Source organism: Lepidochelys kempii, chromosome 16, assembly GCF_965140265.1.
Source record: "Lepidochelys kempii isolate rLepKem1 chromosome 16, rLepKem1.hap2, whole genome shotgun sequence".
NCBI lineage: Eukaryota > Metazoa > Chordata > Testudines > Cheloniidae > Lepidochelys > Lepidochelys kempii.
Genome location: NC_133271.1, coordinates 23,875,163 through 24,104,355, shown reverse-complemented (window position 1 = coordinate 24,104,355; position 229,193 = coordinate 23,875,163). Strand labels below are relative to the sequence as shown.

General features: G+C 45.4%; 1 protein-coding gene across 13 annotated transcripts; it reads left to right on the top strand.

Moving 5' to 3' along the window:
- Positions 1 to 45,075: 45,075 nt before the first annotated feature.
- On the top strand, positions 45,076 to 223,255 carry KCNT1 (potassium sodium-activated channel subfamily T member 1). 13 transcript variants are annotated; one of them, XM_073314259.1, is made up of 33 exons: positions 45,076 to 45,201; positions 53,902 to 54,072; positions 144,723 to 144,802; positions 150,976 to 151,075; positions 158,121 to 158,180; positions 159,259 to 159,307; positions 159,446 to 159,466; positions 160,430 to 160,489; positions 164,117 to 164,191; positions 165,261 to 165,344; positions 166,584 to 166,678; positions 169,840 to 170,020; positions 171,178 to 171,342; positions 172,356 to 172,492; positions 176,171 to 176,234; positions 180,169 to 180,277; positions 182,934 to 183,042; positions 183,747 to 183,896; positions 184,221 to 184,459; positions 192,800 to 193,016; positions 196,350 to 196,455; positions 199,077 to 199,249; positions 199,517 to 199,588; positions 200,344 to 200,478; positions 201,090 to 201,201; positions 205,794 to 205,895; positions 206,930 to 207,013; positions 207,520 to 207,648; positions 208,889 to 208,909; positions 209,841 to 210,138; positions 213,546 to 213,608; positions 220,658 to 220,742; positions 221,326 to 223,255. In XM_073314259.1, exons 1-33 carry the CDS (start codon positions 45,089 to 45,091, stop codon positions 221,450 to 221,452), a joined length of 3,786 nt encoding a protein of 1,261 aa, XP_073170360.1. In that variant the 5' UTR covers positions 45,076 to 45,088; the 3' UTR covers positions 221,453 to 223,255. The 13 variants fall into 13 exon arrangements, with proteins under 13 accessions (XP_073170360.1, XP_073170359.1, XP_073170361.1 ...); XM_073314258.1 differs by having other exon boundaries at positions 209,835 to 210,138; XM_073314270.1 differs by lacking the exon at positions 45,076 to 45,201 and adding an exon at positions 53,184 to 53,386 and having other exon boundaries at positions 209,835 to 210,138.
- Positions 223,256 to 229,193: the final 5,938 nt, after the last annotated feature.

Genomic DNA, 229,193 nt, shown 5'->3' with positions numbered 1-229,193 from the left:
GTAAGTGGAATGGAGTAGAAAGCGACATGTCTGAAGCTGTTCGCTATGTTTAAAACAGTGGTGATAAGTAAACTAGGCCGTGAAAAATGATTTCACTTGTTGTCAGCAAAGGTGTAAGGTCCTTACTTAAAACTGTAACGCTCCCTCTCTAAACAATTCTGAACACAATTCTCCAGCTGGGTTGGGAGACAGTGGAAGGAGATGGCTTAATTAATTGAATTTGTACAAAATTTGTCTTTCTCTTGCTATCTTTAGAATTATTTTTAATGGAAATTGAAGACTTTTTTTTAAAAAAAAAGTCTTCATCATTAATAAAAAAATGCTGACATATGAAAGACAAGTGAGTTTGAGATTTGTAATATGCAAAGGAGATATTTCTTCTGTTTAATGAGTGGCTAGAGCTGAGCTGACAACATGCTTTTATAACCACATCCCTCGCATTTAACTACACTTTGCATACAGGGTTCTTGGGAATAGAGAATCTCCCCTATATCTTTGGTGGCTGCAGTTACTGCTTGAGTTTAATGACAGCTTTGACAACCAGTTACTGCTTGGTAAAGACTACTTTAAGCCCTCTGCTCATTCCATAAGTGCTACATTCAGCTTCTGAAACCTTGCTAAATATAAGTAGAATTGAGAGAGTGCTAGCATGTTAGAAATGTGTTAAGTTGTCTTTCCAAGGCTGCAAAACCCTAAGGTGAGTTTATTCCTGATGAGCTGTCTCCTTTCCGAGATATCAGTTTGCCAAAAAACCAGCCCACCTAGTGATATACAGTGAGAGCTTTCCACTTCTTATGTTAATTTCCACAACATACCAAACATCCCACTTTGCACCCTAATTTCCTCCTCCATTGCCTTAAATTAGATCCATACCATATGCTATTAAATCTATATTCTATGTACGTATCTTTTAAATACAGGATCATTTCTTAAATTAAGAATTTTTAAATTAATAAAACTGAGCTTTGTTGATGATAATAATACTACCTAGCTCTTATAAAGGGCTTTTCATCAACAGATCTCAAAGCAGTTTACAAAGGAAATCAGTATCATATCCCTCATTTTACAGATGGGGAAACTGAGGCACAGAAAGGTTAAGTAATATACCCGGGCCTGACCACTAGGAAACACTACCTGCATTATAGGTGTACTGTTAGGGAGAGTGATATACCCAGCACGTTAAAACAAACATTATATTCCCTGTGGAAAGCATTGCTGTATGCATAGCAGAGAGATGGACACCTACTGACTGGCTGCTCCATGTATACTTGTGACCACCTCCTAATCAGCACAGTACCCAAGCCCTTCACAAGCTGTACCAAATTCCTCATTCTCACCAATTCAGTTTTTCAGATGTAAAACTGAGGCACGGAGAGATGAAGGGACTTGCCCAAGGTGTCACAGGGAGTCTGTGGCAGAGCTGGGAATTGAACTCGCATCTTCTGACTCCCAGTCTAGGGCCTTAATCCCAAGGCGATCCTTCCTCTTGAATTCCCATTCTGTGCAGGCACCTACACAATGCTCAGAATAGTCAGTGCAAGGGACTCACTCCCACCTGAAAATGGAGTGCAAACGCGGCCACTAATTAGTGTCTAATGTATCGTTTCTAACCCCACATTTCCTTGCATGGCATGTGAGACGTTTGCCACCTTGTCACCTTTAAAAAACAAAAACAAAACTTTCTTCTCCCTGCACAAGGTATGACCCCATGACACAGGAATGGAGATGTGGCGTGGCCCGCCTGAGCGAAGGCAAACGAGACATGGGCGTAGCAGAGCTGGGCGGCTATCTGTACTGTGTAGGAGGCCGTGATGGGATGGTACACCTCAGCACTGTGGAAAAGTATCGGAACCCGTGTGCGGAGGGACATAACTTTCATGGACTGTGCTCTGTAGGGCTGCCAATGTCTGAGTTCATAGTGAACAACTGGGATTGTTACAGCCACTGAAGTTGCCGTCTTGGCTAGAGAGCTTTTGTTTAATATGGAGAGAGGTGTCAATGTTGACTCGATGTCCTCCACAGCCATGAGGCACCCAATCTCCGCCAATCAGGGGAGCTGGGACATGGAGGATTCTGGTTTGTAATTCACAAGATGGCCAGCAGTCTGCTCTCCTGTCTGGGTGCTGGTCGGAACCTGTTCTGTAGGCAGAGGGCTTAGGTCTCCTGGGCTCTTCAATCTGACACCTTTCGCCAGCACTAAATTCTCCTGTTTTGATTTCTGAAAGGGCACAGATCCCCCAGCCAAAGGACAGAGGAGGGCAAACAGGGCTTGTCTGATAGGGATTGTGAGTGGAAACGTGTGTATCCTGTTCTCAGGGGGCCTTGTATAGAGACAGGCTGAATTCCAGACACCCTGCTCGTAACTTAGCCCAGAAAGAAGCTCTCATGTGCCGTACCTGGGACAGTCTGGGGCATTCTCCCGCACTCCTGACTGCCTCCCCCTTGTTTTAGGTATGATCCTCGTGGGAACAGGTGGTGCAAGATGGCACCCACGGGCTTAGGGATGGCAGTGCTAGATGGCTACGTCTATGCTATCGGGGGCTCGGATGGCCAGTCTCCGCTGTATTCAGGTAACAGAGCTAAGTTGGCAGAGCAATGAGCCCCGTCTCAGAGGAGTGTATGATTCCCATTGATGCCCACACCAATATATTCGGCCTTGGGGCTCTATGGCAATTTAGTCTCTCTCCACTGCTCTGCCTCCCTGCCCTTCCCCCCAAAAGCAGAGGGAGCCCTCCGCCACCTGGAGAGAATGAGGAAGCTGGCCCAAGCAAGCAGAGCCCCCGGCGCCACCCCCACTTTCCCTCCAGTGACACCTCCAGCATGGAGTCAGAGATGGTTCCATGTTGCCCATGCTCAGACCTGGCCACCCTTTGCTGCTCCCCAATTATGAATCCTTTCCACTGTTCAATCCGTTTAACGGAGGCCCAGGCGGGCAGCCTCCTAGCTGTCTGATCCCTGGGGGTGTGTGGATTTTTTTTAACTTCTTGTGCGTCAGTAACAAAGCTTAGCAGCTGGGTGCTTTTAATCTTCAAAGCATTTTGCAGCCATTATTGACTCAGTCCTCTGAGTGTCCCTGTGAGGTAAGCAAATTTTATTTTCCCTATTAGATAGTGGGGAAACTGGGACACAGAGTGATTGAGAGATTGGCCCAAGCTCCCAGAAGTAAATCTAAGATTTACCAAAGGACACAAGGGCCAGAGTTGGGATTAGAACCCAGGATCTTGTGGCTCTTTCCTGGGCATCTTTCTTCTGGTTTCTCTCCCAGTGGAACGTTACAATCCAGAGGAGGATGTGTGGTCTTCTTGCCCTCCCTTGGGCACCTACAGAGAGAATTTTGGCTGTGCTATGCTTCAAGGGAAAATCTACACTGTCAGTGGCCACGATGACTTCACGGAGCTCTGCAGTGCTGAGCGGTTTGATCCAGTCACCAATGAATGGTCACCGATGATGCCCATGAAATCAAAGAGGAATAAGGTATTGCATGCGAACAGTCTTTTACACTCCTCAAGCTTCCATCCAAGGATCCTGTAGTGCTTTGCAATGGGGGTCTAGTTCATTATTACTCCCACATCACAGGTGGGGTGTGGATATCACTGTGCTGGGACAGTATAGGAACCTAAGCGCAACAGATGGAGAAACCAAGGCACAGAGCAGGGAACTGACTTGCTCAAGACCACGCAGAAAGTCAGAACCAGAACGCTGTTTCCAACCCATTAGATTGGTTCAGTTTTGTGCCGGTGGTCTTGGGTTAACGTTACAATGTTACCCAACTCCGATGCCCTTCCTTCTCCATCCACCCTGCCAGACATACCCTCCTCCTCAGGAAAAGGCTGGAGAAACAGACAGGGTGTGCAGCATGACCTGAAGGTCTCCAGATCTGGGCTGGAGGAATGAATTCCAGAGTCGGTTGCCCCTCACCAAGAGCACCTTCTTCTCTCCCATTGAATCTGGAGACATGACAGCTCAGGTAACCCGGACCCAAATAATTCAGGGTGCAGATAAACCTCCAAGTCCTCAAATTTCATTCGGAGATCAATCATCAGCCAGTTTGGGACACATAGGGCAGATAGAGTGTGTTCCCAATGGGAACCACAACTGAACAGTTGGATATGGAGTACAGTGCCCAGGAAGAAGCAGCAAACAATATTGTGAATTTAATAATTTATAAATTTCTTTTGTATTAGTTACCTCATCCAAATGAGGTTACCTTTTGGTTTCTTCCTGCTGGGGAAAGGATATTTGTTCCGGTGTATTTTCTCTTCTGCCTTTCCCTTGCTGAAGGCAAACATATGCAATGATGAAGTAAAACTCTGATTAATGTATTTTAGCGAAGGTGAGCGGCCTTGTCGTTCTGAAAATTAGACACTGCATCACCCTCATGAGCACGTTCTGAGCCTTGTCTGCTCGTTGCATGTTAATTGTGTTTGAAAGTGCCACCTGCAGAGAAGCATAATCTCTGCACGACTACAGAGCTACACAACAGCTGGAATTTGATTATTTAAAAAAAAAAAACCTCTGAAAAGTGAGGGATGGGATGGGAAGAGGAATCTCTGCATCCAGAGTCATCACTGTGTGCTCAGAAGATGGGCTGGGCAGACATTCAGTGGTATTGTCTGGTGGCTTCTCATCAGCTTCTGCAGAATTTAAGCTTCCCTTTTCAAAACCAAGAGGGTCTGCCCACCTGTCTGTGAAGAAGCAGGGCTGCTTTGCTGAGGCTGCAAATAGATATGATCGCGCTAAGAGATGGAAGAACTGCCCTATTCCGCTCAATGGAGCTGAATGCCAGTAGTTCTGATAACTATTTCACTGCTGATCATCTTAATAGAGATGTCAGATTACACAGGCACTGCGGGCGGATCTCTAGTAGATTCTGCCTCTTTTCCTCCATCCCAGTCCCTGCCCTTGTTACTTCTGATCCTTTTTCCATGAGCTGAGTGGTTTGGGATATTAAACTCCATTCGCTCCTAGTCAATGCCAAGCCTGTTTTGTTTTCCTTTTCAAATTGCCAGGCCTGCTTTTGGATGATTTCTTTTCTTTCTGGGCAGAGAGGCTCGAATATACCAACAGAGCCGGAGAGCACTGCTGTGCGGATTCTGGGCATAGCACTGACCAGCGTAATGCACAAGATCAACAGCTGTAAGAGTCTCTACAGATGGAAACAGCCCAGTTTTCAGGGTCTCATCCCCTCCCTTTCCATTTATTTTTGCCCACAGTGTGAAAATATTCTAGAGCTCTTCAGCACCATGAGACCAGATTAGTTTTAAGCCCCTTCTGGCTTGTTCCTTTCACCCTCAGTTCTGAAATCTGGGGATTTGTGTTTAGGTGAAAGCTGCCGCAGCCAATGGATACCTACTGGCCATCGGGGGCGGGGGGGTTGATGGTGTCACTCATGTGACCACCGTGGAAGCATTTGACCTGGATGCCAACAAGTGGAGGTAAATCGATGCCGCATTGATTATTTAAATCGGCCTTTGCTGCTCAATTAACTGCCCTCGCACTCACTCAATTGTATTTACAGCCTGGGTTTGTTAATATGAATCATTCCGGAAACCCTGTGGGTTAATGACCCTCCAATCCACAGATTAGAAAATTAACTACAGCCTGTAGATGGCCTAACACTAGCTCCAAACAAAGAAACTCACTCTCTGGAGCTGACTGGATCCACACTGGATTTTAAAATAATCCCATGTTGCACATGGGTCATTCATGTTAGTGATCAGGAAAGACCCGTAATACAAGAGTCCGGGAGTCTTTTCTGTCCAGAACAAGTGCAGCGTGGGTGGTGGCCGCGCAGCGTTCCCCTAGCACATCATCCTGCCTCAGCCTGGTTCCAGGTGGACCCTTGCAGGTGTTGGAGGAAACTTCACGCTCTGGGTGCCATCGCTCTTTGGGCCTTTCTGGGGATCCACTCACTGGAACAGCCTGGCACAGTGCACCAGCTTTTGGATGCTACTTGTAAGGGGCAAATATGAACTCTCATAAACATGATCTGCATGGGAACATGGCCTGGCCACCAGTGGCCGTTTAAAACAGGGTGAGATTGAAGCACCATCCTGACTCACTCCATTACAATGATGCGATCTATTTTAGAACAGACGTACAATCACCTTGACACCACGTTGACTGTGATAAGAGTTTTCAACACAGTGATAACACGCAGCTGAAAAGTATGTTTCAGGTGAGGGACTTTATAGCCAATTTGGGAGTATCACACAGGAGCCACTTATTCCAGTAGTTGCCCAGAACAAATAATGGCAGGGAGAGAATGCAAAGTTATCTCTGAAGGCCCAGGTCCTCAGTTGCTGTGAACAGTCATGGCTCCATTGACCTGAGCTGAGGGTTGTCAGTTCTCGCAGGTTGCGGATCTGGCCCATAGTTTTTTGAATAGAGACTCTGTAATATCCTACAGCCTCTTCTTGTTGCAGACCCTTTGGAAATACCAAGACCAGTCATCCTGATGGAGGTGTGGCTGTGCTGAAAATGACCATCTAGGAGCTGAGAACTTTCCAAGCATCCTGTACTGCACTGAACACTAATGATGAAGTATGGTTTTGTGGGATGGTAGTGTAAGCCGGAGAGGAGGAAAGAGAGCAGCAGCAGAATGGATAAGCTGGGATGGTGCCTTCAAAGAGTTACTTAAACCTTTTGTGCTTAGGGGAATTCCATAAGGCATGGGGACTGTAGAGCACAGGGTCTTCTTGAGCCTCCATTTAAAGAGTTCATGCTTTGATCATCATGCCAGGATGTGGTGGTAGCAGTTTCTTTTGCAATGTATCTCCTCATGTATGGAGTGTAGCTGTTTGGCTGGAAGAAGAGCCATGTGGTTAAAGCTCTGGACTTGGTCCTCAAGTTCTGGGCTTGGTTCCCAGATCTGTCACAAATTTGTGTGATCTCGGTCAAGTTACTTAATTTCTCTTCAGCATCTGGTATGTTGAACCTCTGATCTTGGCATGGGCCTCTTGGTGCTGCTGTGATACAGCTAATAAATAATATTGACTGGAGCTCTTCAAGAGCCCCCCCCCTTCTGTTTAATTTTTAGCAAGGAAAAATGCCCCCTCATGTTTTTTATACAAACAACTATTTAACATGCTTGGCTTTATTATGGTACAATGCTATTCTGATTCAGTGGAGAGCCAGATTTTTTTAAAAGCAGGGAGATGTTTCAGGAACAAAAAACCTAATGTATCACTACCAATGTTTGCTAATATCTATCCGTCTCTCTATACGGGTCCCTGCCGGGTGGGGGCTGCTGGCTAACGTGTAGCAGGGGGAAGCTAACCTTCAGTATTGGCATAGCATGGAACTGGTGCTGGGACAGCAGCAGAGGTTATTCTCCCTGCAGAAAATCTCTACCTGCTTCACAGTCACTTTCGCAAACGTGATTAACCTGACTGAATGCCCCGGGCTGTTGTCCAGGCATGGAGTATGACTTTGAGGAAACAAATCTTCCTCTCTCAGGAGAAATATGAGCGTCCTGTCCCGCATTCTCCTTCATCAACAGCCTGCAGGTAAATGGTGCTTTGGAACTTCATGTTGTAAGACACATGCCTAGGGAGGCAGAAAAGGACTCCTTGGATCGCTGCTGCACTCATTAGTTAGCTGAAATTGGAAGCCCTGCTGTGCCCAGCTAAGGAACCGTTCGAGGCCTTTCCTTCTAGCAAAGCCTCAGCATTAAGCTCGGAGTTAGTGACAAGCTTTGTACTGCTATTAGCGCCAAGAGCTCATCTGGCTTCCCGCCCCCCGCCAATCCCTTTGCATGATGATGGCGTGTCCCTCTTTTGTCAAACACGATGGTCAAATCGCTTTCCTCCTTCAGAGGGCTCTTTCCTTGTGAGAGGGGAAAAGACAATATGGTATCTGGGTAAGCTTCACCGTAAACCCCCACAGGAATTAATTACACTGTAATTAGTGAGGTTAACGAAACCATCCCTATATGAATCGTTATTCAGTTCCAAAGAACTGAGCCATGCTCGAAATCTGAATTTTTCCAACAGCATTAATTAGTTCCCCAGAAAATTACTTTCACTCGTTCCCTGCTGCCTCTGACTCATCCTCACCGTTGCCTCCCACAGTTTTATCTGTTTCTCTTCCCGTACATAGAAAAGAAAAAAACCTGTCCCCGCCACACTGCATGAGGCATAACCAAGTTGGACAGCTAGGGTGAGGGAATGACCTACTTGTTTGAACTAGAGGGAGGCAGTTTCTTTATTATCACAACCACGCTCTTCGCCTTCAGAATGTTTTACAAAACTAACTAATCTTTGACCCTTCTCAGAAAGCTGCATGCAAGCACCACAGAATGTGATTCATAAACATTCCGTGGACAAGCAATGTTAACGGTAACCCTTTGACCTGGGCTTCCATTGTGCCGTATCCCGATTATATTTCAAATTTAAACACAGCTAGGAAATCCATCTCCACGTCTTCCTGAGAAGCCAGGTGTGCAGGGCTGCATTTGGCTTCCCAGTTTCCCCTTCAATCATCATATCGGTCCTTAAAGAAAGGGTCAGGATCTGTCCTGAACACTGGATGAATCCTGCTGGCTGCTATGTGGATCTGAGCTGGGCTGCGTTGTAAATGAGTGAGGTTTGTTTCTGGAAAGCTGCTCACCTCCTGAAGCCAATGTGAACCCCAGCTCTGGAAGCAGACGTGGAACCTCCAGTGAGGTGGCAGCAAAATTGTGATCATGCACCACTATGAGCTATGAGTATACGTCTTCCCCCTTATCCATCGTTTCGCGTATCCATTGCTCATCAGTAGGGGAACATGTTCTGATTCACACTGGTCCTGATCCACACATCCCTTGCTTTGCCTTTTGCATGGCTTTTCTTTGGGTGCTTCCCCCGGCCTGCAGAAGGCGCTGGGAGGGAGGGAGAGGAGCGGAGATGGGGTGTGCTCAGAGGAGGGGGCAGAACTGGGCGGGAAAAGGCAGGCTGGGAATGGAGGAGGGGGCAGGCCATTATTTCTTATGGGGAAAAATTCCCCGGTATCCATCGCCCTTTTCAGGAACGCAACCCTCACGAATACTGGGCACCCCCTGGGGTAACTAAACCACAGACACATTTTAGAGAGCTCAGCCAGAGGGCAGACCCAGAGAATTAACCCCTATGTTGGGCTAAGTCTAGTGCAGGGATGGAGGGGAGAAGACAATGCAACTCCCCCGGCGGGGGGCGGAGGGGAAGCAGCTTCAGTGACTGCTCTGTCTTTGTGCCTCAGCTGCACTAGCCCCTCGGGGCGCTCTGGCAGCTAGGACGTAGGAATGCCCCAGCCGTTCCCCTCGGACACGTTGCCTGTGTTGGGGGGTGGCATACAACTAGCTACGCTGGCTCTGCTCCCGGTGGGGAGGCCCTTGGGCACCCCACAGTGCACTCCATCTCCGCTGTGTCAGTGGGATGCCGGAGCAGCCGGTTTGCATGGAGTGAACCTGGTGTAGTAGTCAAAATCTGGCTCTTGAGAGTTCAGATAACATTAGCCTCGCCATCTCTGTGCTCTGCACTAGCCTGGCGGACAGCTGTGCCTTTTTCACCCCACCTTGGCTCAGTGTCGGTGCAAGGGATGTTGCACCACCATGGCTCAGTGTGTGGCTCAGGGTTGGTGCAAGGAAAAGGAACGGTGTCTAGTATTTCAGACTTGGACTGCGATCTGAAACACAATCACATTTTATGCTGCTGTGATCAGTTGTAAGTAAAGTCAGAGGGCCAGATCCACAACCCCTTTCCAGAAGGGGTGGAGCAGGGCTGAGCTGGTAGATACTACTGCCCTGGGTCTTGTCATGACTATTAATCCTGTCATGGGCACTAAATTCACGTTGAGGGGGGCGGGGAGAGGAAGAGGACAGAGGCCACTCTCTTAGGAGAGTTCTAGGGCAAGGGTGATGCCAGGATTAGTTCTTCAAACAAAAAGGTGGGTGTGATTCTGGAAGGGGTTGGGCTCCTTCAGCGGCTGCTGAGGGTGTTAGCACCTTGCAGCCGGAGCTCAGCATCTCTCAGGACGGGGCCCAGTGTTTGCTGAGCTAGGCTCAGGAAACAGTGCCTAGCCCAGGGGAGAGGGCTAATAGCACGTGGTCCTGATGCTTTACTTGGCTATTTATGTGTACTTCTGACAGGTAGCTCTAGGAGCATCAGTTCACAAGGCGCAGATTTCCTCAAGCCTGCTGCTGGGTTGGAGGGAAGCATATCCTCCTCTATAGTAGATTCAGAGGCATGCTGAGAAGGGGTTAGTTACCTCTGGGGTGTTGCCTTCAGGAGGGGCGACTGCTCCTGCAGTGGAGAAGGCAGAGCAAGTTCTTCCAGCCGGCTGCGAAATGGCTCATGATGCTCCCAGGCCCTGGGGACTCTTAATACCAGAGGGGGTTTCATCTGAAGTGCAATTGTGAGGCTTCATTACAGAGCAAGGAACGATGCAAGCAAGAACCCTGGTTTCATTGCAGCAGCCCTAGCTGCTCCTCCACTAACCCCTTTAGTGTGGGCTTTAACGCATAATGGAGCCCACAGCCTCAGAATACTAGCAGGCAAGGCTCATGCCATTGCTGTGGTGGACAGCAGGCAAATCCCATAAATGGCTCTGAGCGATTCACCCAATTTACAGTGATCCGTTTTAGAAATTATTGTCCTACAGTGACTAAAGAATGCTGGCTGCATGCAATACAGCTCCCGTCGCTGGTGGCTGGCTGCACCTGCACACACATGATAGTGGGTTTCCAAAACCTAGGCCTCTTCTTGGGCAGCTAAGCCACAGAACAGTCAATGAAATGATTAGCCGCTGAGCAACCCTGGCATCTTCAGCCCACAAGAGGACAATAGTGCTCTCACACATCAGCTCTATGGGACACATTGTGCTTCTGGGTCCCACTGTACCAAGCTGAAAGGGAATGGCCGCTAGGTTCCCAAGAGCAGATATCTTCTCTGTGCAGCTACTTGACTTGTTTGGTGTGATTTTTGAGGTAGAAAACCAATCTATTCAGGCTCGAGAGAATTTCTACTAATTTTCATCCAAAAGAGCCATGAGTCTCAATGTTTGTAGCTCTTAAGAACGAAGCTGGTTTTGTTTTATGTGGACTGAAAATATTTGTGGCTGTATATTGTGCTCTGGTTGCACTCTGAAGATTTTTATGAACTACACTGCAACACAAGGGTCTGTATTAATATCTTGCATGTCAGAGTGCTTTACTTAATGATGTTCACAGACTCTTTCTAAAGGTGGTGTAAGTATTCTACACCTGAAAGTGAATCAAAGTGAAGCTGAAATATTTTAAATTAGCAATGTTATTTCCTTCACTCACTCCAAATGGAACTGCCGATTCACTCAACTCTTTCCAGAGATGTGGCTTCAAATCCCAGTGCAGCTCACGAGTCAGTATGAGTGAGCAAAGTGGTTCTGTGCTAGTCCACGTTGCAAAACCATTATTTAATTTGGCAGAATTGTCTGTCTTTAGGCAGTAGAAGCCTCAGACTAAAAATTGTAGACACCTGTCAGAGCAGTGTAGGTAACATTCGACCTATCTCTGGCTCTAGCTGCTCTCACTTTTATGAGTACGAACTTTATACAGTAATTATGTTTTATGTATATTTATATAAAAAGATTCTAACCACACTTTAATTATGAGAGTAACAAGCTCAAAAGACCATAACTTTTTTGATAGTGGTATTACAAGCAAACAAGTGGATTTATTGCAAGACTGTCAATGTGGGTAAAGTTAAATTACCATCCTTTTGGTTAAACAAACCCAGTAAGAAATTAAAAGTGCTGTTAATGTCACTCCCCCTCCAGGACAACCTGTCACTTCCTGTTAAACGAGTACCAGTTCCACCCAAGGACATCTTGTAGGATGAACAAAATGTAGAGAGCAGGGAAGATGCTTGGATTCTGCTTTGCCATTGGCTTGTCCAGTTTTGTTGGACAAGCCTCTATGCCTCAGTTCCCTAATCTGTATCAATATAGAGGTGTCTGAGATCCACTGAAAGGTACTTTACACATGCAGGGTATTGCTAAAACTAGCACTAAGCTATAATGTCTGGGAAGGAAGCAGAACATGAGTTTAATTAGGTCTAGTCCTACCTAGCAAGAGATCAGAAAAACCAAGCTAATACATTAGGAAAAAGCCATCTTGATCCTACCTTGAATATTTAACTGCTCTAGGTCTGGGAACAGCTGCTGTAGAGAACCTGCATCCAAAGCTTGCTCTTTTGCAACAGCCATATATCTAACTGGGTCATTCTTTTTTAGCAGGAACACGATCCTTACCTGAAGCTAAAAATAAAACTATAGAGCCAGTTAGTTATTACATTAATAATGAGGAGCTGAAGGAGAAGGAAATGAGGTTAGCACAGCAAATACATTTGAAATCATTTTAGGAAACACTGGTTCTGTAAAGCTGCATCTACAGCAGACAGGTAACAGCACGGCTTGGACACCTGTCTCAAATTCATTTAGCTGAAAGTTCCTAAGAAGAGAAACAACGTTTCAGTTGATATTTATACACCAGTTGAACTTTCTGGGCTTAGGATCCACACCAACCAAAAGTAAATAGTGTCCAGGTAGCCAAAGCTTGCAAGCAGAAGTGGTTTGTTCCAGTTTCCTGAACTGATCAACCAACTGTGCAACATTTACCTACAAAGGGCCAGATGCAGTTTGACTGAAGTCAAAAGAAGAATTAGAAAACCAGTGCGTAATTTAATGGGAAATGGGTGTAAAGCTTTCAAGACTAAAGGAAACACATCGCACCACTGTGTACTTATTGGGGTCTGCGTGAATAAGCCCTGGGCTACAACACTGTTGTACCTGGGCCATGTTAGAACAGTGTTTGGTCTTAATTGTGTGGATGGGACTGAACTATGTCATTGCCATATTAACTGAACGGTTCTCCTGTTGTCCTGGCTACATTTACACAAAGGTTCTGTACACCTGTCAACTCCCTGGGGGTTCAGCTCTGTCAGTGGTAACTGTAGTGTGGCCGGACTGCACATTTTTACCAGGTATTTTAACCAGGCTCATGACAGGGCTAGGTGTGTCAGTGGTAAAAATACCCAAACCCACCTGTCCCGTGTCTACACTTCCGCTTCCACCGGTGGGGCTGCAAAGCTGCTGTACTGGCTGCTGTGTCTTGGGTGAGACCACACACTTGGTAAGAGCCGAGATGGAGCTCGAGAACATGAGGGTCGGCAAGAGTCCGCTTTAAACAAAACAAGCGTTTCTCAGTGACTGTTCATGCCAGGCATCAGTCAGAGCCCTGTAATGTCGCCATTAGACCACCAGGCTGGCAAAGACTTTATTTATTAAAGGGAACTGCATGTCGCCTCTGCTGAGAGCTTGCTAAATTTTTAACTCTACATCCCTCATTTGGCCCACACATTCCCGAGGTGATTTCTAAGGGGACTGCAACGTTTTTGGAGGCCTCTGATACCAAGTCCTGGGCCTGCATGGATAGTCTGCTATTCACAGAAGCTGCTGGGGTATGACTCCTCCACTTCTTGTGCCTGCACAAAGATAAAAGTTGGCAACAGGTATTATTTTAGACCAATTTTACTGTGGCTTCCATGTGAGAATATTCAGTACGTTTTAAGGCACAGGGGGCTTGGGAATTCCCAAACTCAGCAATTACAATATCTCATTGAACTCTTCAATTTATTTTGCAAAATTAAATAGCTCCACAAGTGTGTCCAAAATAGTTATAACATTAGCTTGCTAAACTAAATGTGATTTACTGTGCCCCATGGATTTTTACTGTATGATAAGAAATTCTTACTAGTCATTGTATAGAAAAGTTATACTCACCTTTATGTATTTGTTTTGGGTTCTCTTCCATCTCCTCCTGGAACAGGTTTGCCAATATTGTCAGTCATCAGCGTTCTTTGCAATTTATGACACATCTCCTCAGAGGGAGCTAAAATCTGTCATTTAAAAATACACAGATCATAGAAGTGAGACCAAGGTGCTAAGTGAGCCTGTCTACCTTAGAGAAGAGCAGTCCTTGGCACCCACATTAGCATTGTGTCCTTGAAGCACTGCAGAAAGGTTAATTGTACAAAGGTGTCTAAACATTTCCCTTGCTCTAACTAGAAGGTTGTTATTGCCTACTAGACAGTTTGTTGTCCATTGGTTTGCTGCTGCTGGGCAACTCCCTGTCCTGCCCCATAGCCTAGAAGGGGCTTCACATGCGTGCAGGCAGCCAGTTGTGTTATAGACTTGGGGTTCAGAGGCCTTTGCTGAGCATAGAGAGCTCTGAGTCCAAAGAGTGGAGACGGCATAATAACTGATTGCTTTTGTGAAGCCAAACCCAAGACCAAGACAGAGACCTCATCTACTTTGGAAAAGTGGAACCTGGAATTGCCAAACAGTGCTGCTCCCCTAGGAAATGACCAGCAGTGGAATGGCAATGGTGAAGCTGCAGGGGAATGAACGTATGTGCATGAGTGAGGTGATATTGTTGCCTCTTAGGATTTTATTTGCTAGCACATGCCTGTGGGGTCCAGCAGAACTAGGAAAGCTCTTGTTTTCTCACTCACAGTTGAACGTTGCTCTGCTGGGAAGAGCTTGTGAACCGCTGCAGGTATTTCATGGTCATCGCCAAGGCGAAGCCAGGTCACCCTTTCGTCCATCAACCAGGGGAAGAAGTTTGCGGAGGTGCTAGCAGCTGACGGCGTTCATTTCCTAATGCAGACCACGTGCAGGATGTACCTACAACAATCTCCTTGCCACTAACCTTTTTCCACTTAGCAGGGGATTCAGGCCAGGAAAGCGTTACTTGGACATGTACAGCCTGCTTCTCAATTGTCAAGAGAGAACATGTTTATCCGTAATATACAACATCTCATAACTTTAGCCCACTGCTGCTAATTGCCATTTATGTCCAGCTGGGCTGACTGTTTTTATAGCCTAGTGTAACAGCCAGCCCTTCCTGAGGGTGTTTTTCAAAGTCAGCAAAATAGCAGGATAACCATGGTCAGCAAGACAATGGCTCCCTGCCCTCTGGGCCTCCAGTAGGGCCAATGTGCTGTTAAGCACTTTGGTTTTTAATTAAAGTCTTTCATAGATTTGTCAGAAGTTTATTATTTTCAAAGAGAAATACTCAGCTGGAGATTCTCTTTCTGGGTGTTGCTGCTGTAGGGGCAGAGGCTCTTTACCTTAATACAGCACTGGCCAGGCAGAGACTGGCTTTCGAATAAACCCCTCAGGGATACAGATTCCCTCTCTCTTGGGCCCCCATAGTGTGCAGGGATGAGTGGCGGGGTGTTGGAGAGTTTTGTCTCCTGTGTCTGTCCTTGACCTCATTCTGCTTCTTGAGCTGGAGTTGGTTAGTATCCAGGGATGCCTCCTTCTGAAGCTGGGTCAGCAGAAGATCCCCTTTTTGGGACAGCCTCTCTTTCAGACCAAGAGCTGGGCAATCAACAGAAGGGGGCTGAGAAAACAAGAAACCACTTTATGGGTCACCAGCAGCCAAGCAGCATGTGTGGACATAAACGAGAGACACGCAAGGAAGAAGCTGAGGTGTGTTTTTTCACCTCTCAACTCAGTGCTGGGTGGAGGGTGGGGATGGTTGCCTTAGTTTTTTATTGCTGGTTCTCCATTCCAGCTCCTGGCTACCAGTCTCCAGAGACACATAGTTTGAAACACCAGTGCAACCCAATATGGTGCCTGGCACCGTACCTTTGACTGTAGCCAGGATGGTAGGCAAACTGGAGAACACTTCTCAGTCACGTTCTGACATTACTCCCCCAATCCCACATACAAAATACTGCAATAACCAGGACACTATCAGTTACATTAGGGTTTAGGCTATTACTTTTGGGGGAGCAGGTACTGATGCCTATAGTTGCAGTGTCCTAACACCTTCCATTACCCCACACTTTTTAGTTGCCTATAATTTTGCTAAACTATAACTGCTTGGGCTGGAGGTTTCCATAGGAGGGGTCTGCCTGAAGGTGATGATATTAGTTTCAGCAGAAAAATAAAAATAAAAGTAGTTCAGCCATTTCCAAAAACAAGGTTAGGGGAAAACACAAGGTTTTGCCCATGCTAAAAAATGTCTTACAACTATTTTCTTGAGAAGCTATAGCTCCAGGTATCGGAGCAGGGACCTGAAATCTGGCAGAGTGGGGGGTCGGGCGTCACCCTGGTGTCAGGGATGTGCCTTTTGCCAACCCTATGAAAATCCATCCCAAGTTAGTCAAGTTAAAAACTTTGGAAAAATCTCCGTTCAGACATGCTCACTAGAGCAAGATTCTGTCTGCACTGAGCATGCTCCAGCCAAGCCGGCTTTTTTCCGTGTATTTGGGCCTCCTGGCTACCACCAGGATGCTGAGCATAGCAATGGAGAGGAGAGAGACTGGCTCTCTCCTGCGCTCTCAATGGTTCCAAGGACAAGAAGCCAGACTGGAATGCTGAGGGGTGAGGTGGGGCAAGGGCAGTCTGGAGAGGATGGGCAGAGACAAGCTGCAATGGGTCTGGGGGAAGGGGCTCAGACAAACTTGGGGGGGCAGATTGAGGGAGGACAGAGTCAGGCTGGGGAGGAAGGATGGGGCAGAGAGAGGCTGCAAGGGTATGTTGTAGGAGCAAGGACAGAAGGAGAAGACAGGGTGGTGGGGTCTAAAGGTCCAAACTCTGCTGATGACCCACTTGGGGGTCGGTATGGTTCCAAGTGAGGCCTTTTGTTTTTTGAGATTTTTTTTTTTTAAATCTGAAAAATGAAATTAAAAAGCTACTGTTAAAGAACATAAAGGTTGCAAAGTCCAAGCACTCAAAAACTAGGAAATGTCAGAATTAAGGTTACCTGTGTCACCATAATTCAGTACTTATGCATTATGAGAGAGTCTTATGTGATCACATACTATTCTCCCCCCTCCCACAAGACCGCTGCCTCGTTCAGTGCACAGAATGGCTGGTGCTCAGGAAATGAATCCGAGTTATTTAGTGAAGGAGGCTATTGTATATAGGACTCCTGCCTCATTGGTTACAGAAGTTTGTGCAGTGAACAAGGCAGGGAATTGTTGCAAGAGAAAGATGGTCTAGTTATTTAGGCAGTTGGAGAACTGAATTCTATTCCCACCTCAGCCAGATACTACCTGTGTGATGTTGGGCAAGGCATTTAAACCAAAGCTTTTCTCAGTTGACACTGCTTGTGTTCCTCGTTTTCAGAGACCCACTTTGGGATACCTGGGGTCAGATTTCTGAGCAGTCACAGCGGCATGTGACGTGACTGGAAACTGTGCTTTGAACCTACAGAGTGCGATGGAATGTGAAGCATGCTGAAAAATCTGGCCCCAAGTGTCTCAAATGGGGCACCAAAATTAGTGGAGACTTCTGACAGTTTTGGCGGGCATCGCTCTGTGCCTAACTCCTCATCTGTAAAATCACGATAATATCACCTCCCTGGCTCACAGAGGGGGTGCGAAGATAAGTTCATTTATGTGGGTGAGGAAAAGGGAAGGAAGGGTGGGGTGAGGGGGACAGGGCGGGGAAGAGAGGGTAGGAGGGGCCGGTGTAGAGTTGAGCTGAACCGTCGGGGGTTGGGGGGAGGGGGAGCAAATAGCATAGGACAGAGAAAGTCACAGAATGTTCTGCAGTTTTGACTGGAGTGTCCAAAGGTCCCAACTTTGGCTGCTTCTGTTCCTACCAGCTGGAGCCATTTAATTCCAAATCCGATTTTGCTCTTCTCATACGTACCCTGGGATAGTCTGTCTACCACTGTGCGGTGCTGTCTGATGGATTTCCATGGTTTTTTATGATCTGCTGGTTTGCCTGGACTTAGAATTGTTGTCCTTTCCCTCTGCGTATTTGCTAAAATGCTTTTGATTTTTACCAAAAACTTGGGTCAGTAGTGAGTTGTGACAAAGTATGAATTACTACCCCGAAGCTGAGGAAGCAAAATGTAACTGTGAGGCTGCAAAGCAGCCTTTGTTTAAACGCCATCTTTCAAGGCGTGAGGGAGCAGATCTTTTCTGATGGAAAAGAGATGCACAGATGTGGAAATGGCAACAAATTGAAAGAAGGAGGCTCAGCATGGAGTGGGTAAAGTAAATACGACAAGTGACCTGTTTTTTATTTTATTAATGAGATGCTTATTGCTCAGAAACAAGAAGCTGTACCATCATTACTGTTTCAAAGAGCTTTTACAATGATGCAGCTGAATGCATCCAATATTATGCCTCAGCTTGAACAGTTTCTGTAAAGACTTTGAACTGTGTTTTCACCACATACATTTTGCCTGCTCTCATCTGAGTTTTCTAATTTTAATGAAATGACTTTGAGAGTCATACTTGGACTCTATAAGTATAGGGGTCATTATGGCCAGAGATAAATACATTCCAAAGCCCAGAGGATCTTAAAATTATTTAAACAGGGTAATGATAGTAATGTGCACATTCAGTAGTCCTTTCATCTTGGGCTTTCAGAGTGCTTTACAAACATTAAGTAAGCCTACCTACTTGTGAAGTAGGTAAGTATTGTAATATGTAATGGGTAGTGTGAAGATGAAGTGCTTTCCAGTCCATTAGTAATTTAGGAGGGTGTTAAACAACATCTACTAGGGATAAACATGTTTAAATTGGCAGGCCCAAATAACTGGTATCCAAGAGTCCTCAAAGAGTTGGCTCAGAAGATCTCTAGTCCACTGATGTTAATTTTGACCAAATCTTGGAATAGCAGGGAAATTCCAGAAGGCTGGAAGAGTGATAATGTTGTGCCAATATTCAGAAAGAGCAGTGGGATGGCCTGGGTAACCGTCTGCCAACTGTCTGGGGCAAAATAAATGGAAATACTTATACAGGAATCAGTTGACAAAGAATCATAGGATAGGTATGCAATTAATGCCAGTCTACAAGATTTTATGGCAAAGAGGTCTTGTCAAAGAAATCTGTTTTTGTTCTTTGAGATTACAAGTTTGGCTAATAAAGGTAACTGTAAATGTAGTATACATAGACTTTTGTAATGGGTTTGACTTAGTACCACACAACATTCTGATTAGAAAAAGAGTACTACACAATATCAATAGAGCACATTGTTAACTGGATTAAGAACTGGCTAACTGATGGAACTCTAAACATATAGTGCGGTTACACAGGGCCGGATGCTATTCAACCTTTTCACAATGATCTGGATGTAATTATAAAGTCACTGCTGATAAATAATCTTTGTTGATGATGCAAAGCTTGGAGGAATGGTAAATGATTCTGAGGACAGGACAATCAGACAGAGAGGTCAGGATTGCTTGGTAAACTGGGCCCATTCAAACAAAATGTGTTTTAATGTAGCCAAATGCAAAGTTATACATCTAGAAACATGAAATACAGACCAAGCCTGTAGAATGGAGGACTGTATCCTGGAAAGCAGAGACTCTGAAAAGGATTTAGGGGGCCATAGTATGTCACACAACTCAACCTGAGCTCCCAAAGTGATGCTGTGGCAAAGAGGGCTAATACGATCATTGGACGTCTAAATGGGGGACTAGTCAGAATGAGCTGGGAGGTGATTTTATTTTGGTGTACAATATTGGTGAGACCGATACTGGAATACTGTGTCCAGTGCTGTGTCCACACTTTAAAAAGGATGTTAAAAATTGGACGGGTGCAGAAAAGAGCCACAGAAATTATTCGAAGTCTGGAGAAAATGCCACGGAGTGAGAGATTATAGAGCTCAATCAGTTTATCAAAAAGAAGATGGAGAAGTGACTTGATGTCAGTGTATAAATTCCTTCATAGGGAGCAAATGCCAAGCGTTCTGTAATCGAGTGGAGAAAGGCATGACAAGAACCAATGGCTGGAAGCCAAAGCCAGACAAATTCAAATTAGAAATGAGGCGCAAACTGTAAGGGTAATTAACCACTGGAACAACTAACAAATGAATTGGTGGGTTCTCCACTCCTTGATGTCTTAAATTTAAGTTTGGATGCCTTTCTGGAAGTTATTCGTTAGCCAAACATGAGTTATTTAATGGCCTGTGGTCTACAAGAGGTCAGACAAGGTGATATAAATGGCCCTTCTGATCTTAATTCATAGAGTTCATCTCCATTTGAAATGGAGGCAAACTGAGGCACAGAGAGTTCGTGTCTTGCCCAAAATTGCTCAGTGAGTCAGTGGTAAAGCTGAGATGTGAACCTAGAAGTCCTGATTTCCAGCCCCTTTTCCTAAATAACTACACTTCCCAACTAAATGAAGCCACAAATGATTGATTTCAGTCTATAATTTTATTTTAAATTAAAATCAAACTCTTGCGTATAAACAACTACAGAAATAACAAGTAACTATAGGACTATTAACGGAGGGTACAATGGTAATTGGCCAAACAATTAGAAGTCAGGATATAAAAATTTACCAATAAATCACTCCTCTTCACACTTTGAAAGAGCAGTGTCATGGAATCACTCAAGAATGCATGCCGTGGTTTTCAGTTACTGTCAATTTTAGACCTATTCTGTCCAAGTTAGTTGCCGTAACAAAACCATGTTATTTTATAAGAGCCAAAATTGGTGTAGAAAAGTTTTGACTGTGGAGAAAAAAACTGATTCTAAGGGAATGGGGGATGGGTGGGAAGGATATCAAGCAAACCACAAGGTATGTCTGAGCAAGACAGAAGCTGAACTGTCCAAAGGAGGAGTGGGTAGATGGGCAGCTGCTAATATGAAGTCCCATGGCTCTCATTGTAAAGCAAGTGGCTTCTCCTGTAGAGATTCGATTCCTGGAGTAAATTGATTAGCTAGCTGACTTACTGTCACTTAGCAGGCTTCTTTGAAGGCTAGAGACTGGTTCTGGGAAGTCCCCTGGCTTTTAATTTTCAGAATCATGGTCAAGCATGGTTACGGGCAAGTCCTGTCATGGGCGGGGGACTGACTTGCATACACCATGTTTGGTGTTATGGGCACGACCCTCCTTCTGGCAAGTGGACTTTGTGGGTCAGTTCTGCCCTTCGATGATGTGCACATGGGGCTCCTGTTGACTTTGGTCGCAGCACTGCTACAGACTCCGAACAGGTGGCCCTTGCATCTGTATGGAGCCTCACTGAAGTCCGTGAGTTTGGGTGCAGGGATCTGCCCAGGCAGAGCAGCTTGCAGGACCAGGGCTGTCACTTTTAATATTTACTGTGCATAGTGCTTACAGAACAAATGAAAAGGTAGGTGATTGTCCAAAGGAGCTCATAATCCTCTTTCTTAGGTGCTTGGGTGGTGCATCTTGCCAGCATGCTCAGGGTCACACTGATCACCAGATTTGGAGTTGGGAAGGGATTTTCCTACAGGTCAGATTGGCAGGGACCGTGGGGGTTTTTCGTCTTCTGTGCAGCATGCGGCATGGATCGCCTGCATGGCTCATTTGGGCATATTTCACCTAATCAGTTCTCTGCCCCTGTAGTGGCCTCAGGCTTTGGTGCTCCTTGGTGTCTCCTTGTCTCGGCCTGGGATGCGTAACAGTTTGGTCTCCTAGGGACTGAACTGCTTTGGTCTATCTCGTTATTTGGCTCAGTATTAGGGGGATCTGGGTGGTGTTGGAGGCCTGTGTTAAACAGGAGGTCAGACTAGATGATCTGGTGGTCCCTCTGGCTTTAAATTCGATGAAACCTAAGAGCCCAATCCTGCAAATACTTCATTAGGAGATTGATCTCAGCAGTAAACACTGCTCCAGTTAACAAATGTTTCTAGGCTCAAAGCCTAATTTCACTGGAATTTCACAAGGAGGCCACTGTAACCATCTGAGAACAGAATTTGACCCTGTTCTTCCAGCCTATAACAAAAGTATTTATTGTATATGTGGGAGTCTCATCCCTACTGTATGTCACGTGTTTCCAACTGAAATAGGATATTGACAATCTAAACTTCACCTACATTTTGGCAAAGCTTCCAAAGCACCATTAAAATGCACAAAATGATTGATTGACTGCTTCTATTTTAACATAAATGTCCTACTGGCTGAAATTAATCATGCAGATTGCCATTAACATGTTAATACACAATCAGGACACAATCCTCTACAGATGGTTCTAAATGTTATAATTTAAAATAATAATCATTTCCATGACAAGGAGACTTTTCTTTGTAGGTTGCATATTTTTGCAGAGTCCGTTCTTTGAAATTAATCATTTCCTATTGTCTGCTTGGTAAATTGGTTTTGTTTGTTATGTTGGTCGTGCCCCAAGGTGCCAGTCAGAAGCAGAGCCCATTACCCTGTACAAAGTCTTACGGAGACATGCCCTGATCTCAGAGCCCTACAAGTCCTGACACCTTAATCCTGCCCCAGGGAACCATCGCCCTGTCAGCTCTGCTGGCCCTGACCCTAACCCTAACCCAGGCAGCCGTATGACCTCCACCCTTACCCTGCACCAGAGAGGGTTCCCTGCCCTGATCCTAACCTTGTCCCCGGGGCTATGTCCTCTCTTTTCATGGTGGTGTCATTATCTTCTTTTCCTGTGGGATTTTGTCATTCATCTTTTCCCTCCCCTGTTCCTTGTCTTGTTTAGGGCGGTGGATTTGGATTGCTCAGATGAGTCCCCTGGAAGGTTTATTTGTAGGAATAATTCAGCCCCCAGCCTGCAGGGCTTGTCGTCTCTCCCTCTAATACAGGCCTAACTGGGCAAGTCACAGCTTCCCTTCCCATTCGTTTGGAACAGGCATTCTCCACCCATTGTTACCCTATATCTGTGTATGAGCACACTAACCATCTCCCTGTTCGTAAGCCCCCCCCCCGGCAATGTTCTGACACCGAACCCCTGCAGGTGGCATGGCAGAGCTGCTTGGGGCATATAGGGAATGTAGGGAGGGATGTGGAGTATCAGGATTCACTGCACATCCAGGGGTGGGAAGAGGCCAGTCTGACTTGAGGTGGTGAGGGGAGTCGAGGTGGTGAGGGGAACCAAGGCTCCTCTGAAGCAGCCCTCACAAAGTGCTGGGCTCATGCTGCAAAACGGGGATCTGGGATTTTGGATGGGTTTTGGCTTGGGACCCTTTCCCGAGAATGTTCCCTCCCTGGATCCCTTTGGGTGGGGAAGGAGGGGTCTGAGGTGCATTTCCACACAACACATGCTCGACTCCTTCACTGCACTGACAGAAATAAAGCTGTTCCTGGACGGGAGCCTTCTCCTCTAGCATCTTGATAGTGCAGAGATGGTGCCCATTTTCACGGCACTTCCCCAGCATAAGACTTTAAATACCACCCCACGCCCACTGCCTCCCTTCCTCAAACCACCTTGCGAGCCAAGCTGAATCTATCCCCCCCGCCCAGTTGCACGGCAGAAACGCACGGCTCTCCACAGGGGCTGGGCTGTGTACAATGGTGCATGGGCCAGTGAGTTCTCTGGTGGCTGCTGAGTCCGATGTGTGAGTGACATTCACGGCGCGCACACCGATCCTAAACCCGGTGCACACGGCGAAACACCGCGCGCACAGAAACTTGCACAGAAGAATTTTTTTGCACATGCGGCCTGTCAAAAATTAGAGGGAACGTAGCCAGCCACAGGTCGGGGGCACACCCATGCACTAACAATATTCTGCGACTCGGATTCAGAGCATCGCTAGTGTGGACTGGATGCACTAAAATCCTATTAGCGCTTCTCGTTGTGTAATCATCTCGTATAGGTCAGTGGGTGATTTCCCTTCGGATTCCTTATCTAAATTATGTCTTCTGAGGTCTGGGTGGCAGCCAATTCTTGCTGCAAGGCTAAAGATGTTAATGGAATGGGCTGTGCCTAGCATCAGCGCATGCTGAAAGCTGGGAGCGAGATGGCGTCTGGGTGTGAGCCCGCAACGTGAAACAAGAAGATGCCAGAAAACGAAAAGCAGGAAGGAAGTTTGCTCTTTCACTGCAAAACAACACAGCCTACCCTGCTGGAGCATCTTTCACACAAGCCCTAATGCACTTTACAGCCTTAAAGAAGAGCAGAGTGGGAGAGAATACCCAGATGACCGCGAGAGAGGCTCAGAATGAGGAAGAATAATGCTTAGCTTTTTTATAGTTCTTGTCCACACATCTCAAAGCACTTTATCAGGGAGGTCAGCATCATTATCCCCATTTTACAGATGGGGAAACTGAGGCTCGGAGCAGGGAAATTACTTGTGCAGGGTATCTCAGCAACCCAGTGGCAGAACTGGGAAGAGAACCCAGGTCTCCTAAGCCAGCATCCTGTCCACGGGACCAAGAATCCTGTCTCTGTAACATGGGATTTTTCGCAGTCAAAAATGATTCTGGGGTAATTCGTAACAGGGAGAACCAGACCACACCACCTGGATCATCCAGTCTGTCTACCGCAGCACAAGCCTCTAACCGCCTACACAAATGGCCTGATCCAACTCCCCCTGAAGCCAGTGGGAGCCTTTCCATTGACTTCAACAGGAATTGGATCAGGTTCTAAATGCTTTACTTAAACTGTATCTGAATCCAGTTAGAGCTGCTGGCTCCAGGATCTGTGTAAGGTTTCTCTATAGTACCTAAGCACCTGCCATGGGAGATCATTCCACTGTGTAACTGACATGATGACTTGAGAGTCAACATCTGAGTGCAAGAGTTCTCTGGGTTTTTCTTCTTTTTTTCCCTAGTTTCCAGCCATTAGTTCTTGTTCACCTAACCACCCCCACTGTAGCCATTTTAAATAATTCCGCCTCCACTTCTGTGTTATCACCTTGCATGTTAATAAGCCGTTACGTTACCCACCTCCTCTCCTTACAGATCAGCACATTAGCAGTTGGCACTTGATAATGTGAGGCAATTGGTGAGTGAAGAATATTGTTGCTATTAGCAAAGCACCGGGAAAGACGTGTAAAAGCATGACGGGGCAGGAAGTGTCACATGGCTGAACTGGCCATGGAGCATTAATCACGTCTCTCTCTCTCTCTCTCATTATTCCTAGAGTCAGAGAGCCCATACAGACAGGAAGGAGGAAGAAGAGAAGTTGTGATGCCTTTTCCTTTCTGGCCCAAATTAGAGAGAGACAATGTACAGTCCCAGCAAGACTCATACACCCAAGAGCATTTGCGTGGGCGTTTTCCCCTGGGGCCAGTGGCTGATGCATGTTGGGAGTACGGGACGGCTGCCTCCTGAGAAAACGCAGGAGTGAGGATGACGACGTGTCACTCTTGATGGGAAGTGGATGCTCTGAAGCTGGACAAGATGGCCGTGAGTACATGGTCCCAGACTACCCTCATGAAGGCAACGCAGGTAGGTTTGTGGGGGGCTGCAGTTGCTTCCCAGACATTCTTTCCCAGAACATTAGTTGGATGTCTCCTGAAGCCAGACATCTTTGGTACCTGGCACAAATCTACAAGCAATGACAGGCCCTATGTGCTTTGGGACTTTCCTGTGGCCTTCACCTTGGGACATTGCCGCAGGTGCAATGGGTTGCAATGCTTTAGCTGGCAGTCCATCAGGTGACATGGGTGAGGCAGGGTTTGCAGGGCATTTGCAGCAGCAGACCCCCAACTCTTGAACTTGCTCCCTCCTGGCCTGACAGTATGGACAGAGCATGCTCAGAGGCCTAATTCTGCCTCAGCCTTTTCCTCTTTGGGTGTAACTGTACTGGGAAGTGGGGGGCGGGGAGGGGGCTGTTGTTTAAGCTGCTTTGGTACTTTAGTGGTTGTCGAGCCATTCTACGTTTGTGTGGGCTTTTTTCCTTATTATAAATAAGCTATGGTTTGGAGTGGACATTGCTCGCCCTCTAATTGTGCACCCAATGATCCTACAGTTGTGAACTCCCCCACACTCCTGGGAGAGTAACTGAAGTAGCGTTAGCCCCTTTCTTACTGGGAGGGAAATTGGCACGGGAAAGTGAAGGGACTTGTTTGTGTTGAGACAGAATGGACCCTGGCCATCCTGTTTCCCTGTCCCCTGCTCCGACCACTAGACAACACCCCCCTCCTTTTAGAGCTGTCTCTGTCTCTCACCTCTTCAAATGCCCTGACACCCTCTCCCTTCTCTGACAGCTTGTCTCTCTCACTCCCCTGGCTTTGGGACTCCCTGCCCCTTGACAGCAATGATTCCCTGCAGCCATCTTCCTCCGTGCACAGCCACATTATTCCCTGTTGTCTCCAGGTGCCATTCCAGACAGCTCCCTGCACTTCACTCTGACACCTGGTAAGCAAGCACTGGAGCAAGTGCCTTTCGCGGCTGGCAGCACTGGGAAGGTTCTTTTGCTGGCAGCTGCTCAGGTCCAGCTGTGAGACTTCCCATGCTCTTAAGGTAAGGGATGAGTCTGACTGTAGGCTCTTTGGGGAAAGAACCCTCTTGTTGATTTCTGCTTGTACATCGCCTATCTGATCTGTGATTGGAGCCCTTAGGTGCTACCTTAATACAAATAATATTTGTCCCCCAGCAGCATCTACAGTAGTAGGGTCCCTTTTCCCCAGGACTTAGAATCTGAGTGATATTACCACGTAACCAGCTGCAATTCCTGTGTTCATATCCATGTTCTTCATACCATTGGAAAAACAGCTGCCCTCAACTGCACATATACAGTACCACTGGCTGCAGCTACCCGCCGATTTCAGTCGGGTCTCACAGGCATAATGAGGGCAGGATTTGGCTGACTACATCTAAATGCCCTTGGATTTGAAGCCAATTAGACAGAGCAACTTCTCAAAGGTGGCTTTGCTCAATGAGTGTCAGTATGTCAGACTGGGCATTGGATTCATGTTAGTCTGAACTTCGACTGGAGGGAAGGTGCCCTTACATTGGAACCTTTAACCCTTTCCTGATCAAAAGTAGCTTGGTTTCCAGGGTTTCTTTTTCGTGTGTTCACACAAAGCACATAATTCAAAAAGGAATCCTCTGTCTACATCCCACAGCAAGGCAGAGACACTTTTCAGGAGTCTAGCAGCTTTTTGCCCTGGGGGGGAGGGGAAACGGGGACAGAGTGTTAACCAAAATGCTAGGCTAGGCTCTAAATAAAAATATACCTTTCTCAGGACAGTGTGGAGTGGCATGGAGACACCATTAATTCGGTGGATGATCTTGCATAGCTCCCCAGGGAGAACCATAAGCAGTCCCGGTGATAGCAGTTCCGCACTCTCCAGAAAGGAGGGAAAAAGAGAGCTGATTTCTGCAGTCCTCTTCCTTTCCTGTCCCCTCAGCAACCTCTATCCCGGAGGCAGGGGCCAGGGCTACAACAGGTTACTCTCCACCCCCTCAGAGAAGGCAGCTAATAAAAACCACCATGGTCGGGGGGATGATTGATCAGAAACCTATGTTAATATATTTAAAAGGAAATATCCTGAGCTGGGAAAGGCCACGGCACTTTGCATGGCAGAGATGGCAAAGGGATGCTGGCTTTGTTGCCTATGTGATTCTCACAGTGGCCCGCAGATGGTGCCATCGTGCAGGAGAGAAATGCATCTGAAAAAGCTGTGAGAACAGGAGGGGAGAAAAATCAATTTTGTTAAAAAAACACACACAAATATTTCAGGGAAAAAGGAGCAAACTGGTATCTCCTGCCTCCTTTCCAGCTTTGTCTGGTGAGAGCAACTGCTTGCAATGGACTTTCTCTCGTTGCCGAGCCTACAGCTCTCCCAAACACCCCAGGGGAAAGGGGAGACAAGCTTGGGAGCAAATATTTGGATCATCTATTGCATTTAAGGCAGTGAAATCAACCTGATCCCTGCGTTGTTTTTTTGTCCATTTTTTAATTTAAATGAGGCTCAACTTTATGCTACTTGTTGCTTCGCGAGGAGAAACCCAGGCTGGGAAGACACCAGGACCGTAAGAGCTGCAGCCCCAGGCACTGCCTGAACCATGAAATCTACCAGGCGAGGGGGTAAGGTGTGTGAGTGACCAGTGGCAATGGCTCGCCTGGAGCCGGACTCTCCTTGTAAACAGTAGCCCTGGGCAGCCTCCAGCCACACAGCACTCCCATGCTTGGCTCCGTGTCGCCTGACCGGGCACCCTCGCCGCTCTGCAGATGCCTTTCTCAGGGGAAGAGAGGAGCCTTCAGGGGGTCTACAAGTCAACGGCTCAGCAGCAAGATGGGCAAGCCCTGGCAGCCGGGGGGGTGTCTGTGTGTGCCGAGTGCTACACTAACCAGACCTTCGTCTTCGATGATGGCAGCTCTCACAGGTAGCCTCTTTAATGCATCCTGCCCCTTGGCAGGGCGTCAGACTAGATGTCCCTTGCAGTCCCTACGGTTCTGTGTGCCGCTCCCCTCCCACCCCGTTTCCCTTCTGCTTTGGACACTCGGGAGATGGGTGAGCAGTGAACCCGGGAAGTCACATCAGGACTCAGAGAGACCCCTGCTAGCCCTAGAGCCATGCCTGGTTCTCTAGCTCAACCTCTTTGATACCAGGGACCGGCTTGCTGCCTTGCTAAACTGTGGCAGGGAGATCTGAGGGACCGGTGCCGGTTCACGGACTGGTCATGGAGAAACACTGCCCCGAGCTCTCCAGCAGCACAGGTGACCTCCTTGGAGTGAGCCCCTCTTCTTTGTAAGGACTGCTGCAAACCCCTGCTGGGGGTGTATTTAGTTTGTTTGGTTTGTTGTCTTTTAATTTGAGCATTTGCTGAGCCAGACTCATGTGGTTTGCAAGAGGAGGCAGAAAAACTAACACCCCCTACCAAAAACAATAAGCACTTTCTCTGCAACAACCTGCCCTCAGACATGCATGTCCTGAGGGACATGCAGGACGCACTTAGGGTTGCAATGCAAGGGATCTCTAACTGCTTCTTGGTTCCCAGCCATTGCCCTGGGCTGCAAAAGTGTCCTCAATTGTAGAAAATGCCCTCATCCCTTTCCACCTTTCTGCCTTTAGTGTTAATGTTGTGAAGGCATTGGTTGCTGCCCCATAGCTAAGGCTGAGTTGTTTTCTATTTAAAGCAGAGATTTGCAGTCTTATGTTTATATGTTAGACATAGGAATATTTTTGATTTTTAAATATATAAACAGATGCCATGTTCCACAGCAGAGGTGGCTGCCTTTCAATGGCTGGAGAAGTGATCCCTCATACAGAACAGTCAGGAAAGCACTTCAGGGTGAAAGGAGCTAGAGGAATGGAAAGTTGCTGTTTGCAGTGGGCATTCATGTACTTAACACTAAGAATCAGGGTGAAAGATGGAGACATCATGCTTATTTTGTTCCTCTGAGCCTCAGAATTGCATCTGGTGAGGATTAATAGTTGGGATTTGTATTCTGGTAGCACTTAGAATGGACTGAGCACTGTCCACACACATGAAAACAAAAGCTTGAAATCCAAGGGAGTTTAGATATAGTGCACCAAATCCTGCCCTCCATTATGCCTGTGAAATCCTATTGAAACCAGCAGGTAAATCGAGTCAGAGGCATTGTATGGGTTAAATTGAGGGCAGGAGTTGTTCCAGTGGTATGAAGAACACAGGTGATATTCACATAGGAATTGCATCTGGTTACATGGAAATATCACCCAGGTTCTAAGTCCTTGTGAAAAAAGACCCTACTAGCTGTAGAGACAGTGGGACAAATATTATTTGTATGAGGGTAGCGCCTAAGGGCTCCAATCACAGATCAGCTGACAAATTCTATCCTTCATTACCCCTGTGTAACCTTCTTGCCTGCAGTTACACCACTGACCTCCAGGGGGTCGTGTAGGTGTAAGGGAGGGCAGAATCGGGTCCAGTGCTATCAGTTAGCAACAGAGTTTCAGTCTTAGCTGTCAGCTCCTTGGCTGTTGTTGGCTTAGGGCAGAATGAGGACATTTCTTGCCTCTGAATGGGATTAAAAAAAAAAAAAAGAGGGGAAGGAGGGGGCTGGAATGCTCTGTAACAAACAAATTGCAGACTGTTTCTATAAACTCCCATGTAGGGATAGGGGGTTATTTTTAAGGCCGGAGCAGAGCTCACTGCAGTTAGTGAGGGGATGGTGTATACCTTGACTTTTAAAAACCCATGGATTTTAACCATCCTGCTAATGCCTATGTAGACAATTTGCATAACGAAGGTTATGAAGAACTTTCAGCTCCTTCTCATAAAATGCACAGTGTGATTTATTCTACTGGGGACTCTTAGCTTAGATTATAAGAATCCATACTCCTCTACTTCAGTGCTCAGACAAGCTATTCCGGCAGACTGTTACATACAGATGAAGTAGGAAAGAGTGTCTAGGGATCCTTCATATTAAATCTGTTCTTGGAGTCATTATAGAGAAAGTTGCTATTACTGTGTGTCACAGTCAATACTGAATGGGGAATTAAAAGCTTTGGTCCATATTGTGAGCTAATGGCCTGCTGTACTTTATTTAAGGGCGCTGTTTGAGCTACAATATACGAGGAACACAGAACATCCCCAAAAGCCAAAGTAACTTTCTTTTTGGGGGCCTCCCCACAATTTAAGAGAACAGCAGCTGTTAAAATCCACAGGGGAGGGGAAGGGGGAGGGGGAAGGGGAATGCAGCCTTTTTGCCAATGAGTTCCTGTGCCAGGTTTTTGCTTGGAACAATTTTTATGCCAAGGTATACGTTGTAACACAGAGGGGCTATGATATAAATGCTGAAAATCGCTCACCTATGAAACAGTTAGAGGAGGCCACTCTGTGTGTGTGCAGTAGTAAATATGTTCACTGAAACTGAAGCTTGTTCTTGATGCATTCTACTTTTTCCTGGTAGATCCATTCTGATAACATCAATACAAATATTTACTGGCATTGCTATTCAAATTGCCTTATACTCATCCGATGACAGGGGTAATTAGGCACATTAAGCTTGCATATAAATTCATTCTAATTGGACAAGGAAATCTGGATGTGTTGTGCCTACTGGTTTATCATTAGTGAGGATGGATTTCTTCAGAGCCACATCTGCTCATAACAAGTCAAGGAGATTTTCTTTCACTCCTAAAAGGTTAAATGGGGGAAGAAGAAAAAATATTAAATAAGAAGTCATTAATTTTCAAACCACCAACTGAGCGAGTAATTTGTAAATGGGTCTGAACTCTGGATCATGTGAACGACTCATTAATTCGCTCTCCCCATTTTTGTCTCTCACATAACAGTAATATCTGATGAGGGTAGGATACCCATCATGTATTAGAAAAGGAGAAATACTTCCCCTCCTTCTCCACACCATGTGTGTCTCGGCAAATCCATGGTAGCTCGGCTTCCTCTTGCAGCTTCATCGTTTAAAATGTTAACAAAGCCAGTAAAATGTGTGGGTTTTTTTTTTCATTCTCTGGAAGAAAAAATGTCTTTCTCTGCTTCTAACCCTCTGAAGGCCCAGTTCAATTGGTTTTCTCTTTTGCAAGTGACTCTTGTTTTTCCCTGTGGCTCTCTGACCTGTCAGGATGGCTGATTGGCTATCTTGCCTTTAGCAAAAACAGATTCCTAAATTTGCAGCTGGGTTCTGTGTGAGAGAGAGATTGGGATGCCCCTCTAGTGGCTGCAATTTATGGAAGACTTAAATCCTAACATTACTTGCCACTGATAAGACTTGTACCTCAAGAGATGGAATCATTTGCTGCTGTTTGTATTGCAGTAGCACATAAGAATGACCATAGTGAGCCAGACAAATGGTCCGTCTAGCCCAGTATCCTGTCTTCAAACAGTGGCCAGTGTCAAATGCTTCAGAGGGAATGATGAGAACAGGGAAATGTATTTAGTGATCCATCCCCTGTCACCCAGCTTCTGGCAGTCAGAGCTTTAGGAACATCTAGAGCATGGGGATGCATCCCTGACCACCTGGGCTAATAGCCACTGATGGATCTATCCTCCATGAGCTTATCTAATTTTTTTTAACCTAGTTATACTTTTGGCCTTCACAACATCCATGAGTTCCACAGGTTGACTGTGTGTTATGTGAAGAAGTATTTCCTTATGTTTGTTTTAAACATGCTCAAAATTTCATTGAGAGATTCCTGGTTCTTGTGTTATGGGAACAGGTAAATAACACTTTCTGATGCACTTTCTCTACCCTATTTGAGACTGTATAGACCTCTATCATATTCCCCCTTAGTCGTCTCTTTTCTAAACTGAACAGTCCCAGTTCTTTAATCTCTACTAATATGGAAACTGTTCCATATGCCTAATCATTTCTGTTGCCCTTCTCTGTACCTTTTCCAATTTTAATATATCTTTTGAGATGGGGTGATCAGAAGTCCATGCAGTATTCAAGGTGTAGCTGTACCAAAGATTTATATAGTGGCATTATGATATCTTCTGATTTATCCCTTTCCTAATGGTTTCTAACATTCTGTTCGCTTTTTTGACTGCCACTGCACACTGAGCAGAGGTTTTCTGAGAATTATCCACAATGACTCCAAGATCTTTCTTGAGTAGTAACAGCTAATTTAGAACCCATCATTTTGTATGTATAGTTGGGATGATTTTTTCCAATGTGCCTTACTTTGCACTTATCAGTGTTGAATTTCATCTGGCATTCTGTTGTCCAGTCACTCAGTTCTGTGAGATCCCTTTCCGCAGTCAGCTTTGGACTTAACTATCCTGAGTAATTTAGTATCGACTGCAAACGTTGCCACTTCACTGTTTATCCCCTTTCCCAGATCATTTATGACTATGTTGAACAGCACAGTTTCCAGTACAGTTCCTTGGGAGACCCTGCTATTTACCACTTTCCATTGTGAAAATTAACCATTTATTTCTACCCTTCGTTTCCTACCTTTTAACCAGTTACTTATCCATGAGAGGACCTTCCCTCTCGTCCCTTGATGGCTTTCTCTGCTTAAAAGCCTTTGAGGTGGGACCTTGTCAAAGGCTTTCTGAAATACAAAGAGCAGTATATCAACTGGCCTGTGAGGCATGATTTCCCTATACAAAAGTCATGTCGACTCTTCCCCAATATATTGTGTTAATCTATGTGTCTGACAATACTGTTCTTTCCTGTAGTTCCCACAAATTTGCCTGATACTAAAGTCAGGCTTACCGGCCTGTAATTGCCAGGGTTGTCTCTGGAGCCTTTTTTAAAAAATGGGCATTACATTAGCTATCCTCCAGTCACCTGGTCCAGAGGCTGATTTAAGTGATAAGTTACATACCACAGTTAGTAGTTCTGCAATTTCACATTTGAGTTCCTTCAGAACTCTTGAGTGAACACCATCTGCTCCTGGTGACTTCTTATTGTTTAATTTATCGATTTGTTCCAAAACCTCCTCTAATGACACCTCAATCTGGGACAGTTCCTGAGATTTGTCTCCTAAAACGAATGGCTCAGATGGGAGAATCTCCCTCACATCCTTGGCAGTGAAGACCAATGCAATTAATTCATTTAGCTTCTCTACAATGGCCTTGTCTTCCTTGAGTGCTCCTTTAGCACCTCCGTTGTCCAGTGCCCCACTGACTGTTTGGCCAACTTCCTGCTTCTGATGGACTTACAAAAAGTAACTGCATTTTTATTTGGCCTTTTGATAGTTGCTCTTTAAATTTCTTTTTGGCCTGCCTCAGTATACTTCTGCTTAACTTGCCAGAGTGTATGCTCCTTTCTATTTCCTCACTAGGGTTTGATTTCCAATTTCTAAAGGATGCCTTTTTGCCTGTAACTCTTTTACTCTGCTGTTTAGCCATGGTGGCGTGTTTTTTTGGGTTTGAGTCCTGTAGGTTTTTTTCCCATTTGGGGTATATATTGAGTTTGAGCTCCATTATGGTATATTTAAATAGCTTCCATGCGGCTTCCAGCATGTAGGAGCTCCTGTCATGGGCAAGGACTGTCTGGTCTTAGGTGCTGCACAAAGGACGGTCCTACCTCAAAGAGCTTACCTTGCATTCTTTTACTTTAGGAGCCAAGGGTCTTTGGTTTCATTCTCCCTGTCTCACGCTGTGGTGTATTTGTCTGCCGTGGTGGCCGTAGATTCGTTACCACTTCTGTGTGCAGGGGAATGAAAGACGGAAGGTGTTTTAGGAGCAGAGGGCAGCCTCCTGGCCTAACATGCCTGTCTTCCCCCTCCTGAGTTTTAGGTTTCTCTTAAATTCCCTGGCATAAATGCTCCTGGGTATCTGTGTACAGAGATCAAACACTGGCAGGGCACCTCTTCCCCCCCCACCGCCCCAGCCCTCTTATTTATGTTAGAACAGCAAGGGAATGATCCTTTGCATTCACCATCTCCTTTATTTACATGACAGAGTTAGACCAGGAATACTTTGTCTTCTTGAGCCTTTATCTAAACCATGTAATCCTGTGTCAACACACTCCTGTCAAAATGGACTTTGGCTATGCCATCCCCATTAAGGTCAATAGCAGGCACCTGCCCAAATTCTTCCCCATTGTCTTGAAATGTAGGGGAAAATAAGAGCAAGTGAGGAAATTGGTCATTCCCCTCTCTCACAATGTCTGTCCCAAATGCTATCCTGCATGCCGCTCTGGGTGCGTGTGTGTCTTTATCAATTTTTTTTGTTCCTCTTTGTGCAACAGTAATGGGATTAGAACCCCATTCCACTGCAATACTTCCCAAGGTATTTGCCCTGCAAGATTCCTCCAAAGAGAAAGCAAGGAGTTAATTGTAAGTATGCTTTAATTTGCAAAATATGTCCAGCCCAGCAACATCCTGCTCAGCAATTCTTGGCACCCAGAGGGCATAAGTAACTTAAATTTTGCCTTCCTGTCTCACGGGAAATGTTGTGAATATTTGTACAGCAAGGCAGTCAGCCAGCCAGGGCAGTGCACTGTCTCCTCTGGGTTAGAAACTCTTTTCTCCTTCTTGACCATGTAAGGGAACTCGGATAAGTAGTGACGAGGACTTAGCAGCCATAAGAAAAGGCTCACACAAAAATAACCTGCACAAGTATAGAACCAGAGAGAGACGGTGACTCAAGCATCTGGAGAGTTGGCTTTTCTCTATACTACCTCCAGTGCATATGGTTTATTTCAAAAGAAAGAGGAGGAGCAAGACGACACTTGTGACAGGTGGTGAAGCCAAGGCTGTTTCTGCTGGAGAAGCTGTTTAGGAAAGTTGTATCTTTGCATAAGACGTATGTGGCTTTTTTCATGTCTTCTCACATATTTTTAGCCTCTCTTACCGAAGATATGTCAGTCCGTCCTGAAGATTTTGCTGATACGTCTCTGGGAATACTGGATGCTTCTGTTTATATTTGGAGTACATTAGGTAGAACTATGTGTAGTCAGGAAGGATACAATTGGGCTGGTTTAGATACTAAACATTAGTTTGGGGAGCAGGGTGTTTTGGGGAGGCGTGCAGCTGTACTGACTGAGTCAACTGTTCCAAAGTAACAGCTTGAGAATTAGGTCCCAGACTGGCAATCAGAGAGGTCTTTAAGAATGACTGAAACTGCACCTCTGAGAATGGTGCTATTGACTACAATGGTCCTGGCTTCCCAGGATTAGATTAAAACATGTGGTAGGTTTTTCCCCTCTTTTGGTTTGGTTTGGTTTTGTGAAGTGAGTTTAGCTGATCAAACAACCCTTCGTATCAGCAGAGGAGATGCAGCAGTGTCCTTCCACTGTGCTTTACCCTCATTCAGAGGTCTGCTTCTAGGAGCCAGAAGGCAGTTTGGTTGTATGTTCTTCCATTCTTTGGTCTCTGTTGATGGTTGTGCCTATTAATGCTGGCTGTGGTTGGCCTTCTCCACTTGGCCACCATGAACCGGACAGGAACCCACTAAATTTATTTCACGTAGATCATCAAGCAGCCAGTAGATGATTATGCCTTTTGTTCATTCGTGACCGTGGCAGGGTTCAAAGTAGTGTCCTTCAGGTAAAATGCTCCATGTCTCATTAGGAATTTCCTAGGTCATCCAGGCAAGGCTAATTATGGACCCCGAGGAAGCTGTTTGCCTGCTCTCCTAGCTGTAGTTGAGATTCTGCCATCACTTGAGTCTTTAAGTCAAGAATGAGTATCCTTCTGAAAGATCTGCTGTAGCTCAACCAGAAATTATGGACTTGATGAAGAAATTACTGGGTGAGGGTCTTGGAATAGACGCTCTGGTACCCAGTTCATTAGACCACGCAGCTTCCAGTACTTTGTATTTTAGTTGAATATTTATCTAACTTGGAGTCAGTGCTGTGCCAAGGGCCTGAGTGTTAGGTGGGACAAAGCAGCTGTTTTATAGGGTCTTGCATGCATGCTAGTGAAGGATAGTTTTAAAAGTGTGCCTTGTCCCTCTGCTGTGATGTCTGAGCTGTTCAGTGAGGTAAAGAAATTCCCTAGGAAGCCATCCTGCTCCTACTGAGGTGTGTCACATTCTGGGACACAGTGCAGCTGGTCTTGCATAGATTATGTAATAAACACCGCAGAATGGTATCTATAGTTGGGATGAAGGCACACTCAGTGGTCTTTAAGTTTTCCATTTTCTGAGTAGGGCAAAGTCCATCTGGTAGAACTTGCACCGAATTAAACTCTGTTACTTGTTAGTAACTAACTATTCCGGACATAATTACCTGCTTTCACCTTTATTTAAAAAAATAAAGGAAGATTTGTCAGCTTCTCTTCCTTTGGCTGGCAGCTGGGATCTCAGTTCTTGGAATGGAATCTTGGCCTTTTCTTGCTTCAGAAATAATTGCAACATAGGGGATTAGCTGTTGAGAACACCATAAAAGTACAAGGCCAGTCATTGCTGAAGTGTGCTTGTAAAGCAGAGATAAAGAGGAATTGTGAGTTGGTTTTCTCAGTCATGCTTGCGATCACCTGAGCCATTTGATATTCACATTGCAGTGAGCTCACCAGTAGGTGGAACTGCTGAGGCTGAAAACGGAATACATCCTAACACACATGTATATCTCTGGGAAAGGACTTCTGGGGTTTCCCTTGTATTGAGTTACTTTCACCATATCGGTTCCATAGCGTTAAATGTGCTGAGTTCCAGATGTTGGGTATTGTTGGGCTCCAGAATGGTCCTGCAGCAGCTTCAGCAGAAGAACAGCAAAGTAGGAGGCTGCCCCTGCTCAGTGTGGTTATGGCCCACAATAACGTTTTACGCTCTCCCAGTTCTCCATGACAGTGACGTCTTCCACCCTGGCCTTCAAGGGCTGCCTGAGATTCTCTTTGAAGCCCATCGGTGCTGCCTTTAAATCAGCCCAAGAGGATGCTGGAATGACTGACTCATTCATTCTTCTCTGGCAACTTCCTGGGCTTATATGTAGGTTAGAAAGCCGGCCTCCCACCTCTTCCCAGCTTTGTTCCTTGCTGTAAAGCTGAACACACGTGTCTGGTCAGGGAAAGCACTTCCCCCTCCCATTTCCCTCTATTATTTGCTGACTTTCAGTGCCCTTTGCTTACTGGAACAGGTCGCACACGCTGGACCTGCAACTCTGAGGCATTGGCATGGTGCTCCTTGCCCCCACCTAGATGTGGTTACAGAGAGAGAAGGGTTTTCCCAGCACAACAGTCACAGGAATTGGCACTTCATAGCTTCTCTGGGTGTGTTGAGTAATACTCTGCATTGGCAGATATTCCTGGAGCAACTTACCCCACTCGAAAAAGCAAGGCACAGGCAAGATGCTTTCTGTGCTGTGGGAAGTCAGACGTGCTCTTAGTTCCCATGGAATAAATGACCCAAGGGACCAGGAAACTCCATTTTGAGATGTGTTTGTAAACACTGCTGAAAGAGCTCAGTGGTTTGAGCATTGGCCTGCTAAACCCAGGGTTGTGAGTTCAATCCTTGAGGGGGCCATTTAGGCATCTGGGGCAAAAATTGGGGATTGGTCCTGCTTTGAGCAGGGGGTTGGATTAGATGATCTCCTGAGGTCCCTTCCAACCCTGATAGTCTATGATTCTATGGGACCAGTCAGAAAAATGGATGTAAATAGGAAGGTCGAGGAGAGCCAGGCCTGGTGGGAAATTGCTGTATCGCTAATAGGATTTATATCCCCTTTATCCTCTTGTGCAGGTAGTGGCAGCATAAAGGTTGATCTTTGTGCCAAGGCTCTATCAGAAGCTTCTGACATGCGAATTGCTGTCTTTTTACTTTAATCATCTGTTTAGAGCTTAAATTCATTAGCAGTTGATTGGCATGGAACTTAATCCTGTTATTAGAGCAGTGCATGCTAGCACCCCTCTAACAAAAGGCCTGGCAGCATTTCAGTTCTGGACCTGGGTGATTTTCAGAGGGTCTGGCAGCTATCAAAATCTTCTCTAGGGTTAAACTGGATCTGGAGAAGAGTTTGTTGGTGAGGAACGTGGCAAATTGCGGCTTGTCTTTCAGTTTCAGCAATGTGAATCCTTTTCAGAATTTGCCTTCACAAGGTTCCTTGGGAATCTGCTCTTTATTTTGAAAATGAGCTTGTACAAACCTATTGGCTTCATTACGATCCGGACCCCATGCTGAGAACGAAGGCCCCTTGCCCTGTGCAAGACGGCTACGTGCACGGCACAGGTCTCTAGCTGCTCAAAAAAGGCCTAGAGCCACAGTGCTGTGCACAGGGCAGCCTGCATTTCAGCGGCTAGGCTCATAAAAAGCAGATTTATTTTAACACTTAAGTGGTACTCGTGGCTTCTGGGGTGGGCATTTCCTGCAGCCGTGCACCTTAGAGGGAACACCGGTTGTTGGCCTATTGCTCAACCCCCAGCATGGAGGATTAGTGGACTGCTTTTCCTCTGGTTCCCCCTTTGACCGGTCTGGATTGAGTGGCCCTACCCAGAGTTAAAACTACTAGCTGTCAGGGTCATGGGAACACACAAGCCTTTTTGCTTGCTTCAAGGTGCAGCCTTCAGGATAGGCAGGGATGGTGGAGCCTTATTCATACCCTTATTCATACCCATCACACCCTAAGCAGTGTGTGATGTTGTGGGAAGGATTCAGATTTAGAGGTGGTCTACACTGGTACTGCCCCTGTTGGGAAATTTCAGAGTGAAAAAGACACCTAGGATAGACAAAGCTATGCCGCTGAGTCTGTGTTGGTGCTAATATATGGTGCATTTCATTAGTCACCTTCTTATACATGAGTTGCCTAAATACATGAGCTGTGGACTGTGTGTATTTTTATTTCACTATCGTTAACCAACAAAAGGACGTTTTACGGTTGGGATGTTCAAAGGATTAGTGATTATGGGTGCTTCCATTTTTAGCTGCCCACCTTGGGACATCTCAAAGGGACCTCAGGGCAGGAGCTCGCACCATCTGAAAATCAGACCCCTTTTTAAGGTGTCTTGCACCGGGGTCCCTCACAGTCGAAGCACCTGGAATCCCAAGTCACTGCTGAAAATTGTGGCCTGAAGTTCTATCTGCTCCTTGTCATTACAGGGCGAGATATTACCTGTAATCCGCCCCGCTACAAACCCCAGCAAACCAGTCTGCCAGCCAGATTGTCACAAACCCCCCGAACCCCTCTCCGAAACGCTCTCCCTCTTCCTGCTGCAAGGCCTAGAGAAATAAATGGTCTTTGCAGCCTGTCCAGAAGGCTCTTTTTGGGAATGAATCCCAAAGTCAAAGTCTTCTCCTGAGAAACATGTTGCCACCGATGCTTCCCTTTTAAACCAGGGGTTGGTGGCTGGATCTCTTATGCTGTTTGCTGGTGTGGGTCCAGTGGGGGGGGGGGGGGGGAATGAGTGCTCTTTATTATATGGCAGAAAAGTTGATTTTATGGATCTGTGTGGGCAGATTCCACCCCGAGCGTTATACCAGAATGATCCTTGTATGCAGATCTGTGGCACAATGAGCTTCCCAAGTCACGTACACAGAACCCGATCTTGACCTTTCAAGGACAGAGCGAATTCTGCCAGGAACGTTTTAGTGCCAGGGCAGGTCAGTCAAGTTTTAATTGGCTCTAATTAGCATCCCTGCAAGCTATCTCCACTCCAGTTGAGTTCCACTCAGCTGCAAAAGCGAGAAGATTGGAGAAGTCCCTTCCAATCTGACCCAGGAGGGTGAAGGACAAACATATTAAGGAATGTGGCCATAGGAAAATAAGGGTGCAGAAATTGATCAGTTAAACTGAATTGCACTGTATTTGCATATTTACACAATAGACTATAATGATTGCGAATGAACCATTATGCTCTATTGTCTGCCTGTCATTCTGATCAACTGTATTAGGCACTTGCTTCGCTCTGTCATTAACTTTCCTGGGAGGTTGGGGGATGGAGGTTTGGCTGATTATTTAACAGTACACTGAGGAAGCGGTGTAGTCCAATGGATAACGCACTGGGCTGGGAGTCAGGAGACCTGAGGTTGTTCCCATCTGCTGCGCCGGTATGTGTCCTTGGGCATCGGTTTCACTGTTAGGTTGCAGGCTCTCTGGGGGAGGGCCGTATTTTGGGCAGCACCCAACATGATGGGAGCTCAATCCTGATTGGGACCTTTGGGCGCCACCCCAATAGGGTCACGTAAAATCTATGTAAAATATGCAGAGTGGAAAAGTTCAGGTTCAGTCATTTGGCTCCATCTCGCTAATGGAAGAAATTAACCACGACTCCTTCCTCCCTTCCCCAGATATATTCAGATAACATTCCGGGCCTGAGCCACAAAAGCAAAGAGGCTGAGAATTCAAACTACAACTCCAGAAAATCATAGAATCATAGAATATCAGGGTTGGAAGGGACCTCAGGAGATCATCTAGTCCAAACCCCTGCTCAAAAGCAGGACCAATCCCCAATTAAATCATCCCAGCCAGGGCTTTGTCAAGCCTGACCTTAAAAACTTCTAAGGAAGGAGATTCCACCACCTCCCTAGGCAACGCATTCCAGTGTTTCACCACCCTCCTAGTGAAAAAGTTTTTCCTAATATCCAACCTAAACCTCCCCAATGCAACTTGAGACCATTACTCCTTGTCCTGTCCTCTTCCACCACTGAGAATAGTCTAGAACCATCCTCTCTGGAACCACCTCTCAGGTCAGCAAGGCTGGACCTGCATGAAAACCTCCTAAGCTTATCTTTACCAGCTTAGGTCAAAAAGTTCCCCAAGGTACAAAATATTCCACCCTTTGTCCTTGGATTGGCCGCTACCACCACCAAACAAATACTGGTTACTAGGGAAGAGCTGTTTGGAAACATCTTTCCCCCCAAATACTTCCCAAAACCTTGCACCCCACTTCCTGGACAAGGTTTGGTAAAAAGCCTCACCAATTTGCCTAGGTGACTACAGACCCAGACCCTTGGATCTTAAGAACAATGAACAATCCTCCCAACACTTGCACCCCCCCTTTCCTGGGAAATGTTGGATAAAAAGCCTCACCAATTTGCATAGGTGACCACAGACCCAAACCTTTGGATCTGAGAACAATGAAAAAGCATTCAGTTTTCTTACAAGAAGACTTTTAATAGAAATAGGAGTAAACAGAAGTAAAGAAATCCCCTCTGTAAAATCAGGATGGTAGATACCTTACAGGGTAATTAGATTCAAAACATAGAGAACCCCTCTAGGCAAAAACTTAAGTTACAAAAAAGATACACAGACAGAAATAGTTATTCTATTCAGCACAATTCTTTTCTCAGCCATTTAAAGAAATCATAATCTAACACGTACCTAGCTAGATTACTTACTAAAAGTTCTAAGACTCCATTCCTGGTCTATCCCCGGCAAAGGCAGCATAAAGACAGACCCTTTGTTTCTCTCCCTCCTCCCAGCTTTTGAAAGTATCTTGTCTCCTCATTGGTCATTTTGGTCAGGTGCCAGCGAGGTTACCTTTAGCTTCTTAACCCTTTACAGGTAAGAGGAGTTTTCCTCTGGCCAGGAGGGATTTTAAAGGGGTTTACCCTTCCCTTTATATTTATGACAGGCTCCATCTCGCTAATGGAAGAAATTAACCACAACTCCTTCCTCCCTTCCCCAGCTATATTCAAATAACATTCCGGGCCTGAGCCACAAAAGCAAAGAGGCTGAGAATTCAAACTACGACTCCAGAAAATCAGCAAGGCTGGAAATTGAATCCAGGAATCCCAATTTCTAGTTCCCTGTGTTAACCATTAGATCTTTCTGTGATGTTGCACTCCATATGTTTTATGGAAATATGCTTATGAGTGTGAAATATGATGTAACTGGAATATGCTTTATGCAAAAGGTCTCTTGTAAGGTATCATAACAAAGGTTATAACCTACTGAATATATTCCTCCTATTTGTATGCATGTATCAGTCTTGTATCTGAAGCTAGAAATATGAAGTATAACTCTGAGGTCCTATTGTAATTATGCAAAGTGTGGGCCATTAATGATGGTTTAGAATCTTGATGGCTCCCATTGACCCAGACAATTGGTTGTAAATGGTTTATTTATCTGCAAACCTTCCTGTGTACATGTGGGCCAACCCAGGAAGAATGGAGACTAGGGGGTCTTACAGTGACATGTGACCATCATGTCACATGATGCTGGAATCCATTTTAATCCTTGTACTTTTCCATTGATGAGGCAGGGGTGGGGACAAGTACAGACAAAAGATTCCTGCCTTGTGCCAACCCTAGCTATAAAAGGGGGTGGAGCAGGACAAAGGTGGTGGCCAGTCAAGAGAAAATCCTGGCTTACCACCTGAGAAGTCTGTTGGATCTAACAAAGACTGTACCAGGGGAAAGGATTGGGCCCAGACTAGGAAGGAGTTGAGTCTGTGAAAGAAGCTTATTGGAACCTCTTCAAGGGTGAGATATTACCTGTAATCCGTTTCTTAATGTATTAGGCTTAGACTTGCTTGTTTTGTTTTATTTTGCTTTGTGATTTACTTTGTTCTGGCTGTTATTACTTGAAACCACTTAAATCCTACTTTTTATACTTAATAACATCACTTTTGTTTATTAATAAACCCAGAGTAAGTGATTAATACTTGGGGGAGCTGTGCACATCTTTCTATCAGTGATACAGAGGGGGAACAGTTTATGAATTTACCCTGTATAAGCTTTATATGGAGTAAAACAGATTTATTTGGGGTTTGGATCCCATTGGGAGTTGGGTGTCTAGGTGCTCGAGAGAGGTAACCTGCTGAGCTGTTTTTAGTTAAAGTCTGCAGCTTTAGGGGCACGGCCCAGACCCTAGGTCTATGTTGCAGCATGTCTGTCTCAACATGGCAGGGTTCTGGAGTCCCAACCTGGAAGGTAAAATGGGCTCAGAGGTAATTTCAGCACATCAGGTGATAGTCCCAAGCGGGTCTCTGTGACGGAACCCGGCACACTTTCTTTTAGTGGTTTCCTACCAAGAAAGGCTTCCGAGCATAGACTAAAACACAGAGTTGTTTACTTTTCAGGAGGCTTTACATAATTGTTTAAGAGCTGTTTATTCTTAAAGAGAAGAGTCCAGTCTGCTGCCACTATGCATGGACTGTCCCTTAGCCGAGCTGGGAATTGTGGGGCACATAGAAAACAGATCTGTCACCTTTTTAATATTGTGCTTTCTTATGGAAAACTGGGCAAAGGGTATTTTTTTTCCTTCTCTTTGAAACAGGGCAAGAGGGACTGTAATGTGCAATAGGCAGAGGCGGAAACTGGGATTCAGGACTCCTGGTTTCTATTCCAGGCTACGTAGAGGACTTGCTTTGTGACCTGGCGGGGAATGGGCACCAGGAAAGACGCTTAATATCACTGTGGTTTAATGTCTCTCTAGGAAAAATGGGGATAATAATACTGACGTGCTCCTTTCACCTGCTGGGAGATTTGATTAATAGCTTTATGAAGGACTTTGAGATGAGGCACTCTTACTGCTGTGGTGATGGCCCTGTAAATCCCTAGATGAAAGATGCCATGGAAGTGCATTTTGTCATTAGAAGTGATTTAGCAGTGAGTTGGGGAGGAAGGATGCCTTTGGGGTTAAAGCACTAGGCTGGGATCTTGGAGATCTGGGCTTCAATTCCTTGCTTCACCAAAGATTTCTTTGGACAAGTCTCTGGTTGGTACCTCGCATCCCTATCTGTAAATGGCACGGTGAGCCATTCCTCCCACAAAGGGGTGTTGGGAGGCCAAATCCCTAAGTGCTTTGGAGATGCTTGGATACAATGGTGACGGGGCTGTTTAAGTATCTAGGAGGATCCTAACTGCTGCAACAGTGCAGTAAATTACCTTATCACTTGGTCAGTAGGTAGCCATGACAAATGAGTGCATTACTTACCATGAAGTGAGTAATGTGCTCAGCTCAGTAGCTTTTTATATTCTCTCCTAATTATGGCTCTTTAAATATTTGAAGACCTCCTCTAATAGGGTGCTGGTAGCGGTATTAGCATCAAGGCACTGGTGGACTTCTCTGCAGGAACATCATCATCAGGCACACCCCACTTTCAATCAGTGCCTTTACACACCCCCCCTTTTAACAAAAAACAGGTTTTACTCATTGGGCAGAAGGCAGAAAAGCCACAATTGTTTTAATTACCTGATAGACAAGAAAATGTTTCCTGAGAGGGTGCTAGATTTCGTTTCCATTCTAGTATGTAATATATCAGCGTGGTTTTAAAATTCCTGTGCTGTTCAGCTCTAGGTAGTTTCTTAATACCGTAAACTGACTCAAGGGAGAGTACAGCACAGGAGAGGAGACTTTCCTTCCCTTTTATTTTGTCTTATTTTGGTAGCCACAGGTATTGGCCTCTGATACATCTCCGTGGTTTGCATATAAGTTCTGACCAGCAGGGACAGTGTCGCTGGCCACACTGCCTTCATCAGAACAGCCCTTCTGAGCACACACAGGCGAACAGGCATCTGTGTGGGAGGCTGACTGACCACTGCGTGACTCTTGGATCTGGGCCATGTGGACTCGAAGCTTTGTACCATGCAAATGAACTCCATATGGCTGCTGGGAGCCTGGAGCATTCCACGCAGCATTCCGTGCTCCGGCTCCAGCAGCATGCGAGAGCCAGTGATGGGCTTGACTTCTGTGTGCGCTACATACAAGAGAGCTGTCTGAGCCCAGACTGCCTTTCTGCTGACGCACCTGATGCTCAGACGGCCTCTGTGTTTTCATGTTGTCCGCGCTGTGTTTTGTCGAGCGCTTGCTGGGTGATGGGAGAAGAGGCGAACGCTGGATCTTCAAAGAGAAACTGGTAGGGAAGAAGCAATTTTTGTCTCTCCCCCAAACAAACAGCTGCACCTGTCGGCACACAGGGTTGTGTAATACAGCCCTGCCTGGCACTGGAAGCTGTGAGGAGAATCAGGCAGTGAGGATAAGAGCGTGGAATTAATTCCTGTACTTCAGTGCTCGGGTGTGTTGTGGGACCGCTATAGAAGTCCAATGCACCTAGCTGCTGGGGGACGGCTACAGTGGAAACTCCGGGCTCCAGCCTGCTGTGGGGCAGCTACGGGAGAAGCTCAGTGCGAGTAGAGACTGGAGTTTTCATTCTGAACAATAAAAAGGGAGGTGGAAGAATATGTCCTGCCAAGACAGTGACAGAGGAAACCTCTTTGTGCCCAAAATGATTGTAAGGAATTATTCACTGAGCAGTGATCCCTGTGGAAATCTCACTCCCATAAAGCTGCCAAGGTCAGTGTCTGTCTAGGTGACATGCTGAGGCTAAGCTATAGCTGCCCAAGGGGCTAGTCTAGCTTTCACACTTGACTTTTCCATTCATGAAGTGTGTGTGTGTGTGTGTGTGTGTGTGTGTGTGTGTTGCTTTTCTCAAGCTTCTCTGCCCCTACCCCCCACCCCTTTCTTGTTTGGGCTAGTGTACCCCCACTGCTTTCTGGCATGCCTGCTCATTGCTCCATTCACTGCCAAGGAGCCTGCATTGATGGTTTTAGCCAATGTGTGTCACTTACACAGGAGGAGGGTGCTGTCTCCCCTCCGCACTTGGCCACTGAGAGACCCCCACAGGGATGTCACTGAAAAGGAAGGGGAAAAGCAACTGTAACCAGGTAACCGTAAGAGCTGTGGGAGGAGAAGCCAGGAATGATGGTGATTTGTACGTATTCTTTAAAACGCACAGAAAATTAAAGGCGGGGAGGCAGAATTTCCTGAATAGCTTATTGTTCATCAGAGAGGCCAGGGCCGATGATGACTTTTTGAGAGAGCCCAGCACCTGGAGGATCTGTTCTTACCAAGAAGTGAGAGCGAGGAGTAAGTGGGAAGTGAGAGATGCCTCTGCTGTGACGATGGAGAAGAGAGATCAAAAAGGAAGCCACTCCAGTAAGTCCAAGACTCACCTGGCTTAGTGTACCAAGGTGCTGAACATCCGCAGCTCAGGTGACTTCAAGAGGAGTTGGCATTGTTCAGCATCTTTGAAAATCAGAATACGCATATGGGGAGAGGACAGGGCTGGTGCGTTGGTGTGAATCTCTTTATAGGTACTCGCAGGATGTTGGGCCCATTGTTGCAATACCAGAGTGCCCCACAAACACCTCTCTTGGGATAGGGCAGTATCATCCTCATTTTACATATGGGGCGAAATTGAGATCCAGGGTGAAGAAGAGATTCCCCCAAGCTGACACGGATGGACTGGCAGAGCTTGGGACTGAATGTGAGTCCCTTGAACCGCAGGTCTGTGCACTGACCACAAGACCCACCCTTCCTGAATGGAAGTGGTTGGAAACAAAGACCGGAAGTGTGAATCTCCATCCTTAGAGGTTTTTAAGGCCTGGCTTGACAAAGCCTTGGCTGGGATGATTTAGTTGCTGTTGGCCCTGCTTTGAGCAGGGGGTTAGACTAGATGACCTCCTGAGGTCCCTTCCTACCCTGATCTTCTATGATTCTGTGAAAGGTGACGGTGAAGCCCTGCTGCTGTGTGGGATCAGAATGGCCTGAGTGATCTCTGGTCCCACTGACATGGCTGCTTTCTGACTGAGGGAAAAAGCTGGAGGGCCCGTTTGTCTAGTGAACACACTGGCTGAAATTGGGACCGAGAGCAAACCAGTCACCAGGAGGTGTCAGAGTGTGGGGAGGGCTGCCATAGCAAGCGGGCTGTCTGAGAAGCCATCTTGAAAGGCCATGGCTGTGAGGGGCAATGGGAGGCCAGCCAAAGGGAAGCAGAGCCTTGGAAGGACGCCCTATCTCAGGGTTCAGCCTAGTATTTCCTTCTAAAAAGACTAAGGTGGAAGACGGCCTTCTGCCCTGCAAATTAACCCTTCCACAGCCACTTGATTAAAAGAGGGGTGGGTGGGTGTCTTGGGCTTCTAACAGCTGCCGTGTCCTAAAGCCAGGTCTGTCCATTTTGGGAGAGCCCCCCGAGATCATATCTCTGCTTACCCTGCTGACATGAAAGAGATGCTCTCTGCACAGGGAACGGAGAGGGTCAAGGGTGGGCCGACAGCCGAGTGAGCTGTTCTGTGCTGTCAGTGGGCTGGGGCCTGCAGAGGCTGCTTGCAGCCGGCGAAAGGCAGTCCAAAGAGAATATTCTCCTGCTGTTTGAGGGGAATCTGGACACGTTGCCCTGTAGAGTCAGCAGCTGCTGGGACACAGGTCCTGGAATGACACAAGAAGGGCAGTTTGTGAATGGGGGTGTGAACCCCTTACATCCCACCCCACTAGGCAGACCTCTGATGAATGTACCTATTACGCCTAGCAGGCAGCTCCTAGCATAGCTTCTCTGCCAGCCAAACCAGCGAATTCAACGGTAACAGTGCTTTGTGCTGCAGACACAGAGACGTGTCTGTCATCAGCAGGGATGGAGGCCAAGCAGTCTGGCTCCAAACTCGGACATCCCTACTGCTCCACCATCAGTCACGAGTGATTAGCCTTGTCTCTCTGTAGGCTACAGCCAGTCATTAGAGGGTGACAACAGACACCCCGCAATGTGCCATGGCTTTACAGCATGCACAGTGGAATGAAGCCGAAGACAGTGGTTCTGCTTTGGCCAAGTAGAGCTGGGTTGGGTTAATGAGATCAGGTGTTGGGAGCTCACTTTCGATCAGATGCACACAGACTTCTTGGACTGAAGCTGGTGGAGGGGAGAGGGAGCAAGGCCCCTTTCCCTTGGCTAGAGGATGGTACGTGCTGTCCCAGTGAGATAAGGCTGGTTAAGCCTCTGTGCTGAGCATTGGTTTCCCACACAACACTGGTTTTGTTCCTCTGAGTTCCCAAACTAAACAGGGTCATAACAGAGGGTTGTTTAGGCAGCTGCATCAGACTCAAGTCCAGATTGTTATTAGAAGGAGGTAACAGCCTCTGTTCTGTTTATCCTCTGGCTCTTGTGGAGGGGGGCAGTCCAGTGAGGTGCTCGGAGCTTTCTGCTCCCACTTTAAATCTTGTCAGGTGGACCCAGAAGTGCATATTTAACAGCAGTGAGGAGAGGGCACTTGACACTTTGCAGGATCCCCAGGCCCTACATTGCTGTTAAGGATTTAGAAGCATGTCCTAACAATGGGCATGATACTGAGAGGTGCTAAGCAACCAGCAATGTTCATGGACATCCGTGGAGATGGAGATGGTCAGCCCCTTTTAGGAGGTGGGTCTGTTTATTGTGTAGATAAAATAGGAATTGCCAGACTGGATCAGACCAGTAGCCCATATAGTGTGGTGTTCTCTCTCTGATGATGGCTGGTACCTGATGCTTCAAGGTAAGTGCAAGAAGCCGTGTAATGGACAATTATGGCATCTGTCAAGAGAGGAAGTTCCTTCCTGAGCTTAGGCAGCTTGTGATTGGTTTATGCTCTGGAGCATGAGTGCACATCACTCTGCATGTGGTTCACAGCATGCAAAGGATTGACTGAGACGGTGTCAAGGATTCCTTGTTCTTGTTTCACTACCCTTGCCTTCATCCCTTGTTACCAGTCAGTGCAACATCTGGATCAAAAAACTTCCTGTGCCCCAAAAGAATCGATGGCTTTTAAAATGTATTTCAAACAACTGTCTGAGCCCTGAGACGTTTTCCTACAAACAAAATTGGACTATTGGGTCCTGACAAGCTCAGTGCTACTTTGACAGCACTTTAAGGGCTCCCGTTGGCACACAGATGCATCGGATGAACACTCTGTGGGCCAGAATATCCTTGGCTCAGCTCCAGAGAAGTCATTGGAGTCCTGCAGGGGATGCGTGTGGTCCTTTTGTATGTATTTTCAGTCTCTGATGATGGTGCTGTCAGCAGCATAGCTGCTATGTGTGCCCTGTGTTCAAATACAGCAGGAGAAGAGCAGGATTTCTGCCAGCCCATATGTGAAAAATTTTATTGACGAAAACCAAGGCTGATGCAGCAGTCAGCTTCCTCTTAAATCAGACTCTAAAAGATCATGTTTACATATACAAGAGAATGACTGACTGTGTCTAGCTCCAGATCTACAATAAAACAGATTAATTTCTCTCTGATCACATTAGCTTCAGTCCAGCCATCTCCCTGCTCCCAAGACCTCAAGCTGAACTCTATCCCCAGTCTTTGTGTGAGGTTATCACTGCTGGGGAGTAAACCGACTGTGTGAGTTGGAGCAAAATTATACCTCATTAATCCATGTTGTTATAACTCCTTACACTGCATGCAAATTTTAACTTGCACATGGTTCTGGAAGCAAGGATTGAAATTAAACCACAATAAATCATGTTAAAGTTGTTTTCCACTGCTGTTTGACTACTAGGCAATAAATGTTCTTGGCTATGGCACTTTGATCCACTAGAGCTTGGAACACGATTTGACTATTTTGTGACATCCCAACATCATGGAATTCCCAACTTGCTGGAGAGACTGGCATTATAAATTTCTTATTCTTATGAATGTTATGCAGTGGACCTTGACAGGGTTATCCCGGGGTCTAGAAAGCTCTTGTATTGTGTTAGTAGCACTCTCTCCAACAGTGAGATGCACACAGCTTGCCAGGGAGTGATTTGGATGCGCAGGGGCTTGTTGTGGGGTTCTGGGTGCAATGGTAATGGGACTCTGCAGGGGGTCCAGGTGAAAGTGGTTGGGGCTCAGTGTGGGGGGTGTTTGGGTTGGGGGGGGATAGAGCTTGACAGGGGGTCCAGATGCTGGGGGAGTGGGGCTCAGTAGGATGGGGATCCAGGTGCAGCTGGTTGGGGCTTGGTGGGATAGGGATCCGGGTGCGGGTGGCTTGTCAGGGTGGTCCAGGTGCAGAGGGAGTGGGGCTTCTCAAGGGGGGGCGGTTCTGAGTGCTGGGGTGAGGTTTGACAGCAGGGTCTGGGTATGAGGGGGTCTGGCTGCATGGAGGTTGGGCAGATGGGGGAGCAGCTCCCTGTTCAGGGATCCCTCCCACTGCAACTGAGGAGTGATGGGTGCAGGAAGTGGGAGGTGGGGAGGGAGTTTGCAGAGCTTCCTGCAGCTGGGGGAGAAATCTGGGGGTGGGTCTGACCTTGCCCCAGATGCCGTGTAGTGGAAGAGGAAGTCCCGTCCTCCCCAGCCCAGCCAGGACGAGCAGCTGAGCCTGGCGCAGGGTCGGAGCCACCAGCCGGGTCTTCCCCAGTCCCTCCCACTGCCTCTCAGTGATTTACATCTCTGCTGGCTGACCTGGTACCCAAAACATACTGCTGGGGAGGGTCACAATGACCGCTCTTGTGGCTTCCCTTTGCTTCCCTGTCAGAAAGCCGGTTTTCTGCAGGGAAGCAAAGAAATATGCGGGGGACATAAATTCTATGCATGCACAGTGGTGCAGAATTCCTCCAGGAGGATTCTCTGCACCTTGAAGTCTTTAAACCATGATTTGAGGACTTCAATAGCTCAGACATAGGTGAGAGGTTTATTGCAGGAGTGGGTGGGTGAGATTCTATGGCCTGCATTGTGCAGGAGGTTAGACTAGATGATCATAACGGTCCCTTCTGACCTTAATGTCTATGATTCTATGAGTAAATTCTGCACCAGCTCAGAACTGCAACCACTTGCACACATAAGTAACTTTACACATGTGAGTAATTCCCTGAGTTCATATATTTCAGTTGAACTCAATGGGAGTACATATGTGCATAAAGTATTTGCAGGATTGGGGCTTTTATTTGCCCACTGGAAACTAATTAGTGGAATGCTCCCTTTCTGCATGGCACTGTGTATATCTGTGTGTGGTCTTGGAGCCTTAACAGTTTATATGCCCTCTAGGGAAGGGAATGGGATCTTCTTTTAAACAGGAACTTGTTGTTCAATAGATTTCACCCTTTGAAAGAGGAAATGCCCTGCAAGTGGAATTGTAATCGTCCACGACTGAAGAGAGAGCTTTGACTCCTCTAGTTTTATGTGTACACTATCCTATGCAGAGATGAAAAAAATCAATAACCCTAGTATTTCCCTTAGCATCCATTCTAGGGGCGAAATCCTGGCCCCACTGAAGTCAATGGGAGTTTTGCTATTGGTCTCACTGTTATACCAATAAATTAAAAACCAGCAGGATCTTATTAAAGGGAAAAAGGCAAAATTTATTGTAAATACAGAAAGAATCATAGTAAGCAGTTAGTTACAGCTATAACATTCCATTCAATCTCATATTTATTCACACATTCCTACACACACACACACACAGGTTCTGCAAGGTTGTTATCATAGTTACCAGCCTTAGAGTTGCTCATGCCAAGCCACTGGCCAGGTGGCCTGGACATGAGGAGGGAGCAGGGCCTTGTCAGATGCTCATCTGATGCTCCTGGAAGTTGGTTTGCAGAATCAGACCCCAAGTTCTCACTTTTTAGAGTCTCTTTTTATAGGAATTTCTTCCTATGCCAGTCTATGGGAATTGCTTCATCCTGCTGTTGCTGAATCAATCAGCAGATAGCACATTCCTGACGGCTCCGTGCTGCTTGTTCTTTGGTTCTCCCATTCTTGAGGCTGTTGGGTGGATTCCAGTCTGCCCTCCGGGGGTGGGGGGGGTCCTCTGGTTATTTCCACTTGACGCCTTCTTCAGTCAATGGACACTGGATTCTTAGGCTGGCACCTCCCTGATCATTCAGTTATTATCCACACCAAGCATCCATCCACATACATCCTCTATCTCTATTTTAATCACAATGGTTAGTACAACAAAAGGGCGGGGAGGCTCTGGGTGCTGTTTCTGTTGTTCGAGTATTGCTTTGAGTCTCTCTCTCTGTGAATTGCTTTGAGAACAGACTTGGTCTTAGAATGTACTAACACAGTTAGCAGCTTGCAAGTTTCACACATAGAGGGAGAGAAACAGTACCAAAAACCAAGAGACCTCTTAATTAGTAATACCCTGGAATTTAAACTATGGGGAATCAAACTCATTTGTGATTTTAATACAGAACTTCTTTAATATGATCCAACATCACTGGGGCCAGGATTTCACCCTATAATTATTAAATATAGATAGGATGTGGCCAAATAAAAGCAACTTGCAGAACACCAGAGCTAAATTCTTCTTGCAGGAAAGCCTCAGCTTGGGGCTTTGCCATTAAATTATAATTAGATCTCTCCTTACATTGTAAGATCAAAGAAGTTGGAACAACTTCTGCTCTGACACCAGTGTAAACCCAGAGGGACTCCTTGATTTCAGTGGAATTTGGCTCAACTTCTCACTTCAACCTATTTCAATATACAAGGCCAAATTCTGAATTGATTTATACCCCTATATTTCCTTACTGAGGCCCAAGGGATTGCATGGAGTGCCAATCAGTGCAGACTTTGGCTTTCATTGTGTGTGCGGCAGGTAAAAAGAGTCAGACAGCCCCTGATTATAGAATTAAGGGATAGGACTGACTGTGGTAAATGCAGTGAGGAAGATGCTGATCCAAAGTGCTGAGGAATGAGTTCAGTTAGCTTCTTGGGCTGCATTCAGCAGCAATGTTGTATGCCACTTGCTCCTCTACACCCTTAAGAACTGCGGTGCGTTGCAGTTCTATAACTTAGTCAACTGGCAAGTTATCTTAGAGGATTATGAGTTACTACTGGTGTAAAACAAGTGTGAGATGGTGTGAAGGACCTTGGAATGCTTTTCTGCCGCCTGGCCGCCATCCCAGCTGTCTTCTTGTAAATACCAATTTGGAATCATGCTCTGAGGTTCTGTCACTGTATTCCTATCGGCCATGCATGTTGTGGTCTAAGGGCCTGATTCAAAGTCAGTGGGAGTTTCTCTATTAACTTCTGGGTGTGTTGAATCAGGCCCTTTAAACCTAAGTCACAATACAGGAGTCATTCAGCCTTTGTCATTTTTGAGCCCTAAAATAGCATGTTGGATGAGAGGGACAGGAACTTCCTGCCAAGCCATTGCCACTTCTCCCTCCATAGAGTTCTAAGGCTCTCCTGTTCCTCCAGCCTTCCCGCGAAGCCTGAGTTACTCCAATGCTGGCATAGAGTGACTTCCTCGGAGAGCTGATTTAAAGGGACACTGTCACACAGCTTATATAGACATGACATCATAGACATGATTTTTTAAAATCTGGGAACAATTTTGGCTTGGTTTAACCATTCGTGTAGTGTCCTCCACTCAAACTCTTTAACAGGCAATTAGTAGCTCACAGCGGAATGGAGAGCGATTGAATTCCCCTCCTTTTATCCCTAAAGTTTGTTTAAAAATAGCCGGGTTTCTTTTTTTTTTTTTTTTTTCTCCTCAGCCTTTTGGAGCTGGAGGGACGAGCGCTCGTGTAGGCTGCAGGGATCCTGCAGACACACTGTCGCTAGCTGGAGCACTTTCCTTCAGAGTATCGCCAGAACCCCAGCTTTTGATCCGGCCTCCAGACAATCGCAGGGCAGCCCCCCGCCCCCGGCCCCTTCTCCAAGGCAGCGGGCTGCCAGGAGCTGGGGGAATACACCCTGCTAGCCGGGGCATGTGGCTGATGGCCGGAGGACTGGCCCAGGCCTGTTAGTTGGATGCTGGTTTGCTCGAGGGGTTGAAGGGCCAGCGTCGCCAGCGGGGAAAGTGCACCTCGGTTTCCCACGCGGCAGCTCTGGCTCCCCCAGCCGCCCCTTCCCTAGGAGCGCGCTGCCCTGGCTTTGCCGGCGGGCTTTGCTGGGCTTTTCCCGTCCCCTGAAGCCCTGCCCTGCTCGCCGTGCCGGGGGAGGAGGTGGGGGGCCGGGCATAGCCACACAGACCCGAGCGGAAGCCGCCGCTTCCCTCTCCCTCCCCGCGGTGCCGTGCCGAGCGGGGGGCTGGGGGAAGCCTGCGCCCCCAGATCTCCCCCCTCCCCACGTCCAGTCCTACATCGCGGCTGTCCCGGCTCCTCCCGGGGCTGCTGAGCGAGGCGGGCTCCCGCGGGCCGGGCAGGCGAGTGTCCCGGCGGGGCTGGGAGGGGGCTAGTTGCCCGGTGATCCCCGGGCCGGGGGCTGCTGGGGCAGAGGCTCCCGCCCGGCTCCATCCGTCCCCTTCTCTCCGGCAGGCTCTCGTCGCCGGGCGGCTGCGGGGGCTGCGGCGGCAGCAGAAGCGGGGTCATCCTGGACATCGCCTCCCTGAAGATGAACGAGCTGGAGTCCGAGGTGCTGCCCCTGCCGCCCCGCTACCGGTTCCGGGACCTGCTGCTGGGGGACCAGGCCTTCCAGAACGACGACAGGTAGGGGAGGCCCCCAGGGCACGGGGGGGGGACAGGGGGCGTCAGCCCCCAGGGCACGGGGGGGGCAGGGGGCGTCAGCCCCCAGGGCAGGGGAACAGGGGGTGTCAGCCCCCAGGGCACGGGGGGGGCAGGGGGCGTCAGCCCCCAGGGCACGGGGGGGGCAGGGGAACAGGGGGCGTCAGCCCCCAGGGCACGGGGGGGCAGGGGGCGTCAGCCCCCAGGGCAGGGGAACAGGGGGTGTCAGCCCCCAGGGCACGGGGGGGGGGACAGGGGGCGTCAGCCGCCAGGGCAGGGGAACAGGGGGTGTCAGCCCCCAGGGCACGGGGGGGGGGACAGGGGGCGTCAGCCCCCAGGGCACGGGGGGGGCAGGGGGTGTCAGCCCCCAGGGCAGGGGAACAGGGGGCGTCAGCCCCCAGGGCACGGGGGGGACAGGCGGTGTCAGCCCCCAGGGCAGGGGAACAGGGGATGTCAGCCCCCAGGGCACGGGGGGGGGAAAGGGGGTGTCAGCCCCCAGGGCACGGGGGGGACAGGGGGCGTCAGCCCCCAGGGCACGGGGGGGACAGGCGGTGTCAGCCCCCAGGGCACGGGGGAGAACAGGGGGTGTCAGGGACGAGGAGGCAGGGGGCTGGCACAGAGAGTATAGGATGGGCAGGGCATATTAGCCCCCAGGGGATGGGGTTCCAAGAGGGAGTAGGACTGGGGTGTTGCTGGCCCATAGGGTAGAGAGGGGCGGGGGGCAGAGGGAGCATTGCCAAAGCTCATTGGGCTTGGGGGGTGCTGGAGGAGAGGATGCTGGCCCAAAGGGCATGTGTGTGGGGGGGGTGTGAGGGGGTGGGGGGTGCTGGCTGCTCTCAGGCGGCTCGCCTAGGTGCTGCCCCGCTGGCTGCGCCCAGGGAACTCTCCAGGGTGCTGAAGGCACGTTCCCATCACAGGGACTCTTAAGGGGCAGCGGCCGGCTGCAGGCGAAGGGGGATTAACTGGGCAGTGGGGGTAGGGGTGTGGGGGGTGTGGGGTGTTCTTTTCTTTGACCCACTGGGAGTGGGATTCCGTGCGGGATCTAATGGAGACGCGCGAAGGTTCCGGGAGCTCCCTCAGGTGCTAAAAAACTAGTGGGATAGCTTGTGGTTTGAGCATTGGCCTGCTAAACCCAGGGTTGTGAGTTCAATCCTTGAGGGAGCTATTTGGGATCTGGGGCAAAAATTGGGGATTGGTCCTGCTTTGAGCAGGGGGTTGGACTAGATGACCTCCTGAGGTCCCTTCCAACCCTGATATTCTGTGATTCACTGTGGGTGGAGATCCCACGGTGTATGGATTTGGAGGCCATGTGGTTATTAAGAAATTGTGGTTTGGGTTGAAGAGTTTGCATTTATTTAAGAGTACAGTGCTGGCTGCACTTAACTCCCAGGCTCTGTCTGCAGCGATGATGCTAATTTGAACTGAGCGATTGCAAAGGACTGCTGGAGATGTTGCAAAATTGTTTGCTTCTTGGACTGGCTTGGGATATGGCCTTTTGGATTTTATTTGAAAGCTTCCTTTTCCTCCCCACTCGCAGTGATTGATTAACAGGTCTGCAAAGGTAAATCAAAAGAAGAAAAGACTTAAGGGATCTCCTTTAGGATATCAGTGAAAACAAATGAATAAGGAATTGCCTTCCAGTGAAACATATTTATGGAAAAAGAACCAAGAAGCTATAATGCCAAGAGATAAACTACAATATTCTAGGTTGTTTCCCACAAATTAGTTGAATGCCTAAATAGCTAGCCCTGTCATGGTGAAGCAAATCTTACCTTGCTGGGTTATTAACTCTTGGATAGTTATGAATAACTGGGGTGTACCTTTTTAAAGACAACCATGCAGTCATGTCACAATGCCGCTTGGAATACCTGGAGTACTTAACAAGTGAAACTATCCGGCAATAAAATTAACTTATTAATGTCTGAAGTTGGGAATTAAAATCTCTTTCTAACAGTGTTTAAGCTTTCTTTCAAACCTGTAGATTAAATTTATAAAGCTATATTTTGGAGGTCAAAAAGGGAAAGGGTGTGTGCTGGTGTGTAATAGATATAATTCATAAATTATATTTTAAAGAACCAGTTAAAACAATATCCATCACATAATAGCTGCATAAGAAGAACTGGTAATTCTCAAGAATGAATGCTTGATTCACAATGTTTTGAAAAGCCCTTAGAAGTCACTACTTAAAACTGATGTAGATGTATCATGTCCATTAAGATGGCTTTATTCAGGGAAAATGGGAATTTGATTGGAAATAGACTGTCACACAATAAAATATCTGAATTTAAAAAATACGACAGTGATTTTTATAAGGATGAACATTACAGTTCTACTGTTGTCCATCTTTAAATCATTGTAATGGATGTGAAATATCTTAATTTTTGACAGGTTTCAGAGTAACAGCCGTGTTAGTCTGTATTCGCAAAAAGAAAAGGAGTACTTGTGGCACCTTAGAGACTAACCAATTTATTTGAGCATGAGCTTTTGTGAGCTACAGCTCTCATGAAAGCTCATGCTCAAATAAATTGGTTAGTCTCTAAGGTGCCACAAGGACTCCTTTTCTTTTTGCTTAATTTTTGAGTCACTGCAGATTTTGTGTTTATTCTTTATTCTCATTTGGCACTGGTCATTAGTCTCTGCTTTAGTCTGGATACAGGTGTCTCGGATTTAGAAGTTAGCTTGAGTTTTAGTATGAAGCTGCTCGCTTGAGAGTGATGTGTCTGTATTAACTTGGCAAACCCATTAGCTTTGTTTCTTTGTTTAATTCACTTGCTTTTGGTGCTGTTCTATCCAGTTGTTTGGCTTTCCACCTCAACCTGCCAGTACTGAAAACTCTACACTGTATTTGGAAATATTTAACTTCTTTGATAGTGTCCAGTCCTGTCATCCTTGCTCATGTCAATAATCCATGCTCACGTAACAAGGGTCAAGTCAATGCTCTTATTGATTTCTGCGGCAGCAGTTAGATCCCTGCAGAACACTTTTGAAAATTCTACTCTCCTGGACCAAGTACAGTTCAAGGGACTGATGACCATAGTATCTTGGAGATGAATCGAGCTCTCTAGAGTAATTTTGACTAGTAAATTAGCCTGTTCCAAACCAGGTTAATGTTTAGCTGAGTTAGACTAGCAGAGCAAAGTGGGGAAACATTTTTGGCATTCCTATACTTACTCATAAATATCAAAAAGAAAGGGAGTACTTGTGGCACCTTAGAGACTAACCATTTTATCTGAGCATAAGTGAGCTGTAATTTATCACTTCAAAGTGAGCTGTAGCTCACGAAAGCTTATGCTCAGATAAATTGGTTAGTCTCTAAGGTGCCACAAGTACTCCTTTTCTTTTTGCGAATACAGACTAACACGGCTGTTACTCTGAAACCTGTCATAAATATCAAGCAGTTCAGAAATATGCCTTGAAACGCTTTGGTATAATTTTGACAGGAATGTGGTGTTTTATATCAGATGAAAAGTCCCTGTGAGAACAGCCCAGGCCATTGTGGACAATTTAAATAATGATGTATGCAGGCCACAATCTGGGTCTTAGAGTTGGAGTGTGAATAGCAAACTCTCAATGGAACAAACTATCTGATTTATTTAAAAGAGCAAAGTAAAAGAATTAGTGTTGTATCTGCCTTTTTGGAAGCTCCCCCAGAGTGTTAATGTTTTCAAAAAATGATGCACACCTATCGAGCAGCATCAACTTGAAAGGGCTACGAATACCCTGCCTCAGAAAGGAAGCCAGCGATTAGCTTTCTGTCTTATTAGAAAGCATTTCTGTTGGCTGGAGAATTATTGAACCATCTTCACCACAGAGGATGTTGGGGAGACACCTACACTGGATTTAGGTAAGAAAGATGAGATTGAGGCACCAGAAGAGAAGGTGTCAGAGCAAATAACTAAGTAGCTAAATTAAAGAGCAGTAGGAGCAGAGATTGCGTCCAAAAATTCTGCAGGAATTTTGGAATGAAATGACTGAGCTGATAACAAATATATGCAAACTCTCATTGAAATCAACTACTGAATTGAAGGGTAGCAAATGTTGTACCTATTTTTAAAAAGAGATGTGGGGTTGAAGATGCAAACACTACACAATAAGCCTTCAAACAGGTAAACTGGTTGAAACTGTAATTGCAAAATAGAATTCTAGTAAGCCTTGATAGAGGATGGGGATAAATCAAGCAGGAAATAAATAAGAAGAAACATTATGAAAGTAGAGAAAATAATGAATCGTACAGAATTGAGTGCTCCTATATATTATTTCTCCTCCTGCACAAGGCAAGGGGATACTTAATGAAAAGCAACAAATTTAAAATGGAAAAAAGGAAATGCTTTTTCACACGACTCATAATTAATCTGTGGAACTCATTGCCACAGAGTATCATTGTGGCCTATAGATTAGTGGGATTCAAAAGCAGGACTAGACATATATATATATAATTAGGACATCCATAATTCCTAACATAGGATTAAATTTCATTTAGAAGGGACACAATCTCCATGCTTCTGGGTACAAGCCAACCGCTAACAGGCATAGGTAAGAATTTTCCTCTTTGGGTAGGTTGCTCTAAGAAGGCCCGTCCACTGACCTTAATAGATTTTGGGTCAGGCCCTAATTGCCCACTTGCACTTTATTCTGAGGGATTTGATGTTTGCTACTGTCAGAGACAGGTTACTGGAGTAAACAGACCCTTGGTCTGATCTGGCATGGCAAGTCCGCTGTTTTATGGTTCACTGATACTCTGTTGCCATGCAGGCAGTCAAAGCAATCAGAATATAATAAAGCTGTGCAATAAAACAAATGTTATTGAGCTCATTTATATCTGAGCCAATGCCAAAAGGACAAAACCTGATGGGAGTTGAAGTGAAATCGGGAGGGGGATGCTCATTGCTTATGTTTTGCTGCCTTTTAACTAACTTGGCAACATGATAAAGTTCTGACGCCGCTTTACTTGGAATCCTCTGTTAGATGATATTGCAAGCATGTGCCTGTAGGAGCATGGTCAGCTGGGGTGCTGGAGGAGAGGAGCAGGGACTGAGTGTAACAATCCATTGTTGATGTAAGACAGGAATTTATAATGAAAGTTTCTGGTTCTAAAGTGAAATTGATTTTTACTGATTAAAGTCAGCTGAGAAAGCACATCTGTGGAACTGATAAATATGGATATATGCCACAAGAGCTTCCCTCTGTATCGTTGTACTCTTGACTATATCAGTGTTTGGCCTCCAACACCCCACTCTTTGTCAGTTTTACCCTGGGCAGAGCGGTCAGCTGGGGGAGTGGGAAAAAGAAAAAAAAAATCAGAACTGTGTCTGGAAAGCAGGTCCATAAGGATCACGTTCTTTGCCCAAGTTAAACAGCCAGCAGATATTTTCAGAAAATCAATGCAGAGAGCCACAAGGCCCATTTTATAGTAGCAAGAAGTAAGGGTGTCACTTTGATTAAGTGTATTTTTCTGAATCTAATTATCAGCCAAGAATCCTTTTGGTATTTGCAAGGATTTTTCTAACAGCTCATGTGTGGAAGGTATGCAGTGCCATCTATGTAAAGATTTCAGCATCTTCTGCTTTGCATCTGAGATTCTCCTGCTGCATAACCAAGAAATAGCAGTGCTCAGAGAGATTTAACCACAGGTAAACTCTTCTAATTTGTTCTTCCAGGTTAATGGGTCTGCAATGCATTTTCTTCCTCCTTTCTTGGGATTATCCACATTCCAGCTTTTAAATTTGTCACTAAGTGCTATGTCTAAATCATGGGCCAGATTATGTTTATAAATAAATTCCTTTATCTGGCTACAGGGACACCGTATCACTATAAGATCTACCTCTTGCACTCTGCAGTTTTGCAAGTTATCCCTAACAAGGAAATTATTTTCTTCTTGAATGCATCATTCAGTGTAATGCTGTATAGTACTGCACAATTCCTTATCCTTCACCAATTGCTCTGAATCCTCACTCACTTTCTCTGTAGCTAAAGCTATCCTGTATATATATGATTGTCACTAGGCACACTGGCAAATTTCTGTGACTTATTTAGAGAATATGAATGCTTCTTTGAAAATACTGAAATGTATCCTGAAGTTAATGACATTTATTTCTGTGATGACACGGTACTGAACGGTGCTTACAAAGCTACACTTTAACAATACTTCAGACTATGCACCCTCTTCCTCATTGGTTAATGTCCTTTTTTATTAAAAGAGGCAGGATGCTCTTAGGGTGAAGGCCCTGGACTGTGACTCAGGAGATCTAGGTACAATTTCCAGCTCTGCCTCCTCCTGCGTGACCTTTGGGGCAATTCACTTCACCTCTGTCTGCCTCAGTCCCCACCTGAAAAGTGAGGCTCACCCTCCCTCTCTCCTGCCTCTTCTCTAGATGATGAATTCTTCAGGGGAGAGCTGGTCTCTTATAACATGTTGGTACAGTGCCTAACACAGTGGGCCCTCAGTCTCATTTGAGACCCCTAAATCCTGTTCCTATACCAATACAAAATAATACAAATGACAGAATTAACAGTAAGATCATATTTTCTTGAACTTCAGATATAGTTCAAATCACATTGTGCTGTCTACCTCTTACGGAAAAATAGTGTCATAGAGTGGCGAGATCACACAGCATGAGATTAAAATGACTCTACTCCCACTAAGCCAAAAGTTATCTGCTATCTAGTAACTAGTCAAATACTTTCAACAGCTGTCATGTAATGAAATACAAATAAGTTGAGCGCATTGCTTGTATCTATCACTGCACTTAAGACTGAAGTTTGATTTCCAGCTGTTTCTGAATGATGCATTTTATCAAATGTACCAGGCAGCACATTGTAGAAGTTGGAACTGTAGGAGGTCACCTGGCAGGCTAGCCTCCCCAGAGAGAGAGAAATTAAAGGGAAGAATGAAGGGCAACTGTGCATTGAGACACCAATGCTTTCAATAATGTCAAGGTTTGTATTTCACCAGGGAAAACCAGTAGCTTGGAAAAAAGCTAAGAGAAGCAATTTAAATACCTGGAAAGGAAAGTTTAGAACATTTATTAATAACTGAGATTATATTATCCTAAATCCTTACATCGTTGAGAAGGTTCTTAGGCTGACAGTAATCTAGCAAGGGACTAATACTGAAAAGAATTAAGCAAGTCTGATTAGTAATAATAAACTGCCTGATATTTCCAGTTTAAGTGAAGTGGTGTATGGCTTATATTTCTTAATGTTTCCAAAGTCTTGTGAACAAGCTTCTGATACATCTGGTAGCAAAATAGAATAATAGAATATTAGGTTTGGAAGAGACCTCAGGAGGTCATCTAGTCCAATCCCCTGCTCAAAGCAGGACCAACACCAACAAAATCATCCCGGCCAGGGCTTTGTCGAGCAGAGCTTTAAAAACCTCTAAGGATGGAGATTCCACCACCTCCCTAGGTAACCCATTCCAGTGCTTCACCACCCTCCTAGTGAAATAGTGTTTCCTAATATCCAACCTAGACCTCTCCCACTGCAACTTGAGACCATTGCTCCTTGTTCTGTCATCTGCCACCACTGAGAACAGCCAAGCTCTATCCTTTTTGGAGCCCCCCTTCAGATAGTTGAAGGCTGCTATCAAATCTCCCCTCACTCTTCTCTTCTGCAGACTAAACAAGCCCAGTTCCCTCAGCCTCTGTAAGTCATGTGCCCCAGCCCCCTAATCATTTTTGTTGCCCTCTGCTGGACTCTCTCTAATTTGTCCACATCCCTTCTGTAGTGCAGGGACCAAAACTGGACAGAATACTCCAGGTGTGGCCTCACCAGTGCCGAATAGAGGAGAATAATCACTTCCCTCGATCGGCTGGCAATACTCCTACTAATACAGCCCAATATGCCATTGGCCTTCTTGGCAACAACAAGCCACAAAGCAGTTAGAGTTAGTCAAACTGTAACTTTAATTTTAGCATCCTTTTAAAGATGCAAAAGGAATTTCTGATGGTATGGTCAGAAGTCTTTATTGGATGAGTTTTGGATGGCTGCATTATGACTTTTCATAGCATTCTTTGTACCACCAACACAGGCAAAATCAAACTGTGTTATGAGTGCATCTGTGTTGCAAATGGATTCCTCAACATGGCTCTAACTATAAAGCAAATGGCAAGGAACTTCCAAAAGCAGTCAGGGAACTTCCAAAAATACACTTATTGCCTATCTTGCTGTAAGTAATACTCAGGGCATACATTAATTTGCTGTATCCAACAAAGAGTACAAGGTACAGCGCTATTGTCTGTGGTGGGAATGGAGAGAAGGTGATCTCAGCAGCTGTATTCACCTGGCACAGTGTGTCTCAGAAATAAAAGTTAAGACACATTTTAAAAAAAAATCTCATTGTGAGAAATACTGCACATTTTGTGGTATGCCTAGACTATTAGGGCAGGATGGTGGATCAGATAGCACACAGGCCAGGGATTTGGGAATCTTGGGCTCTCAGTTCTGACGTTAACCTGCATCATGACAAATCACTTGCCCTGTCTGTGCCTACCCTTTGTCTGTCTATTTAGATTGGAGCTGGGACTCTTTCTGACTCTGCCTGGCACAATGGAACCTGCAGGTGCTACTAAAATACAAGTAATTAATAATAATTGAGAGCTTAGGATGGAGTCATGGAAGGCCAGGAATGTTGTCTTTGGATCAAATAGATGCCCCTCCATATTTCTATGTTGCACAGTGCTAAGTTCACATGGTAAACTTTTTACTATCGAGCTTTCTTTTACCCTTCTCTGTGTCCATATTAGAGATGCACATTTAACTTAATATCTGTGTTCCCATTCAGTTCTGCCTCAATTTCAGTCTTCAAAGCTGCCCTTACCCAGTGGGGCTCAGTCTCCCAGAATTGCCAGTCCTCTCTTCTACACCCTGCTCCCACTTGTGATGTTTTCTATTGCTTGTATTATTATCCGTGTTTTGATATCAGGGCTCCCAGCTTTTGCCAGCTCCTTCTCAAACTCCAGCAATGTGGTTCTTAACTGTGCCTCATTTAACATGCTAATCTTGCACCCCTCACCATTAATCTTCCTCTGAGAGAAGTGCATGGTGGTGACAAGGGATAATTGTGCTGTTATCCGGAGTAAATACAAAGCTATTAGTACATTTAATATGGGCTACAGGTTATTCTTTCTAATGGAGTCACAAGTCATTTCAAGATCTCATACTGGGCACAGAATCTCTGACTGCCACTGCAGTCTATGTGTTATGTACACATACAAACTAAATGAGGCTAAAATTGCTCAATAAGTCATTGTGATTCTCTCCTAAGCAGGTGTATAACAGTTCGGGACAGCTTCAGAAAAAGGATATTTTTGTTTTGTTTGTAGATTTTTAATGAATACATGGCGTTCTTAATTGCTATTTACTTTATAAATTGTTGTGAAGGGTTCAGGTGGTAATTATTGACTTGAAGTGTTAATTGAAAATGCCATTTCAAAAACATTTTAGTTGATATTTTCTACATACATACTGAATATGCCAGATTTCCCTTAGATTAGGAAAGCAGTTGTTATCTGTAGGAATATTAGTAAAATTTATTAAGCTAATGGATGAATAATAGAAGTACCATTTGCTCATATTATATATAAAATTCTTACAAACAAGATACCATTATTCTTTTCATGAATATTGTTCGCACTTTTTTTACTAGCAAGGGCCAGAAACTGAGAATAAGTGCAACACCGAGTCCAGTGGAGTGAGTGGAAGTTGCCCTTTGAGAGATACTGTGTATACATCATATACCATGCGGAAAAGGAAGAATATTGATTTTCAGTTAGGCTAGGGCTCAAATGTCCCTCTTTCCATGGTGTATTTTCTCAGTACGTCTAGCATTATTTTAGTTTTTATAATTTATGTTAAATTTGTTTTCCCCCCAATGAAAATCTAATGTCACATATAACTGAGATCTAGGTCTAGATGTAGAATATTGGAAGACAGAAGGCTAGCTCCTCAGCTGGGATAAACTGGCTAGTTCTGTTGAACTTATATCAGATGAGGATCTGGCCCCGCCCATAGATCTGATAGGTTGAAGGGCCAAAGGAAAATAATACAGTCATAGAAGTAAAGTGATAAAGATCAGATACGGACAAAGGACACTTATGGTGCTAGAAGTACTAAGGAGTCAGGTGGCAACCTTGTGCAGTAACATTGCTGTCATATGTAATTTTTAATGGTTATTGTATGTCTGATTTCAGTAAAAACTAATCTATGTTGCATGAACAACGCTGGGATTTTATTGTCCTTGGTTTTTATCTAACATACAAAGAATATTTTAATTGGAGAGTTTAATGTAGCAAAGTGTCCTGCAGCTATCACTGTGCGTACCGAAACTATTGGAATGAAAACTGACAGCAAAGAAATCTTTTAGACTGGTGCTGTACTCCCCAAGGTCAAATGCAGCATAGTAGTTAAATAATGCCAGACTTCCTTGATTGATTTAGGCATGTGATTACAGTCCATTGAGAGTATAATCAATGGTTCCAGCTGTGCACACTCCTGTTAAAGATGTGACTTTCTTCCTGGGGCTTGTCAGAGCTGATGCAGTCTGAATGACAGCAGTTTAACTTGCTTACAAAGAATAGTGGATGGTGGCACATTTCATCCTCGAGGCATGAAACATAGCCATGCAACCTACCCCATAAAATGAAGCTTAAATGGTTGCACATAAGGTCACTGCACAGATCTATAATGGCCAGGTGTGAAAGGCTTCTCTTGTGCCATAAAAGAATCCCGGGCGCAAGGCCATATCCACAAACAGTGTCAAGGACAAACCTGGGCATTTGCCCTTTCAACAGTGTGTGAAATCCTGGCGCCATTGAAGTCAATGGAAGTTTTGCCATTGACTTCAGTAGGGGTAGAATTTCATCCCGGGACTCTCGTAGAGTTATGCTACTGGTGGTATGCAAGGCAATTTGGTGGCAGTAGCTCTAACTTAGACTTTTCTCTTACTAACTGGAATAGTCCAAGGTGCAACGCCACTTCCTTCTCCCCATTTCACTCTAACTCGTAGGTCTATCCTGCCCCCAACTTGTTCTCAGGAAAAGGAATTTGTTGCAGCCCTGAAAAGGGTGGCACTTACTCCCCCACCCACTGCGCTGTTCGGATCTGCTGGCTGGTGTGTTGGGAGTGACAACCAAGACCCTGGTTCCTCCCTAACCACCTTGTTCAAGGGAGGTGAGGAGCCGTTATGCAGCACCTGAACTTCCACCCTACTCCCCCCTAGATTGAAGATGTGGGGAGCCCCACTACAGTCATGCAGGGGGTGTGTGTGCGCATGGGTCTGATTCTCCCTTACTCCTCTGTGCAGCCATGATGGGATGAGACACAATCTGGCCCTAAAGGAAATAACCAAATCCCCTCCCTCTGCAGAGGAGCATGCAGCCCTTGTACCTGGTTCCGGTGCATACATGTGTAGAGGGGTAGGAGGACAAATAATTTGAATCAGAGGCCTAGTGTTTCTAGGAAGCCCAGCTAATAATAATCAAAGGATTAATATTCCACTTGTCTAAAACTGATTCCAGCGCCACTTATCAGGAGAAAAGAGAACTTATTCCATGCTGAAGCTACTACAGCTTTCCATTTCCATGCTGCGGTTGCCTCTGATTCCAGGGGCACCAAGCTGGATCAATATCAAAGACATTGCTATTACTTTGCATAGCAAATGTGGTGTTGTACTAAGAATCTCTTCTGCTGCACTATATACAAGGACTTCTTATTAATTTAAATTTGATTAGTAGCAGTTACAGTAAATTATCGAACAGCTTTAGAATGCTGGACTGGGTGTAACTTTCTGATTTGCTTGGCAGAGATCTAGTAAACAATTATCAAACACTTTCACAGTAAATTAAAGCAACACACTTTGCATTTTATAACGTCAGTAGACACATAAGAGAATTAATCCTCATAGTATATCTGTGTGTTGGGTCATTATCTCTGCTTTAGAGACAGGGGAAACTGAGGCACAGAGAGGGTAGTGACCTACCTAAGGTTGCAAAGTGAGTCACTGGCAGGACTAGGATTAAACTCCAGAGTTCCTGGGTTTTGGTCTTGTGCATGATTTCTCCATGACCGTTTTGCCTCTCTTGTGCTATGCTTTTGTCTAGAATGCTGATTTGGAGGGGTTTTCCTTTGAAGGAGTTTCTCAGCTGGCCTTTCACTATCTTAACGCTATCTGAGGTACCCAGAACATACTACCTGTGTCATTTTACGGTGTAGTTGTGCTTCAAGTGCACCTTATCTGTCAAAGGAGCCTTGAAATGTGTTGAAGGCTGTTGTCATTATCATCATTAGGGCCAGATCATGCCATCAGTTTATATGGGAAACTCCTGCTGCCTGGAAAGCTATGGTAAAGTCTGTTATGAAAAGTAGCAGAGAGTTCACACAACTTGTAATAGAATGAAGAGAGCTTTCTTTGGTGTTTGCTGTTGTAGCAGGATAAAGAGGATTGCTCTGTTCAGGGACTGGAGATTATCAACAGTCTTCAAAACAGCAGCAAGTTCTACTTTTGCTTGGTAGTTTACTTCATGAGTTCTTAAAGGCACAGTACCAATAGCCTAATGGCTACTCTCACAGGGTGGCTGGCCTCTTAAAGAAAGATGGATATAGCTAACTCGCCTCCCCAGGCGGAGTAAATGACTCAAACAGGCTGCCACAGCAGGGAAAGACTCCAGGCAGAAGGGCTTGGCAGAGGCTTGATGAAGAGCAGGGAAGGATGAAGATTTGAACTTTGATTTGGACTTTAAGGACTTTGTTTCGAATGGCATAGGATAATTACAGAGGTTATTATTGGCCAAGAGAGAAAAGCCTGCGCAGTGTTTATTGAGGGGCCTGGAAGAGAGGGAAACTGAGGCAGGGGTGCTCAGTTAGGAAAGGCTATAGTAATCGGACAGATTCTCTGTAAATCATAAAACAGTAATCCAGGTTCTTTACTGAGAAAAAAATGAAGTTAGGGAGCACATTATTATCTCCTGAAATCAGGTACTTCTCCTATTATGTATGTCATTATTGCATATACATATTTGCTTCTTGGACAGGAGCTGTTAATTTGCAAGTATATTATGGATTTTAATGCAATAATACATTTCTTATCCTGTAACATTCTTTCTTCTCTTACAAAGTACCCAAACTAAACATTACACTATAATTTAGTGTAACATTAAGTGCTGTACTCAGTGTACTGAATGGGACGTGATACCCATAAAGTGATTCCTTTCTTTTCTTGGGAGCATTAGTTGTAATTTTATTGTTGCATTCAACACACGGCCTATTGTAACGTGGCTTATGTTCTAACTCAATCTCCTGAAGACTGAAAAGCACACTTTAACTCCAGAGGCGGGCAGCCATCTCACCTAATCAATTCCCTGCCATCACACAGGCCTCGGGCATTGCTGCACCTTGGTCTCGCCTGTTTCCTGCCTGTGGCACGCAACTGCTTAGTCTCCCAAGGACTGAAATGCTTTGGTCTAACTGCAGTCACTAGACTCAGTATAGGGGTATCTGGGTGCAATGTAATAGCCTGTGTTGTACAGAAGGTCAGACTAGGTGACTGAATGGTCTCTTCTGGCCTTGAAACAGCTTCCCCTTGTCCTGTCCCAGCAACGTGACTCCACAAACGCCTGGAAAAATGACAGGGCAATTCCATGCACCTGAGCCTGTGGTCCCTGCTTGGAGGCTCAGTCCTGATGCTATGAATGGTGGTGGCTTCAGTGGCAGAGACACCTTTCTGCTAAGCCTGGGACTGAAAACATCACTTCGTTTCCTATGAGCCATGTATATTGATCTGAGGGTGAGACTCTAACCTTTACCAGCTGATTTTGTCTAAATTAGTGCTGGTGATCCTCATGTAAAAGGCTCAGTAGCCATTTGCCAAGCTCCTATGCGATCCAGTCCCCCAGAATAAGATTTTATTTAAAAACAAAAACACTGGATGAATGCAGAATAACATTGTGAAAGACTCATTCAAAGTAGCATAGGATTAAAGCCTTGGAGCTGTCAAGGATGTACAGGAACACTCTGTTAGCAGTTCAGAATCTGAAAGATTGCTTTTCTGGTACTTGGATAATTTTGTATCTCAACCTTTTAAATTAGGCCAGCTGCCAGATCGGGTCAAGCCATGCTATGCAGAAGTTACCTTAGAGAGTTCTCCATCATTTGAGAGAATTATTCTCTACTCTAAATACCAACTCACACCATTAGTTGTGGAGTCCAGCAGAGGAGTGAAACAGTGCGGTAAACGTGGAGATAAATAAATCCTGGAGAATGTGAGACTAAGATGTCATAAAACCCCCTCCTCCATGCAAGAAATGGAGTGGTGCCCAGAAGGGGGGTTATCTGGGGCAGGGAAGGCTCACAGCATGTGTACTACTGGGCAAAGGTAACGAGAGTCCATCAGATCAGCTTTCCACAGTAGCTGCAATGCCCACCAAATCCTATGGAAATATCGTCCAGAGTTTTAGGGTGAAATCCTTCCTGAAGTCAGTGGCAGACCTCTTATGGACTTCAATGGAGCCAGAATAGCACCCTTAGCTGGTAAGTGAAGCTGGTTGAAATGTATTTTAAAAACATTTTGATGAGATCGAAACATTCTGGTTTTCCATGTCTGATATTTTGTTTTGAAATTTATTTTATATGATAAAAAATTAAAACAATTAAACAGTTGAAAGTGAAATGAAACATTTCAATTCACCCAAAGCAAATATTTTGTTAAAAAATTTCATTTAATGGGAAATTTCAAAATTAATCTTTTTTGCTCTAATTCCAAAATGAAAACAAATTTTAAAATTGCAAAATTTCGCACAAAATGGAAATTCTGCTTCCCACACAGCTCTCCTTTTCAGTCGCTTTCATTAAAGTGAGTGATCTTTGTTTTTCTTTTGATCTCCTTTTCTGGAAGCAGTTACTGGTCAAGCTGCTCACTGACAGACAGAATGGAAGTCTAGGAACTGGCATCTTGAGAGCACCTCCTGCTTATAAGAGTGGAGAGGTACTCCCTGTACAGACCAGAGAATTATCAGGATTAGGGTATTTTCTAAAGCAATTGCATCAGGCTTGATTTTGCATGTTGCCCAAAGCATTGACTTCAGCTTATGTATCGAAATATTAGGAGCTATGTTTTCCTACTGTGCAACAATATTTTACGTCCATCATCCTTGCCGTCAGAGAGTGTTTGTTATGTGTAACATTGCACACACATGTATGTACATGTGTGTTTCAGACAATTGTCTCACTCTTGTAGGTTAATCACCTCTTTTGATTGGGAGGAAGGGACACCTGGTCTCTCCCAGGCTCCCCATACGAAATGTTTTTCTCGTGTTTGTCCATCTGTTTTTGCAGCACCCCATAGGTGTGCCAAACTTGGATTGTACAGTGTCAAGCCCAGGGGGGCCACAATCCTGGTAGGTGCCTGTGACAGTGTGCAGGAAGGGAATAGGTGACCCTGCACGCTGATCACCCAGATGTTAATTAGTTCCCCAGAGAAAACTGGTGGGGTAATTAGACAATCAGGCTGGCTGGGATAAGGAGCTAATTAGCCCATCAGCCCAAGGCTGATAAAGAGGCAAGAAGGAAGTGCCCAAGAAGGGGAGGGCTAGTTACATGGAGGCCTCAGCGGCGGGAGACCTCTGTCCCCCACCAGTCCTGGGGACAGGGCTGTTTGTGCTGTAAATAGACTGCTGTGGAAATGGTGGAGGCAGCTGACGATTAAAGGGTTCGATGAAGACACAGCTGTTGGAGTCTGTGCCGTTCTGTGGGGAAGAAGGCGGGAGAGGAGCCATGCCCCGTTACTGTGCTTCTGCAATACTGTAGTGCAAGTAAGAATGGTCCCTGCCTCAAAGAGGTTAAAATCTACTCTAAGCCATGCCAAGCGAGGATAACCACCAGCAGGCAGGACATGTGTGGAAGAAGGATGAGGGCTACAGTAATAAGCTAAATTGGCCCCTTGGCAGTGGTATGTGCATCTCCTGGTGGTTCAGTGAAGTAGTGTAAATTGTGAGCATGCAGTGAGTTCAATGGATGACATCAGTGATCCACTCCCAGGGTGAAATGATAAAGCAGTGGAGGGAGAGCAGTCTTCAAAGGCAAAGGAGCAAAGACCTATTTGGAGTGGAGATGTCGAGTCAGAGAGGCCATTACCAGGGCTTAATTTGTAAAGAAAGAGGTGCTGGGGCTCAAGCAATTAGGTTCTGGCAGATGTGCACCTTCAGGGCTGCACTCCAGCTTCCAGCATTCCGCCTTCTCATTAACCACTCTAATTACAGTTTTGCCTCTTTGGTTTGTTATGTTGGTATGTGGGTTACAAAACAATGCCCCATTTGACAAATTCTTTCACTTCCTTTCTATATAGTAAGGAGACCATTTAAAAAAAATCTTGGCTGTTTTATGTACTGTGATAACATTAAAGGACTCCATGTTTCTAAAACTGAACTGGCACCTTATTAAGAGAACTATTTACACAGATGCTGGAACTGCAGCTAGCATTCCAACCATGTGAACACAGACTGACTTCCTGGTGCCTCCTCCAAATTCTTCCCTCCTTCAGCATGTGCTCATCCCTCAAGTTCTATGCAGGTTGCTACATTGGTTGGGGGAATGGGGAAGGGGAAAAGCTGCTATTGTCAATATTGGTATTTGGTAAAGTGTGTTCTCCTTCCAGCTGTCCTACAAACTGCTATTTCCCTAAAGATTTTCTAGCTTGAAATAATTTTTTAAAACCCAGCAAAGACAGTGTGGTCTAGTGGATAGGACACTGCGAGTTAGGACATCTGGGTTCTATTCATGGCTGCCAGTCTGTGTGACCATGGGCAAATCACTTCCCTCTCTTTTTTTCTGTCTTATTTACTTAGACTGCAAGCTGGTTTCGGGGGCAGGAACTGTTTCTTATGTGTCTGAGCAGTGGGCTGCATGATGGGCACTGATTGGCTGCAGCCTCTCTATTCTACTCTCATATAAATAATAAACTTCTGTTACGCCAAACTTTGCTGCTCATTCCTTTTCAGATTTTAAGGATGAGCACTTCTGAAATCCTGGGTTTACTTCCCTGTGACATTACTCCAGTCTGACACTATTAATTTAAATGAAGCTCCACAAAGGTGAAACTGGAAACTCCCTTGATATCACTGCAGTTGCACCAATATAAAATTGGAATAAAGCAGTGGTGAATCAGCTCCCTTTTCTTTCTATGGAGCTGTTACAGGCAGCTGTAGGGGTCCTGTTGCCAGCTGCAAATATGCTCATGAATGCCATTTATTTGTTAACTGGCCTTGTGCACGGTCCCCTTACTTCGACTGTTCTCCTAAACATGCCTCAGGTTCCTTCTATTTAAATGTCTCCTTTATCCTCTTGACTAGCTCCCAGAATATGCTCCATTGCTCTTACATTCTAGGAATAACTAAACAAAAGAGTAGTTGTTTGCTGCGGCTGGAAGCAAATGCTTTTCTCTGTAGTGATGTCAATGCTGTTAGCTGACTCAGAGTGTGGGCAGCTTAAAAATCCCCCATGCTCACATTTGTTTTGTGCATCCCTCCTCCCTGTATAAACATTTACTCACTTGCCCTCACACTGAGCACAGTTATTTGATTAAATTTTTAATCTTCAAAATTTGTCCCTGCTGTCACTGTTTTAGTAGCTAAGCTACAGCTTGACATTTTAGGTCTCCCGATATTATGTCCGGCCTCACCTGCGAGGCACCACTGCTCTGATCATATGGCACCTGTCGCATATATAATTGCTCTGTCTCTGTCCCTTAACAAGGTCAGTTTACTTAACCATATTTCATATCTACTGCTGCAGTTGTAATTTTTGTTAGAAATTATTTCTCTCTCTGTTCTTTCTTATCGTGGCAGAGCCCTCTTGAGATTGATGCGAACATGACATATCTGTCCAATTAAGCTCCCTGAATTTGTAGGAAGATTGCAATTTTTATTATAGCGTGCCTGACTCACTGCCATCTTGAAACCTCTTTCTGGTTTTGGTTGTAGCTTTACACAACTTCAGTTGGATGTGCATGCATTTAAATGTTAAGCAGTGGATAGCCCCTGAAATATTGGAGGTTCTTGGGAGATAACCTACTGAGATTACATCAGCTTCTCTTCTGGTAGAGCAGCTAACTTTCTCCTCTGTACGCCTCCAGGAATAATAACATTTAGCACTTTCTCTGATACCCCTACTCAACCTGAATAGTCCCTTCCTCAGCAAGTAGTCCCATTTATTTCACTGGGAATAATCACAGCTTACTCAGTGTGGGTTGGTGTGTCATGGTTTTGCCCATAATGCTTTTCATTCGTATATTTGAAAGCACTCCATGAAGAGAATATACATGATTGGTTATGGGGTGTTATCTTGGTCTCCGCTCCCACCTTATTGGGAGAAGCTGCTTTTCAAACAGGTTGTGACTGAGGTGGGCTTTGTTTTAACAACCTTTGTGAGACAGTAGTCTTGCTCCAGTTGCAGTTTAGCTTCTATTGTGCATCGGACATGCCTTGTAACCTCTCCAGTGAGCAATATTAATATGGCAACAAGTGCTTTATGTGGCAGATGCAAGGCCTTGGACGTGTGGAGACTTAAAAAAAAAGCACAATTATATTGGGATGGGCCAGACATCGTAGGCACCAGGATTAGTCATAAACTTTTGTATCTATAAATGTTTGAGCCTGGGATCATGTGCTAGCTCCGTGGGGGAGGGTTACCAAGCTTCTCTCAAGAAGTAAAATCAAAGGCCGTGGGAATTACTGCACATTTTGGGACCAGGAAAAAATTCAGAAGAAATACCACTACCTGAGGCAATTGCATAGACTGATGCAGACCAGGTTCAAGAGGCTTATGATATAAAGAGGCAGCCTGAACTGGCTGAGCATCCCTCATTTTTGATCCAAAAACTGACATGTGATTGTAACTAAGAGGGCAAAACCCTGCTGGATGGGTCTGAAGAAATGGAACCTGCCAGGGTCTCCATGTGGAAGTGGGGTGATGCGTGGTAAGCTAGCATGCAACTAGGCTGACTACTGGTTTGCGAGATGTTTTCCCTGTGGTGCTTGTGTCCTAGAATAAATGTACCATGCTCTGTGAAAGCTGACTGGTCACTGGTAACCCTGTCGTTGTCCCTGAGAGAGAACTGCAGGTGCTAGATGACACTGGCAAAAAAAATCCTTTTGCTGATATAGCTTATTTCATTCGGGGAACTGGTAAAAGCCATCCCGGCAAAAGCGCTCGGTCACTGGTCTTAGGTATGTTACACTAGAAGGATTTGCTGGCATAACTATGCCAGTACAGCAACAGTGGCAAACTGTTTCAAGTGTAGACAAGGTCTTGGAGTGGCACCTTGCTCCTGGTCTCAGAAGTTACTGAAAATCCCTGGAGTTCAATTTTCACAAATTGTCTCATGTTCCCCATAGCTGCTGATTTTGTTCATACACTGTGTGTTTTCATGAATCTAGATGAGGGGTGGCCAACCTGAGCCATAGAAGGAGTCAGAATTTAACAATGTACATTGCCAAAGAGCCACAGTAATACTTAAGCAGCCCCCCATCAGCTCACCCCCCTGCTCCCAGCACCTCCCGCCCATCGGCCGCCCCGCCGATCAGCGCCTCCCCCTCCCTCCCCGCACCTCCTGATTAGCTGTTTCGTGGCGTGCAGGAGGCTCTGGGGAGGAAGGGGAGGAGCAAGGGCATGGCAGGCTCAGGAGAGGGGGTGGGAAGGGGTGGAGTGGGGGCAGGGCCCGTGGCAGAGCCAGGGTTGAGCATTGAGCACCCCCCGGCACATTGGTTGATCCAGCCTCGGAGTTGGTGCCTAGACAAGGAGCCGCGTATTAACCTCTGAAGATCCGCATGTGGCTCCGGAGCCCCAGGTTGGCCACCCCTGGTCTAGATTGTGCCCAGTCATGAGACCGTCCACATCCCATGCTTGTTAGTACAGCCTCAAGCACAGTGGGACCCATATCCTTTGCTAGGGCCCCTCGGTGCTATTGTAATTCAGATAATTCATAATAGATGGGATGACTCTGAGGGTCTTGCAGCCATGAGGTGACTTTAGCTTTTCAGCATTTAATTTGCACTGTTCAGTAATCAGCATCAAATTGAGGGTTGTGTTGAGAAATGGCATATAACAGCGTCCTATGCAATAATATTGCATCTCATAAGATGTGATACAAAGCCAGTCCAGCTCTGTGTGGCTGTTTTTAAATAGCAATTAAAAAAAAAAAAAGGGGGATACAGGCCCTCTCCTTCCAAATATTTGCAGGGAGCTGGGTTGTGTTTAGAGCTCTGCTGAGTTTTGATAAGCGAATCCCTTTTGGGTGATTAGTCCAGTGCATCCAGGTGGTGGAATCTGGGACACATCCAAACCAGTGAGCATTGCACAGCTCTGGTGGTTACACACCTGACTGGGAGAGAATGAAAAGCTTGTGCATTTCATTCTTCCCTGTACATATGGTAGCTGGGATCTGGCCAGGTGTGTGTGGCTTGCAAATGCTTTTCATTGTTGCATTTCAACCTCTCTTGCAAAGACAGGTAAATGTAATTCCTTTGTTTCCTTTGTTTTGGGGAAACTGAGGCACAGAATGGTTAAATGACTTGCTCAAAGCTGCATGGAAAGATGACAGAACAGATAATAGAGCACAGGTCTCCTGTTTCCTTGTCCGGGGTCCTGGCCCATATTACTCCATGCTGCCTCCCTATCATACTCTTCATAAAGTGAAATGCAATGCATGTTGCCAGAACTCTGGGCATCCTCCAGGATGGGGCTACATATGAATTAGAATATCTGCAGAATGAACTACACTAAGTCCTTCTCTATTGGTGCAATGACCGGTGTAGTATAAGAATTGAGAGAGATTTCTGAAGTACGTATGTATGTTTCCCACACCTGCCATTTCACCTATCACTCTACTGAAGTTCACTGTTATGTACATAAATTACTTCATCTCTGTTATGGTCTAATTAGCAGGTTGGGGGTTATCCCTTGTCGGGAAAATATTTCCAGTCTCTGCCCAGGCCAGGTTTAATTTGTTGTTGTTGCCATCTCAAAAAGTCTGTATGCAAATATTAACATGAGCTGAGAAGTTCCCCATGGGGAGAGAGATTATAACTACCCCATCATTGAAAGTGTTGTGTGATTAATATATGATAAAATGAGGGGCTATTAGACCTCATAATCCTCTTTCGGAGCTGATGCTAACATTTCTGCCTTTACGTCTTTCCCCAAAATGCTTTTAAAGCTCAATCTAGTCATTTTGTTTGGGTTGTTTTCACTCCACGTGTGGCATCTTAGAATTGCCCAACGTCTGTTGAGAGGTTGGCTGTCTAGGGCTAGTGTGCCAAAACTGAGACAAGCGAGTTTTGGTCTCAAACAGGAGATATCTCTCTTTATTTGTAAATGTGTTTTGGTGCGGGGGACAATGCTTTCTGACTGGGAGCATTGTAGTGCTGCAAAAAGGATTCACATGCCCAAAGGGTTCCATTCACAGATGTATCCAGAGCAGGGTCTGCTGGTCCTGAAGCCCTTTGCATGTTGTTTCCCAATAACATGAGTTGAGCAAAGTTGGGGGAGAGAACAAAACTCAGTGATCAACGCAATTTTTTTTTAAAGCAAAAGCTTGCCCTTTAACACAGAGGGAGACTCCCCTTGACAGCTCTTATGAAGGAGTTCCAGATGGCGGGACTGTGATGCAAGGAAGGCTAGTCACCAATCGGTTTAAATTTGGCTTGTGGAATTAAAGTGAAAAACAGAGCGTGAGCCAAATGGTGCTCCCAAAAGTAACGTACGGTGCTGGATCTGAGTAAGATGGATTACGTATGTCTGTACTTTGATGCATATTTTAAAATGGACGCAAGGAAAGAAGGCATTTGGGTGGAGCGTGTCCGGGGCCCATGTGTTTCTTCCCATTCCCCTGCTTCAAAACAGCTCTCTGCTGGCAGTCAGAAATGCTCCTGACCTTTTCCCCACTATGGATGGCATCTCATGTCAATGACATCAGGCGTGAAGGAGTGAGAGGAGGTAGCGCATGGGAAGGACCTCCTGCAGAAGACATGACTGTGATGCATGTCATACAAGCTGCCCAAGTCAGAACTGTCTTTGTCCAAATGGCATTCAGTTTTGTGGAAAGGCAAAAAGCCATGCTAACAGATGGGCAAGGCGTGCCAACTGACCAAATGGGGGCAGCAGACATTGTTTTGCTGATAGCAGCACCCCACCTTGGGAACATTGAAATGGCCTGAGGTGGTTGAATTGAGAACGAAGATTTTTGTGGCCCTGTGAGTTGGTGAATTGGCATTAGTGAATCAGGGAGAGAGCTCTGCTGAGAGTTAAGGCCTGGGGAGACTTCTCAATGGACTTCCCAGATGTGGCCAGGGCAGAACTTGCGGGGGAAAGAAAGAGTCCAGTAAAACGGCTGGATCGGTTAACGAAATGAGTTCCAAGGCAGCCTTCTCATTGACAGATTGCTGAGCCTTTCTGCTGCAGGAAACCCCAGGGTTGCATGAGCTCGGAAAATGGTTGTCCAATCTGTTTGTAATGTGCAGCTTCTCTCCTACGGCTCTATGAAAGATAAAATTCTTCCCAGTGCCTGCCAGTGTGGGGGTGGGGAATTTGGCCTGCTGAATTGAACTGAAATCGGCACCCCCAGGGATAAATTTGCTCTGTGTGTGCATGCTACATAAATCTAGAGGGATTTGACTTCATTAACATAAACAAAACAATCAATAGAAATCTTTGGGGGGAGAGGAGTCCATTTGTCTTGGGGACGAATTGTAGTGATTGTGGAAAAAGCAAGATCAGAACATGTTCAGTTGTTTCCCAAACCCTCTTAACTTTGTGGGTGCAAAACCTTTTGTGCCAGATACATTTTCACAGTGTGTAAACCTGGGTTTCTTTTTAAGAGATGGCAGTGCTTCGAGACATGCACACTGGATGTGGCCACATTTTAATGCATGAACGTTGGTGTGTCAAAGCGAGGGCGTAACCCAGTATTGGTGATAGCTGGGGTTTTTTTTTTAAACAGCTTGTCAAGAAACCAGAGCAAACTTTAACATCTTTTACAGCTTTCTTTCATGTTGCTCGCTTTTCCCACAGCCAGATGTTAGGCGAATAATGGAACACAAATAAATAAATGGTTGACGTGACAAGAGAACTGTGGCCTTGATCCTGTAAACAAAGCAGCACACACAGATCCTTGTGCCCATAGGATGCCTCATTGTTTTCAATGGTACTAACCCCACTTAACTTCTATGGAAATAGATTTAATATGTGTAATGAGTCTATGTGTAACTATTTCCCTAAATTAAGTATCCTCACATCTTCTTGTCAACTGTCTAAATGGGCCATCTTGATTATCACTACAAAAGTTTTTTTTCTCCTGCTGATAATCGCTCATCTTAACTAATTAGCCTCTCACAGTTTGTATGGCAACTTTCAATTTATCTGTGTGTGTGTATGTGTGTGTATATATATATATATCTTCTTACTATATGTTCCTTTCTATGCATCTGATGAAGTGAGCTGTAGCCCATGAAAGCTTATGCTCTAATAAATTGGTTAGTCTCTAAGGTGCCACAAGTACTCCTTTTCCTTTTGCGGATACAGACTAACACGGCTGCTACTCTTATACATATTATAAGTAAGGTCCATTGTAATTACATATTGATGATAATGATTTATGTGGCTACAGTAATATTACAAAAAACCCAAACTCTGTTTTTGCCCTTTAATTCCTCTGGCCCCGAGCCTGCAGTGAGCTGACTATGCAGGGTCCCTTTGTTCCAAGTTCATTGCCGGATTGGGCCTTGCTTGAGATTTTTTTAGAGGCATCCAGCAAGTTACAGACATTAAATGCCTTTTTGTTTTACAACCTGTAGCAGAAAATTGGGCCATATTATGCTATTGATCTTAATGCTGAATTTCTCCACTGATGTAAAAAGGTGAGTTGTGCTTAAAAATCAATCACAACTCATTGTACGGCTCTGTCCTTGAAATAACCCTAAATGATCAGCCCCAAAACGTGCTAATAAAACTATTGCAAACTGGAATGTTTATGGGTCACTTCTGTGGAATGCTGTGGGTTTTTCTTTGCAAGGATTTGCTGCTTTCTGTATCTTATATACTGTCATTTAAAAAAGAATTACTATAGAAATGGGGAATGGATAGTAAAGAGCAACTAGAATGGCACAGGGACTCTTGACCTAGTGAGCTGGGGAGGGCGGGTGGTGGTTGGAAAGGAAGCTGAAGATTCTGTGTCCCAATACACGTGTCTAACTCCCATTACTAGAGTTGATTACATTTTTTTAATATAAGGACATAAGAACGGCCCTACTGGGTCAGACCAAAGGTCCATCCAGCCCAGTGTCCTGTCTTCTGACAGTGGCCAGTGCCAGGTGCCCCCGGAGGGAATGAACAGAACAGGCAACCATCAAGTGATCCATCTCCTGTCTTTGAAAATTGGCCTGTTTGCAGAAAAGCAACTTTTCAAGAAAAGTTATCAAGATAAGTTTTCCATTTCTTGTGACTCCCTCCGAAACTTCTACAAGCACTGTAATCAAAATCATACCTGAAAATCTGGTTCTTAGTTTAATTTAAAAGACCCCCAGAAACCTTATTTTTGATTTAAAATATGATAAATTTTTTGTTGAAAATCACTGTAGAAGATTTAATTAAACAATGGAAAATGTGTCCTCTGCAAAATGGAAACCACTTTGATATTTTGAAACTCTTCATGAAATTATTTTTTCCCACCAGCTCTGCCCTTTAGCTTTAATGGGCTATTTATTAGTTTCAAACAAACTGCCTGTGTCAATTGCATACTTGTTACAGCTGATATTAATCACCCCTAAAGATCTGATTAGCCTTCATTCATATCCTCCTAAGCAGTCACTTAGCTGGCATCCTGGAATATGCAAAGTGTCATAAGAGTTAATGAGAGAGGCCGTGTGAGAAGTCTTAATGCCGCAGCCCAATATGCTAGATATTTACAGCTCTTGCTGTTTGTTACATGAGCTGAGACAAGCTGGGATGTGTGCCTGGGGGACGGGAGAGAGCAGAAATCCTTCTCCCCAAGCCAATGCTAGCTCTGTAATGCATGAGTACCATCTGCTGGCTGCCCTAGGAGCAGAATAACAAGGCTGGTGAGGTAATATCTTTTATTGGCCCCACTTCTGGTGGTGGTGGAGACAAGCTTTTGAGTTTCACAGAGCTCTTCTTCAGGATCTCCCACACCTTGTCTCTGTCATATCCAGTTACCAACATGGCCACAACAACACTGCAAAAAACTTAGTTGATAGAGGTGCCAGCACATTACGGAAGGATGGGTTAGACCAGGTTTGTAGCACATGTCCCACAAGATCCATTTGATGAGCTAGTAAGGTTAGTGCTGTTACGAGTTCATCGGTCTCGAAGGGTATCTGTCATTCAAAGCTGCTGTCACTGCTAACATATATGGGTGATGTGCACAACACCACTTTCCCCTCAGCTGCCACTAGATGGCCTTGCTGTTGTGCTATTCTTCTGAAAGGAAGTGGGAAGCACAGATGGCGCTTTGGGGGTCTATAAATGCACACGGTCGCTGCGTTGTATCCATGGTACCATAGGTTGTTACAGCAGAGCTGTAGGTGCCATACCCTGAAACCTCTGGTGGAGTCACTCTGCAAGGCTGGAGGATTTTCCCCTTCTATTACAGCAGTCCCCTAGGAGCTGTGTTACTAGATATTGGGTGTACCTTTGGAGAGCATTGTAAAACCTCCTTTTGTTTTCTGATTTATTTATTTTTGTATTTAAAGATTCAGGTTTAATTAGATCAGTAGACATTGAGGCCTAGTGGTTGGAAGAAGAAGCTGGGAGATCAACTCCTGTTTTCTCTTCACTTTTGAGCTATCGGCTTGCTGTGTAGGCTTCATTCTTTATTCTCTCTGTGTCTCAGGTCACCCCCTGTAAACACTGGCGATAAGTCCAAGGTACCTGCCAGGAAGGGGAGATGCGGGGCTTAATTCGTGTTTACAAAATCCTGGACGAGCCTTGGGTGAAAAGCTTTACAGAACTGCAAAGTCAGTTATAATGTTTTATTACCTCCTAATGATTAGCAGGATGTGTGACTGTTGGACCTTTGAAATTCCAGGTAGATTTTCTAAGGATAACAAGGACTAATTGCACCAGTGTGGGGCACACCAAGACTGCCTCTAGGCTTTTCATGTGCTAGGTATTGTCCTATCTGAACAAAAGCCAGGTCCTGCCCCTTTATGGTCATTTGATGTTCTTTGGCACTTTCCAATAAAATACGAATGTCAACCCTGTGGTCCTGGCCAAGTTCTAACTTGGATAAGTCTGTTCTGCCTCCCTACATTTCTTCTGCATTTGTTCCATTGGATATGGTATTCTCCCCTGCTTATCATAAAGTGTGTTCTAGCAGTGCTGCAAGTGGTGTGCTGTTAAACCGCATCTATGTTCCACCCCAGACGTGGTTGCAGTTAAGTTGCGAGTGAAGTAAAGCTTCTTCTGTAGATCCCTCACAGAGGTATTGTAAATATTAATTAGTTAATGTTTTCAAAGTGCATTCAGACCCTTGGCGGAAAGGTGCTATAGAAGTGCTTAGTATAAAGAACTTATATTGCACGGATGGCTGTGAATTGCTCCCTAATAGTAGTTAGGGCCAGTTAACTGATTGGCTGCTGCTCAGTCCAGTTGCCTTTGGGAAGGAGTGCCATTGTGATCTGTTGGGATGTACAGAGTCATGGAAATATGAGGGAGTGGGAGAACTTGCCACTCAGATTGCAGGTGATAATTATGAAGAAGTTTTTGCTGTGCACCAATGTGGGCAAATTATAGTATGTACTTGTTCAGGCTCTTGAGAGCTGCCTCAGGCTTGCAAATCAGAATAATACATGGTGCACTTGGGAATGTGTGTAGAGTGTCTTATAGAATCTGTATCAGAGGGGTGGCTCTGTTAGTCTGGATCTGTAAAAGCAGCAAAGAGTCCTGTGGCACCTTATAAACTAACAAGGTAATGTTAGTTCATAAGAGGGAATGTGTGCTCCTGCGTCCCATCAATGAGCTGTTCGCAGGGCTGCACAGCTTGCAGAGCGTGCATGGAGGGCGGAGAGAGAAATGGACTGAGCATCATTTCAGTTTCAATGGCGTTTTGGCTCCGCAGGGCGTTCAGAGAGTCAGCGTTCTGCTCACAGATGTGGTTGCTAATGGTCTGTGTGTCCCATGAAGAGAGGATCTGTGCGGATGGTGAGCTGAAATGCACTTTTATTTTTCATACTGCAAAGTCCCAAATATTCAAGGTTGATATTAGACTCAAATTAAGAAGGGTTCACAAAGCTCACAGGAGCTGCTGTGGTGTTTCCAGAAAGATCCCCTCCGACCATGTGATGGTGCACAGAAAATATAGGATTCTACTTCAGTGTAAAGTGGTCACAGCTGTTTGGCCCATAAAATCAACAACTGCAGGGCCCTGTGTGAGTTGCCAAAAGCATCACCCAAAACTCCTATTGTATTGACTGACAAATATGACACATGAAAAGTCCAGGGGTCTGCTCCAGACCTGTGGTGTAAATGGATGTTGCTCCATTGGAAGCCAATGCAGCTTTGCCCAGTTTACAGCATCTGAGGATCTACATGCAGGTTTTAAAGGTCACATTTATATTTTATTGGAATGGTTTTAAAAAACACAAAGAGTTTAGCGGAATAATTCTCTAGTTTTTAAGGCTATCCCATTAAATGTCGATAATACCCTATAGATTTAATCCCTATTCAGTTCGATAGAATTCCTCCAGAAGGGTGTTTTTCCTCCAGGTCAGTGTTTAAAACAAAAAGATATGAGAATAATCTGAAAGTGAACAAGGCGCAAAGGCTGACCTTCCCAAAGCTGCTTTGTCCCTTTGCCTTTGTCTACACACAGGCAAATATTGCAAACGTTTCCCACCATCGCTTGCAGTGTCAGAAAGACACCCATGGCCGCAGAGCGCTCAGCAGGGTGAGGCAGCCTGGGCTTGCCCCGGGGAGCGCGGGCCCCAGTTGTACTACCAGCATTTCTACCCATGGTGGCTCACTGCCTGGGCTGGGCCACTAGAGTGGTCCCGTGGGTAGGCAGGGCACTGGCCTGGAAGTGATGAGATCTTAGTTCTATCCCCAGCTCTGCCACTGGGATACCTGGGGAAGTCCCTTTCATCCCTGTGACTTTTCCCCTTTCAAACCTGTCTCTGTCTTATCTGTTAGGAGTGCAAGCTCCTCCGGGAAGAGACTGCCTCTGATCCAAATGTAGACACCCTACTGTTACTCACACCTTCTTGTGAAATGTTTGAAAGGGGCCATCCTGATTATCAGTACAAAAGTTTTTTCTCTTCTGCTGAAAATAGCCCACCTTAATTGATTTGTCTCATTAGAGTTGGTAAGGCAACCCCCATCTTTTCATGCGCTCTGTGTGTGTGTGTGTGTATCTCTCTCTCTCTCTCTCTTCCTTCTGTATTTTCCACTCCATGCATCTGATGAAGTGGGTTTTAGCCAACGAAAGCTTATGCCCAAATAAATTTGTTAGTCTCTAAGGTGCCATAAGTACTCCTCATTCTTTTAGTCTGTGAAAGAAGCTTATTGGAAGATCTCTGAGGGTGAGATTTACCTGTATTCAGTTTCTTAAATGTATTAGGCTTAGACTTGTGTGTTTTGTTTTATTTTACTTGGTAACTGACTTTGTTATTACTTGAAACCACTTAAATCCTACTTTTTATACTTAATAAAATCACTTTTATTTATTAATTAACCCAGAGTAAGTGATTAATACCTGGAGGAGCAAACAGCTGTGCATATCTCTCTATCAGTGTTACAGAGGGCAGACAATTTATGAGTTTACCTGTATAAGCTTTCTACAGCGTAAAACGGATTTATTTGGGGTTTGGATCCCACTGGGAGCTGGGTGTCTGGATGCTGGAGACAGGAGTACCTGCCAAGTGGTTTTCAGTTAAAGTCTGCAGCTTTGGGGGCATGGGTCAGACCCTGGGTCTGTGTTGCAGCAGGCTAGCATGTCTGTCTCAATAAGGCAGGGTTCTGGAGTCCCACGCTGGCAGGGAAAATGAGCTCAGAGGTAGTTTCAGTACTCCCAAGGGGGTCTCTGTCACAGGGGTGTATTCTCAACCAGCACAGAGGATTTGCTCAAAGGAAGGAATCCACCTCTGTGCAGAGAGCCAGCGGATGGCTGCCACCTATGTCCCACTGAAGCCCTGTTTGGAGGGCTACATTGTGTCTTGGTTTTGGGCATTTTGTACTACAGATTTGTGACTTTTCTCCAACTCCCACATCAGCTGGGTGGGACTTTCTGCACATTCTGCTATGAGGAGCCCCTGTGAATGGTCCTGCATTCTGCTCCTGGTGCTGCCACTGATGGGAGAGCAAGTTGTTCAGGGATCTTCAGTGGGAGGAAATTTTCATAGCTCCATTAACTTCAACTCCCAGGCGAAACTTTGACTTCCGTGGAGCTATGGCAATTTACACCACTTGAGGATCTGCCCCTGCACCTCTCTGTCTCAGGTTTCTCTCGCTCTCAATTACAGATGGTACTTGCCTCACTGGCAGGAGTGAGAAGTGATGTGGAGAAGACCGATTGCTTATTTATTATTCATGTTTACAAAGTGCTTTGAAAATTTAAAATCGATAGTCGTGCTAAGTCTCATGACTATTGTCCTGTGTCCTAAGGGAGAAAGATGAAAAAGCATCTTTGTATTTGTTTAGCTGGCTGAGCGCTATCCACCCTGTGGCTTACACACTGGAGCCAGATCTTAAACTGGTGTAAATTGGAGGAGCTCTATGGAGCTCAGGGGAACTTTGGCAATTTACCTACCTTGAAGATCCAGCCCTGGATCTTTTTGGTTTGTTTTTATATTGACAATTCTTTCTATGAAACACAGTTAATCCTTATAAATGTGCTTTTTTTTTTTTATCCTGCCCTTCACCGGAGATCAAGCTATCTCCCCTGTTAATCACCGTTCTGCTCTTCAGTTTCATGGCGCCATTTAGGCCAGAGGTACTGAGAACCTGTTTACAAAGCTGCATGCAAAGATTCACCTATCTATCTTGATGGAGTCCCCATCTCCACATAATTAAATCCTTCTCATTTGTTAATGAGACTTCTATTTGCTCTCCTGTAACTGTGCTGAACTGGCAATGTTTGACTGCTTTGCATTAGTTGTGTGATAACACAGAGAATATATTTTTTATTTCCCTTGCAGATGTATACTGAGGCTTTACCCAGAGGCTCTTTGTTTTCCTCTGTGCAGCAAGATGTCTGTTCTGACAGTCGCCTGGATATCATTCCTTTTATTTATTTTTTCCCTCCTGCAACTTTAATCTGTCAGCGGCTTTGTTAAGAAAAATTTGGAAGATCTTTGCTGACTCACTGCAAAGCCCTGAGATCTGAGTGTTTTCTGTGGCATTATGTCAAATGCATTATTAAAGTAGGAAGCTATTGGCTGGGTCACCATGAGTTTGTAGTGGATATTTATCTAGCGCATAAGCTGGGTCTTGTCTATTTTTTTCCCCCAAAATGACTTTTTTTAAACAAGTCCAAGCCCTGTATACTTATTTCACAGCTTTTATGTGCATTGTTGTTGAGCCAGACTCCAGAAGGCACAAATGCATTTGTAATGGGTGTGATGACGGTTGTGTGTTCATAATTTATTCAATACCCAGGGCACTCGTGTCTCCATTATATAATGACTTCTCTCTAACTTTCCTGCTAGATGGGGAGCTGTTTTAGAAAGTGGAGCATATACCACACCCGCGATAGCTAAATTCAGTCATCTGTTAGCTTCTGCAGCACCAGTGCCTTTAATGAGGTCCAGTCCTGCTCTCAGTTATGCATGGGAAGGGAGGCGAGGCCCTCTTCTAAGGAATACATTTGGGGAGCCTCTCAGAGCACCCCGTGACGAGGATTGTCTTTGGTACATTCATAAAACCACATGAGCTGTGAGCTTGCAGAGCTCAACCTGGCCCCTCCAATGACTGTTCAGGGAGCCAGGGAAGATGGGTTTGGGGGTCTTGGCATGTTTTCGAACAGGACCGATCTTGACATCACGGAAAGCACTAACTGGCTCTCTTTTGCATAGGTGGCCTCAGCAGAAATGCCTGATTAGATCTGGAGACTGAATTGTCATTTTGCCGAAAGATTTGATCCCCCTGGGTGTATACTGAGGCACATTGGTTGCCCTGGTGGAAACTGAGTGGTGGACAATGTTCTAGTTTTTACCATCATGTTGTCTGTCCCTTTGGGACTCTTTGATTGCCAGCGTAGATTCACTCTTCAGCCTATCCCTCGCTGCTCCCTCTGTTCTGCTAACTTCACCTCTTCTGTCCCATGACAGAGCCTTAGCACCGACAGAGTGAGAATCTTCTCCTTTGCAACTCCTGTGCCCAGAACAGCCTCTCTATGTCACTTCGCCTCATAGACTCTCCATTTCCTTTCAAATCCTGGCTCAGAACATCTTTGCTTCCTTGCAGAAACTGCCTACGCATGCGCCGTCTCTGCTATTTTACTACTTTAGCTCCATGATGATATTTATTGGATGTTGTACAATGTGCTAGGATATTGTTGACATGAATGAAGTTGTAAAAAACGCAGTTGTATTACTGGATTGCTAGGAAAACCCTATGTTTTGTAAATGGGATGTTCTTTCCCCCGCCAAGCAAAAGTCCTGAAACAGCATAAGATACCTGTGTGGAGAACTCTGACTAAGTAGCAAGATGCACCTGAAATCAGAAGCTCTGCTTCTGGCAGACACACCCTCCCCTCCTGCTTATCTGCACACTCTGTATACGTTTTCTCACTTTACGTAATTACCCCTACTCATCAACCCAATTCTTCAGAGGCCTGCTTTAATTTCCTGCTCCCTTTGCTATCACTAAATAAACCCTGCAACCTCTTCCAGGTTTTCTAAAATGTCAGGTCTTTCCCAAACCTTCCAGTGCTCCAGTTTTTAAGGGGAGGGAGGGGAAGAAAGAGAGACAATTTGCGAGAAATTGACATTGACCCTTTCTCTGCTGATACCTCCTTGCTGTGTTGCCCATTAACATTCTACTGATATCAATTCCCACTGGCGCTGCTGCTGCGATCAATGAAATGTTCTGGGGGCACAAGCAGAGAAAGGGTGAATGTCAGTTTCTCACAGGTTTTTTTTCCGCTCTCCTCCCCATGGTTGGAAACTGGAGTGCTGGACGTTCCGGGGAAGATCTGACATTGTAGAACACTGAACATGAATCTGTGGATTAGGAGCCCGGATTCTCTCTCAGTGAGTAAAATAGCAGCATAGCCATCACAAACTGCAGTCTCAGGAGAGCGGAAGAGAACTGATCTGGATCCAGAGGCAATCTTTGCACAGAATCCAGGCTGCAATGGCTCATATATTTTTCATTAGCACTAACTTGCGATATGCGTAATGCCAATACAAGATCAAATGGCTGTTGCAGTGAATGGGATTTTTTTCCCAAATGCTTTTGAATAAATGTAGCTTGAAAAGCATTAGGGAAAATGACTCAGTCTTCCTGACCTCTTTGGGGTTCTCTCCAGGTTTCTCTGATCCAGTATTTTGTTCTTGGTTGAAGTGTTTTGTTTCTGGCCAAATGCATGTGACGCTTGGGGGAACTTGCACATACTCCTGTCTATGCAGGTTGACAGTGGTGGGCTAATGAAGGCTGGGGAGGTCTTTATACAGCACCTAACACAGTGGGGCCCTGGCCCATGACGGGGACTCCTCAGCATTAGTGCAGTGCTAATTGCAGTGATCTCAAGGTGTCACCCTTGGAGGTCAGTCTGTGGAACTCCCTGGCACCTGAGGGGAAGACGGATGTTAGTGGTTATTTGGCCAACACATCATATATCATGGTGAAATGTAGCCTCTTTTTATGCAGCATTCTGGTGTTAATACTTCAGCCCTTGGAAACAGCAATGGGCGCCTGCCCCTCTATCGCCTCAAAGCACTTCACATACATCATTGAATTATTGCTTCCAGCACCCCCATGAGGTAGATAAGAATGGTGCCTGGGCTGGGGGAAACTGAGGCCCGGAGAGGGGAAGTGACTTGCTGAAGGCCATCCACTGAGTTAGCAGCAGAGCTGGAAACAGAGTTTGGGAGTTCCTGATTCCCAGACTCAAGCCTAGTTTGCTAGACCTCTCTGCCTGGAGGGAGCTCCAGTGAGGCTCATGAGATAAGTCTTATGTTAGCCCGACCCAGCCCTTTTTTCTCTGTTTGTATAACTCCCCCCACCTCCCATTGTTGGTACTGCTTTGATTCACTCTCCCTGATGCTCAGCACCTTGTGGGAAAGCTCTTACCACACGTGGTTCTGTGGAACTAGTTGGGGGTGACCCTGACAGCTCCTGCTGCCCTAGCTCATAAGTGGAAGAGCCAGAATGGGCAACAGATGCTATAAACTTTTTCAAAAGGGCCGAGTCACTAATTCTTCTGCCATTTCTTGTAATAACTTTCAATTGTGGTTTGCTCATTCAGTATTGATGCTGTCTTCTCAGATGACTCTTTTGTGGTATTCCTGCAGGAAATGTAAACCTTTATTCACTGATACATCATTTTAAAACTGTAACTGAAAATCCACTGATCAGATGTACTCAACTAAATGTAATGGAACACTATAGCACTTGAAAGCAGGATTCAGAAAGTAGCACCCCATTACAACTGGCAAGAACCAGGTGCTTTCTCTTTAAAGTTGCTCTCTGAGGGCTTTGCAATTGTGCTGTCAGGATAAGCTGCAGGAAAGTACATAGGGCAAGTGAACGAATGCCATTTAGCCAATTAAGTTGCCACTTGCATATAGGTCTGTCTTGAACGCCTTTATACTTGTGTGGTGCTATTCATCCAAAGATCTCAAAGGGCCTCAGAATAGTGGGAGATTACTATTATCATCAAGTTACCAATTCTGTTCTATTTAGCGTCTTATACCACTCTCATCACCACAGTATCTGATTGTGTTTCAGAAGGGCGTTAAGTGACATGACTAGCTTCTCCCCCACAGATGGTTTACAGCTGTATCCCTACAGGAGGGTAATCACTATAGAGTGCAAATCACTAGAGGTGATTGTTCTTCCAAAGGGCGCCTAGATATAGGCCCTGGCATTTAACTGTGCAGTAAACAGAACCATTGTAGGCTGCTAAATGGAAACCCAAGTCTCCAATATGGTTCATATTTTTAGCAACAACCATTCAGGTTAATCGCTGTCTCCTAAGGTTCTGTACTTTCCCCTGAAATGTTTTTAATGACATTTGAATAATAATACTTTGCACTTCATACAGAATTTCCCACCCATAGATCTTAAAGGGCTCCGCAGAGGTGGATAAAAACAATTATCTCCCATGTTCGCTGATGAGGAAACAGTGGGATATTATTTGAGAGCATAATTACAACCGGTAAAATCAGTCAGCCCTTAGTGTGGGGGGTGATAATTTTTAGATGGCAAATGTGAGGGAAAAGGCCCATACTCAGAGGGCAAATCACAATGGGAAGAGACCCCTCTGGTTTACAGTGAATTTCTACTGGCCTGTTGTGCAAAAGAAATTTACTGAGCCTTGGCAGCTTGCTGGGAGAACTGAACACGTGGGGACAAATGCAGCAGAGAGCATAATATGCATGCTCGTGAGCCCGGCATGATGATCGGCAGAGCACTGCGGGGAAGCTGCACTTTCAGCCATTAAAGTGTATATATATTCTTTAATTTAAAGAGAGAAGAGCCCTTTAAAAATGCAACTGTTCGGGAATTCTTAGCTGGCTAACGATGTGACTTAACTGCCTTGGGCGTATTGTCTGTGCCTCCCTTTCTGCGTCTGCTCATTGCACAATGTGTTAAGAACCAGAACACACCTCTGGTGTAATTGCTTTTTCTATTTCCTTGAGCCACAGGCTAACACCCACCAGATGCCAGTCACCCTTGTACCTTAGTTTACCCCCCACAAGCCCAGTACAGTTACCCTTGTCTTTCCTTTCCTTCACTCTTGTGGTCTAGTAGTATTATATGCATTACTATCCCAGCATGTCGAAGAGGGGACTGGCTCTTCGTTCATCTTTGTACAGAGCGCAGCATGGGAGGGACCCATTTCTGACTGGGACTCTGGATGCTACTGTGATACAAATTTGGGATTCAGGTAAGCGGCCAAGACATGGATTCAGCTCAAGACTGCCTGCCAGGGACACAGGAAGGGTCTGACCCAAAGGCCATTGACGTCAATGAAAGTGTTTCTGTAGACTTCAGTGGTGTTTGGACCTAGCTGTAGTAACACAGCATCGTAAAAGGCCATGGCAATGCCTCGTGAATACAAGCTATAAAGCGTAGCTTATATTTAAATGCAGTTCACATGCAGTACTTCAAATAACAAACCAAAACAATGCCCTAAACTTGCCTGGAGCTGGGAGGAAACTGGGTCAAAGCCATAGCCAGTGATTTTAGTTTATTGTTCATTTATGATTAACTAGCCTGCTACGTCCTATATAATCACTGAGTGCTAAATAGAGTTAAATTGTAGGATTATAGAAGAATAAGATTGATCAGTAGTGCCGAGGCCAACTATGTATCTAAGTAAGAATGGCTGAAATGCAAGGCCTACAGGCTCAGGCTTGTAAGATTTTAACTTAGCCGTACTAGTCCTTACTTATGTCAAGCATTTCTTAAGCTAAGTGACCAAAGAATGACCTTATGCCACAAGATTATGGGTTTTAGAATTGTGACCCTATGCCACAAGATTAGCGTTTCTATATGCTTGGGTGATCATAACTTTAACTGTAACTTTAATAAAACTTGTAAAACAGAGTAGACCTTGTAAATGTGAACATGATTTTGGTAATTAATTGATCTTTAAATATTCATGGTAAATAGGCCTAATGGCCTGTAATGGGATGTTAGATGGGGTGGGATCTGAGTTACCCAGGAAAGAATTTTCTGTAGTATCTGGCTGGTGAATCTTGCTCATATGCTCAGGGTTTAGCTGATCCCCATATTTGGGTTCGGGAAGGAATTTTCCCCCAGGGCAGATTGGAAGAGGCCCTGGAGGTTTTTCGCCTTCCTCTGTAGCATGGGGCATGGGTCACTTGCTGGAGGATTCTCTGCTCCTTGAAGTCTTTAAACCACAATTTGAGGACTTCAATAGCTCAGACAGAGGTGAGGTTTTTCGCAGGAGTGGGTGGGTGACATTCTGTGGCCTGCATTGTGCAGGAGGTCAGACTAGATGATCATAATGGTCCCTTCTGACCTTAGTATCTATGAATCTGTGTCTGTGTGGTCACTATCCTTGGGCTTTGTGTTCCTAGAGACTCTAAATCTGAAGCAAGTAGCAGAGGTGACTTTCACTCTGAGCTTGAAACTAGCCACCAGAGCCGAACCCACGGTGGTGTCATAAATTCACTTTAAATAAAATAAAAAGCTATAAAGTTTTGTCATTTGCCTTACTTATCCTGGAGGATTTTTGTGTCTGTGTGAAACCCATGGCAGTAGCAGGATTCTGTTTGTCCTGTTGAGAATCATTGGTTAGCTATTCTGTCTGGGGATTTTAGCTTCTTATCTCACTCCTTCTGCTCAATTCCCCAAACTTTGTTGTATGTCATACTCAAATACATGTTTGTTTGCTACCAGTTTGGGGAGATTTGCATAGCTCACACGGCAGCTGAAAGGTCCTTGTGAAAACTCCCTGTACTGCTCCCTGTACTGTGGGTGTCAGGCTGTTTGCTGAGTGACCTCCTGCTGCTGTTATGTGAACACTCATAACCTGGGGCATTGGAGCTCCTGTCTTGCTAGTCTGCTCCGGTAACGCCTCTCAGTGGCACCCTAGGACTGGGATGAAGGCAAATCTATGTGACTCTGGTTTTGCCTTCTCCTCTTCTGCATGGCATGTTGCCAGCTGCCCCAATGCATTCATGGCTGCGAAGTGTGGGTTATGACACCACCCCAAGGTTCATGTCCGTACGCTTGATAGCACTCCACACAGTGGTGCTGGAACAATTTTGGTAGTGGGGGGTGCAGAAGGGGAAAACCATGTATTTGGGTTGTTCCCCCTATTTCAAGCCAGGGGGTGCGGTAGCACCCCAAGTTCCAGCCCCTATGACTCCACGCCATGTCAATCCTGGGCATTCTCTCTTCTCCCTCCTCCCTACATCATGCCCCTCCATACCTAGTCTTGGCAGGATTGTTCTTTACCACGTATACGAAGAAGATTTTCTCATTCCCCACCTTATTCCACAGCTCACCCTGCTAGAGCCAGGGGACAGAAGCAATTCTTAAGCTACGCATGTGTACACTTGCTAAGGGACTCCTTTGGAGCAGGAGGCAGTTTGATTCTCTCCGCTGCAAGAGTATGATGAAATCCTTGCTAAGACGCTGATACAGAATGAGGTAAATATTTTTATTCCTGCATACTCGTTTCCCTTAGAATTGACTTGCATCTTAAATGATGTGTGGATACTAATTAAACTACTCGCTGCAGCCACTTGCTCCCATTAGCAAATTTCTTCACAGCCGTAAATACCAGCCATAATTTTTCCTCCAACAGAATTCTGGAGAAATTGGCCAAGTTAGATATGCCCGAATGCTCCATCCTGCTGTGGGGAGTAAGTAGCCGGGGCCAATGAATTTACGAAGCTGTGATCCTGGTGTCTGGCACGTCTTGTGTGAGTGAAGAATGGGGGGGAGGAGAGTGAGGAGAAATGAAGAGGATATGTCTTGTGCTCTGTGGGAGCTCTCTCTTCAATAACGGCTTTCAACCTTCTGTCCCAACAATTGCTCTGCATGCATCCAGTGCATGCGGGGACATTTACAACCTGCAACTTTACGACATTGCTTTATTTTAAATTCCTTTTGCATTGATTTATATCAATCCTTTCTCACACTGCCAGTTTCTTTATTGCAGGCTATATGTTCTGCAGAATCTTGTGAGCGGTTCCTTCCCCATCAGATATTCACAGCAGTAAGTTAAATTTCTCTGCCAATAAATATTGCCAGCATCTAAGCAATAAAGTCTCTCTTAAAGTCACATTCACCAGCTGGCTTCAGCTGAGTAGCCACGCAACTTCCAGTAACATCAAAGGCCATGGAAATTCTCTGTTTCTGTGGCATGCCACACACACATCCTGCGTTGCGGCAAATCATATGAATTTGTGGCAGTTCCCTGATGCTGCAATAGGAGGTGGTATAATGCTGACTTATAGAGTATTATGATACAGATTGAGTTGACTAGCTGATGTTCCCGGTACGGCAGAAGGAGATAGTATGCTGCAGAAATGGTAGTAGTGTTGTTTGTTATTTATTTGGGGTATCATAGCGCCTAGTTTTAGCCACGGTGAGCTTGTGCTGGCTATTAAATGTCCACAAAGAGATGTCAGAGAGATGGGCAGAGATTTTAGTTTGGCCAGAAGGTGGTAGATCTGTGGTTAGAATGTAGTTAGTGCTGTCTTGTTGCAGTTTCTTGATGCTCCAGCAGGAGGTGGAAAATTGCACGAAGGCTATGTCTAGGAGATCCTATTTTTATTTCAAGTAACCGAGAACTTCCTAGTGATCTTTCCTTCTACTACACAAGAGAACACACCGAGGTTTGTACTTTAAAACACAAAACACACCCACCTCCCATAAATCATCACACCTGAATGAAGGATCTCTCAAGGAGAACGCTGACTCATTTCTGTCAGTGGCGGAGCTTCACATTAATAGACACCAACAGTAACTTTTCTGTTGTTAGGTTGTCTCTCCAAATGCAAACCGCAATGTCCTTAAAGACCCGGCTTGTCATAATTTTGTGTCTTGTGTATATGAAAATACATGCTACTAGTAACTCTGTCATATCCACTCAAGTGGCACACGTACCAGCGTCAAGAAAGAGAACAGTCTCCTGGTGCAGCAAACAGGGGTGAAGAATACTTCCATTCTGGATGTTGCAGAGGCTGCTATTTTCCTAAAAACAATAATATATTCCAAGGAGAGAAAATATTTCCACAGTAATCTAAGAAGCACACTGATGCATGTTCTTCCATTTATGCATGGCATCCATTGGAGGACAGAGCCCTATAGCTGTTTAAAAAAATAATTGCATGAATCCAGGATTCTTGTGCCAAATGGGTCAGATTCTGAGGAGACTTTGTGGGTCCTTAGCACATTTGAGGATGTTGCCTATTGATAACACATTCTCCAGCGAGAGGTAAGTGCAATAGTTAGGCATCTCTGCAAATTGTGCTTTTCAGCAGGTTCAACCTTTTACAATGTGCTGCTGATGAATTGCACGTTTCTGACTACGTTGTGCATCACTTTTCCTGTCAGTTGCTGCTGTGCTTCATTTGTTGTAACCACGAGGAAAAATGTTGTTACACAGAAGAGTAATTCATCTGGAGTTATTTTATCATACTGCTGGTAACCAGCTCAAGGTCAGGGGTTACAGCGATGCCAGAGAGTGTGTGGAACTCTAAGTAGTCATTAGCCTGATTGCTGAAAGCCAGAGAATGCTTGCATTACTACTGTGATAAGTCTTGATTTATTTAGTAAGGATCTTGGGAAGTCCAAGCACTCCCTGAAGATTTCCATTGTCTGGATGTCGATTTTCCTAGTAGCTCAGCCTAAAGTTTGGTTTCTTAATGTTCGCAGGCTTCTTACTGCCAGAGAACCTTCTTTCCACCCTAGTAGAAACAGCCGGCTCTGGGTTTTTTGCCACCCCAAGCAAAAAAAATGTTTGCTCCCCCCCCCTTTTTTTTGTGTGGCTTTTACACTTTGCAATTTTTTTTGTTTGTTTTTTTGACCGTTTAAAATTAAAAAAAAAAAAGCAGAGAATTTGTAGTTAGTGAAATAAAACAATTTCCTACTCGTGTACTCATGTATGCACCGGGCCAGTCATGGCGTGAGCTGGGCTGTGTCTGCCTGGGCAGAGTTAGGGCTGCCCCTGCGCCGGAGGTCTTGGCATAGGCAGGATGTCAGCGCCAACCTCAGGGCTCATGTGGTCCCCACGGGTCGGACCAAGTCACGCTGCTGGCGGGGTGCCCAGCCTGGCTGTTGCTGCCGAGTAACCAGAGGGGCCTGGAGCTGCGTGGAGGCACCGATCAGCTCTGCCTCCTGTCTCCTTCCCCGTGAGCATGCCTGGGGGCTTGCTGCTGCCCTCCGGAGCTGGGCGTTGCAGTCCCGTGCTGGCAGGAGCAAGCAGCGGGCGTGGGGGGGGGGGTTGCCCGGTCCCTCTGCTCCCCTGGCGCCGCGCCCAGTCTGAAATGGCTGGGATTGGCAGCGGGGGACGCTCCTCCCCCATGCTGCATAGCAAGACATGGGGCCGTGGGAAGGGGAGCTGCAGCCATTTCAGACTGGGATTGGCAGCGGGGGACACTCCTCCCCCACGCTGCATAGCAAGACATGGGGCTGTGGGAAGGGCTGCTGCAGCCATTTCAGACTGGGATTGGTGCCGGGGGTGTTAGTGGTGCCATCCACCAGTTGTGTTTGATATACAGACAATTGCAGAGGCGCTTGAAGCAACGACTGTTCCATATGCCCCCCATTTTCCACTTTTTCAGTTTTCTGATCTCGTGCCCTTCCCCCTCCACGTCCCCCCCCAAAAAAACAAACAAACCCCAAATGAATGGAGTTCTGGCCATTGGTGCCTAGAACATTTCCTGAAATTTTGGAATTGATCAGATGTGGCGTTCAAAAGTTATTGCGAAGTAGACACAGAAATGCTGTCATGCTGAGTAGGAAGCTTTCTGCAAGTTCAGCCAACAAGCCTGTTCTTCTCTGCCCATACCATGTGCTTTTACACAGTTCCTTTTTTGCAAACTTGCTTGAAGAACCCAGCCAGCAAGTAGCTGGAGCACAAATGATAAGAGTCTGTAGTTATTTTTGCAGGGCTGCACACTGGCTTTCATAAACAGCTTGAAAAACTCATTGCAAAATATATTCTGAAAGTTCAGGACACTATACCTGGTCAATAAATGGCCAGTGCAGTATGGTATGTACTTGTTGCAAAATTCTCGAGCCAATGGGTAGCACAGAGAGATTGAGGCCAGTTTTTGAAATATTTTTAGTAATCTCTGATGTGATTAAGTATTTGAACGTTACTGTTAAATTTGAGGCACTTTGCAAACATAGGTAAGTTGCATTTCCTGTGCTGAAGAGCTTGCAGTTAAGTGAAATAGTGTGCAGTTTTGCAGCTGGGCAGCCAAGCAAGGCAAAACCTTCTCCATGAATACGATGCCAATGCAAAGAAGACTGACTGCAATGGCTGTGTATGTAGCATATTCAGGAAGTGACAGTATGAACATGAGTCGACAGTGATGGATTCTTTTGTAGACCCTATGTTATGAAACCAGCTAGCTGTTCTGGGCTGACTTTTTGTAAATGTAGATTGCTGTGTGTGGGTGAAGACATAATAATACTCTTAAAATGTGAGAGCAGGAATGGTATGAGACTATTCAAATGACTATGTCTGTCTGCCTCATTCCATATGAATGATCATATAAAGGGAGATCTGCAGACGTTGGATTTGATCTGAAGTCCATTGTAACCAATGGGAATCTTTTTGGTGACTTCAGTGGGCATTGGATGAAGTCCTGAGTTAGCCAGCATGTTTCACTGCTGTGACTGTTGTAGGTAAAAATCCAGACTGGATTTTTCTGCACTGCTGCAGGGGATTCTTGCTACAAACCACAATGCATTCCAAATTAATCTCACTGGAACTCTGCACTACTCTTGGCAGCTGCCAGTCCCCTTCCCAGTGCCCAGACCAGCAGTCCTATGCGACAGATTAGGAGTTTGTTTTTCTCAGGTGACTTGTTGGAGGTCAGCCTGAATCTTAAGATTTGCTGATTATTTTTTCTCCCCAAATTAGTTATTTTAAACTGCGTATAAATGTTTTAATTTTACTTTTCGTCCCTCCTTCCAAGGCTAAGCCTCTGATCTGGTCAGAGCTGTGCTTGTGTCTTGGATGCATTCACTGACCCAAGGCTGCAAAAGAAAAGTGGCTTCCGGGGCTCCATTTTCTTGTTGATGTTTCCAAACCAGAGTTGTCACCCATACTGACCTTTGTACAGAGCACGTTTCTAGCTAGCCAGGCACGTGTCTCTGAGCAGAGCCAAGGGAAGATTTTAGTATAGCAATGGGGCTCGGGTGGGGAAAACCATCCAATTCTCCGGCTGTTCAATTGAGTTTACATTCAAATTGAGGCGTGAGGCCAGTTTTTAGTTTCAGATAAGTTATTCTAATGAGTCATAATTAGAGTATCTCTTTAAGTGTTTGTAATATCTATTTATTTTGGACAAAGAACCCAACCTTCCTCCATGGAGAAGCACACATAAGAACAAAATAAATGTCCATAAGTTAAATACTAATGAATTCAGTTGCATAAAAGTTTTCTAGCAAAATGTAGTGTATAAAGGAAAGTTCTTTGTTATTGCTTAAAGTTTTCCTATGGGCTATATAGCTTACTTAGAGATCCATATTTTTAAAAGATTTATTTTGAACTTGCTGATTTTTAGAGAATTTCTCCATTCTAACAGCTTTCAATAAATACCAAATGCATTTATTATAGTAATTTTTAAAGCCCTCTTGTTCCATTGAATAGCTCTAACATGCATGATCACATTTATTATTAATATGTTGAATGGCTGCACAAAAGGAGTTTTGACAGCCAATATTGGAAACTACTTAAACAAAAGCAAAATATTAAAGGTGCATTTGCCATGGAGTCAGTTGAATCTAATGAGAAATCCTTTCTTTTCAGTCACATTTTCAGCAACTGTTATACCCATCATGACTTTTTCTGAACAATTCCATTTCTTTTTCTCCAGTCTGCCACTCAGCAGTGGTCTCAGGGTAATGCAAATGTTGAAATGAGAAATCAGCAGTTTGTAGTGGGCTTGCAAAGTAGTAATTAAGCATTAAATCCCTGGTTTGCAGTGTAGCCAGACGCTAACCCCAAGCCTCCCCCAGGCAGAAGCAGCTCCTGCTCATGGGGAGGAAGGGAAGCCCATGCTCCCGCAGCCCAGCATCTGCCCTTTCAAGCAGTCTGAACAGCTTCCTGTTTTGCCAGTTACCTTGCTCTTGAAGTTTGCACGATTTCCTGTCAAAATCACAAACTGCAGCAAAAGTCCCACTGATGTTAGGTGCTTGCTTAAAGCTGTATATCACCAATTGTGTTCATGCTTATGAATATGTAATCAATTAATGTAAGGAATGAGTGAATAGTTTGACTGTAAGAAACCAATTGCAAGGCTTGGTTGCAAAGTATTACTGTGTAAGGATAATCAAGGTGTATATGGGGCTGTTTAAGAGCTGGCACATCAGTAATTGGCATTGCTTTTGTATCTATTTTATGTTGGGGGGGAAAAACTTTTATAGAATATGCTTAATAGTGATGTCCCCTTAAGGAATGGGGATGTGGTCTCATCGTCGGAGCAGGGAACTGGGTTCGAGCTCTCGTCCCAGCTATGCCATGTACATCCCTTTGTATCTTAGGTAAAGAGCCTCTCTGCACCTCAAAATAATAGGAATAACAATCAGGGTTTAAGTTTAATATTTCACTTACGTAAGTGAAGGAGGGTTAGTCTGCATTTTTCTCATGGTTTTATTTGAATCTGTTGTAGGTTGGTGCAAATCCACAGTGGTGGGTGCTCTGGTCAGTATTTCAAAAGTAACGTATAGATCAACACCCCTTTATTATTCTCAGATCAAATCCAATAACTGGAGCTGGCTGGAAAATGTCCCCCCAACACATTTTTGACTTTTCATTGAAAAACAGCAAACCAAAACCCTCTGTCAAAACACCAAGATTCAGTTTGTTGGGGTTTTAGATTTTTGATTCAACATCAAACTTTTCTGGGGAAAGCAGACACCTTATTGTGAAAACTCTTGATTATTTAGGAGCTCAACTTTCTTTTGAAATATTTCTACCAGCCCTGCAAATCTCCTGCAGCGACAAAAGAAATATAATCCCCACCAGAGCTCCACACTGCAGCTCTCCGGCACTACCCGTTCCTCCTGTCATTCCAGGTGAGTGAGGAAAGATTGCCTCTGCAGTGTTCTCCCGTCTCAAGCTCTCTCCTCATCTTTTCAGATATGACTGGACTAAGCTGCTCAACCCTCCTGTGGAGGAGGCATAATTTTGACTGCCAATGCAACCAATCCAGCTTTTTGCAGTGAAACAGCACAGGGCACAATGGTTTCAGGGCAGGGAGTATAGAATAACTTGCTATAACACTGAAATGGCAAAAGGAATTTTAGGTGACCCCAGTGGAATTACCAGAGTGGGAATTTGGCCAAGACAGTGGATGAATGAAAAATGAAGTGGAAGCTGTAGTGACCACAAGTTGGTTTTAAGTCTTCTCCAGAAAGTTCTACTACAACTCTTGTAGTACAATGCGCCAATGTCACAGTGGCACCGCACCGACTGGGAAGGTAGACCACCATCTAATCTCTCAAGGATATTTCATACAGCACCTAAGTCTTCCTAGGAGGTCTTCCATCCAAGTACTTGACTCTCATTAACCTTGCTTAGCTTGTGGAATCTTGATAGCAGCTTAGCAACACACAGGATATGGTAGGGCCTCAGACTTGTTCTCACATATCATCTTAAATATTTGTTTAAAGTAAATAGCATATAAATGGTCAATAGGCTCCCTCGGTGCTGTCCTTCGTGCTGAAACTCCCACTGCACGCTTGGCTGGCCTGAATATATAAATTCTGCATGAACCTGGCTAGAGTTGTTTAACAGAATCCTGAAGGCAACTAGGCCCTCCTGCCCCTGTTTGATGTGTTGCAAACTGATCTGAAGTGAGGAATATCAGTGGGAACCTCCTGGATGATAACTAAAATGTGAGTGACATTTTTATTAGTAATTAAGATTTATTTACTTTTCTGCATTCTTGGAGAACTTGTCTAACAAAGTTGTATTTTAACCAAAGAAACACAGGTTACATTGGTAGTGGGATGAAGAGCCAGTTACTTTAAAAGTCACTGGTTTGAATCCAGCCTAAACCAGTAGTGTCTGAAAGCTGTTTGCAACTGATGGTAGCTCAAGGGACAAGGAGCAGTGGGGTTGATGGGTGAAAGTCCAGTTTCATGGGGATAGTGCCCACATCACCAAAATGACCACTACGATGGGTGCTAATGAATGGTAGCATTCTCAGTAGCCAGACCAAGGACTTAATGGCCCGTGTTGAATGGACTTCCCCTTCACCCACACAGGTGCTCCTTTTGAGTCCGGATTAAAGTGTGTAAACAGGGCAATGTGGGGGAAGCCTGTGCTGTGTGAGGACTCAGCCTCTGAGATTGTCATTTACCAGCATTAAATTCACACTCGGACATTTTACAAAAAGAAACTGGGGGGAGGGAGAGGGAAATAACATCTCCCACCTACGGGAAGGGAGAATAATTTCTGTGATCCCTTGCCCCACAAGCCACTGCTGTCTTGGGTGCAGTCATAAAACCAATCCCGTCATTTTAATAATCAGCCAGCCAAGGCAAAGGATATACTGCACTAAACAAATGATGTTTTTTATTTATGAAGTGAAACCATTATACAGGCTCCTGCATTATGAATCTCTTGTCATCTCTGCTGTTTTACTGCATGGCACGCGATTCATAACAGCAGCACGACCATAGACTTTTCCTTAATTTCCCTCGCTACCAAGATAAATCTACAGGGCAGGATTGTTCCACTGAGCAGCTGCGGGTGGGGAGAGTGACTAGAGGAAGGAGGTGGTACATGCCGACAGCTCTGAACTGCAGGCAGTATGAAGATTGCTATGTATGAGAGAGATCTGGGGGAAAAGAGGAGGAAGTAGGAGGCATCCAAAGCTCTTAGAATGGCAAGAGCCAAGCTGAAGAATTCCCCATCCGAGATCAATTCACATGTAAAAACTGTCCCACCAGCAACGACAGAGGATGTCCATGGGGTCAGCCCCTTGTTACCAGCTCGGAGGATGGGATCCTTGGGGAGTGATGTCGGACAAAGGTATTGCAGGGCTGCAGTGGTGCATGAGGTTTAGAGGGGTGTGGGTGGTGGCACATTTTTATTTAAATATAAGGAACAAATCCGTGCAGTCAGCAGCTCTTGGGGGTGGCGGAGTGCATTGCTTTTGGTAGACATGTCAAAAACCCACCTCAACCCCTAATGTTCAATTGTGAATTAGGCAGCAGGATCAGGAGAAAGCCAGTTGCTTTTGAAAATTTTATAGTCTCTTTGACTAGGAAAAGCAGATCTGAAAGGCAGCACTGAGACCTCCAGTGCTGCTACCCACAACTGTTAACTTGCACTGCACATTATCTGTGCAGTATAAAAATGAAGCTTATTTTACGGTGATAACACAATATTGTGCTTTGTTCCTATGCACCATATTTTGAACTAGAATCAGAGATGCATGATCCCACATCTGAGGAATAATTTATGTACGATCACACATGAAAATAATCAAAGCACTTGCATATACAAATGCTGCAGCCTCTTTCTGTAAGCACACAGCTGCTCTGTGCATGGAGCTATGAGCCATTTCTTAGACGGGTCAGAATATTGTTCTATATTGCACTTGCATTATTCAGTTCCTGGCTTCTTCCTCCATAGTGTTTCCTGATTATGGTAAAGATGCAGATGTGGTCCCTCACTTTCTGTTCTGTTTGTTCTGTGTTGTATTCCTTTTATTCTCCCTTTATTTTCAGCCTTTCACCCCATCAGCACAAACGGGTTATCTCACTTTTGATCATGTACTGTATTTCCCAGTGTGTAATTTTGTGCTTTTTCTAGTTCAGCCTTCCAAAGCAAATGAGTCACAGTAGGAAAGCTTCTGCCCATGTCAGGTTTTACTTGTTTGGCATTTGCTTGGGAGAAATTAGCCATTTCAGAAGCAGCCTTTCCCCATATGTCACTGGGCAAGGGGGGAAATAGCAACACTTGTGGAATTAGCTGACGTGGTCCCAGTTGGAACAGACGGAGAAAGGAACGTACCCTCGAAGCAAGGCATTGGAATCGGTGTGCTCCTCTCACCGGTGGCATGAGCGGGTGGGGGATACCATAGAGAACTGCGCTGTGTGGACACTGCACTCCCAAGGGTCCGGAATGGAGTGCTCAGCAGCTGGCTTTCTGGCTGAGCTCGAGCGCAAGTCTTGGCTTCCCTGTATACATTCCCTCTCAGGGGAACGTGTGCCCTCCACCTGGTGATCTAGCGGGTCTTTGCCATCTGACTTGGTGAGGCATGGTCTCAAATATCTGGGAAGTTGCAAATAGGCAGCATGCAGGTAGATTAGAACCACAGCAGGCACGCTTCTGTGGTCTCAGCACGCGGTAGCCATCTGAGCCTCACTTCATTTGGCACCGTTCTTCCACGCCCTCCGTGGTGCAACGAGGATCGTTTTTCCCCTCTGCCAGTTTGCTTGTCTTATGCCCCCTTCATCAAAGGTGCTTACAAGCTCGGCATGATACATAGTCCTGTGGGAAGTACACCTAAATGCCTAGAAGGGTAGGTCTGATTCTGTGTTGGCAGAGCTGTCAACGCAGCTAGCTTCACTCTCTGTGGCTGTTCATGCCCTGCCAGCTTATTCTTCCCAGTGGTGGTGGGGCTCTTGGGTTGCAGCTGTATTGTGTCCTTAAAGGGCCTTGCACTTACTGCTGGAACGCCCTTAGGAGCCCATCTGCTGTGAATCAGCCAGAAAGATACCGACTGAGAAGTACAAGGGGCATCCTCCCTCTGCCAGGCTCTGGGACTCAATGCTCCACCTACCCAGCACTCTTGGCCCAGGGCTGGGAGCCAAGACCAGATATCCAACCCTTCCTTCCTTGTGTGATACGAACTCCACACCCCCCTTTGGGGCAAACCTGTCACAAGGAAGGAATGTGTGTGTGTGTGGGGGAGATCCAGTGTCCCATTGGGGGGGGGGAAAGAGCCATTGCAGAATTAATGAAACTGCAGGGGTTCTAGAGGAGACCATCACATGTATCAACATTCCAGAGGATATCTGTGGGAGTGCTGCCTCTGGGCAGTGGGAGGGGTAACAACAAGAAAACATGTTGGACCCAATTCCCCTTGTAGGCCTCATCAGTGGGCTTGCAGCTGGTGCACTTCTGCAGTCCGCTAAGGTAGGCATGGGGTCCCTGCACCAATGCCAATCACAGGGGCTCAAATCTCAATATAAACAAGGGCTCAGCTGCAGTTCCACTGAAGTGAACTAAGAGATGATTTTGACATTCTGTAGGTTAGATGTAGAGCGCAAAGTATTAGCTGGAAACTGCTCATAGCCTATGGGAAGAATGGATTGATCTCTTGAACCCTGGCCTAGCCCTCAGAGCTTGTACTGACCATGGCTTCCTGAATTCTGTCCCTGATTTGCTTCCTTCCTGTGTGTGCCACTTCCTGATAACTAAGTTGGCAGTCTGAATCAGGAGTTTTACGCATCACTGTTGCCGCTTACAGGTAACAAAGAGGGAAGATTGCTTTGAAGTGGTGAATGGCTGATTTAAGATATTCCATCTCCTCCAAAGCCAGACGCTGCCCAATCTCTGGCAGTCCCGCTAAACTGAGCTATGAGAATTGTTGCTGGGAGTCTGGGCTGAAATAATAAAGTGGTGGTGGAAGTTAAAAACAAAAATATTACAGACTGTTCCCAGGGGTGCAGATTAGTTCACTGTGAGACTGAAGCCCGTGGCTTAGACTCGTAGGCTTTATTTTTCTCTGAATATTTCACATTTCAGTGATTTCAGCCATAACAACATGGTGGCTCGGGATCCAGTGCAGAAAAATGGAGGTGGGCTTGTTTCAAAATAATACATTCTTCAGGTGTTTGATATTTGAACATCTAAAAGTGAAGAAGCGGGAGACCTGTATTTTCCCGGGTGTACAGAACTCGGAGCACTTTTCGTTGGGACATCGAAGGATTGGCTCAGTTCATGCCCTAGTACATAGGAGAGCCATTGGGGTTATTTCTATGTCTCAAAGGGCTGATCTGGGCTGATTGTATTCCAGCCTGGGCAACCTCCCTGAGCCCAGCAGGGTGGAACAGAGTGCAGAATCTGGCTCTGTCTAGGACACATGACTTTAACTGTTCCTAGAAACAGGGTTTTGTGGAGCTTGGCTATTGAATGTGGGAACCAAAATGGGGAACTTTAAACAGATTCAGCTGCAGCCATTCTTTCCTGTATTGAGTGGAGTTAATGGTGCAGGGAGGACTTCACGGAAGGGAACATATGACAAGAAGGAACACTGAGAAGCCACAGGAAGAATCCGACCTAGTTCATGCTTTAAATACCTAACTGCATTGGGGCAGGCTTAAGGTGGCTGTGTTTGGTAGGCAGCTGCTGGCAGGCTGTAGGACATAAAAATACTTGCACTTGGATGTACCTTCCCATTTCATGTGCTGCTGATTTCCCTGACATACCAGATACATGGATTTTTTTTTAATACAAAAAAGCAATTTTGCAACAGAATCCTACCCTGTGCATGCAGCTGGGAAAGAGGAGAATTTTTGGCCAGTTGCCCTGAGGCAATCTTAAGAGATCAAAAATGTGCATGCAGAATAGCTAGTGTTTAAGGCCCCTTCTGAAATACCCTCCCTTCTCTCTCCATGGAACACTGGAGAGAGCTCAGTTTATTAGCTTGAAAAGGACAAAGGGCTGAGCAGAAGTAGCTGTGAATTGAACCCGAGGACTCGGAGCCATTGTTTAAACCCCCTTTTCTAACAAAAGCTAAATTCTAAGTGAAAATTTGCTTGTTTTTTCTTTTCAAACAAAAAATAACAAATAAATGGAGCTTTGCTTTGGCCACTTGCCACCGTGAGCAAAACAGTTAGATTCCTGGCTGGCATCTTCCCAGCACTCCACTGAGGAAAATAGCAACAGTCTAACCTCGACATCCCTTAAAGATCAAGCACTTCAGCGGAAGGGAGAACCATCCCAGAGTGTTTGGGAAGCGTAATTTCTAAACAGCCAGTGGTGATTCCTCCCCGAGGGGGGCAGCCAGGCATTAACAAATGACTTGTACTTCTCTGCAAGCTCCCAAATGCAATTAGACCAGCGGAGAGGTTCACTGTGACTGCAAAGTCGATTAAAGCCCTTTTATATTAACAACCAAGCTGCTGAGTAGGTGTGTGTGTGTTTTCCACCTGCTGTCAAACATACTTCCATGTCACAGTCAGTATTAAAATTCCCTTTTTTGGGTAATAACCCCCAGAGCTAGTCTTTTTTTTTATCATTTCTTGAGCAGAAGGTTTTCTCCGGCAAATGTGGTCTTGTAAGATTGAACTCTATTTGCAATATATTAAATGGACTCTTCGGCTTTTTTAATATCAGCCTAGGACATTGGGTGCAGAAAAGAGAAACAGGATCACCAGCAACTGACAGGTAGAATCCTGCTCCCTCTCCTGCCCCTTACAGAGTCTCACAAAAGCTGGAGATAGGGAACAGGTGTGTCACACAGTTATGTCAGCTGCTGAGCTCCCTAGAGACGGGCACTTAGAGCAGCAAGTATCTTGTTACGTTACAGGGTTCACATCCAACTGTATCAAGACACTTTGGGATCGACACCTTGGGGACAGAGACCCATACAATAGTTACTCTTTGGAACCCCCAGAGGATTGAAACTGAGTCAGGAGGTGTTGTGTATCCCGGCTCTGACCCTGTGTTTGGTAAGAGTTCACCATACACATTTGCTTTGGCTTTCCTGAGTCATGTTCACTGAGCTGCATCTGGCTGGTAGAATCATTTCTCTCTTCCCGTGTCTTTGGCATTTCACCTCCCTTCCCCCCATGCCCTCATCTTTTCGGCTTTGAGGCAATGGGAGACTGGTCTGAACCCACCCTCCTGAGTTTGGGGAATGTGGATGTTGGAATCACAGCCCTGAATGGGATTTTGGAGCTGGGTCTAGCACGGTGATGGATCAAGGCTGTGACAAAGATGGCTTTTTAATGTGCTTTTTTAAATATATCTGTCAGACAAGAACCCTGCAGCCCTTCTCTGATGCAGGGATGGTCACACAGGTTTGTTCCACCTCTAGATTAGATTTCATGCAATGCAATGTTCATATACCTCTAGATTAGATTTTATGCAATGCAAGGCTGCTCAGAAACTGAAGTGAGCACAGAATGCTGTAGCCTGCTTCCTTCGTGCGGTCTCCATAGCAGGAATTTAAGTAGGTTCCCATAGTGTGTAACCTACAAAATTGATTTGGCCTTGGTTACCTGAGAAATCGCCTCTCCCCTTGGGCCAGATCGCCCCAGCTGAGATCAGCAGCAATGCTCAAGCTGCTGGCGAAGTTTTATCTGTGAGAGTTCTGTTTTGGAACTTGCTTCCCCCCTTGGTTCTCCAGAGTTCAGATCTGTTAACCTGTGAGCACTCTACAAAGGCCATCTTTTTCTCCAGGCTGTGGGGGAGGGCATGGGCTGAGCATTGGAAGAGCTGAAATTTATGACTGGTGGATATTTCTGTGTGCAGGTCAGGTGCACCACACTTTATGTTGTATTGTATGATGTGACTGTTGTGCTGAACATATCAGCCTTATGTTATGGTTGCCCGGAACAAAGAACGGTATCTATGGAGCTTTTTAGACCTATATAAGCAAACAATGGGTTGATCCCAAAGCCCAGATCCAAACAGCTCTGAATTTGGGGGGCATGAGTGGTGTATATGGGTGCATGTTTTCCCTCCAGTTCCTGATCCAGAACTGAATTTAGCAGCTCAACTCCATCTCACTTGAAAATATTTTTAATTTACCATTGTAAAATTAAGCTCTTGTATAGGAGTTAATTCCTAATGGTGTCAGACTTTCATGCACCTCCTCTCTGTCAGGTTCTGTCACTGACTCTTCCCTTGTGAAAGTTTCTAATCTTCCCAGATGCAATGCCAGGAGTGAGGACTTCGTTGTGTGGCTAAACCCCTGCAGGGGGAATCAGAAAATCTGGGTTCTTTTCCTGGCTCTGAAATGGACTCACTGAGTGAACTTGGACCAAGCCGCTATTCCTCTCTGCAGCTCAGTTTCCACCTCTGAAAAGTATTTCTCCACCTTACAGGGATATTGGCAAAGGGAGCTTGGAGAGGAAGGACAGCCCAATGGTTATGGTGGTAGTCTGGGATTTGGGATTCCCAAATTCAGTTTCCAGTTCTACCACAGACTTCCTGCATGACTGTGGGCATGTTATTTAGTGTCTCTGTGCCTCAGTTTCCCATCTGTAAAATGCCTCACAATGTTGTGAAGATGAATAGTCAGGCAATCAGACATCTCAGGATTGGGGGCCATAGAGTGCTGCAGAAGTTTATAAGCATTTTGCATCTGCTGCTGCAAAGGATTAAGAGCTGTTCTAGTGTTCATATGCATTCTTCTGTTTTCAGGCTGCATGTTAATGATGGACTTACAGACCATTTTTTCCACAGTGGGTGAGACGGCTTTTATAAAATTCTGCTTGATCCAGTTCCACTGGGAAAATTGAAGAGAGTGAAAACTTTCTTAGTCACCCTTAACGAATTTGCTGGTGCATGCTTGCCACGTAGAATCTAAACCATGTGCTGTCAGACCTATATGGCGTAGGCAGTTAAAAGATGGGTATGACACCAGCAGACAGTGATAATACTTGTAGCCAATCAGAATGAATCTATGAACAGTTAGTGCTACAAGCCAGGCATACGGGAGAAAAGGGGCGGCCAAGTTCCAGGCTTTGTCAAACTCTGAGGAGTTGACATTTCACAGGTTCTCTGCGACTTGGTCATTCCGGACAGAGTAACCCAGGTGTCCGGGTTATGATCAGTGTAGGTTTAGTTCAGATGCTTGATTAATTACTCCCCACATGTCTCACCCGAGTCGTTCTGGGCAGGAGCTGTACTGGAGACCATAGGAAGGCCAGACTTTGGGCCCAGAATAACAGTGTCTGCTATGTTGAAGGTAGGCCTGTCTCACAAATGAAGACGATGCTTGGTGTCTAAAGTCTGGTTACAATATCTGTGTATACACTGGGTAGGTGGTAATGAACAGCAGATGGTCTAAGTTTCTGGCTGTAAGCAGAGAGAGATGACAGCCATAGTAATTCACACTAAGAGCAGTTAGTAAATAAGATGAAGGATTTCATCACCTGCTGTTAACAAGCATATACAATACAATGGTTTATGGTATCTATGAAATGATTCTTGGTTATGAGTCTGGCTTTCATCTAACATCCATCTCATTGCTGTCTAGTTAATGGGCACATTTCCATATAGCATAGCCTGTGCATCCTCTCATTATGTACTTCATTGCATGAGAACAATATGGGATATTCAAATATATGTGGCCAAACCTTGGTTCTGAACTTTCTTTCCTGAGGATTTGGATCTAGGCTCAGTGATTTATCTATGTTAGTACTTATATGGCCCCTAATACTATAGGGTCTGTGTACCTCACAATATTAAATCCATTTATCCTGCTTTAGTGTGAGGTAAGGAAGTTCCGCTATCCCCATTTTACAGAGGGGGAACTGAGGCAGAGGCTAAGGGACTTGCTCAAGGTCACACAAGACATCTGTGGCAGAGCAGGGACTTGAACTCAAACCCTAAGCTAGTGCCCTGACTACTGGACAGTGGATTCCGTTCTGGGATCAGTCTCCCCCTCCTCTTGGTATAACTATGATAAAGGCAATGTGTCAATTAAAAACCCCGCAAGGTAAGCACAATAATAGTGCCATTTTCTATATTGCGGCTTTTGTCTGGTAAACAGAATCTGGTAATGAATTGAAGTATTGAAGACAACACTGGCAAGTTCGTATAACCCCTGGAGAACCAGACATTTCTGCAAAGTAATTCAAAACCATTCCTAGAGCATTGGGCAGCATAATTTTTTGCTTAGCTATCTTGCACAATGCTGTTTGTAAAAATGAATTAACATGAAATATTTTGAGTAGTAATTTACATTTATGACTGAATCCCAAGGAAAAGGGCAAATTTCTGACCGCTTCTTAAATATCTAAATGTCAGCTTTTTGTGGCAGTAATGTGGCCTTGTCTTGCCCCCAGTACTTTGTATTGATGTGTTTTGATGCTGGTGCTAAGATTGTTGTCTGACACTTCTCAAAATGATCAGAGAATTCTCATTTTGTTCCATTAATTGTCTGCGTACTTGACTGATGTAAACCTAGCTAGTTACACTTCCTGGTGGTGTACAGTTCCACTAGACTGGAGAGGCATGTGACTGTCCAAAATGATAGCTGTGTATCTGAGGCTATGCATTTCTGGCCAGGGAGTGGTGCACCAAAATGGGGTCTCTTGCACAGAGACGTGTGAATCAGAATGCCCTTTGAAAAGTACATATCTCAAACAAAGCCTCATTTCATGGCAGCTGTGTAACTTGTAAAGCCCCTTCCATAGGGCCAAATCCTCTCGCCAGCCCACACCCCATGGATCTGGGTGGGCTGGGTACTAAGGAAGTCTCTAATGAACATCTTTGTGGGGAATCTGAGAGACAATAAAATTATGCCCCCAAAGGACTGTTTTCTACATCCCCTCCTTGTAGGCGTTTCCCTCATCCTCCTCTTTCCTTTCTTTTATGTTGTCTTCTGTTCCACACCAAGCTATTCTTTTGGACAAACTACTGGCTCAGAATGTGGTGAGGTCCATGGGCCATCTAATGCTTTAAGAAAATGGGTTTTTCAGCTGTAGGCAGTCTGCAGTCTGATGAAAGCAACACCATTTCATGTGCTGTCCCCCCCGCTCCCTTCCCCCACACACATTGGAGCAGAATTCCCACAACCTTTGTATGCCTAGAAGCACTGGGAGTTTTACGACCTCCTGACTGGCATGGTTCTGAAACTAGCACTAGTGTTCTCTTATCTTTGAAAGTACCAGGGATACCAAGGTGTAAATTTCTTCTTTGAAATGAAGGCGGTAAATTGGAGAGCAGTTGTTCTGCAGGAGAAGTGCTTTTTTAGGGCAACGAATTTACCAAAGTGTGTCTTGGAGCATCTCTAGGGGCGTGGAGAACCTCCAGAGTAGTAAGAAAATGTATTGCGGGAGGGAACAGCCTTCTTGAACAAGAGCAAATGTTGTCTGCTTGCAAAAAGATACTACAGATGTTCCAATTCCCCCCTTCTTAAATGGAAAGAAAGCCAAACCCTCCAAAGTTAGCCCACTGAAATGTATCCAATGGGCAGGATGTTGGAGCAGAAACCTTGAGGACACTGACGCATCGTAGCAGAAGTGCTTCTTCTTTATAGATTCATCCCTGGGATTGAATACTTGACTCTTAGGAGTGGTTCTTTCAGATTACTGCTCTCTGAGCCTCTCCGCATTTATTGGGAATTAATTTGTTTGTTTATGATTGCTACGTTGCATTTCTGTAACATCTGCCAACTGAGGATCTCAAAGCACTTGAAAAACACTGAGGAATTTAGCCTCCAAATGTCCCTATGAGGTAGGCAACTGAGGTACAGAGAGATTCATGTGACTTGCCTGAGGTCACATGTAATTTCTGGCCAGAACCAGGAATATAATCCAAGTCTCCAGAGTCACAGTTCAGTGATTGCCTGCCCTGAAATGAAGGAGTGTCTACCTTTATTTAGCCTTTTTAAACAGAAATGTCCCCGTGTTGCTACTACTGATGTTGCAATAGAGGGAGCATAAGTACTCAAGGGCTAGCCATGTTTTGACCATCATGTCAACTAGCCCTGTTCAGAGCAGACATGGAAGTTAGGACACTGCTGCTGCTCCCATCTTGACTATCCCCACAAACCTGGGTGTGGAGGCACCCACAAAGCTGGGCTCTGTGATGCATGGAATTTCTTTTCTCCTTGCTGCCTCGATTCTGCCCCAGAACTGTGGAATCAAATTTGTTCTGCTAAGGCAGGGCTCTCCCTGCTTTTGGGGCCTCAGAGCCTGGGCTCCAGCTCAAGCCTGCAGTTTTATAGCCCTGTGAGCCTGAGCTGGCTGAGCTGAGCCAGCCAAGACCATGAGTCTTTTATCGCCGTGTAGACATGCACATAGCCACAGAATAGGGGGGCAGAATTACCCCAGTGCACTAGTGATGGTACAAGGCTCCCAGACATTGAGACACTGCTGTGCAGTGTGAGCAGAGGTTCAATTACTTTTCCTCCTCAAGTGAGGTTTTATTGTTCCCTTTTGTTCTAATAATCACCTAGTTGTCTTTCAGCTTATAGTAAATCCCAGGCTGCCATGGCTGCCATTCGGAATGCCGCGGACAGCATTCTCTCTTTACAACCTCTCTTGGAGTTCGCCGCCCTTGTGGCTTCATCTACTAAATGGTTCTCATGTCAGCCAGTAGCTCCAAATTAATCTTTTAATGTTTGTCAGCAATGGCTTCAGAAGCGACAATGCCTTCCTCTTACTCTAGGCAGCAGTTAGCTGTCAAGCCTTGGGGCCCTTTCAAGTAGCTTTTCCCTCTGTTGTGTCCTGAAAGGCAGGTTTTGATCTCATGCATTCCAGTCAGATGCAGAGACCTGGGCTTGGCTGCCAGGGTGGCATGGGACCAACGGATTGGCGCTTCTATTTTTCTTTCCTCATAGTGCTGTAAGGCTGCACTTATGGAAGGGTGGAGGCGGGTTGCACAGACACCCAGTAAATTCAAACCGCATTCATGTTCTCCCATGACATCTTGGCAACCCTGAGTCTGCATGTTTAGGAGTTGGTGATTCTATCCAGCAATGCTAATTGATTTTGAAGCACGGGATAGAAGAATGCCCAGTGTTACTTCCCGCAGATCTCCAAAGGTGGGCGGTGTCTGATGTAGAATTAGCAATTATTCTATATTCTAACAAGAGACAAGGTGGGTGAGGTAATATCTTTTATTGGACCAACTTTGGTGGGGGAGACAAGCTTTTGAGTTTCACAGAGCTCAGGTCTAATAAAAGAGATTCCCTCACCCACCTTATCTCTCTAATAATCTGGGACCAACACAGCTACAACAAGGCTGCAAACCATACTCTAATAATGGCCACAATGCGGAACATGGCAGCTGTGGCAATAGCAAGTAGCTGGATAAGGTTCCCTCGCCAACACTGGATAACGCTGGCCCTCCAAATCTTTGAGAGAGCTGATGAATTTAAGCCAAAGGAAAAATCCCTTGTTTTCACAATCGTTTTCTTTCTGGTGATTCCAAGACAGAACTTAATTTGCTTCATGGCTGGATTTTATTTTTATTTTTGTAACTTGTGAGACTTGCTATTTAGAATTCCACCCTTGAATTCTACTGCTCAGGGCATTTATCTGGAGGGCTCATCTGGGCATGGCCTGGATGTGGCTAATGGTAGTTGTAGGATCCTATAAACTAGAGAGGGAAAAGACCTCCCGGATCATCTTGCTGAGTGGCTTGAGCTAGTCTCTTGTATCCTCAGTTTCCACACAAGAATTATTCTGCTACACCTACCTTTGGAGAGCTGCTGTGAGAATCAGTTGTGATTCATTTCTGGGACAGCTGCAAGGGACGAAAAGAGCCTTCCCTGTAGCCCCAAACTGGAAAACTTCAGCTGAAAAATGAAAAAAAAAATTGAGAGAAGGAGACACTTTTTCATCCACATTTTTATTTAGCTGAAAACTTAATTTTCAGATAGTGGGGGAAGTTTTGATGGGAAATTTTCAACCAACCCTAATATTTTCCAGTATTTTTTCCAGTTTAATGTTGACCTATTTTTTTAGATGGAGAGGAGGGTCTTGCTTCCGTATTTTTAAATCTACCTGTGGTCTCAGAATCTGCCCTGAGAAAAGTGGCTAAAGCAATCCCAGAGAGAGTTACTTTTCTGTCCATTACACTCAAGTTCCTGTTCAGTTCCTGTGCCATTTTGTGAACAAGATGTTCTTTCGCTTCGTGGGCCTGTGCCCATTGTCATTCTGTGAGGCTCACAGAAATGGGCACCTGGCCATACAAGAATCTGGAAATAAAATTAACAAACTGTAATGGATAATTTCTGCCCCGCACACACCTCGGTGGCACGTGAGAGGACTCCACAATTCAGCATTCACTCCCTCAGGTTATTTAAGTGTCAGTTTTTCCTTGCAGTTTGTATAATAATTTCACTCCTGTTAGATTTTTTTCAACTTGTTTAATTTGCATCCATCTCTGTTTGGAATTTGGACAGTGCTGGTCAGTGGCTTGAGTTAGGCTTTGATAATGCTGAGAGAAGGGGAGTCATTAAATCAAGATTTGTATTGGAAATAAAGCTGCATAGCAGCTAGGTGAAAGTGCATATGTGTCAAATCTAGTAGAGAAATCTTGGCAATTGTCATGGCTTACCCTGACAGTCTGATGGATCTGCCTCAGGGCTGGGCAGATGGGTTCTCAATTTTTTTCAATTGTGTTTGGTTTATTATGAGCATTTTTCTCCTTCCTCAGGAAGCTCGGGCTGATAAAATCCTCTGATTTTATTGTCTTCTCATTGCATATCAATCACTCAGGAATATATTTGGAGAAAACCAGATCATCTGCTTTTTTGTCCCCATAAATGTGTCCCTGTGGCATTTTAAAAAGTCAGTGGAAAAATGAACGCAAACGGAGGGCCTGGAAGAGACCCTCACTGCCAATGTGTATAATCTAATTTGCAATGAGGATGGCTGAGCTTGTTGGATCATTTCATACATGTGTATTTGTCTCTGTTTACAGCTGGGGAAATTCCATGTGGCTTCTCATTAACAAATTATGGTTTTCCTTTGAGTGCTGTACTAGTTTACTGAAACCCTACACTTAGGTTTATTATCTCTGTGAGTAGTGCTAAAAAGGCCAATTTTTGATATGAATTAAAGTACTTTTTTCTCAGAGCATCACAACAGCAGGCCTAGTGTTTCAGCTGTGTGGGGCAGGAAAATGGTCATGTCAATGTAAATGTATTTGCCAAAGATGCTGAATTCACAGGCTCAAGGACTGATGAGACACATGTAAAAACAGCTCAGGCTTTGTTCATGTGTCTCCACTGATGTGCCTCAACCCTGTTGCACAGGAATTACCTCTAGAAACAACAGGGGAATCCGGGTTCCTGTCCTCTCGTTCAGAGACTGCCCACAAAAATGCCAATTGAGAGATGAACACCTAGACTTTTGGAATCAAACAGGGCTTGTTATGTCGGCCAACAGCCAGTCATCTCCATGATGACTTTCAGCCATTATTTACTATCCTCCAACTCACTAAAGAAAATTAAAAAATTATCTTCAGTTGAGTATGGGGCAATTGGATGCTCTGTCTTTTTTTGGTTTGTTTTTCTTGTACACTGAAATCCATCAGAGGAAAACTATTGAAATCTCAGTAATGGATCAATACTGCTCTCCTTGGTGAAAAATGTTTCACTTCTTAATAGCTTACTTTAGTTACCGAGGCTAATTGAGTGACCATTCCACAGTTGTTTTAAAGCATCTACACTGACAAACTTCATCGCTGCAGTTCTCCAACAATGCCAGCAATAGTGGAGACAGAATTTAAGCATTTACACAGTGGTAACAATGATATTCTTCGGCTTCCACCGTTGTGACCAATCACCAATGCAGAATTATAGCTACAATGTTTGGTAGTGTAGGTAAGGCCTTGGAGTTAGGAGATCTGCACTACAGGAAGCCAGAAGTTCTGGGACTGATAAAGGAAGCTTTGTTTGTCTGGGAAAAAATCATTGCAACTTCTGTGCAAAGAGGGTCCTTTGGAAGTGGATCAGGGTGTCTCTGTAACATCACAAAGAATAATTGACCCAGTGTGTTTGCTTACTACAGGAAGGGAGTTTGGGGAGATTAATCCACAAACAGAAGCCAGCAGAAAGTTTATACATCATATAAAGACTAAAACCTTTCCACAATAAACTAAGCAGATCTGAGGAGAAGAGAAATTAGGGTCTGATCCCAAGAAGTGCCATTCCCCTCAGCTTCCATTGACTTCAGCGTTCGGTACCTCTCAGGATCAGGCCCAGAGTTTCGAGCTAGATGAGCTTGATGATTGGTCTGCCTGGGGAATCCTGCTCCGTAAAAGCTGTTCAATCTGACTGGCTTCCTGACCGGCATAATTCCAACACTGTGTCCCTAAATGCCCTTTACTCAAGGACCCTAGGTTTTGTTTTTTTTTTTCTTTGCCAGGTCTTGCGGCCTGGAGTTGCCTGTTAATTAATTTGTGTATATTTTAGTTTGACAGATCTTTGTCTACTGTGATGTATCTTTGGAAATGTGTGCTGCGGGAGAAGTTTTGATTAGCATGGGCTGGTGTGTGAGTGGAACTGAATGATGAGTGACTTTGTCAATGCAGCAAATGCTAAATTGGTGGCTGGGCCTAATATACAGTGTCAGGCACTGCAGAACTTCACCGTTCAAATGGTGTGTTTAAGCCCTACTGATTTTGGATGGCTACTGCGATGGGCTACAAATGATTTATGGAACGAGACATTAGTGGGCTGTACTGGTATCTCAGTGCAGTCAGTGCACCGTGAAGGATTGGTAGGCCTGGGGGGATCACGTTTTAATTCTTGGCCAGCATTTACGGCTGCTGCCGCAGTTTTTCAGGAGGCGTTTGCTGGACAGCTACCTTTGAGCTCCAACCTGACAGTGGCCTGGAAAGCGTTTGAGAAGTGTTGTGCCACTCTGTGGGATTTTGATACCCCGTTTCAGAAGGGATAGAGCCTCTTGTAATACAGCCATCAGCAGTACCCCTGTGGCTTCCCCTTGATGTTTTGGAATGTGCTTTATTGAAGTAGTAGCATCACCTGGAAATGGGCTGAAGTGATGACCCTCCAGTGCAGGATAGTGCTCCCTTTTCTACCTCCAGCTCCAAATCATGCATCATTGCAATGAAGTGTTTTCAACAGCTTTTGATTAAATGAAATCAGCCACTTAAATGCTAGAGGCATTGCCAGAGACCTACATACGGCAAGTGCCTGTGTTATGTATTTGTACAGCACCTGGGACAGTGGGATTCTGGTCCATGACTGGGGCTTTTAGGTGCTACCACGACACAACTAATAAAAGACAAGCATAATATTAACTGCAGTGACACTAGCCCAGGCAGAAAAGCACTAACACGCCTGCTTGATGCCCCCAAATTTCCCAAAACCAAGAATCAAACTCGCTTCGGAGAGAATTCCTCTCCACTCGCTTCCTGCTAACAGCACAAGCGGGGCTGAGCACTTGCTACATTTAATATTAAAATACAAAACAGTTGTAAAAAGGTTGCAAGGAGGCAGGGGGAGAATAAGTGCTATGAAGAGAAGTGATATGGAGGTGTCAATATTTACCATTGAGTTACCTCTCTAATCTCCCCCCGTTTCTCAGTTCTAGTCACGGACTGAGCTGCTATCCTGCTGTGAACCACAGAGCTGGGCACTTGCATTACTTTTTAATGTAAAGAAATTGATGGCTGCTGCTGGAGATTCTGGGAATAGGGAAATAAAAGACTGACAGACCATTGCCCTTGATGGCAGAGGGATTCAAATCCATAGGCAAACCATAGGCCTGAGATTCTAGAGGCCACAGCCTGTTGTTACACTCTCATAGGCCATTGCTGCTTTTTAAAGCCCATGTTCAGCAAAGCATTTAAGTGGGTGCTTAGCTTCAAGCATGTACTTGATTTCCGCTAAAAGTCAATGCGGCTTATGCACGTACTTAAAGTTAGGCATGGGCGTAGGAGCTTTTGTCATTCCAGTCAAAGCACAGATGGCATTAATAGCCGTGCTCTGAACGGAAGCATTGACACTGAAAACGCTGAAGACCACACTTAACAAAAGCAGCTAAAATGTCAGCGCAGCAAGCGTTTGCAGTTGTCTCCCTGTTTGTTTTCATTTCAGTGTCCATTCTCATTCCAGCATCTGCCTTTCAGTGGTCCCAGCTTTCAGTAGTGCAAACGGCTTCCCTTTTAGGTTCCCCGTGATGTGAGGGTTAGATCATTACTCTGGTAACATACCCAGGGAAGGGCGGAAGAGAGAAGATTTAATTCTACTCTGGCTGTATAGACCTTGCCTCTGGGCACACAGGAGTAGGTGGCATTATGCCACCCACTTCCTCCCTGCCCAGAGCAGATGAATGGGGAGAGAATTGTCTCCACCCAGCTTGTCTGCCAGAGTAGCTGAGCCAACGTGGAGAGAATGGTGATTTCTGCTGGTATCCGCCTCTAGAGCAGGGAGGAAACAAGGCAGGAGTTGTGACTTACATGGGTGTCTGAGGCTACTCCTGGGGTGATGCAGCTCACGCACCAAGCCTTGTTCAGGGCTGTGCCTAAACTCACGCTCTAACCCCGAGTGTGCCACACCAGGGTACAGCATTTCTGGCAGACTTTTTTTCTCCTGCAGAAATATTGGGGGCCTCTGAGTGTCTTGAGGGAAGCAGAAGTGGGCTGGTTTATCAAACTGTAGGAAAGTGGAGTCTGGATCAGGAACCCCAGAGCTCAGTGTCCATTGATTTCCTGCATCCAGTCCCTGAAAGCACCAGCATTGTGCCTAAAGTGCCTGGAAAATCTCATGCCATTCAAAAAGTTCCTCGAGCATTGCTGGTTCAATACATTGGAACTGAGCTGGGGGATATGGCAGCAGTGTGGTGGAAAGATTAATCCCCTGGCTGCCCAGCAGCCAAAAAGCAAGACTGGAAGATCCATTCTAGACGAAACACCCATTCAGCAGCCCTGGGGTCTGCTACTCAAGGTCTTACACCATCTGTGACTCACGGGCTGTTATAGCCTCTGCCTCCCTCATCACCCAACAGCCTGATCCTTGAGGATGTTAAGTCAAGTGCACCGTCCTGTCGCATCAGGAATATCTGCCTTTAGAAGAATTGTTACAGCCGCATCTGTTGCCTTGTCGGTGATTATTACCCGCATGATCAAAATCACCGCTATTCATACCAGCAATTGTGACTCTCCTGCCACCAGAATTAAAAGCGGTCCCCATGTCTGGCAAGCGTGGAGAGTCATGAAGGCTAAATTAAACCACAAGGGGGCACTTCTAGAACCCTTAGATTCCATTTAGCCGAAGAAGCTATTATCTTTCCCTTTGACTCACTCTTTTCTTTTTTTTTAATGCAACTTTCTGTTTTTTTGTTATTTTAACCTAAACTGTGCTAGAGGGAATGGCTCCTAAAGCACAACTCAATGACACTAAACCTCCCCCAAATGGCATTGTTATGTCTTCTCTTTGTTATATTTCTTGATGGATCTGTCGTGTGTTTGGTACGGCAGCTATTCAGTAGGGGGAACGGAATAAAGCACGTTTTCAATATTGATTGTCACATGGAGAATGATGAAAGGGGAACCAGCAGAGAACAGTGCACAGTTCTTGCTTTTGCACAGACAAGATGTCTAAAAAATATCAACTAACCTTACCCCCCCCCACCCCGCCACCGTCTTATGGATTTATTTTCTTCCTTCAGGAAAAAATAATTGTCTATTTCTTTTCCTCTCTAAACTGATGAGAGTGTAATTCTGCAAAGAGAATTAATTTTTCCCCTATAGCCTGAGTCACTGTATTTCAGACACCCAGGCTGTGGTGTTGGGCTTGCAGCAGTTTAGAGCACTAAAGGAGGGATGAAGTATCAGTGGGTAGCCATGTTAGTCCACAAAAACAACGAGGAGTCTGGTGGCACCTTAAACACTAACAGATTTATTTGGGCATAAGCTTTCATGGGTGTCACCTCTCTGAGCCATGGAGGACCATATGGGGGAACCTTGTGCTGTCAATTTCTCATGGATGTGAGCTCAATCCAAAGCCTCCTGGAGTCAATGGGCACCATCCCATTGACTTCAGCGGGCTTTGGATCAGTCACAAAGTGACTCTTCTGGAGATGGAAGCAGAGTACCTTCTTGAAAGCACCAAATTCTTAGCAAAAAGTCCATTTTTCTATAGGCTGTATGTTCCGGGGACACTCCAGTAGCGTGGGACACTGAAGCATCCCTTTCATCAGAAACTCTGAGTACTGTCTGAACAACAAACCCTGATGTCTTTTGCATTTCCTCCTCCCAAAACCACCTCAGTATCTTCTTCTGTGATGCCCCTTATGCCCAGAACGCCTTCTCCCATCCTGCTCACCGGGCCACTCACCTCTTCTCATTCAGATCCCATCTAAAAACTCACTCCTGCTGGTCTCCTATCAGAAGTCAGTTAATTAACATACACGTGTGCATGTTATACAGTAACGGAGCCATCTAGAGGTACCCATAACCGAACTGAGTAACTGTCTAATGTTAGCACTTACAACCCGAGTTCTTTCCCCACAGCCCTTCCTGGTCTTTTGTTTGTCACTCTCGTTTGTTGTATCACATGTAATATTATAGTGTAAGCTCTTCATAGCAGGGACCTTATCTTATCTAACGCATCTAGCATGCTTCTGGGTGCTGCAATGATCACAACTTGCCGTGAAAGAATGTCAACAAGAGAACGGACTTGCAAAGCTAATGGTGCACTGTGGTGATCAGCAAGTAGAATGGTGCAAATTGACAGGACGTAGAATATAGACAGGAGAAGAAAAATGATAGTTTTCTGCCTTTAATCGCTCTTATTTTCTCCTAAGGGAGGAGGAAAGAAAAAATCCATGAGAGCATGGCTGACTGGCTGCTATTTCCCAGACATCTGAAGCATACAGAACCAGGTGATCTGTGTAGAATTCTCTTTAGTCCTAGTAAGATCACTTCATGGAAAAAAAAATCCTTTTTCCCTAGTAACTGATGTAACCTTACAACATATGACAGAGCAGCTGGGAAACAGAATCAGAGTTAGAGCTGGATAAACTTCATCTCTTCTGGTACATGTTGTAATACATGAATCCAAATCTCTGGGGGCTTTATTTTAAAACAGCATCTATAGGAAAGTGATAATGACATTAAAAAAATTCCTTAAGACAGATTCGTGGTTTATATAGAGATTTTATTGCACCTAGATCTGGAAACATCCCCTTGTGGTTTAATTTAACCTTAATAAGGCAGTGACCATGTTAAAAAGGCCACCTGAGGAGTCCGACAGTGGCCGTCAGAGATGCTGGTATTACTGAGCCATATCCTGGACACAAGCAAGTAGGGGGTATAGGTCTGGCTCTGAACGTATTACTCCGAGATTAGGGTGTGTATTCTAACTCCACCTCATTGCTGTGTGTTACCTTTGAAATAGCCAGTGCTTTGTGTGTGCTGTGCTGGAACGAAGTATCAGTACAATTAGGTATGCATAAAGAAGATGATTTGACATGCCTCTCAAATTCCTTTTCATGCTGTGCTCGTATGGGACACATGAATTATTTTGTATCCTCATTTAGGGTTACTAATGAGTGTTGACACCAGCTACGGGTTTTATTCTCTCTCTTGTAAGTGACTATAACTCCTAATAATTATGCGCAGCAATTTAGCTCAGCTTGTAGCATTCTCATTGTTGGGTTTGAATGCCCTGGGTTCAAGTGCTCTGCAAGGAACTGAGCTCATTCCCCTGCCACCTGCTGGGATGCTTCACAGCCTTCTAAGGAGGTATTAAAAATGAGTCCTTTCTACCTACCTCTGGTTACCATCTAGGAGGAGTTAACCCAGGATTCCTGCTGAGCCCATTCTCCCTGAATCATGAAGATTCTTATGCCCAAAAGTAAGGGAGAGCCACGGTGTGGAGACACAGGCTTGGTTCCTAGTCCACAGGGAGTCTGGGATGCCACTGTAGCAAGGGTCAGTCCTGCAGCCTACTGGTCTGTGTTCTGAACTGAGGCTGTAGCCATTCCATGGCAGACAAGGCAGTGAGCTGTCACTAAGGTTTTATAGATCTTGGTCATCCGAACATCCCACCGCCTTAAGCATTGGTTAGGTGTGCTCCCAAGACTCTAGTGTAGGGGTGGGCAAACTTTTTGGGCCAAGGGCCACATCTGGGTGGGAAAATTGTATGCGGGGCCAGGGCAGGGGGTTGGGGTGTGGGAGGGAGTGCGGGGTATGGGAGGGGGTGCGGTGTGCAGGGATGGGCTCAAGGCAAGGGATTGGGGCAAAGGAGGGGTGTGGAGTGTATGAGGGGGCTCAGGGAAGGGGATTGGGGTGCAGACTGTGGGAGGGAGCTCAGGGCAGGGGGTTGGGGTGCAGGGCGCAGTGTGGGCTCAGGGCAGAGAGTTGGGGTGCAGGAGGGGTGTGAGGTGCAGGTAGGGGGCTCAGGGCAGGGATTTGGGGTGCAGGAGGGATTTGGGGTGCAGGCTCCGGCCCGGCACTGCTTACCTAAAGTGGCTTCAGGATGGCAGCGGTGCGCACCAGGGCCAGGGCAGGCTCCCTGCCTGCCTTGGCCCCACGCTGTGCCGCTCTGGGAAGCAGCTGGCACCATGACGCTGCGTGGCCCCTGGGGGAAGGGGTGGGGGCCACAGGGCTTGGCGCACTGCCCTTGCCACGCCTCCAGGTACCTCCCCCGAAGCTCCCGTTTTCCAAGGTTCCCTGTTCCTGGGAGGTGGTGCCTGGAAGCAAGGGAAACGCATGGAGCCCTTTCCCCTACCCCCCGGGGCCCCAGGGACAGGGTGCCGGCCGCTTCTGAGAGCGGCGCGGGCCCTATGGCACCCAGGGGGCAATCCTGTGGGCCGGATCCAAAGCCCTGAGGGGCTAGATCCAGCCCGTGGGCTGCAGTTTGCCCACCCTGCGCTAGTGAGTTGCAGTCACATTGGGCTCAGTGGGACATTAGCTGTTTGTGCATAAGATAAAAGGACTCTGGTATTAGATGATGGTAAACAGTGACCATATGTTGTTGGAGGGAAATGATGTAGAAGGTTTCCAGAAGTGGAGCAGAGCCCATAAATGGTATATAATCTTGGATGGAATTGTAATCAGTGTCCTGTATTTCTTGGGTGAAGTGGCAAGGTTCAGTTGGCAATAATGGAAGAATGGAAAAATCAGTGAATGGAATATGCAAGTATCTTTTATTCGGCATGATCCTTGCATGTTCTTTGCATGTGTGACTCTCTTTTGCCTTTAAGAGCAGGTTCCTTGGCCTGCTGCACTGAGCCCAATGGGCTGTCTGTTCTTTTGCTGGCGAAGAACACACACAATGCTATCTGTAAAATAGTTTTAGTCCTTGTAAGACCTCATTTGAATCTGTCTAACAGAGAAGTGCCAACTTGGGCCCCAGGCAGGAGAAATGCTGCCCCTTTCTGGCTAACGCACTTAAATTATAAATAGTTCACATAGGTAGAGTTTTGCAAGGTACTCATCTTACTAGAGGCCAAAGCACAAACAGCTAATTCAGCCTTCAGTGAAAGTCAAGGTGGGTGAGGTAATATCTTTTATTGGACCAACTTCTGTTGGTGAGAGAGACAAGCTTTTGTCCAGCACTTTGTATATGTGGTCACATCAGAGACAATCTCCAGATAAAATCGTCTGTTTTGTGTAATTTTGCTTGCTTAAGCCTAGGGGAAAAAACTTGGAACCATGCGTTGCCAGAAGAAAGAGGAGGTGGTGGGGCTGGGAGGTAATTTCTATCCAAACCAGCTGTGAGCTAGCGCTGTGTATCATAAGGAATGCATGAATCAATAGATGGATCGTTCAACCAACAGTGGCATCTGCTGCCTCACAGAGGGCTTGTCTATGTGTACAGCATCGCACTGCTTAGTGAAGAGGCTAGCTGTGGTGACGGGACAGCTTCTCCTGTCCGTGTAGTTAATCCACCCCCCCAGGGGATGGTAGCTATGTCAGCGAGGGAAGGCCTCCCGTCAACATAGCGCCCTCTCCACTGGGGGTTAGGTTGGTATACCTACAGTTCTCATGGGTCTGGATTTTCCACACCCCGGAGCGGTGTAGTTATACCAACATACGTTGGTAGTGAAGCCCAAGCCAGAGGCTCAGTGGCCTCTGGTAATACACAAACACTGACGTGCTTCCTCCTTTATCCACAAACAATCCTTGTGTATTCTGAGTATTGATCCGTGTGTGGTTTGTGCATTTGGCATGAGGACTTGCAATCATCTGAAGGGCGCTGGCCCATTTAGAGTACAGGCTAGAGTCGAATAGCATGGTGCTGGTGCTCAAAGCACTATGTTCTACTTACCCAAACACTACTGCACGTACTACAAAAGGGCACCCCAGTGTAGTGTCTGGCCTCTACTGGGAATTGCTGGATGCGCCTGGCCCTTGTCAGGTGACAGGAAGAGCTGGTTGAAATTGTTTTGAAATTTTTCCTTCTGAAATTTTCATGAAAACAAATTGGCAGGTTCTTTACCGGGATGCAGGGTGGCTGAAATATTTTGAAATGTCAACAAAAATGTTGAGTTTTCCTTGGCATTTTCTAACCAGCTCCAGTGGCTCAGCTGGTAGCCCTGACCCAATCAGGAGTCTGTATCCACTGACACTTATCCCAGGGGTCTCAGCTCTGCTTTGCTTACTCAAGATTTCCTTCACTCTCTCTCCCTGGGACTCATCTGGCCCCCGCTCTGTGGTACCTGAGCACCTCGCAGTCTTCAATGGATTTATGTTTCTCTGCGAACAGCATGGGGCAATTTGGGGTGTAAATCTACCTTACACTGGCCTGCCAAGCTGGGGGGGACCCCTCACTGTCTGGGGGGACCCCACTGCCACACACACAGTCCCCTAGTGCACTTTGAAATGGAGAAGATCCAAGTGCACTAGGGAACAGTGTGTGTGTGGCAGGCTGGTGTGAGGTAGATTTACACCCCAGCTTGCCCCATTCTAACTGTACAGACAAGCCGAAAGTGACTTGCCCAGAGTAACGCAGACAGTCTGAGGCAGAGCAGAGAATTGAACCGGGGTCCCCCACGTCCAAGATAGCATCCTGATCAAAGAGACCATCCTTCCTCCCTCACTTGTACTAATCTACCAGGGACTTCAGTAATGACTGCAGATCCAGGCCCTTTCAATCACGGTGCTTGGGCTACAGCCATGTGAGATGTGTCTCTTTCAAAGGAAATGAAGCCAGTGAAATTTTACCCTGATCCCACAGTCCTTACTGGAATTAACGATCATTTAGCCAGAGTGAACTCAATTTCCTCCCACACATGCACCTAGGGAATGAAGAGGAAATGGAGAACAGTTTATGGGGAGATTCATCCCAGCTCTGTTTTACAGCAGGTGAGGGACATGGGATGAGTGGTGTGTGGGGACTGGATTATTTGGGGAATCCCCCAGTTGTGCTAATGGAAGCCCATCATGGAGTCTTTCCCTGAGATCTCCTCTTTACCTTTGCACTTTTCCTTGGTACTGGCGTATGTGAAGTTCAGCTAGTGGACTATTTGAATTTAGGCTACTCTCCTTGTGGGACTTTGTGTTCCCAGGAGCCAGTGATGGAGCAAAAGGCCATAGTGTGAGCTCTGCAGGACCATGTTCAAAAGGATCTGGGGAGCTGAATCTTGCCTGGGTTCTGTGGCAAACAAAATTGGGCCCCAACTGCAGCAATCTTAATTTTTGGTACATGGAGTAAGTCCTCAGCAGCATAAAATTGTTTGTCAATTTTAATGGTCCTCAGCTTTTCCTGAGAAGTATTAAACAAAACCAGACCAGTTTTTAGGTCCTTGTGGCAACTGATTGATTATGGTGTTTTGCTTCACACATGCTTCAGGGGGCTGGTCCAGTTTCGGCATTCCTGATTGTACCAAGCAGAATCTTGATTAAACTAATGGCCAAGGGATGGCAGCCCAGAAAGTGTGAAGACAGCACAATGGTTTGAATGCCCTCTGGAACCAAATTCAGCTTGGCTTTGGGTTTTTTGAAGGCCCTGGGCTGGTGCAGACAGAATGCCTGGAGACTCTGTCATCCCCAGAGCCTAAGAGCCCAGTGCAGGCTGCTGGTTTTCTGGAAGAAAAGGCAGTTGTGTGGATCTGCCTTCAGATTAAAGATAGTGGGGACTTGTATTAATGTAGCAGAGCCTTCTGATCAATGACTTTTTATAGTGCCCTACAGTGCTGAGGAATAGGAGCTTTTGATGGATCTGGATTCTGAACAGAACCAAGACACTTAGCCATTACAAAAAGAGAGAAGGGTACCTGAAAACTGGCACAGATAGTACTCAGCTACACTTTGGAAATGTACAGTACATGAACATTCAAATCCCATGAGGGCTGTTTGGAACTGAATGTTTCCTTTGACTCCTACTCTCTTTCGTGCGCCTTGTGTTCTTATCCCATCTCCCCTTTCTGTCATTAGTGCCATTAATACCACCCTCATTGTTCTTCTTTGTTCTGTTACTTGTCTGTCTTCCTTTTGTCTAATGCACAGTGAATGTAAAATAAAAACAGATGCATTCAGGATCAATCCGGTGTGTAACCTGTGAGAAACACCAAAAAGTTATTCCCAACAGATGTGACGTATTAAAATAGTGCAGCAATATAATTTGCAAAAAATATAACATTTTATTTTTTTCATGCGTAGGAATATAGTATAGCTGGGCCTTTTAAAAAAAAAAAAAAAAGTAAACACCCCCCACAAAAATCTCATTACAGAATATTCTTTGATGCCTAACATCCAATACACAGTAAATAGTATGTTGATCAGGATATTAAGAGACACATGGCCAAATTCTACCCCAGATAATTGCATACAGCTCCATTGATCTTGATAGCATATCTTTGAATTTGGCCCATTATAATGATTGGTTTTGTCTGTTTTATGTTAGTTTCCTTTAACAGGTCTGTACCCCTCAGCCCTGTCCATTCCCCCGGTAACCCTTATGGTATAATTGATGTTTGTCTCCTTTGTTATGATGCTTTTACTCTGTGTCTGTAGGCCACATGCAGAAGATTTCAGTATGGATTCCTCACTTTCACAGTAAGTTTGCAGCTGCATGAATTGCATGAGTTTCTTGGCCATGCAAGAGCTGTGTTTAAGAAACCCGGGGTTTTAGTCCCCTTTTCATGTGTGCCTTTCACTCCCCTTAATATTACTGGGGATTTGACGTGAACGTTGACTGGACACTAAGCCACCCAAAACGGGACTTCTCTCTGCCCTCAACTGCCAATGCTTTGTGTTCCCACACAACTGAACCTATGCCATTTCCAGGTTATGAAAATATACAAATAGAAAAGAAATGGATGATGTGGTTTTCCTTGTGACTCGTGGCTGCACATTCTTTGCTCAGGCAAGTGTTTATGGTAATAGCTACTGCACGCAGCGATGGTCAGTTTTAATTTTAACAGCTTGTAATGGATTATTCTGCTTTTAATAGAGTCTTTGAGCCTGACGACAATAGCTGCTGCACTCTCGTGACTGAATCTATGCAGGTATTCCATGTGAATGCACCAAACTTAAAGAGACACTGAATGTAATACTAGGGGCCAAATCCTGCTTAGTGCTGAAGACCAAGGATGAAACTTACCCATGGGCAAAAAGTCAGCACAAGGCTCATGTATTGCTTAAGTCCTTTGCTGAGTATCCACAACTCACAATGAAGTCAAAATCAGGTCACAAGAATTCTATGTCACTTCTATGCCACTTTACTGGGCAAGGGTGGGACTGCTGATGTCTGTGGCTCTTTTGTTGGCATTCCTGTAATGAGATCCAGGAACACATCGGACATGCCTGTCTCCAAACTCACGTCTAGGCAACATTATTAATTGACAGCTCCACATTGTAAATTCCCTACTCCTTCCATTCCACATGGTTCCGATTTCACAGTGTCATTTGTTTTTTGGTGAGAATGGTTCCTTTATAACTAACTGTCGCTACTGCGGTAGCACATAGGAGCTAGCATCCTATTGTGCTTGGTGCAGTACACACAGAACAAAAAGATGGTCCCTGCCCCAAGAGCTTAGAGTCTAAGTTTTTATCTTTATTATACAGAAGAAACACTTTAAGAGTAATAAGTTATATCCTCAACAAAGCCTAAATCCAAATCTATAGCTTTTCCTTTGCTCTACGAAACCAGGCATGAGTATATGGTCAGTTATCAGTGTCTGTAGTGGGTATTTCCAAAGGCACCCTGCAATATTAATTACATCCAGACTTTTCAATGGTATTTACAAAAGGTGAAGCATTTCCCTTGTCTCTGTCAAACTGGCATTCTAACATAGAAGCTATTTGCTATTAATGAAGCTTGCACATGCTCAAAAATATTCCAGTAAACTGTACAGGCATTGATACCATGGTGGTGGGTGACCTTATAAAAACTTAGATAGATGGGCCATCAAGTTAGAGTCCAATGAGACCTTGAAGTGAGGTCCGTTCTGCCTTTCCAGGTGCAAATAACAGGTCCCCTCCTAAGGGTTTTTTCCAAGAAGAAAAGGAGTACTTGTGGCACCTTAGAGACTAACCAATTTATTTGAGCATGAGCTTTCGTGAGCTACAGCTCACTTCATCAGATGTTTACCGTGGAAACTGCAGCAGACTTTATATACACACAGAAATCATGAAACAATACCTCCTCCCACCCCACTGTCCTGCTGGTAATAGCTTATCTAAAGTGATCAACAGGTGGGCCTGAATTCTGGCAAACATTCTTTTCCTTTACTAAAAAGTATGCAATGGCCAAAACTATGCGTGATGAATTCCTAAATGTATAACATCTTCATTGTTCTCAGCCAGTGCTCTGCCTATAACTGACTTATTACTTTGTAAATGCTTTGGAATACTGAGTACACGCGAGTCAATGTAGAACATCAAAATCTTCTGCTTAGTACCACTGGTTTACATTTATTTGATCATCTAATAGCCTTTGATCTCTTGGTTCACAGAAATTTACTCTTTCCTCTGAAGTACTGCAGAACTCCCGGGCGTTTGCCAAAACCCAATTATTCATCGTGCTAGATGGCTGGAGCCATCGTTGGATTTAGGAAAAAATCTAAAGGGAGTTAGCTGGGAAAATGAAAGGAAAGCTACTTTCACACTCTTCAGGCAGAGCTGCACCAAAGCTGTCAATTATGAGGCTCAGGAGATTTGGAGTTTAAAGGAGCAATTTCTGCTCCCTGAGCACCCCCCCCAAAAGTCTCTTCCTCCCTCCCCCCCCCCAAATCACTTAATAAAAGGCATTTTTATAGCATTATAGCTTTCTTTATAATAAGATTCTGCCCACAAGCAGCCTACAGATGCAACAAAACAATGAAGGCTAGTTTATTTAATCACGTTATGTTGTTTCTTTAAACTAACCGGATTTGATATTGGCCAATATACACTGATCTTTTTGCTTGTGCAGAAGGGGAGCAAATACCAATTGCAACCGATTAGTAGAGGGTGGCACTTCTGCAGACTATAGAATGTGTTTTTGCCAACCAATAGCCTAGGGGTGAAATCCTGGCTCTATTGAGGTCCATGGGCATTTTGCCAGGATTTCACCCTATAGAATTTTAGGATTATTTATTATTATGATGTTCATTCATCTGTTTTGTGGTGGTACGTAGGAGCCCCAGTCATAGACCAGGATCCCACTGTGCTAGGTGCTGTACAAACACAGAATAAAAAGACTGTCCCAACTCCCAAAGAGTTTACAATCCAAGGAACATAAGGCATATGCACTAGTGAGGGAACTGAGCTCACCATGAAGAGCTGGATGCAGACCCACAGCCCAGTTAGGGGCTTTTGGTTAGGCCAGGGTTGGAACTGCAGAGTTTGCCTCTGTATCTGAGCTTCCTGAAAGGACAGGCTCTTTGGATTCAGCTTTTTGGATTCAGACTGACTCTAGTATAAATATAATAAGCACTCACTGTCTTTCGCTGCGTGATGCCTGGGAGCTAGCAATAGTACTTGTATGCTTGCCATTATTGGACTGTCTGAGCTCCTCACAACATTTATTGTATTTCTCTTCACAAGGCCCTGTGGGCTCGGGCAGTGCTGTTAGCCCTATTGTACAGATAGGGAGATGATGCCCAGAGAGATTATGGGTAACATTTTTCAAAAGCACCGGAATGATTTATGAGCCTCAGCCCTATTTTCAAAAGCAATGTAGGGATTCAAGAGCCAAATTCCCATTGACTTCCAGTAGGCTCGTAAATTGCCTGTGTCACTTTTTAAAACGGGGCTTAGGCTCAGAAGTGTTTTTGAAGATGTCACGCTCAGTGACTTGCCTCAGGTCGCATGTGGAGCAGAGAACTGAGCTCACCTCCTAGAACCCCAGGCTGGTACCCTCACCAGGGAACAGTCCCCTCCGAAAGCTCTCTTTTGAAGCCCCGCTTGTAGCATGTTTGTTACCATGTGGAGCTGTGTTCTTTGGGCTGAATGAGCTGATTTGGGCTTGGATGCTTGCATCAGCCTTAAGTTTCCTTTTAGTTCAGTTTGCAGTGTGCGTGTGTGTCTGTTTAAATGCATCCCAGAGATTCAGTGGAGAGACTGCTGCAGTGAGAAATGTTATGGGCTCTTTATAAGAAGAAAAGGAGTACTTGTGGCACCTTAGAGACAAACCAATTTATTTGAGCATAAGCTTTATGTTATGGGCTCTTTATGGCACTCCTCTAGGAGTAGAGACATTCAGACTGACGGGAAGGGCTTTGGTCTGGGAAATGTCCATCAGTGTATTTGCTGGGTGAAAAGGTTCATTGAGAGAGAGAATATAGCCAGGGATTCTGAGTTCCTCACAGATGCCATTCTCTGCAGGCTCACTGGTGAGCAGAGAAAACCCAGGTATCGCACCTGTTTTAATTATTTTTAAAATTGCAAAATGCAGCCACCGGCACTACGGAAAGAGGGATGTGAAGTGTCACGCTCTGGGGCTTCAGGGAGTGAAAAGTCTTGTGCACCAAGGACCTGATCTAGCAGAACAAAGTAGTCTGCAACAACTTGAACCACAGCAAGTTCATGGGCCTCCTGAGCTAGGCAGGACCCACACAGAGCTTAGGAGGCATGGAGTAATTTGTATGATCTCTCCCTGTGTGCCCCCAGGTCTCCCTGAATCTGCACTCTTTGGCTGCACAGCCAGCACGGGGGGGGGGGGGGGAATGGATATAGGCCTGATCTGGCAAACCCTTCATCGTGGAAGTAAGCCCATGGATTTCATTACAGTGACTTCAATGGGGCTGTTTGTGTGAGTGAGGACTGCTCATGAGAATCTGCTTACAGGGTCAGGTCCTTGTATTTCTCCTTGATGGCTCCCATGGCCTTTAAGGGGGGCATAGTGAAGGCAGGTAAGGCAGCATTCTGCTGCCTCCAGATACCAAGGCTGAATGTATTCCTGACACAGGGGAGGGTGCGTGGGCTGCTGAATGGGGTGCAGGGCTGGGCTCAGGAGAGTTGGGTTCTATTCCCCACTTTGCCAGTGATGATGGTGAGCAAATCACTCCCCTCTCTGGGACTGTCTCCTCTCCCAACCCTTGAGTATTTAGATTTTAAACTCATTGGAACAGAGACTGTCTCTGGTTACAGAATTGTACAGCTCCAAGCACAATGGGACTCTCATCTTGGCTGGGTCCTCTAGGTGCTACTGTAATACACCCCCATAAAAATGTATCCTATGTCCCACTGCTTCTGTCAGTTTGCCCTTTAAATTTTTTTTTCAGTGACACTTTATTTGAAGCTGTACCATAGCGAGTTGATGTAATTTCATTGAAGCACATAGCCTCCTTTATTTCAATAATTGTTCAATTACTGCTTATTTAAAGTGTGGGCAGTCTGCAACAGTGTTTTAAGCTTTGGCAAACTCCCAGGTTTGAAGGCTTCTTTTTTTTTTTCTTTTAAGTCTTAAAATGTGGATTTGGAAAGGCTTGTTTAACAAAAGACTCTGAAGGTGGGATTGCGTGGGCTTGTGCGTCTGTCTGTCTTCCCCCTTACACTCCATTCCCTCTGGGTTAGTGTCTCTTGTTCTCAATTTCCCAGCTTGTCCTCCTCCAATCCTACATCTTGGCATAAGACTTGGCTTAGTTGGCTATGTCCCTGGCAATCCCCTTGTGGGTTCTGAACGTTTCAGCTTACGCCTTGTGCCTCTCCTCCTATCTCTGTACTGTCTTTCTCCCTTCCTGTTCTGCTATGGGATGGTATAATGAAACTGCCTACAATTGCACATAGCCGATCTGTGATGGCTAGCAGCCAATATCTCCCGTTCAGTGTCTTGGCGTGGTGCTTACATCCCAAAGATCACCGCTGTAGTTGACGCTCACTGGCATTTCCTGTGGCTGCCTCCACCAAAGCCAAATAATAAATAGGCATGGAGACTATCTTTTCACTTTGGAGAAGGTCAAGGCAAGCTTCTCTACAGAGTGTTAGTGATGGGACGGGACCTCCGGTGATAGGCTGCCAAGCTGGGGCCTTTCACAAACATAAACACGTGATATTTCTTGGAATGTTTTGTGTTTTCCCCTTTGAATTAGACTGCCAGTGCTAGATGAACATACCTGCTCAGGTTGAAAGAATCCGATCCCAGCCGGAGTCTGAGACGCCTGAGGTTTCTGTCTTTCTTTGGCCCCCTTTTAGACTGGGATTATGAGGCCACTGTTTAGCAGTGACAGGATCAGCTATAACATACCAGCTGCTCTGTTAGAGTTAGAGCATACGGATGATGCTGGGCTTCATGGAGGGTTATACTGGCACTTGATAGAGCCACTGCTGTTGGAGATGGATGTGCCGGCCATGACCAGATCGCTCTCTAATGGAGCTCTGTGGGATTGAGCTGCCTCTCTAGGGAAATGACACTAGAATCATAGAATATCAGGGTTGGAAGGGACCTCAGGAGGTCATCTAGTCCAACCCCCTGCTCAAAGCAGGACCAATCCCCAACTAAATCATCGCAGCCAGGGCTTTGTCAAGCCTGACCTTAAAAATATCTAAGGAAGGAGATTCCACCACCTCCCTAGGTAACCTATTCCAGTGTTTCACCACCCTCCTAGTGAAAAAGTTTTTCCTAATATCCAACCTAAACCTCCCCCACTGCAACTTGAGACCATTACTCCTTGTTCTGTCATCAGCTACCACTGAGAACAGTCTAGATCCATCCTCTTTGGAACCCCATTTCTGGTAGTTGAAAGCAGCTATCAAATCCCCCCTCATTCTTCTCTTCCGCAGACTAAACAATCCCAGTTCCCTCAGCCTCTCCTCATAAGTTATGTGTTCCAGTCCCCTAATCACTTTTGTTGCCCTCCACTGGACTCTTTCCAATTTTTCCACATCCTTCTTGTAGTGTGGGGCCCAAAACTGGACACAGTACTCCAGATGAGGCCTCACTAATGTCAAATAGAGGGGAACGATCACGTCCCTCTATCTGCTGGCAATGCCCCTACATATACATCCCAAAATGCCATTGGCCTTCTTGGCAACAAGGGCACACTGTTGACTCATACCCAGCTTCTCGTCCACTGTAACCCCTAGTTCCTTTTCTGCAGAACTGCTGCCGAGCCATTCGGTCCCTAGTCTGTAGCGGTGCATGGGATTCTTTCGTCCTAAGTGCAGGACTGTGCACTTGTCCTTGTTGAACCTCATCAGATTTCTTTTGGCCCAATCCTCTAATTTGTCTAGGGCTCTCTGTAGCCTATCCCTACCCTCCAGCGTATCTTCCTCTCCTCCCAGTTTAGTGTCATCTGCAAACTTGCTGAGAGTGCAATCCACGCCATCCTCCAGATCATTTATGAAGATATTGAACAAAATATCGGCCCCAGCACCGACCCTTGGGGCACTCCACTTGATACCAGCTGCCAGCTAGACATGGAGCCATTGATCTCTACCCGTTGAGCCCGACAATCTAGCCAACTTTCTATCCACCTTTATAGTACATTCATCCAGCCCATACTTCTTTAACTTGCTGGCAAGAATACTGTGGGAGACCGTGTCAAAAGCTTTGCTAAAGTCAAGGAACAACACGTCCACTGCTTTCCCCTCATCCACAGAGCCAGTTATCTCGTTATAGAAGGCAATTAGATTAGTCAGGCATGACTTGCCCTTGGTGAATCCATGCTGACTGTTCCTTATCACTTTCCTCTCCTCTAAGTGCTTTAGAATTGATTCCTTGAGGACCTGCTCCATGATTTTTCCAGGGACTGAGGTGAGGCTGACTGGCCTGTAGTTCCCAGGATCCTCCTTCTTCCCTTTTTTAAAGATGGGCACTACATTAGCCTTTTTCCAGTCGTCTGGGACTTTCCCCGATCGCCATGAGTTTTCAAAGATAATGGCCAATGGCTCTGCAATCACATCCGCCTACTCCTTTAGCACTCTTGGATGCAGCGCATCCGGCCCCATGGACTTGTGCTCGTCCAGCTTTTCTAAATAGTCCCGAACCACTTCTTTCTCCACAGAGGTCTGGTCACCTCTTCCCCATGCTGTGCTGCCCAGTACAGTAGTCTGGGAGCTGACCTTGTTCGTGAAGGCAGAGGCAAAAAAAGCATTGAGTACATTAACTTTTTCTACATCCTCTGTCACTAGGTTGCCTCCCTCATTCAGTAAGGGGCCCACACTTTCCTTGACTTTCTTCTTGTTGCTAACATACCTGAAGAAACCCTTCTTGTTACTCTTAACATCTCTTGCTAGCTGCAACTCCAGATCACCTAGGTCTGACCCTCTTTCTGCTCCATCCTTGTTTCCACCTAAAACAACCTGGCTCTAGCCATAAAATCGGCTTTTAGAAGACATAAATTCCAGGTTTTGCAGTATTTACATTTTAGAACTGCGTGATTGCTGCTTGGCTTTGACTAACAGTGACCCAAGTAACAGGGTTGCAAGCTGTTGCTTTGCAGCATGGTGTAGGTCAGGGGTTCTGAAACTGGGGGTCATCACCGCTCAGGGGGTCGTGAGGTTATTTCTTAGGGGGTCACGAGCTGTCAGCCTTCCCCCCCCCCGAATCCCGCTTTGCCTCCAGAATTTATAATAGTGTTAAATACATAAAAAGTGTTTTAATTTATAAGGGGGGTTGCACTCAGAGGCTTGCTGTGTGAAAAGGGGTCACCAGTACAAAAGTTTAAGAACCACTGATGTAGGTAATATCAAGAAGCTCCCATGCAGCTTCATGCTGGGTGGCACCATCTCATTTCAAACAAGCTCTCTGTTTTGGTCTGTAGTTGCAAACTCGAGGCTAGGCTTACATTATGTGTGCAACAAGTGCATTGCTAAGCCTCAGCGTATACAGCAAGCAACTCACCTACTGAATGCAAACAGCACAATTATTACAGCGAAAACAAACAAACCTAGTATATATCCAGGGAACAAACTTCAATCATGTGAAGAAACAAGAATAAAGCCATTTAAATAATGGTTAAGCTGCAGTGTACTGGGGCCCTCTTACACTGAGGGAATGGAGATCCTTTCATATGAAAGGAGACTGAAAGAGCTTGGCTTGTTTAGCCTAGCAAATCAAAGGATGAGAGCAGATACGATTGCTCTCTAGTCTCTATAAATACATGGAGGGAGGAAGAAAGGCTGGACAGCAGGGGCGGGGGTGGCTCTTGAAGCTAAAGGGCAATGTTGGCACAAGAACAAATGGGGATAAACTGGCCATGAGTAAATTTAGACTGGAAATCAGAAGGTTTCTAACCATCAGAGGATTGGGGTTCTGGAATAGGCTTTCAGTAGAAGTGGGGGCAAGAAACCTAACTGGTTTTAGGGTGGAGCTTGATAAGTTTCAGAATTGGGTGATATATCAGGATTGCCTGTGATAGCACAGGACTGGACTCAGTGCCACAGGAGAGCCCTTCCAGGCCTATGTCCCATGTTCCCACACACTCACAAAGGCTCATGTATCTCTGCTCCCCCTTTCTGGTTGGTTCACTAACCAACACAGTTCCCGGATTCACTGTGTTGCTAATATCAGAGGATGACAGTGGTAAGATAATGGGATGATTTGTTGCAGAAAGATGTGTGAACTGCTAGTTGGTGGTGTGATTAAACAGCCATGTGCATATGAAAAAATGCTTGAACTAGAGAGAAGAAAATTCCAGTGTTTGCCAAATTGGGAGGGGGAAAAGAGTCTTTTAAGGTACAATAATGATTATTTGCATTTATTCCCTCTCACCTTCCAGTCAAGAACTGCAGAGAGCTTTACAAATGTTAATTAAGCTTCACAATGCCCAGTGACAAAACTTCTCTGTAAAAGTGGGATAAAGTAACTTGCCCAAGGTAACACACAAAGTTGGTGGCAGAGCCAGATCTCCTGAGTTCCAGTCCTGTGTTTTACACTCAACACCTTCTTTCCTCCTCTGAGAGTATTATAAAAATTGAATTTTGAAAACATCATAAACTAGGGATTAAATGAACCCCATTGCAGCTCCACTGGTTTTCTAGGAATGAATTTCCCCCTGTCTTTTTAAAAAGCATCTGGATGGCAGCAGTATCCAAGGCAAGCTGGCATTATATTAACCCACTCTTTTGATTGGTCAGTAGTTTTTGGAGCCTTCTAGGTTTTCAAAACATCCCCAGCTGTCATTGCAGTAAGGGAATCTGAGGAGGGTTGTGCTGTGCAGATCTGCCAGTCAGTCGTGGCACAGGGCCTGAGGTGGGACGAGTTTGTAAGCAGACTTTCCAGTCTGAAATATCCATGTAAGTCTCATGGAAATAAAAAATTCTGGATCTCATGTTTTTGCTGGAACAGTGCATCTTCTTTTTAACCCTCTCTTTCCCACCTCACCTGGGAGAGCTCTGCTTTGTAGCTTTATGTGCGGTGTCCTGCTATTGTTTGTGTTGCATATTAATTTGTGTTAACTTTTCAGCCCCATTTTTTCCTTAGGAAAGAGGGCTACATTTTTTTGTTTCACCTTCTCCCGAAATATCTAGGGATGATACCGTTATCATACAAGAGATCTGCAGAGATATGAAACTGCTTATTTTTCCTAGTTATCCAGACAGCTCCTTTTTAGTTCCTGAGATTGGAGCGGTGCTCATTTTTAGCTTGATCTGTACTTGTTAGGATACGCAAATGTCTTTTGTTGGAAGCTCATCTTCTTGGAACAAATTGCCTGTGATCCTAGGTTAATAAAGTACCAAAAAAAAAAAAACCCCAAAAAGAAACCAAGCCTGTACTACGAAAATGAAGTTGTTCAGGCATTATGAAGTGCATAATGACAGTAATTACAGTACTTTCAAGCAATCGGCTTTTAACTAGGCTTGTTTTGATTATTATCAGAGTGGGTCAAAACAAGTCCAGCTAGGGTGGATCCAGGCTGGAAAGACTGGGGGAGATGCTGCAAGATTTCTCCCAGAAATAAAATCTCCATGGGTTCAGTTTCAAACTCTGCTTGGTCAACAAGAGAAAGTGAGTATCCAGATCTTTAAATTCATCTACATCAAAAAGCCATTGCATGGGTGGTAAACACTGTGGGTTTGCGATGGCAGGGGGACTGTCTGTCTAGTTTGAGGTTCATTAGGAGGTCTGTGTTGTGGGGTGCTTGTCCACATGATGCCCAGCTCAAGTTGATGATGTCGGATCCTGATTTACGTAGGAATTAAATGTGTCATTTTTTAAAAAAAAATCTGTCTACAAGCCTTCGATAAATAATCAGTAAAGATAGATAGGAGAGTCCAAGGACAAAATCCCATCATGGTGTAAGTGAGCACAATGCCACTGTACCAATGGTGTCATGCCCCTGACCCCGGGACTGAATCACTGCTCCAAGGGTCTGGTGTTGTCATATAGGTACCCTAATGTCCTCTCATTGCTTCCCAGTGCTTTTGTTGATCAGGTGAATCTTTCAAAGCGCTAGCCATGAGTTTTAAAAATGACTATAGTGATTTTGGGTGTCTCAGTTTTTTTGCGGGGGAAGGGGGGAGTTGGTGCAAAGTCCTATGGGTAGCTCAGGGCAAGAAGGAGGCTTTTTTAACCTGAAGAACACAGCTGCCCTGTTGTCTTCAAATCGCTGAGTGACGGTTCGAGGAGACTGGTTTGGTGGGGGTATTTTACTGATGATGGTGCCTACTCTCTTTGCTTAGTGCTGTACGTGGGAGGCTCTAAGCAGCCATTGCCGGATGCCGGCTGTGGTTCGTACAGGAGCAGTGGCCCATGTTTGCCTTCCTGATGCTGCTAGCTGCGGGCTGCAGGAGTTGCCCTGCCTGGGGTAAATGTCAGCCCCTTGCAGGTACTTACCCCAGCCAGCCCGGGGTAGAGGAGGGTGCCCAGCATCTTCTGCACCTCAGTCCCCTTTACCAGACCTCAAGGTGGGTGCCCAGAGAGGGAGGCACCTGCAATAGCTGGTCCCTTTCACTCAGCTCTCTCTTTAACTGGGCCCGAGGGCGTCTGCTGAAAGGAGGGGGCAGAGCCTGAGGGGAAAGGCAGCCTAGCAGCTCCTGCTATTTATGGTGACTTACACTGAGCTACCCACAGGACTTTGCACCTTTTCCCTTTTAAAGCTCTCGCCTTGTGCAGTGGCAGCCCATTCGTTTGAGTTGGGCACTTAACGTAACTGCTAGATGGTAACCTGCCGGCTTGCAGCTACAGGAGGTGACCTGCAGCTTCCTACCTGAACGGGTAGCACCAGACAGCGCAGGCATCCATGTGTGCATTAGCCTGAAAGCACCAGGTGATTTAACAGCGGGGCCTGGTTTTTTCGCCCTGAGTATAACGTGCTGCTTTATTTGCCATGCTAACTCACCTTCAGGAAGATTGCCCCCGGTTCCCTCTGAATGCATCAATAATACACCCACCACCTGGCAAATCCTGTCCGTGGAAGGGGCGTGATGACTTGGAGCAAAACGTTCCTCCTTGCTGCATCTTGGGCTTTGCCTTCTTTCTTTCTGAAAGACGGCTCGATCATTTTTCTCAGCCAGAGGCGGCAGTAATGGGAACCTCCCCACCCCATGACATTCTGCCCTGAACTGTATTTGCAGCAGAGGTGGGTTTATATCTCTGCTTTCCCCGCCCACCAAAATAAATCCTTTCTGAACAATCCCCTGTGTGCAAATGACTCCTTGAACAAAGAAGCTGCCTGAGAGCCTCGATCAGGCCCTCCGGCTAACAGCTGATGTGCTTGAAAATGCCTGCTGAATGTGGAGCACAAACAGTGCCTGGCGGTATTTGTGTCTCAGAATTGTGCGAACCCCACTATTGCATTATTCCAAATCAGGACATACCTGGCTCTGGGTCAGACTGAGCTCGATGCCTTTGCTGGGGCTGCTGCCCTTGGCATGCTTGAGTGTGTGTAGAGTACCCATGTGAGGATTTGCCCCCTGGTTCAGGGAGGAGGGGATCATTTGCCCAAGAGGCAGACCTTTGCCTTTGCAAGGGATTTAAGTGAAGTCAAGCAGAGGTGACACCTCTCATTTATTTACCCACCTGAATGCTTACTAAACAGACTCGTCAACTTTGTGCTGAATGTCGCAAGAAGGAGCGAGTGGCAGTTTGTGCATCTGTGGACCTCTGGGAGTCTGTTTTCACTGTTTCCTCCTCTATTCTCCATCTCCCTCCCAGCAGGTTTATACCTTCAGGGAGTTGAGGTCCTGCTGCCCGTGATGCTCGAGCATTTATGGGGGAGCACCTGCTAATCCACCCATCCCTGGTTGCAGAGTGTGAGGGGGTGCAGACATTTGGGATGGGTTTTAACTCCATTTCCCCTCCAAGGACTGTGTGGGGTCCCTTCACCTCATCCCTGTCATTTCCCTTATATATTTGAACACACTCAGTACTGCCTGATCCCAGAGCCCAGGTTGTGTGCTTTGCTGGGATGGCCTTCTCCTCCTCTTGCCCAGCAAGGTTGGGGTGCTGACACCTCCTCCCGTCTCCCATAATTATGTCAATAACTTTCTGATGATTACCCCACTTCTAAATTCTCTGCTTCTGCTACAGTCATGAAAGGGGGAGGGAAGGGTCCGGTGAGAATTCTAAACAACTCAGCTGTTGAATGATACAGTTTAATTATTCTATTTATTTAAGAATGGAGAGGCACTCGAACTGCCAGTGGTAATTTCCCAGGGCACTTGGGGTTTTGGTTCAGGAACTTAGGAGCATTACAGAGCCAGCTGTAAAATTTGGTTCCAGACCCAAAGAATGAGAGTGTGTAGACCCTGCGATTTTGTCTTTCTGTCTGTCTTTCTTTTGTCTTGTTGAAAGAAAGAAAGAAAGAACAGTCCCTGCTGCAGAGATCTTGCCGTTTTAGCTCGCCTTAAGAGCATTTCTTTGTATGGTTGCAGTTTATAACTGATGAATACATACAGTCGTTTGTCACATAGAGAAATATCTTCTATAATCATTCAGTGCTTTCATCTATCAGTGTTTATATTCATAATTTTTAAGTGACTAGTACTGCCATAGATCAGCTCGCCATCTGTCTGAAACCTAAGAGTGACGTTGCTGCTGGTTTCTTCATAACTAACGCAAATGTTTCTGTAAGACAGGCCATGTTTTTGGAAAGCGTCTCTTTTGTACAGATGTGTTTAATTCTCTGCAGCTCTGATGAATTAGCATATATTGATCAGTGCCCTAGCTGGAGACCAGACGCTTGCCGTGTTTGATGACAAGTTTTAACAAAGACAGAGAGCAGTGAGCTCATGCGTGCCATGTAGTGAGTATTTCCAGCCATCTGATTTATTTGTAAAAAATGTGCCCTGACACAGATAAATTGTTTTGTGAGTCTAACTTTGGAAATAATTCATCTTAACACGCCTGAGCTTTCTTACGAAGCTTCTCATTTATTTCTGCTTGGAACTGACACATCATTTAGACTGTGCCGATGTAAATACTTTCAGAAATTTTGCTGATATTTTTTCCTGGCAGTTTTTCTGTGTGCATGTTGTTTAGCAGCATATGGTTCTCGGAGTTCTGCTATATTCATCATCTCAAAAAACCCATTACATCGGGAGCGATGTCACATTTTTCAGAATTGTATTGCACCATCTGAGCATTGCAGGCTGTTGGTCTGTTCCCTGTCTCCATTTCTAACATGTGAGCAACTGACAAACAGGCAAAATGGGTTTTAGGATGACAAAGTTGCTTGCAGGTAGCTTCTATTATTCCAGCTGTGTTCAATTCAGATCCTTCTTTCCATTATAAAACTACAAACTGCCTGGAGTTTCCAGGAATTCTGTTTGCTTTCTAAACTCCAGCTTCTCAGCTTTGATTGTGGAGGATGAGCGGTGCATGGTGCTTGTAGTCACGTCTAGCCCTGTACGTTTCTCCTCCTGCCTTCTTTCAGGGCATTAATATTTTGGGCCTGCTGTACACTGGGAGAAGCTCCATGGGCTTACAGCACGGGCGCATTTGGCTCTTTGTGTGTCTTATAGATTTCCTTGCTTAATGCTGTAAATTTTCCAGCCCTTACTCCTGATGAGGTATAAATGTCTGTTCAAATTTCTTTCCACAAGTTGCTCATTCCACCCAAAGCTGAGAGCTGCAAACTGTCTTAGTAAGCACGTCCCGCCTTGCAGCATGAGCAGCGTGAATGCCAGATCTCCCAGCTGCGGTCTGTTTGTTATCACCTGTGCTATGGAGTCCATCTTTCAGTAATATACTGCCAGTGAAACGGCATATTGCGCAGTCTCTCTGCCAGCATCACTGTAGTCACAAGTGTATGTACAGGCAAGCTAGCAGGGTGTTTCTTCTGTAATTAGCTCAGTCAGGAAAACAGCATCTGCTCTCTTGTAAGGTCCTTGGTTTCTTCCCCCCAGTTTCCACCTGCTTTGGCTGAGGGACACAGAGAGGTGAAGTGATTTGCCCAATGACTTGGTGTCTGAGGCTGAATGTAGCTTGATGACCCAGAAGCCTCCGGCTTTGCCTTAAATGCAGTCTTTTCAGCAGTAGCTTTGGGGATGTGGCAGGATTAGCAGCAGTGTGCTTTGGTCTAACTTGAGGGCTGATGTCTTTAACTCCCTCCGGGCCTGACTTACCACTGTGTTATCTAGTTCCACGTGGCATAACCCAATCACTGCCAAAGAACTGCTGTCCTAGACCAGACCAGCAGTCCATTCGGGCCTCCGGTCTGTGCTAGTGGCCAGTCCCAAATCATTCACAGGAAGGTGTGAAGTGATCATGCATAACATTCCTGAGAGGAAAGGAAGTTTCTTCCTGGCCCCAGGAAGTTAGTCGGCTTGTGGCCTGAAGTTTGTAAGGTTTTTTCTATCCCTTCCACATTTTCATCCTGGCTACTGTAACTGGGGATGATGATCTTACCATTCATAAAGTTATATTTATACATGAATTGAACAGTCCTAAATTCACCAACAATAGTTTTAACTTAGTAAGAGAGTTTACCAGAAAACAGCTCAGAGGAGCTGATCTCTCATTCACTCCAAAGGTGACCTTTGCTTCCTGTACGTCTCATGACTTCCCAGCAGAAGGGTTGGGGACAGTAACATCAAAATGTCAGCGCTTCTTGGTAGACCCCCCCTGGCTGGACAGGGATTCTGAAACCATGACCAGGTTTTCTAAAAAAACCCTCTTGCTCTCCATGCCTCAGCTGCTCGGCATTCTTGCCTAATAAGTATTTATTTAGCTGTCCCTGCTGTTAAAGCTGATAGCCCGGCTTCCTTTTAAATAATCTTCCCGTCCAGGCTGTGCCAGGCCTTGAATTTTTGGCGAGACCTAACCCCATATGTGCAGGCAGTTACATAGGTGCAAAGGAATGGGATAGTGGAGGATGGCATGACAACCGCAGCTCTCCACTTTCATGCCCGGGTCATTTCATTTCAGTCCCCAATCATATTTCAACTATCTCTGGTAATTTGTTGTTGTTTTAAAAAATAATAATAATAATAAGAAGAAGAATAGCAGTTATTCTAAAGACAGCATGCAGTGAAGCACAGAGATTGCTAATTCACTGCACTTGGCTGCTTTGCTAGGTTTAATAGTAACTAATGGGCTCCTTCTTGCTTATAATATAAAACACAGAGCCATTGCTAATTTACAGAAAAATCCTTTATGCTCTGATTAGCAAATCTAACTGTAATTTACAACCTGGGAAGCTGCAGTAATGCCAAAGAGAGGTGCTTCAAGAGTGTCTGTAAAGGCCTCTAGATACTTTTACGGCAGTCGAACTCTGCTTCCCCCACAGCCTTGGGCATCTTAGAACAAGTCTAGGGTTTCAATTCCCTCACTTTTGCAGATGAAAATGGAAATAGTTGCAGTTGTCATGCAGGTATTGCAAGGGAGGGGACTGGTTTTGGTTGCACATCCTGGATAACAGAGCGATGGATTCCCAGATCTGCACCCTCAGGTTGGTTCTTAGGCTTGTGACTCTGACTTCTGCCAGCCCGTCTCAGTTTTAGCACCAGCATCCAGGCATGAGATTTGCACTTCATATTAAAATCACCTCCCTTTTCCCCATTGTGCCATTTATTCAGGTGACTATAAGGTCAGCCACAAACAATGGCTGAAGTACAGGGCATTCGCTGAGTTGCCTTCTTGATCTTTAGGCAGAGGATCCAGGATAAAATTCAGACCTTGCTTGAGCCTTGGCTTTGGGTTGGACTTTGGCCTTATAAATTCTGAAATAACACATGTAACTGACGGGAAACCTTCCTTCCCACGGCTTCTGGGTGCTTAGGTATTGACCTGCCTGACTTTGACCTCTGCGTTTGATGCACTTGTGCTTCCATCTCCCTTCGTCATGAGGCAGAACAATCTGCTGAGTTCTCCTCTCCGTACAACTTAGAAACGGGATGTTGAGCCAGGCCCGAGTGAGCTCGGGTGGACCGGGACTGTCCAAGTGAGAAAGAAGCAAGTCTATAGGTGGGGACAGGCGACAGGATTTGGAGGAAGTATCTGTCGGGGGTAGTAGAGGAGAAGAAGGTGGCCTGAGAGGTTTTGTGTGTAGAATAGTAGCTGTTGTGGTGAATCTGGGCCTTATTTAATGTTAATTGCTACTCCTTCCCCTCAGGGCCTTCGAGCACCATCTGTAGCCTTAAGCCTGATGAAGGTCCCCCGGAGACTCCCTGCCTGTCAGGCGTTGTTATTCCTTTGATACAATAAACCATCAACATACCCAAATGTCAAGTAAAATTCAGAGGCAATTGGCAGCAATTGGAGGTTTGGCTGGAATGGTCAAATCAGGTATCTTAGCAACAGAGGTAATTTGTCGTCTTGTAGACTTGGTTTGTTTTTTAACAGCTTCAGTCCTGCTGAACATAGCTGCTACAAGGGGCAAGCCCTGCCTTTCAACATACGAGGACGTTCCTTTGAATCTCTGACGCCTCATGACCACTCTCGTTCTGTTGCAACAGTGACAGCGTTAAAGACCCCCTAAATCTTTTCATCTTTGAGTGTACAGGAGCAAACTCAGAATGCAGAGCAAGGCTGGGTGGTTAAGGAGAGATGAGGTATGAGTTGGGGAGGTTGTAATGGAATTGAAGCTATTTGGAGAAGATTTGAATATTGTAAATCTTGCAATAAAGTGAAAACGAAACAAACCAAGCCTCATCTAGTTTTACCTGGGTGAAAGTCACGATGCAAAACCAGGCACCACCCTCTACCTGAAATAGAAAGACATTCATATTTTATATGTAGTACTTTGGAAGTCAGTGATGTGTGAAGCAACAGTGCTCCAAATTTTTGGCTTGAATTTCTTGTAGACTGTTGAGTCCCTGGAAGCCCTTCAGATCTTGGATGGCTATTTGCACTGCACTCACTCAGTTCCTAAAATCCTTTCCCAGCTTGTACTGGGCTCAGTGTAAAACCTGGGAGAAATTCTCAAGGGAAGCAGGTTTCAGAGTGGCAGCTGTGTTAGTCTGTATCCGCAAAAAGAAAAGGAGGACTTGTGGCACCTTAGAGACTAACCAATTTATTAGAGCATAAGCTTTCATGAGCTACAGCTCACTTCATCAGATAACTCATGAAAGCTTATGCTCTAATAAATTGGTTAGTCTCTAAGGTGCCACAAGTCCTCCTTTTCTTTTTTCAAGGAAAGCAGTGTTTCTTTGGTTGCTCCAAAGTTCTGGTCAGGAATTTGGAAGGATTATTCCTGGAACATTACACAGAAAACAAGTCATTGGTTGCCTTTAACAAGATTAGATCCGCTATCAACATGCCATGTTAAAATATGGCATACAGTGAGTTGAAGCAATAACCTCCTAATGGACTGAATAGTAGATAAAATAACTGACTACATGATGAACAAGCAACAATATAATAACACTGAATCCAGCCAGTCTCATTGAAGATTTACATACCATTCTTGGGCAGAGCAGTCTCATCAGACTAAACATTAATTATGTTTCCATAATGAAGTTAACATGTAGCTAATAATGCTGACAATGGCCAGCAAAGAAGGCAGCTGTTCTACTTAGTTTGGGTAACAGTGCAATTTTCTGGTTAAACTATAAAATATTTTCACCTGGGAGCCCTAAAGTAACATGGGCAAGTACCTTTTAAAAACAGTTTTTAGCTCTCTGGTGGGTATCCTCTTAGGAACTTGAAAATGGCACGTGTTTTTCTTTTCGAAAACAAGACATGGATGTATTGTTACCTGAACCTGCAGTCCTCACATAGGCAAATCCTCCAGCGAAATCCACGGGGTTGGGTCTGTAGATCCTCTCTCACATTCCTCTCACCCACTGATGCTGCAGCAGCCCCCGTTGTGGTTGAACTGCCGTCACAGGGAGATTTATTGTGCTGTATTTCAGAGGGCTTCAGATAGCGGGAAGGGCTTGGTCAAGAGGAAGGCACTTGTAGTTTGCTCCAGAGCAGATAGAGGTAATGGTAGGGTGTGGCAGGAATGGGGACCGCCTCCTCTGAGTGGGGTGATCTATCCTTTGCCCAAGAAGTTAAAAGTTATGGGGAACTTCTGGATTCCCAGGTGACTTTGGTTGACAAATGCATCCATTTTTGTTTCATTTGCCAGTTGTCAGGCAACCACGGCCGTTTCTCTGTGCTGTGGCCCTTGCCATGTGTGACATGGTGCTGGGTCTCTAACGGGTTGCCAAGGAGTGAGGTGTTATCGGTCGCTCCCTTTGCCCAGGTGCTGTAGGAAAGGGCTGTGAGCGCAAATGGCTGTCGGAGGGCAGAGAATGCCTTTGGGGAAGTCAGGGTCTACGCTGCAGCAGGGAGGTCTTTCCTAACTCTCTGGTTACGTTAAAACTTGATCCATTATCAACACTAAGGGCCAGATCTTCAGCTGCTGCGTATCGTCATGACTACACGGATCTGAGCCCGCTGAGGAGGAGATCTCACCAATTAGGGATCCTTCCCCTGTATGGCCCATGGCGTGCTTCCACCTCAGCTAGCCATGTCTTTGCGACTGCCAGACTAGGCCACTGCAGTGTGGCCTGTGGGAGGCTCCCCTTGATCACGTGGCCGCTGGAAGTGAGTGCAGAACATGTCTGCCCACTTGCTGTGAAGTGATGGCCATAAGGAACTGGTCACACCAATTTTCTGAATGCAGCAGCTTGTAGGTGCCACGCTCGGTATTAACATGGATCTTCCCAGTTTGATCCTGACTTGCTGAGGAACTTTCTTCCTGTGTGCTTAGAGGAGCTAGAATCTGTTGTCCTGCGGGACATGATGGAGCAGCTTGTACCCACATGGGGTGATTGGGTTAACCACACAGCTTGTTTAAGAGGCCGTAGTCTGTCTTACAGGTTAATGCGTTGCTATGGCTTTTTAAAGTATGTGTATGCAGGTAATTATCATGGCTGCATTTTGTCACCGCAAGGTCTCATTTCCAGTAGCTGATCAGAGCAGGAGGGCCATCTGCAGCTTCCCCATCCTGGAGCCAGAATAGTTCAGCATAGCCCCAGGCCAGACCTTGCAACACCCTGGCACATCTTCTATTTTTCGGCTGTAAATGTTTGCGTAGGAGTTTTGGCTGCTTTCCAGACCTTTTGTGCTTTAGGAGCAACATAAATTGAGCAGAATCGGGCTTGGGATCGGGCCCCAGAGTAACATCTGGTTACTGCTCTGTGCAGCATTCTAATGGTTTCTTATTTAAATCTTGTTCACAGGATGGATTGTTGGAAAAGGTGGGTGAGAAATATAGAAACAGCACCTGGTGGTATGGGACGTATTTAGAGGTGGGAAGATTTTGAGATGAAACCTTTACTAACGACAGCCCCAGTTAATTCAGTTCTCTTTCCTTTCTGCTCACAGGGTACAGGTTGAGTTCTATGTAAATGAAAACACCTTTAAAGAACGTCTCAAGCTGTTCTTCATCAAAAACCAAAGATCAAGTAAGTGTTTGTACCAAGACACTCCATGACAGTTTTATTTTCCTGGTAATTACAATAATAACTAGGTTATCTGAAATGAAAGGAATGAGCGGGGGGAAAAAGAAAAATCTAACTGGCTACAAAATAGAAAGAGAGAGATTCTCTCTCTCTCTCTCAGGTCTATTAGCCACAGCAAATCTGTTTGAGCAATATTTGTATGGAGGTGATGGATTACAATGTGTAGGATAATACATTTTTTTGCATACTTATTAACTTGAGCAATAAATTGCTGCTCACATTGACCAGTCTCCATCAGTCCTAGGATGGAAAGCAAGTGCCATCTAGTGGTTGCAACATTTCAGCACCGTACCCTTGGCAGTGCTGCCTCAAGGGTTCTTCTGTACCCTGATGTCGATTTTTCAGAGTGCCGGTTCCCAGCACTGAGGACTATCTTTTTGCGTGTTAGCCTTAGATGTAGCTGGGTTAACGAGTTTCATCTGTGAAAGCAGACTGGTGTGGGAGTGGGTTTCCTTTCTTGAGAAGAACATGATTCCACAGGGAGGACAGGAAAGCAGCACCCTATATTTCTATTGTCCGCATCACCGGCATTTATAGAGTGTTCACTACTATGGCACCTAGCTGCATTTTACAGGGGTGATGCTCAGCGCCTCTAGATTTACAAGCGAAATGACTACCCCTGTAGTATGCTGTATTGTTGTAGCCATGTCGGTTCCAGACTATTAGGGGCAAGGTGGGTGAGGAATTATCTTTTACTGGACCAACTTCTGTTGTTGAGAGAGAGAGAGACGTTTTCGAGTTACACAGCTTTCAAGCTCTTCCTCTTCCTATTATCTGATCAGAACAACCCCTCAGCCTCTCCAAGCTCATCATCAGAAGTGAGCTCCCCACAGACCAGGACACCAATTCAGAACGGCACCAGACCCTGCCAGAACAACAGATGCAAAACCTGCAGATGTATCCCCACTGCTACAATGAACAACATCCCCCATAACGCACCTTTCAAGATCCATGGGTCCCACACATGCCTATCACAACATATGGCATACCTCATCCAATGCACTAAACAAACGCCCCAAGGACAGCTATGTGAGTGAAACCAGACAATCACTGTGCTCCTGAATGAACTCTCAGAGTAAAATGATAAAAGACAAAACCACCCTATCACCTGTGGGTGAACACTTTTCACAAAGCGATCGCTCTCTATCTGACCTATCAGTCATCCTCAAAGGAAACCTGCACAACACTTTCAAAATCCAAGCCTGAGAGCTTAAATTCATAACTCTGTTAGACCATAAAAATCGTGGTCTTAAAGACACTGGATTTATGGCTTATTACAACAATGTGTAACCCACTAACTCCCCCCCCACATTTGTCCTATGACTACAGGGGTGTTTAATGGTGCAGTTCACCTTGAATGGTCCCTTAGTTTAGCATAAGTAACTAGCAGATATTCTGTCTGTTCAATCTTGTATTTAGCTGTGACACTCTTAAGTACCTTTCCCAGACCTGAGGAAGAGCTCAGTGTAGCTTGAAAGCTTGTCTACCCCAGAAGTAGTGAGTCACTAAATTCTATGATGCCCACAGCTTAGAGGGAGACCCAAGACTAAGGCATTTGTTACTGGGATATCAGATTTGGCAGCTTAGAAAGGCTGGACAGAGCAGGGCAAGTTCCAGTGAGAGGGAATATTGCAGGTGGGGGGCAGTGGTGCAGGACAAGATGTAAAGCGGTTTTATTCTCTGCATTGCTTCTCACCCTGATCGTATACCCGATCAGCATGCAGGGCAGTGCAACATCTGATGGTTGTGCCATCAAGGTGGCGCAGTGATGTGTACAATGGGAGCAATCTTCTGATTGGGGTGAAACATACATGTACGTGTGACTCAAGGGGCACGCGCATGCAGTGAAGCTGGAATCTGGTTTAATGTCAGCAGGCACAATATTCACGGAAGCTGGTACATAAGCTCCTTGGCACTGTCTCGTAGATGGCTATACCCCTCCCAGCCACCGTTCCCTCTAAGCTGTGCGTGAGTGCGCGCGCACAGAGATCCTAAACCCCACGCGCACGGCGAAACACCGCGCACTCAAAAAATGAAATACTACATCGGAGCCAGGCCGAAATATCATTTACGGGCAACTTTTGACATTGTTGCCCACCATCTATCAACACAGCCAGATTCTATTAGCTGGCAAGGGGAGGAAAGGGAAAGGAAGTTAAATTTCCTTTTTCTAAGTATTTAAAAATTACATTTATAAAATAACATGGTGTAAAACTATTGTCACAAATTGCAAATTAAAACTTTTTAAATGTATAAGCTTTTTAACTCGCTTGGGTGCATTTGCCTCATGGCGCACAAATTTGAACTCTGCTTCAAAAATTTGCACATAAGAAATATTTTGCGTACACATCCTGTCAAAAATTAGAGGGAACATTGCTCCCAGTGTCAGCCATGGGTCAGCCATCTGTCTGTTTACTATTTGTAATTAACTGGTTACTCCAGGTGTTTAGGATAACCACGTCTGTCTCATTCTTATTAAAGCTGAGGACTTCATGTCAGTCAGAGGCAGCAGAATGGGAAACTAATTGATAATTATTTGGGCATAAGCGTTCGTGGGTAAAAAACCTACTTCTTCGGATGCATGGAGTGAAAATTACAGATTTTCTGTAATTTTCACTCCATGCATCTGAAGAAGTGGGTTTTTTACCCACGAAAGCTTATGCCCAAATAAATCTTAGTCTTTAAGGTACCACCAGACTCCTCATTGTTTTTGTGGATACAGACTAATATGGCTACCCCCTGATAATTAATAATTAGTTACTGTGAGTAATGACCACTCGTAGATATAATATAACAGAGATGAAGAGGGTGATGTGGGCAGCCAGATGTGCAAGAACCTCAATATTACATCACTTAATATTCACTCATGATGATAACCACAAATCAATATTCTGTATATATGATACAGCCAGTTACAGTACTCTGAAATGCATTTGCTGAGTGGATCTTTGACAAACTAATTATGAACTTGTAATAAATTTGCATCCTTTAAAGCTATTATGGGGCTCTTGTTTCTCCTTGCTGTGTACACCTACAAGTTATTATCCAGTTCAGGGCTCCTGTGTCTTTCCGTGTCTTTTCTTCAGGGATTCCCAGGTTAATAGGAAGTGATTTTCCACGTATTTCCCACCCCCCCTTTAAGCTATACATTCTTGTACAAGTGAAAGAGCAGTACATGGGACATCCCTGATTCCCGGTTTAACATCGTGGGTGTGTTGTCTTAAATGCCATGTTACAAAGAGAAGCTCTGCAAATGTTAGGTTGTCTCGATGAGGTTCTATTCTGTGTGGGTGAAATTCACCCCTGTGCGGAGAGGACAGCACAAGGTAGGTGCACTAATTAAATCCTATTTAAACCCTCAGAATAGTGTTTAAGTGGGCAGGTCACGCCCACCTACCTGAACTAACTTTAATGTGGCTAGGGCAGGTACTGGAAGAGTGAAGCTGTAACAGCGTGAGATGCAGCGCGGGCAACCCTACAAGTCATTACCCAGAGTTTGGGTAGGTTTGTACAGGCCAGGCTGCTGCAACTTCACTGCTCTGGTATCCGAGTTAGCTAGTTTAAAGCTAGCTCGGGTATGTCTGCTTGAGCTGCCATGACACCCAGTGATGGCTGTCTAGACATACCCTCACAAGAGTCATGTGCCCTCTTTTACCCTTTATTAAACTTGACACAAACATTAATGAATGTGCCCTGGACACTTCCATCAAAACAGAAGAGCTATTATGTCTGCTGCTTACCAATCACCAGTGAGACCTCAGAAAGTGTCCCAGATGGGATTGTGAGTGACAAAAATAGAATAATTGATTGCTCCTGGGAAGTTCTGGCAATGGACGACTTCTTGTGGGATGAGAATGAACTGACCTGCTGTAAATCATTATACAATATAGCATGAAGCTGGATTTATTTTTGTTAAAAATAGTGGCATGTTTATAGGGCTGGGGCTCCCTGATTGAACTTCCAACAGTGTTGGAACTCTACGTGAGCTCCACCTCCGGAATTTTCTTGTCTAGGGACAGGAACCTCCAGGCTGCTGCTGCTCCCTCCCTTCTAAACATTTCAGGCCATGGATTCCTCTCGTCTGTCTCAGAAATATCACCTATTTTCTTTGACTCCCCAGATTAATTCCACTCGAAGAATCAGGCTTTTATTTTCTGGCTGAGGGAAGGCATTAGCTGCCCGCAGGGAATCTCTAGTAGCTAATTTTATAATTTCACACTTTCTTTTGTTCTCTGTGGGTCATATACTTGTTAAATAGCTGGTGTGTAGCATGAGAGCGGGTGCCCAGGAGAGGAGGGTTTTAATGGAAATGTGCTGAATTTCTCACTGGTAATTTGAGTAATAGCCTGCTAAACTGGCTGTGAAGAGGAGGGAGTTGATAAAGTGGCAATTTGAATGTTCTGTTCCTCCTCCTACAAACCACTGAGCCATGTGATGAGCAAAGACTGGACCCTAGCTTGGTTGTATGAGTCTTATTAAATGGATGCTAGCTGATTCTGGGGATAAAAACCTCAACAGCCCACATCCCTTTCTTCCATACTGGGGGGAGGGGGTTTGCAAAGAGCCAACTCTTTTTGTTTGTTTATTTATGTTGGCCTTCTCGTTATTTGAAGCTGTGTAGGATGTGGAGTGCACCCTACAAGCCTCGAGCAAAGTTCGTACAGCATTCCTGGTCTCCTGCAAGCTCTACTAATAGCCAGAAAAGCAATCATTACCCATCCTACCATGCATGCTATAATAAGCAGCATAAATTACTGTGTTCGTTCATTCTCATGCTTAAAGGATAATAGGTGTTTAAATACAATTGAAACAGATGTTCCAAGGATGCAGTAACATTAACGGGACCTCTGCTGCGGTGTTCTCCCTCTCCCCATTATGGGCACCGTGTTTTCTAAAGATTTTGGGCCAAATGATATCCAGTGGCCCCTAGTTGTGTGTCCATCACCAATTCCTGGCACAATCAACTGTGGTTGCAAACAGAACGTAGGAGTCTATTCGGACATCTAGGGCCAGAATGTGGAACTATACCATTGACACAGGCAGACGATCCAGGCCATTACAGGAAGGATGGTCCAGTGGTTAGAAGCTAGCTTGGGACTCAGTAGGCATGGGTTCAGTTCCCTACTCTGTGAGGTGGAGATCCTCAAAGGTATCAAGGTGCCTTACTCCCATTGAAATAAATTGGAGTTAGGTGCCTAAATACCTTTGTGAATCTGGACTCTAGTCTCTCTGAGCATGTTCCCCACTTGTAGTATGGGCATAATAACGATTTCCTGCCTCTCAGAGGAGTTGTGGGGATAAATACAGAAACCAATTAAGATTCTGGCGTGGTAAAGAAACTGTGGTAATGGGGGCCATATAAGTTCCTTAGCTAGATACGTTGCTATCATTTGCAGTTGATTGTGGTTGTGAAATTAGATGCCTGGTTGAATTCAGCTTTTCAAAAAATGTCCCATAATAATGATTTCCCATTGCACCCAGTGAAAATTCCTCCATCTCGCATGTGGATCTCGTGGCAGAACGGGGCCAAAGTTACACTTCAGAAGAGATTTTATAGTCACCAAGGAGTCAGGATATTCTTTTTCAAAAATGAATGTTGAAAGGGAAAGGCTGTAAAATTCAGATCAGCTCAAAGCGAAATCCTTTTTCACTTGTTACACAATCAGCCTGTGGAACACACTGCCACAAGGTATAACTAAGGACAAGAGCTAAGCGTGATTAAAACCAGATTAGACATTATTGCGGGTAATCAGAGTTATAACAATAAAGGTTAAAATGTTTGGAAGGGGATATAAAACCTCTTGCTTCAGGCCTCTAACTAATGAGAGTCATGAGAGAATTTTCCCTGATAGTAGGTTATCTGATAACTACCTAGTGGGAGGGTTTCTTGTGTCTTCCTCTGCCGCACCTAATACCACTGTGAGTGACCAGATATTGCATTAGGTGCCGTGCTGGTCTGATTCAGCAATTCCAACTTTCTTATGACCCCCCTCTTTTGCTCGGAATGACTGTGCATCTTTTTGTGTGTCTATCATACATCAGAAGCCCTGCAGTACAGTCAGAGGAAGATGTTTGTTTCTTTTTAGCCTCTTACCCTGTTGTCTTTTATATTGCAGGCCTAAGGATACGGCTATTCAACTTCTCCCTGAAGCTTCTCACTTGTCTTCTCTATATTGTACGTGTTCTACTTGACAACCCAGCAGAGGGAATAGGATGGTGAGTGTCTATTAGCCGCAGTAAGGTGGATTTTTATCTGTCTAATCCATCATCAGGTATTTATTAGGCTCCCATCATGATTGTCTCTAAGCATCTTTCAGTGTTGTTGGTCTGCAGACAGCACTTCATGTTTAGAGCCGGTTTACTAGCAATTAAGTGGCTGTGAGGGTGACGATACCCTCAGAAGTTCCACCATAGTCCAGTCCCAGATAAAGGGATCTCATGTTCTGTTCTCCTCACTGTAGTGCTGAGTCTCACTAGTTGCTGCAATGGGGAATAGTCCATAGCGAACCAACTGTCCCCCTCAAGGAGTGGTTTCTATCCAGAGGCGAGGAGATTTCTGTGGGCAATAGCCGTGCATCTGCTTTTGCTTCTTTTCCTCTTACAAGGTGAAGAGTGCTGCTTCTCCAGCCACGTTGTGTGTTCTCTTCTGAGTTGCTATTCATCTTATCTGATAACTTATTTCACTCCCTTTCCATTTGGACGCTTGAATGCTAACTTAAATTTGAGGTACAGTGATGTGGCTGGAAACAGGACACGATCACCAGCTAGTTACACACCTGTGGCATGGGGAAACCTGAACTCGTGTCCCGCTCCAGAATCACAGGCCTTCAAACTTTGCTAGCTTGTTGATCAACGGGAACCTGCTGGTCATACGTATAAGCAGGTCAAGTTTTGTCCACTAGAGGGCGGTAGTGAACATAAACAGGAACATTTCACGTTCCTCCACCTTGGTTGAGTCCCACAACAATTCAATGAGCAGTGATATGTGAGGAGTGATATTATCACCTTCTGTCTTTTCCCTGCCTATTGTAAACATTATTTCAAAATATTGCTAATTCTTCCTGCTCTGTTTTTTCTTCATTTTTAATCAGTTAATTTAACAAATTTGTCTGATAGAATTGAGAATTCCTAAAACCAATTATTATTATTAGCATAAACTGCAGAGGGAACAAAGCAGGGTATTTTGTTTAGGCCTTTTATGGGATCGCTGAAACTCTCAGAAGTTGTGGCATATTTTTTAGTGTACATTTGTTATCCTTATACTACTGTTGACAGTGATGGGTCCCAAAGAATGCCATGGGGAAAGCAGAAGGGCTAGAAGGGGCTGGTGGTGGTTGTGTTGGAGGGTTGGGCTGGGCATTGGGACCACAGTCCATAAAATGATCCGTTTCCACATGTTCGTCTAACTGAACTAACACAGAACGATTAGTCTAAATGGATTTTGCAATAGAGCTGCCATTGCGCATCCCAGGAGGCCCCTTTGGTAAGCCAATGTTTCAAACCGAGTCTCAGAAGCACTATTGATTTCCCAGAGCCCCTAGAAGTTCTGTCTGAAATCCATTTAGATGCTTCTGATATAGTTTGACAAAATCACCTCTCCGTCATCTTATCAGAACTGCCAAAATGTCTGTGATGCACTGAGATGAAAAATAAAGCTGTGAGCTTTACAACTAAAGATAAAGAACTGTCTCAAACAGAACTCTGTGCAGTGGGAAATAACTCTTGTGTGTGTCTATGGATACCTGCGTACCGTGTTACTTTGTCAATTAGCTGTCAGGTCACCATCCTTGCAGATGGTTAATAGGAGACGCAATAGTGAAAATTATTTTAGTACTACAGCAAAGATGAAGGGTGGATGCTTCAAGTGGTCTTGTCTTGCTTCATTGTTTGAAACTCTATGATATAATAATCTGTATGTTCACTAGCCCTGGACAACCCACTGGAAAATAAAGCTGGTAGAGAAATTTAGAAACATTTTCACAGACAATTTTCCAAATGCTCTGGGAAAAATTTTCATCTGAGTTTCAGAAATGGAGATTGCCCTACAAGCTGGCTGAAAAACAGCAACATGTTTTGGTAAATTTAATCAAAAAGTTGAAACAAGTCTCATTTGAGTTGTACATCTCCAATACTGAGTGCCGATGGCACCACACTGCTCACTGACAAAGAAAAGATGCTGCAAAGGTGGGCAGAACACTTTAACAAGATCCCCAATCCTCAATCATCTATTAATGAGGAGGCAATTGATCGACTGCTGCAGATCAATATCAAAATCTCTCTTGCTGATCCCCCATCGCTGACTGAAACTGTGAAAGCGATTGACCTGCTGTCAAATGGTAAAGCACCAGGAGCAGATGCTATATGGGCAGAAGTCTACACGTCCAGAGGCTCACACATGGTTCTGAAGCTGACTGAATTTTTTCAATCAATGAAACTATACCCTAGGAGTACAAGGATGCATCCATTGTCCACTTGTACAAGTGGAAGGCAACAGATAATCCTGCAACAACTATTGGGGCATCTCCTTGTTATCAGTAGCTGGCAAAACTCTTGCCAGAATTCTGCTGAATTGCCTTGTGCAACATATTGAACAAGGGCTCTTACCTGAGAGTGTGTGGCTTCAAGAGAAGACGTGAGACCATAGACATGGTGTTTGCAGCTCATCAACTTTAGGAGAAATGCCAGGAACAGAACTCCAACCTGTATATGACTTCGTTCACATGACTGTTGTGATGCATTACCCCAAAAGATCTACTCCCCAAAAGAGGAGACCCCATGGTGCATCATGGGAGGTGGATGTTGACCAGAGAACTCAGCCTGTAGAAGAGAATGGGACCATGAAACTGCAACTCCCATGAGGCACCATGGTGGTATTTCAGAATCAAAATACTTCAGATTTCTATTTATTCACGGACACCTCTGCATTTTCCATGGGCTTCCCTCCATTTTCTGACCAGCTCTACTTTGTATCCAGCTCTTGAGTGATGCTACTTCATGTATTTCAGGTGGGGTGTAGGGGTTCAGTGCTTTGTGACTTTCTTCTTACTGTTTTAGTTTAGCAATGCCAATAACAATATTCTAAGTGTGGGTCCCTTTCATCTGTAGCTTTAAAAATTACTTGACTACCTTGCTGCAGACTCACAGGTCAAATTGCCTTCAGACATGGGACAAATGCTCAAGCCTTCAGCGTAGCCTGCAAACGTTTTCTATATGTTGACATCCTTGAAGGCACTTACCCTAAATCCTGTTTAGGTCTTTTTGGGAGGAGATCAGTGTTGTCATTTCAAGAGCTGAACTGACAGATGATTAGATTTGTCAGCTTTGCCCAGTATTTGAATGTGTGTCTTCTTTGCGGGTGTCCCTTTTTTGCCTTTTATCTGTATATAATTTCTCCCAGCACAGAATGAAGTCAATTAGCATTTTGATTCTTCTGTTTGCCAAGGCTGCAGGCTACTTATCTGGGTGTGAAGGCAGGGAAAGGAGAAACACCTGACACTTAGCACTACCACAGAACTTTTCCATCTTCTGTCCTATCCCTCAACTGTTGTGAAGGAGGTGAGTAGGCAGAAAGTGAAGTGACCAGAGTCCATGTCGGAGCCAGAACTAGAACTCTGAAGTTCCTGGATTCACATCCTATGTTTGGACCATACCTCTTATTTTTGACAGTATTTCACCATCTGGGTTGCTGGGGGATTTGATATCAGGCCAGTTCTCTTAGGAAGCTGGCAAATCAATTGACTCTTGGAAGAAGGAGAATGTCTCCACATGTCTCTGAGTAAAATGAATCCCAACTTCTCTTGCCTGTGAAAACCCAGCCAGATAGAGAACCTGGCCTTTTAAGATGCTCTCACTCTTTCTAGGTGGATACAGTTCCTTCTGTTTGTCCATGCCAAAATGTGATTTTAAAAGAGGCATTTTATTGTCAGATATATTTGCATTATCTAAGGGTATCTTAACACCTTTAGGCCTCCACTGGCATGAAGAGTGAATATTAACTGGGGTGAGGCTTAACGTACCAAAACTCAGTGAAAGAGGCTGAATTCTTGCATTCAATTTCCCAGACTGCTTGCAGCAAAACTCCTTTCCAGTCCGGAGAGAGGCTTCAGCCTTGTGGTGGTGGGGTGCAGTATGTGTGCAATAAATGTTGGTCAGCATGGCTGCATCCTCCCATGGTAATAGTGCATGGCTTCAATACTCTGTGTGTGCCTTTCACTGCTGTCTACCTGGCTAGTTGTTCTGGGGAGCAGCTGGTTTGTCCTAGAAATGCAAGTTCAATGGCTTGGGCTCTATTGCGATCTCCTGTTTATTAATTTAGAGGCATCTTCTGCTATGCTGCATTTTACAGTGATAACAGCCATCAGTGGGGAACATTGGTATGGTGCTCTGAGCTCCCCCTTACTCTGCCAACTTATTTTGGATCAGTGGCAGTGGAGAGTAGATCTGTGATTTGTTTCAGTGCCCATGTTAATGATTTGCTGATCGTTCCCTTAGTCGCCATGGGTAACATTTTAAAAAATACTTCTGTGACTTAGGCCCCAAAGTCCCACTAACTTTCAATGGGATTTAAGCATCAGTGAGAGTTAGTCACTTCTGAAAATTTTATCTCATGACATTCCTCAGCATAATTATATAACAGAAATAACATGAGCCCAGAGGGGAAATCACACCTGCCACTCACTCACCTCCCACCCTCAGGGGTTTCTAAGGATGCCCTAAAATGTGCAGGGGTGAATTTCAGTGAAGACCCAAAAGACTCTTTCATTCTTGTATAGTCAGTTTGGACCCATCTACTTTATTATTTATAAAATAAATTGCTATCAAAAGTTGTTGGCCGTTTAAAATTCTTCTGACCTTTTTAGGATGCATCTCACCAAATAACAATACTGAATTCTTGTTGAAAGACACATCTGTCCTCTGCAACAGGAAGAAGTTTAAAGAGCTTTGTATATAGAGGGGCAGCACCTCAGCTTCATGGACATCGGTGGAACTATGACAATTTATGTCAACTGAGGATCTACCGCAATGAGTATATTTCAGAAGGCATCAGAGCACATCATTGAAATGTAGCTTGGTTGAAAATATTGGTGTTAGACTTTTCTGGGCATGGGGAGGAATGTCCCAAGAAGCTGTGATGCAAGGCAGGTGGTGATTGGTTTTGGATGTAGAGGGTGGTGACAGACAGATGCTGGCTTGATTAAATGTTTCTCTAGGTGTTGTTGCTTTACAGATGAATTGATGTTTATTTCCAGAACTCCGCCCATGGCATAGTTTGAGATGAAGGGCTTTTATATTTAGAGATGCGGACATGTCACAGGAGGACATTGATACTAGATTCCTTACTATTGTGTTGCTGACAATGGCATTTGGGAGGTATTTTCTAGGGCTGGCTGGAGAACAATATTCCATTTTGCAAAAAAAATTGTGGTTTTGACATTTGTTTTCATTTCTCATTGGAACAAAAGTGAGACCTTTTGAAATATTTCATAAATAAACATGAAAAATGGACTCTCTAGCCCAGGGTCATATTACTATGCTGAATCAGGTAGAGGAGGGTCTTCAAGCTCAGTCTTTCATATGCTAGGTGAGTGCCCCAACTGTTGGTCTGTTGGCTACTCAGGGGGGGCTCTTGCTTGCTTTCCCAATGACAGCTGAGTCAAAATCAGTACGTTTCCAGGAGACATTTCAGTTTTGCTGAAAACTTTTAACTATGTCAAATAGACTTAGTGCAATGCACTTCAAATCCAAGAAATTTACCTTATACCCACTTATCTCTGACTTCAGTTTTTAATGTTATTCAACCTAACCTTGTACTTTAAATTTTTAGCTAGTCTTTTAAGTCCCCATTAGAATAATAAAAGGAACAATATCCTCAGAAATAACCTACTTCATCAGAGAGGTTCATCAGTGTCTTGCACCTTAAGGCATCTTGCTTGGCGTGTTTAACGTTTTACAAATACAAGGCGATGGTCCAACAGTAATAAAAGACCTAGCTGATTAATGAGCCTAGCTTCTGCTAGACCTGGGGTTCCAACAACAGAAAATACATTTGTAATTAACTTTAGCCGTTGGCGCTTTTATGCAGGAAAGCCCAAGGTTTAGATGGGACTTGCCCCAGGAGAAATTTGTTTAAAGTGCGTTCCAATGGTCTTTCTATATTATGTACCCTCTCTCCTGTAGTATCTAAGCACTTCTCAATCTTCTGTGTATTTAGCCTTACACCCTCCTTGCCAGGTAGGGCAGGGCTATTATCCCCATTGTAGAGATGGGGAACTGAGGCACAGAGAGACTCAAGTGAGTTGCCCAAGGTCACACAAGAAATCTGTGGCAGAGCAGGGACTTGAACCTGGTTCTCCCATGGGCACGGCTAGTGACTGAACTACTGGGCCAACATTCCTCTTGGTAAGTCAGTAGCTCACTTTGAGCATCAATACCAGAGTCCTTTTCCCATTTGGCGACCTTATCTTTCCAGACTTGTGCAGACCAATTTGGTACCATCTGAAACATGCATTGTTGCTTTGCAGTCGTCTTCCCTCCGCACCCAACCCAACCCACTTGTCCAGGATGCTTAATTGTGAAGAGCCATGCTACCCGGCACCCACGCTTGTGTTTCCTGGTTGTGCAGTATCGTCACTCTGCATTGTGCCAAACAGAATAATTAATGACTCGCATTCATTTCCGTTTCCACTCATTAGCATCGTGGCGGCCCTTGAACTTAGCTCTTGGTTAACTGTTCTGGAGAGCTGGGAGCAGAGGGTTAGTTTTAGTGCTACTGGTCAGAATTTGAATTAGTGGATGAGCTTTTAACTTCAGGTAAAAGACCTCTAGAACAAATGGGGTTGGTTGGCTTTTATTGACTGACTGATTTTAGCCTGCCAGAGTGATACAGCAAAACTGCCTGCTTTAGCCACACCTGGGGGCTGGTCTTTATAGGTGCAGTGTCTGCAACTCTCAGTGAAGTCAATGGGCTCTGGCCTCCTGGATTAAAACCACTCTAATTGCTGGGTATTACTATTATTACTAGACTGTGCTGTATTACGTCAGCTGAAAGCACAGCCAGCACCGACAACCAAGTTCGTTTCTGCAGCTTCCAGGCTCTTTCTCCTTTTGGGAACAATGGCTTTGGTATCAACCTGCGTCACTTTCATGAAGTTGAGAGGCAGGCTCTGACTTGGAGTGTTCTTTCTCTCTCACTGGCCCCTTGGGCTGGTCTGTTGCATCATACTGATTGTCTCCCTCTTAGTTTGTGTTTCTCTTGTCTTAGCTGGGGATGCGAAAAGCAGAATTACTCAACCTTCAACCAGTCGTCTACAGAAATAAACTGGTAAGTTGCTAATAGCACTTAAATCCTGCTCCACTCTAACTAGTTGATGGGGAACCTGGTAATATGAATTTCTGATGTTTGTGGCTACCTGTAGCCACTGGTTGTCCATAGTGATGCAGCTGACAAAGGAAGAGAGAGAATATGAATCTCAGTAACAGAGGGATTGAGATGCACAGTTAGAAAAGCATCCACTGTTCTGCTTTTGGAAATGAGTAATTCTCCATGCAGAGGGTATTCTCAGTAATCTGTTTAACAAAACTCTCATACAATTCAGCACGCTCACTCTTGCTTGCAAGGGTAGGACTGGATGTGCATGGGAGATTAATTTCACCTCAAGCGAGTTTGTGTTGTCCAGGGTCAGAACCAGCACGTAGCCGGTGAGAGGTTTAATACCCAGGTTTGCAGTTCAAATTCTGTCTAGTTTCTGCAAAACAAGTCTAATAGACAAAGTTGTCCTGGAGTGAGAACAGTTGATGGTTCCAGCTAATGGATCCTGTCAGTCTTTCCTACTGGAACATGCAGGGTTTTAGGTGGCTGAGCCTAATTTAGTTCACCAGACATTCTGTTCCAGAGCTTTGTGAATGTCAAGACTTACAGTTGAGGGTTCTTCAATCTTCTCCAGTTTGATTCCCTTTGCACCCTGAGTCTCTGAAATTTGCAGGAGTTATTCAACTCATTCAAAACCCGAATTCACTCTTAAACTGCTTAGTTCTAGATGATTTTCAACTGAATCCATCCACTGGTTCAGGTTCACCAAAAACTCATCCCACATTCATGTATCTGGCCTAAGTTTGGGATTTCTAGAAGTGAGTCTCACCAGGTTTACAGTTTTATTACTGAAGTTTTGCAAAAGGGAATGACACAGAATTAGCTGGGCCTGAACCACACTCTAGGGTTAAAGCCCCATGATTCTGAGGAAATTCAGATCTGGATGCAGACTTTGCATTTTTGAATAATAATAATGAATTTGTTAAAGATATAGATCAGTAAATGTTGACTTCACACCTGTTGGGTAAAACATTGAATGGCTTGTTTAGAACAGATTCCAATTTAGGACCACTGTGAATTTTTTTTATAGGGCTCCAATCTTATGGGTGGATAGAAAAATGCCATTATGGGCAATACAGGTAAGTGACTGAACCTCTAAGGCGCTGTCACAGAAAATCCATCACACAAAAGGCGTACAGTATTTATTTTGTGCTAGGTTTGTTTTATGTCATCCGTGTTTCTCTCTGCATCTTTCTTCCTGGAACAAATCCTTGAAGACTGATAAACAGAGGACACTGGTGAGTGGAAATAGATTGTTTTTCTGCTGTGAGCAGCTAGATGACCCTAGGTGAAACTTACAAATGCCGATGGAAAAGATAAGAGTCTGTTTATGCAAATGTTTGTGAAGATAAAACCGTGAGTTTTTTGCACAGCTCTACTCTCCTGGCTCAATAGAGCCTGGGATTATGTGGGTCTACAGTGAGCCAAATAAGGTTCAGGGGATCAAGGACCTCGGAGAAGGTTCATCCCCCCCCCCCTCCCGTACTGCCCCAGTCTTTTTATCTCTGATCTTTAGATGTTCTCGGCTGGGGGAAGGGAAGGCTTCATGGGTCCAACGTGTTTGGCTATTTTTACTCTGAGTTATTTTATTGGTGAAAAATTTCCCTGTGATGAATTTTTTAAAAAAGGTAAACTCCTATCTCCATTAAACTCGATAGTAAAACTCCTCTTGTCATCCTTGGGGCTAGGATTTCAGCCCACGGATTTGTCTAACCCTGAAGTGGCACTGATTTATCTATACCAGTACGGTTAAAACAGCACAGGTCCTTGTGTGGATGCAGTTCTATGGGTATAAAGGGAATAAGCCGTATCGGTATAATTGCCTCCACACTAGGGACTGTATCAGCATAATTATTATTTGTTAAATCAAAATAATCACCCCCTCCCCCCAGCCAGCATAGTTGCACTGATACAAGCACTGTCTAGAGCAGGCAGATATCTCTGAAGTTTGACAAAAGAAGTGTGAAGTGGAAATGGCGGATTTCCCATTGTTATCCCCAATCTGTGCCACTCCCATATTTTCCTGGGGTTCAGTAAAGTCCCCACAGCCTCTGTGGTTGGCAACTTTCATATTCGTTGTTTGTAAACCAGGTAGGAATGTTCAGTTGGCGAGACCATTTAAGTGGCTGGATAGCCTCAGACCTCTTCGATGATGCTTCAGCTCAAACCCAGGCAATTATATTCTTTTATATTTTTTTCAGGTTAGCGTAGCTTTAATCAGCTTCCTAGAGACCATGCTTCTCATCTATCTCAGCTACAAGGTAAGAGCCCTCCAAGTAATGGATTTAAAGTTTAAGGCCCGATCAAACACTCCTTGAAATCGATGGCAGTCTTTCCTTTCTCATTCCCTCTCGCTCTGCAGCAGCTGCTCTTCTCAGATCGCTCCCTACACAGCTTTACTGTGGGCATTTGAAATTCAAACCTGGACTGAATTTTGCAAATGGCCTGTGTCTTTTTTTTTTTTTTAATAGGTCTAACAAATCTCAGATCCAAGCACCCATTGAATATCAGAATATTAAAAACTTGGATCTGAATTCTGCAGCTTGAATCTCATCTCTAATGCGCATGAAAGTCTCCTAGCTCTCACCCATCACTGAGCTCGCTGAATTGAAACAAACACTCTTCGGTAGGCACACAAGGGAAATATTCCTGCAAGAGAAGGAAAGTCAATTTGTTTCATACAGCAAATAAAAGATGCTTACCAGCATTTGGCCCCTGACACCTCCAAGCAGCTCTCTTGCTGAGTCCTGTCACAGGGATTGATCCTGTCTGGTGCTGAATACTCCAAGTCAGTAGTTCACCAGCAAAGCCTGGAAGCAAGTGACTGCCTTTAAGCTCACAAGGAGTCTCACTGACTTCAATCCCATGCTTTCTTCAGGCCAGAGTGTGCTGCCCCTTGTAGGACTGAGCAGTGTGAGTGCTCGGTGGAGTACATGAGAACATAAGAGCTGCCATGTGGGGACAGTCCATGGCCCATCTTGTCCAGGATCCTGTCTCCGACAGTGGCCCATCCCTGAGCTTCAGGGGGAGTGTACAGAACAGGGCACTCATGGGGTGATCGTCCCCTGTCTTCCATGCCCAGCTTCTGGGGAGTCTAGCCACAACCATCGACATGGTCCAAAATGGGTGGAAGATCTGGGAAGAAGTGGTTCCCAATGGACGGACCTTTGTAAAAGGGACTGTGGCAGAGTCAGCCCCCACAGCACGCCCTGGTGTCCGGTCTAGCTTCCCTTCGGGAGGCTTTGTCCGGCAGCTGTCCCGCTCAGCCCTGGAAAGGGACTTAACAAAGGAAATGAAAGGGCCTTCCACTCTCCTGGGTGACCTTTCACTCTGCTGTCTCACAGAGCTCTGTCCCTTTGGACCCAGCCCCTACCCGAGCCACTGACCTCAGGGCTCCCCCCGCCCTCAAAGTCCTTCCCCCCAGTCTGGATCCTTATTCCCAGTCTTCCTCCGTGCCAGCTTCCTGGGGCTTGGCCTTCTTCAGGAGCCTCCTTCTCTCCTGACACCCTCTCCCTTCAGGGCTAGATCCTGGAGGCAACCTCCCTCCTGCAGCTGTCTCGCCAGCTGAGCTTTCTCAGACCTGTATGGAAATCACCTGGCTCCTTCCCAGCTGGGTCTGATAACCAAACAGCCACCTGATCCCAGCCAGTCAGGGTCAGCTGCGGGTGGGTAGCTTAGCCCTCAAAGGCGAGACTGAGCCTAGCTCCCCATAAAGGGCCAGCTGGCCTGTGACAGGAGCTCAGCTGCGATGTTAAATCTTCCTTGCCTTCAGAAGTGAGGCTGAGCCTGTAAATTCCGCTTTTGCCACAGAGCTATTAGATTCATAACAGCTATTTTATCTCCCTTCTGCCAGGTGCCTGAAACCCCCTTGGACCAGTTTTCTGCACATCGGCATAGCTGTTCACCGCTATTCTCATTACAGCCCAGGCAGACGGATTATGCTCTGCATCATTTACTGAGATTTCCCACAAAGGCATCTCCAGACTAGCACAAATGGGGCACGTTTCAAACAACATGGATTTTCTTTTCGTTTTGTTGATTGACCTTCATTCTTCCTTTCTCCCCCAGTCTCCTCGGGCGCTACCGGTCAGGTGTGTGCAATGGCGGAGTCATTTGGTTTCGCACCGTCTCATAACCACCACCTTTTGTGGCAGCCTCAGCTTAGAAGCCACTGAGATAGAAATACCCTCTTAGCCATCGCGGTTCTCCGACCAGCTGGGGTTGGGGGCAGCATGGTGGGGGCCGTTCCTTGCTTCATCTCTTCTGTGGAGGAGGAGAAGACTTCTACCTACAGGACTGTCACTCTGGCTCCTCCTACCCTCAGAGAAAGAAGGCCTCAATAACAGTCATCTCAGAGTCCTCTGGAGCATTTTTCTTTTGATCTTTCTAGCCTGTGATATTTTTCTGGGCAGCTTCGTCATGCTGTGTGTAGATGGGTATATCAGCGCTGGCCTTTTCAGCCATGGGTCCTTTAGAGGGAACCCAATCTGGGTTTTCAATAAGGTTTGCAGCACATTGGATGCCCTCTCTCATCCTCAGGCTTGTAGGCAGATGAGCTGATCCCTAAAATCCTGTCGCTTTAATCAGATGGTTCTACAGTCTTGTGTCTGGCGGGAAGGCTCTGCAAACTGGCTGCAGAGAGAGGGAGACAGGAGCGGCCTGATTCTCCATTGCTGACCCTTTGTGCATCACTTCCACTAGTTCAAAGCGGGTGCAAGACATTGATTTTTGGTGGCATTTTGCAACCGCTTTGGGCTAATGTAAATGAGGCAAGAGGGAATCAGGCCTAGAAATTCTCTTCTCGCCTCTGTTGTGGGAATTGTTCAGACAATATAGAGGCTATTTGTCTTTTCTTGTATATCTTTCTCTGAGGCATCACAAGTTCAAGTAAATATATTCCAGTAGCTGGGCAGAAAGGGAGTTTTCCCTTGCTCACATTTGATTTCATGTCCTACCTAAGCCCTTCATTGACTCTTGCCGATGCACCCACCTGGATGAAGGAAAGATGCACAGAGCCCAGAATATTTTGGAATAGGGGGAATCCAAAGAGATATCCGTATAAAATTGCCTATGGCCAGCCAGGAAAAACCCTAGAAGTGCTCTCATTTTACTCCTTCTCAAAGAGAATCTGGAGTGTCTCTAAAACAGAACACCGAGGAGTCCCGGGAAAGCTTGTCTGTCCACAATCAGGGGCCTCCCAAGTTAGAATTCAACGCTTGGTAGTGAGCAGGATACAATGGTTCGTCAGAACAGAGCTCTGTTGTAAACAGATGTCTCCCATTCTTTTTGATTGCTCCACCCACCCCAGAGGGCAACAGAGGGAGGACAACCCTAGGGAGGCTTTTAAAAAGCTCTAGTTACCTTGAAAAAGACAGAGAGCTGGGAAAATTGCTCCTGAAAGCAGAATGGTTCCCTGGAAATCCAGAGGCCTCTAAACGGGGTTAGAACTTGCTCCATTCAAGGTCAAAGGCCAGTGCACTGGCCCTTTGTTCTCCTGCTCTTCTTTCTAGCACCCTTTCCGTGGTTGCAGTGTGAGTGCCGACAGTGTTCTGGCAGAATATGACACGGTCCTGCTTCAAGGAGGCGATAGCCTAATGGTCTTTGCTGACTGTGTCATAAACTAAACTTCACTCAGAAATAATCCACTGACCTCCCACATCTCATCACCTTCCTGCTTGCTCCTCATGTCTTATCTAAAATGTAGATCATAAGTTCTTTGGGAAAAGGACCAGGGCTGCTTCTGCCTGCCGTGAAATACCCAGCATTCTCCTGGCTGCTACAACATCATAACAACTGGAAATGACCCAAATCGGAACCTTTTAAATTGTCCTTTTCAGTATTCTTCTGGGATTATTTAATTAAACGATTAATTTTTTTTCATTCTGCAGGGAAACATCTGGGAGCAGATTTTTCGTATTTCATTCATCCTTGAAATGATCAACACGGTGCCCTTTATAATCACAGTAAGTGTTTGCTCTTGACATTTTTAAACCAATCACATTTCAATAAATGCTATGCTACAAAGTTTTCATTATGAAACCATGATTAATGGGCATCTGTCCAATGACAGGAAATGTTAAGAGCAGGTCAAGTCCTCTCCTCCAAATCTTTTTTTCAGTAACAAATGACTTTCTGTGGAGAATGTTCATTTTTGTTTACATTTTCCAGTTTCTTGATGGGTTCAAAATGCTTTTCATGAAATTCAGCTGGTTTCATTTCCATGTCAGAACCCAGGACTGGCTGCATTTCTCCTGGTTCCATGGTTGGTTGTGAACATGTTGCATAACTCTCTAGGATTGTATGGAAGATGGTCTGCCTGCCATCAGCCCTGAGACCGCATTGTTTGTGACCTACTCAGATACTGGCAGATGTAATCAAGACCCCTGTCCCAGTAGGGAGCTCACTGCAGGATCATGGCCAAACTTGGTAGCCATAATTCAGCTCCACCACTGTCAGCAACTTTGGAAGATGTAGCACAGCCAGTCTCAGGTGTTTGCATCTCCCCAAGTTTGCAATACTGCTCAATTATAGCCATGCAGTTGGCTAGTATAGTCACGGCTACAGCGACTTGGGGCAGATCACGAAAGCTCTATTCTAAGGTCTGGAACTTGAACTGATGTGAATCAATGTAGTTCCATTGAAATCAGTAGTGTTATGCCAACTTGCACCAACAGAGGAACGGCCATACTGGGTCAGACCAATGTTCCATCTAGCCCAGTGTCCTGTCTTCCGCCAGGGGCCAATGCCAGGTGCTTCGGAGAAAATGAACACAACAGGTAATCATCAAGTGATCATCCCCTGTCACCCATTCCCAGCTTCTGGCCAGTTGAGGCTCTGACCCTACCTTTGTAACAGGCAGTTTCTGTACTCCTTTGAGGCCAATTATCCTCATCTATTCCTCTGCCAAAACTTTGGAATTTAGATTCTTAGGAGTAGGGCTGCTAATTGACTGTTAATGACTTATTTAATAAAGGAGCATTGATTTTTGTGAGTGTTTTTCAAGTAAACCCGCAAATAACTATTGTTTTCTAGATATTCTGGTCCCCTTTACGGAATTTGTTTATTCCAGTTTTTCTGAACTGCTGGCTGGCCAAGTACGCCCTGGAAAACATGATAGTGAGTAGCCAAAGATCACCCGCTCCCTTCCAGTGTAACCAGAAGAGTAGCCTGGCAGTCTCCTTACTGTTGCTTTCTGGATGCTTGTTTTACACTAATATTGAGAGAGAAACTGTAAATTTCAGACGTCCTTAACCATGCCCCATCTTTGGAGAGTATCTTGATGCTCTCCACTTGCTACCTTAAATCAAGAGGTAGCGGGCTCTGATGTGCTCTAGGACCTATTGTCCTGTGGATTATGCTGCCAAGAGGGTGACTCAAATTTACACTTAGGGCCAGATTTTCAAGTGCACAGAACCCACAACTGGGGCCAAATGCTTAAAAGACCCTGGCACCCAATAGCTCCCATTGTGACCCTTAGTACCAGATTTAGAAACTTTTCTGAAAATCTGGCCACTTACTGAGGTCCCTAAATGGGATTTGAGTTCTACGGGAGATCTGAATCCTTCTGAAAGCTCTGCCCATGGGGACTACAGATGAATTCTTAAGACTGTGTTCACAGAATGCTTCTAAATTGCATGTTAATGGGTACTTTGAAACTGGCTCTTAGCCATGTGGCACAATTCTCTGTGCATTATTTATTATTATTAGTTAGTTATATTTTTGTTTATTTCATGTTTATTATGGCTGTGCATAAGGGCCAACCAAGAATTCAGCCCCACTGTGCTAGGCATTGTACAAACACAGACCCGTAGACAGTCCCTGCCCCGAAGAGCTTGCAATGTTACAACAGGACAGAAACGGCTTTTCCCATTTATCTTCCCATTTCCCTCCATCTGTCATCTCTACATCCTCCTCATGACCCAGGCTTGCTACCTCCAGGCCTTAACTGCCTCCTCCTCACCTTCCATGCACAGGATCGCTCCAGTCTCTGTCACTAGATCCTCTTCATCATTGGTCTCTTCCGCACCATCCCTTGCACTAATGCCCTTACCTGTGACTTGGCCCTCTCCCCCCCCCCCCCCCCCGCAACTTGGCTGCATTCAGAAGTGATGCCTCACAATGCCATTTTCAGAGCTGCACTCTGCAGTGTCTCAGATTTGGGGACAGAATAGGCCAGTACTTATTCCTTACAGAAATGCATGTGATACTTTTTTAAAAGGGACAGATTCTGGCCTGACTTGCTTCCTTCACAACCCTTTGGAAGTCAGCAAGGTTGCAAAGGTGTAATGGAGGGGCAGGTTTGCATCCAAGTATTTATCCTAGTCGTCCACCAAGTGTGACTTCTCCTTTTTTCAGAATGACCTGCACCGAGCGATACAGAGAACGCAATCCGCCATGTTCAATCAGGTGCTGATTCTGATTTGCACCCTGCTGTGTCTTGTTTTCACAGGGTAAGGAGTTTTGTTTGGTTTTTCTAAACCCTTGACCTGGCTGCGTGCCACATTCATTCATGAAATAAATAATGTGACATAAGACAGTGATTAAATAGATGGAGGGAAAGGCTAAGGCCTTGATCCTGCAAAGGCTTACGTATGGGCTTAGCATTTTACTCAGTGAGGAGTCATGTGCGTGACTCGGGCCCTAACAGAGGGTGGTAGACTGTGGTGGTCTGAAATGTGATAGGCCGAACTTTATTCTGTGAGTGTCACTTACTTTTATCCTGTTGCTGTGGCAGGAAAAATCATGTTAGAGCCTCTTCCGGCTGCAGGTTGCCCAGCTTTCTGGAGCAGAAAGTTGTGTAGGGAGGCTGCTTAGCAGGCTGTGAGTTTCCTACCCATTTGACATGAAGCTCCAGCCCAACGTGCAATGAGACAAACAGACTCAGTCATGTCATAGGAATGTGACTTAAGAAAATAAAAACCCTCTGTTGGATGCATGATGTGTTGTGGGTGTTTTTTGTTTTGTTTTTTTGTTGTAACACAACCAAGTCAGCCCAGTAGAGAGTGTTTTTCAATCACTCTTTGAAGTATGGCCCCTCGGATGATGACATGTGGCAAGATACACGATAGACCAATTACACTGCTGTTCCCTGTGGATATGATCTGAGGCCAAGTGCTCTTCTAGGTGGTTAGAATCATCATGTGGCCGTGCTGCTAGCAGTCAGACACAAAGGCAGAAGTGTTGATCTATTGATTTTTTTTTTCTGACTCCTTTCCCTTCTCTTCATCGTCATGCAAAAATATTTGTTTCCTCTTTAAGCAGTGGGAGGAAATATTGTTCACCTCTGGAGGGCAAAGATGTCAGTGTCCAGATAACCTATCATGTATTTGCTAACTGGCTGTTGCTTCTGTTGTTGGAGGTGGGGGGCAGGGGGAGAGACAGAAGCTTCTTTACTAAAAGTGGCATTGATTCAATGGTTTCAGAGTAACAGCCGTGTTAGTCTGTATTCGCAAAAAGAAAAGGAGGACTTGTGGCACCTTAGAGACTAACCAATTTATTTGAGCATGAGCTTTCGTGAGCTACAGCTCACTTCATCGGATGCAACGGTGTTTCAATGGTGTTTTCACCCCCTCTTGGTTAAAGTCCCTCCTACGTGGTGCTCTTGGGGACAAAGAGACACCGGGAGGGGGAGCACGGCTGAAGGGGCTTCCATAGCAGAAGCTGTCTTGCTCTCAAAGGTCTAATGGAAAAGTCAACTAAACCGACTTGATAAGTTACCATGTGCACTTTGTCGGTGCTATTTCCTGTTGACCTGAACAACGGAGAATAGAGTGTTTGGGGTAGGGGTGAATTCTCATGCCCCTGAGTGGGTGCTGGGATTGATTAACTGCCTGGCTCCCATTGGCTTTCATTGGAGGAGTGCACCAAAACCCTATACTGTGATTTGGAAACTTGCAGGAGATGCTACCCATGGCTGCAGCAGGAATTTTCCAGTCTGATTCCAGTTGGATTCTGTAGAGTTCTGGAGAGGACTATATATTGATCAAAGCATCATAGTTTAGGGCTGTTTACCCAAACCAAACTGAGCTCCCAAGCCTTTTTATCTCCATCCATCACAAATTATACAGGGCCAAATCCTGGGTCCATTGAGCTCTAGGGGAGCTTTTATCATTGGTATCAATGGGGTCAGTATTTAGTTTTATGGGATTAAGGCCCAGATCTGGTGTAAATCAGCATTTGACTTTGATGGAGCTATGCCACTTTACACCAGCTGGAAGTGACCCTCAATGTTCAGAACACCTTTTTGTAGCATTTTGGGTTGTTGTTTTTTTAACTTTTTTAGAGCCTGATCTTCAGAAGTGCTGTCGGCTGATAAAAGAATCAGATGCGCTCCACTGACTCAGAGAGTCTCCTTACTTTGCTTTGTCTTCCTGATCATTTAGCCTCAGGCAGATCAATTCCTGTTTTAGGAGCCAATGATTGTCTCTAATTACATGATTTTAACCGAAACTTGTTAATTGGAGCATGCCAGGATCCTGGCTGGCTTATGTAAGTGTACATGGCTCAGAGCAGGGCAATAAGTGCTGTCATGTCCAGGGAGATACTGGTGATTTTCGAAGGGGAGATATTTGTTGGACACTAATTCAGCTGCGATGGCTTGTACATTAAGGCCATTGCATTTCCTAAATATGCTATTCATCTGGAGGAGGTTACCATGGTTGCTTGATTGCCATTTGTCTAATGGGCCATGGAGGCATCTGCTAATTAACAGAACCCTTTACGCCATGCACTTAGAACTACATGGACCTCTTTCCATTGTTAGGTAGTTAGTGTCTAATTAGACTTTTGGCATTTTCTTATATCTCCACTGATCTGGACTGGAATGTAACATACCAGTTAAGCTGTAAGTAGATACAAAGTAAAGCTGATGAGTATGATAGGTCTAAACATCCTGACGGGTCTTTTTACGTAAAAAGAAGCCATAGTACACTTTGCCTTTAGCAGCTCATGCCCTCTGTGACTCTATATGTATTTCCTGGCCTGTTGGATAGCACTGGAATTCAATTCCAAGGCCACTTCTACATTATTTCTGTTCACCAAGATGACTTTTAACCTGCATGCCTCTCAAGTGATGCTGACTGACTACTGAGGAGATAAGCTACTTGGTTCCAGAGGGTTTGTCATGAGATTGAGAGCCCTTAATGTCATCTGAGTCATATCAAGGATGGAATGAGCTTCCTGTTTACCTTTCGGCAACACTCTGTCGGAAACAGAGGGCCTCGGACTCCAAGCTGCCTACATAAGTGGCATTGCACTACTGGAGTGTGGTACCTGATGTCAAGGGTTTGGGGTAACGTTCTGGTGAGCATGTTAATTGAGGGGGCGGGTTATCTGAGCCAAATCGAACCTCTAAACTAGAAGTGCTGTCAAGCTGGCCAGATTTATCCCACTGACCATACTGGTGATACACCAGGGATTAATTCTGCCCATGAGTCTGGTAGGTTCAAGGCTTCTTCTAGGGCATTCTCCTGCAAGCACCAGAGGGCCCTCTTCCCCCACGGCACCAGTAGGAGTGGAGGGCATTACACATTGCAGGATCAGGAACCTGATGTTCATGGAGTGCCGTGTGAAAGCCTAATTGACACATGCTCCCTTTTCCCCCTCCTTCCAGAACCTGTGGCATCCAGCATTTAGAAAGAGCAGGTGACAACCTCTCCCTCTTCAAGTCCTTCTACTTCTGTATCGTCACCTTCTCCACCGTGGGCTATGGAGATGTGACCCCAAAGATCTGGCCCTCGCAGCTCCTGGTGGTGATAATGATTTGTGTTGCCCTCGTCGTGCTGCCCCTCCAGGTAAGTGACACAGCCGTGAAGAAAAAGATGCGCTCAGCCTACATTAGAAATGCCGGTGTTGCTGGCATGTCATGGCTCGTGAGAAGGACCAGCAGCAGGGTGATTTCCACCTGACTAACCAGTTGACCAGGAACATGATTTGAGATTTCCAGAGGAGACAGAGGAATTCTCAACCCAGGGCATGGAGGGAACTTAGTTTCTGCTCTGAGGCACTGTCAACCAACGGCTGAGCTGTGGCGTTCGATGCATCACGTCTGGGAGCAAACCAGCCAGTGCTCCTTCTCCACCAGCCAACCGCATAATGTGACAATGACAGCCTGTTGTCTGCAGTTTTCACTGTCTGTCACTGCTTAGTGTCAGATGAGGGGAATAGGGAAATGCTCTCAGAAAAGGTTTTCTTCTGGGATTGAATAGCCAACATGAATTTCCTTCCCATCTGTCCTTAAATGGAACAGTCAGAAGTGTGTGTGCGCACGCTAGCAGGATAGCTAGAAGACACATTGTCACCGTTTGCAGGTACCTCCCAGAAATGGCTAAGATGGCATGCGAGAGAGCTGTGGGGATGAATTTTGTCACAAAGGGCCATAAGCAAAAAGAAATCTCAACCATTGCCCCAGCACAAGAGAGATTCACCAACATAATCGGAAATGCTCTGTATATGCTGTGCTGTATGTTCACATACTGTGATTTGCCATGTGTGTTGAGTAGCCATATGTGTGACAATACAGGCATGCCTAGCACTGTACAGGGCATGTACGCTACAGAAAATCTCAGGATGTCTGTCATTTAATGTTTCTTGAAATGAAGCAACCCATTTCCAAGAGGGTGTATAGGTTAACACGTGTGTGTCCAGTCTGTCTACCCTATCTGTGTCTTCTCCATTCTCTCTCTCTTACAGGCATTTGCATGATGCCCGTCACCCTAGCATTAAACACAGATTACATTCCTGTATATTACACACAACATTGTACATGTATAAACTCAACTGTCCTTTATTCAGAGCTCTCTTAACCTTGCACAGGTGTATGTGGCTAACCAGGGGACGTAATAACTATGGATGTGCAGTTTGTAACCATGAAAGTGTTCTGAATGTTTGAATGTATTCAGCCCACCTCACAGTCTGTCTCACCTCAGGAGCTGTCTGCCTTTGTTTGCAGTTTGAGGAGCTTGTGTACCTCTGGATGGAACGTCAGAAATCAGGAGGGAATTACAGCCGCCACCGAGCACAGACGGAGAAACACGTTGTCCTTTGTGTCAGTTCCCTCAAGATTGACCTCCTGATGGACTTTCTGAATGAGTTCTACGCCCATCCCCGGCTGCAGGTAAAGGCAGTGGTGTCTTATTTCAGGGCAACCGTTGTTAGCAGTTTAATAAGTGTCCTTACTGAGCTCTCGGTGCCGCTAGACGTTGCTGAAGGTAATGATAGCACCACCCGGCACTTAGCGCATGGAAGAGGGAAGCAAAGGATATGTGACAGGAACACATATGAGGTAAAAAACATCAGTTCAACCAGATTAGTCCTCAGTATGGTCTGGTAATTGGTTTCAATTCACTATATAGAATGCCTGAATCAGTATATGGAAACATCACAGAAGAAATATATGTTGTAGTGGTCCTGGTAGATTCAACAGCCTGCAGTACATACCTGCCTCTATGCCACAACAGTGGACACACTCTACAGGGGCTAGTTCGGGTTTTTCTGCAGTGTTTGTTGCTATAGTATCCAAGCACATTGCATACGCCTATATAAATGTGTTGGTTTTTTATGTTGGAAGGTGTTTACCGAATTGAATGCCTTATACTATATAAATAAAATGTGTGCTTGTCGAACCCCAGATGATTTACCCAGCTCCTAATGGAATAATCAGGTCTAATCAGCACTGTTTTTCAGTGAATGGGTGTAACTTTCACCCCACTACTATTGAGAGTAGCTCACATGCACCCTGTATTTGCATTTAATTCAAGAACCAATCAAGATTTCGCTGTCGTCATTGTTAGTCTTGGCTCAATATAGATTTCATTTTTTAAGTCTTGTTAATTTCTCTAAATACACAGAGCCCCACTTTTCTGAGCCAAATGTTCAGTCTTTTAATAATTCAATTGTCAGATGTGCTTACATTAGAGCTATTGTGCAAACATGATTGGGGAAAACTCTGTGTGTGTTTCCAAATGCTTGTGACATCCCAGCGCTGGTGCAAAGTGATATCACACCATTCATAGTGTAATGCTGAAACCTGTATAGAATTGCGTGCTCAATCGGTGAGTGAAATGATCTTACCAAGCTTACTTATCTTACTGTCAGGCTGACAAGCAAACACTAGCTTTTCTCTTTCAGGATTACTACGTAGTGATACTTTGTCCAACAGAGATGGATATACAAGTTCGGCGGGTCCTTCAGATTCCTCTGTGGTCTCAGCGAGTGATATATCTTCAGGGGTCTGCATTGAAAGATCAGGATCTCATGAGAGCAAAGTGAGTATAGAGCCAATCCTAGCAAGACCAACAGAGGTACTGGAGGGGAATAGCTCTCCAAGACTCCTATTATGGCTACCAGCATATGTGTTCTCTGTTATTCAGAGCAAGAACTGTGCATGTCTGTAATGTAGCATTGATTACACTGTTATACAGCTTCCTTGATAAGCATGAAAGAGTCAAAACACTCCAGCAGGGAAACTTCTCTCACTGGTGGGAGGCCCCAATAGCCAATCTAAGCTATATAGTTTTTTAAAAGAGGAATGCTGGACATTACAGTGCAAAGCTCCAAGCAGTGGCTACAATCCATCGTTGTTAAAATGCATGCTATTTTGTATGCTATTGCCTAAAAATTTGGACAATTCACATCAGCCAGACACAAAGGTGAAAAGCTCCCATGAAGAAAAGCAGCTTACTAAGGCCTGGTTTACACTAGAAAATTAAGTTGGTTTAACTACATCACTCAGGGGTGTGAAATAGCTACACCACTGAGCGGCGTAGTTAAGCTGACCTAACCCGCAGTGGATACAGTGCTAGGTTGCCAGAAGAACTCTTCCTAGCTACCATCTCTCGGGAGGTGGATTAGCTATGGTGACGGGACAAGCCCTCCACCCTGACCCCGTCGGTGTAGGTATGTCTACACTGAAGCATTACTATGGCACAGCTGTGCCTCGGAAGCATTTCAAGTGTAGACAAGCCCTTATTAAGGCCATCCATTTCAGGACTGACTGCTCAAGATATAACAGTAACTGATGCAAACAGTAAAGCCCACATTTAAACATCACTGTCACCATTCTCTCATAGGCTGGCATGTTAGTCTGACCCCAGTTTAAACAGTCATGAAAGATTCATGCACCACAGATGTCAGTTTTCTCTGCCATCACTGCAAAAGTCTGAAAAATAGACTTCAGATAATTGAACTCTCTAGCTAGGTGTCCTTCATTTTGTGGATAACAAGCCTTGAGAGGTGGACTGGAAATGTAATATTGGGGCTTTACAATTCTTTAAAGGCTGCCAATTACTAGTTCCTTTTGGATTCAATCCTACCCCAGTAGAACTCTCTTAAGAAACTCTACACTTAGCTGGTTGTTAAGGAGCCTAGAATAATGGATTGAAATTTGTTCTTATTTCTGGATTCAGCAGCCAGTCCTAGAAATTGACAGCAGGAGCCACAAAAACCCAGATTTATCATCTCCTGCGAAATGCAAGAGCCTGGATGTCCAATGCCTCCTTCTCCCCAAGAGCTGGAGAAATAAAAGAGAATAAAACCCCCCAAAGAACCTGCTTTTACTAACTGTGTAACTCTAACTGTATCCAGTAAAGTAACTGGTAATAATAGTTGCCCTTCTAGATCTGAGGATCTCAAAGCACTTTGCAAATATGAATTGTGACTCGCAGTGCCCCTGAGAGGTAGATTAATTCTGTGTTTATTTTTCGGGTGACTTGCCCCAGGGCACACTTGAGTTAGCAGTAAGGGCAGAAGTGGAGTTGAGGAGGTGCAAGTCCAAGCCCCCTGGTCCAACTATTAGGAAACATTTGCTAGCTGGAGCGAGATGTGGCCCCCACACAAGTAAGGGCTGCATGGGGCAGGGGAACTTGGTGCAGTAATGTGGTAAAGCTTCTTGCTATTTAATATTGTGCATTTCACGTGGATTGCTCATTTCTGGAGGAAGAGCACTTACAAGAAACTATCACAGCCAGGACTCTTCCAGGATAAAATGTGTGTGGAGGGGCACCTGTGTGTCTTTTAAGTGTGAGGTTCATTCCTCGCCCGCACCCCCAGTCCACACAGAGCCACAAAGGGAGACTGGAGATTTGTCCTCACTAAGGGGTTTTGCCCCAGAGGAGTTGCACCGGGGCAAGCCGCTAGTGTAGACACACCTGAAACGAGAGTACGCCACACAGGTGCAAGTCACTTTTTACACCTGCGCAACACGTCTGTTGGGGGTTTGCTCTGGTGCAGCACTTTGATAAAGTTACTTCGGTGCAAAAATCCTCAGTTCAGCCAAGCCCTGGGAAATGCATTTCCAGAGGCTCCTAGCGCAGTTCAAGCAGGCAAGTTCTAGCATGTATAATTGTGCAGATTTGTATATACATTCGGCAGGCCTTTCCCTTTGCCCAGTGCTGCTCTGTGTGGCTCTCCCCATACAATGGACTCTCTCATCTCTGGTGACTCAAGGAACCACCTGTGTCCGACAAGTCCGGGTAGGATCCTGGTGCAGAGTTGCTTTCCAATGCAGAATGTTAAGAAGCAATGACCCATCCCTGCTGCCCTGCCTGGTGCACGTTTATTATTAATCGTGTTTATTACGACAGTGCCTGGGGCTGGCCGAGAACCGGCACTGTTTGTGCTAGGCACTATACAAACCTAGGGCATGTGTTCACTGCAGAGTTAACTCCAGCTTTTACTTGGCTATAGCCCCTTATCTGTCTCCTGTCTTCATACAAAACTCTCTCCCCTGAGTATGCTGGTGCTTTGCATTCAGGCTAGCTGGCCTGTTGTGGGGTATAGGCTAACCCCACGGTAGCCTGCCCTCTTTGCAATGCAAATGCAGGCTAACCATTTGAGCACTGATAGTCCTCTAGTGCCTTCTCACATTCCCCCCAACCCATGTGCCAGACAAGTTCTCCCACAATTCACTGGGAAAGAATCATAGAGCGGCTGAGCTTCCTGCAGAGCTAAGAGCTTTGGGATATGCCCCAGAAGTCCTAGTGCGTCACACGAGGGAGTGCAGTGGCAGTGTGGATGCAGTCAGTGGGCACACTCGCGTCTGGCTCTGCAGCGTGGCTGCTCCGACCCGTGTGCTGATCACCTGAGTTAACTTTGCAGTCGAACTAGACAAGACAGATGCAGAGATATGACGATGGCAATTAGAGCCGCTTTCCACTGCTCACCAAGTGTTTCGTGTCTGCCGCCTGCCAGAGCCAGAAGCTCCCTTGTTTAATTACCTGAGCCTTGCCAGGTCCTCCCACTGCTGAAATAAAACCGTGGAGAAATACTGGATGGCTTTCTGTGGCATTCACACCCGCCTGTGCAGAGAGCTAGCCATCTGCTCGCAGTCCTCTTGGCTCCCTCTGTGGGGGGTGGCATGATGCTCCCCAGAGGTACTCAGGGCTGTGAGGCACCTCGCCGCTACCTGCCCTTCACGTGAAACAGCCTCATTTCTGCCCGCTGTAGCTCAGCTCCCTGAAACCAAAAGCCTCTAGCTATGCAAGCCACCAACCGTGTTGTCTCTGTGCTGGCTAGTGACAGACACACACCAACCCCAGCATCCCCTGGAGGCATCCCCCTGCCCGTAACCAGCCTGTAACCACAGGACGCTCAGAGACATGATCAAGTCACTGTCCCCAAGGGAACAGTATGCACATGGTTTGACTGGTACAACTGGGATCAGGCCCTTTATAACACCCCTGCTGTTCCCAGTCTATTGTATTTAATTTGCTACATATTTACTAACAGCAGCATGAAATGGCCTTCTTGCAGGTTACCTCTGCTCCTTCTTGTAATGTGACAGGGATGGGAAGGAGGGCTGATTCCCAGCAAACGTTAGCAGTGCCCACGTGTGCCATCTTTTCTGACCACCCAGAAACCAGGCCAGGAGACTCTCTAGCTGACTGCATGTCAGATGAACAAGCTCCCTGGCTGTGCGTGATTCACAGAACCCTTTGTGTTTTCAGGATGGATAACGGAGAGGCCTGTTTCATTCTCAGCAGTCGAAACGAGGCGGACCGCACGGCCGCGGTAAGACAGGGCTGGGCTTATTGGCAATTCATAGCTGTTAAAGCCAGAGGGGACCATTATAATCTAGTCTGGCCTCCTGCATAACCCATGCCAAAGACCCTCCCTCCGAAAGGAGGTGGCAGTTAGCAGAGTCTGGTTTTGATCTCTGGACCTCTGGTTATAGGTGCTAACAAACTTACAATGCTAATACTAATTTACATTGCCTGGGGCAAGTTATCCCATCACTTCCTAGGGCAGGGATTCTTGTTCTTTCCTCTGAAGCATCTGCTCTTGAAGACAGAGATACTGGACTGGAGGGAGTCCTAGTGTGAGCCAGTATGGTAATGCCAATGTTTCTCTCCTAAGTGTCAAAAACAACAGGCGCATTTAGCGACAGGCTGTCTACCGCTCCCCAGCCAGGCAGGCCATGGTGACATTTTGCTGCCTTGTGATGCTTTTGTCATTTGTGTTCATGGTGCATAAGCTGGGATTGGCAGAGCTGGGGCTTTGGGGATCACCTTGAACTGTGTGAGCTAGAAACATCCCCACCCTGCATGCAGCGGAAAAAATACCCAAGAAGAGAGGCCTAAAGAAATTGGAATTAGGAACTGAGGTATCTGACGGTGATCATGAAATGCATGTTCTGAAGTGTGGGGTCTCTTACCGTGCCCAGATAAAGCTGTGGGAAGGAGACTAGGTGGAAAGTTAGATCACAGCTGGTGGGATTTTCCACAAGAAGGGCCAGGTGGCAAAGAGATCATGATACAACAACACAAGACACTGAGGTTGGGAAGAGCAATCTGAGAGGTTGGGGGCCAATTTAGTTGTGCGACCAGAGGGGCTGACCACAGGGGCTGACTCCATACCCAAATGCCTGCCACCAGAATGAGTCAGACCCACATCTAAAGCGGGGTGCATTGAAACAGAGGTTCTCAACCCAGGGATCACGACCTGCGGGGATGGGCCATAAACAGCTATCAGGAGGTCACAACTCACTCAGCTCTCCCCCGAGTGCTAAATAAGAGAGAGGTCCTGGCTGGATGGAACGGATAGTCCTTGGGGGTGGGGGAATGCTGGTATGCAAAGGGGGTCCTAGTATGGCAAAGGACGAGAACCACTGCATTAAAATATGGTGGCATTCTGCACCCACGGTGTTTTTCCATGTTAATGCATGTGCCAAGGGGCTGTGTCCGTATTGCTGAAAAGATTCCCATGTTCCTATTTGCTGGTCTTGCTGTTTTCGTGATGGTCTCTGTGTGTCAGAGTGTCTCATCGGCTGGTGCATATTTACTGAGATGCATAAAACTGGAACAAAGCCGCAGTGCGGCCAGTTTCTCCAGACAGGCCTGGGGAGACCGCGTGTGGCTAGCTGCAGCTACACCAGCTTTTCAGTTGCAGACTGTTCTGTTTGGTTCCAGGACATGTTTCTCCTCTGTCTTGTTTTTTTCTGGACTGAACCTTTGCTCCCACTATTGGCCTGAATGGGCTGTAGCCCCTGGTGGGAAGAGCAGAACGTCCCTGTCGAGTAGTGAACTCTTGTTGGCTTTATGTTCCCATGGGGCAAGAGAGATGCGTTAGCTGGGATTTACAGTGAGGTCACAGACCAGTTTACAGTCACGGTTACCATGCAAGTGTGTGGGCTGCCATCAGGTCAGGACTGTGACTTTGCCACGGCCACAGGGAAGGGGAAGAGGGCCATGAGAGAGAACACGTGAGCTTGAAAAAACCTGCCAATGGGCCAGGTCCCCAAGGCGTTCTCCTGCCAGGCTAACTCCTGAGTAAGGAGACAATAAAGATTTCACCGTTTGGCCCTGTGTGAATCACCAGAAACGTCAGTGGAAATCGTTCAGAAATGAGGAGCTGCTCTCAATGGATCCAGAGTCTCTGCATTAGAGTTCCCCATTGAGAGAGCCTCTGAAGGCTGAAATTTCATCTCTAATCAACATCATTGTGCCAAGGTCCTTGCTACCCTGTGCCTAGGCCTGCATGGCACCTTTGTAACAGGGAGCTGGGAGATTTCAGGTCAGGTACGTCTACATTTCAATAAAAGACCCATGGCACAGCTGGCATGGATCAGCTGACTCTGGCTGGGGCTGAAAATTGCAGTGCAGACATTTGGGCTTGAGCTCAGAGACCCAACCCCTTCCAGGCTTCCAGGCCAAGCCCAAACATCTACACTGCTACTTTTTGCCCTGCAGCCTCAGCTCCACGAGCCTGAGTCAGCTGATCCAGGCTCCAAGACCCAGTGTTGTGTGTGTGTGTGTGTGTGGGGGGGTGTTATTGCAGTGTAGATGTAACGTTACAGAGAACAGGCGTAGGGTAACCACTCCCCATGGTTCAGGGAATAGCCTGAACATCTGTCTGTGGAGTCAGGTGACTCCCCTCCAATGTTCCCTCTAATTTTTGCCAGGCCGTGTGCGCAAAAAATTTCTTCTGCGCAAATTTTTGTGTGTGTGGTGTTTCGCCATGTGCATGGGGTTTAGGATCTGTGTGTGCGTGCACAGTTTAGAGGGAACAGTGGTCCCCTCTCCCATGTTGTAGACACACTCAGGTGACTCTAGACAGTCCCTGCCTAGCCTGCTCTTCTGTATGTTTTTAAAATGAAACGTAAAGTGCATCATGTTTCCTTTGGGCAGTTTGGTGTGTTTGACTGGTCAAGTGACTCTTTACTTCCTCTGTGAAACTCTGCGCTGATCCGATTCCTGTCAGGTTATGTCTACACTTCAAACACTACAGCTGCACCTCTGTAACTGTGCCGCTGTAGCGCTTCTGTGTAGACACTGACTACACTGCCTGGAGGGGTCTCCTGTTGGCGTAGGTAATCCACCTCCCTGAGAGGCCCCTAGTGCTATGTAATCCAAAGGTTAGGTCACTATTGCTACGTCTCTCAGGGGTGTGGATTTTTCATGGAAATGTACTCTTTAATTACTGAATCAATTCAAACCTTACTAAAACCGTTGCAATAACAAATTGGTAACACAGAGATTGATGAGAAGGCTGCTAACAGAGATGGCAGTAGAAGCTTGTGTGTTAAGATCAAGAGGTCTGGGGTTCAATCACTTGAATTTAAGCGCATCGTCTAACAAACTCTGGAGGGAAATGACGATACGGTTTGAATACGTCACTGGAACCAGCTAAATGAGAGGCATGGTCTGCCTGCTGCCCTCTGGTTGGAGAATGAACAGAGGTGCCTGGGGAAGGACACACCAGGTTGATGTGGGAGGAAGTGACCCGCAGTGTGAAAGTCAGGGTCTCTTTAGGACCCCTTCTAGGTCTGTTTCTTTAGCCAGGGAGGAACCCGCCCTTGACTAGTGGCCACAGAACAAGTTAAGCATAGGGTGGCACTCCTCACGTGGGGTGGGGACAGGTTTCAGAGTAGCAGCCGTGTTAGTCTGTATCCACAAAAAGAAAAGGAGTACTTGTGGCACCTTAGAGACAAACAAATTTATTTGAGCATGAGCTTTCGTGAGCTACAGCTCACTTCATTGGATGCATGTTCATATTGAATTATTTACCAAGATTTCAGGCATATCTTCTCATCAGATCCCTGGGGAGGTGGGCAGGTGTGTAACCCTCCGTGCTGGTATTGGGATGACTCAGATTCCAACATGTACCTGGTGTGTATGGTCTTTGTCAGATTCTGTGTATATAGCAAATCAGTTACTGATCTGGGATATCAGGAGGTTAAGGCTGGGCTATTCAAAGGACCCTGCAGGAAATGTGCAAATCCTAGACTGAACTCCTGTTTTTCCTGTTTCACTTCCAGACTCCACATTTGTTCTGGAGGGGCAGCTTGGGAGGGTTGGGTGTTTGCAGTGAACCTGCCCATGCTTGTTTCTCTGTGATCACAAGGCACTATTGCTTGTGAATTAAGCCCAAAACATGGAGGTGCTGGAACCTACCCAGCTGCCAGAGAGATGCTTATAGCGTTGCTCTTGCCTTTCTCTTTCATCAGGACCATCAGACCATCCTGAGAGCCTGGGCTGTGAAGGATTTTGCGCCCAACTGCCCCCTCTACGTTCAGATTCTAAAGCCTGAAAACAAGTTTCATGTCAAGTTTGCGGGTGAGTTTGGTGTGAGCAGATATGGGCTTCCCCCGGAAGGCCAGATCCGCCTGCCTTACTCACACCAGGAACCCCGAGGGGAGACTTATTGCTGAACACAGCCACCAATCTACAGATGTTCCCAAATATTCGTTGCTACTCACCACCAATGGGTTCCAGTGTTTCTTCCAGCCACCAGTCTGAACCTCTCACTGCTGGTGTCACCACTGCCCTGATCTACTCTAGTTTCTTGGTCCTTCTAGCAGCTATTTTAGGATATCCATCCTCTACCTGTTACAGCACAGGAATTAAATTTAATAAAAAAGAGCTCTGGAGGTGATCTGGAAAGCCTAACTTAGGGACTGGGCAAATTGGTAGAAACTATAGTCAGGGACAGAACTATCAGACACATAGATAAACAGAATTTGTTGGAAGAAGCAATGTGGCTTTTATAAAGAGAAATCATACCTCACCGTTTTATTAGAATTCTTTTGAAGGCATCAACAAGCATGAAGATGAGAGTGATCCAATCGATATAATGTACTTGGATTTTTAGAAGGCCTTAGACAAAGTCCCTTACCAAAGGCTCTTAAGGAAACTAATTAGTCGTGGGAGAAGAGGGAAAGTCCTCTGATGAATCAGCAACTGGTTAAAAGAAAGGAAACAAAGGGTAGGAATAAATGGTCAGGTGTTATAATGTAGAGAGCTAAGCAAGGGAGTCCCCCAAGGATCTGTACTTGAACCAGTCCTATTCAACATATTCATTAATGAATTGGAAAATGTGGTGAACAGTGAAGAGGCAAAGTTTGTAGATGTTACAAAATTATTCATGGTAATTAAGTCCAAAGCTGACTGTGAAGAGAGGGCTCTCCCAGAACTGGGTGACTGGGCAGCAAACTGGCAAATGCCAGTCAACACTGATAAGGCAAACAGAAAGTTAGGAGCTGTTAGGAAAGGGATAGAAAATAAGATGGAGAATATCATAATGCCGCTATATAAATTCATGGTGTGCCCTCATCTTCATTGCTGGGTCCAGTTCTGGTTGCTCCATCTCAAAAAGGACATCATGGAACTGGAAGAAGTTCAAAGAAGGGCAACAAAGATGATCAAGGGGATGGAACAACTTCTGTACAAAAAGAGACTGGAAAGATTAAACTGTTCAGATTAGAAAGGAGACGCTTAAGGCGGCATATGCTAGAGGTCTATAAAACCATGAATGGTGTGGGGAAAGTGAATAAAGAAGTGTTATTTACCCATTCCCACAAAAGAAAAACAGATGAAATTAATAGGCAGTGAGTTTAATAAAAACAAAAGGAAGTACTTTTTCACATAAATGCACAATTAACCCGTAGAACTCATTGCCATGGGATGGTGCAATGGCCAAAAATATAACTGGGTTAAAAGAAAATAACTAGAGATGGTCAGGTCCATCAATGGCTATTAGCCAAGATGTCCAGGGATGCAACCCCATGTTTCTGGTGACCTTAAACCTTTTGACTGTCAGAAGCTGGCAGAAGACAGGGTGGATCACTCCAACTGCCCTGTTCTGTACACACCTCCTGAAGCTCTGGTACTCGCCATTGTTGGAGACCGGATACCATGCTAGAAGGACCTTTGGTCTGACCCACTATGACAGTTCTTATGTTCCTACATCTAGTAATGCTAATGTGAGTCAAGGATTTAAGTCACTGGCAGAATAGTCCCCCGGACCATTATGAGGAAGGGCAGATACATATCTACCAATTCAAAATACAACCAAACTTTTAAACCTTGCCAAAAGTTTCTGAAAACCTTTTAAAAATGTCGTGTTTGTATTTTTAGGTATGGTCCTTGTCTTTTAAGTGTTTTCCTGGGGAATGTCCCAAAATGGGATTGTAGGTTCGACAGTGTTGTAAAGTACAGAACAGTTTAGAATCTGTGATCAGGGAAATTACAATGAAGTGAGAGAGCTTTTCTTCTTTTCTGAGCGTTTGTTTATCCCCATGATAAACTTGCATAATTTGGACTGTGAATTCTGCCATCTCTCTGCCCTCAAATGACCATGTGGGATCAGTGGCAGGATTGGGCCTAAATTCAAGTATGTTACCAGATTATTATTTTTTTGGACAATGATCCATTTTTTTTCTTGAAAGAGAACACTTGAGATTGAGTACAGCTCATCAGGCTGTCAGTGTGCTACCTCGTCCTTCATAGAATGAATATGGACCAGACCCTGGGGTTTGAAATTCATCCCTCTCCCCTTACTCTGCCTTTGGGGGTGGGCAGTGTCTGGATTGGGTTCTGTTTACTTGTCAGGTTTCCATTCTGTGAATCTGTCTTTCCTCCCTGCATTTATTCTCGTTTTCATTGCTCCCCATGTGTCGTCAAGGATGGGTTTTTGATTAGTTGAAAACATCTATGGTACATACTGGAAACAAGATGTTTTTCCCTGTGGCCCCTTCTGTGCTTAATCAATCTGCGCAGACTTCACAGGGACTGGAACATAAAACAAATGATCTCCAGCATCCTCAAATAGCCATGCATGCTGTGCACCCCCTCCCCCGCCATCCTCCCATGCATAGCAACTGGCTAGCTAGAAGATCATCCTTGGGACATTACACGTTGTAGGAGGTGTGTAAATCGGAAAAATGAAAGTGCTGCTCAGTGGGAAACAATTGCACTGTCTCTTTACTTTCAGATCATGTGGTCTGCGAGGAAGAGTGCAAATACGCCATGCTGGCTTTGAACTGCGTCTGCCCAGCAACCTCCACGCTCATCACCCTGCTGGTTCATACATCCAGGGGCCAGTGAGTGCTGCCGTTTTAGTCATGAACTGGCTTCTGTTTGCGGGAATGATTTTTGCACATTCTTCACTCTGGGGTTGTCGTCTTAACATTTGCATTGGGTTAAAAATAGAGATTGGGTCTGAGCTACAAAGTTTAGATCTGGATCTATATTGACTTAAATCTGCCTTGAGAGAACGAATGATCTTGTGTTAAAGGGCCAGAGACTGTCCTGTGAGACAGGATGACAGCAGAGCAAACTTTGGGTCGTCTTCAGTCATTCCGGGAGGCTGTTGTCAATAATCTGCGTGACACATGGAGCAGTTGGGTCGGGGGCAGAGGTGTTCAGATGCCCTTCACTTTAGTCTGGGGTGGCAAACACAGCACCCACCTCTCGCTGCTGAGGGCCTGCCGAGCCTGACTCTTTAGGCATGGATTTTGAAGGCGCAGGCTCATCAATTCCCCCCTGCAATTCCCTTCCTGGCCACCAGCTTCCCCACTGACACATCCTTGGAAGGGCCCATCTGGACTGGGCCCATAATTCCCACAAGACCAACTTTAACCTAAACAAGGCTCCCCCACTTGGTTTGGGCTCGGAAAGCATGCTGGCCTTCCAGGAAGTTGCCCAATACCATGGTGATGGGGGGAAAACCCTAGTGAGATCGCACTATGGTGGTGGAGCTGAGCACAAGCCCCTAACAGGCAGGGTTCTGTTCCTCTGGTTACAGAGAAGGCCAGGAGTCCCCGGAGCAGTGGCAAAGGATGTATGGGCGCTGCTCAGGCAACGAAGTATACCACATCCGCATGGGAGACAGCAAGTTCTTCATGGAATACGAAGGGAAAAGCTTCACCTACGCTGCCTTCCACGCACACAAAAAGTGAGCGCCAGCCTGGTTCAGTACCTCGAAGCCTTGGTGTGGGGATCCCTTGGGGCTTTTGGTACCGGTCTCACGGGTCGAGGTCGTTTAACTCTCTTGGTAAATAGCAGGGCAGTGGGGACTGGATTAATCCAGTTCCCTCCGACATTGGTTTGAAAAGTTGCGAAGTGAGAGGAGAGTTTACATTTGCTTCCATTTTCCGTGCGCTGGGTCAGTGATGCTGGTGGGAAACGTTCACTGAGGCCCATGCAGTAGCTTTGCAAAAGAAAACAGAGTCTTTTCTAGGGAGTGGCCTTGAATGTCCACATTGTACTTCTGCCTTAGGTATGGCGTCTGCTTGATCGGCATCAGGAGGGAAGAGAACAAGAGCATCCTGCTGAACCCTGGGCCACGGCACATCATGACAGCGTCTGACACCTGCTTCTACATTAACATCACCAAGGAGGAGAACTCTGCCTTCATATTCAAGCAGGAGGAGAAGCAAAAGAAGAAAGGGTTTGCCGGGAGAGGGATCTATGACGGCCCATCCAGGCTGCCTGTTCACAGCATAATTGCAAGTATGGGTGAGTCCTTCTAGCCCTCCCAATGGAAGAGAGGAAAGTAGCACAGGCTGTGTGAATGAGCAGTGACAGTATCTCCCACAAACCTCACTCTAGTCTCCATGGGGCGTTCGTTTTTTGTTTAACTCCTGTTGAGTCCACTGTGAGTAATTCCTTTTGTGGTAGCAAACCAGGCCCCCTGCTCAAAGGAGTTTTGTGAGTGGTAGATGTCTGGTAGTGAGCACATGGCTACTGGGATGTGAAACACCTTCACAACTAAGCGAGAGTGCTTTGCGATCCTTTTTCTGCTGAACACAAATGATCCAGCTCCTTTGGGTTGGATGAAACCAGAAACTTCACCCAAGACCCAAACCCAAACCTGAATTTGAACTGTTGTGAAAGCTGGAGAAAGTCAGGCTACTTTCAGTGGTTTCAGGGAGTTCTGTCTAATGGTTAGAGTACAGAATGGGGAGTCAGGATTCCTGGTTTATACTCCTGCCTCTGCCACTGATGCGCTGTGTGGCCTCGGCCAAGTCACTTAACCTCCCTGACGTACGCTGTTTGCTGGCAAAGACACTTTCTCACCTCCAGTACTGCTCTTCCATTGAGAGCAACAGAGGAGGCTGCAGGATCGACAGGTCTCCAGTTGTGCTTGTGCATTTGTATCACCCTGTTGTCTAATCCCGCTCAGATCCATATGTACGCTGTTGCTTCCGCTGGTGCTATCATGGGTGGGAGCTGTACTGATGGAGAATTGTGGCTATGGAGTTTGCAAGCATAGATGCAGTTTCACCATCTATATAATGGGATAACACCACCTACCTCTTAGAGAGCTTGGGGCTTAGCTAATTTTGCAAAAAGCTTTAAGTGCTAAGAGTGCATGCTATTAAGCATTTCCTGGTTGTGCTAACTGCTACTAACTTCTAAGTAGTCATAACAATATGACAGATCCAGGATATTGTACTACTTCAAAATATAGTAGAAACAAATGCTGCCCTGAGTTACACGTTCATCGATTTCACTGGGAGCTCTGGGCTTAGGAATGATCCAGGCTGCCAAGGAAACAGCAAGCTCTGTACAGTTCTGTTACCTACGGTAATTAATGAACGCTCTCTCCCTTTCCCTTCTACCTTCCAAATTACCAACATCCCTTTGCTGCAGAAATAGCCGCTTTCCCTGCTCTTCTGTATGACACTTCCCTTCCCCCTCCTTGCTGTCTATTGTTCAGTAGCCGAAGAGTCACAGGGGAAATTAACTTTCTCCCATTTCCCCTCTGCAGGGAATCCAGCCCCACCCTTTTTGGTCTCTGGAGAAATGGAGCCAATTTCTCTTTGGCAAATTTGTTTTAATCTGCACTGAAGGATCTCGTACTCTGCAGCGGTGCAGATGACAAATGAATAAGTCAGTAGCACTCGGCTCGTTGGCTTCTTACAAGGAAAACAGAGGCAGGGAGAAAAAAACAGTTGAAAATATTGCCAGCGATGGAATCCCACATGGCCCTTCGCACAGCAGATGTCTGTGTATCCACCCTTTTGAAATAGCTCAGACCACGTGCTGTCGAGCAAAAGGGAGCTCTTTTCTCTCATCCTTTTGCACATGCTATTGCTGGTCTTCAGCTTCAGTCCCCAGACAGAGTGAACCCCTGAAGTGGTTTCTTGAGCATTCATGTTCCTACCTTTGGCAAAAGCAAGCAGTATAGTGTACTGGGGAGGGAAAGCTCTGTAAGTGCACCTGTGTCATCTCCCTGCCAGCGCAGGATCATACGTGCTCTTGCTGGGAAAAGTAGTCGGTGGTACTCAACAAACAGCTAAGTGAAATCATTAGGAGAAGCTTGTCTTGCCATCCGCTTCTACAGTAAGAGAATGTAGAGAGAGGCCACTGGGACAGAGCAGTAGGATGTAGCTTTCCTGTTGTTTCCCCTAGTGAATGATCGTTTGTTTTAAAATTGCTCTTAGCAGTGAAATGCCATAAGCAGGTTATTAAAGTGTTTTATGTTGGTCATGCAGCTGGCCCCTGCTCTCGCCCTGGCTCACAGCTATTTCATAGCCGAACTGAGTGCTGGGAAAAGCTGCAAGGCTTGGGTAGAGGTTTTGATGCATGGGGCTCTCTCTTCCACACACTGGAGAGACAGAAATCTGGGAAGCTGCCCAGGTATGCAGGGGATACTTAGGGCCATGTTGTCCCCTCTGCAGCAGCTCCTCGTGCTCTACAAAGATCCCTTTGTGGGTGCACAGTGGGAATTAGGAAGGGTGGATCCAGGGACCAGCTTCTCTAGAAGGCATTGCGGCCAGCTGCCCCTGGGACGCATCCACTGGGAGTTAATGCTGCGACCAGCAGACTCTGCTACTCTACGGCCATGAGAGACGCCTCCACTGGCAGCCTGGCTCCTGCTGGTCTAGCAAGGAGCGGAAGCCTCCTTCCGCTCCTGCTGGTCTAGCAAGGAGCGGAAGCCATTCCTGGTGGGAGTTGTCCATTACTTCTGCCTCTATCCCCTGTCTCATGAGGCCCCAGGATCTGCCAGGTTGGACGGCCAGGCCTCATGTCTGTGGGAGTGCTGGCTTCCCAGAGCTGTCCCTTTCAGGAGGGTTCGACCAAACCCGCCTCGCTTGTGAAGTGCGAGAACATGCCTGGGCGAGACTGGAGTTGCAGCAGCACAGGACAGTTCTGAGGCGGGGGTTAGTTTGCCTCGGACGTATTTCTACTGGAGCTGGGTCATTGCTCTGCACGGTAAATAGGATTTGCAGCGTGACAGAAGGAGTGCACTGTGGTACTGTGTGAATCGGTCACAGAGAGCTCAGCAGCCACAGCCTGCAGAAGGGAAGGTCTGCTCTCCTTTTGCAGTCGTTTTGGCTACTCCCTGCACTTGGCCTGCGAGGTGCTCTCCTGCTCTGCTGTCATTGCAGAGGGTGATAGACAGCAGCTTTTCAGTAGTCCCCTGTAGCCCTCTGGTTTTAGGCTGTGCCTCCATATTTCACTGACTAGTTCCAGGGCTTATAGTAACGAAGCTCCATTCCTTTGCTGCGGAAAGCAGTGAGGCTCTGTCACTGCTGGCTTTTCAACCGCATGGCCTGAGCGGGCTCAGCTGTATCTGCTATGATTCATCCTCCTCCCTGGTCTCTGTGAGCTGTAACCTTGCCAGCAAAATTCACCGCTAAGTACTATGTTGAATTATTCCCAACGAAAAAGGCTTGGCTGGATCGACCTCTCCTAGATGTAACAAAATGACAGCAGAAGAAAGTATTTTTGTTCTGGGTTTGCACTGCCCTGAGCACAATGGGGTCCTGCTCCCTGACGGGGGCTCTCAGGCGCTGCATACAACTATAAATAAAAAGGGTAGGGTGCCCATGGCATTACCCACATAGCTCTCTGTACACAGCTGACCAAAATGTTCCCTCCTAGCATTCTGTTCCTGAACCAGCCACTGTCGGCTGTGTCTATGGACAGCCCGGATTTCCTTATCTGACTTGCTACCACACACAATTTTGGTGAATAAACTAGAGTGATACAGAATCAACATGGCACACATTAAATGGATTAAATGCTGGTTCACTGACAGGTCTCAAAATGTAATTGTAACCAGGGAATCTGGGTGAACTAGGTGTGTTTTCAGTGGGGTCCCACAGGAATCTGTTCTAGGTCCTACTCTATCTAACTTTTTTTTTTCAACAACCTGGAGGAAAACATAAACTCATCACTGCTAAAGTTTGCAGATGACACAAAAATTGGGGGAGTGTTAGATAATGAAGAGGACAGGCACCAGATACAGGGTGATCTGATCTCTTGGTAAACTGGGCACAAACAAACAATATGTGGTTTAATACAGCCATGTGTAAATATATACATCTAGAACAAAGAGCGTAGACCATACTTACATGTTCCTGGGATAAGGACTTGGAGGTCATGGTGGATAATCAGCTGAACATGAGCTCCCAGTGTGATGCTGAGGCCAAAATAGCTGAAATACTCCTTGAATGCATAAACAGGGGACGACTGAATAGGAGTAGAAAGGTTTTTCACCTGTATTTCGCACTGATGCAACCACTACTGGATTTTTGGGTCCAGTTCTGGTGTCCACATTTCAAGAAGTTTGTTGATAAATTGGCAAGGGATCAGAGAAGAGGTACAAGCATCATTAAAGGACTGGAAAATGTGCCTTATAGTGATAAGACTCGAAGAGCTCAAGTATTTAGTTTAACAAAGAGAAGGTTCAGGGGTGACTTGACCACAGTCTGTGAGTACCTACACAGGGAACAAATATTTGATCATGGGCTTTTCAGTCTAACAGGCAAAGGTATAAAAAGATCCAATGGAAGTTGAAGCTAGACAAGTTCAGACTGGAAATCAGGCAGTGGGAGTAATTAACAGAGAGAGTAATTAACCATTGCAACAACTTACCAAGGGTGGTGGTGGATTCTCCATCACTGGCAATTTTAAAATCAAGGCTGGATGTTTTTCTAAAAGATCTGCTCTAGGTCAAACAGGAATTATTGTGGGGAAGTTCTCGGGCCTGTGCTATAGAGCTCGGACTAGATGATCACAGTAGGCCTCTCGGGCCTTAGAACCTATGACTCTGTAAAACAGGGATAATGGTACTTCTACCCTTCTTGATTCTCAGATGGCAATTACTCCCTGCAGGTGCTAAGTTGTGTTATTGCCCAGCATGTCCATTAGCATTAAAGTTACTTGCTCCCGTAAATACCCCATGCCTTGGAGAGAAGAATAGGCTCTGTTATCTGCATTTTAAATCATGTTTATCTTGCATAACTTGGCAAATGGCGCAGGTCGCGCTGAAGTGCGTGGTGCACTTTCTCCAAAAGGCCATGAATCCTTTTTTCCAGCTTCTCTCTGGGCAGCCTGAAATGGGGGTTTTGTCGGGAGAAGCCAGGCACAACAGGAGATGGTATTTCAGACAAATCATTTATCCATTTACACTCGAGCATAAACTTGCAAAAATTCTCCCAGCAGCAAGACACAAAGCTCCTCGCTGAACAGCACTGGCTGATGTTCTTGTTACTTGGCTTGTTCTCAGTGGGAGCCTTTTCAAAACTCAGATGAGAGAGAGAGATAGAAATTATATTCTTCAAGTAGGTCACTCAGCATTCAGCTAGTTGGTTAGCAACAAGGGGGAGCAAGCCGAACTCCTGCACTTTGTTCACTGTGGCATTCACCACTTCTGTAGCTATTTAAAAATATTTGCGTTTGACAAAGACTCATGAAACACCGATGGTCACGATTTCCAAAAGTGATTGCTGAGTTTGATTTACCAACTCAATACACCTTAAAAGCACCTGATTTTCAGAAAGTGCTGAGCACCCCTCCCCCCCGGAAAGTCTCAAGGTGGGCACCCAAAGAATGGAGGAACCCAGAATCACTTCTGAACATCTTGGCCCAAGTAGGTAGGAGAAAAGAGGTGGGATTTTTTTCAAGGATGTGAGGAAGAAAAGTGCCCAAGTCCCACTGAAAGTCACTGGGTGCCTAATTCTCTTATGTGGGCTAAAAAATCCCACCCAGACTCTCCATTTTGAATATTTAATGAGATGGCAACATTCCAGAGTAAAGTTCTGGCCTTGCTTTGTTCTGGCTTTGCATGTTTTGGCACCCCACATTGAGCCACACTTATTTTACAAAATGGATGGAGCTGACAGGGGTTATAATGGGTGAGGAAGAGGCGCAAGCCCGGGGCTGGAGGTGCATTGTCTTTGTGAGACAGCAGAAGGCTATGAATCAGTGAGGCTAACAGCTCCCCGCTGCTATGAATTACAGCGTGGGAAAGAGAGAGATTCGTAAAGGTAAAACTGAAAGAGTTAAGAAAAATGATCCTGGAGTTCTCTGGACAAACGCTCCTCTTAAGAGTCGTCCACAGTGTGGGTGGATGGTGGTGTTAATAATACCACTCCGAAAATCTTGAGGCCCTTCCGTCAGCAGATTGCACCATGTTTTACCAATGTGAACAACTGTGAACTAATCACCTGAACGCACAATAACCCATGATCTTGGTAAGAGGGATGTGTTCAGTGTGGCGCTTCAGCCACCACCGAGATGCTGCTGCATGAGGGCTGCAGCGTGATATAAACTGCCTCTCCTACAGGAGGTTTGCCAGGATACCTAGATCAGTGTAGCTGAGCCACTGTACGCAGTATAGATCTCCTTTTCAGCTCCTGACTACATCCGACCCACCCAAGCTATTGTATAGATACACAAATAGGTTTTTACCGGCCATTTGGAAAGATACAAAGTGTTCCACTTAAACATAAAAGGATATGAGACGTATTAGTCTGGCATGGGTATTTTGCCAGGGACTTCTCGTATTTTTTAAATTCCCAGGTGTCTGACATTTTCATTTGACTCTGACTGATCCATGTTTAAAACAAAAGCCGCTTTTCCAGTCATTCTTGTAATATTCTCCTTGGATCCCTGCTCCAGTTTCTATTGTGGCCAAAGCTGTACCCACATTTTAACAAGAACTTGGACATAGTTTAGTGAACTTGGAATGTGGAACTTATTTATGAATGCAAGAAGAATTAGAGGTTTTAAACTTTTTTTTTCTTTGACTCTCAAATGTTTGAGGATTCTTTGATGAGGAATGTAGATGGCAAGGGTATAATTCGTAAGTGTGTAAGGGATTGAAGAGACTTGAAGTTCAGTGGGATTTACGCACCTAAATCCCTCAGTGTTTCTGATCATCTCTCCCATGATAAACAGTATGGTGACCTTTTAAAAGCCTTGTAGTTCTACAGCTAAGACTTTTCAGAAAAAGACTAGCACAGACTATTCGTTATAGGCTATGTTTTAGTCACGTGTATTTTTAGTAAAAGTCATGGACAGGTCAGGGGCAGTAAACAAAAAATCACAGCCTGTGACCTGTCCATTACTTTTACTGCATTTCCCTAAGTAAAACTTGGGTGAGGGGACCGCAGGTGCTCTGGGGTGTGTGGATCCATGGCTTCCATGACCTCCGTGACAGACTCACAGGCTTAGTTATAGCCCATAATGCCAGTGGCTGCTTGCTCCATCGTGGGGTCACTGCTTCAGCATCCAAAAAGAGCACAAGATCTGCTGATGAGCTGCTTGGAAACCAGGCCACGTGAGGAGGGGCGCAGCTGCCACGTGGGGATAATTTCACATTGTATGTTATGATGTGATTTTTCTGAACCAAGCTATTAGGACTCCAGAATGTTCGTAAGCAGCAAAATACTTGCTATAGCAACGATGCAAGCAAACAGAACGTTCCCATTTTTGAAACTATGGGAGACAGTGGTTGCCCTCAAATGTTCCGGTCAAGTATGGGGTTGTTTGAGTTCAAATATAGTAAGAAAATGTATTGTGCTATCCGGGGAATTCAGTGAGTTGAAAAATAGCAATTAGAATCACAAATAAGAATGGGTCAAACTGAGGGAAGATGTTACACCTCCTCAACCCACCCCCAAAATCCAGCTCTGTCGCCGTGATATACCACAATGAGACTTCCCTCAGTCAAGAGCTCCATAATCTGATCATCCCTTGCCTGACATGTGAGCTCTGCCGAGCAATGAAATTGTTCATTAGTGTGTTTACATGTTTATTGTTTGGCTTCAGAGTCAATGTCCCCTTGGAATTGAATAGGATAAACTCGGGCATAAATGTTCTCCACATTTTCAGAATGGGTTGGTTCAAGTTTTGGCAGATGTTTTTCCCCCCAGGTTTTTATAAATCAAACCAATGTTATAAATTCCCAATGAAGGATAGAAGTCTTGCCTGTCGATGGCTTTGGATGTCATTGTGAATGTGTCAGACAGCCTAAGAGGTGCAAATATTTCCCAGCCGTACAGTGAAGGGAGCACCTTAAATACCGATCATTACCCTGATGAACACAGATTCAGTTTTGCTCTATAGCAAACCTCTGTCAGTATAAGGGCTCAATCCTGCAAGGTTCTGGCCCCAATCCAAAACACATAAGTACATGCTTAACTTTATGAGTGCAAGCAGTCTTACTGATACGGCAGAGCTAGTGAAAGCTCCCCATCTTGTGTCTGGGATATAAGTGTTTGGCTACCCTTTATATCAAGGTTCCATTTAGAAATTATTAATAGCTGTCTTAATTAAAGAGGTAACCAATTTTTAGAGTCCAATGGGTCAATAGGTTGCTTAGAACCATCTGCAACACCTTATGCTGATGTGCTTAGAACCATCAATAATATGTCCTACTGATGTCTGTAACATGCTTATACCATCTGTTCATCATTATTAGCTGATTTTGTAGACTGTTTATAAATAGAACCTTAATACAAAGTGCGACTGGATGTTCTTCCTGTTCTTTCTTCCCTGCAGTGCCATTGGATTTATTTTTTGCTATTTATATTGTCCTTCCTCCCTCTTCTTTTCCAGGTACAGTAGCCATGGACCTGCAAAACACGGAATGTCGTCCTGTTAACAGCAGCAAGCTGACCCTGCCAGCTGAAAATGGATCAGGTAACAGACGGCCCAGCATTGCCCCGGTCCTAGAGCTAGCAGACAGCTCTTCCCTCCTGCCCTGTGATCTGCTCAGCGACCAGTCAGAAGATGAGATGACTCAGTCAGATGACGAAGGACTTACTGTTGTAGAGTGAGTTGCCATTTGAGAGCATCATCTCTTAATGTTAGTGTCACTGCATCATCATAAGCAATCAACTCCTATGGGGGTTGGGATTTTCAAAAGACTTTAAGGGGTTTATATGTCCAATTACCATTGTCTTTCAACTAATTCATTATCATTATTATTATTATTTATTATTTATTATTATTTCATTACTTTTACTGTGGTAGTGAGTAAAGAGTCCTGAGCATGGACCAGGATGGTGGTTGTTATAGAAACACATGCCAAAAATGACACCTGCCTCAAATTGCTTACAGTCTAAGTACCCTGGGTTCCTTTGAAAACCCGAGCTGTGAAGTTTAAAGTTGGTGAGCTTGCTACGACTATTATTTACTATTTGTATTGGGATAACCTCTATTATTATTTATTTGAATTATTGTACCTACCTAAGCAAGCTGCACTTCTGAGCTGTGCTTTGAGTTGATACAATGAGACATCTCCCAACAATTTGCAATAAATACACATTCTTTGCAGTTTTTTGTTAATCCTCAATAATCAGGTGTAAACAATCCATCTGGGTTTACCATAACCCTGTCTCTAAATCTAACAGTTACCACTGATCTTGTCTCTTCCTTCTTCAAGGCACTGGGCACACATATATTCATCTAAATCTCAATTTATTTTGAATTAAAGATTCTCTCTAAAAAAAAGTTTGAGAGTTGCAGAAATTGCTGGAAATTAAAGATTTACAAGCCTATGTTAGAGCTACAGTAAATACTGCAGATTGTTCAGAAGAAAGAAAAATTAAAGGAGAGAGGTTTAGAAAGACAGGAATTGCCAGACTAGCTCAGATCAGTGGCCTGCTTCTGACAGTGGTCTGCACCAGTTGTTTCAGAGGAAGGTGCAAGAAACCCTGCAGAAGGCAGTTATTCAAAGAAGAAAATATTTGTAGTGCATAAACTATATTGGAGCTATAAAAGCACCAATCTGCAATTTTTGAGCATGCATCTTTAAAAGCAAAGATCCTGTGCTGAAGGGTGCTACTCTCTATGATGCCATCGGGTAATTCGATCAACCCCAGGGTGAAGGAACGAGAAATCATGCCTAGACAGGCCCTAGCTAAAATACAGTCATACAGTCCTGCCTATATGGATTGGAGTTACGGAACAATAAAATCAGATCTAAGGGAATTTGCAATCTGAGCTGCGTTCTGTGGGGGTTTTTCTTTTTCATCAAGGGACGTCTCAGTTAAATGTACAGCAATAAAATGATTTCATGTGGCAGCTGCTTGAATAACAGAAATTAGGGATGGTGGAGATCTAAGAGGTAATCTGGCTCCTCCGACTCGTAGCCAGTGCACAGTTGTTCCCCGCAGCGTATTGTCGAAAGTTTTTCCGGGTTAAGTTCCGGTGACCCAGGCAGTGGTTTCCCTATCACGTCTCTTGGGTCACCATTCCAAAGTCTAATGCCTTCGCTATGCTAAGGATTTGCCACCCCCGAGCCCGAGTTACGCTCCACCATTATAAAGTGCAGCTTTCCTGGTTTACACTAGGAGTTTGTACTACTGCAGTGACATCAGTGGCTGAAGGCGGGAATTGGGGGTACATCCCTAGGGAAGACAAAGCCCAGTAGGCTTCAGCATTAGGGGATTTTTCTTGCTATCCAGCCTAAATTTTCCTTTGGTCAATTTTTCTCATGACTCCTACTTATATACTTGAGCTGCTAATTTACACCTGTGTGAAACACACAAAGAAAGCATGAGTCTGCCCTGGGATGGACAAAGGGAGAGTAGTGAGCCTGCTTAGCTTTGAATCAGGGACCGTTTCAGGTTCGGCACACCTGGCTGTTGCCTGCAGATGCTGTAAAAAAGCATCTGTCTTTTGTTTATTACTGAAAAGCTACAGGCACGAGAGCTTAACAGTTAATACAACAATAATTTGTATGTACAGCTCCTGGTGCCATGGGGCTTTGTTCCTGATTGAGGCCACTGGGCACTCCCATATGATGAACGTTAAATTATACTATTGATAACACATTGCTAAGGCCTTGATCTTGGTCCTGTCAAAATCAGTGGGACTTTTGACTTCAAAGAGAGCAAGGCCAGTATTGAAGTGCAATGCAGGAGTCACCAGCGAGAACGGAAAAAAGTCCTCAGATCTGTGCTGTCTATTAAAATAGCCAGCAGGGCTCATCTTGGTATTTTGCATTTTCCAGTGGAGTGGAAGAACAAACCCAATGAAATTAGTTTACCCTTCACTAAAATCCTGTTAGCATAAATTAACCTCCCGAGAATAGTTTTTACTCTGCTTCTGCTATATTGCTGTGGAAACTGTGATTGAATGTTATCAGCAATGACATGCTGAGCCGAGCAGAAATTATGTCAGTGATGAATATGTTTATAAAACAGTGCTAGAGCAACACCATGTGGTCAGTTCAGTGTGTTCAAACATTAGCTTGTCAGACATTGACGGTGAAGCAGTTTTGCCTTATTCCCAGTTCCTTGCTTGCAGTTTTGGAGAAGCATCCCTTGACCTCTGAAGAAGTCACACTGAGCTAGAAGCACTCTGTGGACTTAGCAGAATTTCCCCACCAGCTCCCTTTCCTCTGCTACCTCAGGGGCAGGGAAGGGATTGTATTCTGCATTCTCCATCATTAGGGAAGTAAAATTGTTGATTCCAGCTGTAAAAATATTAATGTAAAGTAGCAGTCAGTATTGCATTCATTTGTGACATTGCTTTAATGAATCGTTTGTGTGTGTGTGTTTCTCTCTGTGTTGGCTCTTACAAGATAAACAATTTGTGCAGATGCATGTGTCCACACTCACTCAAATTTATTTGGCTTATAATTTAACGTATACTTTTAATTACTTGTAAGCTGAAAGCTTTCTATTCCTTCAGTTATATCAGGAACACAAATTACAGCATGTCCACTATGTTTAAAAAAAACCTGCCTACAAATGTGCTGTGAGACTGTGAATCTGTATCGGGCTTGAAACTCTATGCCATTCTGTGATGTTTAGATTTAAGATGTGGGTTCAGGCCCATTGCTGTTAAAAGTTCTAGATGCCTTTATCTTCCACAGTCTGCTTAGTTCTCTGGCTGTCCATGAGAACAAAGTCTTTAAAAGATATTCCCCAAGCCTGGAAATGGCAAAAGTATTTTCAAATAAACTTATCTTGAAAAATTCCTAGGCTGTTTTGGAAGAATTTATAAAACATCCTTACTGTGATCTGCATAAACCCATGAGGTTCCAGTGTTTCTAAACAGTCTGTGTATGGACAAATGTGTTTGCCAGGGCAAATAAGTGTTCCTTGTGTGTGTGAAAAATATACACGTGCCCTGATGCATGTTGTCTCCTCTGCAGATATGTGAAAGGCTACCCCCCGAACTCGCCCTACATTGGGAGTTCTCCCACTTTGTGCCACCTTCTACCTGTAAAAGCCCCTTTCTGCTGCTTGAGGTTGGACAAGGTAAGAGGCTGCTGTGACAGTATTTAAAGGTTCCAGTGATGTTATTTGCACTTGCATTTGTGGCAGGGGCTTCAAGCACTTTACTAAGGTAGGGCAGCATTATTACCTCCAATGGTGAGAACACAAGTCTGGGTGTTCAATTCCCAGCTCCACCACAGATTTTGTATGTGACCTTGGGCATGTCATTAAATGTGTGTATCAACTTCCCATCTGTAAAATGGGGACATTAGTATTTTCCCTAGTCTCAGGGGTTGAATGAGGATAAATACATGAAAGATTGTGAGGAGATCAGTATGGCTTTGGGGGCCATATATGCACCTTAGATAGATAGAAGTGCAGTTACACTGGGTCAGTGATAGGGATGAGAGTAGACCCTACATCTGCATATAGCCTCTTCAGTGGCTGCCAGGGGAATAGGTGTAATGCTTACCTGGGAAAACGAGAATGTGAAAACATCTGCTTTTTGACAGAAGCTTAAGTGCATGATCCGAAACGTGCCAGGCCAGTCCTGTGCAGACCCCACCGTGTAGCAGAATGAGTCACGCGGGAGCTGTGATTTGACACTTTGCCTGTCTGCTGGTGGTTACTTTGTGGCTTTGTAAAGCGTTTGCTTTCCTCGCACTGTTATCTGTGAGAGGGCTGGAAACATTTTATTGAAAGATGCAGGAGCTTCTCTAGTTTTCTGTGGTAAACTTTTTCTTTTAAGCAATAATTACATGGCTCTGTACTGATAACCTAGTTGTTTTCTGTGTATTGCACCTTGAAGTTCCCAGACAACTGGTGTCTTCAGTGGCAGCTGCCATTTTGCGAGGCAGCATGTTACAGAGCAGACACTGTGCTCACTCCCAGTGAGACTTTACTTTTGTTCTTCCTTTGCTTGTTTTTCCTTAATATAAGCTAACTCATTCTGAGGAGGGGCCAAACTAGTACAGTTCGGCTGCTTTTCATTGCCCTGCCAGTGAAATTTAGTCTGAAAGCCTGATTAACTGAGCCTGGCAGAGTGACCCCCATTTAAGCATTATCTTCCAGCGGCATGGAGCCAACTTATGGGCTCTCACACCACTTGCCAGGACATCTTCATGCATCAGTCCTGCAGCTGTAGTTTGGCCAATTTTGGTCTTTTTCAGCTAGCATAAGTTAGAGCAGCAGGTTAACGGGAGTGCAAAAGTAAGGTTGAAGACACCTGTGGGACACATACTTAGCTGGTGTGAATAGATGGTTCCCACCAGCTGAGGATCCAGCCCTATGTAGGGGAACCATATTAGTTTTAACTTAAACTCAGAATTAGTCTCAGTGACGTGTTAGAGGCTTGTCGATCTCTAGGCGTTGATCCACAAGGGAAACATCTGAACTTCAGGGCATGCCTGGGGGGTTCCCCAAAACCAGCTTTGATTTCATTGTTGGGAACTGGTCATGTAAAAACAGGTTTCAGAGTAGCAGCCGTGTTAGTCTGTATCCACAAAAAGAACAGGAGTACTTGTGGCACCTTAGAGACTAACAAATTTATGAGAGCATAAGCTTTCGTTGGCTACAGCCCACTTCATCAGATGCATTGAATGGAACATATAGTAAGAAGATTATTTTTATATGTATGTATGTGTGTGTGTGTGTGTGTGTATGTATATATATATATATATATATATATATACACACACACACATACAGAGAAGGTGGAATTTGCCATACAAACTGTAAGAGGCTATTAGGCTAATAGCCAGGCTAATAGCCTCTTACAGTTTGTATGGCAAATTCCACCTTCTCTTTATGTATATATATATATATATATCTTCTTACTATATGTTCCATTCAGTGCATCCGATGAAGTGGGCTGTGGCCCACGAAAGCTTATGCTCTAATAAATTTGTTAGCCTCTAAGATGCCACAAGTACTCCTGGTCATGTAAAAAGGCACTTTCATGTTTCTGATCTAAGTCACTGATTCAGACACATCCCAGTTCATCTGTTGCTGAAAGTTGTTACTTTCTGTCAACCAGGGGTCTATGAAACAAGTCATTGGCCTTGTCCTTCATGGGCAGGAGTCCTTATCACTAAATCCACTACAATAACTGTCCTCCTTTTTAGAAGTCTCAGCTGTGAGACCAAAGACTGAATAGACCAAAGACTGAACTCCCTTTGGGAGAGTATCCCTGCGAGTCAGGTTCAAGGCATATGTGGGGCAGTTTGGGAGAGCTGGTATTGGGTTAGGCCCGGTTAGTAGAGAGCTAACCTCTCCAGGACTGGTTACTCTGATCCCTTCCCGCAGCACAAAATTCACTTTCAAAACTTAAAAAAGGAAAAATAGTGAAAGTGAGCCGGGATGTGGGGCCATCAAAGCCCTCAGGCCCAGACATGGAAGGTTGAAATTTGGATACATTCCAAATCATCTCTAGATCAACTCTCTGCAGGATCATTCTCTCACTCTGGGGGCTCATGAGCTTCTGCGCAGCTCACAGCTCAGAGCCAAGCTGGCTCAGTGCTTTTGCCATGTCTGAATGTTAGAAGATTCCCCTTTCCTGGGGGAGAAAACAGCCATTTTATCCTTATTTTCCTAACAGTGTCAGGACAGATGGGCAGCTCTATAGACTGATCACTGAGCCACGGTGCTTTTCTGTCTCTGCACAGGGTTGCAAGCACAACAGTTATGAAGATGCCAAGGCCTATGGGTTTAAGAACAAATTGATTATAGTTTCAGCAGAGACTGCTGGGAATGGCCTGTATAATTTCATCGTCCCTCTCCGTGCATACTATAGGTCCCGGAAAGAGTTAAACCCAATTGTATTGCTACTGGACAACAAGCAAGTACTCTTCCAAAGTTGTTTTCCATTGCATCAGATCTTTCCTTGCATTCAAATGGGTGTTTCATACTGTGTATTTATGGGAGGAGTTAAATGGGTGATTTTAGCATTTTTAATATAATACCTAAAATCTGATGGCCTGATTCTCCTGTCGCATCAGTTTTTCACCATTGACGTCTGTGCATTCACTCCTGATTTCTTTTCCTCTTGCTTACTAGTATAAAATGCCCCTATCAACCTTCTTGCTGTTTGCCTCTCTTCTTCCAGGCCTGAGAACCACTTCTTGGAAGCCATCTGTTGTTTCCCCATGGTTTACTACATGGAAGGCACTATCGATAAGTAAGTGTCTTGTTTACAGCTATCCGTATTTACAATGTGTTGCAAATCAAAGGAGAAAATAGCCCTGATTCTGCAGAGGAAAATTAAATAAGCAAAGGGATGCTATACTGCGTACCAGGCACACAGTATCACTGGCAATAAGGACCAGTATTTACCAAGAATAATCGGCGTCACATGCAGCCTCTTACAGCCTAATCAATGGTGCATAGATGCTCCCATCCTACTTAGCTGATCCCCATGTTATAGGCATGGACAGCAGCAGTGAAGTTTGGATTCAGAGCTGAACTTCCCCAGGGCTTCAGGGGAATTCGGAGATGGTTTTCTCCATCTCTGCTTCCAAGACTAGCACTGCTTTTCTATCGGTGTGTCCGGGTAGTTATGTGGACGCCAGTCACTGTAGTATCGGAGCACAACCATCTAGAGTTAGGTTAGACTCTTTCTTACCTAGCAGACATATCATACATTTGATGTTCTGGGTTCTCTAACTGGCACAGCTAAAGTTGGGAGATTGTCACATTTTAAGACCCTGCAACTATACAATAGTTTGGGCTTCATCTCAAGTTTTTCCCCCTCCTAGGATTTGTTAGTCTGTACTGGACATGGTTATGGTTATTTCAGTAGCATTTTGCATGCACAGGATTGCCTGGGCGTTTATTCTGTGCAAATACACGGGTATGTTTGCAAATGATCATTCAGCATCTTATTTTCCAATGGATTAACCCCCCACAACCTTTTGTCTTGGGGGATTGTTCCAGCCTAGACAGTTTGCTGCAGTGTGGGATCATTTATGCTGACAACTTGGTGGTTGTGGATAAGGAAAGCACAATGAGTGCAGAGGAGGATTACATGGCAGACGCAAAAACAATTGTCAACGTCCAGACCATGTTCCGGTAAGAAGCAGCTATGGGTTCTGCTCTGTCGTTTGCCCCTGCCTCTCTTCTTATAGTTTTTTAATTTGTCTTAATGGAAACAAAAGACTCAGAATGGGCCCAGGCAGAGGGTGTGGTGGGAGGTGCCTATATTAGCTGGCCCTTTCTGCAGTGAGTTGAACTGTCCTTGGTGTGAGTGGGGACTCTGCACACCGAGGGTTTGCAGGGTCAGGCATCTACAGAGGATATTAGGTCTGGGTTCCCAAGTTGGGCTCCTGTGTTTGACATGGCCTGCATCTGGCCCTTGCACACAGGCATGCTAATTAATAAAGAAAGTCCTTGCACTCTATCCCCAACTTTGTGCATCGCCAGCCACGCTGTCGGTGTGCACCTATTGGTCACTCCAGTAACTAAATAGAATTAAAAGGGGGGGGTCAGTGAGGTGGTATGGGGGGTGGCCTGGCTTGTACAGCTTTTGGTGCTCTCACCCCAGCCTGTTTCAGATCTTGGATGGGGCACAAGGCCGTTTCCACTCTTTATTTGGCCACATTTCAAAGCTGAAAGCTTCCTCCTCCCCACCTCCCTTGGAATGCGCGTGCACCAGACATTGATGAGTCTGCCTTCCATTGCAGGCTGTTTCCAAGCCTTAGCATCATCACTGAGCTGACCCACCCATCCAATATGAGGTTCATGCAGTTCAGAGCAAAGGACAGTTATTCCTTGGCCCTCTCCAAACTTGAAAAGGTAAGGAAGCCCCTTCATCCCGAGGAGGGTCTATGCTTTTCCTCCCAGATGTGTTTGCTAACAGGAAGCCTGTTGAGTTCCCTTCATGCCTGTGTTTGAAGGAAGGGTAATGTAATGAGTCATTAATTTACAGTTCTTCATAGTCCTGTGCTCTCCTGCTGTGCACTGCAGGGCACCATAGTTAATGAACATCCGTCCAGGATAATCTAAGACACGCAAATATGCAGGCAATTGACCTTTAGGGTCTCTGTGTTTCCTTAGTTAGTGCAACTAGCATCTCCACTCTTCAAAGCTGTCCCTGCTGTCAGTCTGATTTTAGTTACTCGGTACAATGCTCCCGCTGCGGTGGTGGGTTAAACAATTCTGCAAGAATAGACTTCTGCATCAAACTACATTCAGTGTTTATATTACATATTCCTTAGGCATTTTTGTGGGGTAGAAATAACAGCTGATGGGAAGGGGAAACATTCAAAGAATAACTGACCCAGACCACGTGAGTGTCTGAGATGCTGCATTGACCCTGTCAGACTGATGTAACAAATGAAAGAAATAATAGTTTGTCACGGTCTTCTGCTGAGTTTGTGCCAGTCAAAACAAGGACAGTTGACATCTCTGATACTACTGCCTGGTCTGAGTGCCCTCTCTTGAGGGGAAGGTAAAAAATTTTCATTTTTCTCCCGCTCGCACACATACACGTATGTTGTACTGCATTCATGGTGTTGTGTATTAAGGGTGGTTGAACCAATTCAGAGAGAATAAAAACCAGCATAAACTCAACGCTGAACTATATTTACCACCTCCCCATCTCTCTCTGTTTTTTCCTAACTTCCTCATAATGACCAATCTCTATGGGCAATCTCTGAACTGAAAGGGCTCTAGGGGCTGTTCATAAAGATCTGTCATAGATAAGCTGTCCTGCTGGACCTTACTGTCATTGTGGCTGATAGAGCATCTATCCAGTTACTATTGGGCAGATTCTCCGTCGGAGAAGAGACCGAACTCTCTGCAAATGAACACTGATGTTATAAATAAGGCGCAGGGATTAGAGAGGACAGGACAAGTGGGCAAGGGCTCCATGTACATCCTAAACTTCAAGAGAAACAGAAACCCCCAAAGTTCTGCAATGGACCAAGATGCCAAAGAAAGCTAAGGGATTCTCCATCACAGGAGAACCAGCTGAATCAATCATACTTCAGTGGTGGAGTAAGTGCGAGGCTGGCTTTACTGCAAGAGATTACCATCTTGGTAGGATGCAATTACATCAGCAATGAATGTGCTGTCACTGGGCTGACGTGAAACATACCCTGTTGAGAAGGAGGATCGTCTTATAGCTAAGACATGGAGACCAGAGTTCAATTCCCAGCTCTGCTATGGCCTCCCCATGTGACCTTAGGGAAGTCACTTAGCCTCTCTGTGCCTCAGTTTCCCATGGGGACAATAGCTCTGTCTTGTTTATTAGACTATAAGCTCTTTGGGGCAGACACTTACTCTGTGTCTGTGCAGCCCCTAGACTGGTGGGGGTCTAGCAACATTACAGCAATGCAAATCGTAAGTATCAGGAGCTTACGTTGACTTTTATTCTTTTAAAATAACAAACGGATATAATGACATTTCTATTAATTTTATGGCAGGTAGACCCTGCACATGAGGTACACTGCAGTCTCTCAGGAAAGCTGTTAAATGCACGAGTGTTTTGATCCCCAGAGTTCCCTGTGGTGAAATGAGAAGCTTCATTCTCTCCCATCCGTAGCCTTGCCTGACCATTATTACACTCTCCATACAAGACTCCCTCTCTGACCACTTGAGGACAGCTGAGATTCGATAGCGGCTTTTATTAATTCTGAGCTGCACTCAGAGTCTGTTGTTAGGGGATCCAGGAGTAGTCTTAAGATCTGAGGTTTGGTGTTAATAATTATCTGAATGGCCCCAGTGTTAAGACAGAAATTTGCCACCCAGGGAATAAAAGGTAATTATTAAGTTAACGCAGTTTCAAGATAGCCATGTCTGCAAATGCCAGAGCTGGGCCCTTGTCTGTCTATACTGTGGTATCCAACAGGGGGTGTGTGATGGATGTTGTGTTAGACAGTTAGACAATATAGCTGCTGTTGCCTTTGAAGGGAAATTGTATCTGAGATGCTGACTGCATCGGGCTAGAAAGGCAGGTCTTCTGACTGCATTTGTACATGCTGCAAACTTATATTGCTTAAGGAAAAAATCTTTCTCCCAACCCTCCCCTGCACCCCCAAGTTTCACTGATCATGGGAGAGGAGAATGTATAACTAGTACACAGAACTCACCTCCGTGTGTTCCATGCTGGGGGGATGATCAAGGCAGGAACTGACCAGTGACGCTGTGCTCATAGATCTGCTAGTTATTACACCCTGCATAATGGGAATGCATTCCCGCTGGACGTTGCTGCAGGAGCCCCCAGGGTGCAGACCCAAAGGGTGGTTGTGGTGCTAAACTATCAGCTGTCTCTGGAGAGTGGGATCCAACGTCAGATCATGGCATCCAGACACGTTGCTTGTTGCTAGCTGTGAGTTTGGGCTGGTGTGTAGGCTCCAAGGTAATAGCAGCCTTCAACTACCCGAAGGGGGGTTCCAAAGAGGATGGAGCTCGGCTGTTTTCCGTGGTGGCAGATGACAGAACAAGGAGTAATGGTCTCAAGTTGCAGTGGGGGAGGTTTAGGTCGGATATTGGGAAAAACTTTTTCACTAGGAGGGTGGTGAAGCACTGAAATGGGTTCCCTAGGGAGGTGGTGGAATCTCCTTCCTTAGAGGTTTTTAAGGCCCGGCTTGACAAAGCCCTGGCTGGGATGATTAAGTTGGGGTTGGTCCTGCTTTGAGCAGGGGGTTGGACTAGATGACCTCCTGAGGTCCCTTCCAACCCTGATCTTCTGTGATTCTATGATTCTCACTTCACCAGCGCTGCTGCTGCTTGTGCCTTGCTGGTTCGGGGACTCTAAATGCGAGAGCTGCCTGAAGGAGGCCAATTATTTTTGTAGGGATTTTTTTAATTTGTTTTTTCTCCAAAAATTTCCTTCAGGGGAAAAAAATTTTTTTTTTCAATGAAAAATACAAACAGGCCCCTTTCCCCCCTTTTCCCGAACCTATGGTTTTCAAAAACCAGTGTTGGGTTAAAAAAAGGCTTTTGAAAACTGCAAGTCTAAACTTTTTACCAAAAACTTTTTTACCAAAACTTTGCCAGTTTTCAGTTTTTGTTTTGTAGTGGGGAAAAATGGAGAATTCCTACTAAGAAGAAAATGTTCATTTGGACCAAAATGCCATTTTTCATCCAAAAAGTGAATCGATGAAAAAATGTCAACCATCTCTCTGTCAACATCTCAATGTTATGGCATTATTTAAAAGAAGGAAGAGCCCTGGCTGAACTCCCCAGGGGCGGTGGCTGTCGTGTGGCTTGTTTCTCTGAGCTCATTGCAAGCAGGTCCTCTTGGTTTTTAAGAGTCCCTTGGCATCATCGTTTTCACCATCTCCACGTATGATGTTGCCCAGGGTATGATCTGGGCTGCTGAATAGCTGTGTCTCCTCAGTTCTCTGGCCTTGGATGCCTTTTACACTGCTTTACTGGGGAACAGCCACTCCTGGCCAGTTAACACCCAGCCTCCAGCGTGTAACTTGCTCCCAGCTACACAGCATTGAGTGGTGTTAGCTCGCCACTCATGAATTACACTGCAGAAGAACCCCAGCAGATTCTCTAGTCCCAGAAATGTGCATCTTGTATTGCCCAGTACATTACTTGTCAAAACGAGCTCATAGGAAATCTGTCATTTCATCAATGGACAATGATACATACCAGCCTTGTTATCCTAAACACACTGGTTAGATAAAACAGTGAAACACATTTATTAGCTACAAAGAAAGAAAAGAAAGATTTTAAGTGACTATAGGTAATGAGGTGTAAAAGTCAGGACTGGTTACAAAAGAAATAAAAAGATAAAATGCAAGCTAAATGCCTAACTTAATTTTAAAATAAGTGAACTTAAAAGCAAAAGGTATTTCTCACCATAAGCTTAGGGCAATCTGTACCAGCTGAAAAGCCTCCCAGCCAGGACTCCACCCCCTGCCCCAAGTTCAGTTATTTAAGAATTGTTGTCGTGAGCAGAGATGAAGGGGGAGAGTGAGGTCAAGCATTTTTCTCCCCTCTTTATAAATCAGTTTCTTGTGCTAGAAACATCCTTGCTGAGTCATGGTGACAAACAGTCTCTTGTGGACTTGAGGTTTGAACTGTCCTTGTGATGAAATGCAAAATTCTTGTTCACACCTTCCCCAGAGAATGGCCGCTTAAGCAGGTGATAGTCCATTAACACCTGCTTGGGGGTTCCAGTGTGTCTTTGTCTCTGAAAACTGGTTTGGGCTTCCTTTTCTAACTTGGAATATGTTACAGCAATGTTGTATAGTAAAATTTTGTAATCATGTTGATGCACACATTTTACCAGAACAACAATGTTCAGCAGATTATGAGTTTTAAATGATACCTCACCAGACATACTTTGTACAAAATGTATCATAGTCTTGTAAAAGTGGTGAACATAATGGTAAAAACTTTCACACCGTGTTCTTCTCTGTCCATAGAAAGAGCGAGAGAATGGCTCCAACCTGGCATTCATGTTCCGGCTCCCGTTTGCTGCCGGCAGAGTGTTCAGCATCAGCATGTTGGATACGTTGCTCTATCAGGTGAGAACAGGCCAACAGGTTGTGTGGTATTGCTGTGAATGCTTCAGAGGGCTAAGCTGCTTCTGCCTTGCAGCTGCTGGTGTATTAGGGTGGGGGTTCTGAACAGGCATTCCAGCACCATATCCCTATCTATCCGAGATGGGGTCCCCATCCAGAGAGAGGTCTTACCCTAATGCAGGGGGGAAAGAGCTAGAGGCCCCAGCAGGGGTCCCTTCCTTTCAGTCTTCTGTGATAGAGGATTCAGGTAAAACCTCCCAGTGGTTCCCCAGGCATTCATTGCAATCTCACTCATCCTCAGGACTCTGTTTGATAGATGGCTAAAGCCCAAGTGGGGTGAATTAGGACATGGCAGCTGCTTCTATCAGCTTCCCCAAAGGAAAGTCTGCCAATTTAAAGCAAAATAGAAATGGGGATATTTGGAGAATAGACAGGACTATAGGTCCAACCCTTCCATCACCTGCCTCACTCACACTAATAAGAGGGCCCTTCCATTTCTACCATCAGCCTCCTCGCTCTATACATGCTTCCACCGCTCCTTTAAACTGTGTGGCATCCCCCAGGTTTTGCGTATGGTGTGGTACGTGGTAAGTGTCTAGTTTAGGGACCCTTGAGCCATTTGGATGCATAAACTACTTTACATTGTGTCCACATTATATCCCTCTTCAGGGCACATTTTACTTTCTTCTTGTTAATGATGTTGGTTTCCTGTATTTTAGACACTCATTTAAAAACCGAATGCATCATGAGTTAAAACAAATAAAACTTAAATCCCCATGCCGTTTTCCCCCTTAAGAGAGGCAGAGAGAGAAGGAAGGAGTCACATGTGACAGATGTTAGTCACATCACTGAATTCACCTTTGGAATGTGCCCAGATACCATAGCTGTGGGCACAGTATAAGAAGCAAATAGAAGAGAATATAGAACATAATCTCACCTTCTTTCCAATCTGTCAATACATTTGTACATTAAAGTGAACAGTTGAACAAGTGAAACCTTTTCTCTGGCCTGATCTCTCTCTGAATTTCTCCTGTCAGTCGTTCGTGAAGGACTACATGATCACCATTACGAGATTGCTGCTGGGCCTTGACACTACGCCGGGTTCTGGCTACCTCTGTGCTGTAAGTGCTGATGTTGGTCTCTTTCAAGCTGTAATGCAGTGGGGTCACACAAGCATGCGGGTGTGTGCGTGAACATTCTGTGGGGACTGAATCTGGGACTTTCAGCCCCCAAACACAGGCCTCTTGAGCCACAGTAAAGAAGAACTTCTGTCACTGAACAGCAGACTGTTTTAGTCACGGGGGCTGGCCTCTAGAGAGAGACAAAAATCACAGCAACTGGGCCAGTGTGTTGGTTTCTCCATGTCATGTGAAATAAGCTCTACCCTTAACTCTGAACCTTACAACAACCTCCATCCCAAGAGAGTTAGATAGGAACCTCACAGACCCCCCCTGCCCTTCTTGTGGGATCAAACAAAAGCCCTGGATCGCAACATCCCTGAGCCTTGGAGAAGTTTAGAACAGGATCCAAGCTCTGCAGCTTTGGACCTTATCAAGACAGGATTGCCCTGTGGCTGAGGGGTCCCTTCAGTGGGAGCAAAGAGACATTTTTCTCCCCTGTTGGCCAGATGAAAATCACTGAGGATGACCTGTGGATCCGGACATATGGCCGTCTCTTCCAGAAGCTTTGCTCTTCCAGCGCAGAAATTCCCATTGGGATCTACAGAACTGAATCACACATGTTCTCAACCTCCGAGGTAAGAAACATAGGGGTCAGAGAGTGCAGAAAACCTTACTGGCTGCAGCCCTGGTGTGAAAGGTCCCAGCAGGGATAAGTCACTGGATAACATGTAGAAGAACTTCCAAAATGTGTGCAATGGCGTCAGTCAGCCTGGTCCCTTGCACTGTCAGCTTTGACCTTATAGCTGTTAGTGAACTGCATTATAGGTACAATCATGTCTGGCCAGGCGAGGAGAAATCCCATCTGAGCAGCTGATGGAGTAACATTTCTATTAAAGGACCAGCTGGGCCAGGCTGCCAGCAGCCAAAGGGGGCTCCCGATTGACTGGGGTTGGTGCCCAAGCAGTGGGATTGAATGGGGAGGGTGTAATAAATTTGCATGCGCTAGCCCCGTGTGAAACAGCTACTGGAAAGGAGGTTGGCTCGCCGATTCCCTGGTCTTCTCTTCTAATTTCTACATAGCACAAGGGTTTGTGTTAAAAGACAAATATGCACTGGTGGCAGAGGTGTTTGTGTTTGTACGGCCCCTGGCCCAAGGGGATCCTGTCCTGTGCTGGGGCTCTTAGGTGCTACCACAATACCCATTTGAAAAATCTTCATATTATTTAGTATTGGCACAGAAACAGGGTAGGTGGGGCTCATCAGACATGGCAGGCAGCCACCTAGGAGAAGGAAAACTCCAAGTTTAAACCAAGAACACCAGGCCTGGCCACCCAGTTTGTAAAAGTTGTGCCAATTGCCCATACTCTGTGGTCTGCACTGCCAAGCCTGGGTAACTGCACAAGGTGAAGGTGAAGCAAGCACTGGCATAGAAAGTAATGAATGCTGTTTGGAGCTGGGTAATTGTGGGATCCTAGTCTTGCCACTGGCTCATTGTGTGACCACAGACAGGTTAACGACCTTCTGTGCGATGCTTTGAACTGGGGAAGTGCTATAGAAGCCGTGATTAATTATTATGTGTTGTCTGTGGACAGGTTTACAGATCTTAAACAAAAAGTAAAGGAGTACTTGTGGCACCTGAGAGACTAACAAATTTATGCTTATGCTCAAATAAATTGGTTAGTCTCTAAGATGCCACTAGTCCTCCTTTTCTTTTTGCGACTACAGACTAACACAGCTGTTACTCTGAAACAGATCTTAAACCGTGGCTCAGACTGCAGGACTAGAAAGAGAGAGTTAGGATGTGATGGACACTCAGTGATGCATATTCACCACTAACACATATTGCATCTTCGTTTTGTTTTATTTCGAATGCAGCCTCATGACATCAGAACTCAGGTGAGTAACGTTTGTATTGAACCTGTGAGAACTTTGTTACAATTTTGGTTTTCTTTAAAATTTAGTGCCCTACTTAATGTTCAGCAAGGTAATGACGATCTGTATCCATCACGCATTGCTGTGAAAAATTCAGCAATACCCAGCATGGGCAGATAAGAATAGTTGTTTAGTGACTCAGTCTTAACTTTGAAACATGTTTAATCGTAAATATGAATTGAAAGCCATATAGAAAACTGCCACAAGGAGCTGAAGGTTGACAATTAGTTCAATCCAATCTATCCCTGTGTCAGAGATGCTGCAAACCATGGCACTATAAATGACTACATGCAATTAGGGTTCACATTTTATAATGGATATATGCTGTCATATCTGTCATGAGGATGAAAGGAAAACTTGGAAGTTCAGCAGTTTGGCCATCATGAGATAACATTATTCCATAAAAACTTCTGTGCCGGTGATGTTACATGCATTTATTATTATTATTATTATTATTATTAAATTCCAAGTTCACCACCTACATAGATTCTAGTATTAGAGGTTTTTGGGGTGGAGGTGGGGTTCAGAGATAGGGAAACAGTCCCTTGGTGTGAATGTTAGAACACTACCAGATAGTAGGAAAATGAAGTGTCACCATCGAATTGTCAGGATCCACCTAGCATCATGAGGGATCCAGGAGGTAGCAGTCTCAACATGCATATTGCATAATGTTGGGGAATGCTGATTATTTGGCCATTGGTGTAAAGGGGTAGACCAAGGTGGAGTCCCTTTTTAAGAATGGTAGCTGATCACACTAATACATTGTCCAAGTAAGTACCTGGTCCTACAAGGAGCTGGGCACAGCCAACCCCAGTGGAGTCAGGTGTTTAGTGTGTTTTCAACGGGAAGGTATTTAGTGCATCCCCTTATGTACTGCTGGGACTTCCAGTCGCAGATCTCAATCAATGTCGAGGATTGCGAGGATACAAAAGATGTCAAGGAACACTGGAACATCAAGACAAGCCATCACAGGAACTCCTGCTCGAGTGACCAGTCTGAGCACCCCTTGCTACGGCGTAAAAGCATGCAGTGGGCACGCAGGCTGAGTAGGAAAGGAAACAAGCACACAAGCAAAACAGCGGAGTGGATCAGCCAGCAGAGGTTGAGTCTGTACAGGAGGTCGGAGAGGCAAGAGCTTTCAGAGCTTGTCAAAAACCGAATGAAACATCTGGGTTTACCTACAACTGGATATGGTAAGTAGGTTTCGTTCTTGCTTACAGTTAATGGCTTTACCAGCATTGCGCCCCATTCACATGCTGATCATGTAACTTACCATCTATCCGAACCAAACCAGACACGTCCAGGGTATAAAATAATTCCAAAATGAAGCCTGATCCTCTAGCTTGTTCATAGCTCTGGATAGTACATTCAAACTTGGCATTCCCATCAACCTTCAGTCCTCTTGCCTTATAAATCCCACAGCACTGAGACGGAAAGGGACTTGTTTTCAGACACTGGCCTTTATTTCAGCAGTCACAAATAGCTGTGCGCACATCTGTAATTATTTGCAGGTGCAATAAATATCTAAATACCAGGTATAACAAGGGAAATAAATGTCTAAATGACCTAAATTACAAGTGCAAAATTTCACTCATTTATTATTTGTGCCTGTAAAATTGATGACTGGCTAAGGAAAGGTTGAAAATATTGGCCCCCACTCTATCATCAAGCTGGCCAAAATATCCATTTGTAATAGTTGCTAATGCTATTGTCTAAGAATTCTATCCCCTTAGCAAAGCAGGGAAGAAAAGAGCTCAGGCTGGCGCAATATCCCATCATTATATTTTTTTAATCCTTCAGCAAATTCTCTCCTAGAATTTTTTTTCTGTAGCTATAGAGCTGAGTGGTTCACTTCAATGTGTGTATAACTTAATAATTCTTTAATTATCTCATAACTCTCAGTAAAGCAAGTACTGTATGATATAACACTATGGCATAATGTAAGAATCTCTCAGTGCAATGATTATTTCTTCTAAAGTATTTTAATTGGCAGTTAACCCAAAAGCGTGTCTCACCATTTTTGGACAATAATCTGTCCCTTGGTTATGATGAAATCTTTAGCCCATGGCGTGCTTGTTTGCTTGTTTGTTTTTCTTTTAAGCCATCCTGTGCTACAGCCTGTTTGCCTCCATGCTACAAAAGCTTCTACCCTTCATGTTCAGGAGATAGCTCCAGTCTCATACAAAATAATGCAAACCAAGAGCGGGTAACTGGAGCCTTTGGGCCAGGACCGTTGTGCACAGTGGGATTGTGGAGCTGGCGTGAGCCTGGCAATACATTTCGGGAGGGATTTTAGATTTCTGGTCTCTGTTGTTTGCATCATTGCAACTTTTCAGACATGTGGAAGAGAGGGAAAAGAACTTAAAAATAAATTTTAAAAAATTGGGGTGGGGGCTTTGAAGGGAAACAAAGATTTGCCCAATGCACCAGCCACTTCCACAAGCCTAGTTAAGGTAGAAGGTATTGTTCTGAGGGACCCTTCACGAGCTGGGAAGTTCTACGGTTGGATGTGGAATTGTGGAGCATTTCTCCCTTCTCTCCTTCTGCTCCCTGCTTTTGGACAATGTTCCAATGGCACAATGAGTTCATTTCACTTCCATGGTAGCTAATCAAATCAAGAAGAGGAGAGGGGATGGCTCTTTAGGCTCCAGTCCTGTAACTTGGCACATTCTGAGCCTGTGTGCAGAGCGTCGCTGAAATCATTGGTAGAGTCAGAGCCTTACAGAGTAAAGTCTGAGTGATCACCAAGCACAAACAATATTATTATTATGATCGTCTGAATCAGAGTGCTACGAGAAACACGGAGACAAACCGCTACATCTGCGTGACTGTGTAGTGACATTGTGTTGAACAACCAAGTGGCTACAGAGACAGCAGTGTCGTCATCTTCACGCCTTGTCACTCAAAGTGCTACCATACCTGAATTTAGAGTCTACTGGAGCAGGCATCCCCTTGCCAATTGGTTTACTTGCGTACAAGATCTCACAGCAGGATATCTGCTTGTGTGCCATTGTGTCTATGGGAAACAGAGGTATGTGAGTGGAGAGTTTGCAGTAAGAGAGATTAACGATGTCCAAGTTAGTATCTCACTGGCAACATGCCAGCACTATGGATCATCACTGAGCCTCGACAGCCCAGAATTAGAACTAGGAGCGACGTCCATTCTCCAGCAAGTTTGTTTCCTTAAAGAGCGGCAGAGAGACGGATAATGAAGAATCTAATCCAATATCCAATGAAATCAATGCAAAGATTCCCATTTTAGCATGATAGGTTTGAAGGATTGCCTCATTACATTCTTCTCAATCTGCTGTTCCCCCACAGTTAATATCCCAAGACTTTCTGCTGCTTGTTCTGTTGAACTAGCAGCCCTCCCTCAGCCAGGGCTCAAAGTCTGCAGCATAGATGTTGGCGTTTCCACCCCTCTTCACATGCAAATGCTCAAAGAATTACTGTGGTAGATGATCACCAGTTGTTGGCCATTGTAAGCTCTGGAGCCTTCAAGGCAGATCCAGATTTACTGACATGGATTTAGTATAATAATGCCCTGGGATATTATCTGAGGGGAAGCAAGAGAGTGTGTCAAGTAGTAGAATAAGAGAACCAAGAGAACATGTTTTCTTTTAATATTAGACAAGCAGGAAAGTTATATGTCCTAATGGAAAGATTGTTCCAGTAAAGTTACCAAAGGCCAGAATGACTTTGAAATACAGGCTATCCAAGAGCTGGTCACACAGGTCAGAGTGACTGAAGGTAGTTGTCACTTGTACATCTGCCTTTTCTTAGGTCTAGGGTTTTTACGAACTTGTGAATTTCTACAGCTTGCTCCTATGGGCTTGCACAACCCTCTAGCATTCGCTGGAGATTCATTCTGAAGTGCAGCCAAATGTCCAGGTGGGTGAATACTTGTAAACTGGAAGGGAAACTAGATCCTCACACAGTGGGAGCCATTAGACTCATAACAGCTCAAGGTGGGATGCTGCACCCCAGAGTGTAAATGAAATCCAAATAATTGGATGTGATATTTTGGATGGTGGGGACTAGAGCTAACTTCTGAAGTTTGATACCCTGCTTATCCTAGACTATATAGATACTGCAGCGTACATGGTTTGCAGGATGGGTCCATGTTTAGAGCTCTCTGCAACACCTAGGCCCCGCTGGACTCTCCGTCTTGTTCAGCTGGAATGCTACATTTCCAGGCTTGAGGAGAGTGGGGAGCTGTTAAATTAGATGTTTAGAAGACCTGGAGAGGAACAAAGGAGGAGGAGGCGGAAATGTGCTGCTGACATGTTGTGAAGTCGAAGGCTCCTTTGGACCCAGTGATGTGTCAGTGGACCAGTCATGTTTGGTACAGTGCTCTGAATACATTATCACAGCATGTCACCTGTTGGTGTTTGAATATCCATGACCTCACAGACAGAATGCATTGATCTGCCTTCTTTTCCCTTTCCTTTATTTTTTTTTTTCCCATTTTTTCATGAAAGCTCAGGAGCTCATCTCTAATACTTGCCAAATCACTGCTTGCTGATCTCTCTCTCTCTCTCTCTCTCTTTCTCTTTCTCTTTTTGTTTATGTCTGTACCTTTTCTCTGTATGTTCTGTAGAGGATGTAGCAAATTTAACAGCCAGTGATGTGATGAATCGGGTAAACCTTGGATATTTGCAAGGTAATTCTTTTTCGCTGGGAGTCCAGCTTGACTCACTGCACCCAGCATAACAAGATCATGCCAATTAAGTCTAACCCACACCCTCTTGCCAGTTTTCACCTTAGACGGATTTTGAGTCTTTTTTTAGCACTTATTTGTGGGAGAGGATTGGAAAAGGACCATTCTTATCTGCACCACAAATGGAAGATCCAATAAACTCACAGAGAGACAAAATTCAGTGACTGTTTGCTGTTTGTTGAAAATGTTCAAGGAAATTACAGCTGTTAATTGCCTCTTTAAAAAGCCCTCCTTCCAAAGTGAGCCACTGCAACTCGATTTATGTCTGTTGAAACCATTGGGAATTTGGGACCCAGATTTTTTTTTTCCCTTGGCAGAATAAAACAGGTTGGGGATAAACTGCGACCTCACTTGAAGCTATGGAATATGGGCCTCAGTGTTGGATTTAACTAGCCCCCAGACTTGTACGCTTCTCCAGATGCCAGAAAGATTGAGTCTGAGACAGTTTACAAAGCACTTTGGGGCCGTCCAATGAACGGCACTATAGAAATGCAAATATTTCATTATCTTCTTTTAAAATATGTGTACCAGGATCAAAATTTAATAGCCTTATATCATTTCTTTTAAGAACTGTTTTCTACTAGGTTTTGTTGCTATTTTATTTCAAAACTCCCCTAGGAGAAGCTCAAAGTGTAACCAAAACCATTCAGGTGTTCGTAACGGTTAGCCCCAAGTCATCTGTGGATGCTTGACTTGACTCAAAGGAGCAAGGACCAAATTCTGTTAGCACCCACATTTTACCTAGTCATCTGAGCACCTTGTTTAGTCTCCAAGAGGACAGTCTTATTCCAGCCCAACGGGATTTATTTGCAATTACCCCCTGACTCAAATCTCTCAGTGGGAGCTGAATTTCATACTGGGTTAAACAGTAACTCAGTTCCTGACTGAAGCATGCCCATGCTGTGTAGCTTTGTAGAAAACAGGCCATGCTGAAAGAAGCTTAAGCATTTAAGGAGAGGTACCTGTGGGAAGGGATTTTAACTACAGATTACAGTCATCAAAGTTCATATGATTTTGATGGCTACAGCAAAACAAAATATAAAGCAAATCTTTATGTATCAATCCTTTGCCAAGGCCCTTTTAAATCAAACCCAAAGATGAGCAAAAAAAATTTACCTATTTGAATTTCAGGCCTTCGTTAGGCAACACTTAAGGTGAAAAGTTGGCATTTCCCTATAAATTGTGTGCTTCTTTAGAGAAATGGCCCCAAATGTGGTTTCATGGAAGTCCCACTCAGTTACAGTATATTGCCAGCTAGTCCATCCATATTTGTTAATCCATGTCTCAGTGACATTTTTTTGCCTGAAGCTCCTTTGATTTATTACCCCGTAAAGGTGTAGCTTCCTCGATGGTCAGAGCATTATGAATTCAACTTATAACCTGATAAGCCAGGAGAAATTAAAAATATACCTACAGAAAATTTGTTAATGCTAATATTATTTTTTGGCTCTTCAGCCAATCTGAATTCCATATTTATCTACAAGCTTATAGGTTTTTAGTCAGAAGACCAAGTTTATATCTGGACACTCTCTAAATTGTTCTAGCGAGCATATATCTGCAAGATGAGCACAACAGAGTCTCTGATCCAGAGAAGACGATATGGCAATATACTTGGTGGGTTAGTAGTGTTTTGGTCTAATGCATGGTTTTGCTAGGAAAAACGGCTTCCATGGAGCAGGAGAACCTGCCTCAACCAAAGGTATGCCCATTCCTTCCCCAGTCATATGGCAAACTGTGCATTCGTAATGACCAAGCTGTAAGAAGTTTTAAATGTCTCTCGCCCTGCTCTCATGGCATTACTATGCTTCTGCTCCCGTTTCACTGTAAGGCTAAGCATTTGGATGTGATCAGCTAAAACCAAACTGTCTGACGCTATAAATATTGATCAGTTGCTCAGCGCTGTGGTATTCTGGAAATAGGTTAGAATGGTACCAAACAAATGGTTCCTTCCCAAAAAGGAGTGCATGATTCACAGTCCTCCATAGCAACTGATCCGTCTTCCTTCATCACCATGGAGATAGTCAGCAGACCCCAAGGCCAGCAATTAGTGGGAAACCCAAAGAGGGAATGATGTGGAATTGAATCCCAGAGGTGGGGACCTGCTCCTGAGAATGCGCTTTGGCATTCACTGACTCTGCCCTCAGGACAGATAGCTGAAGAGTTACTTCTGAGCGGAGACATGCTGAGGCAGAGGGGAGCAGAGAGCTGGAGACCAGACTAGGGTAGGTTACTTAGGGCTTTACAGGAATTCATCCATGCAAAAGTGAATTGGCAGCCAATGTAGACAGTGAAACTACAGCGTGACCTGCTATTGAAAAGGTGCCCACTTGTATTATGCATCGTGGCCGTGTGTAGTGCGCTAGCTGAAGGTGTGGCCTTCCAGGTTAATCTTAGCCAAGGTGTTTTGCTCCACCCTGGAACTAAGAGGCATAGGTAGCTGTGATGCACCTGAGAGGAATGGATGCTGGCTCTTGACCAGCTGAAGATGAAAGAAAGTTGCTCCTGGCTATTGCTGTCTGTGTGCCTAGGGGCAGAGAGGGGACTAATAGGGGGACCACTGATGGGGCCCTGTGTTAGACTCCCATTTTAAGTAATACCCTTTGTCCAGATCTCAACTGTCTTTGGGTCCTCAGAGACTCCTCTGTTCACAAGCTGTGGAAATAAAAGCACAACCGTTTTCTGCTCCTGGTGGCTATTGTAGCCATTTTCAAGGCTGGTTGTTTCTCCCAAATTGCCTGGAGTATGAGGTGTTAAAAAGACAACACAGCCCCAGATCCAGCAGAAACGTGGAGCTCCAACATGCTCCTGGATTTTCATTGTAAGGAGACCTTGACAGCCCTGAAGGAGATGGGGTGGCAGGCAGGTTGCGTGGGTCTGTTTCTGAATGGGGGGATGAATGAGAAGGTTCAGGAAGGAGGACTACAGTGCGGGGCGTCATTAAACCCTTCAACCGCTGAGGTTTCAATGTCTCCATCTCTCATGCAGAGGGAGTGAAAGGACCTCTTTGCCTGTAGCACAGCATAGTGTTTACGTGGCTTAGGGTCTTTAAAACAAGCTATTAGTGATGCCATAGGAATAGCTAGCCTGTGTAGTCATTACAACCAGTTTATAGATCAATCTCTGTTCTAGATATTCGTTTTCACAAAGCTCTGCACAGTAGCAGAGAATGCATGAATGTTATGGCTTAGCTGATTTCCATTAGCCTCAAGCGCCATGGGCTGTACACACGTACCCATCTGGAGGCCACTGATGCAATGATTATTGGTAACTGGAAAGTCTATCATTACATCCATACACAGGGCATCAATGGTGCCGACTCTGCAACATCACTTTGCCCAGCATCCCAGGAGAGGACAATTGCGTACTATTTGTACATGCAATTCTGAGCAATGCTTCTGTGCTGACCAGATGTGCACAAGCTGCTGTGAGCGTATTTATGTGTGCGTAAATTCAGGTGGCACATCTGCCCTGTAAATCAAACATCTGCTGTCCGTTGTGGTCATACATCTTTGCACATGCATTTGGCCGTTTTGCTCAGGCAAATCTATTTCATATTTTGTTTGACTTGCTCTCATAGAAGTCTTGGCCTGTTTCCTGAAAAACTGGTTTATAAAGTATTTTCTGGAGTCCCACTGGAGAACACATTTTAAAGGAACAATCAATTATATTGTAATAATCAAAACCAAGGGAGATGTAACAAGAATTGAAAAGACTGGGGTGGTGGTAGGGAGATTCAGGCATAGAAGAAGAAAGAGTAAAGTGAAGAAAACAAATGCATGAGATAACTTCTGTCTAGGCAAGGTCTGCTATTGCAATCCAAGAAGACTGTGGCACCAGTGAACATTCTCTCTAAGATAAAACCTTGACTACGATTTCAAAAATTGTGCAAAAGTCTAATAAGCACAGTAGATGGTTTTCTGTGCTGATGGAGTATTTCAGACTAATATTAGAGATGAAGGGCCAGTGAAAAGCCTTATAGTGATTTCATGTGACTGTCTCTGTCATTACTCTGCCCTTGACTTCCCTCTCTATTAACTTGTCATCCCTTTTTCCACCCTGTACGTCACGCATCTTGTCAGTGACTGTGTGACAAATGTTAGTTGTTTGACAGCCCCCAAACCCATTTACGCATATGGAGCTACACGTTTATGAGCATAATTTTCTTGAGTGCTGAAGAGATGTACTTGCATTCGTTTCACTCAAGATCTTGTTGCTCAGTTACTTTAAAAACAAGCTGGAGCTACCATTTAGAACACTGATATTTACGCTGTGCAACATGAACATGATGTAAATAGACCATGCAAATAAATATACCCACGCACTTATCTTGCTGTCGGCATCGATGAGGCTAGTTCTATGGAGTATTATGTTTTACAAGATAATTTATGATATGCATGTGTTGATGGCTATGAATATTTCCTGATGAACTTGCTAGTAACTCAAAGCCTTGCTACTGAATTCTGTCATCATTAAGGACCTAACTTTGCTACAGTCCCATATGCTCTAAAAGGACAATGAGTTTTCTTTGGGTAGAATAAAAAAATAATCATGTAAATAAATCCTGCCACTGGATTAAAATAACAAACAAGGGGAAACCTGAGAATGTGGTAAAAATCCTACAGCCGAGGGGTATTATAGTTGCATTGGAGAGCGTTTTGGAGTGCGTGAGATGCACAGAGTGCACTAAGAGTAACGTTACTTTTCCTTTTGCATTAAAACAAGGTAAGACCCGTGTCACGGAGTCCCCGGGCGCTGCTCTGGAAATACTCCCTAGGAAGCCAGGCAGGACCCTGGGGGAGCCTCCTCTCTGTGAGCAGACTGTCTCCAGGGCAAGAAGCTCACACAGCTTCGACCTTCCTGGGTCTGACCTTGGAGCATTCAGCATCCCCTGCCCCACCTTGCGCTTCCCACAGCGAGTCCGCCCAGGCGAGGCTCCTGGGGAAGCCAGTGGGTCCTGCCCCCCACCTCCGCAGTCAGACGTGACTCTCAGCCAGCCAGTAAAACAGAAGGTTTATTAGACAACAGGAACATGGTCTAACACAGAGCTTGTAGGTACAGAGAACAGGACTTCTCGGTCTTGGAGGAAGGCCCAGATGGGGCTCTGGCCTCCCTGCCCCCCATTTTCCCAGCCAGCTCCAAACTGAAACTTTCCCGCCCCTCCTCTGGCCTTTGTCTCTTTCCACCTGATCTCTTTGTTCTCCAACACCTTCAGTTGGCACCTTTGCAGAGGAGGGGCCCAGGCCATCAGTTGCCAGGAGACAGGGTGTCAGCCATTCTCTGTGCAGACAGCATCACACTGGCCCTCTAGGACTCTGCAACAATCACACACCCTTATCCCACCACTTAGATACTTAAGAACTGCATAGGGGAAACTGAGGCACCCACACAGTATTCAGAGAAAACATTAAGAACATTCCCACTTCATCATAGCCAGTTCTTTACTTTTCTTAGTGATGCCTTATGGTCTGAGATAGACACTAAAAATTGTCCAGCACTGAAATACCTGGGCTGGGTGGCTGCCATCAAGTGGTTTCAGTTGCTCGCAAGTGCTCAAGCAGCCTGGCGCTTTGAAAAAGTGATGGTTGAAAGTACAGGAGCCAGCCCCAATGTCCAGGGGAACGAATGAGGCAAGCGTAGGGCCTTGCTCTGGTGAACACCTATAGTCTTGGAAGATGTTCGTTTCATTCATGGGGACAGACAAGAGGCTTTGGCGTAAGGATCACCGATGGTAGGGGTTGTGTGGAGTGTGTGAGGGACAGCATGCTCTGGAGTGTGACCATAGGATCCTGGGGAAAAGGAGGCCCCAGACAGGCTGGGTGTGCGGTTGTCAGGAAACTCTATAAGAGAGAAAATGGGTGAGGTAATATCTTTTATTGGACCAACTTCTGTTGGTGAAAGAACCAAGCGTTTGAGAAACACAGCTCTTTGTTTTCAGGTCTGCATGGTTGGCAGCTTGGACTAGCAGGCTGAATATGGTCCAGGCAGGTACATACTTGAGCAGCTCTCACAACCGGCCCTTTGTGCTACCCTGCTATTTTTAGCATGCTAGGTCAAGCAGAGCTAGCGCGGGTACATCTAAGCGAATTGGGAATGACCGCCCCCTTCCCAGCTCAAATGCAGCCATGCCAGTAAGTGACTGCTCAGCTGTGGTCCATGACCCAGCCCATTCCAGGAGCAGGATCAGAAGGGGAGCCCTTCAGCTATCAGATTAGGGTGCTCACAAATTATGAGCTAAATCCTGGCTTTAGGGATGGGGGCTCTTATTCGCCAGAGAGAGAACTGGTGCTCTGAGGAGTTAGTGGTCGCAGGGCGCACTGCTTGTAAACCAGCCTTGCCATTCCGCCTGGCTACCTTACAGCCCCCTGTCTCCTGGTCTATGCAGAGGGGGAGGGAACCTGCTCTCCTCCTTTAAAACATGCTACCACAAGCTGAAGTTCAAATGCTTTTTCACACTAATGCATTATAGACTCCAAAGGCAAGATGCGCCTCACAATCCTGTTTGTCCCCACCTGCTTTTGTGGTGCTGTTTGTCATGTTAGTGAGGCTTTGGCTCGTCTGGTGGGAGGCACCCAGGTACAAAAGCAAACTGGGTTGAGCCCGTCTTGCACATATTGTTTGAAGTGCTGCTTTCATTGGGATAGCTAGAGACAGGCTTGGATGAACCAAGAAGGCCTGGTAGTGGGTAAAGTAAACCAAGCCAAAAAGAGAGATGAGCCACCAAGCACTGTTGTAGCAGGACTTGTCATAGGGCTAACCTGGCAGACACGCTGGAAGTGTGATTTTAGCGCACCATTTCACACACATTCTTTAGCACATCTGCTTCTGTAATTGTAATGCATTGGGAAGACTTGGGAAATGTCCAATAGCCCTTATGGTTCCCCATTTTCAGGTGCATGTGAGATTTAAAAAATGGTCCCTGTCTAATCCAGCCAAGAGTTACCAGTGATCACTCCAGCCACGTGCATAATGACTCCATTTTTCACCCCTTGCAGATGAAATGAATGACCATCAGAACACATTATCCTATGTCCTGATTAATCCGCCGCCGGACACACGCCTGGAACTCAGTGATATAGTGTATGTATGACCTTAACACAGAGTGTTCGTAGTGCAATGTAAAACTGTGGGAGAAAATTGCTAAATGTCATCTGAATAGCTATATTGCTGAGATTTTAGCTGACCCAGGTCATTCACGTGCTCTGGGGACCCTGCCGTGGAGGAGGGATGTGGTGAGCGGCGGGAACCTCTCGCTTGGGGGGAGGACTTACCAGGCAGCGGGAGGCAGCGGGAGCCTCAGGGAAGGGGCAGAGCAGGGCCTCCACCACAGCCCAGGTGTCCAGCGGCTGGTCAGCGGCAGCTGCGCCAGGGAAGGCTGAACCTATTATACCCCCCTCCCATGATCGTACTTGTAATTGTGTAGCAAGATATACACACAGTCTGCCCTGAAGATGCGCTGCGTCACATCTGCTCATTTATACTGGTGTAAATCTGGAGTAACTCCACTGATGGGAACAGAGTTAATGTGGGAGTAACTGAGGGCAGAGTGTCCTGTGTAGCTTGCCCCAAGAAAGCCTGTGTGCCTGGAAATGATAGTCACGCGTGAGCTAGGTGCCTGCCACGTACAGGTAACCCTAATGGACTTGTTCTGTGTGTCTCCTAGGTATTTAATACGATCTGACCCTCTAGCGCATGTATCCAATGACTCCCACAGTCGAAAAAGCAGCTGCAGTAACAAGCTGGACCCTGGACCATGCAATCCTGAAACAAGAGATGAAACGCAGCTCTAAACAACCTTGCCACTGACCAGGTCGTCTTCTCATATTGCTAATGCATGGAATTGTAAGGGAATTCACTATAAACTTTACCCAAAGGGATGAATTTCTTGGGGACAAAAATGGATTCCAGGTGGACTACTTAAAAGACAAAGTCCAGTAAACATTAATTGTCAGTGGGTTCCAATGCCCTGGCAGATTCCTCCGCACTGCACTAAGGAAATGTCATTCCCAACCTGGATTCAAGCTGCTTAGAAAGGAAGCTACTCAAACCTCGGAGTTAAAGGACAGCTGGCCAAATAAAAGGCTCGAAGATTCATACAGTTATTTGTTTTTAACTTTTTTTAAAAGAATATATACCGCAACTAGTGAAGCAGGCTTCGTCGGTACTGGCAGAGGTGTCCGAAGTGAGCAGAGCCTACAACTGAAACCTGATTGAGGAGACGGATTGGGCTGAAAAACACCCCTAAACACTGCAGGGCACATTGTACCCAGTGGGACAGGGAAGTGTCAGGGCAAGAGAGAAAATGATCATGCAGCCTTTTTATTTATGTTTTCAATGGTATCCGTCCCACTGCAGGCTACCGAATGTTCTTCAGCGTTTGCTGCCTTGTTTTCCATTATGAGGAAAGAGAGAGATGGGGAAGGGAGAGAGGTGATTGAGCCACCACTCACTTGATTAGCCATATCCAGTTCTGATACGGTAGCAAATCATGCCCTTGGAAGCTCCAGCAAGCTGCTGAGGTGGGGCAAGAAACCCCTTAAGCTACAGGCCTGCTGGAAGTGTGTGATTTGGCCTTAGGCACTGGGCTTCATGCCACAGTCATTACAAAGGACATTTATCATTCTGTCAAAAGGCTGTGCCAAATCCACTGTTTCTTTTAAAGTCTCATAAACGGCCAAGGGAGGACCATCCCTGTGCCATTTATCTGTGTTCATATCTACATGGAAACCCTGGTTCAACAGGCTAGTGCTGCTGGGCCCTCAGGCTCGCACCCACCCTGGGACTTTGCCACTTCGCTGCATATTAAATACCAACTCTGTCTGGCAGGTACTATTATATAAACTGGCAACCGTCCTAGTCTAGCCATACATAGCTGAGGATTAAAGTATCCTGGGGGCAAGATGCAGTTTTACAAACAAGGCTGCTGTATTAACACACAGCTTAGGATAACTGAAGAGTCTCTTACCTAGCTAGAAGATAAGTACAGCTTTATTGCCAGCTGGATCGAATGTGGCCAGCACCTCTCTTCTAAATACTTCATTAAAGCCACACCGGGGGTGGGGCGGGGGTGTCACTATCACTGTCGCCAATTAACACTGCAGGCCCATGGAATTAGTGCTAGGGCTGAGCTACAATGCTTTACTCTAGCTTTTCCTAAGCAGTTGGTGACCATAGGCCACGAACTAACTGCCACTGTAGGCGCTAAGAGTGACCCTGGGCCCTCACAAAACTCCTGCTCAGCTGGTGCCTCAACCCACTCGGTGCCTAAATTTTCACCGTAGAAGACCCTGCATGCCTAATATTCTGCCTCGGGGCATGGGTGCTGTTGCCTTACTCTGGGGGGCCTGGCTGCCTGTGCCCCAGCGCTATTCACAAACCAGGGGAAGCGAGCCATTCCCTCAGCTCACGGGCCGCGCCCAAGCTAGTAGGTGCTCAGAGGGCATCCAGGAGAGTGGCTCCCTGGCCACAGGACATAGTGCTGCTGGCCCCCACGTTATTGCTTAGCACACGCACCTAAGCTGGGAGACCCCCCACAGCTTCAATCCCCGCCTCAGCTTGATGGGGGCGCAAGGCTTGGAGTGGGGTGTGTTCTGACACTGAGCTATGGGATTGGTGGAGGGGGGGGAGAGGGGTGTCTTTAGCTCTCTCTTTGGTTGCAGCTCTTCCATGCTGGATAACTATTTAGTGTCATTGGTGGAAGGGAACTGGATCTTGGATCTCCCACCACTCAGCGGGGAGGCCCGCATCTCAAGCACGCGTGCTCAGTGGGCCAATGCTTATTTAATCCCAAGTGAACCAAGCTTTAACAAGCTAGACGGTGGGAAACCCACATGAGCGTGTCCCATAGCTCAGGGGGTAGAACACTCCCCAGGCAGGTGGAAAATCCATGTTCAAATCCTTTCTCCCTACCAAGCAGAGGGGGGGAATTAACCCTGAGGAATGTGGGTCTCCCACAGCCTGGATGAGGGCACGAATCATTGGGCTAAATCTGGGGGGGTAGCAGCATCTCTGCCTGGAGGAGGGGGTTCGCACCTGTGGCTTCCCAGCAGCGCTAGACACGTCGTTGCAACCCAGATTTAGGCACTGACCTCCTTGAGAGGGGTGCAGGTCTAGGGCACTCTTCTCATTGCCCTCTTCCATTGACTAACCGCCTGCTCAGCGTGCCTGCTTTTGTGGACTCCACTCTAGGTGCCTCTCTCTTCCCTGTCATTGTACTAGAGTGCCAAGGCTTCGAACCAGCCTTTGTGATGCCCAGTGATTTTTTTTCCCTAGGTGCTTAAAAGTGACCCTCGCAGTGCTCGACAGGCAACGGCCGAGTCTCTTTGCAACTCTGGTCCACAATTTAGTCAATAGGCCTCATTTCATAACTGAGAGGCCAAGTCTACAAACAGTAACACATGTAGGTAGGTTATGCCAGTGAGCTCATGTCATTACAGGACTAGGCCCTAAGAGAAAATCTGGGGGCTCCAGGACATGCAGGAGGGGGTTCAGGGCTGGAGCAGAGGGTTTGGGCACTGGGAGGGATTTTGGGTGCAGGAGGGGGCTCAGGGCTGAGGCAGGGTATTGTGGGGGGTTCAGGGTGCATGTGCTAGGCGGCGCTTATAGCAGGAGTCTCCCAGAAGCAGTGACGTCCCTCTGGCTCCTAGGCGCATAGCGGGCCGGGGACCTCTGCGTGCTGCCCCTGCAGCTCCCATTGGCCACGGTTCCCTGGCATCAAGAGCTGTGGAGCGGACGCTCGGGGCGGGGGGGCAGCGCATAGAGCCCCCCCGGCTGCCCCTGAACTTAGGAGCTGGAGAGACATGCCAGCCACTTCTGGAAGCCATGCAGAGCCGCTCGCTGCGGCGGCCAGGAGGTCCCTTATCAACAGGGCGGTCCAGTCCAGAACTGGACATTTGCAACCCTCCACCCTGTAACTGGTCACAGACAATTTGGTAAATTCATTTTAATTCCTTTTACAGTATCACCAAATCTTGCCCTTCACTAAGTGTCCAACTGCTATAGTCACAGAGGCCCAATTGAAAGATGCTGCTGAAATTCAACATCCCCCCTACACCCTTCTTTTATTGCCCCCTTAGTACCCCTGTGTAGTATGACACTCTGCCCCCCGCACCCTCAATTCTGGCCAGAGCCAAGCTGGGACCTCATTTCTCCATCAGGTGAAGTCTGGTGAGGTGCCTGCAATCTGCCTTGTTTCTGCTCAACATTTCCCAGCAGTGGGCATGGCCCCATAACAATGGCTCCTGGCAGCTACAGCTGTTTTAAGCACGACATCGTCTAACCCCTCTCACTGCAGGGGCTATAGGACGTGGTGCATAAAAACACCAGCAGCCACCTGCACCTTGTCTGTGGCTAGCACCGGGGGAACTGGACAGATGACAGCTCAGCCTCTGCTGGCCCAGGGAACACAGAAGGTAGCTGGTGGTCTTTCTCCCAGCACTAAAATGGAATAAGTGCTGGAGCAAACACCCAGCCCAGCTCTTGCCCTTTAGTAATTTTAAAAAGGAAGATTAAAAAAAACAGAGTTTATGCAGACTAGGGGCCGAGAGTCAGTCTCCTATGTCCATATTCAGACACCTCAGTAAACGTGGCCTGATTTTTAATGGTGCAGGCCACTTGCAGCAGCCATGGAAGCCCAGGCCAGCTGTGCTGCTGAGGCTTCAGCAAAGCGGGCTATTCACCTCTCGGGTTCTTCGTTTTCCCCCTAAAACTGCTCTAACTGACCCAGAAACTAGCCTGGATGCTGGGAGATTCACCCAGGGGAGATGCAAAGATGGTTAATGCCACCTCAGTACACGCATCCACATACCTCCCTCCTCTCCCCTTTGGTTTCCCCATAAATTGCATTAAATGCTCCTTTGCCACAGCTCGAGAGCACTTTTGAATAACGCTGAAGCTTAGTCTTGTGAAGGCCATAATGCAACAATGAGTATGAATTTAGTCTTGCTGTGGCTACACCGTCGCTTATTGTCTATGCTGTTTCTATGCTCATTGTGGTCTTTGCTCTTATTAGGGGACAAGTCTCTTATCTAAAAATCTCTCCCCTATTTTAAATAGCAACTTCTTAACAGCAAAATCACCTTAAGTTTGAGAAGGGTCTTTCCAGTCATTCCCCTTAACTCATTTACTGATTAACTGCAAGCTCAACCTTTGACGGTAGTAGACTTTGTTCAGGCTACCTCAACGTTTGAGGTACCAAAAATGTTAACACCTTTGTTATGAGCTTCAGAGACAAAGTTCTTTTATAACCGGGTAAAACTATATGTAGAAGTAGCTTTTGCCTACAGTAAAGATGTGAATGTACAGAATAACCTTACAGTACTAGTCAGTATAGCACCATCTGGCCAACTCCTATTAACATTGCATTGACTAAATGGTAAAGAACTTTCTATAGCAGAACAATGTATTTTTCACCTATTTTTGCACACTTTAAACTGTTGATGTGTAAATGGTTTATTTGAATGCCAAGTGACTAACAAAGATGTTGACTTTATATACTTTTAAATTAGTATATTAAAACATAAGGGATTTTTGTGAAAATCCTGTAAAGCACAATGACAATGTCATGAAGTTCCACTGGACATCACTGATTGGTTGACCAGGGATTGAAAGATGAATGGATGCAGCAGCTTTGTTTATTTTCACAAACATCTGCCAGTCGTTCCCACTGACACACACACAATAGAAGTTGTTTGTGTTGTTTAAAATTGCAGTTTTAAACAGCCAGTAAAAATACAATTTAGTGCTTAGAGAATTCTGCAAAACCAGCAATATCTGTGTCCAAAGTCCAGAATCATCAGTAAAGTGTTAACCTATGATTCATTTCCTGAAAAGTCCTAATATCGGGCATTTGCAATCATGGGGTAACCAATATAGAAACCTATTTTTCCCTTACGGATGAGACAATTCCTCCAGCTCTGCCTTCCACTCCTGACTCTGTGATAATTTTGTATTATTGTCAGTAAACCATTTCATCTAGGTGTTCCAATGGCACCTAAGCTTCCGTTGTAGAGACACTTCCTCGTGGCTGGATTTTACTAAAACTAGACAAGCCATTTACAACGCACACTTTGCTTCTCTACAAAAGAAAAAAGACACTAAACTTTCTAAACTACTACATGCTACAAGGGGCCACAGCAATGGTTCCCTCACCCCACCTAGCAATATTGTTAACCTATCCAACTATACTCTCAGCCCAGCAGAAGCAGCTGTTCTATCTCGGGGCCTCTCCTTCTGCCCCTCCACCCCCACGAACATGATACAGTTCTGTGGTGACCTAGAATCCTATTTTCGACGTCTCCGTCTCAAGGAATATTTCCAAAATACCTCTGAACAACATACTAATCCACAGAGGTCTCCCTGCCAACACTACAGAAAGAGGGATTCTAGATGGACTCCTCCTGAAGGTCGAAACAGCAGACTGGACTTCTACATAGAGTGCTTCCGCCGACGTGCACGGGCTGAAATTGTGGAAAAGCAGCATCACTTGCCCCATAACCTCAGCCATGCGGAACGCAATGCCATCCACAGCCTCAGAAACAACTCTGACATCATAATCAAAAAGGCTGACAAAGGAGGTGCTGTTGTCATCATGAATAGGTCGGAATATGAACAAGAGGCTGCTCGGCAGCTCTCCAACACGAGTTTCTACAAGCCATTACCCTATGATCCCACTGAGAGTTACCAAAAGCAACTACAGCATTTGCTCAAGAAACTTCCTGAAAAAGCACAAGATCAAATCCGCACAGACACACCCCTGGAACCCCGACCTGGGATATTCTATCTACTACCCAAGATCCATAAACCTGGAAATCCTGGGCGCCCCATCATCTCAGGCATTGGCACCCTGACAGCAGGATTGTCTGGCTATGTAGACTCCCTCCTCAGGCCTTACGCTACCAGCACTCCCAGCTACCTTCGAGACACCACTGACTTCCTGAGGAAACTTCAATCCATCGGTGATCTTCCTGATAACACCATCCTGGCCACTATGGATGTAGAAGCCCTCTACACCAACATTCCACACAAAGATGGACTACAAGCCGTCAAGAACACTATCCCCGATAATGTCACGGCTAACCTGGTGGCTGAACTTTGTGACTTTGTCCTTACCCATAACTACTTCACATTTGGGGACAATGTATACCTTCAGATCAGCGGCACTGCTATGGGTACCCGCATGGCCCCACAGTATGCCAACATTTTTATGGCTGATTTAGAACAACGCTTCCTCAGCTCTCGTCCCCTAAAGCCCCTACTCTACTTGCGCTATATTGATGACATCTTCATCATCTGGACCCATGGAAAAGAAGCCCTTGAGGAATTCCACCGTGATTTCAACAATTTCCATCCCACCACCAACCTCAGCCTGGTCCAGTCCACACAAGAGATCCACTTCCTGGACACTACAGTGATCATAAACAATGGTCACATAAACACCACCCTATACCAGAAACCTACTGACCGCTATTCCTACCTGCATGCCTCCAGCTTTCACCCTGACCACACCACACGATCCATCGTCTACAGCCAAGCTCTGCGATACAACCGCATTTGCTCCAACCCCTCAGACAGAGACAAACACCTACAAGATCTCTGTCAAGCTTTCTTACAACTACAATACCCACCTGCAGAAGTAAAGAAACAGATTGATAGAGCCAGAAGAGTTCCCAGAAGTTACCTACTACAGGACAGGCCTAACAAAGAAAATAACAGAACGCCACTAGCCGTCACCTTCAGCCCCCAACTAAAACCCCTCCAACGCATTATTAAGGATCTACAACCTATCCTAAAGGATGACCCAACACTCTCACAAGTCTTGGGAGACAGGCCAGTCCTTGCCTACAGACAGCCCCGCAACCTGAAGCAAATACTCACCAACAACCACATACCACACAACAGAACCACTAACCCAGGAACTTATCCTTGCAACAAAGCCCGTTGCCAATTGTGCCCACATATCTATTCAGGGGACACCATCACAGGGCCTAATAACATCAGCCACACTATCAGAGGCTCGTTCACCTGCACATCCACCAATGTGATCTATGCCATCATGTGCCAGCAATGCCCCTCTGCCATGTACATTGGTCAAACTGGACAGTCTCTACGTAAAAGAATAAATGGACACAAATCAGATGTCAAGAATTATAACATTCATAAACCAGTCGGAGAACACTTCAATCTCTCTGGTCACGCAATCACAGACATGAAGGTCGCTATCTTAAAACAAAAAAACTTCAAATCCAGACTCCAGCGAGAAACTGCTGAATTGGAATTCATTTGCAAATTGGATACTATTAATTTAGGCTTAAATAGAGACTGGGAGTGGCTAAGTCATTATGCAAGGTAGCCTGTTTCCTCTTGTTTTTTCCTACCCCCCCCCCCCCCAGATGTTCTGGTTTAACTTGGATTTAAACCTGGAGAATGGTCAGTTTAGATGAGCTATTACCAGCAGGAGAGTGAGTTTGTGTGTGTATGGGGGTGGGGGGGATGTGAGAAAACCTTGATCTATGCAGGAAATAGCCCGACTTG

Bases quoted from the DNA above. Each gene is read 5' to 3' on its own strand.
- KCNT1 (XM_073314258.1), top strand. From the start codon at position 45,089: ATGTCCTGCCAAGACAGTGACAGAGGAAACCTCTTTGTGCCCAAAATG. The intron at 170,021-171,177 runs GTAAGTGACACA...CTTTGTTTGCAG, and splicing joins TCGTCGTGCTGCCCCTCCAG to TTTGAGGAGCTTGTGTACCT. The intron at 199,250-199,516 runs GCAAGTACTCTT...CTCTTCTTCCAG, and splicing joins GTATTGCTACTGGACAACAA to GCCTGAGAACCACTTCTTGG.